Source organism: Papio anubis, chromosome X (assembly GCF_008728515.1).
Source record: "Papio anubis isolate 15944 chromosome X, Panubis1.0, whole genome shotgun sequence".
Taxonomy (NCBI): domain Eukaryota; kingdom Metazoa; phylum Chordata; class Mammalia; order Primates; family Cercopithecidae; genus Papio; species Papio anubis.
Genome location: NC_044996.1, coordinates 96,022,603 through 96,302,168, shown reverse-complemented (window position 1 = coordinate 96,302,168; position 279,566 = coordinate 96,022,603). Strand labels below are relative to the sequence as shown.

Below are 279,566 nucleotides of genomic sequence, written 5' to 3'. Positions count from 1 at the left end.
ATCTTGTAGGGAATACCTTCCCAACAAGAAGCAAAATACAGAAGATATAAACAAGAAGCCAGGTGTAGTGGCTCACACCTGTAATGCAAGTACTTTGGGACGCCGAGATGGGAGGATCCCTTGCACTCAGGAGTTTGAGACCCACCTAAGCAATATAGTAAGACCCTGTCTCTATAAAAAAACCTGGGAGGCAGAGGTTGCAGTGAGCTGAGATCGCGCCACTGGACTCCAGCCTGGGCAACAGAGCAAGACTCTGTCTCAAAAACAAACAAAAACCGAAACAAACAAAAAAACAAACTAGCTCTGGCCGGACGCAGTGACTCACACCTGTAATCCCAGCACTTTGGGAGGTGTGCGGATCACCTGAAGCCAGGAGTTCGAGACCAGCCTGACCAACATGGTGAAACCCCATCTCTACTAAAAATACAAAAAATTAGTCTGTCATAGTGGTGTGTGTGCCTGTGATACCAGCTACTGGGGAGGCTGAGGTGGGAGGATCACTTGTGCCTGGGAGGCAGAAGTTGCAGTGAGCCGAGATCGTGGCACTGCACTTCAATCTGGGTGACAGAGTGAGACCGCGTCTTATTAAAAAAAAAAATACAAATATTAGTTGGGTGTGGTGGCATGGGCCTGTAATCCCAGCTACTAGGGAGGCTGAGGTGAGAGAATTGCTTGAACCCAGGAGGTGGAGGCTGCAGTGAGCTGAGATCACGCCACTGCACTCCAACCTGGGCAACGGAACAAGATTCTGTCTCAAAACACAAAAACAAAAACAAAAAACAAAGGCCAGGCACAGTGGCTCACACCTGTAATTCCAGCACTTTGGGAGGCCCAGGCAGGTGGATTATTTGAGGTCAGGAGTTTGAGACCAGCCTGGCCAACATGGTGAAACCCTGTCTCTACTAAGAATACAAAAATTAGCTGGGCGTGATGGTCCATGCTTGTAATCTCAGCTACTCCAGAGGCTAAGGCACAAGAATCACTTCCCAGGAGGCAGAAGTTGCAGTGGGCCGAGATTGCACCACGGCACTCCAGCCTTGGCGACAGAGTGAGACTCTGTCTCTAAATAAATAAATACATACATACATACTAGCTCCAAATTACTGATGCCAATCAAGAGAGTAATAAAAATATGAATGATACAAAATGTGATATTAAAATGATTAGTAAATCAATCACTATAGTCCATAATGGGAAAACTCATTCCATTATGTACTAAAATAACAAAAATCAGGCCAACACTTTGGGAGGCTGACGTGGGCAGATACCTTGAGTTCAGAGGTTTGAGACCAGCCTGGGCAACATATCAAAATTTCATCTCTACAAGAAATATAAAAATTAGCCAGGCATGGTGGAACATGCCTGTGGTCCCAGCTACTCGGGAGGCTGAGGTGGGAGGAAGAGGATGGCTTGAGCCTGGGAGTCGGAGGCTGCAGTGAGCCGAGATCATGTCACTGCACTCCAGCCTGGGCAATAGAGCCAGACCTTGTTTTTTTTTTTCAAATCATTCTCATACTTTGATAAGGAAATATGCAACTTTTAAATGTTAATTTAGAAAATAACCAGCAAATGTAGCAAATGTTTAGTGTCCCCTAAATTAGTGTTCAAGGGGACAGATCTGGAGGCAGAGAAAGAAGTAGAAAAATGGAGAACAGGCTAGGCACAGTGGCTCACGCCTGTAATCCCAGGGCTTTGGGAGGTAGAGGGAGCAGGATTGCTTCAGCCCACGAGTTCAAGACCAGCCTGGGCAAGATGGCAAAGCCCAATCTCTATAGAAAATAAAAAATTTTAAAAATTAGCACATCATGGTGGCACTGGCCTGTAGTCCCAGCTACTCAAGAGGCTGAGGTGGGAGGATCCCTTGAGCCCAGGAACTGGAGGTGGCAGTGAGCCATGATTACGCCACTGTACTGCAACCTGAATGATGGTGAGACCCTATCTCTAAAAAGAAAAAGAATAATCTTGGCCCCCATGTGGCACCTGACAGCTTGGGAACAACAATTTCTTACATGTTTCCTCAGCTCCAACCACCACTCATAAGCTGTGTGGCCTCGAGCAAGGCACCCACGCTCCTCTGGACCTCAGCTTCCCTGTCAGTACAATGGGGATAACAATAGTGCTTACTTTGTGGGGTCATCTGTGAATGTGAAATGAGTTAATAAATGGAAGGCACTTAGAAAAACCTCTGGAACCACTGAATCAAACTGGATATCATTATTGATCCCTCATTCAATCCTTCGATACCCATTTAGTGTCGTCTGTCCAGATGCAGGAGATACACCTGGCACATAGTGACTGCTCAGCGAGCAGTGTCACAATGAACATGTGCAATGGCCTTGAAGGCCACATCGGGGCTTGCCCTGATCGGCAGGTTGGAGGTGCTCCAGGACCGACGCTTAGCTGTGAGTGGGGATACGGGAGGGAGGTTGGAACTGCCACTGCAGAAGGAGCTCTGAACCAGGTTCAGGAGAGAGGCTTTGAACCTGCACGTGTGGGGAGCCATGGAAGTTTCCAGGAAGGACTGCAGGTCCCACCTGGAGATGTGCCGTTCCTCCTTTAGGTATTTTGGGAATGTCAGTCACACCCCAGACCTGCTCAGCTCCCCCACACTGCTGTTCCTGTATCTGAGAGCTTCAGGTCCCCAAATGGCCTACCTAATACATGGGGAAACTGAGGCCTGGGGAGGCCCAGGGACTGAGCTAGCATCCACTTGTGGAAATAGTCTGGCATCACCTGAAGAAGTTAGAGACATGCAAACCCTACGCCCTCAGAGAGCCTGTGTGCCGATGTAGACTCCCGCACAGGAGATGTTGTGGGAGCAAACACTGCAGTGTTGCTCCCAACATCAATAACCAGAAACAGCCCAAAGGCCTGTTACAGGAGAATGTGGACACCCAGGCTGCACATGCACATCACTGAATGCTGTATGGCAGTGGAAATAAATGAACAGCTACCGCTACAGGCAAACAGGAATCACAGCAACAGCTGGGAGCGAAGGCATGAAGCAGAGGGACAAGAATGTGCACTCATGCCCAGTCTGCCTGGCTTACAATCCTGGCTCTCTGCTTGCCAGCTAGAACTATCGTGCAAATCATTTAACCACTTTGTGCCTCAGTTCCCTCATCTGTAAAATGGACATGGTAACAGTGTGTATCCTACAGGCCATTATGAGGATTTAAATGATTTAAAGGATTGTGGGCTGGGCACAGTGGCTCAGACCTGTAATCCCAGCACTTTGGGAGGCTGAGGTGGGTGGATCACCTGAGGTCAGGAGTTTGAGAACAGCCTGGCTAACATGGTGAAACCCCGTCTCTACTAAAAATACACACACACACACACACACACACACACACACACAAATTATTAGCCAGGTGTGGGGGCAGGGGCCTGTAATCCCAGCTACTTGGAAGGCTGAAGCAGGAGAATCACTTGAACCTGGGAGGCAGAGGTTGTAGTGAGCTGAGATTGTGCCACTGTACTCCAGCCTGGGCCACAGAGACTCCGTCTCAAAAATATAAATAAACAGGCTGGGCGCGGTGGCTCAAGCCTGTAATCCCAGCACTTTGGGAGGCCGAGACGGGCGGATCACGAGGTCAGGAGATCGAGATCATCCTGGCTAACCCGGTGAAACCCCGTCTCTACTAAAAAATACAAAAAACTAGCCAGGCAAGGTGGCGGGCGCCTGTAGTCCCAGCTACTCCGGAGGCTGAGGCAGGAGAATGGCGTAAACCTGGGAGGCGGAGCTTGCAGTGAGCTGAGATCCGGCCACTGCATTCCAGCCTGGGTGACAGAGCGAGACTCTGTCTCAAAAAAAAAAAAAAAAAAAAAAAAATATATATATATATATATATAAACAAACAAATATATAAAGGATTGTGAATGTAAAGGGGACAGAACAGTGCCTGACACACATATCAAGTGCTACATGAGTGTTAAGATAAAGCCGGCTGGGTATGGTGGCTCACAGCTGTAATCACAGCACTTTAGTAGACCTAGGTGGACGGATCACCTGAGGTCAAGAGTTTGAGACCAGCCTAGCCAACATGGAGAAACCCTGTCTCTACTAAAATTACAAAAATTACCCGGGCGTGGTGGCGGGCACCTGTAATCCCAGCTACTAGGGAGGCTGAGGCAGAAGAATCGCTTCAATCTGGGAGGTGGAGGTTGCAGTGAGCCAAGATTGCGCCACTGCACTCCAGCCTGGGTGACAGAGCGACACTGTCTCAAAACAAACAAACAAAAAACAAAAAGAAAACCAGAGGCCGGGTGCAGTGGCTCACACCTGTAATCCCAGCACTTTGAGGGGATAGGGCAGGAAGATCACTTGAGGCCAAGAGTTCAAGACCAGCATAGGCAACGTGGCGAGACTCTGCCTCTACTAAAAATTTAAAAATTAGCCAGGTGTGGTGGTATGCACCTGTAGTCCCAACTACTCAAGAGGCTGGGGGGCAAGGAATACTTGAGTTTGAGGCAGCAGTGACCTATGATTACAGCACTGCACTCCAGCCTGGGCAACAGAACAAGACCCTGTCTCAAAAAAAAAAAAAAAAAAAAAAGATAAATCTAGAATGTCCAGTGGGGAAAAAGTAAGTTTCCAAAGATTACATAGTGTTACGGTTTGATGACTCGTACCTCTCAAACCCAGCACTTTGGGAGGCCAAGGTGGGTGGATCCCCTGAGGTCAGGAGTTCGAGATCAGCCTGACCAACATGGTGAAACTCCATCTCTACTAAAAATACAAGAATTAGCCAGGCATGGTGGTGGGCGCCTGTAACCCCAGCTACTTAGGAGGCTGAGGCAAGAGAATCGCGTGCACCTGGGAGGTGGAGGTTGCAGTTAGCTGAGATCGTACCATTACATTCCAGCATGGGTGACAGAGCACTACTCTGTCTCAAAAAAAAAAAAAAGAAAAAAAAAAAGAAATGTAATTGCCATTGTAACAGTATTAAGAGGTGAGATCTTTAAGAAGTCATCGAGCAAGCGAGAGAGAGAGAGAGAGAGAGAGAGTCTTTTTCCACCGTGTGAGAACATAGTGAGGTCATCTGTAAGGCAGGAAAAGAGTCCTCATCAGAAATGACCCTGCCAGACCTTGTTCTGGGAATTCTAGCCTACAGAACTGTGAGAAAATAAATTTCTGTTGTTTAAGCCAAAAAAAAAAAAAAAAAAAAGTAATCAAGAGGCCTCATGAATGGATTACTGCTATTATTATGAGAGTGGGGAGTGGGTTTCTCATAATAAAATGGGTTCAGCCCCTTTTCTGGCCCTCTCTTACTCTTTCCCCCTCCACTATGGGATGACACAGCAAGAAGACCTTGGCCAGATACTGCACCTAGATCTTGGACTTCCCAGCCTCCAGAACTATAAGGAATAAATTTCTATTCTTTATACATTACCCAGTGTCATGTATTTTGGTACAGCAGCACAAAACAGACTAAGATGTATACTTTTTTTTTTTTTTTTGAGACGGAGTCTCGCTTTGTCACCCAGGCTGGAGTGCAGTGGCGTGATCTCAGCTCACTACAAGCTCCACCTCTGGGTTCACACCATTCTCATGCCTCAGCCTCCTGAGTAGCTGGGACTACAGGCGCCTGCCACCAAGCCTGGCTAATTTTTTGTATTTTTAGTGGAGATGGGGTTTCACGTGTTAGTCAGGATGGTCTCGATCTCCTGACCTCATGATCCGCCTGCCTTGGCCTCCCAAAGTGCTGGGATTACAGGTGCGAGCCACCGTGCCCGGCCTAAGATGTATACTTTTACACAGTTCAGAAACACCAAAGATGAAACAAGATGTTTAGGCTGCAGACTACTGACTTCTTGTATCCTCATATAGCTGAAAGAGGACGAGAGTCTCCGGGGTGCCTTTTAAGGCACTGATACCATCTATGAGGGCTCTGCCCTTGTGACCTAATTACCTCCCAAAGGCCCCACCCCTAATGACATCACATGGAGCAGTTATGATTTTTTTTTTCTTTTGAGATGGAGTCTCGCCCTATTGCCCAGGCTGGAGTGCAATGGCGCAATCTCAGCTCACTGCAACCTCTGCCTCCTCCTGGGTTCAAATGATTCTCCTGTTTCAGCCTCCCAAGTAACTGAGATTACAGGTGCACACCACCACGCCTGGCTAATTTTTGTATTTTTAGTAGAGACAGGGTTTCACCATGTTGGCCAGATTGGTCTTGAACTCCCAACCTCAGGTGATCCGCCCACCTCGGCCTCTCAAAGTGCTGGGATTATAGGTGTGAGCCAGTGCTCCTGGCCTCCACAAAAAATTCTTTAAAAATTAGCTGGGCATGGTGGCACACACCTGTAGTCCCAGCTACTCGGGAGGCAGGAAGATTGCTTGAGCCCAGGAGATCAAGGCTACCGTGAGCCATGATCGTGTCCCTGCACAATCAGCCTGGGAGACAGAGTGAGACCCTGTCTCAAAAAAAAAAAAAGGAAGCCTTACTGGACATCTAACGGGAAAATCTGTTCCCAAAAATGGAAATCAGCTAGATTGGCCAAAGCACTAGAGGAACAAATGTATTTAGTGTGGTTCTGTGTGCACACGGTGGGGGGTGTATGGCAAGCGGGAGTCGTCAACTGGCAGTCTTTTTTTTTTTTTTTGAGACGGAGTCTCGCTCTGTCCCCCAGGCTGGAGTGCAGTGGCGCGATCTCGGCTCACTGCAAGCTCCACCTCCCGGGCTCACGCCATTCTCCCGCCTCAGCCTCCGAGTAGCTGGGACTACAGGCGCCCGCCACCACGCCCGGCTAGTTTTTTTTTTTGTATTTTTAGTAGAGACGGGGTTTCACCATGTTAGCCAGGATGGTCTCGATCTCCTGACCTCGTGATCCACCCGCCTCGGCCTCCCAAAGTGCTGGGATTACAGGCTTGAGCCACCGCGCCCGGCCCAACTGGCAGTCTTTAGCAGTGGCTACATGGAGGCTTCTCATGATTTCTACTTTAGTCAGAACAAAAGCCACAGTAGTCCCAGTGGACTGACCTTACAGCACTACAGGATCTCCCTGACCTGATCTCCTACCACCTTCTCCCTCACTTACTCCCCTGCAGCCACACCAGCCTCCCGGCCGTTCCTCACACACACTAGCAACAGTGCTACCACAGGGCCTTTGCACTTCATTTCCCTTGCCTAGACTGCTTTCCCCAGATAGCTGCATGACTGTCCCTTACTTCCTTAATACCTTTGCTTAATGTCACCTTCTCCCTAAGGCTTTCCGTGGCCACCCTATTAATACTGCCCCTTTCCCCCATGGTTCTTAGCTTCTTGTAACATCCTCCATCACTTACTTCTGCTTATTGCTCACTGTCTCAGCATCAGTGGAATGTCAGCCCCACAAGGGCAAGGATCTTTGTTTTGTTTGTAGCTCCATACTCGGTACCCAGGATGCTGCCTGGCATATAGTAGGATCTTGATATTAAGTGATTTAGTCCATATGGTTCCCCAAGCATGCAGGATGGTATTTGGCATTCAGTAGGGGCTCGAGATGTTTGTTGAATGAATTGGGGTGATAGGGGACTTGGTGAGGACCCACCCCTACTTAGATAGCTTTAGAAGCTGTTGGATACTTCATCCCTCTGCATGGTGCTGCAGACATGGAGATGAAGAGGCGGCCTCAGTGTGGGAGTAGACGGGAGCATTCTCTTGACTGAGGAAGGAATGTTAGAAAAGAAAGCTGAGGCCGGGCGTGGTGGCTCAAGTCTGTAATCCCAGCTCTTTGGGAGGCCGAGGTGGGCGGATCACGAGGTCAGGAGGTTGAGATCAGCCTGACCAACATGGTGAAACCCCGTCTCTACTAAAAATACAAAAATTAGCCGGGCATGGTGGCATGTGCCTGTAGTCCCAGCTACTGAGGAGGCTGAGGCAGGAGAATAACTTGAACCTGGGAGGTGGAGGTTGCAGTGAGCCGAGATCACGCCACTGCATTCCAGCCTGGGCGATAGAGCAAGACTCTGTCTCAAAAAAAAAAAAAGAGCTGAGGGCGAGTGCGGTGGCTCATGCCTACAATCCTAGAACTTTGGAAGGCCAAGATGGGAAGATCACTTGAGTCCAGGAGTTCAAGACCAGCCTGAGCAATATAGTGAGATCTTGTCTCTATTATATTTAAAATAAAAAATTATTTTAAAAAATTAAAAAAAAAAAAAAAAAAAAGAGCTGACCTGTCCATATCTGCCACCAAACACAGCCCCGGCAGCAACCCCCATCACCTCAATAATTGACTTCTCTCCGAAAGGCAAAGAAACTGCTTCCTGAGTCTGCTGCTACAAATTCAAGGCTTGGTGTCTGGGCACTTTTTAACAGAAGCAACTCCCTGCTGTGGAAACTTCTGGAGGCTTGGCAGAACAGGCAGATGCCTTTTAATCTACATCTTGCTCAATCCCTGTGATGTGAAAAAAGCCAGTCTGGACAAATTGTACAGGTCACAGTCCCCAGCTTCTGAGGGGTCTGTAGAGAATTCTCGGGCTCACAGAAGCCGTTGCTGCAGTAACCACTGCTGCAAGAGCAACTTTGGCAGCAGGCAGGTGCCAGGCAGCAAGCTGAGAGAACACTGCACATATTCAAAGCGTCTTCAGATACAAGGCTTTGTTTGTGCACAGTGAACAAGGGGCAGATTAGGAAAGCCTCCTTATATTGTCCACATTTCCCTGAATGTAAGGAACCCTGTCCTCAAAATGGGGATCAGCAGGGCTCCTTTCAAGGCAAAGCAGAAAAAGCCCCAGTGGCTTGTCAGGGGAGACCAGGAGCTCTGGCTGGAGCTAGGTGTTCTGGACAAAGGGCCATATTCAAGAACTTTGGGCCCCATTTTCAAGCGTAGGCTTAGGAGAAAGATGAATTCCAGGAAATCTGAAGCTGATATCTACTTTAGCATTGTGGCACAGGGAGAAGATGGAAGGTGTCTGAAGTGGCTGGGTTATGTGGTGTTACAGGGCAGAGACAGAGCCCCAGTGCCATTCCCTGGGGAGCTTTAGCCCTTCTCAAAGGTGCTACCAAGTCTGGTTTATTATGATTGGAGAACGGAGGAGGCCTCCTTGACAGAGTGAAGTGCATAAAGCATAGGAAATGGACTACTGGACATGAGAAGTTGGGAACATCCTCCCTATGATTAAAAAAATACAAGCCAGAGACCAGGCGCAGTGGCTCAATCCAGTGCCTATAATCCCAGCACTTTGGGAGGCTGAGACGGGAAGATCGCTTGAGCCCAGGAGGTCAATGCTGCTGTGAGCTATGATTGCACCACTGCACTCCGGTCTGGGCAACAGAGGAACACCCCAGGCTCAGCATATTCTCTGGGGGTCCTGCTCTAAACTGAGAGTGAAAGCATACTCTGCTGCTAGTTGCTAGAGTTCTTGCTCAGGAAGTTGTTCAGAGATATAATATTTCAGATTCCACAGCAGCTAAAGATTTTTTTTTTAGACAGAGTCTAACTGTCCCCCGGGCTGGAGTGCAGTGGCGCAATCTGGGCTCACTGCAACCTTTGCCTCCTGGGTTCAAGCGATTCTCTTGCCTTAGCCTCCTGAGTAGCTAGGATTATAGGTGTGTACCATCACACCTTGATAATTTTTTGTATTTTTGTACTTTTAGTAGAGACAGTGTTTCGCCTTGTTGCCCAGTCTGGTCTTGAACTCCTGGGCTCAAGTGATCCAACCACCTCAGCCACCTAAAGTGTTAGGATTACAGGCATGCACCATTGTGCCGAAGCTCATAGTTTCTATATTCCAAGAGTGAGCTCACAATCAAATGAGTCCTTTAACTTGTCCTGTACCCTGAGCAGAAAAGTAAGGCTGAAAAATGAAATGGTTCCCACCTCAGTCAACTCAGTTCCCACCTTAACTCGCAGCTCATCATACCACTTATGATTTCATCTTTCTATTAAGTACTTGAAATGGTTTTTATTACACCGTAAATTTTGGTAAACTTTGGGTTTGTTTCTAGCTTCCCTACTGGTTCACCCATCCCTTTCCCTTGTCCTTGTCCCAGGACTGCACCAGAAGTAGAGGATGGAACAATGATCTTCCCACCTTCTTGAAGGCAACTTTCTCATATGGTACAGAACTGGTACCAGCCTGGGGGATGGGAGGAGTCCCATGGGTCAGTCATCATCTGTGTCACTAGGGCCCATGTACTGGCAGATGGCATCGTAGTGAAGCTCCACCACCTGATTTTCTCTTGGCAGTTGCACCAAAGCCCGGCTCCGTGCTCTGTCCCGGCTCAGCAAATGTCCCACCTGGAACAGAGGTGAAGTGGAATCAACGAGGCTAGCCTAGACCCTGGGACAGGCGCTGAACGACCCACAAACCTCTACTGCCAGGTCTGAGACTCACCCTTCCAGCCTGTGGGCCCAGCACGACCATCACACGGTCACCCTCTGTCTTGGGAACCAGGGTCTCCAGCATGTCTTCCCTCAGGCCTACAGATAAGGGAGAGGGGAGTGAGGCCCACAGCAAGGACCAGCCCAGCCAGCGTCCTGTCACAAGGGCCTTTCCTGGCCAGGCGTGGTGGCTCACACCTGTAGTCCCAGCACTTTGGGAGGCTGAGGTGGGAGGATCGTTTGAGTCCAGGAGTTGGAGACCAACCTGGGCAAGATGGTCAGACCTTGTCTCTAAAATTTTTCTTTTTTTTTTTTTGTTTTTTGAGACCGAGTTTGGCTCTTGTTGCCCAGGCTGGAGTGCAATGGTATGATCTCGGCTCACGGCAACCTCCACCTCCTGGGTTTAAACGATTCTCCTGCCTCAGCCTCCTGAGTAGCTGGGATTACAGGTGCCCACTACTGTGCTTGGCTAATTTTGTATTTTTAGTAGAGACGGGGTTTCGACATGTTGGTCAGGCTGGTCTCGAACTCCTGACCTCAGGTGATCCATCCTCCTCGGCCTCCCAAAGTGCTGGGATTACGGGCATGAGCCACTGCACCCAGACTACAAAAATTTTAAAATTAGCCAGGCGTGGTGGTGAGTGTCTGCAGTCCCAGCTACTTAGGAGGATGAGGTGAGAGGATGGCTTGAAACCAGGAATTTGAGGTGGCTGTGATCCATGATGGTGTCACAGCACTCCAGCTCATGCCTATAATCCCAGCACTTTGGGAGGCTGAGGCAGGGGGATCACAAGGTCAGGAGTTCGAGACCAGCCTGGTCAATATGGTGAAAACCTGTCTATTAAAAATACAAAAATTAGCTGGGTGTGGTGGTGGGCACCTGTAGTCCCAGCTACTCAGGAGGCTGAGGCAGAAGAATTGTTTGAACCCAGGAGGTGGAGGTTGCAGTGAGCCGAGATCACGCCACTGCACTCCAGCCTGGGTGACAGAGCAAAACTGTGTCTCAAAAAAAAAAAAAAAAAAAAAAGGAAGGGCCTTTCCTGTATTCCCTGGAGCCACTCTACACCTGTTGACAGATGGAGTCCCACCACATCCATTTCACAGACGAAGAAGCCTAAGGAGTAGTTTCCAAAAATCACTGTAATAAAAGGAGCATGTCTATATGGTGGTGGTGATAACAACAGGCACTTTTTATTGTGGGCATGTTTTAACCCCTGCCCTGCACTGAGAGCTCACTACACATCCCTTCACTAAGGCACCAATCACAAGAGGAAGAAATAGTAATTTCCATGCTAATTTGACAGACCGGAGGCTGGGTGCAGTGGCTCACGCTTGTAATCCCAGCACTTTGGGAGGCTGAGGCAGGAGGATTGCTTGAGGTCAGGAGTTCAAGACCAGCATGGCCAACATGGTGAAACTCCATCTCTACTAAAAACACAAAAATTGGCCAGGTGTGGTGACGCTTGCCTATAATCCCAGCTACTCAGGAGGCTGAGGCAGAAGAATTAATTGAACCGGGAGGTGGAGGTTGCAGTGAGCCGAGATCACGCCACTGAACTCCAGCCTTGGTGACAGAGCAAGACTTTGTCCCCCCCAAAAAAAAGAAAGAAAAAGAAAACCTGACAGACTGGGAGAGTGGAGTGAGGCTCAAGATAACCACCATCATGGAAGTGTCTAATGTTCTATAAGAGGATGCTAGGCCTTGCAAAATACCTGAACTCTGCCCAACCTCCCAGCTTTGCCTGGGCCACGCTCTGGGCCTAAGACACTCTTCTTGATCAACCTCCAGCTGCCATCACTCAAACTCACCTTCCAGGACTCGGCCTTCATCTGTCCGACATACACAGGTATCTGGGCTTAGGACATCTTCAATTATCATCTGGGGATACAGGTCAGGGGGATGTGAGATTTTAGAGAGGTAGGGGGGCCCAGTCCCTGGAGGAGGGGAAGGGGACTCAAGCTGCAGGGTTCCCACCTTGGTGTTGTAATATTGGCCTCCTTTGTACATCTTGTCCACAAACCGCACGCGCAGGTCCCTGTGCAACCAGTGCTGACTCCTGGGGGCTGCTTTCTCACTCTTGGCTGCAGGCCCATCCAGTCTGTGGAGAAGGTCCGAGCATCAGGCTTAGCTCTTCATCAGATGCACTTTACAGTTGCCCTCCCTTTGCCTATGCTATGAAACCCACCCACAATGCAGTTCCCAGTTCCTTCTATGAGCCTGCCTTGCCTTGGAAGCCTTCCCGGGCTGCTCGAGCCTACCCACAGCCCTGCCCTCTTGACCCCTCCCATATGCTCAGAGTCCCACCGGTCTGGAAGGTGTTTCCGCTTCCTCTCTGAGTTGTCCTGCTGGACGTGGAGTTCTTGATTCCGGAGGGTCTTCCGTGATGAGGCAGTTCCATTCTGTTGCCCTGGGGAAGGAAGTTTTGCTCACCTGGCCTGTTCAAGAGGTTACGAGAACCAGGACAGAGCCTCAGTGTCTCACTGCCCTTTCCTTCCAAGGCCATGTCTCAGCCTAGAGCCACCTCCCACCTGCCAAAGTACCCCTCTCACCCCTCATGCATTTGCTAGTAGAATGCCTCTCCCCGACCTCTCAACCATTTCAGCTTCCTTCAGGAACCCTCCCACAGCTGACCTAGCCCACACCAACAATGCTCACCTAGTGTCGACTAGAGATTCCCGGAAAGCTCTGTCTGTACCCATTTGCCAAACTGCCCCATCCTACTGAAATGCCTTCGCCTGTACTGTTCTGTCTGCCTAGAATTCCTTCCTTCTCGGTCACACCCTAATTCTAGCAGTTCTCACTCCCTAGTAAAAGAGAGGTTCATCACCCCAAATGGACAAAGATCTCGAGGGTAGGAACTGCCTTCTGCACCTGTTTCTTCCCACTCAGAGACAGGCTACAGACCCAGGGGTATGACATCGACCTTTCTCCAATCAAATGGAGTAAGTCACTTACGCCCATTCTCACCTCCTGACCTCTGATTGGAAGTCATACCTGCCAGGCACACTGCTGCCCCTCCCTGCTGCAGATCTAAAACCACTCCATGAGCCAGGCCCTGCCACCCCTAGGAATGCGTCGTCAACTCCCCTAGCTCTACAAGAGGCTCACTCACTGAGGTCCAAGGTGTTCTTGTTAAACTCCTGCTGGGAGACAGGCCGCAGGCAGTACTCACTAACAGTCACCACCCGGCTCCCCACAGCCAGACGAACCATGGCCCGAACATTGTCAGGATCGAGGCCTTCCACCTAAAGTGTTGAGGGGAAGAAGTCAGGTAGGGGTTGTGGACTCCACCCACATTCCTAGGACCAAGATGTCAATCCCTTACCTCTAAGAGGCCTGCTTCCTCTGTCTCCCCAACCAGACTCTGATCCCTAAGAAGTGGGACTAGGTCTGGTTCCTGTGTCTCCCTCAACTGACTGTGGGGCTTCCTTGGATCCTTTAAGCATTTAATCCTCAGGGACTTGTGGCATATGGCACTCTCTTCCTTTTAGCTGGGAACTGAGGCTCACAAAGGCCAGCAAGTGGTCCCGGGTTACTGAGTGAGGCAGTGGGCCAAGCAGACCTAAAAGACTAGGACTCCCAGCCTTTCTACCTCAAACCCAATTATTCCTCCATCTGACCCTCGGATCAACCTTCCCTACTGCCTGTTTTGGGATCCCGGGATATCTTGGTTCCTTACCTTCCCATAGAGGCCTCGGTGAGGGCCAGAAAGAACCACCACAGCTCCTCCTGGCACCAGCCCTTGAGGCTGATCTTCCTTATCCTTCTCTTGCTCCTCATCTGGCCTTGGCATGTGGGAGGGGCCGGTGGGGGTCAAGGCCTGGGCCTCAGTCAGGTTGGCACCCAGCCCTAACCCCTTGGGCCTCAGTGAGTTGACACGGGGCTTCACTACTCTGCAGGGAGAACATGGGTTTGTTGGAGAGGATGCAATAGTCTTCAACACCTTATTTACCTCCTCTCCCTGCCCAAACCCCCACCCCCACCATTGACATTTTCTTTTCTTTTTTTTTTGGAGACGGAGTTTTGCTCTTGCCATCCAGGGTGGAGTACAATGGCTCAATCTCGGCTCAATGCAACCTCCGCCTCCTGGGTTCAAGCGACTCTCCTGCCTCAGCCTCCCAAGTTGCTGGGGTTACAGGAGCATGCCACCATGCCTAATTTTGTATTTTTAGTAGAGACAGGGTTTCACCATGTTGGTCAGGCTGGTCTCGAACTCCTGACCTCAGCTGATCCGCCCTCTTTGGCCTCCCATAGTGCTAGGATTACAGGTGTGAGTCACCGTGTCTGGCCCCCATCGATATTTTCAAGGTTGCCCTTTCCGATCTCATATTAGGACTGTTTTTGACCTACAGAAACAGCAATTTCATTTGGTTCGACCTAATAACATGCTGCATATACCATCTATTACATAATATCTACAGTGAGATCAGAGGCAGATCACTGTAACCAAATATACTATTTCTACAGGGGAAATCATATGAATATTCACACCAAGCAGGAGAAATGGACTATAAAAACTCAACATGGTTGGGCACGGTGGCTCATGCCTGTAATCCCAGCACTTTGGGAGACTGAGGTTGGCAGATCACCTAAGGTCAGGAGTTCAAGACCAGCCTGGCCAACATGGGGGAACCTCATCTCTTCTAAACATACAAAAATTAACCAGGCGTGCTGGTGCATTCCTGTAATCTCAGCTACTCAGGAGGCTGAGGCAGGAGAATCACTTGAACTCAGGAGGTAGAGGTTGCAGCGAGCTGAGACTGCACCACTGCATCCCAGCCTGGGTGACAGACAGAGACTCCATCTCAAAAAAAAAAAAAAAAACAAAAAAAACTCAACGCCAATTCAGGTCATAGTTGGCTGCCAATGGGTTATGAAAAAAATGTTTGGTTTTCACAATTCTTGAGTTTGCAATTGCGAAGAAAGGGTTGTAAGTCTGCATGACAATAGCAAATGTTTAGTCTACGCTTTCTTGGGGTCAGGGCCTACTGTATGTGCTTTACGTATATAATTTCTTTATCTTTTTTTTTTTTTTTTTTTTGAGACGGAGTCTCGCTCTGTAGCCCAGGCTGGAGAGCAGTGGCCGGATCTCAGTTCACTGCAAGCTCCGCCTCCCGGGTTTAGGCCATTCTCCTGCCTCAGCCTCCGGAGTAGCTGGGACTACAGGCGCCCGCCACCTTGCCCGGCTAGTTTTTTGTATTTTTTAGTAGAGACGGGGTTTCACCCTGTTAGCCAGGATGGTCTCAATCTCCTGACCTCGTGATTCGCCCTTGTCGGCCTCCCAAAGTGCTGGGATTACAGGCTTGATCCACCGCGCCCGGCCTAATTTCTTTTCTTAAAATTAATTAATCTTTTGTAGAGATGGGGCCTCCCTATGTTGCCCAGGCCAGTCTCAAACTCCTGGGGTTAAGTGATCCTCCTGCCTCAGTCTCCCAAAATGCTGGGATTACAGGCATGAGCCACTACCTGGCCTATGTGTATAATTTCATTTAACTCTCACAACAGACCTGTGAAGTCAGTACTACTACCCCCATTTTTCAGATGAAGAAATTGATGTCCCTAGAGGCAGACTTTATATAAATGGGATTCTATTAGAGTTTCAAAGGGCAAATGGGAGTTTAAAACAGTAGTGGAAGGGGCTACTGAATTAGTTAGGGCGATAATGTATCCTCCCTCCCTGCCTGGTGTGGTTCTGGTTTGGCAGTGACCCTGGGGATCTTGATTGCAGCCTGATCTGTCTGTCCCCTCGCCCCTATCCCAGAACTCACTGATTGAAGGTGCGGCCGATGCCCTCGCCAGGTTTCCAGCCCATGCCCCGCAGCATGGCCAGCCCATAGGCCTCCACGGGGACCGCCTCATAATTAGCCTCCTCTGGCACCTACAGGTTCAGGTAGAGGAAGGAGGGTCAGGCTTTGCTTACACTGGGTCCTCTGTTTGAAGTGCACTTGCTGCCACCCACTGGGAGACCTGCTACGCATCTTTTCCAATCAGCTCAAGGGTGTTTTGATTTCCTCTTTCCATCCCTCACTGTACTCCTCCATGTTCAGTCCTTCAACAAATAGAAAGCACCTAGTCTATGGCAAGTACTGTTCTAGGTACTGGGGATGAAGCTGTGAACCAAACAGACAAAAACCCCTACCCTTGCAGAGCTTCTGATCTAGTTGTGGAGGCATACTATAAATAAAACCCAGAAAACATGATATGTCAGGTGGTGACGTAAAGAACAAGAAAGCAGGGTAAGAAGATGCAGAGGGATGGAGAGGGAGTGCCTCTGGGTTGACATTTAAGCAGAGATCAGGAAATGATAGCAGAGGGAGCCATGAGGATATGAGAAGAAAGTGTCCCGAGCTGAAAGCACAGTTACAGCAAAGGCCCTGAGGCTGGACAAGGCTTGGTATGTGTGAGGGGTAAAAGTCACCATGACTGAAATGGAGATAGTGAGAGTAGAGAGCAGAGAAGGGTGGGGAAGAGATCAAATCAGGAGAGCTGGGCAGGAGTCAGAGGACCCTGAGCCAGGTGGGAGCCATAAGAGGGACCAGTGAGGAAATTACTCTAATAGTCCAGATGAGAGATGCTGGTGGCGGTGAGAAGTGGTCAGTTCTGGGTGTCATTTTGAAAAAAGATGAAGGATTGTGCTGGCAGAGTGTATGGGGCATGAAATAAAGAGGGGAATTGAGGATGACTCCAAGGTTTTCTTTTTCTTTCTTTTTTTTTTTTTCTTGAGATGAAGTCTTGCTCTGTTGCCCAGGCTGGAGTGCAGTTGCACAATCTCAGCTCACTGCTACATCAGTCCCCTGGTTTCAAGCGATTCTCCTGCCTCAGCCTCCTGAGTAGCTGTGATTACAGACATGTTCCACCATGCCCGGCTAATTTTTGTATTTTTACTAGCAATGGGGTTTCGCCATGTTGCTCAGGCTGGTCTCGAACTCCTGATCTCAGGTGATCCGCCCACCTCAGCCTCCCAAAGTGTTGGGATTACAGGCTCGGCCGACTCCAAGGTTTTTATGCTGAGTGAGAGGAAGGATGGATGGAATTTTTGGTCACCTGATATGTATAAAGCTGCAGGAGGAGGTTTATAGAGGGAAAAATTAGAGGAATGAGGTTAAAGCTGGAACAGGATGAAAGGATGAAGAGGGAAGTGAGGATCTTTTTTTTCTTTAAAGATGAAGGAGCTGGGCACAGTGGATCATGCCTGTAATCCCAGCACTCTGGGAGGCCAAGGTGGGTAGATCACCTGAAGTCAGGAGTTCAAGACCAGCCTGACCAACGTGGCGAAACCTCGTTTCTACTAAAAATACAAAAACTAGCCAGGCGGTAGTGACACGTGTCTGTAATCCCAGCTACTTGGGAGGCTGAGGCAGGAGAATCGCTTGATCCCGGGAGCGGGAGGTTGCAGTGAGCCGAGATCATACCACTTCACTCTAGCCTGGGCCACAGGGCAAGACTCTGTCTCAAAAAACAAAAAACAAACAAACAAAAAAAAGTTGAAGGAAATCAGAGCACATCTGAAGGCTGAAGAGAACAGTTCAGTTGAAAGAGAGTGTTCTGGGGCTGTAGGAGAACTAGACTCCAAAGAAGCAATGCAAGAAATTTATGAAAGAAGAGGTGAAAAGTCAGGTCTGTGGGTATGAAAGACAGACTTGGTTACTCCTGTAGACACGCCTCTCACATCTCCTCTTGTCACCTTCCATCATCACTCCTTCCCATTCACTCCAGACACACCACATGTTGCCTCACTGATGGACACACACATCGATTTTCTGCCACTATGCCATTGCTTGGGCTGTTACTACCAACAGGAACACTCACTCTGTTCTTCCCTCTCACTAAACCCTACTTATCCTTCCAGACCACTCTGGTCTAAGTCCCCAGCATCTCTAGCCTGGACTACTCATCCCCTTGCTTCCACCTTCACTAATGAGTCTGTTCACAGCAGCCAGAGGGATGCTGTCAAATCATAAATCATATTTCATCTATGCTCAGGGCTTGCCCAGGCTCTCATCCCACTCAGAGTAAAAGCCAAAGTCCTCACAATGGCCTACAAGGCCCTGCCTTGTCTAGTACCCCCATCTCCTTTCTGACTTCGTCTACTATCCCTTCCCCTCACTCATTCCACTTCAGTCACACTGGTCTCCTTGGTGTTCCGCAAACACTCTAGGCAGTGTCTACCTTCAGGGCCTTTACATTTCCTGTTCCCTTTGCTGCACACCTCATTCAGATAATCCTAGGATTCAAGTACGTTTTTAGCATCCAGATATCCAGATTCATTTGGTAATGCTTCCAAAAAGGATGACAGGAGAAAGGACAGGTGGCGGGCCTCTAGCACACACAGACTTTCCCTGCTATGTGCAGGGACACAGCCTGGCAGACAGGGCAAAGACAGGCTGGGGCAGGAGGGGGACAAGGGGCCAGCTCACTGTCTCTGCCCGGGGTTCGCTGTCTGCCCCTTCCCCGCTGGGGGTGCATCCTTTCTGGATCATGGGGATAGCGAGCGTGGGGTCGACACCCGCATTCTCTCTCTCTTCCAGAGACTTCTTGGATTCTAAGGGAAGAATAGGAGGGAGCAATGAAGTCCCACTCTATCCTTCCACCTTCTTCATCTTCTTCCTTCACTGGGGAAGGGTAAAGGGGCATCACTCACCCTCAATGAGCTCCTTCACAGCCTGGGACAGCACCCCATCTGCCAAGGCCTCAGTATCTGTGGATGGCCCAGGGGGCCGGGCTGGTGACTGCCTGTGATGGCCATTCTGGATCAAAGGGATGACGAGTTCCTTGGGGGATTCCTGGGGCTTCACACTGATGTGGACACAGAGGGGTGGGGTTGGGAGAATGGCAGTGTCAGTGGGTCACACTCCTTTATTCAGAGAAAACACGAGAGCCAAACTCACCCCAGCCCCACAGACCATGCCTTCTCTACTCCATGTCTGGATCTCCTGTACCTCTCTGATCGTGCATTCTTTGGATTATCTCCCCCAGTGCCCCCAACTCGTAAATGTCAGTGCCTTCGAGAAATAAGTCCTGGACTCTCTGTTTAACTCAAGACCGGCTTCCACAATGGCCCACAAATCACTATCTTCAGCCTAGACCCTCCCTAGCTCCAGGTTCCCAAACAGCTTCCCAGATGCCTGATTCTCTTCTGGAAATCCCTCCCTCAGACTCTCCTCTCCCCATTAAGCTGATGGTGGCCTCCATCAACCTGAATCTGCCGCTCCATCCCGTTCCCCATATCAGAGAAGCCCCACCACTTCAGCTGAGACACTAGCAGGTCCTGTCATTTTCTCATTCTTTCCTTCTCCCAGAACGCACACACCTCAGTGTCCTCAAGTCCTAAAGACACTTCTTCTCAGTAATACATCCTCTCTTCGCAATTCCCACGGCTATCAGGCCCAATTTCCCCACCCCTCCTATAAACTCCAGCCTTCTGGCCTCCACGAATTTACTCAGGCTGTGCTTCAGGCTTAACAGGTCACTGTCACCAAGACAAACGACTGAGTGAGATTCCTCCCTCCCGCTTACGCCCACCGCAGCGATTTCCAAGGTGTGAAAGACCCGGCGCGTCACCTCTGCAGCTCCCTCCCTTCCACGGTTTTCAAGAAATCCTTCTCCTCCGGAGATGGCCTCGCGCCGTCTCCCGGGTCGGCCAGCCGCCTCCGTGCGGACGTGCGAGTGAAGCCGAATGAAATTGGGGCAGTGGAAGCAGCCGTCAGCGGCAAAACACCCTCTTCGGAGTCAGCCATCTTGCCCCTTTTCCCAGGCCCGCGCGCTGCTTGCTGGGAAATTTAGTTTGGGTTCAGATCGCTAGGGGCCGGCCAAAGTGCGTAAAAACTACCTTCCCATCAACCACTGTGGCACCGGCGGGAGGGGGCGGTAAGGGGCCGTGGGAAGTAATTGTCGCTCTTTCAAACGTCGTGGGAGTGCGTCGCGCCAAGTGCACAGGGAAATGTAGTTTTTTTTGTTTTGTTTTGTTTTTGTTTCTTTTTTTTTTAAAGATGGAGTCTTGCTGTGTTGCCCAGGCTGGAGTGCAGTGGCGTGATCTCGGCTCACTGCAACCTCTGCCTCCCGGGTTCAGGCGATTCTCCTGCTGCAGCCTCCCGAGTAGCTGAGGCTACAGGCATGCGCCACCACGCCCGGCTAATTTTTGTATTTTTAGTAGAGACGGGTTTCACCGTGTTAGCCAGGATAGTCTCCATCTCCTGACCTCGTGATCCGCCTGCCTCGGCCTCCCACAGTGCTGGGACTACAGGCATAAGCCACCACGCCCGGCCGGAAATGTAGTTTTTAGCGAGGTAGGCATGGTGGAAGGTGGATTCATTCTTGCCAGGCATTGATTCCTTCGTGTAGGCGTTTGACAAGTATTTATGGAGCGCCTACTGTGTGCCCTACTCATGTGGGAAGTGTTGATGAAGTAAATCATTTAGAAATAATCAGCCAGGTGTGGTGGCGTGCACCTGTAGTTTCATTTAGCCCGCAGGCTGAGGCAGGAGGATGGCCTGAGGCCGGGGAGTTCGAGGCTGCACTTAGCTCTTATCGCGCCACTGCATTCCAGCATGGGTGACAGAGCGAGACCCCGTCTCTAAAAAAGAAAAAGTCAGGGTCGGGGGTGGGGGAAGGAGTGTCAGTTGTCTACAATAGTAAATAATAGACATAAAGTGCCTACTGGCCGGGCGTGGTAGCTCATGCCTGTAATCCTAGCATTTTGGGAGGCCTAGGCTGGTGGATCACCTGAGGTCAGGACTTTGAGACCAGCCTGACTCATATGGTGAAACCCTGTCTCTACTAAAAATACAAAAATTAGCCGGGCTGGTGGTGGCACCTGTAGTCCCAGCTACTCAGGAGGCTGAGACAGGAGGATTGCTTGAACCCGGGAGGCAGAGTTTGCAGTAAGCCGAGATCCCGCCACTGCACTCCAACCTGGGTGACAGAGCAAGACTCTGTCTTAAAAAAGAAAAAAAAAGAAAGAAAGAAAGAAAGAAATAGTGCCTACTGACCAGGCTCATACCTGTAATCCCAGCACGTTTGGAGGCTGAGGTAGGCGGATCACTTGTGAGGTCAGTAGTCCGAGACCAGCCTGGCCAACATGGTGAAACCCTGTCTCTACTGAAAATACAAAAATTAGCAGGGCGTGGTGGCACATGCCTGTAATCCCAGTTACTCAGGAGGTTGAGGCAGGAGAATCACTTGAACCCGGGAGGCAGAGCTGAGATCTCAACACTCCAGCCTGGGTTACAGAGCGAGACTCAGTCTCAAAAAAAAAAAAAAAAAAAAGAAAGAAAAAGAAAAAAGAAAAAAATAAACTTGTAGTTTAGTAGGGAATATAGACATTTAAATACATATTTTAAAAATATAGCAACATGTGCCGAGCTTAGTGGCTTACGCCTGTAATCCCAGCACTTTGGGAGGCCTAGGTGGGAGGATTGTTTGAGCTCAGGACTTTGAGACCACCCTGGGCAACATAGTGACACCCTGACTCTACAAAAAAATGTAAAAATTAGCGGGGTGTGATGGCACGCATCTGTGGACCCAGCTACTTGGAGAGCTGAGTGGGAAGGATCGCTTGAGCCCAGGAGGTTGAGGATGCACTGAGTGGTTATCAGGCCACAGCACTAAAGCCTGGGCAACAGGGTGATACTTTATCTCGAAAGAAAGAAAGAAAGAGAGAGAGGAAGGAAGGAAGGAAGGAAGGGAGGGAGGGAGGGAGGGAGGGAAGGAAGGAAGATATACAAACACATACATATAGCAACATTAAGCATTAACAGCAAAATATATATATACACACATATACATATAGCAACATTAAACATATTGTGAGAACCAGGTCCTAAGGCTTCAAAGATTACTGATATGAAGGAAAAATGAAGCAGTCAGAAAATTAAAAAAAAAAAAAAAAAAAGATTATTGAGACAGATCTCTCTTGTGTAGGACCTCAAGAGTTCATACAGGCCGGGTACGGTGGTTCATGCCTGTAATCCCAGCACTTTGAGAAGCCAAGGCAGGTGGATCACTTGAGGCCAGGAGTTCAAGACCAACCTGGCAAGCATGGTGAAACTCTGTCTCTACTACGCATACAAAAATTAGCCGGGCATGGTGGCGGGCGCCTGTGGTTCCAGCAATTCAGGAGGCTGAGGCACGAGAATCGCTTGAACCCGGGAGGCGGAGGTTGCAGTGAGCCGAGATCATGCCATTGCACTCCAACTTGGGGGACAGAATGAAACTCTGCCTTAGAAAATGAAAACAAATTTTTTTTAATTAAAAAAGGAGTTTATACAGAGTGGCTTATACCGAGTTGCTGGGTGTGGTGACTCATGCCTGTATTTTCAGCACTATGGGAGACTGAGGCAGGAGGATTACTTGAGGCCAGGAGTTGGTGGTTGCAGTGAGCTATGATCGTGGCACTGCACTATAGCTTGTGTGACAGAGCAAGACCCTGTCTCTAAAAAAGTAAATAAATAAAATAATTTGTACAGTAGATGACAGATACTTAAACAGATATTCTTTTTTTTTTTTTTTTTTTGAGACGGAGTCTGGCTGTGTTGCCCAGGCTGGAGTGCAGTGGCCGGATCTCAGCTCACTGCAAGCCCCGCCTCCCGGGTTCATGCCATTCTCCTGCCTCAGCCTCCCGAGTAGCTGGGAGTACAGGCGCCCGCCACCTTGCCCGGCTAACTTTTTTTGTATTTTAGTAGAGACGGGGTTTCACCATGTTAGCCAGGATGGTCTCGATCTCCTGAACTCGTGATCCGCCCGTCTCGGCCTCCCAAAGTCCTGGGATTACAGGCTTGAGCCACCGCGCCCGGCCCAGATATTCTTAAGAAAGAGTTAATATAATTCTGTTACAAATCAGGCTCAAGGAAATCACTGAAGATGTGTAAAATAATTTTATGTGAGATTCATTATTGTATTATTGTGGCAAAAGCTTGAAGACCACTTAAATTATCAACAGAAGGGGATGCAGTAAATGAATTATAGCACACACCTTGGATGGAAGAAATATGCCTTTACATTGGAAGTTATAAATAAATAAATAAATATATTTTGAGACAGGGTCTCACTCTGTTGCCCAGGCTGGAGTATAGCGGCGTGATTTCAGCTCACTGCAACCTCCACCTCCTGGGTTCAAGCGATTCTCGTGCCTCAGCCTCCTGAGTAGCTGGGATTAGAGGTGCCTGACACAATGCTGGGCTAATTTTTCTATTTTCAGTAGAGGTGGGGTTTTGCCATGTTGGCCAGGCTAGTCTCAAACTCCTCACCTCAGGTGATCCACCTGCCTCAGCCTCCCAAAGTGCTGAGATTACAGGCCTGAGCCACTGCATGACCAGCCACTATAAATATAATTAAATGGACTGGGCACGGTGGCTCATGCCTATAATCCCAGCACTTTGGGAGGCCGAGGCAGGCAGATCCTCTGAGGTTGGGAGTTCGAGACCAACCTGGCAAACATGGTGAAACCCCATCTGTACTAAAAATAAAAAATTAGCCAGGCATGGTAGTGGTTACCTGTAATCCCAGTTACTTGGGAGGCTGAGGCAGGAGCATCACTTGAACCCAGGAGGCAGGGGTTGTGGTGAGCTGAGATCACGCCACTGCACTCCAGCCTGGGTGACAGAGCTAAACTCTCTATCAAAAAAAAAAATAAATAAATAAACAAACAAAATAAACAAAAAGAAAAGAAAAGAAAAATATATAAATTTTTTAAAATTATACTTTAAGTTCTAGGGTATGTGGATAGCGTGCAGGTTTGTTACATATGTATACCTGTGCCATGTTGGCGTGCTGCACCCATCAACTTCGTCAGCGCACCCATCAGCGTCATTTACATCGGGTATAACTCCCAGGCACAATCCCTCCCCCTCCCCCTCCCGTGATAGGCCCGGTGTGTGGGTGTTTCCCCTTCCTGAGTCCAAGTGATCTGTTTGTTCAGTTCCCACCTATGGTGAGAACATCGCGGTGTTTGGTTTTCTGTTCTTCGCGATGGTTTGCTGAGAATGATGGTTCCAGCTGCATCCATGTCCTACAAAAGGACACAAACTTATCCTTTTTATGGCTGCATAGTATTCCATAGAACATATAATGCCACATTTTCTTAATCCAGTCTGTACTGATGGACATTTGGGTTGATTCCAAGTCTTTGCTGGTGGAATAGTGCCACAATAAACATGCGTGTTATATTGTCTTTATAAGCAGCATGATTTATAATCCTTTGAACATATGCCAGTAACAGCATGGTCCCTGGTACCCAAAACAACATGGTATAATTTTAAAACAAGAATATGGACCAATGGAACAGAACAAGGTCATGCAGAAAATAATACCACACACATCTACAGCCATGATCTTTGACGACATAGGAAAAACAAGAAATGGGGAAAAGTTCCTATTTAATAAATGGTGCTGGGAAAATTGGCTAGCCATACGTAGAAAGCTGAAACTGGATCCTTTCCTTACTCCTTATCTGAAAATTAATTCAAGATGGATTACAGACTTAAATATTGGGCCTAATACCATAAAAACCTAGAAAGAAAACCTAGGTAATACCATTCAGGACATAGGCATGGGCAAAAGGACTTCATGTCTAAAACACCAAAAGCAAGCGACAACAAAAAGCCAAAATTGACAAATGGGATCTAAGGTAAACTAAAGAAACTTCTGCAGCAAAAGAAACTACCATCAAGAGTGAACAGGCAACCTACAGAATGGGGAGAAAATTTTGCTGCAATCTACTCATCGGCAAAGGCTAATATCAGAACCTGAGAACTCAAACAAATTTACAAGAAAAACAAACAACCCCATCGAAAAGTGGGCAAAGGATATGAACAGACAGTTCTCAAAGAAGACATTCTACAGCCAACAGACACACGAAAAAACGCTCATCACTGGCCATCAGAGAAATGCAAATCAAAACCACAATGAGGATACATACACCAGTTAGAATGGCAATCATAAAAAAAGTCAGGAAACAACAGATGCTGGAGAGGATGTGGAGAAATAGGAACGCACACACTGTTGGTGGGATTGTAAACTAGTTCAACCATTATGGAAAACAAGGCGATTCCTCAAGAGTCTAGAACTAGAAGTACCATATGACCCAACCATCCATTACTGGGTGAAATATATAAAATTAAATGGTAGGACATGTTTTGGAAGGTAGATTAGTATGGTTGTTTGGAGAATGGTCTTAGAAACAGGCAACCCATTATTCAATCTCACGGCCATGTTCCAGGCCTAGAAGCCCTGGGCATCCTGGGATGGGCCCTGGAATCTCAAGGGTAAAACCACTTTGCTTTCCAAGACACAACAAAATTCTTTAAAATATATTTAAAGGTTAGGCACGGTGGCTCATGCCTGTAATCCCAGCACTCCGGGAGGCCAAGGGAGGAGGATCGCTTGAGCCCAAGAGTTGGAGGCTGCAGTGAGCTATGATTGCACCACTGCACTCCAGTCTGGGCAACAAAGCCAGTGAGGCTCAGTTTCTTTAACTCTTTTTTTTTTTTTAAGAGACAAGGTCATGCCTGGCCAGCTCGTCCTCTTAAAAATAAAGACTTCGAGGAAGCTGAAACAGAAGAATTGCTTGAACCTGGGAGCTGGAGGCTGCAGTGAGCCGAAGACTGTGCCACTGCACTCCCACACCTGGGCAACCACAGTGAGACTCTGACTTAGAAACAAACAAAAAAGACTTCTGGCCGAGTGCGGTGGCTCACGCCTATAATCTCAGTATTTTGGGAGGCCAAGGTGGGGCATCACCTGAGGTCAGGAGTTTGAGATCCTTGGCCAACATGGTGAAACCCTGTCTCTACTAAAAATATAAAATAGTTAGCTGGGCGTGGTGTTGGGCACCTGTAATCCCAGCTACTCCGAGGCTGAGGCAGGAGAGCAGCAGACCGGGAGGCCCAGCAGGGGTTCGCGGTGAGCGGTGTCTGCTGTACTCCAGCCTGGGCAACAGGCAAAGCTTTTTTTTTTGAGGCGGAGTCTGTCTGTTGCCCAGGCTGGAATGCAGTGGCCAGATCTCAGCTCACTGCAAGCCCGCCTCCCGAGGTTCCACGCCGATCTCCCCTGCCTCAGCCTCTCCCGAGTAGCTGGGAGTACAGGCCCGCCACCTGCATACAGCTAATTTTTTTTGTATTTTAGTAGAGCGGGGTTTCACCGTGTTAGCCAGGATGGTCGATCTCCTGAACTCATGATCCACCCGTCTCGGCCTCCCGAGGCTGGGATTACAGGCTTGAGCCACCCAGCGCTTGACCCAGAGCAAGACTTAATGTCAAAAGACTTCAGACTTCTTCTTTTTTTTTTTTTTTTTGAGACGAGAGTCTCCCTCAGTCACTAGACTGAAGAGCAGTGGCATGACCTCGGCTCACTGCAACCTCCACTTCCCCCAGGTTCAAGCAATTCTCCTGCCTCAGCCCCCTGAGTACCTGGGACTACAGGTGCGTGCCGCCATGGCTGGCTAATTTTTTGTATATTTAGTAGAGACGGGGTTTCACCATGTTAGCCAGGGTGGTCTCGATCTCCTGACCTTCTGATGCACCTGCCTTGGCCTCCCAAAGTGCTGGGATTACAGGCGTGAGGCACTGCACCCAGCCTGGCTTTGTTTTTTTGTTTTTGTTTTTTGTTTTTGATTTTTGAAATGGAGTCTCGCTCTGTCAACCCAGGCTGGAGTGCAGTGGCAAGACCTTGGCTCACCGCAACTTCTGCCTCCTGAGTTCAAGAATTTCTCCTGCCTCAGCTTCCCGAGTAGCTGAGATTACAGGCGCCCGCAAACGCCTGGCTAATTTTTATATTTTTAGTAGAGGCAGGGTTTCACCATATTGGCCAGACTGGTCTCGAACTCCTGCCCTCGTGATCCACCCGCCTCGGCCTCCCCAAGTGCTGGGATTACAGGTGTGAGCCACCATGCCTGGCCCCTTATCTGTTTTTTTTTGTTTTTTTTTTTTGAGATGGAGCCTCATTCTGTGGCCCAGGCTGGAGTGCAGCAGTGCCATCATGGCTCACCACAACCTCTGCCTCCTGGGTTCAAGTGATTCTCCTGCTTCAGCCTCCCAAGTAGCTGGGTTTGCGGGTGTGTGCCATCACGCCCAGCTAATTTTTGTATTTTTAGTAGAGACAGGGTTTCACCACGTTGATCAGGCTGGTCTTGAACTCCTGACCTCAGGTAATTCACCCACCTTGGCCTCCCAAAGTGCTGGGATTACAGGCTGAGCCACCACGCCTGGCCCAGAAAATACTTCTGAAAAATATAGTTCAGTTATTTTCTGGACCACCCCTTAATATGGATTTGTCTTGTGATTTCTCATTATTAGACTGAGATTATGAGTTTTGGGCAAGAATGTCATGGAGATGATGTGCCCTTATAATCACATCATATCAGGGAGTTCATGATGTTGATAAGTCCTATTGTTAATTACATGAACATGAATCAGTTGGTTAAGGTGTTCTCTACCAGGCTTCTCCACTGGTTCCATTGCCTGCAATGCAAACTGTCTGTGGTGGAAGTGATACCCACTTCCTAAAGCAGCTGCCTGAGGCAATGTGCACAATGCAGCCTTATACACACTGGGACAAGAGGTCCCTGAAGGAGTTTTGCTTTTTGTTTTTAAGCAAGAGTTCCTAGGAAAACCTGAGCGTTTTACCTTTTCAGCTGGTTCACACTTTGTCTCTGACTTGTTCTTGATATGTATCATGGAGATTACCCCAGCTTAACCTGATCCTGATGCATTTTTTTTTGAGACAATTTTGCTCTGTCACCTAGGCTAGAGTGCAGTGGCGTGATCTTGGCTCACCGCAACCTCCATCTCCCGGGTTCAATCTATTCTGTCACAGACTCCCGAGTAGCTGAGACTACAGGCATGTGCCACCTCGTCCCACTAATTTTTGTATTTTTAGTAGAGATGGGGTTTCACCATGTTGGCCAGGCTGGTCTTGAACTCCTGAGCTCAAGTGATCCACCCGCCTTGGCCTCCCAAAGTGCTGGGATTATAGGTGTGAGCCACCGCAGTAGACCTTGATGCAAAATTTTTGGTGGTGAAAATATAATGGTGGTTCATACCTGTAGTCTCAGCTACCCTGGAGGCAAAGGTGGGAGTGTTGCTTGTACCCAGGAGTTTGAGACCAGACTGGGCAACATAGTGAGATCCTGTCTGTAAACAAAAGAATAAAAATGAAGGAGGAAGAAAAAATATATAATAAGAGAAAAGATCTTTGTTTCTGTCTTTACTTCATACTGAAAAACTCAGGAGTAACATTTAGAAAAGTATTTGCTTACCATATAATTAAGGAAGACCATGTCCAAGTTTTACAAAACCAGCCATTTATTCTTTTGTTCATTCAATAATCATTAGTTGAGTATCCACTCTGTTAACAGGTCCTGCCTCCAAGGAACTCATATGAGATGGGAAAATCAGGGATTACGAATGTGTCTAAGACCTCAGACACAGAGGGCTGTAGGGAAGGGTGGTCAAACAGACAAAATGGGGATTAATTGTGCCCAGCACTACTTCCAAAATGGACTGAAGACTGAAAAAGGATTGTGAAGGATGGCAGGAAGTGAAGTTGGAGTGATGTGCAGAGGCTAGGTCATGGATAGCAGGGAATCTTAGGACTTTGCTGGGGTAATGAGGAAGTCATGAGAAGGTTATGGGACATGACAAAAATTTGTATTTTATTAAAAAGTATTTAAAAAAAAAAGTAGAACAGCCTGGGCAACATGGCAAAACCCCATCTCTACAAAATATCAAAAATTGACCTGGCGCGGTGGCTCACACCTGTACCTGTAATCACAGCACTTTGGGAGGCCGACGCGGGTGGATCACGAGGTCAGGAGTTTAAGACCAGCCTGGCCAATATGGTGAAACCCTGTCTCTACTAAAAATTCAAAAATTAGCCAGGCATGGTGGCGCCCACCTGTAATCCCAGCTACTTGGAAAGCTGAGGCAGAAGAATCGCTTGAACCCGGGAGGTGGAGGTGGCAGTGAGCTGAGATCGCGCCACTGCACTCCAGCCTGGGTGACAGAGTGAGACTCTGTCTCAAAAATTAAATTAAATTAAATTAAATTAAATTAAATTAAATTAAATGTAAAAATAAAAAATTAGCAGGGTATGGTGGCAGGTGCCTGTAATCCCAGCTACTCGGGAGGCTGAGATGGGAGGATTGCTCGAGCCCAGGAGGTCAAGGCTGCAGTAAGTCAAGATCGTGCCACTGCGCCCCAGCCTAGGCGACAGAGCAAGACCCTGTCTCAAAAAATCCCCAAAAAGTAACATGCATAAAACATACAGGGTCAATATCCCCAAAATGCAAGGAGCTCCTCCAATTCAATAACTATAAACTGCAGGAAATCCCTGACTGAAAAATAAGCAATGGACATAATCAGATATTTCATAACATAAGGTATACAGGCCGGGAACGGTAGCTCATGCCTATAATCCCACCACTTTGGGAGGCCAAGGCGGGCAGATCACCTGAGGTCAGGAGTTCGAGACCAGCCTGGCCAAGATGGTGAAACCCCATCTCTATTTATTGTAAAAATACAAAAAAATTAGCTGGGCGTGGTGGAAGGCACCACCATGCAAGGCCTGTAATCCCAGCTACTCGGGAGGCTTAGGCAGGAGAATCGCTTGAACCCGAGAGGCAGAGGTTGCAGTGAGCTGAGAACACGCCATTGCACTCCAGCCTGGGCGACAAGAGTGAAACTCCATCGCATGCACGCACGCACGCACACACACACAGAAAAAGAAAAGAAAAAAAGAAAAGAAAAAAAGAAAGAAATACAAATCACAGCCGGGTGCAGAAGCAGGAGAATTGCTTGAACCTGTGAGGCAGAGGTTGCAGTGAGCCGAGATTATGCCACCGCACTCCAGCCTGGGGAACAACAGCAAAACTCCATTTCAAAAAAAAAAAAAAAAGAACTAGTACACTTTGGGAGACTGAGGCAGGACAATCACTTAAGGCTGGGAGTTCGAGACCAGCCTGGGCAACTTAGCAAGACCCCCCCCCCATCTCTCTAAAATTAAAAAATTAGCCTTGCATGGTGGTGCCTGCCTGTAGTCCAAGTTACTGGGGAGACTGAGATGGGAGGACTGCTTGAGCCCAGGAGTTGGAGGCTGCAGTGAGCTATGATGCCACTTACTTTCTCGATAAATAAGTGTCTTAGACTGTTTATGTTGCTATAAAGGAATAACTGAGGCTAAGTTATTTATTTATTTATTTATTTTTGAGACAGAGTCTAACTCTGTCACCCAGGCTGGAGTGCAATGGCACAATCTCAGCTCACTGCAACCTCTGCCTCCCGGGTTTAAGCGATTCTCATGCCTCAGCCTCCAAGTAGCTGGGACTGCAGGCATGTGCCACCATGCCTGGCTAATTTTTGTATTTTAAGTAGAGACGGAGGTTTCACCATGTTGGCCAGAATGGTCTCGATCTCTTGACTTCGTGATCCACCCACCTCGGCCTCCCAAAGTGCTGGGATTATAGGTGTGAGCCACCGCGCCTGGCCTTTGCCAGGCTCTTTTCAACAACCAGTTCTCCAGGGAACTAAGTGAGAACTCATTCACTCCCTCCCTGAGAGATCCACCCGCAAGATCCAAACACCTCTAATCAGGCCCCTTCTCCAACACTGGGGATCAAATGTTAACACGAGGGTTGGTGGAGCCAAACCATATCTAAACCATGGCAGTAAGCTTTTATGTGTTATTTGTGACAATTCATCAATCTATATGCTTATATATCAGTGTATGCGATACCGTGATTAAACAGGTTTAAAAATTCTTCTAGAGTGACAGGGAACAATAGCTAGAATACTTTGTTAAGTAGAAAAAGCAATTTCAGAAGTGTGCAGGCGACTTCTGGGGAATTGGTCACAGTCTCTTTTTTAACCTGGCAGGGGTTACACGTATATTAATTTTACAATTCATTAAACTGTTTATGTACATTGTATGCATGTTCTTCTCTATTAGTTATATATCACCATTTTAAAAGCTAGAGAGAGAAGGACTTCCAGAATGGTGGGACGAGGAGCTTGGTGGACCTTCTCCCCAACAAGGCAAGCATAACTGGTGGAAATTATTAAAAAATAAAACAACAACCCCCTGGGAATTGGCAAAGGTCATGTCGCAAATGGAGACACATTTATTCAAGAAAATAGGCTGGGTGCGGTGGCTCACGCCTGTAATCTCAGCACTTTGGGAGGCCGAGGTGGGTGGATCATCTGAGGTCAGGACTTTGAGAGCATCCTGGCCAACATGGTAAAACCTCGTCTCTACTAAAAATTTAAAAAAAAAAAAAATAGCTGGGTGTGGTGGCACATGCTTGTAATTCCAGCTACTGGGGAGGCAGAGGCAGGAGAATTGCTTGAACCCAGGAGGCAGAGGTTGCAGTGAGCAAAGCTCACGCCACTGCACTCCAGCATGGGCAACAAGAGTGAAACTCCGTCTCAAAAATAAAAATAAAAAATAAAAAAATAAATAAAATAGGCCGGGCGTGGTGGCTCACACCTGTAATTCTAGCACTTTGGGAGGCTGAGGCAGGTGAATCACCTGAGGTTGGGAGTTTGAGACCAGACTGGCCAACATGGTGAAACCCCATTTCTACTAAAAATACAAAAATTAGCAGGGAGTGGTGGTGCACGCCTATAATTCCAGCTACTCGGGAGGCTGAGGCAGGAGTATTGCTTGAATGTGGGAGGCAGAGGCTACAGTGAGCTGAGATGGTGCCACTACACTCCAGTCTGGGCAACAGAGCTAGACTCCGTCTCAACAAAACAAAACAAAAACCCAAAAAACAATAACAACAACAACAACAAAACCTTAAGGGAAGGGGAAGGTATGATGACACTATTTCATCAAATAGAGAAGATTAACAAAGGAGTAAAAATTACAAAAAACCCACAAATTGCCAGGCGCAGTGGCTCATGCCTGTAATCCCATCACTTTGGGAGGCTGATGCAGGCAGATCACGAGGTCAGGAGATCGAGATCATCCTGGCTAACGTGGTGAAACCCCGTCTCTAATAAAAATAGAAAAAAATTAGTCTGGCATGGTGGTGGGCACCTGTAGTCTCAGCTACTTGGGAGGCTGAGGCAGGAGAATGGTGTGAACCTGGGAGGCAGAGCTTGCAGTGAGCAGAGATTGCACCACCGCACTCCAGGCTGGGCGACAGAGTGAGACTCAGTCTCAAAACAAAACAAAACAAAACCCCACAAATCTTGAAGTTGAATAGTACTGTATAATAACCCAAATGAGAAGAGAGAAAAGAAAAAAAATTCACTAGAGGGGATAACAGTAAATTAGAGTTGGCAGGCGAAAGCACCAGTGAACTAGTAGAGAGAACAATATGGATTATGCAAACTGAAGACCAGACAGTAGAAAGAATCAAGAAAAATGAACACAGCATCAGAGAAATATCGGACACCATTAGGTGCACCAACACACAAGTAACATCAATACCACCAGAAGTGGAGACATGCAAGATGAAAGGGGAACATTAAACATACATACATACATATATGAAAGAAGTGGAGACAGGAAGTATCATGGCTGCGAGTAGCTGGAGCCTGTGTCACAAGCAGTAAAGGAACTTACCAAGACAGTCGTAGCTAAAAGCGGGTGGCTGGTAGCGGTGTGGCTCCGCGCCTGTAATCCCAGCACTTTGGGAGGCGAGGCGGGAAGCGGATCATGAGGTCAGGAGATTGAGACCATCCTGGCTAACCTGGGTGAAACCCATTTCTACTAAAAGCTACAAGAATTAGCCCGAGGCGTGGTGGTGGCGTCTGTAGTCCCAGCTTCACGGGAGAGCTGAGGCAGGGAATAGCGCACTGAGGCTTGGAAGGCAGAGCTTGCACAGTGAGCAAGATCAGCCACTGCACTCCCAGCCTAGGCTGACAAGAGCAAGGTGTCCCAGAAAAGCAAAACAAAACAAAACAAAACAAAACAAAAACCCCCAAAACAAGAAAAAACAGATTTAGGCCAGGCACCGTGGCTCACCTGTAATCCCAGCAGCACACTGGGAGGCTGAGGTGGTGGATCATTTGAGGTCAGGTTTGAGACCAGCCATTGTATGGTGAAACTCCATCTCTACTAAAAATACAAAAATTAGCCAGGCATGGTGGTGCATGCCTAAAATACCAACTACCTGGGAGGCTGAGACAGGAGAATGCTGAACTCAGGAGGCGAGGAGGTTGCAGTGAGCCAAGATTTGCTAATACTCAATATGGCAACAGAGGAGACTCATCCCAAAAAATAAAAATAAAAAGACCAGGTGCAGTGAAACCATGCCTGTAATACCAACTTTGGGAGGCTGAAATTTGGGAGGGATCATCTGAGGGTCAGGAGTTTGAGATCCAGCCCCTGACCAACATGGAGAAACCCTGTCTCTACTAAAAAGAAATACAAAATTAATTCCAGCTACTCAGGAGGCTGAGGCAGGAGAATTGCTTGAACCTGGGAGACGGAGGTTGCGGTGAGCCGACATCATGCCATTGCACTACAGCCTGGGCAACAACGGCTAAACTCCGTCTCAAAAAAAAAAAAAAAAAAAAAAGGAAAGAAAGAAAAAAGAAGAACTGGACTGTTAGAGAGAATATGGAAGATACATTGCAGGGTACAACAGGCAGCAGAGAAGGGGCTGTCTGCTAAGAGGTGTGGGCTGGAGGTTCAAGCTGGAGGGGCCTACCAGGTGGAATGAGGTCATTGTGCCAGCAGGTTGCTTGTGATTAGCCATCTCTCAGAACAACTGTTCATTGTTCTTCCCAGCCTGGGGCCCTTCCTGAACTAGGGCCCCTTCCTTGTTGCTTAGTTATCAGGACTCCACAGGAAGGAACAGAAAAAAATGTCCAAAGAAATAACAGCTAAAGACTTCCCACATTTGACAGAGAAACTTTTTTTTTTTTTTTTGAAATGGGGTCTCCTGTCACCAAGGCTGGGGTGCAGTGGCTCAACACAGTTCACTGCAGCCTCGACCTCCCAGACTCAAGCGATCCTCCTACCTCAGCATCCGAAGTAGATGAGACTACAGGCACACACCACCATGCCCAGGTTTTTTTTTTAAATTATTATTTGTAGAGATGAGGTCTTGTTATGTTGCCCAGGGTGGTCTCAAACTCCTGGGCTCAAGGGATCTTCCATCCAAGGCCTCTAAAACTGTTGGGATTACAGGCATGAGCCACCATGCCCAGCCTGATGGAGAAACTTGCTTTTTTTAAATTTTTTTTTTCAGATGGAGTCTCCCTCTGTCAACCAGACTGGAGTGCAGTGGCTCAATCTCAGCTCACTGCAACCTCCACTTCCCTGGTTCAAGCGATTCTCCTGCCTCAGCCTCCCAAGTAGCTGGGATTACAGGTGCCTGCAACCATGTTAGGCTAATTTTTGTCTTTTTCTTTCTTTCTTTTTTCTTTTTCTTTTTCTTTTTTTTTTTTTTTGAGACAAAGTCTCGCTCTGTTGCCCAGGCTGGAGTGCAGTGGCATGATCTGAGCTTACTGCAACCTTCACCTCCTGGGTTCAAGCAATTCTCTGCCTCAGCCTCCCGAGTAGCTGGGATTACAGGTGCCCACCACCACACCCAGCTAGTTTTTGTAGTTTTTAGTAGAGACAGGGTTTCACCATATTGGCCAGGCTGGTCTCAAACTCCTGGCCTCAGGTGATCTGCCCACCTCGGCCTCCCAAAATGTTGGGATTACAGGCATGAGCCACCGTGCCTGGCCTTTTTGCCTTTTTTTTTTTTTTATTTGAGACGGAGTTTCACTCTTGTTGCCCAGGCTGGAGTGCAATGGTGCAATCTTGGCTCACTGCAACCTCTGCCTCCCAGGTTCAAGTGATTGTCCTGCCTCAGCCTCCTGAGTAGCTGGGATTACAGGCATGCGCCACCATGCTCGGCTAATTTTGTATTTTTAGTAGAGACAGGGTTTCACCATGTTGGTCAGGCTGGTCTCGAACTCCTGACCTGAAGTGATCTGCCCATCTAAGCCTCCCAAAGTACTAGGACTATAGGCGTGAGCCACCACGTGGGTCCCTGATGGAGAAACTTTAATCTACACTTCCAAGAAGTTCAATGAACAAATAGGATAAATGCAAAGAGGTCCACACCCAGTGTAGGATCCCTGAGTTCCACCTCCTTTCTTTTTGTCTTCTGACCTAAAATCAGAGTGCTTTGGCCATTCTTCCACCCAGTGAGCTGTAGGTTTTTCTCAGCAGGCTTGAACCCAAACCAAGGCCTTGAACATTCCCAGGCATTGATAAAGGTATCTGGGTTATCGCCCAAACACTGAAAGAAACTGACCCTAGCCCTGAGCAAATTCCTTAAAGCCTCATTAGGAAGAACATCCCTTTTCTTTTGCTGTCCCTCATAAGGACAGAGTGTGGTCTCTGTCTCTGCAGCACTCTGCATGTAAATTCCCCCAATATGCATTTTGGGCTTATCACCCTGGCATTTAGTGCTTCTTTTTTTGGAATCCCAACTCATGCTATCTCTGGATGATTTTGTAGCAGGATGAGCCACAAGACAAAACCCCTCAGACACTGGGTTAAAGAAGGAAGAGGCTTTATTCGGCCGGGAGGATCAGCAAACTTGCATCTCAAGAACCAAGTCCCTGAAGAAAGAGTTCCTGGCCCTTTTAAGGGCTTACAACTCTAAGGGGTTTATGTGAAAGGGTCGTGATAGATTGAACAAGCATGGGGTACATGACTAGGTGGGGGTGGTGAGCAAGGCAAGTGTTTCTCCATACCATTGTCTGTGATCTATAGATAGCACAAGTGGTTAGGGTGTGGGTTAATCTTTAACCTACAGGCCTGGCCAGTGGTGCCGATCAGTCTGTTATTTTTTAGTTTTTACTTCCTCCTTTTCTTTGGAGACAGGGGACAGTAGGAGAAATGGCCTCGTTCCTCATTCCCCCCTTTGAGAACCTCACTTACTAGTGGGAGTTCTCATTCTCATCCTCACTATCTAGATCTTCCTGTGAGACAGATCAATAGTGATTCATGTAGTATACTTGTGCTGAGGTCTTTTGATGAACTAAGGTGATAACGATGCCTCTTAGTAACTGGAGAAATACAGGTAACATACAGGGGAGTAACATGCAGGTTCCTAACACTATTATTATTCCCATTGTAAGAGTTTTAACTCCTAGAGCTGGAAACCATTTTCCAAACAGGGATCCAGGATCAAACCTATGCCAAACCTGCATGGGTACATGTGCCAGCTTTGTCATGTCTCTAACTATAGTTTCGACATTGCAGACAGCAATTGGTCAAGTTGAATTTTTCACAGACTCCTCCTTCAGCTGCCAGCAAATAGTCTAAGGTCAATCTATTCTGATAGATGGCATTTCTCATGTGGGTTTCCTGCTGGGCTAAAAGAGTCAAAGCTCTGTCAGTTGCATTAGTGATTATTTCTAAGATGGCCTGTAACTGTATGATCCAGTTGAGCATGTAGACGATGTAGATGGGGGTACAGTATCCCCATGAGCCATCTTGTGCCCTTGTGGCAGGCCTATAGTACTATATGATCCTTTTGAGGCGCCACACATCATCTTTTCAATTTCCTATAGCCATGCTCCTCTTTTCTAGGGAGGCATTGACAGGGAAACCTAGGAGCTCACCTATTTTTACAGGCAGTAGGAAAAATGATGACTTAATGGTGCCAATGACACAACTACCTGCCCATTGATCAGGTAACTGAGTGTAGGCTCTGTGCCTACATATGCAGTATAGTCCAGCAGGAGCCGTCCAGTCTTGATGAGATTCTGGATGGGCCTAAGCAGTCTGTAATTTAGGAAATTTACTGAAGGGATTCTTTTCAGTATGGTTTAGACCCCACCAGGTGACTGTCCCTGTGTCCCTGTTGTGCTGTTATACAGCTTCTGTCCTAGACAATTCAGCCTTCCTACAGGGATGGTGAAGTCTTTTCCTTTTCTAGCTATGCAGAATTGTCCAATAATTGAGGTTTTCAAGACCCAGAAGTTGCTAGTTTGGGCCTTCTGGACTGGAATTATATCAGGAACTGGATCAGTAGGCACCAATTCTTGGGCTTCCCAAGGTTATCAGTCTCCCATAGCGGTTCCCCCACATACATAACAGGAAGTAACATTGAGGGAATGAGCTACATTTTCTGCTAACTGGAGAAACAAGTTCTTTGTCCTTTTTTGTGGAGGCTCTGGTGCTGGCAGATTCAGCTCATCATAAAAGGTCTGAAACACTGGTTTGGGAGATCACTTGTGGACTTCCCCTTGGACTAAAATATTTACTTGGGGATCCAGTCCAGTTCCATCAATTCCTAGAATTACATGCTCTCCTGTTTTCCAATGGGGATGAAGGAGATTGGTAATTAGTAGTTCTAATGGGTTACAGTGACCACTAGTGCAGGAAGAGTTACTCTTTCCTTTTTGAAGGCAGACAGGGTCCTTCTCATCTTTTTTTTCCAGGTGGCCTAAATGACACAGGACCAGTAACTACATTCATCACTACACAGTCCTAATTCATGACAAACATACTTATTTTCTACTATATAGCCCCGTTCCCAATGTAGAGAGCTACATCTTATTCTATTTCCATATGGGTCACTGTTGATTGTCACACAGGCATAAAATTTTAAGATAATTTGTTTAGGGACTCCTTTATTTTCTGTTCTAATTATTACTTTACTCGTATCAGCTTTTCCCCGGCTGCCAGTCCTCAATCTTATTTCAAAAACAGAAGTCATAGGGGGCTCAGATGGGTTATAGTACACATCAGGCTGGTCATTCCTGGGCAACATACCTTGTATATAGCCTTGTATATACATACCTGGGCTATATACCTTGTATAGCATTATACAAACAAGTTCCTTTTAGAGTCCCAGTACACTCATAATAACTATAAAATAATAGGACTGCAGCAACCTTTTGTCCTACCTTAGTGACTTGATTTTGTCCTACCTTAGTGACTGGGAATAGTCCTCAGTCTGAGGAAGGTCAGTTGAAGTCCTTACTGTACAAGTCCAAACTTTAAGGAAAATGAGTCCTATGATGAGTTTTCTCACGCTTCGGCCATACGTGGACCAGTCAGCTTATGGATGTGACTGGAGCAGAGCTTATCATCTTCTTCAGAGTCACTTTGCAGGGGTTGTCTAGGCTTGGTCTCACCTCCCAGGTCTCCTGTGCTGCAGGTTTTACCCGGCTGTGTTGGATCCAGGCTGGGATTCCCTCTACCTTTGTGGCTCTGGGAGTGATCAAGACGATGGTCTGGGGTCCTTTCCACCATGGCCACAAGGGGCCTACGTTCCAATCCTTGATCCATACCTGATCACCTGGGGAGAAAGGGTGAACTGGGGAGAATAAGCTGATGGGGCACCTTTCATTTACCCAGGCTGAAATTGTTGTGTAATTTTCCCTAAAGCCTGTAGCTGTCGCTGTAACTCAATTTCACCTAATTCTCGAGGAGTGCCTGGGAGTCCCCGTAGTATGGGAGGAGGCCTATGATATAATATTTCATAAGGGGAATATCCTGTTCTTCTAGAAGGGATACATCTAATCTTAAACAATACCATAAGGAGATCTTGTACCCACTTTAATCCTGTTTCTTGACACACTTTCCCTAAACTATTTTCGATAGTCCGATTCATCCGCTCCACCTTTCTGAAACTTTGTGGTCGGTAGGCGGTATGTAGTTTCCATGTGATCCCCAATACCTTTGCTGTCTTCTGTACCAAGTCAGCCACAAATGCTGGCCCGTTGTCTGAGCCGATTTGTAAGGGCAGTCCAAACCTAGGGATGAGATCTTGGAGAAGCACACGGGTTACTTCACGAGCTTTCTCGGTCCGTGTTGGATAGGCCTCCATCCACCCAGAGTATGTACACTCTAAAACTAGCAAATACTTGTTACCTCCACATTTGGGCATCTCGGTGAAGTCTACTTGGAGATCTTCAAAGGGTGCTGCTCCATAAGCTTGTATGCCAGGGGGGACAGTTGGACCTTGCCTAGCATTGTGCTGCCGGCAGGTGACACACTGCTGCGCCCCTGTTTTGGCAAGGACTGAAAGATGCAAGACGTAGAAGTACCGGCCTAACAACTTTTCAAGTGACTCTTGGCCTAGGTGGGTGGTCTCATGCACAGCCAATACGGCTGTGGGTCCTAGCAGTTGTGGCATGGTTATTCTTCTGTCCGATAACTGGATCCATCTGTCTTCTATCACCTGCCCTCCCTCTGCCTGGAGAAAGTCCTTCTCTTCTTTAGAATAAGTAGGTACAAGGTCAGGTGCCTGAGGGAGCAGGGGGGCTGTGACTGACGCCCGGTATGGGGTGGATGCTGCTTTTTGAACCTCTGAGTCAGCTCGAGAGTTCTCCAAGGCAATCGAGGTGGAAGCTCACTGGTGTCCTCTGCAGTGCATGACTGCCACCTTTTGGGGCTTCCACACTGCCTCTAATAATTGCAGGATCTCTTGCTGATACTTTATGTCTTTTCCCCCAGAGTTCAACAGGCCTTTTTCCTTGTATAATGCCCCATGCACTTGGAGAGTTAAAAACGCATACCGAGAGTCAGTGTAAATGTTTACAATCTTACCTTCACTTAGCTCTAAGGCCCGAATTAAAGCAATGAATTTGGCCTTCTGGGCTGAAGTACCCTGGGGCAACGATTTGGCTTTAATAACAGCATCCAGAGTTACCATATTCCGCACACCTCTCTTCTTGTGGGTTGACGAAGCTGCTCCTGACCATGCACAGCTCTCAGTCTACTGCTGTCCAAGGATGGTCTCGGAGATTGGGTCTGCTAGAATAAACTGACTCCAACACCTCTACACAGTTATGTTCAACTGGGCTCTCTGATACCAGGAGCAAGGTGGCGGGGTTCAGGGTGTTGCAAACTTCAATGGTTATGCGGAGATTCTCACAGAGCAAGCTTTGGTATCTAGTTAGTCTAGCATTTGTTAGCCAGTGATGTCCTTTGGTGTTCATTAGTGTTACCAAAGCATGGGGGGCCTTTATTTTTATTTTTAAGTTTTTTGAGATGGAGTCTCGCTCTGTTGCCCAGGCTGGAGTGCAGTGGCACGATCTCGGCTCACTGCAAGCTCTGCCTCCCGGGTTCATGCCATTCTCCTGCCTCAGCCTCCCGCAAGTAGCTGGGACTACAGGTGCTCGCCACTAGGCCTGGCTATTTTTTTGTATTTTTAGTACAGACGGGGTTTCACCGTGGTCTCGATCTCCTGACCTCATGATCCGCCCACCTTGGCCTCCCAAAGTGCTGGGGTTACAGGCGTGAGCCACTGCACTTTTTCTTCTTCTTCTGTGTTTTTTTTTTTTTTTTCTTGAGACGGAGTTTCACTCTTATTGTTCATGCTGGAGTGCAATGGAGAGATCTCTGTTCACTGCAACCTCTGCCTCCTGGGTTCAAGCAATTCTCCTGTCTCAGCCTCCCGAGTAGCTGAGATTACAGGTGTGTGCCACCATGCCCGGCTAATTTTCGTATTTTTAGTAGAGACAGGGTTTCACCATATTGGCCAAGCTGGTCTCAAACTCTTGACCTCAGGTGATCTGCCCGCCTACGTCTCCCAAAGTGCTGGGATTACAGGAGTGAGCCACTGTGCCTGGCCAGTACTTCCTCCATCTTCAAAGCCAGCACTGCATCATCTTCAGATCTTTCTCTATTACCCTTGCTTCACATTTCCTTTTCATCCTTTGTCATATTTTCTTCACTGATTCTCCTGTATCCTCTTTTATTTTTAAGAACTCCTTTGACTATATTGCCCCCTCAATAATCCAGGATAATCTCCCCATTTCAAGATCCTTAATCACATCTGCAATGTATTTTTGCCAGATAAGGTAACATATTCACAGGTTCTGGGGATTAGGAGATGAACATCTTTGAGAGCTTATTGTTCTCCCTATCAAAACGCATTTATCTAAAGCATATAAAAACATAATTATTTATTAGGAAAATGAAAATCAACCACAATGAGATGCAACCTCACATCCACTAGGATGTTATATTAAAAAATACAGACAAGGGGCTGGGCACGGTGGCTCACGATTATAATCCCAGCGCTTTGGGAGGCCGAGGCAGGTGGATCACGAAGTCAGGAGATCGAGACCACGGTGAAATCCCATCTCTACTAAAAATACAAAAAGTTAGCCAGGCGTGGTGGTGGGCACCTGTAGTCCCAACTACTCAGAGAGGCTGAGGCAGGAGAATGACATGAACCCGAGAGGCGGAGCTTGCAGTGAGCCGAGATTGCGCCACTGCACTCCAGCCTGGGTGACAGAGCGAGACTTCGTCTCAAAAAACAAAAACAAAAACAAAAACAAAAACAAAAAACAGACAAGGGGCCAGGCACAGTGGCTCACACCCGTAATCCCAGCACTTTGGGAGGCTGACGCGGGTGGATCACTTGAGGTCAGGAATTTGAGACTAGCCTGGCCAAAATGGTGAAACCACATCTTTACTAAAAATACAAAAATTAGCTGGGTGTGGTGGCATACACCTGTCGTCCCAGCTACTCGGGAGGCTGAAGTGGGAGAATTGCTTGGACCCAGGAGGCAGAGGTTGCACTGAGGTGAGATCGCACCACTGCACTCCAGCCTGGGCCGGAGCAAGACTCCGTGTCAAAAAAATAAATACAGATAAAGCAGAGAGTGGTGGCTTATGCCTGTAATTCCAGCACTTTGGGAGGCTAAGGTGGGTGGATCATTTGAGGCCAGGAGATCTAGACCAGCCTGGCCAACATGGCAAAACCCTGTCTCTACTAAAAATACAAAAAAAAAAAAAAAAAAAAAAAAAAAAAAGCCAGGTGTTGTGGTGCATACCTGTAATCCCAGCTACTGAGGAGGCTGAGGTGCAAGAATCACTTGAACCCAGGAGGTGGAGGTATTTTTTGCAGTGAGCTGAGATAGTGCCACTTCACTCCAGCCCGGGCAACAGATTGAGACTCTCTCTCAAAAAAATATATAGATAATAACAAATGTTAGAGATGACTTGGAGAAATTGGGAACCTCATACATTGCTGGTGGGATTGTAAAATTTTGCAGTGACTTTGGAATATAGTTTAATAGCTCCTCAGAATGTTAAACTTAGAGTTACCATATGACCCAACAATTCTACCCCTAGGTATATACTCAAGATAAATGAAAACATATGTCTGCTCAAAAATTCATACACAAATGTTCAGGGCAGCATTATTTAGAATAGCCAAAAAGTGGAAACAATCCAAATGTTCATTTACCAATCAATGTATAAATAAAATATGGCATATCCATATAAGACATATTAATTGGCAATATAAAGGAGTGAGGTACTGGCACAGGCTACAACATAGAACCTCAAAAACATAGTGCTTTGTGAAGGAAATCACAAAAGACCACATATTGTATGATTCAATTTTTAGGAAATGAGAATAAGCATATCCATAGAGATAGTGTGTTAATGGTTGCCAAGGGCTGGAGGAGTAGAGCTAAAGGTTGTGGGGCAGACTCTGTGACCATGCCTGCAGTCCCAACTATTCGGGAGTCTGAGGCAGGAGGCTCACTTGAGTCCAGAAGTTCTGGGCTGTGTGCTACGCTGATTGGGTGTTCACACTAACTTCACACTAACTTTGTGATCAATATGGTGACTTCTCAGGACCAGGGACCACCAGATTGCCTAATGAGGGGTGAATCTACCCATGCTGGAAACACAGCAGGTCAAAACTCCCGTGCTGATCAGTAGTGGGATCGCGACTATGAATAGCCACTGCACTCCAGCCTGGGCAACATAGCAAGATCCCATCTCTCTAAAAAAAAGGCTATAGGGTATAGGGTTAATTCATTCATTCGTTCATTCATTCATTCATTCATTCATCCATCCATCCATCCATTGAGACAGGGTCTTGCTGTGTCACCTAGCCTGGAGTTCAGTGGTGCAATCAGGACTCACTGTAACATCCACCTCTCCCACTCAAGTGATTCTTCTGCCTCAACCCCCGAAGTAGCTAGACTACAGGTGTTTGCCATCATGTCGGGCTACATTTTTATTTTTTATTTTTATTTATTTATTTTTTGAGATGGAGTCTCACTCTGTCACCAGGCTGGAGTGCAGTGGCGTGATCATGGCTCACTGCAACCTCTTGGGTTCAAGTGATTCTCATGGCTCAGCCTCCTGAGTAGCTGGGATTACAGGCATATGCCACCGCACCCAACTAATTTTTTTTTTTTTTTTTTTGAGATGGAGTCTCGCGCTGTTGCCCAGGCTGGAGTGCAGTGGCATGATCTCGGCTCACTGCAAGCTCCGCCTCCCTGGTTCACGCCATTCTCCTGCCTCAGCCTCCCAAGTAGCTGGGACTACAGGCGCCTGCCACCTCGCCCGGCAAGTTTTTTTTTTGTATTTTTTAGTAGAGACGGGGTTTCACCATGTTAGCCAGGATGGTCTCGATCTCCTGACCTCGTGATCCGCCCATCTCAGCCTCCCAAAGTGCTGGGATTACAGGCTTCAGCCACCGCGCCCGGCCAACTAATTTTTGTATTTTTAGTAGAGATGGGTTTTCACCATGTTGGCAGGATGGTCTTGATCTCCTGACCTTGTGATCTGCCCACCTCGGCCTCCCAAAGTGCTGGGATTAAAGGCGTCAGCCACAGTGCCCGACCTTTATTTTTTACTTTTAGGAGAGACAGGGTCTCACTATGTTGCCCAGGCAGGTCTGGAACTCCTGGGCTCAAGTGATCCTCCTGCTTCAGCCTCCCAAAGTGTTGGGATTACAGACATGAGCCACTGCGACTGGCATGGGGTTTCTTTTAGGGGGACAAAAATGTTCTAAATTTACAATGGGATGATGATTGCACAATCCTGTGAATATACTAAAACCAATTGTATACTTTAAATGGGTGAATTGTATGGTATGTAAATTATATATAATATCTCAATTTATCTGTTAAAAAGTTATTAAAAGGTTACAATAGATTATCTACCCATGACCTCATGTATTTCAAACAAAAAGTCTGAAAGTTGTTCCAGAAAAATACAGGTTACATGGTTTTGTTTTGTTGTTGTTGTTGTTCTGATTCTTAACATGAAAATATATATTTTGTTTACATTCGAGTAGCTAAGTTTTTCTTTCTTTCTCTTTTCTTTTGGTATTTTTAAAAATTTTTAGTTTCAGGGGTGGCCCAGCGCAGTGACTCATGCCTGTAATCCCAGCACTTTGGGAGGCCGAGGTGGGCAGATCACAAGGTCAGGAGATCGAGACCATCCTGGCCAACATGGTGAAACCCCATCTCCACTAAAAATACAAACACGAACTGGGTGTGATGGTGGGCGCCTGTAATCCCAGCTACTCAGGAGGCTGAGGCAGGAGGCAGAGGTTGCGATGAGCCGAGATGGCACCATTGCACTTCAGCCTGGGCGACAGTCTGAGACTCCATCTCAAAACAAGGAAAAAAAGTTCAGGGATACATGTGCAGGTTTGTTACATAGATAAACATGTGTGATGGGGATTTATTGTACAGATTATTTCATCCCCCAGGTATTAAGTCTGGTAACCATTAGTTATTTTTCCTGATCCTCTCCCTCCTCCCATCCTCCAATCTCCAATAGGCCCCAGTGTGTATTGTTCCCCTCTATGTGTTCATGTGCTCTCATCATTTAGCTCCCACTTATACTGAGGACATGCAGTACTTGGTTTCCTGTTCCTGCATTAGTTTGTAAAGGATAATGGTCTCCAAGTCCATCCATGTCCCTGCAAAGAACATGATCTCATTCTTTTGTATGGCTGCAGCTAAGCTTTTCACAAAGAGCTTAATAACATACTGAAGGTGAGGACGCTGGTAGTAGCAGTCAGACTTGAACCCAGGCTGCCTAGCACCAGAGTTTGGAGTCGTACCCAATTCTCCACATTGGCTCAGGGCTTGTGCTATGTTTTCAGCCTAGCTTTGTCCACTGCCCTTCTTCACCTTCCATCCTTCCCCATACCCTTGCAAGCCTCCTGCCCCCAAGGTTCATTAAGGCAGACTCCAGAGTCAGGTACTGTTCACAGTTCCCGAAAAGTACCCAAGGGTTTTCATGTCTGGCTGTATTTGCCATGATAGAACCTCTGCATGAAAGGTGAGGGGGTCTGTGGGGCAGGCGACTATCCATGACATTATTGTCCTTACAGCCCAGAACGATAAAGGCTAGGGGATTGAAGAGGCAGGCTAGGGGATTGAAGAGGCAGGCTAGGGGATTGAAGAGGCGGAGAAAGCGGCTGGGACTCTCCATAGAAATTATCTCAGTCCTGCCCTTTAAATTCACTTTCTAGCAGCAGCTCCTTGAATTTACATCCGAGCCACGTCTCCAATTAAATTGTCTCCGCACCCTCATCTCAAGTAATCCCCAGAGCTCCACCTCCTTAAATAATCTTGGGTCCTGCCATTTGAACACCTTACCTTCCTATCTCCCTCTAATAAAGCGCAGAAAACATTTCTCAAATAACACCTTTAGGATTATCTCCAAATATGGTCACACACACACGCAAACTCCATTCGGCCCACCCTGGAGAATGTTACTTCAAAATTTGGCTCTTGTGGGGAACATCACACACCAGGGCCTGTCGTGGGGTGGGGGGAAGGGGGAGGGATAGCATTAGGAGATATACCTAATGTAAATGATGAGTTAATGGGTGCAGCACAGTAACATGGCACATGTTGTGTGTAACAAACCTGCACGTTGTGCACACGTACCCTGAAACTTAAAGTATTAAAGAAAAAAAAAATTGGCTCCTGAACCTTCCAGAGCACACCCTTTAATTAGCCTCTAACCGTCATCCCATTCCTGACATCGCAAGCCCAGCCCCCATGGGCCCCTAGGCTCCATCCCCGTGACTCACATTTCAGGCCTGCCCCTTCGCCGCGTGCTCGCCCCAGCACTCTCCAGGCCTCGCCTCCTCGGAAAGAACCCTCGAAGCCCCGCCGGCCAGAAAGAGGATCCAGCTCCGCACTCTCAACTAGTCTGGCCCTCGCCTACTGCGATAACCCTCAAGGAATATTCTAGGATAACCCCAAGGCTCCTCCCCTTCGAAGCACCCTCCGATCTCCGCCCTCCCAAATCGCGCCCCTTGGCCCCACCCAAGGCAGGGCAGTAGCTGCTGACCCCCCAGGCCTGCTCCTCTCTGAACCCAGCTCCTCTCCGAACCTGCCCCCTTGGGAGGCCCAGTCCCAGTCACGCACCCTACTTGGGGCGCAGGCGCAATGGCCCGCCCTGTGCACCAGCGCCGCCACGTCGGTCGCAGCTTCCGCCGCCAGGAGGCGCGCGTCCAGCCGCGCCAAGCGCTGTCGGGCGCTGGGGCCTGCGGGCAGGAGGGGCCCAGGCCTGCGGGGGAGAGGGGACAGGTCAACGCCGACCCTCGGCCTCGGCCAACCCCCATGCTTCCGGACGCTTGAAGACTAGAAATGCCCCTCAGGATACCCGGCGACCCCTGGCCACTCCCTCGATAGTTTCGGAGGTCGCCGCTGTTCCTCCCCTCACGCTCCATGGCCAGTTGTCGGCCGGGTGGACGCAGGGCAGTCAGCGACGAGTTTTGTGCTCTGGGGCGCGCTCACCTGGTGATCCGCTCAGACCTTGGAAACAGGCTGGCGGGTCCCGTGCCTGGCTCCTGGATCTGCGGGGTGGCCTATCTGGCGGCCAGCAAGGAGGCCTAGCTCCGTTAGCTGAGGACGCTGGACTGGCTCCTTTTTCCACCCCAGGATGCTGTTATTCCAGCACAGGAAGGGCAAGTCGAAACCCAGAGAAATTAGGATACTGTCTGACCTCTGACAACTAAAAGCAGGGACGCAGAACTGGACCCTGAGTTTACTAGGGAATTCTGCAATCTCCACCAGAGCTTTGCACATAGTAGGCACTCAGTGTATTTGCAGGGGAGGTTTATCTCCCACTGTCCCTATTGGGAAACTGGAAATGTGTGGTGGGACTGAGTACTGTTTGAGCTTTTGGAGCCAAAGAATGGTTTGGTGCTCTGAGCATTATGAGGTTATGGGACTCAAAAATTGGAAAGGGCAGGCTGGGCACGGTGGCTCATGCCTGTAATCACACTTTGGGAGGCCAAGGCAGGCGGATCACTTGAGGCCAGGAGTTTGAGACCAGCCTGGCCAACATGGCAAAACCCCATCTCTACTAAGATTATAAAAATTAGCTGGGCATGGTAGTGGGTGCCTGTAATCCTAGCTACTCGGGAGGCTGAGGCAGGAGAATCGCTTGAACCTGGGAGGTGGAGGTTGCAGTGAACTGAGGTAGATCCACTGCACTCCAACTTGGGTGACAGAGCAAGACTCCCTCTCAAGAAAGGAAGGAAGGAAGGAAGGAAGGAAGGAAGGAAGGAAGGAAGGAAGGAAGAAAGAAAGAAAGATTGCAGAGAGCAGGTCCCTTGGAGAGTGAATGAGAGGTGGGACCCAAAATCAAGGAGGCTCTGAATGAATGCATTGGAGTTAGATAGGACACTAGCCGATGTCAGTGGAGGAACGAGGCCTCTTCTGTGTCTGGAAAGGGGAGTGTCTGGAGACATAAGCCCTAAACAGGGAGCATGCGGACACAGTGTGACTGTAGTGGAAGGAGGAATGGGATTGCAGTGAGAGAGGGCCTTTCACCACTACTTTGCCAAATAAGAAATGTAAGGTCTGAGAGGCTCAGGGACCTGCCCAGGTCCCTGCAGCAAGCCAACACCAGTTTCAGGCAGCTTACCTACAACACTCACTTGGTCAGTGACTATTTCACTATGGGCTGTGGATACACTGTGTCCTAATGTCCATTCTGGCTGGTTGTGCAGCCTCTCTGGTTCACCTTTCAGAGGCCCAGTATCCTCGTAGGTGAAAGGGGCTGAACAGTTACTGCTTTCATTCCACCTGCAGTCCCCTGCCTCTTTCACCTCTGACCTGACCTTTTCTAATGGGGGACACCCTGGACCTCCTTCACTACTCCTCCTAGTTCTTGTTGAGACTTCCACACCTGAATCTGGAGAGGGCAGCTTCCAATCTGGGGCTCCAGGTTTTAAGAACCTGTGGATGTGAGAGTGAGGTGCTTACACACTGTGAAGGAGAACTTGAGGCTCTGTAGCTCCATGAATGGGAGGGTCTTGCAGACTGGGGCATTGTCCAAGGGCTGAGGACAGATGGATGGTGAGGGGAGGCATCCAAGCACCAGGCAGAATCTACTAACATCGATCAGGGAGCTTGCCAACTGGATGGGAGACTCAAAGGTCTGGGGATGGGAAACTGCTTTCAGGCTTGGAGGTATTCAGGCTTGAGGAATCATGAAGGAATGAAGGGATCCAAGGATGTCCTCAGGGGACGTGAATTACAGGGGTGGGGGCTCAGGATGCTGGATAGGTGTTCACTGAGAGAGCTGACACCAGCAGGGCGGAAATTCCAGGGGCAGGGGCAAGGACTGGGGCGGAGAGAGTAGTGCATATGTCACCAAGGCTGCTGGCAGGGTTGGGGGTGTAGAGAGGATGCAGACATGAGGGAGGAACTCCAGCCCCACTGCATTGTCTGACACCTCAATGTACCCTTCTGGGAAGTGGGGGTGATGAGATACGCATGGTAAGATTGTCAAGAGAGTTCGGAACAAAGCTTCCAAATTGCTGGTGTTGTGCCTAGTCAAGCTATTTGGTAGCAGTGGAGGTGCTTATCTTTAATGTTGATTACAATCACACTATGGGAGAGCAAACTCTCACTTAGCCCTGCCCCACTGTGGATTCAAACCAATGCCCCTCTTAGCCTCGTCCATTTATGAATACAACCCAATTACCCAGCTGGGCGCAGTGGGTCACGCCTGTAATCCCAGCACCTTGGGAGGCGGAGGTGGACGGAGTTTGAGACCAGCCTGGCCAACATGATGAAAGCCTGTCTCTACCAAAACTACAGAAATTAGCCGGGCGTGGTGGTGGGTGCCTTTAGTCCCAGCTACTCGGGAGGCTGAAGCATGAGAATTGCTTGAACCCAGGAGATGGAGGTTGTAGTGAGCTGAGATCGCACTCCAGCCTGGGTGACAGAGCGAAACTCCACCTCAAAAATAATAATAATTATCAGCATCATTTTTTAAAAACCCAATTACCCCTTTTAGCCTCACGTCATTCAAGGATTAAGTTAATTTCTCTCACAGTCCCACCCAATTCATTAATTTAACAAAATATTGTATTTATTTATTTATTTATTTATTTATTAGAGACGAAGTCTTGCTACATTGGCTAGGCTGGTCTCAAAATTCTGGCCTTAGTGATCTTCTCACCTTGGCCTCCCAAAGTGCTGAAATTACAGGCGTGAGTCATCATGCCCAGCCTGTTTTCAGAATTTATATTTGATTTTTCAAAAGACAGGGTCTTGCTCTGTCACTGAGAGTCGAGTGCAGTGGCATGATCATAGCTCATTGTAATCTTGAAGTCTTGGGCTTAAGTGATCCTCCTGTCTCAGTCTCCCAAGTAGCTGGGACTACAGGTGCATGCCATGACACCCAGCTATTTTAAGTTTTAAGGGGTTGAGCTATAATTGACTTCAATTTTATAGGTTTTGAATATGTTTATATCAGTGAAACAATCACTACAGTGAAGATACTGAACAGGCTGGGTGTGGTGGCTCACCTCTGTAATCCCAGCACATTGGGAGACAGAGGTGGGAGGACTTTTTGAAGCCAGGAGTTTAAGACCAGCCTGGACAACATAGTGAGATCCCCCTGCCCCAGTCTCTACAAAAATGTAAAAAATTTGCCAGGCATTGTGGCACATACGTGTAGTCCTATCTGTTCAGGAGGATCCCTTGAGCCCAGGAGTTTGAAGTTACAATGAGCTATGATTTGCCTGCAATCCAGCCTGCATGTCAGAATGTGACCCTGTCACTTAAAAAAAAAAAAAGAGGCCGGGCGCGGTGGCTCAAGCCTGTAATCCCAGCACTTTGGGAGGCCGAGACGGGCGGATCACGAGGTCAGGAGATCGAGACCATCCTGGCTAACACGGTGAAACCCCGTCTCTACTAAAAAATACAAAAAAATAGCCGGGCGAGGTGGCGGACGCCTGTAGTCCCAACTACTCGGGAGGCTGAGGCAGGAGAATGGCGTGAACCCGGGAGGCGGAGCTTGCAGTGAGCTGAGATCCGGCCACTGCACTCCAGCCTGGGCGGCAGAGCGAGACTCCGTCTCAAAAAAAAAAAAAAAAAAAAAAGAAAGAAAGAAAGAAAAGAAATACTGAGTATAACTATCTCTGCCAAAAGTTTTCTCCTGCCCTTTGTATTTCCTCTTTCCTGCCCTTTTGGCCCCCTCCCTCCAGGCAACCACTAATCCACTTTCTGTCACTGTATATCAGTTTGCATTTTATTAGATTTTTATATAAATGAAATCATATAGCATGTGCTTTTTTGGAGGGTGGGTCTGGCTTCTTTTACCATAATTATTTTTGAGATCCATCCAAATCCTTCATTGTTTTTTATTGCTGAGTTGTATTCCCCTGTATGAGTATACCATAGTTTGTTAACTTATTCACCTACTTGTTTCATTGAAAATTGTTTTCTTTTTAAGAGATGGGGTCTCACTATGTTGCCCAGGCTGGTCTTGAACTCTTGGGCTGAAACAATCTCCTGCCTCCACCTCCAGCCTCCCAAAGTGCTGGGATTACAGGCATTAGCATTTTAAAAATAGAGACAATGTTTCTACGTTTTAAAAATAGAGACAATGGTTCACTATGTTGCCAAGGCTGGTCTCCAACTCCTGAGCTCAAGAGATCCTCCCACCTCAGCCTCCCAAAGTGCTGCAATTACTGGCCTCATTCAACTATTAATGGGCATTTGGGTTATTTCCAGTTTTTGGATATTAACAAATATTATGAACTGAATTGTGTCCACCCATAAATATGTATATATATTTTGTTGTTGTTTTGTTTTTTTGAGAGAAGTCTCACTCTTATCCCCCAGGTTTGAGTGCAATGGCTCGATCTTGGCTCACTGCAACCTCTGCCTCCCGGGTTCAAATGATTCTCCTGCCTCTGCCTCCCAAGTAGCTGGGATTAAGTCACCTGACACCATGCCCGGCTAATTTTTGTATATTTTAGTAGAGATGGGGTTTCACTATGTTGGCCAGGCTGGTCTTGAACTCCTGAACTCAGGTGATTCACCCGCCTCAGCCTCCCAAGGTGCTGGGATTACAGGCGTGAGCCACTGCGCCCAGCCATAAATATATATATGTTAAAGCCCTAACCTCCAATGTGACTGTATCTGAACATAGCTTCTTTAGGAGGCAATTAAGGTAAAATGAGGTCATTAAGGTGGAGCCCTAATCAGATAGGACTGTGGCCTTGTAAGAAACAGAAGAGAGAGATCTCTGCCTCTCTCTGTGTGTGTCTCTCTCATGCCTTTACTCTCCTTCACTCTCTTAATTCCATGTGAGGACACAGCAAGAAGGCAAGCATCTGCAAGCCAAAAGGAGAGACCTCAACAGGAAACAAATTAGCTACCACCTTGATCTTGGACTTTCCAGCTTCCAGAACTGTGAGAAACTTATGTCGTTTAAACCACCCAGTCTATGATATTTTGTTACAGTAGTTCTAAATGAATAAGACAAGATATAAAGGTGCTATGAATATTTGTAAGACAAGGCTATGTAAATGTATGCTTTCTTTTAGATAAATGCGCAGGAGTGGAATGGCTGGCTCATATGTGTATGCTTAATTTTTAAAGACACCACCAAACTGTTTTCTAAAGTTGCAGGCTGGGCGCAGTGGCTCATGCCTGTAATCCCAGCACTTTGGAAGGCCAAGGCGGGCCTTGCCTGTAATCCCAGCACTTTGGGGAGTTCGAGACGAGCCTGACCAACATGGAGAAAACCCCTCTGTACTAAAAATACAAAATTAGGGGGGCGTAGTGGTGCCTGCCTGTAATCCCGGTTACTCAGGAGGCTGAGGCAGGAGAATCACTTGAACCCTGGAGGCAGAGGTTGCAGTGAGCTGAGATCGCGCCATTGCACTCCAGCCTGGGCAACAAGAGCGAAACTCCGTCTCTAAATAAATAAATAAAGTTGCAATATCATTTTACATTTCCACCGGCGGTATAGGAGTTCCATTTCCTTCATATCTTCAGCAACAGTTGGTATAGTCAGGCTTTTAAATTCTAACTAGGACCTTCAGCTGACAGAGTGCGGTGCCTGCAGCAGAGTGAGGCCAAGCACTCCTGCTGGCTCCCACAGCCAGGCCTCCTTGCTGGCCGCCAGGTAGGTCATCGCACGGGTCCAGGAGCCAGGCACGGGACCTGCCAGCCTCAGCCTCCAGGGCCTGGGAGGGCCGCCAGGTGAGCGCGCCCCAGAGCTCAAAATTCATAGCTGGCTGCCCTGTGTCCACCCAGCGGACTACTGGCCATGGAGCCGCGCACAGGGGACGCCGCGGACCCTAGGGGCAGCAGAGGAGGTACAAGGATCAGAGGTGTTGGGGAAGGACAGGGCGAGTCGCCGCCACCTCTTCCCGCCTGTCTGCTCCACACCTTTTCCTTCTGACAGGTGGTAAACAGAGCGGCTCTGGCGCCTAAGTGGCGGTGGCAGGGGGAAGGGGCCCAGCGATGGAGGCTGGGCTCGAGGTCCCCCACCCACACGCACACCTGAGCGAAAGGGCCGCGCACCAGAGCAGGGGAGGGGAATCTCAGAAGTCTCCAGGGAGATGTGCAGATGTGCGGGGAGGGGTCTGCCCGTGGTCACTGGGGACACCTGGGCACTCAGGGTCTGTAGTGAACTGGGAGGAGGGGAACTGGGGTCCCCTGGGGACCTGTGGAGGGGACTCTGGAGGTACGTGGGCCATGGGGGAACAGGCCTTCTGAGGGAATTCATGGGGGTAGCAGGGGTTGCCTAGGATACTTAGAGGGAGAATTGGGGGTTCCGGGGCTACGGGGTCAGGCCGTGTTCTCCCAGGATATCTGGGGAAACGGGGTCCCCTGAGATATCGTGGGCGAGGAGTTGGGCATCCAGGGTGATTGGGGGCAGTCGAGGACCTCACATGGTGTTCGGAGGAGTCCAGGACTGTTGCAGTCAAACAGCGATCTCCAGGGACACCGTGGGAGCAGGCGGGGGTGCACCGGCTACCCGCGATGGTAGGGGATCGCGTGAGAAGGGAGGGACAGCAGTGACCTCCGGAACTAACGAGGGAGTGGTCAGGGGTCGCCAGATATCCTGAGGGCATTTCTAGGTCTTCGAGCGTCCGGAAGCGTGGGGGTTGGCCGAGGCCGAGGGTCGGCGTTGACCTGTCCCCTCTCCCGCGCAGGCCGCGGCCCCTCCCGGCTCGCCGGCCCCAGCGCCCGGCAGCTCCTGGCGCGGCTGGACGCGCGCCCCCTGGCGGCGCGAGCTGCGGTCGATGTGGCGGCGCTGGTACGCAGGGCGGGCGCCACATTGCGCCTGCGCCGGAAGGAGGGTGCGTGACGGGCGCTGAGCCTCCGCTGGGGGAGGGTTCGGAGAGGAGCTGGGTTCAGAGGGGCAGGCCTGGGCGGTCAGCAACTACTGCCTGCCTTGGGTGGGGCCAAGGGGCGCGATTTGGGGGGCGGGGATAGGAGGGTGCTTCGAGTGGGAGGAGCCTTGGGGTTATTCTAGAATATTCCTTGAGGGTTATCACAGTAGGCAAGGGCTGCATTAGTTGAGAGTGCGGAGGTGGATCCCCGTTCTGGCGGCGGGGCTTCGAGGGTCCTTTATGGGGAGGCGGGGCCTGGAGAGTGCTTGAGGGGTGGGGACGCAGCGAAGGGGCAGGCCTGAAATGTGAGTCACGGGGGTGGCGCCTATTGTGACATGAGGGCGGGGCTTGAGATGTCGGGAACGGGATGTGGGTTAGAGGCTAATTAGAGGGCTTGCTATGGAAGGTTCAGGAGCCGAATTTTGGAGTAGCATTCTCCAGGGTGGGCCGAATGGTGTTACTTGAGGGATGTGTTCTGCGTGTTGTTAGAGGGAGATAGGAAGGCCTGGAAGATTATTCACATGGCTGAGCCCAGGATTGTTTGTTAAGAAGGTGGGGTCAGAACAGTTATTTGTTTGGGCTGAGAGCCTTTAAGATTACTTGAGGGGATGGTGCGTAGTTAAATGGTGGGCCAGTTTGTATATGAGCTGCAGGGGCGAGGCAAGTAGATGGGGCTAGAATGTTAACTCAGGGAACAGGTCCTAGGTAGTTTCCATGGCATGTCCCCCGACAGCCCTCTCCACCGCTTTTATCCTCCAGTTGTTAGCGTGCTGGACTCTGCGGACATAGAGGTCACAGATAGTCGCCTGCCTCATGCCACTATTGTGGATCACCGGCCCCAGGTAACATCTTATCCTTCTATTGGAGGCAACCTGCCTCAGGGCAAACTGTGTACACCAGTGTCCTTTATTCCAGCACCGTTGGTTAGAGACACGTAATGCGCCTCCCCAAGTGATCCAGGGTAAGGCACGTAGTGCTCCGAAGCCATCCCAGGCCTCTGGTCATTTCTCTGTGGAGCTGGTCCGCGGTTACGCAGGCTTTGGCCTCACCTTAGGTGGGGGCCGGGATGTTTCTGGGGACACTCCACTGGCCGTGCGCGGGCTGCTAAAGGATGGTCCAGCACAGCGCTGTGGTCGTTTGGAGGTGAGCCCTGAAGACTCTTCCATTGGTTGGTGCTATCCCTGCCTTTGTTTGGGTGCTCTCCTTTTGCTTTTCCAACACGACTGCGTTGCACTCTTCCAGGTCGGGGACCTTGTGCTCCACATCAACGGAGAGTCAACGCAGGGCCTCACCCATGCCCAGGCCGTGGATCGGATCCGAGCTGGAGGCCCCCAGCTCCACCTGGTTCTTCGTCGGCCTCTGGAGACCCACCCTGGCAAGTCTCGAAGGGTGGGAGAGCCCCAAAAAGGAGTTGGTGGGTTTCCCAGGGGAGAGAAGTCAGAGATCAGTGAGGAGAAGAGAGAGGTTCACAGAGTGGAGAGGCTGAGATTCTGGGTGGGAAGGGTTTGGTGATCTCTTTGGGGAGGGTCTGCAGGAGGTCATGGTATTCTCACAAGTAGGGGCAGGGAGGGGCACAGGGTCCCAGGATAGGAATAAAGCAGGGGCAGGGAGGGGTGTCAGTCCCAAGGATAGGAATTTCAGAGGGTGGGCTTTCCAGGTACTGGGGAGAGAGAAGGGAAGGGGTCTAGGATAAAAGCAAGTGTTTGGAAGGAAGGGTCTTAGTTCTCAGAGGGGAAGGCAGAATGGATCTTAGCGTTCTGATCCACGGGGGGGGGGGGGGAACTGGATGGGGATCCAGAGGGTAGGGAGTCTAGTTCTGAAAAACAAAGGGTTGGTGGTTTGGGAGTCAACGGAGGTGGGATGAGAGAGGAGAGAGCAAGGGATCCTAGATGAGAGGCGTTTGATTTCCTTTGGAGATTGTGGGAAATGATTTCTGAGGGGCATGTTCTGGATCCAGGAGGGGAGGGGTCTCGGGAAAGGAGGTGTCGGCGTTGTGAGGGGTGGTGCCGATCCCAGAAGGCCTCGAGGGGAGATTTCTCTAAGGGCCAGGGTCTCATCTCCTGCAGCCTTTGGGTTCTCCTGTCTACCCTCCGCCAAAGGCCCGAATTTCCCTTCCCTACTTCACCACCCAGTCTAATCCGTAGTCCCGTCATGGCTAGATCGCAGCCCAGATCCTGGAGGGCCGGAGGTAACGGGGTGTCGCAGCAGCAGCAGCACTTCCCCAGTTCAGCACCCTCCATCCCGGACGACGCTCAAGAAGACCCGGGGCAGCCCAGAGCCTAGTCCAGAGGCGGTCGCCGATGGCCCCACGGTTTCTCCTCCTGAGCGCTGCACTGAGGATCCCAACGACCAGATCCCGGGTTCCCCGGGGCCCTGGCTAGTGCCCAGCGAGGAACGGCTCTCGCGGGCCCTAGGGGTCCGGGGGACAGCGCAGCTCGCTCAGGAGATGGCAGCCGGAAGGCGGAGGCACTGAGCCTACCTCTGACGGCGCGGGGCTCACTAGTTACCGCCCAACCTGGATCCGGCGCGTGTGGCCGCCGGGCACTTGGCACTTCCCCAAGAGCTTCCACTTGGTCTGGTCCCCCCTCCCGCTGCGCAGTGGCTCTGCCCGCACTCCCCTTGCAGCGTCAGTGGTACGACCCTTCCAGCCCGGCTAGCCTGCGCTTCTGGTTCTGGGAGGGAGAGGTAATAAAATGGTTCGATCTGGTCTTGACTTGCCAGGCGCTCGAGGCGGGGTGGGGCTGCCCAGGCCACTCTGTAAAGGAGCAGGTGGGTTGATCCTGCTTCGAGTAATCGCTAACTAGCTTCATGCTGCTGCTTTCCTGCTTGCACATGGATCTTTGCTTCCGCTGGTCCTCAGCCTGGCGTGGTTTGTTTTTCTCTTCCCCGTCTCCTGCTCCTCTCCTTATTCATCAATTTCACCTTTTTGGAGGTGTACAGGGTCTCACACATAAATTATTGTGCATGGCATGGAGAATGCAGAGGTGAGCCTGTCGTGGCGGGACTGCACCAGTGTATCCACAGTCCTGTCTCGGAATCATCCAGACCCTCAACTGACGTCGGGATAGCAAGGCTAGAAGCCTAGAAGCAGGGCGGCTTCCTTCGCCAGGGACCTCTGGTCTCCCATTTCCGGCCTAGTCTGCCAGCTTTTGCTGGCACGTAGGCTACCACTCTCCGGGCATCGGCTGGGGCCCTGGATCCCCCTTTGGGGCGGAGCGGGGAAGGTGTGAGTCAGCGCCACTGGGCGGGCCGGGCTAAAAAAGGTTGTTAGAACCTTTGGGCCGTGCCCCCATTTTCCGTACATGGTGAAGAACTGCAGCCGGGCTTGTGTGCACTCGCCACATACTGGGCGTTCCCCGCACGGGAGAGGCCCAGAGTTTCCTTCACCCTGCTAACAGAGCCCCGCAGCCAGGGCTTATATGGCCAGCGGGACTCCAACCGGGGTAGCCGCAAGGAAGGCACTGGCAGAGGACAGAAATGTCCAGTCACCTCCGCTGTCACCACATCCTGAGCACTCAGCCCCATCCCCCCCCCCCCAGGAGGGAAGCTGTGGTCTGACGGAATAGGCAACTTTCGCCCCTGTGGGGAGGGGACGGGGAAGGAAGAAATAATTTAAAGGATCCGAGTGCGAGAGTCCAGGTGGCCTTGGAGAGGAAAGAGGAACGGCGAAGACAAGCTGCGAGCTGGAGAGTGAAGAGGTGAACACTTGAGTGGTTAGAGCTGTAGATAGACATTGTGGGGAAGTGTGCCAGGGTGGCTTCCAGCTACCCCTGACTTAGAGCCTGGTGGAGATGTGGTTCTTCAGAAGTTAGCATAGGGCTCAAGAGCCCCAGTCCTATAAATACAGTCACACCCAAGAGACTAATAATAGTAACCCCGGCCACCATGTACTTAGTTTTATCCCTGCTACTGGCTCTATTGCAATATTTATTTTCATCTACAATAGTTGCACATCTACTCAACGATCCGAATATGTCCATTTCACAGAGGAGGAAAGTGAGGCCCAGGGAGTGCAGATAGCTTGAGAGAGGAGGATCAAAGCAAGATTTAATCAAGGCCTGATTCCCAAGTCTGTCCTCTTAATTTCACCTGCATTGAAACCCAACTGTATACATTGCGCTGTGCTAGGTACTGTGGAGATGCTGGAGGAACAAGACATACAATTTGTCTTTGTGTAGCTGATGTATGTAATGAGGGTAGACAGATGTCAGACAAAAAAGACAAGAAAATGAATAACTAAAAAACCAGGTCAGTCATGGTGGCTCACACCTGTAATCCCAGCACTTTGGGAGGCTAAGGCTGGTGGATCACAAGGTCAAGAGTTCAAGAGCAGCCTGGCCAAGATGGTGAAACACCATCTCTACTGAAAATACAAAAATTAGCCGGGTGTGGTGGCAGGTGCTTGTAATCCCAGCTACTCGGGAGGCTGAGGCAGAGAATTGCTTGAACCCAGGAGGTGGAGGGTTGCAGTGAGTCAAGATCACTTCACTGCACCCCCAGCCTGGGTGACAGAGCGCAGGAATCTGCCTCAAATACACACACACATAATAATAATAATAACTGTGACATGGTGGTTTGTGCCTGTAATCCCAGTACTTTGGGAGGCTGAGGCGAGTGGATTGTTTGAGCCTACGAGTTTGATACCAGCCTGGGCAACGTGAGAGACCTCGGTTCCCGCAAAAAGCTTAAAAATTATCTGGCCGGGCTGTGGCTCAAGCCTGTAATCCCAGCACTTTGGGAGTGCCAGGCGGTGGATCACGCAGGTCAGGAGATCGAGACCATCCTGGCTAACATGGTGAAACCCCGCCTCTACTAAAAATACAAAAAATAGCCGGCGAGGTGGTGGGCGCCTGTAGTCCCAGCTACCGGAGGTTGAGGCAGGAATGGCGGAACCCATATGGAGCTTGCAGTGAGCCGAGATCGCACCACTGCACTCCAGCCTGGCGACACAGCGCAGACTCGCCTCAAAAAAAAAAAAATTATCTGGGAGTGGTATGCCTGTAGTCCCAACTACTTGGGACTCTGAGGTGGGAAGATCACTTGAGCCCCGGAGGTCAAGGCTGCAGTGAGCCATGATTGCACCACTCCACTCTAGCTGGAATGGCAGTGAGACCTTATCTCAAAAAAAAAAAAAAAAAAAAAGGCCAGGCATGTGGCTCATGCCTGTAATCCCAACACTCCTTGGAGGCCGCCTGAGGCGGTGGTGGATCACCTGAGGCTGTGGGAGTTCAAGACTAGGCCTGACCAACATGGAGAAACCCCTGCCTCTACTAAAAATACAAAATTAGCTGGGTGTGGTGGCGCATGCCTGTAATCCCAGCTACTCGGGAGCCTGAGACAGGAGAATCGCTTGAACCCGGGAGATGGAGGTTGCAGTGAGCTGAGATCATGCCATTGCACTCCAGCCTGGGCAACAAGAGCGAAACTCCTTCTCAAAAAAAAAAAAAAAAAAAAAAAATAAATAATAAATAAATAAATTCAGAGAGAAGTGAGAGTCATGAAGCTATGAAGCTAGCAAAAGGAGGTTATATTGTGGGAGATGATGGTGGGCTTCTGGCCTCTGAAAACATAACTCTTGAGCTGGAACCTGAATGACTAGAAGCCAGGTATATGAAGCACTGAGCGAAGGGCATTGACAGCAGGGGGAATAGCAAGTGCAAAGGCGTTGAAGCGGAACCAGGTTTGTCTTGTTTCAGAAATTCAGACGTGTCCTCGCAGAGTTGGCAAGCACATATTTATCACTGGGAAAAGTATGTTTCATCCCTTCCACTATTCACTCACTCTTCAGGCAAGCGGGGCTGAAAGAGGGGAGCTCTTTCCTTAGTTTTGAGGGGCCTTGTGTTGGCAGAGAGAGCAGGCAGGCCCTTGGGTTGAATCCTCCTGGCCATCCAGTTATGATTCTCCCCCACATCAAATGAGATGAGAATAAAAACAACATCTAGTCTGGAGAGTGTGTCCCTCAGGGTAACTCTGGGATCCTGATTCCAGGAGACCAGATGCATGTCTTAAATGCAGAAATTAAGGCTGAGCTGGGGGAAATTACTTGCTCAAAATAACACACTTAGCCAGGTGCGGTGGTTCACACCTGTAATCTCAACACTTTGGGAGGCCAAGGCAGGAGGATTGCTTGAGATCAGGAGTTCAAGACCAGCCTGAGCAACATAGCGAGACCTTGTCTCTACTAAAAAATAAATACAAACAAAGTGTCTACAAATGTCACTCAGCCTTGCACCCCAGGAGCCATCCATTCATCTTGCCAGTCCCCCAGAAATAAACTTTCCTATTCCTCATGTACAATTGTGCTGACTGGCCCCTCTCTTCAGAACCAGGAAACTGAAGGCCAACATTTAGGGCTAGGACTTCCTTGGGATTGCAGAACACAGAATCAGACCTTGGGCTCTCTGGGCTCTAACACTATTACAAAAAATGTTTTTTTAAATAGAGACAAGCTCTCACTACGTTGCCCAGGCTGGTCTCAAACTCCTGAGCTGAAGTGATTCTCCCACCTCGGTCTCCCAAAGTGCTAGGATTACAGGCATGAGCCACTGCTTCCGGCCTCGGGCTCTAACACTAGAAACAATGCTTGCCCTATTTCTGAGCAACTCAGTGCTCACCAATCCCTGTTCTCACACAGCCTTTACACTGGCAGGGTCTTATCCTTATCACTGCTCAGAGGTTTATTCCACTGTCCGCAATCCATTATCCAAAACTCTGGAGAACAAAAAGCTCTGGAAACTGATGGTTTTCCCACAAGATAGACACTATTTGGTTGCAAAACCTGACCTGATCTAATGAGGAACAATTTTCTTTCTTCTTTCTGTTTTTCCTTTTTTGGAGACAGGGTCTTACTCTGTTGCCCAGGCAGGAGTGCAGTGGTCTGATCATGGTTCACTGCAGCCTTGAACTCCCGGGCTCAAGCAACCCTCCCACCTCAGCCTCCCGAGTAGTTGGGATTACAAGCACGCGCCACAATGCCTGGGCTATTTTTTTTTTCTTTTTTTCTTCCTTTTTTTTTTTTTTGAGATGGAGTCTTGCTCTGTCACCCAGGCTGGAGTGCAGTGGCACAATCTCTGCTCACTATAACCTCCACCTCCCGGGTTCAAGCAATTCTCCTGCCTCAGCCTCCTGACTAGCTGGGATTATAGGCGCGCACCACCACACCCGGCTCATTTTTTGTGTGTTTTTAGTAGAGACGGGGTTTCGCCATGTTGGTCAGGCTGGTCTCGAACTCCTGACCTCGTGATCTGCCTGCCTCGGCCTTCCAAAGTGCTGGGATTACAGGCGTGAGCCACCGTGCCCGGCTGCCTGGGCTAATTTTTAAAATTATTTGTAGAGACAGGGTCTCACTATGTTGCCAAGGTTGATCTCTAACTCCTGGGCTCAAGCGATCCTCCTGCCTGAGCCTCCCAGAGTGTTGGGATTACTGTCATGAGCCACTGTGCCCAGCGGAGGAACACTTTTCAATCCTTACCCAGTTATTGTGAACATTCATACCTTTTCTTGAAGACATACCATTTTGTTTCTTTGTTTGTTTTTGCTTTTTGTTTTTTTTTTTTTTTGAGACGGAGTTTCACTCTTGTTGCCCAGGCTGGAGTGCAATGGCGTGATCTTGGCTCACCGCAACCTCTGCCTCCCAGATTCAAGCGATTCTCCTGCCTCAGCCTTCCAAGTAGCTGGGATTACAAGCATGCATCACCATGTCCGGCTAATTTTTGTATTTTTAGTAGAAACGGGGTTTCTTCATGTTGGTCAGGCTGGTTTCGAACTCCCGACCTCAGGTGATCCACCCGCCTCAGCCTCCCAAAGTGTTGGGATTACAGGCGTGAGCCACGCGCCTGGCTTTTTTTTTTTTTTTTTTTAAACTAAACGCGACAGCTCCAAACCCCGCTGAGAGTATATGCACGGGAAAACTTTCTGAAATCAAAAATATTCTGAATTCTGGCAACACACTGGGCCACAGGTCTTTCGGATTTAACTCTGCCTAGGCCGTTTTATTCAGTTAAGGAAACTGAGTCACTCCCTCCCAAAGCCAGATTCCCGCGGTTCTAAGCTGAAGCTGTCTCGGGTGCATTTGCATTCCAAAAAGGCGAGGGGTCCCTCTATTACTACTCCTGGTACCTGGAGCTGCCAAGTACCCTGGCGACTGGGCGCCTCGGGGGCTGTGCGCCGGGCTGGGAGTATCCTTGGCGGGCGGGGCGAGGGGGCTTCCGGGGCGGCAGCCACCTGGCCCGGCTCCGGCCCCGCCCGCGTCATCTCTGCGCGGTGATTCACTCCCTCCTTCGCCCCGGGGCCCCCTTCCCGGCCAGACGGCGGGCAAGACAGCTGGGTGTGCAGCGTCCTCGAAACCACGAGCAAGCGAGCAGATCCTCCGAGGCACCACGGACTCCAGCCCATGCCATGGCGGATTCTGAGCGCCTCTCGGCCCCTGGCTGCTGGGCCGCCTGCACCAACTTCTCGCGCACCCGAAAGGGAATCCTCCTGTTTGCTGAGATTGTGAGCGACCTGGGGCAGGCGCGTGGGCAAAAGCGGGATGGGGTGGCTGGACCACGCGGAACTGGATGGTCCGGGTGAGGCAGGCACTTGGCCGGGGCGCTCGGCAGTGGGGTGCAGGTGGGTGGGTTCACGGTGAAGGCCCGAAACCCGGGGCGCAGGGCGAGTCGGTGGGGTTTGACGAAGGTTGTTGAGATCTGGTAGCCCCCGGGGTGAGGCAAGGAGCCTATAACGCATACGGAGGGCTACATGGGGGGAGCTGCGTTAACTCATCAGTGGACTCATCGAAGGGGTCCCAGGGTGCTGGGAAGTCGGGGCCTCCTGCGGCAGGGCGTGGCGCGGCCTGGACACAGGAGGGCGGGCTGGCAGCGCGCCCAGAGGCAGGGCCTGTTGGGGTGGGGCCCCCCCTCGCGCTAGTCCCGCGGTGTAGAGGGCCCCGCCCTTCGCCAATTCTTCCTTGCCCTTCTGAGGCCGGGCGGGATGTCCTTAGCTTTTCGGGGTTTCCACCCTTCTCAAAGTGGGCGCCGCCTTTGAGTCACTTGTAAAAGGGGTGCGGCGCCTTTAACGGAGTCCTGCCTCTCTGGTGTCATTCTCGCCGCTTCCCAAAGGGGTTGCTGGGGGAACCGCGTGTTCAGCCCGGGTCAAGGCCACAAAGCCGGCGTCAGTGGGGCTCACAAAACACCTGGCAGCGCCACTCCCCTCAGGCTGCCCATATCCTAGAAGGGAAAAGGGGAGGAAACTGAGGCACCCAACTCTACTTCTTACTTGCTGGGTGACCCTGGCCAAGCCATTAAACCTCTCTGCACCTCAGTTTTCTCATCTATAAATTAGAGAGAGTAATAATAGTACCCAGAACATTAGATTGTCGTGATGATTGAATTTGGAACACAGTGAGCACATAAAAAGTGTTTAGCTATTATTGCGTGTCATTTCCCCAGCGCTCATAGTCATTCGAGTACGGGACTCCTAATTTAAACCAATCTCCTCAGCCCTGGTTGCTGATTGAGGTCCCCTTTCCCATGTCACCCTTCCAGATATTATGCCTGGTGATCCTGATCTGCTTCAGTGCCTCCACACCAGGCTACTCCTCCTTGTCAGTGGTTGAGATGATCCTTGCTGCTATTTTCTTTGTTGTCTACATGTGTGACCTGCACACCAAGATACCATTCATCAACTGGCCTTGGAGTGTGAGAAGGGGTCCACAATGGCAAGGCCAGGGAGGGGTCTGGGCAGTTAGGATTGTCTGGGAACTGTGGATGCTGACTTCCCTCTTCTCCCTACACCTCACAGGATTTCTTCCGAACCCTCATAGCGGCAATCCTCTACCTGATCACCTCCATTGTTGTCCTTGTTGAGAGAGGAAACCACTCCAAAATCGTCGCAGGGGTAAAGGCCATGGGAGCAGCTCTGAAGCACAGAGGGAAGGGTTTGAGGAGCCAGGGGCCATTTCTGCCTTAGCTTCCAGCGGAAATCGTGTGGCCCACAGCAAGTCACACTTGTCCTCAGGGCATGGAGGGAAGTTTGGCACAGGACTTGCTTTTGCCTCCCAGGGTCTTCATTTGCTGTGAAGGGCAGTCCCTTGTCAGACACAAGGACCTTGGTGAGAAGTACAAACAGGTGGCCCCTTTGTCAACGCACTGGACTACCATCTGCAAGAACTTTGTCCCAAATGTAGTAAGAATTGGGGCTGGGCGCAGTGGCTCATGCCTGTATTCCCAGCACTTTGGGAGGCTGAGGCTGAGGCAGGCAGATCACTTGAGGTCAGGAGTTCAAGACCAGCCTGGCCAACATGTCGAAACCCCGTCTCTACTAAAAATACAAAAATTAGCTGGGTGTGGTGGCAGGTGCCTGTAGTCCCAGCTACTCAGGAGGCTGGGGCAGGAGAATCACTTGAACCCAGGAGACAAAGCTTGCAGCGAGTCAAGATCATGTCACTGCACTCCAGCCTGGGTGACAGATGGGTGACAGAGTGCGACTGTGTCTTAAAAAAAAAAAGTATGAATTGAATTGTGCCCCCTACGTGTAAGGCCACAGTGTGGCCTCCCTGTGTTAAGGGGTATAGGAGGAGGGAGAGTGGGGTAGGATGCATTCTCTTGGCCTTTCCCTGGGGTTCTTTGGCTTCCCAACCTGGGGCTTGAGTCCCGTCCTGTATGGGGCAGGTGCTGGAGGTGGTAAATGCAAGAAGATAAGAGACTGAGTAACCTGACTACCTAATCTAACCCTCCTCACTCCTATCCTGTCCCCCAGGTACTGGGCCTAATCGCTACGTGCCTCTTTGGCTATGATGCCTATGTCACCTTCCCCTTTCGGCAACCAAGACATACAGCAGCCCCCACTGGTAAGGGTGTGTGTGTGTTGGTTGGGGGTAAGGGGGTTGCTGAGAGGGCAGAGGAGAAAAAGAAAGGGATCTCTTAAAGGCATGAATGCCAACTCTGGTCCCGTATTGGTACTGATGGCTTTTGTACCAATAGGTACCATAAGCTTCAGTATTCTTGTGTGTAAAATGTTCATAGACTTTGGATCTTGTTTTTAAAAAATGGGCATATAGATTCAGCCAATGCTTTCTCTCTTTTCCTCACCTGCAGACCCCGCAGATGGCCCGGTGTAGGCGAGCTCCCTTCATTTCCCTCTGCAATCTGCAAATAACTCCTCCATTGAAATAACTCCTCCCCACCCCAACAACAATATTCCCAGCCAACCAACTCCCACCCCCTCATAGAGGTAAAAGTGCCTTAATTGGGAGACTTTTGTCTTCCAGCCTGCCAATCAACCCTCCTGGGTGTGGCCACCATACGCCTGTGCCTAGGTCCTCCTTCTGCAGGATCCAATAGGAGACATCAGTTCTGCCTGAACCATGCCCCTACCTAAGTCACAAAATGAGGGAAGGGGGGAGTTAGATTTCAGAGTCAAGTCCCCAGGTTGGGACCCACTCCAAATAATCTCCTCGGTGTGGGCGGTGGTTCTGTAGAGGGATAAATGAATAATAAACATTGTTAAAATATATGATAATGAAATGATAATGAATAAAGTAATCCTTTCATCAAATGTGGATAAATTTCAAGCATCAGGAGGGGGAAATGGGGTGGAAACAGCTGGGGCAAGGAGGCAAAGAAGCCAGGCCTGTTTTACAACAAATATTAAATTACTTCAATAATACAAATGAAAGTCCTGGTGCGGTGGCTCATGCCTGTAATCCCAGTCCTTTGGGAGGCAGCGGGAGGATTGCTTGAGCTCAGGAGTTCTAGACCAGCCTGGGCAGCATGGTGAAATCCCATCTCTACCAAAAAATTAAAAAATTAGCTGGCACGCTGACACGAGCCAGGAGTCCCAGCTACTTGGGAGGCTGAGGTGGGAGGATCACTTAAGCCCAAAACTTTTGAGGCTGCAGTGAGCCGTGATCATACCACTGCACTCCAGCCTGGGCAATAGAGCAGATCATGTCTCTAAAACAGAAACAAAAATAGAAACAGACAAAGGAGGGAGGAAGAGGATTTATGACTTGGGTTGTAGGGGCGGGGTGTGGGGGTGAGGGGCATGGGCCTCATCATCTACTCTGACTGGAGAATGGAGCCCCCTCCAGGAAGGCCTGCCTTCAAGCCACGATGCAGTTCTTGTCTCGGGTCTGTCGGGTCTGTCGAGGCATCCCTGGGCGAGAGTCCCTGGGGAGCGATAAAGATGGGGAGTTGAAGGTCTCCGTTGCATTGTCCTGAGCAGGCATGGGCCTGCACAAATGCGGGGGCAGAGGGATGCGCTCTCCTAGGAAGAAGCCATCATCCTCTGAGGATTCGGAACTGGAACTGGAGGGCGAGCTGGAGCAAGATCCCGAGTCTGACCCTGATCCCGCGTCACACTGATAGTGGCGACGTCTGCTTGGGTGGCGGTGGTGGTGGTGGTGATGGTGATGGTGATTATGACGGTGGCGGTGACGGCTGGGGGCCCTGGGTGGGGGACTGCGTGGCCTGCGGCGCTGGGCCGGGGGTGCACTCAGGGTCCGGCGCGGACCTCCTTCAGACACGAGAGGGTCGCGGAAGCTGACGCGTGGGGTGCTCTGGCGACCGAAGGCACTATCATCTGGGCGCAGGTTAGGCTGGCCGGGGGACTCTGGGGGCGGCTCGGGGGCACTGCGGAGCCCCAGCTCCGGCATGGAGTGGCGGTGGGGAGCCCCTCTCAGAAAGCGGGAAGGCTCCTCGGGGCCTATAGCTGTTAAAGGGGAGACAGAGCGACTCCTTGTATCTGCCCTCCCACTGGCCCCCTTCTGAGGGGAGGCCTGCGAAAGGGCCTTCTTTCCTCCACTAAGACTGGGAAAGTGGGGGCAGGGGTCGGAGAAGGGCAGGGAGGTGGGGAGTCTGGGAAGTGTGAGGCCTGGAGCAGGCTCTGGGTGGAGAGAGGGTTGGAAGGAAGAACACGGAGCAAGATGGGACTGGTGTGGGGGGCGTGGCCAGGGCACGGGGCGTGGCCAGGACACTGAGGGTGCCTTCGGATGGAAGCGGTGTGGCATAGTTTGGAGTAAATTTGGTTTGCGATAAATGGAGTGGGGCCTGACTGCAGAGGATGAAGAGTGACCAGCTGGAGAAGAGGAAGAGGAACTTGGGGTCAAGCAGAGACAAGTTGAGGTAGGGGACCGGCCCTGTATTGACAGGGTGGAACCAGGGTTCACGAGGCAGGTGTAGTTTGGGATGGAGACCAGGCCTGGAATGGTGTGGGGAAGGAGGATGAGCTGAGAAATGGGCGGGCCCAGGGATGCAGCAGGTGAAGGGTCTGGGACAGTCAAGGAGGAAGGGCCAGGGTTGAGGCAGGGGCAAGGAGGTAGGGTTGACTGGGCTGTGGCTGGGTGTGGCTGGAGGGTTAGCTCACCTGGCGCTGACTCCGTGCAGGTGCCTTTGGTGGTGGTCTCTGATGCCCCTTCTGCAGCAGAGAAAGAGGCTGTGGAGGCTGCAAGTGGGGCTGTAACAGTGCCGGCACTCCAGCTGCGGCGGCCCGGTCCTGGAGCCGTGGGCTCGGACCCAAGGCTGCAGGCTCGAGAGCAGAAGATTAGGCCTCGGCGTGGCAGGAATGGACGGCCCAGCAGGGCCCGCCCACAGCGACTACAGCAGAAGCAGCGGTCTGAGGCATGCCAGTGCTGGCCCTCGTAAGCCATCTGGCCTTGGTCCAGGCCTGTGGGGAACCACCAGGGAGAAAAACTGAGGCAGAACCCCCAGGCATACCCCCACCTCTCGTGAATGAGTCCCTTCTCAGGAAGAGGTGGAGAATCCCAGGCAGGGCACCCCTAGGTGCCTTCCTCCCTCCTCCAGAATGGGGCCCTTTTGGAGAAAGCAGGAAACAGGTTTTGGTTCTCTCCTGGAGACTGGCTGGTGAACCTCTCTCTCACTCCTCCCTTTCTTTCACAGGGTGCTCTCTCCCAGAGCCAGGTGGGCATTGGACTCTAAGATTCGGGCCAGGCTTAGACATTAAGGGGTGGCTCCAGGCGGAAGGAGAATGGAAGGCTTGGCCTGAACAGGAGGCTTGGCTGGTAGGGGCAGGGCTTAACAGGTGGGGAGTGGCCCTAGTGAGAAAGGAGTGGTTCTCAGAGGGTAGGGTGTAGCTGGAAGCTAGGTCTGACCTAGGCTGATACAGGAGAGTGGAGGAGAACCGGGCACAGCTTGGGGTGGTGGAGGCTAGGGGTAGGGGGAGCCCTGGGGCTGGAATTAGAGCACGAGCACCCTCTGGAGGTGGGTGTAGACATGTGGTGGTGGCCTAGCATTGTGTAGGTGGGGTTTAGAAAGCATGGCATAGTGGGGACATTGGGAGTGGGACTTGCAGCCAAGCATACAGGCCTATAGTGTTGGGGCTGGACAAAGTACAGGGCACAGTGGAGGATGGGGCCTGGAGGACAGGAGGAGTCCTGGTGGGGTAGGGCTGTGGCCCAGCTGTCCATCCATCCCTCTGTCCAGTCCCACCGCATTCACCCACCGATGTGCTCCCCACAGCCATCACAGTACTCCGCATGGCGGGCCTCGTAGCAGGTGCAGCAGTGGGGGCGGCTCTGACGCATGACGTAGCGCTGCCCTCCTAGGGAAGCTTCACACTCAAAGCAGCAGAAGTGATCCATGTGCCAGTGGCGGCCCTCAGCCTCCGTGCACTCAGGGGAGAAGATGATCTGCGGGACGCAGGCCATCTGTGGCTGTCAGATGAGCCTGCTCCTGGCCCTGCCCACCCACCCTCCACTCCCACCCCTGGGCAGGGAGGCCCAAACCTCGTCACAGGCTTGGCAGCGTGGACGCAGGCATTCGGCATGGTGACGCCCGCAGTAGACCTTGCCAGCATGGTAGAAGTAGATGAGGTCAACCAGCAGTTCCCGGCATGTGGTGCACACGAAGCACTGTGGGTGCCAGCAGGCACCCAGGCCTGCACGGCTGGCAAACACTGCAATATCTCCACCTCCAATCTGCTTCCCACACTGCCACGAGACAAGCACCAAGATGGTTACCATTACCGTCACCAAGATGGTCAGATGGATGGGGTCAGCCAAAGTATGTTACACTTGGGCCTTTCCCACGGTGAACCTTTGTGACCAGCCCCACCCACGGGGTAACTTTGACACAGGCCCTGCCTATACCAGGGATGGGGTTGGGTGGTACCTTAGAGACTGACCCTGCTCATGGGGGAAGCCATAGAGACAGGCCCTACCCATGGTGGGTGGCCTTACAGGCAAGCCTCCCTCATCAGGGGTGGGGAAGACAGACAGGCCAGGCCTAATGGGGGAAACCACAGAGACAGTCTCCACCCACCGGGACCTTAGCAATAGATCTCACCTAACAGTAGGATCTAAGGACAGGCCCTGCCCACCACTGGGCCCTGCAGACAGGCCCTGCCACTGTGGGTCAGCTCTTGAGGACAAGTTCTGACCACAGGAGGGCCAAAGAGACAGCCCATGCCCCATGTCCACTGCACAGAGGGGGAGAAAAACACACTAGGTCCTCCTTACAGATAAACCCTACACGACAGTGGGATCGATGAGACAGGTTCCTGTCTACCAGGGGTTGCCTTAGAGGCAGTCCCTGCCCAACAGTGAGATGTGAGGAACAGACCCCGCCCACAAGAGGGGACCCTAGAGACAGCTCACTGGGGCTTAAGGTGCAGGCCTCATCTTCCCAGTGCTTGGAAGATGTGTCCTGCTCCCCAGGGCTTGGACCAGAGGCACTGCTCACTCGCTGAGGCCCTCCACAGCTCACCTCCTCACAGATGGCCCCAGTGATGGTCACCGGGAAGATGCGCACGATGCCACGCCCCAGATTCTCCCGCTTCCGCTGCTGGCTAAAGGCTCGGAGCTCTTTCTTTTCCTCCTCTTCCAGTGCTGTGCAGTACTGTGCCTGGGAGGGGAAGGCATCTCCCAGGCTCCTCCCTTGATGCCTGTTCCTGCCTCTCTTCCAGACTTCATCCATGTCCCGAAAGTTTACTTCTAGGTCTTTCTATAGATGGTGCCTCCTGCCTGAAGTACCCACCTCTACCCAGCTGTGGTTTTGCCAAAGAATGTCCCCTGATGACCCCTGCCTGTCTGAACCACTCACCTCAGATCAGCTCACCCTTCCTCCTCTGACCCTGCCCTGCACTGGCCCAGGCTATGCCCTGTGCCTGGCATGCCCTTCCTGTCTTCTCTCTCCTCACCTCACTGTCGTGTGGGGGCAGCTGGTGCAGCAGCTGCTTGATCCTGTATTTCTCTCCAGGACTGTTGACGTAGGGGACCTTATCCTCTGGGAGGCAGCTGAAGAACTGATATACCTGGGAGGACACAGAAGTGGGAGAAAACAACTGAAATGAGAGGTGAGTTGGGATACAGTGAGATGGCGGGTCCCTATTTCTCTGAGAAAATGAAAGGCATCAGGAGAGACCTTCTGACTTCCCCATCTCTCCTTCCTAAATGCAGATCATTTCCCTCAGCTCCCAGCTCCCAAACACGCTGAGGGTTCCTGCATGTCTTGACCTCACTTCCTCCTCCAGCTGCTGATCCACTTTTTTTTTTTTTTTTTTTTTTTTTTTGAGACGGAGTCTCGCTCTTTGCCCAAGCTGGAGTGCAGTGGCGTGATCTAGGCTCACTGCAACCTCTGCCTCCTGGGTTCAAGCGATTCTCCTGCCTCAGCCTCCTGAATAGCTGGGATTACAGGCATGAGCCACTGCTCCTGGTCTACTGGTACACTTTTCTTTTTCCCTTTAGAGGAAAATTCCTCAAAAAGTTATGAGCACTTGTGTTCACTCCACTTCCTCTCCTTCCAATCTCTCTTGAGCCTACTCGAGGCAGGCTTCCGTTCCCATCCCTCTTCCAAAGCTGTCAAGGTCATCGATGACTTCCCCATTGTTAAAATAATAGTTCAGGTCTCAGTCGTCATCAGACTTGATGATGGCAGCACTGCACCAGGCTGACCACTCTCTCTTCCTGGAAACATTTTCTTCCCTTGGCTTCCAGGACACCACACAGTTCAGGTTTTTCTTCCACCTTATTGGCTGCTCCTTCTTTGCCCCTGTTTTGTCTTCTCCTCAACTAGCTGACCCCTAAATGCGGGAGGATCCTAGGACTCAGCTCTTGGTCCTCTTGCCTCTGTCTACATTCAGTTTCTTGGAAATTACACTCAACCTTATGGCTGTAAAAATCATTTACTTGGCTAATGTGTCACCTCCAGCCTGTGACACATAATGACAAACACATACGTCCAGCTCTGTAACTTATCCCTTGAGTTCCAGGCAATGTGGCTATTTAGAAGTCTAACAGGCATCTCAAACTCCAGATGACCAGAACTAAACTTATGCTCTTACCCCTTAAACTCACTCCTGTCTTGGCCTCCCCCACATCAGTTAATCTACCTATCCTCAGAGTCATCTTTCACTCCTCTTTCTCCCACCCCCACAAGCAAATCCTCTGAGCGCTACTTCCAAAATATAGGCTGAGCACCGTGGCTCACACCTGTAATCCCAGCACTTTAGGAGGCCCAGGGGGAAGATAGCTTGAGCCCAGGAGTCCAAGACCACCCTGGGCAACATGGCAAAACCCCATCTCTACAAAAAATACAAAAATCATCCAGGCGTGGTGATGCATGCCTGTAGTCCCAGCTACTTGGGAGAGAGTGAGACTCTCTCTCTCTCTCTTTATTGAAATGGAATTTCACTCTTGTTGCCCAGGCTGGAGTGCAATGGCATGATCTGGGCTCCATGCAACCTCTGCCTCCCGGGTTCAAGCAATTCTGCTTCAGCCTCCCGAGTAGCATGCGCCACCACGCCTGGCTAATTGTTTTGTATTTTTAGTAGAGACCAGGTTGTTTCTCCATGTTGGTCAGGCTGGGCTCAAACTCCCGACCTCAGGCGATCTGCCCGCCTCAGCCTCCCAAAGTGCGGGGGATTACAGGCGTGAGCTCACTGCAACCTCTGCCTCCTGGGTTCAAGGAATTCTTGTGGCTCAGCCTCCTGAGTAGCTGGGATTACAGGCTTCTGCCATCATGCCAGGCTAATTTTTGTATTTTTAGTAGAGATGGGTTTTCACTATGTTGGCCAGGCTGGTCTCAAACTCCTGACCTCAAGTGATCCACTCGCCTTGGCCTCCCAAAGTGCTGGGATTACAGGTGTGAGCCACCATGCTGGCCTCTTTCTCTGTCTGTCTGTCTCTCTCTCTCCATATATATATAACTCCTTTCACTGCCAGCGCCATCATCATCAGGTTCCTCACTGGTCTCCTGATTCCACCCTTATTCTTCCAGGCTGTCCTCTGCTCACAACCCTCTTGCGACTTAAAGTCCTCTCCATAGCCCCTGCCACATCTCTGACCTGATCTCCAGCTGGTCTCCCCCTTGCTCACTCTGCTTCAGCAGCACTGGCCTTGCCGTCCCTTACATATGCCAAGCACACTCCTGCCTCAGGACCTTGGCATTAGCTATGCCCTTTGCCTGCGTGAGTCACTGTAACCTTAGATATCTGCATGGCTCACTTCTCACCTCCTTTCAGGCGGCTCCACCATTACATTCTCACAGAGGCTTATTCTGGGCACCCTATTTACAATTCTAGTGTCTCTCTCCCTCCCTCCCTCCCTGTTCACCCCACATTCCTTGCTTTTTAATTCCATAGCCCTTATACCATTTGACATATATTTACAGGTTTGTTTATTGGGTGTTCCTCCTTTCCAGAATCTACCCTCCACCTGGGCAGTTTTTTTTTTTTTTTTTTTTTAAGGAGTATCACTCTGTTGCCCAGGCTGGAGTGCAGTGGGACGATCTCAGCTCACTGCAACCTCTGCTTCCTGGGTTCAAACAATTCTCCTGCCTCAGCCTCCTAAGTAGCTAGGATTACAGGTGTACACCACCACACCCAGCTAATTTTTGTACTTTTAGTAGAGACGGGGTTTTGCCATGTTGGCCAGGCTGGTCTCAAACTCCTGACCTCAAGTAATCCACCCGAATCAGCCTCCCAAAGTGCTGGGTTTACAGGCGTGAGCCACCACGCCTGTGGGCAGATATGTTATTTTGTGTTTTGCTCACTGCTGTGTCCTCAGTGCCTATAACAGTGTCTCACATGCAGTAAGTGCCCCATAACTGTGTGTTGAATGACTCAATCAACGAAGTCATGTGGTGAATGAAGTGCTGGGAGGGTAGAACAGGGAGTGGGACCAGGCATGGTGGCTTGCTCTTGTAATCTCAGCACTTTGGGAGGCCGAGGCAGGATCACTTGAGCCCAGGAGTTCAACACCAGCCTGGGCAACAAGGGAGACCCTGTCTCTGCAAAAAATTTTTAAAAATAGCCAGTCATGGTGGCATGCGCCTGCAGTCCCAGCTATAAGGGAGGCTGTGGTGGGCAACAGAGTGAGGCCCTGTCTCAAAAACAAACAATCAAAAACAATAGGATTGGGGTGAACAGGCCCTGAGCAACTGGTCCCTCAGTCACCCAAGGTATGGGGGGCTCATCACTCCTCGATCACAGACGGGCCAGAAGGACCCTCGGTCTGGCTGCACACTCTAGCATAGCCCCAGAAATAGGTTCCCACCTGAGTGTGTGTGTGTGTGTGTGTGTGTATGTGAGCATTAGTGTGCAACCACTGGACAGCAAGAGTGGAGGGCTGGCCTCTGGTCACCTGCTCCGGCTTAAGGCCTGGGGGCACCCAGGCATACTCCTCCGATGCACAGCCTGAGTCGTCGTCGGAGATGGAGTGGCGCTGGAAGTCCGAGATTAGCCGGCACATGATGCGTTCCAGGTCCACAGGCACCGCGTGCACTGCGTGCTCCTCCCGCGGGCATTTGCAATGCTGGCAGATCTTTCTGAGAGGGCCGGGATGGCGGTCAGTTACTAAGGGGTCGCCCACCTGAACCCCTCGGCAGCCCAGGTCCAACGGAGGAGCCGGGACATGCAGATTATCACCACCAAAGGGCTGTGAGCAGGGACGGGGATCTGGGCCTGGGGGCGGGGCTGCAGGAGGTGGGCCTGTAAGCCAGGGAGTGGCTGGGCTGTGAGCCAGAGGACAGGTCGTGGGGAGTGGGACGCTTTGTGGGGAAACTTTCACTAGACACAGGCATCTAACCTGTGGTGAGGCTCTGAACTTGTGGGCTCTGAGCCTGTGGGTAGGGCCTGAGTCTGGGGGCTGTAGGCGCTGTCTATTGGGTGCAGGGCTCCAGCAGGAGGATAGGACGCTGGGCCTGGGAGAGTAGGTCTGAGTCTAAGAGGGGTGCTGGAGGCCAATGGGCAGCGCTCAGCGCTAGGGACGAAGAATCTCCCTAGGGATGCGACTCAGCGGCTACAGTAGAACTCTTCTAGGGGCGGGGCTGCATGGTGGGTGGAGCCCTCCTGGGAACCGGACTTTTGGGAATGAGTTAGGGGGCGGGGCTCTGAATCTGAGCCTGAGGCTCTTTTCCCAACTGCGATCCCTCTGTAGGCGGAGCTCAAGCGTAGGGGCGTGGCCTAAGCCTCCTGGATTCCCCCCCGAAGGCGGAGCTCTGAAAAAGGCGAGGCCCTTTAGGGGAGCCACTTACCTCCAGCCGTGGAGCAGGAAGCCGGGGCACTGCTCCCTGCAGGAGTTGCAGGGCTGGCCCCGGTCTGGGTCCTCTGCCTCTGGAGGCTGCAGTGGGCGGGAGCAGATGCAGGGCCGGGTGAAGCGCGGAAGCAGGGAAGGAGAAGTCAACGCCCGCCCCTCCACTTCATTGCCCGCGACCGCACGCTGGGGCCTGTCTTACCTGGGCAGCGCTGGGCAGGCTGGGACAGCGCCCAGAGTGCGGGGGAGCGGGACACAACCGAGGCAGAGGCGGGGCAGTTGAAGCCACCTCCTTATATGTCCCCTTTTCAGGGAATTCCCCTCCCTAGGCTGGCCTCGAACCCCCCCTTCCCGTCCGCCCCTAGCCTCAGACACCTCCCACCAGCCTTAGATCCTTCCAGGGCTCAAGCATCTCCCCGAGAATTCAGAGTATTCTCCCCACTAGGGCACACAGCCCCTACTCTGGGCATCCTCTCCCAGGCTTCATCCTGGTTCCCTCTCCATCTACGCCGCCAGCAGCACTCCAGTTCCACAGGGTAGGAGATGAGACCCCATCCTTCCTTGAGATCCCCACGTGAACCCCTGCCCCTCTCTTCACAAGCTCAGGAGCTCCTCCCCCAAACCCTGGCCTCATGCCCTGATACCCAAGGAACTGGGGACCCTTCCCCAAGATCTCAGGAGGTGCCTGCTGAGAAACCCCCATCCCAATAAACCCCCATCCCAAGAAACGTTGGCCTTTACCCCGCCTATCCTAGGGCTATTTATTCCTTCTCTGGACCACCAAACCCAGACCCCACATTCCCAGGTCAGAGACCCACTCCAAAGGAAGTGAAAGACCGTCCTGTCTAAGAAGTCAAAAACTCCCTTGCTCAGGCGGAACCCTGGAAGCCTTGTTCCCCCAAATCCCAGTCTCTTGACCGTCAGCATTTCGGCATCCCAGGAGTGTAGGACTCCATCCGTCCGTCCACATTCCTCCAAGGTACTGTGTCCTTTAGAAACTGAGGAGGTCCGCCGGGCGCGGTGGCTCACGCCTATAATCCCGGCACTTTGGGAGGCCGAGGTGAGCGGATCACCTGAGGTCAGGAGTTTGAGACCAGCCTGACCAACATGGTGAAACCCTGTCTGTACTAAAAATACAAAAATTAGCCAGGCGTTGTGGTGGGCGCCTGTAATCCCAGGTACATGGGAGGCTGAAGCAGTAGAATCGCTTGAACCCAGGAGGCGGAGGTTGCAGTGAGCTGAGACAGCGCCACTGCACTCCAGCCTGGGTGACAGAGAAAGACTCCGTCAAAAAAAAAAAAAAAAAAAAAAAAAAAGAAGCTCAGGAGGTTCCTGCTCAACCTAAGTCCCCAGGACCCAGTCCTCTGGCCCTCAGGATTCCCTCCCACAGTTCACAAGAGAGGGGTCCCCACCAGCTCCCAGGAGTGCTGATGAAAGTGTGCGGAGAGGTGATTAGGGGGTTTGGGCCACCAGATCTACACCTTCCTCCATCCATTCGCCTCCAGCAGCCCCAGCCCCAGGTCTGGGAATGCAGGGGATGGGATTCCAAGACCCTCTGTGGGGCACCTATTCACTATGCCTATCAATTGCCCCCTCGCCCGGGCCTCAATTTACCCCCGACCCCCACCGCTGCCCTGACTCCCGCTCACCGCACGCCCGGAGCGGCGCCTCCGGGACCCACGCGCGAACATGGCGCGCCCGGGCAGGGTCAAGCCAGGCCGGGTCAAGCGAATGTAATCCTTGGGACCGTCAGGCCACCGCGCGTCCGGCCTGGGAGCTCGGTTCCGTAAACCTGACACCCTCGTGGGAGGAGCGCGCCCCGCAGGGCCCGCCCTTGGGCATGTGGTCTCTCCGCTGCCACGGCGCCCCCTGCCTAAAGGTGAGCTGCACGCAGCCCCGGGTGCCCCGCGGGAAAGGCCCCTGCCCTCCCGCTCTGGGCCAGTGCGGGGCGTCACAAGGCACGACCCCCAGAACCCCGGTGTGCCACGTAGCCTCTCACGGGACCTGGGGCTTGAGGGCTCTGTAGTGGAGGATGGGGAGACTCGGAGGTGGCCAACTGGACTGAGAGGGGTGGCGCGCTAGGGTGCTTGTGTTGACATTTTGTGTCGATTTATTTCGGATGCTTATTTGGGAGAGGGGTTAAAGACATCTCTTGGCTCCTCCCCACTGGTGAGGCTCCGAGGGTCTCCTCGATGAATGCTGTAACAATGGCCCCCAACCTCACCCGCGGCCCCAGCTGGTGCTCGCTGGGAACCTGGGAACCTGGCCCTAGCCACTAGAGAGCTAGATCTTATACGCACTCCTCCCTTCTCATTCCCCTCTCAGAGCCAGGCCAGGTTCCAAAGCCCTCCTCCCCTCTCTCCCCTCATCCTTATAAGCCTAGCTGTCCAGCCCCGCCCCCGCCCCCAAGTCCTGAGAAGTACCTCTTAAAGCCTTCCCTCCCTCACCTCCATTTTTCTCTCTCCAGTTATCCTCTTCCCCAGCTCAGTTCCAGGGCTGGGAGCCTCTCCTTCGCGCGCTCAGGCTTGGCTGTGCCTCAGGGCTGGGAGGAGGGAGTCCCATGGCCTCAGTCAGAACTCGGGCTCCTGGCCCGGGTCTCTAATTAGGCACGGAGGCTGCAGCGGCCAGGCCTTTCATCGCGGGCGCCAGGGACCTCTTCCCGCCCCCCATTACACATGTCCCTGTCACTTCCCGTGGAGTGGAGAGGTAAAAGAGAATAATGAACTAAGGAGTCACCTCGGCGCCCCACCTCCTGGCCTTGCCTAACCGGTCTCCCATTTCTCCAGCCTGGGCTGAGGCAGGGAAAGGAGAGACAGCAGGGTCTGAAGATTAGGGAGGGGGTCAGGCAATGTGAGATTTCCTTCTATTCGGATCCCTTGGGGATTTGAGGAGAGGGTTCCACGGGGGCTCGGAAGGGGCTTGACTAAGGGACCAGAATTAGAACCAAATCCTAGAAAGACCGGGCATTCGGTGGCTAGTATTGGGAGGGCGAGCAGGGCTATTCAGAGAGTGACAGAGTGATCCGCAGGAGAGGCTTTCTAGAGGATGCCGCTCTGCCTAACACTTTTGAAGGGGCCTGAAATGGTGCAGCAAGCTGAACTGCGGTCGGTAGGTCCGGGCGGAGCTTGCTCTCACAACCTCTCCCTCCTTTCTTCCCTGGCTGACCCCCTCCCCGGCACCCGAAAAAGACACACTGAGAAACCAGAGCCGGGTAGACTTGGTGGTTAAGGAGTTTATTTGGGAGAGGAGAATCATATTTGTTCTTCCTTGGGGAGGGGGGGGGTTCTTCAAACAATACCGAAGGGTTTGGGAAAGGGTAGGGGTCTGGAGGGGAGAAGGAGGGGCCACAGCCAGACAAAATGGCAACACACGATCACAGGCACTACTGACATCACAGACACAGCAGAGGGTGCAGGATAGGGGCTCCAGACCGGGCCTCCAACCACCCCAGGACGGGTGGAGGTGTGGAGGGAGGGAGGGGGCAGGGGAAGGGGGAAGAGGGGTGGGCCAGCCCCACAGACCCGTTGGTTCTGTCCTCTGATTAACCTAGCTGTTTCATCACAGGAGTGGGGAAGGGTGTGTGTGGTGGGGAGCTTCTCTCTGGATCCCACGCCTCACCCTACAAGCCATATCACTTGGCTCTTCTCAGGCCACTTCCGTCTCAAGCTGTAGCCAGAGCCATTCTCCTCCATCCCTAACAAAACCCATCTGGAAGCTCCTATCCAAGTCCCCTCTCCACTGCCCAAACCCAGCCACTGTAAAACATTTTCTTCACTGCACCATGGGGAGGGGCTGCCCTTTCTGAAACCACCATGGAAGCTCCATTCTAAGCCCCACCCTGTCTAGAACCCTGGTTTGGCCCATTCCTGAATCCCACTTCTTGCCTTGCTCAAGATCTGTCCCCTTTATAATCAAGCTCAGTCTCCCAAATGTTCCAAGCCACACCCTTTCCATAGGCTCTGGTCCCAGTCCAAGACCCACCTACTCTGGAGCCCACAATTCTGCCTCGCTCAAAGCCCCGCCCCTTCTAGAACCCTGCCCTCAGCGTCCTTCCAAGCCCCACCCCAGAATGCTCTAGCGCACTCCTCTCCTTCAGACTCCAGATCCACTCTGTCTGGAACCCAACCTCCCTGCCGACCCCTCCACTCCACAGCTCCTCTCCAAGACCACCTTGGGTCCAAAATGTTCTCTCTACCTGAAGCCCCCCCAATCTCTGTCCTTCTCTCACCCTGGAGTTGGATTTCCCTAATGGCCTTTGTTCAGGCAGGCATTGCTGGAGGAACCAAGGCCAGAGCTGGGAGGAGGGGAGGGGGAGAGAAGAGAGAGTCTGAAGCCACACCCACCCTCCCCACACAGCCGAGGTCTGTTCTCTCCCTGTCCTTTCAGATCCCCCTAACCTCACGGGACAGGGAGGGTAAACAGAGAGGGGCCAAGGGATGCAGGGAAAGGGACAGGGGTAAGAGAGGAGGCCCACTCAAGACTGGGCACCTAGTGCATGAGGGGAGTAGAGTGAGGGCAGGGCTCAGACAGATAAATAGATATTTATATATAATATATATATATATAAACAACAAAGACAGTTAGGGTCTCCTGGCTTGAGGGGTGGAGACCTAGGGTGTAAGGGTGGGAAGGGGGGCAGGCCTTCTCCTGAGCTCTTGCCCCCCCATGGGTCCTCCTGGGCTTCACTGACCTGTAGAGACAAAAGACACAGAAAGGAGAGGGGGTCCGACATGGGTGGCGCCCTCAGATAGGGGTTGGGCTGTTATGCCTTTTTCCTGGCTTTATGTCTTTTCTTCTTTCACTTACATTGCTGGAGACAACTTCATCCCAGCTGCCTCTACTGAGAAGATATACCTGACCTTGCCCCCACTGGGTTAGGTACCAAAGAGATTACAGTCTCCCTCCCCCAACCAAAAAAGTAGTCCCTTGACAGGTACTGTTCTAGCCATTTGTGCTAAACTATATTGAGCAAAACAAAGATCCCTGTCTTTGTGCAGCTTATATTGTAGCAGAGGGAGATAGACTTCGCACAGCGAACATGATGCATGAGTAGATTATATCATATAACACAGGGTGACAATAAGAAATGAAAAAAAAAAGTGAGGTGGGCATGGTCGCTCACACTTATAGTCTCAGCTACTTGGGAGGCTGAGGTGGGAGGATTGCCTGAGCCCAGGAGTTCAAGTCTAGCACTCCCAAAGTACTAGGATTACAGGCATGAGCTACCACGCCCAGCCTGCGACAGGGCAGAGTTCTGCACAGGAGGACTGTGGCCTAATTTAGGATTTAACAGAATCCCTCCAGATGCTATGAGTAGAACAGAATGGAAATGGAGACCTGAGAAGAGGTCCGGGAGAGATGACAGTGGAAGATGATGGATATATTTTTTGAAGGTAGGACCAACAGGATTTTTTGATGAATTAGATATGGGATGCCCTTTCCATCCTGGCTAACCCAGTGTCAGAGGCTACCTCCAAGTATTGCCACCTTCTGCCTCCCCCCACTTCACGCCACCCCCTAGCCTTTTCCTTCTGCCTTTCCTCCCCTACATCCTCCCTCCTATCTGAGGGAAATCTCACTTCTCTTTTTCTTTTTCTTTTTTTGAGACAGAGTCTCGCTCTGTCACCCAGGCTGGGTGCGTGGCAATCAAACTCACTGGAACCTCCACCTCCCAGGTTCAAGCTATTCTCCTACCTCAGCCTCCAGGGTAGCTGGAGACACAGGCGATGCATGCCTGCGTCTAAGAATTAAAATATTTTTAATATAAAGGTAAAATATTTTGCCACCTTTTAGGTTCACCATGTTGGCCAGGCTAGTCTTGAACACCTAACCTCAGGTGATCAGCCACCTTGGCCTCCCAAAGTGCTGGGATTACAGGCATGCGACCACCTCGCCTGGCCTCTCCTGCTTCTTCTTCTTTTCCTTCTTCTCTTTTTTTTTTTTTTTTTTTTTTTTTTTTGAGACAGAGTCTCGCTCTGTTGCCAGGCTGGAGTGCAGTGGCAGGATCATAGTTCACGGCAGCCTCAACTTCCTAGGCTCAAGTGATCCTCCCACTTCAGCCTCCCAAGTAGATGGGACAGATGCATGCCACCACGCCCAGCTAATTTTTGTATTTTTTGTAGAGGTGGGGTTTCATCATGTTGCCCAGGCTGGTCTCGAACTCCTGGACTCAAGCGATCCGCCCGCCTTGGTCTCCTAAAGTGCTGGGATTACAGGCGTGAGCCACCGAGCCTGACCCTCACTTCTCTTTTAAGGCCCAGCAAGAAGGCTGGCAAGCCTTTCCAGGACCCCACCCCGTCCCTCTTCCTCCTTTGAAGATCCACACTACTTCCCTCCCCTCGAGCGTTGGGGAGAGGCGGCAGATCTATCCCCTCCTCCCGGATTGGTGAGCTCGTCTGACCTTCAAGACCCACGCCCATTTACCCTCACCATCTATTGGCCTTATCACCTATTGGCTTATCAGTCACCTCTAAGACCCACCTCCTCGTCGCTTCTGTGACTCTTGCGCTCCGCTGACTTGCCATTGCGCAAGTCCCCCGATATTCCCTCCCTTTATTGGTTGCTCTGCTTCTCTCCCCCCGCCTTTCCCCGGAGTTGCACTTCTACCTCCCTCCTATTGGCTCTTCGTTCTGTCCATCTTGAAGCACCGTTCTTCTTTTCTCCATTCATTGGCTAGTTTTTCAGCTCTTAGCAGGTAGCTCTGCCTCTTGATTGCCTCCTTCAAACTTCAGTCCTTACTTGCCCCAGTAAATGCCTTACGTACTCTTTACCCCTGACTCTTATTGGTTCACTGACCCGCTCGTCTCCTTTCTTGTACCCTCCTTGGCTGCACCGCTCGCCGGTCACTCACCAGACTACATCTGATTGGAGAAGGAGGTGGGTGCACCCTGCGGGCCGTAGCCTTGCTGCCCATAGTCGCCCTGAGGCCCGTACCCACCGCCACCGCCGCCGGCTGGTTGACCGTAGTCAGGCTGGTAGCCGCCCTGAGGCCCGTAGGAATCCTGGGGCCCGTACCCGCCGGGGCCCTGCCCGTAGCCCGCATCTCCGTAGGCGTCCCCGGGTGCCGGTTGTTTCTCGGGGGCACCGGGAGGCGCGCGCAGGAACGGGGCGGCCCAGCCTGTCTCCTTAAACACGAACCACAGGTTGCCGACCCAGAGCACCAGGTTCAGGAAGCCGAACACCTGCAGGGAGACAAGGCTCGGCTGTGGTACCCCGCCCATTGCCTTGGCGGTCCTGCGTGCAGGAATGAGCATGCGGGGAATGAATCCATAGGCTCCGCAGGGTGGGGGGTTTCTGAAACCCAGACTCTCTGAGTCCCAGTGCGAGAACATCGATGTGCAGAAAAATCACCTCTGGCGGGGAGGGCGTGTTAGAAGAATTTGGAGTCCTGGGGATGCTGCGATCTGTCAGTATTACATATACAATTATTTACATATTTGCACATATGCACATTATATACACGTTTATGCATGTATAAAATGTAAATTTGTAATATATTCATAGTAAAATGTAAGGATACAAACTTATTAAATATAACTATACCACTAACATGCATCTAAATACATACATGTAGATATAAATATATGTATAAGTGTACATGTATAAAATATATGAAACTTGCATAATTTTTTTTTTTTTTGAGATGGAGTTTCGCTCTTGTTGCCCAGACTGGAGTGCAATGGCACGATCTCGGCTCACCGCAACCTTCGCCTCCTGGGTTCAAGCAATTCTCCTGCCTCAGCCTCCCGAGTAGCTGGGATTACAGGCATGCGCCACCACACTCGGCTAATTTTGTATTTTTAGTAGAGATGGGGTTTCCCCATTTTGGTCAGGCTGGTCTTGAACTCCCGACCTCAGGTGATCTGCCTGCCTTGGCCTCCCAAAGTGCTGGGATTACAGGCGTGAGCCACTGCGCCCGGCCACATAAAGTAATTTTAAGACATAAAACACTTCATGTATCTTTTCCTATATGCCATGCCCTCTTCTAAGAGCTTTACATGTTATAAGTTTACTTAAAATTCAGTTTTGGGCAGGAAATACTATCTCCATTTTATAGTTGAGGAAACTGAGGCCCTAGAGGCTAAGTTACCTGAAGTCTCACATCCAGCAAGTGACAGGAAAGAAAAGTTGTAATCTTAGCATCTGTAATCCTTGTATACGACTTACCTTGTGCTAGGCCCTTTTCTGAGCACTCCGTATTATTAGTTCACTAAATACTCAACTTTGGAGCAAGACCCATTATTAGTTTTCTATTATACATGCTCAACTGAACCCTGAGAGGCTGTGGCTAGTTTCAGGTCAGGGAGTTTGCAAGAGGTAGAGCTGGGATTTGAGCGCAGACAGTCTGACTCCAGCCAGCAGGGGGCATCCAAGTGGGGAAACATTTCAAGTTTTTCCTTCGTTTTGCACATGAGAAAACTGAGGTCCCGAGAGGGTGCTGAGTTGCCAGAAATTCTACATGTCTAGGCTGGGTCTGGGATCCAGGTCTCCCAAACCTAATCTGGACAGAAGCTGTCATGTTCCCCCTTTGGGGACAGTCTGTGGTGTCACAGTGGTTACAATTGCTAGCTCATCCTTCAATGTTGTTGTTGGCACGTGTTCTCCAGGGACACCCCTTGGATCTCCCCTGACTCTCCTCTTATTCTCCCACTCCACTACTCCCCATGCCGGATTGTACTGTTTTCCACTCTCCCTCCTCCAGCCAGCACTTAGGGCTTACCACCGAGGTGTTGAGTCCCGAGGTCACAGGGTCTCTCAGTTCCTTGCATGTGTTCCCTGTCTGGCGGCAGACGGGCATCTCCTTGATAATGTTCTCTGGGTCTGTGGCCATCTTCACATCTGACAGCCCCTTGGCCCATGCCGATGAGCTAACTAGCCACATGAAGGCAAACACAGCCGTGGCCAGAAAGTCCTAAGGCAGGCAGGGGTGAGGAAGACGGCACTGTGAGTGGACTGCTTCACACTAGGCCCTGGGGCCTCCTCGGATCACAGGCTTTCTTTGGGGAAGAGACCCCCAGAAGAGGCCTGTCTCTCCCCTGCCTTTTCAGCTTTCAAGCCCACAGCACTTTCACCTGAAGGTGGCCCTCCCAGCTTGAGCTTGTGTGTGTACATGACACAGAGGATGTGGGAGTGTGATTGTGATATGTGGCTGTGGGTGTTGGGGGGAGGGGAACTCTGTGGGATGATTTCCGAATCTGTGGAAAGTAATGTGTCTTTCCACTTTTGTCTGCATGTGGGAATTTTTGTCATTTTGTGTCTAGGCTGAGGGTGTGTGAGTACAGCAGTGTAGGAATCAGTGTGTCGGTGTGGCATGATGACAGGCATGACTGTCACAGTGAACCTCTGTGGGCCTCTTCCTTTGATCTAGGCTGTGTGGTTGTGTGAGAGCAGGAAGGTTCTCAGGTGTGGGCCTGTCTGGGATACTGCATGGGCTGTATGTCTCTGTGACTCTATGACTCTGTGTCCCTGATGCCTGGTGTGGATTAATAGCAGCGGCAGCTATATGTGTGGCTGTTATGGTGGCTGTGTGCCTATGGGCCTGTCTGGGATTTGGTGTGGTCTGTGAGCATGGCTGTGCCCCTGAGGTTCCGTGTCCCCATGGTCGCTACATGCAAGTGGTTGTGGGGACTCACCAGCATGGGCCCTTTGTTATTCTCTCGGTACTTGTTCTGCAGGAAGATGTAGGTGGCCAGAGCCCCCATGGAGTAGAGGAAGGCAAACACAGCCACGGTGACAAAGAATTCGGCTGACGAGGAGTAGTCCCCAACTAAGAAGACCTTGGTGGTGCCCCCTCGGCAGGTGGGTGCATCAAAGTACACTTGGTGCAGCCTGCAAACAGAGGTGGGCAGGTGTGGCCCAGCCCCTAAGAACCCCCTCAACCCTCCAGCCCAATCATGGGTCCCCCCGATTCTGACAAGGCCCCAGGAAGAGGAGGAAATAACCATTCATCGAGCACCTACTATGTACCAGTCACATTTCACTGATTGCTCAAAACATCCTGGTGAGATAGGTGTTATTCATCCTTCACTCCAACCCAAGCACTCTGGTCTCTCGATTATTTCTAGAACTTGCCAGGCATCCTCCCTCCCCAGGATCTTTGTTTGTACTGGCTGTTCCCTTTGCTGGGAATGCTTTCCCCCTAGATAGCTTCGGGTCTTACTCCCTCATCTCCTTGAAGCTTTGCTCAACTGTCACCTTCTCATTGAGACCTTCCCTGATCTCCCTACTTAAAATTGAATGGAAACATTCTCACAACCAGCACTCCTTAGCCTGGCTTCCTTGCTCCACTTTTCTCGATAGTAGTGGTACCCATCTGACATACCAGATATTTTATTTTTTTTAATCTTGTTTTTTGCTGTAACTACAAGAGGGTGGGGCTTTTTCCTCTGTTTTCACCACTGTCTCTCCAGGCCCTGGAACAGTGCTGGCACCTAGCAGGCACTCAAGAAATGTTTATCAAATGAAATGTACAGAGGCGGAAACGGAGGCTCGGGGAAGTGCATTAACTTGCCTAAAGTCACACAGCTGGCAAGGGAATGTCAGAGTTGGGATCTGAACCTTGTTTTCTCCCTTCCTCATGTTGACTTTCCTCTCCCACCCCAGTTCAGGTCCCCTAGAGAAAAAAATGTATGCATAGCAGAGGAGAGCCCAGCGACTACACAACAGGAAAAGACAGACAGAAAGAAAGGAGGGTAAAGGGATCCTGGAACAGGGTGTGTGTATGTGAGGGAAGAGGGGAGGTGTCCTGGGACTAAGGCCTTTCCTGTGGTGTGATGGAAGAAAAGTGGGGGTTGTAGAGAGAAAATGTCTGTGGGGAGAAGTACTGGAGCACGGTCTCAGATTGGAGGCCAGGATCCTGAGATTGAGCAAATGGTGCCAATGCCTTTGTGTAGCAAAGGCCCTGAGGGAAGAGGCTTGCACTTATTAATCACCTACTAAGCAGTTTACATAATTGTCTCATTTAATGACAGCCTCCAGCAATTCTCTAAAGCAGGCTTTATTATACCCTTTTTACAGATGAACAAACAGAGGCTTAGCAAGGTTGTTACTTGCCCAAAGTTGTACAGCTCGTAAGTGATGGAGCTAGGAGTTGCATCTGGGTTTGAGTTTCTGTTTCTAGTGGGCTGGGTCAGGAGAGGAGGTCCATAAGAGGGAATGACAGGTCCTTGGGTATTAGGACAGTTTGGGAGAGATTTGCTCAGGGGGACCCAGGGCCAAGACTCTTTTTCTGGGGGACTTGTGGGTTAAAGCCTTAGGACCCAAAGTTCTAGACATGGGAGGTGTAGGGAGGGGGCACAGGGGATGGTTGAGGTCTTGTGGATCCCCAAAGGGCCGGCTCTAAGCAGTGTCCCATGCTGCCAGCTCCCCCTCCTTCCCCAAACTCTTCTCTCCCTTGCCTCTGTGAACCCATGGATACCTGGCTGCCCCCTGCCTCTCAGGCCACACTTTCCCGGCACCTCCTCTCTTTTCCATCATTGCTCAGGGCCTGTGCTAGGTTTTCTTCTATTTTCACTCTTCCATCCCCCCACTGGGTGATCTCTTGAGCCTACATTTACCCTTAGTGCTCGAAGACCCCCAGTTTCCAACTCAATCCCTGTCCTCTTTCCTGAGTTCCTTAAATTTATTTTACTTATCGAACAAACACTGATGGAGCACTTATTGTGTGCCAGGCACTGTGCTAAGCACCTGATGAGTATTAACTCATTGAATGCTAACCACAACCCTGTGAGGTAAATATTATTAGTATTCCTTTTTACAGATAAGGAAATTGAGACCCAGAGTGGTTATATAATTTGGCCAAATAGTGGAGGAGTCTCAGAAACCTGTGCAGGGATTGCGTCTGTGGGTCTCGATTGTCCCACCCTGCAGGAGGTAGACATCGTTGTGAGGGTAGTGCCCATGCCAGCTGTGCTCATTCTTGTGCACCTAGCACCCAGTGTAGTGCCTGGCACACAGTGTGAGCTCAATAAATGTCAGAATTGTTTAACTGGGTTTAATTTTTCCCTATATCTAAGCAGTGCCCCTCATTATTCTCTACCATAAAACCCTACATGAGGATCCCCTCCTTGAGTTTCTCTCAGTCTGCTATTATCCTCTTTGTTAATTTATTTGTTATAATCTAGGCTCCATAAAGGTAGGGAGTTGGGTCTGTTTTTTTTTTTTTTTTTTGAGATGGAGTTTCACTCTTGTTGCCCAGGCTGGAGTGCAATGGCGCGATTTAGGCTCCCAGGTTCAAGTGATTCTCCTGCCTCAGCCTCCTGAGTAGCCGGGATTACAGACATGCACCATCATGCCTGGCTAATTTTGTATTTTTAGTAGAGATGGGGTTTCTCCATGTTGGTCAGGCTAGTCTCAAACTCCCGACCTCAGGTGATCCACCTGCCTCGGCCTCCCAAAGTGCTGGGATTACAGGCGTCAGCCACTGCGCCTGGCGGGAGTTGGGTCTGTTTTAGTTACTATCATGCTCCCAGCACTTTGAGTAGTACCAGATATACAATAAGTTCTCAAAAATGTGTATAGAATGAATGAATGGGGATTAAATAATAATATTGGCTAACATTAATTGAGTACCTACCGGGTTAAGGTATGTATATACACCTGTCTTTTATTTTTGTATCTTATTTATTGCCTGTCCTTTACCCCTTCGCTGGAACAGAGCCAGAGGGCCACAGCCTATGTCTGCCTTGCTCACCACATAGTCCTAGAGTCCAGAGCAGTGCCGGGTACAAGGCAGGTGCTCAGTGATCCCAGTGGATGTGGCCTCTTGAGGTGGGAGCTGGGCAAGAGCTACTTGGAGGGGAGGTATTGGCCGGTTCCACCCTGCCCCTTCCTCTCCCAGGTCTGTTGGGATCCCAGGGTGGGAGCACACCTGAAGGGGTACTCGAACTCGACCTCGATGCTGAGGTCACTCTCGGTCTTGTTGGCACAATCCACGCTCAGCTGGAGCTCCCCACTGTAGCTGCCGCATGTGGCAAAGGCGAAGATGGCGAAGACCTTGGGCAGCAGGGATGGGGATGGCCACAGTGAACCTGTGTGCATGTGGGAGGGAGGTGCCCTCCTCTGGACAGACTGGGGGCCCAGCACAGGCAGCAGCAGATGGAGCAGTCCCCACCCCCAACCCCTAATCAGGGCTCATCGGGACCAAGGACAAGCTGATTACAAGGGTATGGCTGTCTCTTCCTGTTTCTCTCTCTCTTTGTGTCTCTCTCTGTCTCTGCCTCTCCATGCTGACTTCCCTCTTCTCTGTTTGTCTCTGTTGTTCTCTGTGTATCTCACTGTGTCTCTGTTTCTCTCAGTATCTCTGTTTCTCTATGTGTCTTTGTCTTTCTCAGATGTCTCTTTGTCTCTCTGTGTCTCTGATCCTCTCTGCCTCTGCCTGTCTGATCTCTTGGTGTCTCTTTTTATCTCTTTTTTCTGTCTGTGTAAGTGTATGCCTGTATGTCTGTGTCTTTCTGTTTCTTGGTCTGTTTGTCTCTGTCTTTCTGTCCTGTCTCTCACTCGGTCTCTGGATGGCTCTCTCTCTGTCTCCCTCTTGCCTCTCTGTGTGTTGGTGTCTCTTTTTTCTGAGTGTCTCTTTCTCCCCCACCCTGTTTTCCTGCCTCTCTCCCTGCGTCTGTTTCTTTTTGCATCTGTTTTCTGTGTCTCCCTTTTCTTTGTTTCTGTTTGTCTCTTCTCGTTATCTCTGTATCTCTTCTCATCTCCATATTTCTTTATTTTCCTCAGTATTTCCATCTCTGTCTTTATCATTCCCTGTCCCTCATTCTCTCTGTCACCTTCACTGTCTCTGGGTTTCTCTGGCTTTGCATAGCTCACCCAGCATCTGCTACAGGCTCCACCTCCCCCACCCCTCCCTCACTTCAGGAGAGGAGGTAGGACGTCACAATCTCCCACTTCACAACGAGGGTACCCTCAACCCTATGTGACGTCACAGCTCATCTGTTTTCTGGCTTCAAACCCCTGAAACCTCAACCTGGAGCCTAATTCCCCCATCCCCTACAACCCCCACACTCATCTCTGGCTATCCATCCCTACTCCACCCCTGCTCTTCTGGACCCCATGACCTCCCTCTCTCCTTGTACTCTTCCCCCAACAGCCCAGACCACACTCACCCATTGCAGCACCTTCACAAAGCCGAGGGGCTCCTTGACCACCCGGAACTGACCCCCAGCCACCAGCTGAGGAGAGAAACAGTGGGGAAGGGGTGGGGTTGTTGGAGGTAGAGAGGGAGGTGAGTGGCAAGGCTGCCTATCAATGACCCCTGGGGATGGAGCATGTGACCTCAGGGAGGGGGTGAAAAGGAGAAAGTGACACCTTGGGGAAGGTGTGAGCCCCAGGGTCTCTGAGAAAAGACTCCCGGGGTCCAAGGACTGGTGGGAAGGTCTGAAGAGATGGTGAGTCAGATGGCAGAGGAGGTCGGGGGTGAGGGAGATGGGGATGAGGTCAGGACTAGTTAAGGAGGGGAAGCAGGTCTGAAACATAAAGGCGAGTCAGATAGGGAAGGGGTTCGGATGGAGAATGGGGATGGAGTGGGGTGCATTCTGGTGGGGGATTGTGATGGTGAAGGTGAGTCATAACAGGGCAGGAGTCGGTTTGGCTCAGGTGGGGGAAGGGTCTGCAGCGGTAAAGGTGTGTCAGATGGCAGTGATGGTGGAGGTCTGAGGTGATGGGGATGGGGAAGGGTTGGGACTGATTGGGGGTGAGTTTCTGAGGTGGCGAAGAGAGAGATGGCGGAGAGGGTCTGGACTGATTAAGGTGGGGGAGGGCTGGGACATGGCTTCAGTCGCTATGTGCTGGAGGTGAGGAGACTGGGGGTTTTGGAAGGAGTAAAACCAGATTGTCCCCTAGGTGTGCTTTAGGGGAAGGGGTGGTCGCCTATGGGGGTACAGTCTCTGTTTGGGAGGGGCGGGTGCCAGTCCTCTCCCCCACCCCCGCCCCCACACCTTCTGTCGCTCTATTTCCTAGCTTATCCGCAGCACCCCCCATCTTCCTTCCACTCTCCCCTCCCCTTGTCCCTTGCCCTCACTCCAGCCCCCGGGCCCCTGTTCCTCCCCTCGCGGTCGCCAGTAATGAACTGGACTCCGGGGCCCCTGCTGCGGCAGTGAGGACGGCCCTCGCTGCGGCAAAGAGCGCACTCCTTTCCTCCACCTCCCCTTTCCTCCCCTTCACCTGCCGCAGACCCCAGCCCCAGCGCCGGGGACCGGGTCTCCGCTGCCAGACCCTGGCCACCACCTCCCAGAGTCGGCGGGCCTGAGCGACCCGGCTCTGGCAGCCGGGCAGCGGCGGGCTCTGTCCACGGTGCTGGAGCGCGTACCTGATTCACCACGTCCATGTCTGCCAGCAGCAGCATCAGCAATGCAGGGGGCGGGAGGCGCCGGCTAGCAAGGGCGGCGCGGGGCGCGGCGGGGGCGGCGCGCGCTCGTTGGAACAGCCCAGGCGGCTGCAGCCCCGCCCCTCGCGCCCCCTCCTTGCCCGCAACGCGCCTGCGCACAGAGGGTTGTACCCCAGTCTCACCGGCAGCCATTCCGGCCGGGAGACTGGAGCAGCGAGAGCGTGCTGGAATATGTCTTGGGAAAACACAGCTCGAGGGCTCGGGAGAGGAGACCTCCCCGTTCGGTCCTACAGTGTGACAACTTTGCCAGGCCCTTTTCTGAGTTTGTTAAACGTGTTCACTCATTTAATGCTTACAAAAGTCCTATGTCGTAGGGACTATTCCGCCGTTTTTACAGATGAGGAAAATGATTCCCCAGAGAGCTTAAGTGACTCTCACAAGGTCAGCCAGCTACTAGCTGGCAGTGCCCAGAGTCCCTGCAGTTTAAACACGGTTCAAGGTCTTCCAGGTTCCTTTTTCGTAGTCTGCATTTTAAGCATACCCTGAAACTCTCCTTCCCCCAGCTAACCATCTCCCTTATTTCTCTCTTCCTCTTTGTCAAATTAATGCCTACTCTAACTCTACCACTTTACCTGCTATTTATTCCTTAGCTCTCTCTTAATTGGAATAACCCTCCTTCCTGCAACTAAAACTAGGCCCATCAAGGTCAACAGTGACGGCTATGATACAAAACCCAAAATACAGTTGGGGCTTAAGATGCTCAACTTCGGCCAGGTGCGGTGGCTCATGCCTGTAATCCCAGCACTTTGGGAGGCTGAGACAGGTGGATCACTTGAGCTCAGGAGTTTGAGACCAGCCTGGCCAACACGGTGAAACCCCATCTCTAGTAAAAATACAAAAATTAGCTGGCTGTGGTGGCAGGCGCCTGTAATCCCAGCTACTTGGGAGACTGAGGCGGGAGAATAGCTTGAACCCAGGAGGCAGAGGTTGCACTGAGGCGAGATCGCACCACTGCACTCCAGCCTGGGTAACAGAGCGAGACTCCATCTCAAAAACAAAACAAGCAAACAAACAAAAAAAACTACTGAGATACTGTTTTTCATCTTTCAGGGTGGTGAGTATCAAAAAGTTTGATAACGTTGCATATTGGTAAGTTGGCCAGAAACAAGCATTCTCATAAATCGCCTGTGGAAGTTTCATTGGTATAACATGTGTAGAAGGCAATTGGGCAAAATCTAAAAAAATAAATTCATTTACTGTTTGGTTCAGCTTCATACTTCTAGGAATTCATCTTACAGATAGACTCATAAATGTGCTAAAAGATATATGTATAAGATAATACACGACTGGCCTGTTTATTTTTTATTTTTTATTTTTTTGAGATGGAGTCTCGCTCTGTTGCCCAGGCTGGAGTGCAGTGGCACGATCTCCGCTCACTGCAACCTCCGCCTCCCGGGTTCAAGCAATTCTTCCTGCCTCAGCCTCCCACAAGTAGCTGGGGTTACAGGCACCCGCCACCATACCCATCTATTTTTTTTTTTTTTTTTTTTGTAGTTTTAGTAGAGACAGGGTTTACCATATTGGCTAGGCTGGTCATGAACTCCTGACCTCATGTGATCTGCCTGCCTTGGCCTCCCAAAGTGCTGGGATTACAGGTGTGAGCCACTGCCCCGGGCCAGGGCTGTTTATAATAGGATAAAGAATGGACACTCCCAAAGTACTCATTGCTGGTAGACTGTTTAAATAAACTCTTGATACTATGCCGCTGTCATTATAATAACATGGAACTATGGAATGATTGCCAAGATATTTAGTTAAGTAAAAAATGCAAGATGTCAAACTGTGTGGTAATTGTGTACAAAGAGAAGAGAAGGGTTATATCAGACAGAGAATAGCTAATATTTAAATTGTGGCTGTTTTCTGTCAAGTACTGTTTAGAGAACTTTGCCTGTATTACTCACTTAAATTCTCACTGTAACCCTATGGGACAGGTACGACAACTATCTTCATTTTACAGCTGAATAAACTACGAGGCAGAGAGGAATTTTCCTAAGTTCACACAGCTGGCAAATTGGTAGAACCAGGATATGAACTCAGGAAGTCTGGCTCCAGCACCTGTTACTCTTAGCCACTGTGCTAACTTATCAGTACACCATCTTTTTTTTTTCAGCACACCATCTTGTATGTCTATAAAAGATACCTGATAATACTATTTGCTTCCAGAGGGTAGGGAAACTTTTCACTTTATACCCCTTTGTACCTTTTGGGACTCCATCTCAAATAAAATAAAATAAAAAATAAACAGCCTGGTAGTGTATCATTTTGTACATACACTTTCTAGCACATGTACAAGTCTACCTGTAAGATAAATTCCTAGAAATATGAAGCTGAACAAAACAGTAAATGAATTTATTTTTCTAGATTTTGCCCAATTGCCTTCTACACAGGCAGACATGGTATAACATGTGTAGAAGGCGACTGGGCAAAATCTGAAAAAATAAATTCATTTACTGTTTGGTTCAGCTTCATACTTCTAGGAATTCATCTTACAGATAGACTCGCGCATGTGCTAAAAGATAAATGTATAAGATAATGAAACTTCCACAAGCGATTTATGAAAATGCTTGTTTCTGGCCAACCTGCCAATATGGAACATTATCAAACTTTGATACTCACCACCCTGAAAGATGAAAAACAGCATCTCAGTAGTTTTGTTTTGTTTTGTTTTGTTTTTGAGACAGAGTCTCGCTCTGTTGCCCAGGCTGGAGTGCAGTGGTGCAACCTCAGTTCACTGCAACCTCCGCCTCCTGGGTTCAAGCGATTCTTCTACTTCTGCCACCTGAGTAGCTGGGATTACAGGCACACACCACCACCTCTGGCTAATTTTTATTTTGTGTGTGTGTATTTTTAGTAGAGATGGGGTTTTGCCATGTTGGCCAGGCTGGTTGTGAACTCCTGACCTTAAGTGATCCACTGTTCACTTCAGCCTCCCAAAGTGCTGGGATTACAGGTGTGAACCACTGCATCTGGCCTACCTTTTGAATTTTGAACCATCTGAATGAATATCCTTTTTTTTTTCTTTTCTTTCTTTTTTTTTTTTGAGACAGGGTCTCCCTGTGTTGCCCAGGCTGCAGTCCAGTGGCATGAATATGGCTCACTGCAGCCTCAACCTCCTGGGCTCAAGTGATCCTCCTGCCTCAGCCTCCTGTGTAGCTGGGACCACAGGCATAAGACACCATGCCCAGCTAATTTTTAAAATTTTTTGTAGAGACGAGGTCTCACTTTGTTGCCCAGGCTGGTCTTGAACTCCTGGGCTCAAGTGATCCTCCCACCTCAGCCTCCCAAAGTGCTGAGATTACAGGCATGAGTCACCATGCCCAGCTCAATACCTGTTTTTTTAAACATGAACATTCACACAAATATGTAATGGATACTTCCCAGTTGTTGCCTTATTGGGGAAGCAGTACACAGGAAGGGTTAAAAGCATGGATCTTGGCATCAAACTGCTTGAATTTGGATCCCACCTCTGATAGTTCTTCTTGTTTGACCCTGGACAGGTAAAATGGTTTAAAATGATACCTATAGGGTTGTTGCACTGATTCAACGAGATAATCACTGTAATGCAGTTAGTACAGGGCCCAATAAATGGTTCATTTTACCTCCTACACATCTCTGGAATCCACTCACTTCTCACCATCTCCTCTGCCACCTCCCCTGGCTAAGGCGACCATCATTCCTGCCAATTTTAGCATCTCCAGTCTCTTCCCCCTCCCTTCTGTTTTCAGCACAGCCGTCAGAACATCTATTTAAAATGCAATGTTAACTATGTCACTACCCTACTCAAATCCCTTCCATGGCTCCCCACTGCTTATAGGAAAAATCCCAGAGTTTGGGGCCTGGCATTCAAGGCTCCGCCTGATCTGGCCTCAGTGGTTTCTCCCACCTCATCCCTCAACAGTCTCCCTTCACTCTCTATGACCTGCCCATGACTTGCTGTTGCCACCTAACTCCAGCCCATCCACTTTAAGCCTTTATTTCAAGGCCTAATGTAACTCAATCTTCTCAGTCCTAGTCTCCAATTCTGGCTTCCCTCAAATTTCAGTCCTGGCTTGATTGGCACAAATTATACAAATGAGAAACCCCTACTCTGAGAGCTGGGAGGAGCTCCTCCCTGCCTGGTGGTCTCATCCTGCACCACTGCCAATGCTACTTTCAATTCCTCTGGAGTGGGGCTGACTCCCACTTTGGATGAGACCTGTCCCGTGTTTCAGCCAGCTCAGTTTGTCCCGAGAGAATCCCAGAGCCGGTGCCTGGCACACAGTAAATGCCTGATAAGCCTTCACTGAGCGAATGTAACCCCAAAGGCTGGGTGAGGAGTAAAGCTGGGGCAAGAAGCAGAGAGGACCTCTGGGATCTGTGTGGGATAAAAGTAGGTTACTCTTAGGTGGTCTCAGGAAAGCCAGGTGGGCCCTGAGTGGGTTCCCTAGGGCTGGGAGCCCTGCCCTTTGCTGTCACCTATGTTGTCTACTGATGGAGGATTTAGGTTTTCTTTTCTTTCTCAGGCAGAAGGTGGGAGATGGGAGACAGAGCGATCTCAATTTAGCCGCCCTAAAATTCCTATTACTGTCAGAGGACCCCTCTGCCTAAGATGCATCACATACCAGGACGATTCCAACCTCTAGGACTCTTCCCTGGCAGGACTCTCCTCTGGGTTTCCTTCTCCTTTCCTTCTCATCCGTCTACCCTTCCTAGTTTGACCTGGCTGAGCCCTGGTGAAATCTCTGCCTTTCCTCCTCTCCGGGTCCAAGCACCTTTCACACCCTCTGTCTCCCCTTTCCTCCATCTCTGTCCAACGCCCTCCCCCTCCCCCTTCCCCCTCCTCCACTCTGCCTCTAGCTTTTTTTGGCTGCTGTCTCTTCTTCCTCCTCCTCCTCCTCCCTCCTTCCCTGACGCTGAATAATCAGGCCTGGCTGTCCTGGTTTCTGGAAATACCCGTGTGTGGGCAGTGGCTCAGGGTAGGAACAGGGGATGGATGGATGGGGGCCCCCAGGCAGCCCTGTCCCCCAGTGCAAAGACAACAAAATCCAGGGGTGTGGTCCATGCCTGTCTCCTGCTGGGGAGGGGAGGGCAGGAGGTTTATTGAGCAGTTGGGGAAGGGTGAGAATTCAGAGGGCATGGACGCAGGCCATCTCGTCTCCCAAGTCCTCCTCGTCGAAGCGGGAAAGGATGGACTCCTCGTCGCTATAGAGCGAGCTGGTTCCCTGTGCCAGCAGGTCACTGGCAGCACTGTCCATCTCATCCAGTGTCAGGCGACATGCATCTGCAATCTCCTGCTTGGCCAGGGCCACGAAACGTGGGTCTCGAGCAAAGAGGCCCAGACCCTCCGATATGAGCACCTGGGGGCACAGTGTGCACAGAAGGTTCAGTGTGGATAAATGACGTGCCCATGAGGGCATGTAGGGAAGTCAGTGGGGGACAGGGGTGAGGAGAGGTCGTAGGGCAAAGGGATATCTACATGCACAACGTAGGACCCGGGGACTCCTTTCCTTCCTTCTCCAGTACCCACCTCCTCCCCTTCTCCCCCAACCATCTTGTCTATATGCCGTCTGGACTCACAGCCTCCACCAAGCTGTCGGCACTGCCCCTCTTCCCATGGCTGGGGTCCGAGTGGGTTCCAGGCACGTGCAGACAGGTGAAGGTGCGCAGTGGGCCACTGGATCTGCCGAGGTACCCCTCCCCCGCTGCACCCTCTTCCACCAACAACAGCGGAGCATACAGGAGCCGACCCCGCTGAGGCGGTGTTGCCCAGGAACCCTGAGCCGGAAAAAACATCAGAGGGGCAGAGATGGATAAGTAGGGTATGAGGGTCTAGGACTCACTGCTGTGCCTACTCCTTTCCTTCAATATACAACTGGAGTGAAACTGAATGGGTATAAGTCAGGCTTGAGTTTATTTATGTAAGAGCGCAGAAGGTCTGGGTTTAAATGTCAGCTCTGCCACTTACTACCTGCATGATCTGGGGTAAACCTCTCTGGGCCTCAGTTTCCTCACAAGTACAGTGAGCATTGTGTGCATTCATTCATATGTGTCCTGTTCTTCAGAAGGCTCTGAGGCCAGGCACGGTGGCTTACGCCTGTAATCCCAGCACTTCGGGAGGCTGAGGTGGGTGGATCACCTGAGGTCAGGGGTTTGAGACCAGCCTGGCCAACATGATGAAACCCCATCTCTACTAAAAATACAAAAATTAGCCAGGCATAGTGGCGGGCACCTGTAATCGCAGCTACTTGGGAGGCTGAGGCAGGAGAACCGCTTGGACCCGAGAGGCAGAGGTTACAGTGAGCCAAGATCTCAACACTGCACTCCAGCCTGGGCAACAGAGCAAAACTCTGTCTCAAAAAAAAAAAAAAAAAAAAAAAAGGGCCTGATATGTGCTGTGTTTGAGAAATTCAGCCTAGGCTGCCCCCACCTCTCCAGACCCCAGACCCCAGCACCACCTCCACAGCCTCACCTGAGCCCTATTGGGCCCTGAATTTCGCCCACGATGATAGGTGCCTGGGATGGGTAAATCCTCACAACTGCCCTGGCGCTGCAGACACTGGATGGTGAAGGAGGGCTTCCGACCTGGGGGTGGGTGGGGCACCAGGGGCAAGTAGCAATGTCAGTGTTTCCCCAGATCTCTGTCCTGCATGCCCTTGGGGGCCCCTTGGATCCATCCCTGCTCTCACCTGCAGGTGTGGGGGGCAGCAGACGGCGGCGTGGTGCAAGGTGCCCATCCATGTATCTCTGAGCTCTGTGAGGTGGCAAAAGGACTGGGTACGGGGGAGTCCCTGCCTGCTCATCTAGGTAGGAGAGCCTGTGTGGGTGGGAGGGCCAGGGGTGAACTTGGGTCTGGGTCTGGGCCTGGGAGATGGGGCACCAACAGTCCTCCTCGACCCAGTTCCCACCCCTCCCCCACCCCAGCTCATGGATTCATCCCATGTGGTGTGGCCAGTGTACCGATCAGGGACTTCCTCATCCTCATCCTGCTTGTCTTGACCTCTGGTTCCCTTGGGCTGAGAATTTCCTTCTTCTGGGATGGTGAAAATGAGAGCCCCAGAGCCTCTCCTGGGGAAAGTGAGGCACGTTAGGCAGACCAGATCCCTCAATATGTGGCCCTGGGCCACTGGTTCCTCTCATACCATGCCCCAACCCTTACAGAAACACTGGGCTTTTGGATTTTGTTGTTGTTGTTGTTGAGGACAAGTCACATAAAATTAGCCATTAACCATTTTAAAGTGACCATGGGCTTTTGTTTAATAGATGTCCATCTCATCAGAAGGACCGAAAGTTTCAAAAAAAATCAAAGTTGACCTGTAGAGAGATGCCTTCAACACAAAACTGGCATGTATTAGGAGTGGAGGGAGCCTGTAAAAGCTAGGCCCTTTATTTTTTTATTTCTATTTTTTATTTTCTGAGACGAGGTCTTACTCTGTCACTCAGGCTGGAGTGCAGCGGCATGATCTTAGCTCACTGCAGCCTCAACCTCCCAGGCTCAATTTATCCTCCCACTTCAGCCTCCCAAGCAGCTGGGGCTACAGGCATGCACCACCATGCTCGGCTATTTTTTTATCTTTTGTATGGACGGGGTCTCATTATGTTGTGCAGGCTGGTCTTGTACTCCTGGGCTCAAGCGATCCTCCCACCTTGGCCTCCCAAAGTGCTGGGATTACGAGTGTGAGCCACCATGCCTGGGCAAGCTAGACACTCTAAAAAAGTTTTTAAAATTTTTTCTTTCAACTGCCTGTGTATTGTCTAAAAGCTAAGTGCTCAACATGCATTACCTCATTTCATCCTTTCTTTATCCCTGTGAAGTAAGTGCTTTATCATACCCCTCATACAGGTGAGGAGACTGAGGCTTATAGAAACGAAGTGACTAGGCCGGGGACGTGGCTCAAGCTAGTAATCCCAGCACTTTGGGAGGCTGAGGTGGGCAGATCACCTGAGGTCAGGAGTTCGAGACCAGCCTGGCCAACATGGCAAAACCTCGTCTCCACTAAAAATACAAAAAAAATTAGCCTGGCGTCATGGCGCACGCCTGTAATCCCAGGTACTCTAGAGCCTGAGGCAAGAGAATCACTTGAACCCGGGAGGCGGAGGTTGCAGTGAGCTGAAATCGTGCCACTGCACTCCAGCCTGGGCGACAGAGCGGGACTCTGTCAAAAAAAAAAAAAAAAAAAAAAAAAAAAAGTGATTAGCCCAAGGTCACTTAGCAAATGGCAGAGCCAGGATTTACACTGAAAATCTTGGTTTCAAATAATGTGCTTTTTGCATTAAACCTTTGTATTGCCTTTCTCGTATGAATCTCTTATCACCCTCTATTCTTACCTGAGCCCTTGAAACACTTCCATTCTTCCCAAATTTCTGCTTGAAGGCCTCTAGGCCCTCCCTCCCACCCTCCTCAACTTCATGCCTCCTGAATTGCCTCGGTCCAGTCTCTAGTCCTTGCCTTCCCTCACAATCTACCTCCAGACACTTGACAATACCTGTGGGTGTTGGATCCAGCCTGGGGCACACTGGGCTGACTGGAGGTGGGAGTCCCCCTATCATCATCACTGGGCCCAAGGGAGAGTGAATCTGGAAGTCTGTCCCCGACAGGCAGAGATACAGAAATCCTGGAGCCCCGGCGAGATGGGGGCTGGGAGACCATCGTGGCCTGTGGAGAGTCACAGGACTGAGTGTTGCATCCACTTTTTGGCTAAGTTATTTGGTCATATAGCGTGTCTCCCCCACAGGTCCATGAATGTGGGCCTTGCCCTCCAACAGCAGTGGTAAATATCAAATAAATAAACAAGTAAATAAATAGATAAATATTTGCGATAGGGTCTTGTTCTGTCACCAGGCGGGAGTGCAGTGGCACGATCACAGCTCACTGTGGCCTCAACCTCCCAGGTTCAAGCAATCCTCCCGCCTCAGCCTCCCAAATAGCTGGGACTACAGGCTTGCACCACCACTCCTAGCTAATTTTTAATTTTTTTGTAGAGAGGCGGTTTCATTATGTTGCCAGGGCTGGTCTTGAACCTTAGGGTTCAAGCAGTTCTCCCACCTTGGCCTCCCAAAGTGCTGGGATTATAGGCATGAGCCACCATTCCCAGCCTCAAATAAATATTTTTCTATTGCAGAGGGGGCTTCTCTGGGGTGGGGTGGCTTCTTCCCAGAAGCAGTGTCGAAATCACTCAGGGGATTGACGAAGTATTTTACAATCAAGTTCCTGGGAGAGTGAAAACTTGTCCTCACTTTGTTAGTTTCCAAGTCCTTCTCATCTTCCTCCTCCACTCTCTCCTGCCCCTCTTCTTCCTCCTCCTCACAGGTGAGGGCCTGCCGCATCTCAGGACCCAAGTCCTGCAGGCTCCGCAGACCAGCCTGTGGAGGTGGTGAAATAGGTAAGCAGGCAGCTCAGGGTCTGAACCTTCCCTCTCTGTTTCCCATGCAGGCGAGTAGGGTGGGGGAAGGAGTCCTTCAGCCACCCTGGCCCTCTGTGAGGCCTGGGGCCTCAGTTTCCTCATCTGTGGCATGGGTTTCACAAGATCAAAATGGGGGTCAGCGTCAGCCACAGCACTGTCACACATGCCCGTCCACACCAGGCCGTGTCCCGAAGACCTGAAGGGCGGAGGAGGTGCTAGGGGCGGCCTCGTTGCCTAGTAGCCCTTTTTCTTTCCTCCTCCTGAATTTGCGGAAATAGTCCTGGATCAGAAATGTGGCGTAGAATTTGCCCACGGTGACCTCCTCCTCTAGGGGCAAGGGAGAGAAGGCAAGATCACACGGGGGCCCTCTGACCCAGCCCGCCTCCCCGCTCTCTACCCACCAGCATGGACTTCCCCTTGCCCTCTGCCCAGCGCTGGTTTTGTGGTGGAGAGCGATCATCTGCCATTCAAGGACTGGCGCGGGGAACTGGGGCGGGGATAGCTCACCGTCTGGTGGGGGGATGACCTCATCTAGCAGCTTCTGCTTCATCCGCTTCCAGATCTTTTTGATGACAATCCGCAGCTCCTGGTTGGCTTGCTCCAGGTTCCCTGCGTTGGAGGAGGATGTGGGGCATGAGCCAATAGGAAGAACCTCCACAGCTGCCCCCTCACTGTTGGAGGGGTGACTTCACAAGCTGCTACCGCAGATGCACACCGCCCCCATTGGTCATGGAGGGTGGGGAAACAGGCCTGGAGAATCCGGTCACCCATTTTGAGGTTCAGAGCTAGGAGAGGGGCCCATGATTCAATGAATTTGCTCCTTGCACCCTCCCCAGGAACGATGCCACTCCTGCCCCTCCCCTACACCTTCTGTCTTGATCTTCAGGGATGTCCGGACCAGGGCAAAGAGTGTGGCGTTGAATGTCACCGTCCCATCTGAGTTGAGGGGCATGTTCATTGCCACAAGTCTCTGTGAACACCAGAGACATGAAACCCACTCTGGGAAAATGCTGGGTATGCAGGAATGAATGTCAAGGGGCAGAAACCTCTGAGGATGCGATCAAACACCCCTCCCCACCCAAGGCAGATCCCTTCCCACCCTTGCCATGTGATAGCTCTCTCAGGGGCCTGGGGGTGGGCAGGTGCACAGACCTTGCAGGCTACTCGGTGTGGGCACAGCTTCCCGAATCCCAGAGGGGGCTGGATACGTCTCAGCAGGGCAACCACATCCAAGTGTTTGATGTGGCCCCTGGAGGAGGTGGGGAGGTACCACTGGATTGGCGATACCCCCTCTAGCCCTTTCTCAAGGCCCCACCAGCTCATCACTACCTCCCCCCACCAGTACCCCAGAGCTTGCCAGGGAAGAACTGGAGGGCAGTCAGAGAGGGCAGAGGATGGGGCAGTGGAAACCTTGGGGCATCTATTGACTGGGTAATGGGATGCAGAGGTCGGAGGTTTTGGGGCTAGGGGACTGTGTAGGGCGGTGCATTGTCCTCTGGATTCTAGGTAAGGGGATAGAGGGCATACTTGGCCCCAGGGTCATATTCAGACCAGATCCTCTTGAATTCATCAAGGTGATGGGGGCCCAGGATGGACCAATCTCTGGTGAGATAATCAAAGTTGTCCATGATCACAGCCACAAAGAGATTTATGATCTGTGGGCCATTGAGCAGGGGAGCGGTTAGGTGAAGGGCAGAACAGTGTCATGGAGGGATGGTGGTAGGCTGGGGTGGGCTTATATGGTCATGAGTCTCTGGGTTGGTCTTGTCATCAGACCAGCCCTCTCACCCACTCTGAAGATCTGGGCTGCCCACGTCACATCCCTGAGCCCCTCAGGGCCAGCCCCCATGACAGTGGTGGTGGTTGTTAGGAAATGGTTCTCACCAGGAAGGCACAGAGCATGAAGAAGCTGATGAAATAGGCGATGGCAAAATTGCTACCACAGGTAAACTCTTCACCAGGGCCGAAGTCAGACTCAGGATCACACCGATTTCCGGGAAGGCTGGCAAGCATTATCTCCTGCCATGCCTCACCAGTGGCACACCTGGTGGGGGTCACACAGGGGTAGCATCCTGAAGGGAAGGCTATGAAGTCATGGCAAATGGAGTTGGGAGAGGACTGGGGAATGAGGAGATGACCTACTTCTCACTAGGGGCTACATCTGGCACAGATAACATTTCAATATTTTAACAGCCAGTGTGGCCATGTTGACGACAGTCGTGTTTGCATCTTACAGATGAGGCACTGAGACCTGAGAAGGGGACGTGTCTTACAGACAGAAAGAAAATGGCTGAGGCTAGAATACTCTAACAGACTCCTCACATCATAGCCAGGAAACATCTCGGGCTGTATGGAGCCCCATGCTGCCGTGTTATTCCCATAGCTCAAGCAGTCTGAGGCTCAGAGAGGGTGTGTGGGCACCCACGGGCATGAGGTGGCAGGGGAGTGAGTAGATGTCACCTGAACAGAAGCAGCACAGCCTGTGGAAAAGTCTGGAAGTTGTTGTTTCGGTTTATCTGTGTGCCATCCTGAAGAGCCACCTTGCCGAACATCTGTGGACACACCAAGGCTGTTTCAGTGGGGTGAACCCATGCCCCACCCATTTCACACCTCCTAATACCTAAAGGAGCCTCATAACCCTGACAAACAGGGCATCACTGCTGATCTCATTTCACAGATGTGTAGATTGACCCAAGGCTGTCCAGCTTGTCTGTCTACCCGCCACCCCTACTTTGGGGCTATTCCTACCCCATCCCCTGCCAGCAGAGGAGTGCCTAAGGGATGCTTCCTAGGGTCCCCACTTGCCTGCATGCCAATGACGGCATAGATGAAGAATATCATTGCGATGAGAAGAGCCACATAGGGCAAGGCCTATAGGGATGGGGGAGCGGGGCAGAGAATAGATGCACAGGCTCAGGCAGAGAACTATGAGCCCCAGAATGCACTGCTTTCCCTGGCCTGGGCCTACTGGGAGATACAGTCCATCTCCAAACTGCCCAGGACTGCGGTGTCTCTCAAATGTGAACATAGTGTTAAGTAGATAGAGTAAGGTCAGTGAGGCCAGAGGTGTGTTGGAAATTGAGAGCCCCGAAAAGAGAGAAAATTGGAATGATAATTTGGAAATGGGTATGGCATGCTGGGAGATGTAGTTCTGAGGGTTGTAAAGGGGCAGGCTGAGAAGTGTGAAATGGGGGAGAAGTATGGTCAAAGGGATGGGGTGGGGAATTACCTGGAAGGACTTGATGAATGTCCAGAGCAATGTGCGGATCCCTTCACCCTTACTGAGAAGCTTGACCAGCCGCATGACTCGGAAGAGGCGAAAGAAGGTGATGGAAATGCGGGAGCTGTCCTCAGAGCTCTGGGGTGAGGGGCGCAGTAGGGATGCTCAGTTTGCATTTACTCCAGCTATCTCCCTATCTCATTCTTTGGCCCTCCCAGTACCCAAATCACTCAGGCCCCAGGGTAATCCGGAGGGATGGAGGGACAGAGGGACATGGGAAAAGAAGCAGAGAGTCCTTGTTATGAGGGTGGGCTACCTCGCCAAGGTGGCCACCATTCTGGAGGGAGATATGACCAAGAAAAAGGTGATAGGGGAGATGATGACATCATAGGCCCAAATGAACAAGGCAAGAAATGATGGAGCAGATATAGGGGGTGATGGTGGGGTCATTATATAGGAGACAATGGGAAAGTTTATATGGTAGTGGATTAGGATGGTTGTGGAAAAAGTTGGTAATGGGAGTGGAAGGGAGAGGAGAGAGTAAAGGAGGTGATGGATCAGAGACATTGGAGCCAATAGAGGAAATGATGGATCCAGTGGTGTCATGGAGATGATGGAGATGAGAACCGATGGAGGAGCCAATGGAGAAGCCAGTGATGGAGATAGGGAACCAGCAGCATTGTCAGTTGAGGCGACAGAACCATGTAGTACCCAATGGAGGTGATGGAGCCAATGACATAGTCAGTGGTGATGACAGAGCCATGAAAGAGCCAGTGTCAGAGACGATGAAGTTGGTGGAGAAATGAAGCCAATGAAGTCATCAGAAAAGATGGAGCCAAAGCAGGAGTCAGTGGACATGACGGAGCCAATGGATGGGGAATGTAGAGGCAATGAAAGAGATAACAGAAATAACAGGAGAGGTGTTTTAGGAGATGGTGGAGCCAGTAGATAGGTTACAAAATGGAATGAGGAAGCCGGTAGAGGGGGGACTTTGGCTGAACCCAACAGGGACTCAGAAGAGATAGAGCTAGAATGAGAAGCACTGAGTCTCCAGGAGTAGGGAGGATATGCGTGGGAACCACCTACCCACATGAAAGGGAGCCCCAGGATAGAGGTGAGGGAAGGTGTGTAGGGTGAGAGTGGATTAGTGGAAAGGCCAGTTCTCACATTGACTTCAGTGACGGCAATATCTACTACGCTGCCCACCACGATAAGAGCATCAAACGTGTTCCAGGCGTCAGTAAAGTAATGCTGCAGGCAGGAGAAAAGTAGTGCCCTGTCTTCTCAAAGCTTGCAAGCCAGGGTAGGGGGCCAGTAGTAGTAGGGGGCACTGGAGGAGGGCAGGGCTTGGCTTGGATCACACGATGGGCCTGCACCTGAATCCTTCTCACTTCCTAGACTCACTCCCTGGTTGCTGCCCACATCCCCAACCCCAGAGCTCTGCAATACACTCCACTCCCAAGGAACTCATCCACTGGTGGGTGGGGCTAGAGCAGGGGGGCCACCTTGGGCTTGAAGGCGATGATTTTGAGCACCATCTCAATAGTGAAGAGACCAGTGAAGACCATGTTGAGGATGTCCATGGCGTAGTTGAAGGGAGCAGTCTGCTCATAGTGCTGCAGGAGAAAATCAGGTTGAGATGGAACCTGAGGCAGAGACCCCCCACACCCAACCAAATATTCCCTGGCCTGGGCTGAGGCGAGTCTGGGGACATGATTGCACTGTGGATTGGTCAAACCCCTTGCACTGTCTGCCTCCCATTGTGGATACTGGAAAGTTTAGTTCTTTGATTCCTAGCTTTTCTTGTAGCTAGGCAAGGCCAGGTTGACTAATGAGACATAAACATAAATCTGCTGTTGGTTAGCAGCTTCTGTAAACAATATTTTGCTTTCCAATGAAAGGATCAAATAAGGAGAGTCCCCAGGTACAACTCTCCCTGCCTTGAGTGTGGTTTTGATGCCTGGAGCTGTGACCATGAAACAACAATCATGAGAATGAATGCCAACTTGCTAAGAATGGTAAAGCAGAAAGATAGACAGAGCATGGGTCCCGGATGAACAATGAACAAACAGCCTACCTCTGCACTTCTCGATACCTGAGATAATTACCACAATTCATTGACTCCAGGATGCACATCTTTTTACATTTTAGAATATCTGAAATTGGGGTGCATTTTATAATAAATGGCAACTTGCAATGGCCACTGGCTACCTTTTTTTTCACATTCTTACATCTCTGAAATCAGGATGCAACTTACAAGTACTGGCCATGGACTTGAAGAAATATGGCAAATGTCTTTATAGCTTAAGTCACTGTTAGTTAGCAGGGGGTTTGTTACTTGCAGCCTTAAGTGTTCCTAATGGTTCCCAAGGGATTGTGTGGAGATAATAGGGTCAGGAGTCTGGCGGGGTTCAGGCAGGGATCTCAGACCTGCATGGCTAGGGCAACTGTGTTGAGCAGGATGAGCAGGAACATCAGGTACTCGAAGGCAGCAGAATTCACAGTGGCCCACACACGATACTGATGCGGGTTCTTGGGGATGTAACGACGGAGTGGCTGGGCCTTGAGGGCATATTCCACACACTGACGCTGCATACCAGGGCAGGGCATGAGTGAGCAGTGGGGTCCTGAGGCAAGGAGGGAAGGGTTGGTGACCATCCACAGGGGGTCAGGGGTCAGAGGTCACCTGGTTCTTGTCCAGCTCACAGTTTTGATACTCTTGCTCGCCCTGGGCACGGAAGGTGATGATGACGAAGCCCACGAAGATGTTCATCATGAAGAACGCAATGATGATGATGTAGACAATGAAGAACACTGAGATTTCTACACGGTAATTATAGATGGGGCCGTGGTCCTCTGCATAAGCATCAATGGCCTTGTATAGCAGTCTGTGGGAGCCAGAGGAGGGTAGAGGTAGGGGCAGGTGAGGGGATATCCCAGCCCCTTCAGACCTACCCCCAATCCACTTATCAGAGACACCCCAGAGTTTCCTGCCCGGCACCCCAAAGACCCCTAAATCTCCTGACCTAACCACCTGGGACCTCCATACATACTCTAAGAGACCCCTGCCAGACCCTCAAAGAGTCCAAATCCTCTGTCCCATGCCCTCAGAAACCCCCATACAGTCCTCCAGAGAATCTCCATTCAGACCCTCAAAGACCCAGAAATCCCCTAAGTTTCCACAGACCTTCAAATCCCCTTCTCCAACCACCTGGAGACCCCCATGCACCTCCCCAGAACTTCCACACAAGCCCCCAATGATCTGTAAATTTATCCCTGTCCATCAACTTGAATCCCCACTCCATCTTCCCACAGAGCCCCACAATGAGTATCCCAAAGACCTGCACAGCTTTCTAGAAATCCCTGAATCCCTGCTTCATCTCTTCAGAGACCAATCCCAGTCCCCTCAAACCTCCACTCTGTCCCCCCACACCATCTCCAATCCTTTCTAGGCTTCTATCTAGCTACCTAGTCCCTTAGAGACCCCTGTCTAATTCCTGGAGATCCCTCACTGAAGTCCCCAAAGAACTCCCACCCAGCTTCTGGGAACCCCACCTCTACAGTCCTCCGATACACTCACCACTCTTTAGAAAAACCCTATCCAGTCTCGAGAGACCTTCGTCACATCCCCAAGATACACTCCCACCCATTCCCAGGAGATCCCAACCCAATCCTGCAGAGACCCCTGCCCTATCCCCTGATAACCCCAGGGCCCTGTCCCTCACGCAGGCCAGCCTTCAAAGGTGGAGACAGTGAACAGGGCCATCATGGCTGAAAGGACATTGTCAAAGTTGAAATCACTGTTGACCCAGAGCCGCTCCCGGACCAGGGGCCGTGACACATCTCCATCTGGGTACACCAGGAAGGAGCCCCTATGGATGTTGCAAACAGGTTAGATGGGTGAGGAGGGGAGAGGAACTGGGGAAATGTTCTGGGGTCTCCAGCATGGAGGCAGCAGGACATAGTGGTGGAGCAATATGGTCTGGGTTCAAATCCTGTCCCTCCATGTCCTGGCTGGGTGATCTTGCACATTTACCCTTTCTGTGCTTCCATTTCCCCACTCTAAGAAATAAGGATAATAACAATTGATTTCCTGGCTTGTCACAAGGATTAAGAAATGTCACAAGTCAAGACATGAGACTAGTGTCTGGCACATAGTTGGCATCATTTCATCATCACCATTATTCTCTTTTTTTTTTTTTTTTGGGACGGAGTCTCGCTCTGTCGCCCAGGCTGGAGTGCAGTGGCCGGATCTCGGCTCACTGCAACCTCCGCCTCCCGGGTTCAAGCGATTCTCCCTCCTCATCTTCCCGAGTAGCTGGGATTACAGGCGCACAACATCAAGCCCAGCTAATTTTTGTATTTTTAGTAGAGATGGGGTTTCACCACATTGGCTAGGCTGGTGTCAAACTCCCAACCTCAGGTGATCTGCCTGCCTCAACTTCCCAAAGTGCTGGGATTACAGGCGTGAGCCACAGCGCCCAGCCCAAGCTAGGTTTTCTGTTTAGCAACTTTACATTGTACAAAGTACATTTTCCATGTAGTAGCTCATTTACTCTTCACAAGAGCCTTGTGAGATAGCCCTGTTTTTCAGTTGAGTGAAATGGAACTGAGTAAGTTTAAGAAATGTAACTAAGTCTCATGAAGTGGATTTGAACCAGTAATGTCTGACTTCACAGCCCAGGCTTTTAACTACCCTCTACAGGAGTCTCAAGATGGAAGCTGGGGGCTCAGGGTGGGGGTGGTGATTGCTAAGGGTCTGGAGTGGAATGTAGGTCACTTGGGGAATGTGGAGAGGGATTTGGGGGAGGTATCAGGGGGACCTCCGAAGACTTGGTGAGATCTGAGGGCCTCTGCAGTTCTTCGGACAATTCTGGGACTATATCTTTGGGCCTTGGTGAGATCTAGGGGCTGTATAGTCTTTGGGAGGGGTCTTGAGCTCCGTGGAGGGCAAGGCCTTGGGCACTCACTTGCATTCTTGAGGGGTGTGTTTGGCCTCGTCCGTGCAGGTGTAGAATTTCCCCTGTAGGGAGGATGTCTGTCATATAGGTTCACCCTTCATCACGCTCCCGCCCGGACCCCTGCCTGGCATTCCCTTCAGTGTTTGCCCCACCTTGAAGAGCTGCACCCCGATGCAGGCGAACATAAATTGCAGTAGTGTGGTGACAATCATGATGTTCCCGATGGTCCGGATGGCCACAAATACACACTGCACCACATGCTGCGGGCACCCAAGCATATGGCTACTGAACACTACAGGCCACAGTGGTCATGAGGCAGGGACTCTGGATGCAGCTCAGGGACTTGGGCTGGGGACATGTGGTGATGGGTCAGAGATGTATGGTTAGCAACATGTGTTCAAAAGGCAGTGTTAGCGGCTAGAGATGTGTGGGCACCCACCAGGAATAGGTGTTTGCCGGGTGGGGATCTGTGGCCACCTGTCAGGGAGCTGGGTCTGAGAAATGTGGCCACTGGTAGAAACATATGGTCACTTGGAAGGAACACGGGTCAGGCCACATGGCTAGTGGTCAGGGATGTGTATTTACGTGTCAGGTCCAGGCTGTATGGTCACGCATCAGGGGAAATGGTCAGTCTTATCAGTGATCCTGGCCCCAGGGGCAGGGCAGGGCCTGGGTCCTGTGGGTTTGGGTGCGGTGGGATTACCTTGAGTCCCTTGGCCCTGTTGATGGCTCGGAGGGGCCGCAGTACTCGAAGTACTCGCAGAATCTTCACCACTGAGATGGCACTGGAGCTGGGGAAGGGGCAATCCTCAGGCATTGGCCCTGGCTGGGCCCCGGCTGTGAGAGGAATAGGGTGGGCTGGGGAGCTGTCACTTACTGGATGCCAAAGGAGATGAGGGACACACTGACCACCAGCAGATCCAACATATTAAACCAGCTACGGCAGAAGGAGCCGCGGTGCAGGAAGGCCCCAAACACTGTCATCTGGGGACGGGACATGAGGCTAGACTCCAGACCTGGAGGTGGTGGGGGTGGGGGGGGGGGGGGATGGGGACAGGAGAGGTGGGCTGCAAGGACCGGTGGGGAGAGTGCTGGGGCAACTGAGGGTAGAACTGGAGTCCCATTAGTCACCTTTAGTAGAATCTCCACAGTGAAAATGGAGGTGAAGGCATAATCGAAGTAACCCAGAATCTGGGGTGTGAGAAAGAGCGGGGAGCCACTGAGTCACGACTGAGGGGGATCCTAGGTGACTTCTCAAAAGGCTTGGCCATCAGAAAGATTAGGGTTTAAATTTGGACTCTTCTGCCTCTACCCAGCTACATGGGCACCCTTGGCCTGCTTAACCTCTCTGAGCACAGCTTCCTCCTCAGTCAAATATTGATCTCGCCCCTGGTGCTTCCCCGTGTGTTGCACACACCGTAAAGGCTGGTACTGCATCAGCTGCCATTAACGAGCCTCTCTCTAGGCTCACCTAGGGCTCTTCTCCTTATCTCCACCCTGCCCCAGCTTGTGCCCACGAGGACACCCCTAGGAGTGTCCCCTCAGTTCCTATCTCCCAGCCAAAGGCTCACGTGGTTGCGGAAGGAGTGGGCTCGGATGGGGTCCTCAGCGGCCAGGGACACACTGCTGAGGATGATGAACACCAGGATAAGATTGGTGAAGACATGATGGTGGATGAGGGTGTGGCAGCCCTTCCTCAGCCTGTGGAGAGGGAGTGGGCCATGGTCAGAACTCAGGACCACAGAACTGATCAGGGATTCCAAGGGATACAGCTCTGGCCCTGATGCAACACCCATACCCCCACTCCCACCTTGGCTGCTCCATGGTCCTCCACCTGCCCTAGCCCCTCCTGCCTTACCCCCTGCCACTTCCAGCACTCACGGGTTGGTTTGGCTGAGGCAGAAGAAGGCGCTGCCCTCAGGGATGGGTACCACCTTCTCCTTGGGTACAACTTCCTGCAGGAGTTCCACACCGCCTGCACCTTCTTCCTCTTCTTCCTCTTCTTCTTCCTCCTCCTCCTCCATGTCTGGCACCAGAGAAAAGCAAAAAAGAAAATTAATTGAGCAAGTTGATGTAAAACACCCAGAAGAGTGTTTGCCACATGGCCAATTCTTCCCATTTCCCTGCTAGAATGTCAGCTCCTCCAGGAAGGTATTTTAGTCTGTTTTGTACGCTGCTATGTCCACAGCACTTAGAACAGTGCCTGGGACACAGTAGGAGCTCAGTAAATGTGTGTTGAATGAATGTTGTGTACACAGACTATTTTATAATAAAGGCTCTGAGAAGTTCAGCAGTAAACAAAACGTGTTTCTCTTCTTCTTACTTTTCTTTAGAGACAGGGTCTCACTCTGCTCCCCCAGGTTGGACTTCAGTGGTGCCATCATGGCTCACTGCAACCTTGAACTCCCGTGCTCAAGCAACCCTCCTACTTTAGCCTCCCGAGTAGCTGGGACTACAGGCTTGCATCATCATGCCTGGCTAATTATTATTATTATTTTTTAAGAGATGGGGTCTTGCTATGTTGCCTAAGCTGCATTTCTCTTCTTTAACCTCAATGTTCCCAAACGTTGCTGACCACATACCAAGTCTGTTATTTTCAGGATGATCTTGGAAAAGGCCGATCTCTGGAGAGAAGGGTTTCAGGGGTCAGGAGCTGTCTGCCTGAGCTCTGTCCCCAGGGTCCCACACCTGCTCCACCTGGCCCTGCCTACTTGCCTGCTCCTTCCCTCCTTGTACCCTCCTCTTCCTCTTTCTCCACACCAGGCACCTGAGGACAGGAAGACGGGGGTCATCAATGGTGAGGGAGACACAGGGAATGGACACAGGGGAAGCATGGAAGAAATGCAATAATAGGGGAATGAATAGGCAGAGGATGAAGGTTAAAGACATGCACATGGCTGGGCGCAGTGGCTCATGCCTGTAATCCCAGCACTTTGGGAGGCTGAGGCAGGTGGACCACTTGAGGTCAGTGAGTTCGAGACCAGCCTGGCCAACATGGTGAAACCCTGTCTCTTTCAAAAATAACAAAAATTAGCCGGGTGTGGTGGCGCTCGCCTGTAAATTCCAGCTACTCAGGAGGTTGAGGCAGGAGAATCTGTTGGACCCAGGAGGCAGAGGTTGCAGTGAACCGAGATGGTACCACTGCACTCTAGCCTGGGTGACAGAGTGAGACTCTGTCTCAAAATAAAACAACAGGCCGGGCGCGGTGGCTCAAGCCTGTAATCCCAGCACTTTGGGAGGCCGAGACGGGCGGATCACGAGGTCAGGAGATCGAGACCATCTTGGCTAACACAGTGAAACCCTGTCTCTACTAAAAAATACAAAAAACTAGCCGGGCGAGGTGGCGGGCGCCTGTAGTCCCAGCTACTCGGGAGGCTGAGGCAGGAGAATGGCGTAAACCCGGGAGGCGGAGCTTGCAGTGAGCTGAGATCCGGCCACTGCACTCCAGCCTGGGCGACACAGCGAGACTCCGTCTCCAAAAAAAAAAAAAAAAAATAAATAAAATAAAATAAAAAAATAAATAAAACAACAACAACAAAAAACCAGACATGCACACATAGACAGGTAGTGGTGGGAGTAGGAGGTGTAGACAGTGCCCAGGCATCTAACTCACCAGGCCTTCATTCTCCGGTGGGAGGTCTTTCTCACTGGTCTTCTCCCTGTGCGAGGAAATAGGGGTGATTGCTGCAGATGGGCAAAGGGGGATCGATACAGTTAGAACAGACCTTTCTTGAGTCCCATAGAACCTTCTTGCTTCGCTCTTCCCCATTGCCCGTCCCAACAGTCTGTTCTCAAAGCAGCCAGAGGGAGCCTGTTAAACCCTGTCTGGGACATCCCAACTCTGCCCACAACCCTCCCACGGCTCCTTAATTCAGGAAAAACTACAGTCCTCACCCTGGCCCAGAATGCCCTCAATCTGGCCCCCCATTTCCTCCACTGACCTTCACTCCATACCACGCTCCTCCTTCCTCACTCCATTCCAGCCTCACTGTTTTTATTTTTATTTTTTTGAGATGGAGTCTCACTCTATTGCTCAGGCTAGAGGGCAGTGGTGTGATATTGACTCACTGCAACCTCCACCTCCTGGGTTCAAGCGAGCTTGTCTAGCTAATTTTGTTTTGTATTTTTAGTAGAGACTGGGTTTCACCGTGTTGGCCAGGCTGGCCTCGAACTCCTAACCTTAGGTGATCCACCCTCCTCGGCCTCCCGAAATGCTGGGATTACAGGTGTGAGCCACTGCACCCGGGCATCGCTGGTATTTTTTTTGAAAGTGCTAAGAATGCGGCCAGCTGCGGTGGCTCATGCCTGTAATCTCAGCACTTTGGGAAGCTGAGGCGGGTGGATCACCTGAGGTTAGGAGTTCAAGACCAGCCTTGCCAACATGGTGAAACCCTGTCTCTACTAAAAATACAAAAAATAAAAAAAAATTAGCTGTGTGTGGTGGTGTACGTCTGTAATCCCAGCTACTCAGGAGGTCGAGGCAGGAGAATTGCTTGAACCTGGGAAGCGGAGGTTGCAGTGAGCTGAGATGGCACCACTGCACTCCAGCCTGGGTGACAAGAGCAAAACTCCATCTCAGAAAAAAAGAAAAAAAAAGTGCTAAGAACATTAGCACCCCAGGACCTTTGCACTTGCCACTCCCCTTTTGAATACTCTTCCCCCAGATATTTGCATGGCTCACTCCTGCACTTCATTCAAGTCTCTGGTGAAATGTCACTTCCTCATAGAGACCTTCCTTGCCAACCTTAACCCCAAAGAGCAATCTTCATTTCTTGCTGTCCTTTCATTCTGTTTTATTTCTCTTTATTACATATTATTAACATATATTATATATTCATTTGTTTATATTTTTCTTGCCTTCCTCAACTAGAATGTTAGTTCCATGAAGGTGAGGACTCTGTCTGCCTTGACCCCTGTTGTCTCCTTAGCATCTAGAACAGGACCTGGCACACAGTAGGCACTCAATAGATGCATGTTGAATGAATGAGGACTGGCAGATGGTATCTGGAGATGGGGATTACCAGGGTGTCTAGAGGCATCTCTGGTGGTGGGGGTGTCTGAGGGGTTCCCAGTTAGGGATTCCAGAGAGAGACTGTGTTAGGGGTGGAGCCAGATCTCACCCGCCCTTGTCCTTGGCAGTGCCTGCATCTCCACTGGCCAGGTTGTCCACAGCAATGGCAAGAAACACGTTCAACAGGATGTCTGGGATGAGCTTAGGCTGCAAAGGATGGAGAAGCACCCTGCCTGTAGACCACCCAGGTCCCCCTACCTACCCCCACTCCACCATCATCCAGCCCCACAAAGCTCCAAGGATACAGTTGCCACAGATGAAGAGAATGATGAAATAGATGCACACCAGCATTCCTGGGAAGAAGGGACCACCGTATGCCATGATACCATCATACATGACCACATTCCAGTCCTCACCTGTCAGGATCTGGGGGTGGAAAGTCACCATGGAGCTCTTGGACCCCCTCCAACTCCAGGGTCTCCCCGACCCACCCATCCCATGGTCTCCAGATCCCACCTGAAAGACAGTGAGGAGGGCCTGCGGGAACGTGTCAAAGGTGCTTCGCTTGGTGTGGGTCTGGTCAAAGTTGAACTTGCCCCCAAACAGCTGCATGCCAAGCAGGGAGAAGATAATGATGAAGAGGAAGAGAAGCAGCAGCAAGGATGCGATGGATTTCATTGAATTGAGCAGGGATGCCACCAGATTGCTCAGAGATGCCCAGTGTCTGCAACAGAAATGGGAGGCGGAAGGGTCGATGCCATGTCCACTGGATGTGGCTGGAGCATCAGGAGCCGGGGCAGGGCTCCAGCTTGGGATGCACCTGGGAAGGTTCGGCTCAAATAGCTTTGGTGTCAGGGTTAGAACTGATTTTGGAGTTGGGGTGAGATGAGAGTAAGAAGTGGGGGTGGCTGGGCACGGTGGCTCATGCCTGTAATCCCAGCATTTTGGGAAGCCGAGGCGGGCAGATCATGAGGTCAAGAGATCGATACCATCCTGGCTAACATGCTGAAACCCCATCTCTACTAAAAATACAAAAAAAAAAAAAAAAAAAAAAAAATTAGCCGGGTGTGGTGCTGGGCGCCTGTAGTCCCAGCTATTCGGGAGTCTGAGGCAGGAGAATGTCATGAACCCGGGAGGTGGAGCTTGCAGTGAGTCAAGATCACACCACTGCACTCCAGCCTGGGCGACAGAGCGAGACTCCGTCTAAAAAAAAAAAAAAAAAAAAAAAGTAAAGAAGTAGGGGAAAGTTGAGAGTTTGGTGTTAGAGTTGGTGTTGGGGTGTAATGGGAGATTGGGAGATAAGGTTACTATGGAGGGTTTTTTTCTCTTTTTCCTTTTTCTTTCTTTTTTTTTTTTTTGAGATGAAGTCTCACTCTGTTGCCCAAGCTGGAGTACAGTGGCACAATCTCAGCTCACTGCAACCTCTACCTTCTGAGTTCAAGCGATTCTCCTGCCTCAGCCTCCCAAGTACCTGGGACTATAGGCACGTGCCACCACGCCCGGCTAATTTTTTTGTATTTTTAGTAGAGATGGGGTTTCACTACTTTGGCCAGGCTGGTCTTGAACTCCTGACCTCGTGATCCACTCGCCTCAGCCTCCCAAAGTGCTGGGATTACAGGCGTGAGCCACCGCACCCAGCCTAGGATGGAGGTTTAATGGAAGTTGGTGAAGCTAGAATTGGGCTTCAGGTTGGGACTGGGCCTGGTGTTGGGGATGGGGTTGTGATGTATTTGGGGTTGGAGATGGAGTTAAGGACAAGTTGTGGTTGAGGGCTGGGATAGAGGAGGGGATGGGATGAGACTGGGGCTGAGAATGGAAATGGAGTTGCAGTTGAATATAGGGTGATAGGTAGGGGTTAGGGACATGGGGGTTCTGTTTGGGGAATGAGGATGGTATTATGGTTGGTGGTTAGTGACAGGGATGGGGCTGGGAGTTAGGGATGAGGTGGGAGATGGGGTTGGGCTTGGGAATGGGTGTTAGGGTTGTAAATGGGCTCATAGGCGACCTGTGGTTGGGGTTTGGGATCAGAGATGGTATTGTGGTTGGGGTTTGGGATGGGGTTTGGGTTGGGAATGAGTATGGCATTGAAATCGGAGATGGGGTTGGAGAAAAACGTTAGAGCAGGAGTTGAGGTTGAGGAAGGCGATGGAAATGGAGTAGACATTCTCCTCAGTGGATGAAGACAGGAACTTGTGTCTGCTTGATTCCTGGTGTTTCCCTAGGGCTTGGCAGGGTGCCTGGCACGCAGCAGGCACTCAATGGATGTCTGCTCAATGAATGGTGAAGCAGATGAAGTTATCATTGGAGCTTGGGTGGGGGCTGTTGGGGCTGTGTTTGGGGACCTAGTCTTCCCCCTCCCCTGATACACACCTGGTGACCTTAAAGATCCTGAGGAGGCGCACACATCGGAGCACTGAGATGCCCAAGGGCTGCATGGTGCCCACCTCCACCAAGGTGGTCTCCAGGATGCCCCCACAGACCACGAAGCAGTCAAAGCGGTTGAAGAAGGAAGAGACATAGGCAGAGGGGCCCAGACCATACAGCTTGAGAAGCATCTCCACCGTGAACAGACAGAGCAACACTTTGTTGGCGTACTCTGTGGGGAGATGGGCAGGGGTGATTGGGCTGGCCAGTTTCCATGGTGACATGTGGGGAGGTAACTAGGGACCATGGGGTGACCCAAGGTAGCTGGTATCAGGCCAGGTGCTGGCTGAGGGAAAACTTAGGGCTAGGGATTGGAGTGAGTTTGTAGGTCAGAGTAGGTGAAGTTTTGAGGGGCTTGGAGATGGGGATGTGGGGCAGAGTCGGGGTGGGGGCCAGACTATGAATCCAGAAGACCCAAATTCACAAGTAGAGTTAGAGTCTAGGGTTTCTTTGGGATTGGGGCTGGTTTGTGGGCTATGGATTAGAAATGTGCTCAGTATTCAGGCTGGGGCTGAGATGATAATGAATAATAGTAAGAGCTGACACTTATAAAGTGTTAGCTCTATGGTGGGCTATGTCCTAAGCACTTTTCACTTTACATCATTTACTCCTCTTCGCTGCCTCATGAAGTGGATACTATTATCTATCATCTCCATTTTGTAGATGTGGAGAACTTGTCCAGACAGTGTGATGATAAGAGCCTGGATTCCGGAGCCAGGCTGCCTGGGTTCTAATTCCGGCTCTGCCACTCACTAGCTGAGTCCCGAGATTAGTCGTTTAACCCCTCAGTGCCTTGGTGCTCAGTGTTCTGTGCCTTAGTATTTAACTCGCATAAGGTTGTGGTGAAGAAATTGTCAGTACACATAAAGAAAGGTGCTGAGAAAGGAGCTTGAGGCACACAGAAAGTTCTACCTGTGTAAGCTACAAGGTGGGATGGAATAGGCTAAGGGCTCTGGATTTATTTGGGGGGAAAGGCAGTGTCTTGGGGGCTGAGGCACCCTAGAGGTCCTGGATTTAAGCTTCTGGGGTAGAAGGAATAGGAGGCTGGGGGAGACGACTGGCAGGCTGGGGGTGTACCCTGGATCTGGGTGAGCCACACAGGCTGCCCGTGGTGCTCAGAGGCGATGGTCAGCGTGTTGAGGAAGACGAGCAACAGTACAGCCCAGTAGCAGGCATTGGACTTCACAGCCCGACGGCAGCGTGCCCGAAGGACCCGGTTGGCTCGGCGGAGGCGGCGGCTGGGGGAAGGGGAGCCCACAGGCTGAGATCACCTACCTAAGCCCGCCCTGGGGGGCTCAGGTGGGGGGTCTCAAAGGTGATGAGGGCTTGGAGGTGGGGGGTTTCAAAGTCATGGAGTCAAGGATTCACACAACGTTCCCAACTCACCAGACCCTGGTTTTCATGATCTTGTTTCTGAAAAAGAGGGGGAATGGGAGGTGGGTGTCATAAAGGGCAAAAGGGGAGTCAGTAACTGAGGCCAGAGGTCAAGGACTGAGGTTGAGGCTTGAGGCTAAAGAAAGGACTGGAGTCAGGGTTTGGACTGGTTTCTGGGCTGGGTCAGGGTCTGGGGGCCCTCACAGGCAGCGTGTACAGCTGGCCAGAGCCCCCTCCTCCTCATCCTCATCGCCTTGGGTCTCTGTCATTGAACCGGTGTCACTGGCTGGGAGGCTGGCTGTAGGCAAGGTGGGGATAGTTGTCAGGACCTGAAGACCCCAAGGTCCAACCTTTGGCTTTCACCTCTGCCTACCCACCCCCACCCTAGCCTGGCTGGACCCCCACCATGGCTGCTGGTGGAGTGTGTGGAGCGAGTGGAATGACTGAACCAGCGCAGACGTCCACGCCTCCTATTGGTCAGCTCGGTCAGCTGTGGCCCTGCAGGGAGAGAAAGGACAATTAGGGAGGACATACTAGGGGCAGGGTTAGGGCCATGTCTAGGGTAGGGGCGTCATTTGGAGTCTTTATAGCTGAGGTTGGTCTTGATTCTGCATTTTGAGCCATAATTTGGGAGGGGGGAGCTGGGGCTAGAGTTGTTGCAGATCAGGCCTAGGTGGGTCTCAGGATGGCAGACCACATCTAAGGCATGCAGGGAATGGACCAGATTGGAGTTGCCTACGATGGCCCGCCCGGCCCTCTTAAGCCATAGAACCAAGGTTGCCATCGGCGGAGGGGTCCTCCATGTCCAGCTCTTCGGCTTGAGTGATCCAGTCCAGGTAGCCCCGCAGGTCCTCCTCCATCTGCTGCTTCTCCCGCTGCTTCTGGAAGTCCCCACGAGCTTTTGCTTTCTCTCTCTCCTTGGAGAACTCCCTGAGGGAGGAGGATAGAGGGCTAGGGGGAGGAGCCAATCTGAACACCTTGCTTTCATCTCTCCAGCCACACTAGCCTCCTGGCTACTCTTTGAATATGCCAAGCACATTCTAGCCTCAGGGCCTTTGCACTGACCATTCTCTTTGCTTGGAATGCTTTTCCCTCAGATGGTGCACCTCATCTCTCTTTTTTTTTCCTTTTTCCCAGAGACAGGATCTCACTCTATCACTCAGGGTGGAGTGCAGTGGTGTGATCATAGCTCACCACAGCCTCAACCTCCTGGGCTCAAGCAATCCTCCCACCTCAGCTTCCTGAGTAGCAAGGACTACAGGCGTGCGCCACCATGCCCAGCTATTTTTGTTCATTTTTTGTAGAGATGAGGTCTCACTATGTTGCCCAGGCTGGTCTCGAACTCCTGACCTGGAGCCATCCTCCCACCTTGGCCTCCCATAGTGCTGGGATTACAGGCATGAGCCACTGCACCTGGCTTCTTTCACATTTTTACTCAAATAACACCTTGTCAAGACAGCCTTTCCTGACATCCCTATTTATAATCACAAGATCTCTCCATTCTTATCTTTTATCTTTCCTTTCTTTCCACAGTACACATTCCATATAAAACACTACATATATGTGCGTGCCAATATATAAATGCACACACTTATTTTATTGCATATGTTGCTACTTTCTGTCTCTCCCCATCAGAATGTAATACCAGGAAGGCAGAGATTTTCGTCTTTTGTTCCATTCCTAAAATGGTGCCTCACATACAATAGATGCTCATGATTGAATGAAGGAGTATTTCAGATCGGTTTTGAAGGATGCCTAGGAGTTTGCCAGGCACAAAGAAGCAGGCAGTGGCTGAGGGGTGGGAAGCAGGGAGTGTCTAGATCCCTCACCCACTCAGGACGCCAAGCACAAGGTTGAGGACGAAGAAGGACCCAAAGATGACAAGGCTCACAAAGTACACCCAGGGCAGTTCATACCCCATGGCATCTTGCATCTGGGGAGAGAAAAGGCATGCATCCCTCAGGGTAGGCAGACACTCCTGCGTGAGTGTCAGGGAGGAAAGGCAGGTGCAGTCTCCGAGCTCTGTGCCCACAGTCCACCTCACCCAGTAGAGCACATCGGTCCAGCCTTCCATGGTGACGCACTGGAAGACTGTCAGCATGGCGAAGAAGAAGTTGTCAAAGTTGGTGATGCCTCCATTGGGTCCTGGCCAGCGCCCGCGGCACTCAGTCTGGTTCAGCGTGCATGCACGCCCCGATCCCGAAGAGGCACAGGGCGATGGGTCCTCCTCCGCTTCCACATCTGCAGGAAGACTGGAGCTTGGGGCTTGGAAGCAGGCCCACTCTTAGTCGCTGCCACCCTGAAGCCCCGCCCACTTAGGAAGTTCGACTTGGGTACTAGATTTTTCTTTTTCTTTTTCTTTCTTTTTTCTTTTCTTTTCTTTTTTTTTTGAGACGAAGTCTCCCTCTGTCGCCCAGGCTGGAGTGCAGTGGCAGGATCTCGGCTCACCGCAACTTCCAGCTCCCGGGTTCAAGCAATTCTCCTGCCTCAGCCTCCTGAGTAGCTGGGATTACCCGCGTGTGCCACCACGCCCGGCTAATTTGTTTTGTATTTTTAGTAGAGACGGGGTTTCACCATATTGGTCAGGCTGGTCTCGAACTCCTGACCTTGTGATCTGCCCGCCTGGGCCTCCTAAAGTGCTGGGATTACAGGCGTGAGCCACCGTGCCCGGCCAGTCCTAATTTTTCTAAGGCAACACTTAGCTCCACTTCTAGGGCAGAACCCTGCGAGCTCCGTATTCTGAACCACTGGCAAGCTAGGGATCCCACCAACAGGGATTTAAATCCTGGCGTGGAGTCTTGTAAATAACAATGAGGCAAGAGCCTGGGGGCGGAGTCTTGTGACTTTGGACGGGTCTCTTGAAAAGAGGGGAGGGTCAAGGCATGGGCCAGGGGTTGGGTAAATGGTCTGAGTGTATGAGAACAGTCGTGGAGAATATAGTTTTTTTTTTTTTTTTTTTTGAGACCGAGTCTCACTCCTTCGCCCAGGCTGGAGTGCAGTGGTGCGATCCGATCTCAGTTTACTGCAACCTCCGCCTCCCAGGCTCAAGTGATTCTCATGCCTCAGCCTCCCGAGTAGCTGGGATTACAGACGTGCACCACCACGCCCGGCTCATTTTTTGTATTTTTAGTAGACATGGGGTTTCACTATGTTGGCCAGGCTGGTCTCGAACGCCTGACCTCAAGTGATCCATCTGCCTCAGCCTCCCAAAGTGCTGGGATTACAGGCGTGAGCCACGGCGCCCAGCTGAGGATAATTTTTTTTTTTTTTTTTTGAAACGGAGTCTCGCTCTGTCGCCCAGGCTGGAGCGCAGTGGTGCGATCTCCACTCACTGCAAGCTCTGCCTCCCGGGTTCACGCCATTCTCCTGACTCAGCCTCCCGAGTAGCTGGGACTACAGGCGCCCGCCACGGCGCCCGGCTAATTTTTGTATTTTTAGTAGAGACGGGGTTTCACCGTGTTAGCCAGGGTGATCTCGATCTCCTGACCTCGTGATCCGCCCGTCTCGGCCTCCCAAAGTGCTGGGATTACAGGCGTGAGCCACCGCTCCGGGCCGATAAAGTTTTTAAAAATTGTTTTTATTTTGTTATTATTATTATTATTATTTAGAAACTGGAGCTCACTATTTTGCACAGGCTGGTCGCGAACTCCTGGGCTCAAATGATCCTCCCGCCTCGGCCTCCCAAATGCCGGGAATACAGGCGCGAGCCAAGGCGCAGGGTCTTGTCTTAAGTGCGGGTCAGGACCTTAGCCTGTGGGTACAGTCTTGTGATGGGGCGGAGTTATAAGCGAGGTGGGGTTGTAGTCTGATTTAGGGCAGAGTCTTGAATATATGGGTGGGACTTGGTTATCTGGGGATGGAACCTGAGCCTAGGGGCGGAGTCTTGTGAATTTCAGCGGGTTTCCCTGAGTGCAGTATTGGATCTAGAAACCAGAGGAGGGGGCATGTTCTGCCTAGGAGGGGCGGGCCGACTAACCGGATCCCAGGAAGTAGCACGTCTTGTGCATTCGTCCAAGGAACAGCTCGAGCCCAATGATGGCATAAATGATGATGACGAAGAGCACGAGCAGTGCAATGTGCAGCAGCGGCACCAGAGCCTTCATGATGGAATTGAGCACTATGTGCAGGCCTGCGGGGAGGGAGGGGTAGGCAGAAATAAGGGCGGGGTCAGCTCAGCCCCAACCCCACCCTCCACCTCCGACCTCGGGGGATGTGCCACTCACTCGGGACCCCAGACACCAGTCTCAGTGGCCGCAGCACCCGAAACGCCCTCAATGCCTTCACATCGAAGCCTCCTGGCTTTCCCCCGGTGTGCGGGGCGTCGCCTGGCCGTCCGGGGCCCTGCTCCAGCAGCACGCTGAACAGCCTGATGGGGGAGCACCGAGCAGGGAGGCGGAGGTCAGGCCTTGGGATTCCCCCCTCCACCCTAACCTTCTCCGAAAAGCACAAGTCCCTGTAACTAGAAATAGAAATGGGTTTTAATAATATTCCTGATTCTGGCTGCCGAATGGGGGCGGTCTGAAAGAGTCGCTTTCCTGAGCCCAGAATTCAGCAGGCCTGAGGGTAGGAAGGCGACTAGGGTGGGGTGCCCCCCGCAGACGCGCACCCGACAACGACGATGATGAAGTCGAGTAGGTTCCAGCCATTGCGGATGTAGGCGCTGGGGTGGAGCACCAGCCCATAGGCCACGATCTTGAGCACCGTCTCCACAGTGAAAATCACCAGGAATACGTACTCCACCTGCTCCTGGGGGGTGGGACCGGGGGCGGGGCGGGAAGTCGGGGAGTTATTTGAAGGCGGGGTTTGACGGGGGCATGGGGAGCATAGTCAGGACCGAGGGTGGGGCTGGGCCAGGCAGGGTCATCCGGGTCAGAGAGGGGGCGGGGTCTGGCTGGAAGGAGTGAGCTCTACTAGGTCTCTAGCTGGCTGGGAACGGGCTGGGGCGGGGCGGGCCTTACCAGATTGTGGTTGGCAGTGTTGGAATCGTCCTCAGGGAAGGGGATGTAAACTCCCAGGGCCACGCAGTTGGCAAAGATGGTCAGCAGGATGAGGATGTCGAAGGGCCTCAGGTGGACACAGTCAAGGACCCTGGCAGAGTGGCACTGGAACCCCCACACTCCCTTGGGGACCTCCCACCCAGCACTGACCCTTGACTCCCAAGGTGACAGGTCCTGACATTCTCGACCCCTGCCCTGACAAGGCCTTGACTTTGTCCCTCCTGGAAATCTTAGCCATCCCCAACTCTTGCTGTGATTCAGTCCTTGACTCTTGAACCCCGGTGACCTTTGCCTTTCTGAACCGGCCCCCCAATCCAGTTCTTGACTCTTGACCCTGATGACCTCGGCCCTCCTCCATTCCAGCCCTGACCCAATTCTTGACTTCTGGTACCCTGATGACCCTTACCCCTGGGCCCCGCCACTGCCTTCCAGGATGCTTCCACTCCACGATGCTGATGCAGGACCGTCGCAGAGGATTGGCCAGGGTGAGGCAGAAGAGTGCCCGAGGTGACCGCTGGGCACTGGCCACTGCCACTGTCTTGTGCTTGCTGTGCTGGTTTCTTCGCTTAGGGGTCCCTAGGCCTGATGCCCCACTGCTTTCACCTTCCACAGCTGGGGGCCCGGGGCACAGCCCCCATTCGGGACCAGGGCCTGCCCCATTGGCTGGACTGGGCTCTGGGGTGGTGTCTATATGGAGAAACTGCGTCAGGGAGGGACAGGGTATTGGGGCAAGTGTGGCTGCTTCCTACCTGATCCTGTCCTTCTGTTTGAAGGAAGGAGAGAAGAGCATGGAAAATTAGGGAGAGCTGGGAGTAGCTGGGTTAAGGACTGGGAAGTAAGAGTGTTTGAATTAAGATTAAGGCTAGAGTGAGAATTTATAGGCGAGTGAAGGTGAGATTACATTTCCAAATGCAGTAGGGTTTGGTGTTTGAGTTGGGGGTAAAGTTTAAATTGCCATGCGGTGGGCAAATTTAAGGTTAAATTTGAGTAGTGGATTTTGGGTTAGGGTGGAGATGGGTTTAAATATAGGTAGGAGTGGAGCTTTGACTAAGGGTTAGTACTGGGTATTTGAATGAATTGGAATTAGAATTAGGATACAGGTTAGGGTCAAAGGTGAGTTTTGAGTGGGACTTGAAGTTTGCATTGGGGTTTTCAGCTAAGACCACTCCCAGTTCCCATGGTCTCATTTTCAGCCTCAGAGCGGCAGTAGATTGGCCTGGTTAAGATTCTCAGCTTTGGAGGAAACAGGCTGCCTGAGTTTAAATCCTGACTCTACCACTTGGTAGCTATGTGTTGCCTTGGGCAAATTATGTAATCTCTTTGAGCCTCAGTTTCCTTATCTGTATAAAAAGGATGATAATAAGACTACCTACAATATATCGGTGTTGTGAGGATTAAATGAGTTCAGAATCAAAAGAATGCCTGGCACAGAGTGTTATTCCCATTTTGCGGATGAGAAAATTGAGAAGAAAAGGTTAAGCGACTTGCTGAAGTGCCTGAATGGGGAGTCACACCCAGTCTAACTCTAGAGCCCTCATGGCTTACTACCACCATCAAGTATGTGTTCTCTCTCTTTTTTGTTTTTGTTTTTTTAAAAGGGTCTGTGTACTTTCTGGAAAGTCAGAGACTGCACTCACTAACAGTATTGACATCCCGGGGTTGAGGTTGAGGTTAGGTGACTTTAGGTCTGTATCTGGGGTGGGGTTTGGACTCTAACAGGGGTTTGCCTTCTGGTTGGTAGACTTTGTGTTAGGTTTCAGGTGGGCGTTCGGATAGGGGTCAGAGCCAGGATTGAGGGTGGGTTTCCTTTGGGAACTAAGGCTGTGGATGAGGCTGAGAGGCCATGGGGGGCAGTGTCTGGGTGAGGCTGAGCATTAGGGCTCTGGTGGCAGACAGGCTGTTTGGGGCTGACTGGGATGGGGAACAGGGTGATGTGGTTCTGGTCACCTAGAGGCTCTCTGGGGGTGAGGTCTGGGTGGGCAATGGGTGGGTCAGAGGGGCTGAGGGTGGAGCTCCACCTTGCTCCAAGGGTCTGCAGGGATGGAAGGATTCTCTCACCTTTCCTGCCTTCAGATTCCGACATCTTCCTTTCGAGATTGAAGGGCCATCTGCACACAACCCCCCTCTCTTCCCCCAGCTTTGGAGGGATTAAGGCCACAGGGCGGGGCGATAACAATGTCGTATGGGAGGGTGGCAGTGGGGGTGCAAATGGGACGTTTGTGGGCCAGAGCCTGGCAACAGATGAAATGTTTACCAAATATACACCTGCAGCAAACAGTCAAACTAAACTAAGAAAAGGATGTCATTTTCCAATAGTATATGGAATTCGAAGTATGTAGGAAAAACCTAATATATGTGCAATATCTCTATGGAAAAAAGATCAAATATTATCAATTATTATTATTATTTTTAGAGACAGGGTCTTGCTCTGTCACCCAGGCAGGAGTGCAGTGGCTTGATCATAGCTCACAGTAGCGCTGAATTCCTGGGCTCAAGTGATCCTCAGGCCTCAGCCAGTTGTGCCTCACCATGCCCAACTAATTTTTTTTTTTTTTAAATTTTGGGTTGCTTCAAACTTTATTTGAGAAAAACAGAAGATAAACGTATCAAAAGAACACACAGGTGGGTGCGGGGGCATGGCTAGTGGTGGCAGCCGGGGTGGGCATCCGGGCTAAGGCTTTTACTTGACTGCAGACTGGTCGGATTTCGCAGCTTCTAGGCCCCCAAGCTGGGACCGCGACTCTAAGGAGATCTAGTTGGACTACGTGGCTAGCTTGGGCATGGGGGCCTCCACGGTCAATGTGCCCTCAGGGGACAGGGAGGAGGAGACCTTGGTGGGGTCCACACCATGGGGCAGCGTGTATTTCCGGATGAAGCAGCGGGAGATGTAGCCATGCTTGTCCTGCCGCCCTTGTGCTTGCCGGTGATCTCCACCACGCCACCCTTGGTCTTGACTGTCAGCTTGTCAGGGGCGAAGTGGTTGACGTCCAGGGATACACGCCAGCGGTCCGCCGTGGGCCGGTTCTCCGAGACCCCGCTGCTGAGCTGCCGGCTGAGCGCGCGGCTGTAGGCGGGCGGTGGTGTGCAGGGGGCTCATGTAGCCTGGTCAGCTGCTGGTGCCAAACCACTGCGACCAGCCCGAAGGCCTGGTCGAAGAGGCGACTGTGCGGGTACCAGTTGCGGAAGGGGTCCCAGCTGGGGTCCGGTAGGAGCCACAAGAGGACGCGGCGCTCGGTCATGCTGCCAGGCTCTGCTTGGGACGTCTGCTTGGACAGGTGTCATTTTTTTTTTTTTTTTTTTTTAAAGAGACGGTGTCTTGCTGTATTGCCCATGCCAGTCTCAAACTCCTGGCCTCAAGCGATCCTCCAGCCTTGGCCTCCAAAACTGATGGGATTGTAGACGCGCCTCAGCTGTTCAAGAAATGGTTACATAGATTTCTTTTGCTTTATTTATTTATTTATTTATTTAGAGACAGAGTCTCGCTCTGTTACCCAGGCTGGAGTGTAATGGCACAATCTCAGCTCACTGCCACCTTTGCCTCCCCAGTTCAAGTGATTCTTCTGCCTCAGCCTGCGGAGTAGCTGGGACTACAGGCATGCGCCACCATGCCTGGCTAATTTTTCTCGTTTTAGTAGAGAGGGGGTTTCACCATGTTGGCCAGGCTGGTCTTGAACTCCTGACCTCAGGTGATCCACCCGACTCAGCCTCCCAAAGTGCTGGGATTACAGGCGTGAGCCACTGCACCTAGCTGGTTACATAGATATTTGCTGTGTAATTATTCTTTGGAGTGTACAAATGTGTATCATATTAAAGCATTTATTGAATGCATGAATACTAGTAACTATAACTTACATAGTGCTTTCTTATCTTATGTGTCAGGCACATAGTACAACATGCTTTATATAAATTAATTCTGTTTTAATCCTAAAAAGCAGGTACTGTCAATAGTCCCATTTTACAGATGAGGAGACTAAGACATAGGGAAGTAGTCGCTCTGTGTTAAAATTCTGCCCTTAATGTGTACACTTTCATAGCCTAGAAGCTAAATGCCGCCTTAAACGAATGAGTTAAGAAGCCCCTTTCTCCTGTAATCCCAGCACTTTGGGAGGCCGAGACGGGCGGATCACGAGGTCAGGAGATCGAGACCATCCTGGCTAACAAGGTGAAACCCCGTCTCTACTAAAAAATACAAAAAACTAGCCGGGCGAAGTGGCGGGCGCCTGTGGTCCCAGCTACTCGGGAGGCTGAGGCAGGAGAATGGCGTGAACCCGGGAGGCGGAGCTTGCAGTGAGCTGAGATCCGGCCACCGCACTCCAGCCTGGGCGACAGAGCCAGCCTCAGTCTAAAAAAAAAAAAAAAAAAGAAGCCCCTTTCTGTCCGGCCCCTCCACTCCCCACCACACGGGTTGTTCCTTTTTCCCTTGGAAGAGCCCACTGGACTGCAGGTGGAAGAACTACAACTCCCAGCAGCTATTGCAAGCTCAACCTCCGTGCACACTCACCCCAGGCCTCACATCCGGCATGCGCCGTGCTCGCTCTCAGAACTACACTTCCCAACTCTCCCCACACGGCCCGTGACACTCTGGACCGCGAGCACGGAGCAGGGTTTCTACAGCTGCTCCCCACTTTCTCGGACCCGGCCCTGGACCCAGCCCCCGACTCCAACACGGCTCCACCATGGAGGAGGCGGACCGAATCCTCATCCATTCCCTGCGCCAGGCCGGCACGTAAGGACAGCGCCCCCGCCCACCCGCGAAGCCCACATCCGGGACTCTAAAGCCCAGGACCCCGTTTCCCGGGAACCTTAAAACCCGGGACCCTGACATTCAGGGCTCCAACTCAAGGATCCTAAGACCCTTACCCCCTTAACACACACACACACACCCCGCCCTCCCTGACACCGACATCAGGGGCCTTCCAAATCCTTTGACCATGATATTTAGTACACCCAAAGTTCTGGGACCCAGACACCTTGAGACGTTACAACCTTGAAACCTCAAGACCCGGGACCCTGTAATCTGGGGATCTTAACATCAACATCCTGAGACCCTGTTATGTGGAGACCCTAAGACCCCTGTGCCCTAAGAACCAGGGAGCATAAAACCCCAGGACCCTGGCACTCGGGGACTCCAAAAAAATCCCTGGACCGGATACTTGGGATCCTTCAAACTCCAGTTCCCCAAACACCTGGGGCTTAAAAAACACCGAGGATTCTTTTTTTTTTTCTTTTCCGAGATGGAGTCTTGCTCTGTCTCCTAGGCTGGAGTGCAGTGGTGTGATCTCAGCTCACAGCAGCCTCCGCCTCCCGGGTTCAAGTGATTCTCCTGCCTCACCCTCCCAAGTAGCTGGTATTACAGGCGTGTGCCACCATACCCGGCTAATTTTTGTATTTTTAGCAGAGACAGGGTTTCACCATGTTGGTCAGGCTGGTCTCCAACTCCTGACCTCAAGTGATCTGCCTGCCTCCACCTCCCAAAATGCTGGGATTACAGGTGTGTGAGCCACTGCACCCAGCCAAAAAACCCCAGGATTCTAAAATCTGACATCAGCATTTGGTCACCCTGATGCACGAAGACTCCTCCGTTCAGGGACCCTAAAAACCCAGGATGCCAACATCTAGGGAGTATGATTTTTGTATTGCTTGAAACTAGGTGGTCTTGATATTCAGGGATCTTTATACCCAGGGATCCTGACATTTGGAACTTCTGAAAACAGCAGCCTCCTAAAATCTAGTCTTCTCAAAACTCTAGCAGCTCAATATGTATGCAAAGAACATACTATCTGGGAACCGAGAAACCCAGAGATTGTGCCACCTGGACCCTTTAACCTTTCCAGACCCCCAAATTTTGATATTTTTCTAAACTTAGTTCTCTTCTATCCACCGTTCTCCTACTCCAAGATCTTAGGACCTGAGGATTTCCCTAGTTCCTGGTTTTCCAAATGGAAGTCACAGTCACCAACATCCAGGATCTGTCTGAACTGTAGGCATCCTCCCTGCCTCTACCCTGGTACTAGTGTTTCCAAAAGGCTGCAGGGCTCAGCCTGATCCCTCTTGCCTAACTGTTCCCCTGATCAAGCCGGTCCCCTTCTTCTTCAGGGCAGTTCCTCCAGATGTGCAGACCTTGCGCGCCTTCACCACTGAGCTGGTTGTAGAGGCTGTGGTCCGCTGCCTGCGTGTGATCAACCCTGCTGTGGGCTCTGGCCTCAGCCCCCTGCTGCCTCTTGCCATGTCTGCCCGGTTCCGCCTGGCCATGAGCCTGGCTCAGGCCTGCATGGTGAGTGGCCCTCCTCCCAATGCACACATCCTCTTCCTTCCTCTTTTACAAAGTAACCAAGCTCCTCTGCAACACTTGCCTTTCCTCTGCAACACTTGCCTTTCCTCTGCAACACTTGCCTTTCCTCTGCAACACTTACCTTTCCTCTGCCACTTTTCCAGCGGCTTAGCTTTCATTAGTGGTTAAGGCTGCTGACTGTAGGGTCAAACTGCCTGAGTAGTTTAGATCCTAGTCCCACCACTCTGTAACTGTGTGACCCTAACCCTCTGGGCCCCAGTTTTCCTGTTTGTGAAATGGGGATGGTAAATGTAGGGCTGTTATGAGGAGCAAATGAGTTTATCCAGTTTGCACCTGGGCTGCTCCTGGCTTCTATGTTTTAAATTTAGCTGCAAAACACCACCCCCACCCCATAGTATTCATTTCCTAGTTCCAGAAAACACCCTGTCTGGGTCATATACTCCTAAACTAATCACTCTCTCCTCTGGCCCAGTCTGGATGACATGGTCATTCCTTTTTTTTTTTTTTTGAGATGGAGTCTCGCTTTGTCGCCCAAGCTGGAGTGCAGTGGTGTGATCTTGGCTCACTGCAACCTCCGCCTCCCGGGTTCAAGTGATTCTCCTGTCTCAGCCTCCTGAGTATCTGGGACTATAGGCATGTGCCACCACACCCAACTAATTTTTGTGTTCTTAGTAGAGACGGGGTTTCACCATGTTGGCCAGGATGGTTTTAATCTCTCGACCTCATGATCCACCCGCCTTGGCCTCCCAAAGTGCTGGGATTACAGGAGTGAGCCACTGTGCCCAGCCCTGTAGTTACTTCTTCTTGGTAGGCGATATGAGGTATCTCTCTGTCACCCAAGCTGGAGTGCAGTGACGTGATCTCCGCTCACTGCAACCTCCATCTCCTGGGTTCAAGCGATTCTCCTGCCTCAGCCTCCCGAGTAGCTGTGACTACAGGCATGCACCACCATGCCCGGCTAATTTTTGTATTTTTAGTAGAGACGGGGTTTCATTATGTTGGCTAGGCTGGTCTCGAACTCCTGACCTTGTGATCTGCCTGCCTTGGCCTCCCAAAGTGCTGGGATTACAGGTGTGAGCCACCGCGCCTGGCCGACACGGTCATTCCTATAGGACACTGTGATTAGCCGCTCCTTCAGGATCCCATGGAGTTGGGATAAGGATGATTACCCAAAGGAAGTCATGCTGGTTACCTAAAAGAGTGTCTCTGCTACCTTACCTCTGTGGGAACCACACATCCTGCCTCTGCTGACAGTAATTCCAAAAATGTCTCTGTGATATAATAAATAAAGTACTTTTCTTTTTAAAAATACTTTAATTTTTTTAGAGGTAAGGGTCTTGCTATATTGCCCAGGCTGGTCTTGAACTCCTGGCCTCAAGAGATTCTCGTGCCTCTGCCTCACGAGTAGATAGGACTATAGGCACATGTCACCCTGCCCGAGAATTTTTAAATTTTTCATAGAGATGGGGTCTTGCTTTTGCAGAGATGTTGCCCAGGCTGGTCTCAAGCTCCTGGCCTCAAGCAATCTTCCTGCCTTGGCCTCCTGAGTAGTTGGGACTACAGGCATGCACCACTGTGCCTGGTAAAGAGCCATTCTGATGAAGCACTCACGCATCCCCAGTATAGAGCTGAGTCCAGTGCCTGTATTCAAGAGCTCCAAGTAATGCTACCCTCCCGGCTTACTCACTCTGTGACTTTGGGCCAGTCTCAACTTTTTTTTTTTTTTTTTTGAGGCGGAATCTCGCACTGTTGCCCAGGCTGGAGTGCGTGGCGCGATCTCAGCTTGCTGCAACCTCCTCCGCCTCCCGGGTTCAAGCGATTCTCCTGCCTCAGCCTCCCGAGTGGCTGGGATTACAGGCGTCTGCCACCATGCCCGGCTAAGATTTTTGTATTTTTAGTAGAGATGGAGTTTCACCATCTTGGCCAGGCTGGTCTCGAACTCCTGACGTTGTGATCCACCCACCTCAGCCTCCCAAAGTGTTGGGATTACAGGTGTGAGCCACCGTGCCTGGCTCTCTTAACCTTTTTGAGGCTAGGTTTCTACATGTGTAAAATGGGTATAAGAATTGTAGCTACCGTATAGCGTTGCTGTGAGGATTAAACATGAGTTAATGTGTGAAAAGCTGGTTATAATAAGCTTTGCATAAATGGGATTACTATTATTGGACAGGTCTGATCTGGAACCTGTGGCTACATAGTGAATGGAAACACTTTGAACTGACCCGGGAAGTACATGGTGGTGGAGGGACGATAGAGTAACTACCGTGAAAACTTTCATTTAGATGTAGGGGACTGGGTGGCTAGAGCTGTTAAATTTGGGCCTTGCTTGTGCGGTCTCTGTCTCTTAGCAACAGGTCTCAGAGCTCCCTCCACCCCTTGGCTCTCAGGTTCACCCAGCTCTCAGGAGTTGTCACGTTCTTCTCTCTGGGGCTCTTGGTGGCCTTATGAGGCAGGCAGTCTGTCCCCTGGCCCAGGACTGTATGTATTCTTGAGGTTAGCACTTAATAGGGGGGAAGTTTTGTCTTCTGTTTGCAGAGGAGAGTACACAGGCTCAGGCTTCCCACAGTTCTCTGCTCTTCTCTCAGTGCTGTCTCTCTTGGATTTTGTTTACCTGCTTTTGCTTACACTGATGTTAGTGAGGGTTAGTAACTATGGCTTTTCCAGTGGCCAGGAAGTACATATGGGCTGGGCATGGTGGCTCTTGCATGTAATCCCAGAATTTTGGGAGTCCGAGGGGGGAGGATCAGTTGAGCCCAGGAGCTTGAGATCAGCCTGGGCAACATAGTGAGACCCCCATCTCTACAAAAAAAATAAAAACATAGCGGGGCATGGTGGCACACGCCTGTGGTCCCAGCTATGTGGGAGGCTGAGGTAGGAGGATTGCTTGAGGCTGGGAGGTCCAGGCTGCAGTGGGCTGTGATTGTGCCACTGCACTCTAGCCTGGGAGACAGAGTGAAACCCCATCTCCAAAAAAAAAAAAAAAAGACTGAGGACGGTGGCTCATGCCTGTAATTCCAGCACTTTGGGAGGTGGAGGCGGGCAGATCACCAGAGGTCAGGAGTTTGAGACCAGCCTGGCCAACATGGCGAAACCTCATCTCTACTAAAAATACAAAAATTAGCCAGGTGTGCTGGCACGTGCCTGTAATCCCAGCTACTCAGGAGGCTGAGGCAGGAGAATCACCTGAAGCCAGGAGGTGGAGTTTCCAGTGAGTCAAGATTGCACCACTGTACTCCAGCCTGGGCGACACAGCAAGACTCTTGTTTCCAAAAAAATAAAAAACAGGTATGTATGGTTGTCTGGCCCCCAGCAGCCTTGGTTTACCTGCAGCAGGCAAAAGGGGTTCTCTTAATCCAGCTGTGTGCTGTCCCTATAGCCCCCCTCTTCATCTCAGCACTGCCACGTTCTGGCATCTTCATTTTCATATGCCCTGCTCCTGGCAACAGTTTCTGCACCTTAGCCACGTCCATATTTTGGCACCTTTCCCACTCCTGGAATGAGTTTCTGTATCAGTCACAGCTCTTTGATTGCATATGTTAGAAAAAATCCAAAGTAAAATACCTTAAAAGCCAGTGGTTTTCATACTTATTTGACCTTGAGCCTCCAAAATAAATATATCTTGCATTGTGACCCACTATACTCCTAAGTATAGAATAATGATGGCTTCTAAGTGTACCCTGTGCCAGGCCCTGTGGTAAATAACATGGCGTTAACTCATTTAATTCTCAGGACAACCTTCTGCTGTATATACTGTTGGTATACCCTCTTTCAGATGAAGAAAGTGAAGCACAGAGGGGTTAAGTGATCTGCCTGAGGCCATATAGTTGGTAAGAGGCAAAGCTTGGGTTTGAATCCAGGAAGTCTGCTTTCAGAGGCTATGCAGTTCTAAAGCAGTGGCAACTCTGGAAGAAAAAGGCTTTCGTAGGCTGGGTGTGGTGATTCCTACCTGTAATCCCAGCACTGTGGGAGGCCAAGGTGGGCAGATTGCTTGAGCCCAGGAGTTTGAGACCAGCCTGGCCAATATGCAAAACCCTGTCTGTACTAAAAATACAAAAATTAGCCGGGTGTGGTAGTGTGCACCCGTAATTCCAGCTACTCGGGAGGCTGTATGGGAAGATCACTTGAGCCCAGGAGGCAGAGGTTCCAGTGAGCCAAGATCACGCTATTGCACTCCAGCCTGAGCAACAGAGCAAGACCCTGTCTCAAAAAAAAAAAAAAAAAAAGAAAAAAGAAAAAGGGAAAAGGCTTTCTTTCTCTCCTGGCCTGCTTCCTCCGTCCCCATCCAGAACCCTCATGAGTCCTTTTGCTCTGAGCTATTGTGCATCTGGTCTTTTTGGCCTGTTTATTTTTAGGCACTCTTTCTATAATAGGTAGATTTGCTCTTTACCTATGATATGGGCTCCAAATATTTTTTTTGACTTTGCTTATTATATTTTTCTTTAAATATTTTCTTTCTTTTCATGCATTCAAAAGTACCCATCTTTTCTTTTATGGCCTCTGGATTTTGAGTCATAGAAAGGCCAAAGCTTTAATCTTGTTTCTTGTTCTCTGTAGCGTTGACTGTCTTCACTCTTTGGCTCCCCACAGGGCCCAGAGGCCTTGGGGAGCCGGGGGAGATTGGGAGGGTGGTGGTTAGTGAGAGAGTGGGAGTGTTTTCAGCCTAGGCCCAAGTCTCCCAGGGCAGGAGGACCCTGCCTGCTTCCTGATGGCCCCCCACCAACCCTCAGGACCTGGGCTATCCCTTGGAGCTTGGCTATCAGAACTTCCTCTACCCCAGTGAACCTGACCTCCGAGACCTGCTTCTCTTCTTGGCTGAGCGTCTGCCCACCGATGCCTCTGAGGATGCAGACCAGCCTGCAGGTACTGGGTGTCTGGGGTGTGGGTTGGGGTGGTGAGGGGAGAGGAGGGCCTTCTGGGGGCTGTAGGGCTGAGAGAGGTAGAGGTAGTGAAAAGGTTGATGAGTAGGGATGGCGGTATGTGCCTTCAGGAGAGCTAGGCAGGAGGATTAGGCATCAGAGAGGGGCTACAGGGCAGGGGGCAGGGGGCTGAGGTTGAGCTGACGCCGGTGGTGCATTGGTGCTGGGAGGGGCCTCCCTGACTCAACCCCTGTGCCCTCCCTCTCTCTCACTCTGCTTTAACCACTTGGGCCTCCTGGGTCCTTCTCAAACACACCTCAGTACACTCCTGCCTCTGCACCTTTGTATCATGGGTTACCCTTCCCCTAGGTATCCTCATGGTTCACTCCCTTACCTCTTTGAGGTTAGCCTCCTCTCCAAAGCCCTCTCCTGATCCCCGCCTGGCTGCAGTCTGGATGGTACTCAGAATCCTATTCATGATCTCTTTCCTCTGCTAGCTTGCCGGCTCCCTGAAGGCAGGGACCTTTATCCAGTTTGTTCCACGAAGTAGCCCTAGTGTCTAGAACAGCGACCTGTACAGAGTAGGTGCTCAGTGTTTGTTGAATGACTGAACGTGAGAACGCAAGCTGGATAGATGTGTATCTCTGGATGGGGGTCAGGAGTGGAGGCTGGTCTCCTAGGGTATACCCTTTTGGATTTGCAGCATTGTCACCTGATTCACTTCCTTCCCATCCCCCATAGGTGACTCAGCTATTCTCCTCCGGGCCATCGGGAGCCAAATTCGGGACCAGCTGGCACTGCCTTGGGTCCCGCCCCTCCTTCGCACTCCCAAGCTGCAGCACCTCCAGGTGGGACCCCCGATTCCCGTGGATCTTCTCTTGTCCCTGTCCGGGTGCCCAGGGTTTTGGCCCCCTACCCCTGGCGACCCTCTTCCCGCTTCATCCTGGAGGTTCTGAGCCTGCTCTCCCACCAGGGCTCAGCCCTCCAGAAGCCTTTCCGTGCCAGCAGGCTGGTCGTGCCCGAATTGAGTTCCAGAGGCGGTGAGCATGAGGCTGTGGGGAGGGGTGAGGAGGAAGGTGGGGGGGACCCTCATAGCTTTGCCATGCGGCAGGGCCAGCTGACTCTGTTCCTGCCTCCAGAGCCACGGGAGTTCCAGGCGAGTCCCCTGCTGCTTCCAGTCCCTACTCAGGTGCCTCAGCCTGTTGGAAGGGTGGCCTCACTCCTCGAACACCATGCCCTGCAGCTCTGCCAGCAGACGGGCCGGGACCGGCCAGGGGATGAGGACTGGGTCCCCCGGACATCCCGCCTCCCACCCCAGGTACAGCCGGATGCCTGGCTCCCTGCTGTCCGGGCTGCTGCTCACTGATGCTCCCGCTGGTCCTGTGCTCCTCTCCTTCCCTACTTTGTCCCTCCCTTCCGTTGTTTCCCCTCTGTGTGCACTTACCCAGCTCCCCACCTGAAAGAACACTGGAGTCAGAAAAAAGGAGAACCTGGGACAAGTCAGTATCCCTCCTCAGAGCCTTGGTTTCCTGTGCTAAAAAATCGGATAGTAATAGTGCTCTCCTCTCAGGGTAGTAGTTAGACTGAATAATGTGCATGAGATTCCTGGCAACTGGAGCAATCCGGATACCTGCCTTCATTCATTCATTCATTCATTCATTCATTTATTTGGAGTCTTGCTCTGTCACCCAGGCTGGAGTGCAGTGGCATGATCTTGGCTCACTGCAACCTCCATCTCCCAGGTTCAAGTGATTCTCCTGCCTCAGCATCCCATGTAGCTGGGATTACAGGCTTGCACCACCACACCTGGCTAATTTTTATATTTTTGGTAGAGGCAGGGTTTTGCCATGTTGGCCAGGCTGGTCTCGAACTCCTGACCTCAGGTTATCTGCCCACCTTGGCCTCCCAAAATGTTGGGATTACAGGCATGAGCCACCGTGCCTGGCCCTACTCTTTCTCTGTTTCTGCACTTGTCACTGATGTTCATTTTTCCGGTTTCTAGGTTTTTGCACTATTTCTGCCTGTCCCCATTATTCTAGTTCTGTGTTTTTGCTGCTTCTCTTTCTTACCTGTCTCCTCATTTCTGTACTGAATTTCTCTCTCGCTCTCTTTACCTATCTGTTTTCCCTTCTCTGTCCACTTTATCTGTTCCCTCTTCTTCTCTGGGCACCTTTGTATCTGTGTCCCCTTCTGCTCTGTCCACCTCTGTATCTGTCCCCTTCCTTGCTGTCCACCTATATTTCTGTCACCCCTCTACCTCTGTTTACTTCTTCATCTCTCTCCTCTTCCTCTCTGTCCATCTCTGTATCTGTTGCCCATTCCCTCTGTCCACTTCTTTATCTGTCCCTTCTTCCTCTCTGTCCACCTCTGTATTTGTCCCTCCTTCCCTTCTGTCCATCTCTTTATCTGTCCCCTCTTCTTCTGTCTTTTTTTTTTGAGATGGGGTCTCGCTCTGTCACCCAGGCTGGACTATAGTGGCATGATCAGGGCTCAAGGCAGCCTCGAATTCCCAGGTTCAAGCAATCCTCCCACCTCAGGCATCTGAGTAGCTGGGACTACAGGTGCATGCGCTCAGCTAATTTTTGTATTTTTTTTAGAGACGGGGTTTTGCCATGTTGACCAGGCTGGTCTCAAACTCCTGACCTGAAGCGATCCGCCCACCTTGGCCTCCCAAAGTGCTGGGATTACAGGCATGAGCCACCGTGCCCGGCCGCCTCTTCTCTATCCACCTCTTTGTCCCCTCTTCTTCTCTATCCATCTCTGTATCTGTCCCCTCTTCCCCTCTGTCCACCTCTGCATTTGTCCCCTCCTTCTCTCTGTCCACCTCTCTGTCACCCCTCTCCCTCTGTCCATTTCTTTATCTGTCCCCTTTTCCTCCTGTCCACTTCTCTTTCTCCCTCCCCGCATTCTGCTGTATTTCTGTCCTCTCTTCCTCTTTGTACACCTGGGTATCAGTACCCCTCCCCTTCTGTCCACCTTTATATCTGTCCCCTCTTCCTCTCTGTCCACCTCTGTATTTGGCCCCCCTCTCCTTCTGTCTGCCTCTTTATCTGTCCCGTCTTCCTCTGTGTCCACATCTCTGTCTGTCCCTCTTTTTTTCCACCTCTGTGTCGGCACCCTCCTGGTCTGTCCACTTTCTTATTTGTCCTTTCTTTCTCTGTCTTCACCTCTGTGTCTTTTTTATTTATTTATTTATTTATTTATTTTTGAGATAGAGTCTCCCTCTGTTGCCCAGGCTGGAGTGCATTGGCACAATCTTGGCCCACTGCAACCTCTGCCTCCCAGGTTCAAGTGATTCTCCTGCCTCAGCCTCCCAAGTAGCTAGGACTACAGGTGTGCACCACCATGCCCAGCTAATTTTTGTATTTTTAGTAGAGACGGGGTTTCACCACGTTGGCCAGGATGGTTTCGATCTCTTGACCTCGTGATCCATCTGCCTCAGCCTCCCCAAGTGTTGTGGTTACAGGTGTGAGCCACCGCGCCCGGCCATCTGTCTCTGTTTTTATAATCTATAGTAATTTTCAAACATAAATGTGGAGAGAATATTCTAGTGAATCCTATGTGCCATTTTGCCAACTTTTCTTCATCTGTTCTCTCCCAAATTTTTCTTCATTGCTGTATTATTTTAAAGCTAATCCCAGACATCATGTCATTTCAACTCTAAATACTTAGGATTACATCTCTTAACTCATGAGGACATTCAGTTTTCAAGGTAACCACTGGACCATTTTCATGGCTAATGAAGTTAACAATGATATCTTGTGGTTTTTGTTCTTTTTTTTTTTTGAGACGGAGTCTTACTCTGTTGCCCAGGCTGGAGTGCAATGGTGAGATCTCACTTCAGTGCAACCTCCACCTCCTGGAGGTGGAGTGCACCAAGTTTTGTATTTTCAGTAGAGTTGGGGTTTCACCATGTTGGCCAGGCTGGTCTTGAACTCCTGACCTCAGGTGATCTGCCTACCTTGGCCTTTCAAAGGGCTAGGATTACAGGCATGAGCCACTGCACCCAGCCAACAATGATATCTTAATACCATCCAACACTGAGTTCATAATCAGATTTTCCTAGTTATCTTGAAACTCTCTGTTCTTTTCCCTCTCTTGCCTCTCTCTCTTTGCCTCCTTCTGTACCTGGTACCTTTGATTCCCTGTCTCTGCTTTGTCCCCTGATAACCTGTCTATGATTCTCTTGGATTTGGGGGCTCTAGGCTCACCCCGCTCTCTTCCCACATTCTTCTCCAGCATGGGGATTTAGTGGGTGGAGAGAAGTATGTCTGTGAGCAAGAGGAGACCCCTTTCCTCAAGGAGATCCCGGGCTGGTGGAGCAGTAGAGCAGAGCAGGGCCTGCCTTAGTGGGAAGGCTGGAGGGTGGGGATGACTTGTTTGTATACTCTTGTCAGGGGGTCCTTGGAGGAGGCAGGGCCTTGGGTGCTAGGTGGGCCCCTACATCCTTCTGCTTCCCCTGCCTTTTCTCCCAAGGAGGACACACGGGCTCAGCGGCAGCGGCTGCAGAAGCAACTGACTGAGCATCTGCGCCAAAGCTGGGGCCTGCTTGGGGCCCCCATACAAGCCCGAGACCTGGGAGAGCTGCTGCAGGCCTGGGGTGCTGGGGCCAAGACTGGTGCTCCTAAGGGCTCCCGCTTCACGCACTCAGAGAAGTTCACCTTCCATCTGGTGGGTGCACCTGAGGACATGGGATGTGTGGCTGGATGTGGCAGGCTTGGAGGGTGGCTTTTTGTGTCAGTGCCACACCTTTATCCACACACAGGTTCTTGTGTTCCCACTGGACAGGCCCTTGCCCACTGGGGGTGGGTACCCAGAGGTCCCCTAGCTTCTTAGGGACTTGACTGGAGAAAATGTGAATAGGTGGGAACCATGCAAGGGTGTGGGGGTGTTCTTGGGGCAACACCCCCTTTCCTCAGGCAGTTTCCTTTGAGCATATCTTCTGTCCTAAGATGTTCACTCTGAGGGCCCCCCCATCCTTCTCATGGGCATTTGAGGCTTGAGAGATGGGCAGGTGGGTAGGAGCTGTGTCAGGGTCAGGGAGCTTTCTCCATGAGCAAGCACTCTGGCCTGAGGTTGCAGATGGTGCCTTTACCCACATAGTCACAGTCTAGCCGCCATCAGTGCTTAAGTGGGCACGCATGCTGCACTGGGGGCAGTTCTCAGGGGAGGCTGAGGCTGGGCCACGTGAGGAAGGGCCTTCCCCGACAACCAGGATGCCCCCGTCACTCCCCTAGGAGCCCCAGACCCAGGCCACCCAGGTGTCAGATGTGCCGGCCACCTCCCGGCGGCCTGAACAGGTGAGCAGAGTGGGTTGGAGAGGGGGTGTCCCAGGCCCTTGCTTGTCTACTGGGCCTGACACCCCAACCCTGACTGGCCTGGGCCTCCCAGGACACATGGGCAGCTCAGGAACAGGAGCTCGAGTCCCTTCGGGAGCAGCTGGAAGGAGTGAACCGCAGCATTGAGGAGGTTGAGGCCGACATGAAAACCCTGGGCGTCAGCTTTGTGCAGGTGAGGGGAGGGGGAGGGGCTGCACGTTGGGCTAGGTCAGAAGGAGGGCCTCAGGGTGTGAGGGACTAGACGGGACAAGAGGTGCTCTGTAGAGGTCTGCACATGGCAGAAGGGTTCCTGAGAGCCGTTGGGGATCTGTGGGCATCTATGGGGCACTGTGGGTCTGCATGGGCAGGGGATTGAGGGGTCCTCAGAGGGTCTGTGGGCATCTGTGGGGCAACATGGGTCTGCATGGACAGGGGATTAGGGGGTCCTCGGGGTCCTTGGCACCAGCGTGGAGCTGTCAGAGAGGCCTGTGGGGGCCACGGGGGTGTACAGTCATCTGTGGAGCTCCATGGGGGCTGTGGCATGTGACTGGGTGTCCGCGGGCCAGGCAGAGTCTGAGTGCCGGCAGAGCGAGCTCAGCACAGCGGAGCGTGAGCAGGCCCTGCGCCTGAAGAGCCGCACGGTGGAGCTGCTGCCTGATGGGGCTGCCAACCTTGCCAAGCTGCAGGTGGGGTTGGGGATGTGGCTGGGGGGGGGGAGGCAGGGCGTGGCTGGGCGGGGTTGGAGGGCCCAGCCTGTGTGACACATACCCACCCCCCACCAGCTTGTGGTGGAGAATAGTGCCCAGCGGGTCATCCACTTGGCGGGTCAGTGGGAGAAGCACCGGGTCCCACTCCTGGCTGAGTACCGCCACCTCCGAAAGCTGCAGGATTGCAGAGAGGTAAGCAGTGGGGCACTGGGCTGTGGGCAGGCCAGGGAAGACTCGTTCCCTCTCTCGGGGGCCATCCCTGTGCTCTGCTCACTGTCTTCTGCCTGTGGGCTCCTGGCAGCTGGAATCTTCTCGACGGCTGGCAGAGATCCAAGAACTGCACCAGAGTGTCCGGGCAGCTGCTGAAGAGGCCCGCAGGAAGGAGGAGGTCTATAAACAGCTGGTAAGGCCTGTGTGAGGGACCTGGGTAGCTTAGGAGGGTGGGGGGCAGGTCCTGGGGCAGTGCCTGCTATGTCCCTGCCTAGGTGTCAGAGCTGGAGACTCTGCCCAGAGATGTGTCCCGGCTGGCCTACACCCAGCGCATCCTGGAGATCGTGGGCAACATCCGGAAGCAGAAGGAAGAGATCACCAAGGTACGCCGCCAGGGCCACGGAGGGTGGGTGATGTGGGCTGTCAGGCATAGTGTGGCTGCACACAGGGACCTCACACCCTCAGGCGGAGCTGTCCAGTCGCACTCTAACACAGAATAGTCACACACAATCCATCCCAGTCACCCCTGACACAGTGACACAGTCCCTGTCTGGTGCACATGAGGACCCTCCACTGCAGCCAGCCTGCCCCAGGCAGGGGCTCATGGCCACCATGGTGTCTGCCAGATCTTGTCTGACACGAAGGAGCTTCAGAAGGAAATCAACTCCCTATCTGGGAAGCTGGACCGGACGTTTGCGGTGACTGATGAGCTTGTGTTCAAGGTGTGGGGCAGGTTGGGCTGGGGTGAGTGGGGTGAGGCTGGGCTGCTGCCTTGTGCATCTGCTAACGGGCTGGCTGGGGTCCAGACCCAGGCCCTGTGCGAGGCTGGAGGTGCACTGATGCCCAGGGCTGGCTTTGTTTCATGGAGGATGAAGCTAGTGGGGTGGTGGGAGAGGGTGGCCTTCTTAGGGCATGGAGATGGTCAAGGGCAGCCCACTGATACCTTTGAGGTCCCTGTGTCTGGTCAGGATGCCAAGAAGGACGATGCTGTTCGGAAGGCCTATAAGTATCTAGCTGCCCTGCACGAGGTGAGGGGAGCCATGTGCCTGGGGTGGGGCTGCTGGGGGTGGGTGGGGCTGGGTGCAAGCCTTCTGCTCCTGTTGTCCCCAGAACTGCAGCCAGCTCATCCAGACCATTGAGGACACAGGCACCATCATGCGGGAGGTTCGAGACCTCGAGGAGCAGGTAAGGCCTGGGGGCAGGATGGGGAGCCAAGGCAGGCGGGGGGACAGTTGCTCAGGTTATGCTGAGAGAGGCCGTGGAGCCAGACACAGCCTATGGCTGGACACCCAGCCCTGCCCCTTAGTGCCTGTGCCTGTGACCTGGGACAGGCAAGTGGCCTACTGTGAGCCCCAGCTTCCACCCCAAGGGCCCTCCTTCCTGCTTCCCAGGGCCATGGGCAAAGGCTTCAGTTTAAAGATGTAGGGGGAATCCTGCCACATGGCAAAGGATGCTTTGGGTAGAGGGAACACCATGTGAGTCCTGGCCATGGGACAGAGCAGGCTGTTGTTGAAGGTGGTGGGAGGGGCCCAGAGTAGCTGTGATGGGGGCTGGCGAGCAGGAGCTGGGAAAGGGGCTGTGTGTGCGCTGAGGGGGCATGTGTTCACGTTGCCTCAGATCGAGACAGAGCTGGGCAAGAAGACCCTCAGCAACCTGGAGAAGATCCGGGAGGACTACCGAGCCCTCCGCCAGGAGAACGCTGGCCTCCTGGGCCGGGTCCGGGAGGCCTGAGGAGCTGCCGGCGGAGGTCTCTCCCCAGCCTCAGGCAGGGATTTGGGGTGCTAGAGGCAGTGGCCAAGCACATGCCCTAGCTACTTCCTCCACTGCCCAGTTCCTCCTGCTGCAGCCTTGGACCCAGACCCCTGCCCACTGACCGCAGCCCTTATATGGGGTGATAGTCCAGCATGTGGGGAGCTTGGCTGCAGTTTATTGGGGATGGTACTGTGGGTTGGGGGCCTTGAATCCCAAATAAATGAGTAGTTCCTCTGCAGTCTAAGCTGAGGCATGGATCAGGGCTCAGAGAATGGGAGTGAGGTGAGTGGCAGGGGAGACAACGGGATATTTTTGGCAAGTCAGTGTGTGTGGCTGTGTATGTCTGCATGGGACTCGAGACCCACTGTGGGGCTGTGCGTGTGCACATGCGTGAGGTAACGCAGGTGAATTCTAACAGGCCGTGTGTGTGAGTGAGCACGTGTTGGGACCTCAGATCCTGAGAGTACTGACGCTGCTTCTGTGTAGGCCTCTGGGCACACCCGTGTGACAGTGCCCCTATGGGTCCTGAGGCTGGCTGTGGGTGTGCGCCTTGGGGGATGTGGGTTGTCAGGGCTGTGCTTGTGTGTGATTGTGTGACGATGCAGCTTTGAGGTTGTTTGAGTGTACTGAGGCAGGCTCTCTGTGTTTTGGGGTTTATGTTGAGTGAGGGACAGGATTGTGACATTTTGTGTGTCTATGTGACTTTTCCAGCCCTGAAGTCATCTGTGCGAGCAGCTGAGGCAGGCTGTGTGTGGCTGGTTGTGAAGGCTCTTGTTTGGCTGCAGGGCTCGACTGGGGGGTGTGTCTGGGGCAGAGGTCGGGGCTGGGGCCAGGAATGAGGCCCCTCTGAGCAGCCTTGGGGCAAAGGATATGATGGGGGAGGGATGGCTGCCAATGGGGGAACAGGGGCCCTGGCAGGCAAGACAGTGGAAATCTCACTTCTTGTTCCCTGTGGGCACATCCAGGGCCTGTCATCTCTGACCCCACCACCTCTGCCTCCCACCAGTTTGGCCCCTGTTCGTCCGTCCTCCTTTCCTTGATCTTGAGGTCAGGGGCCAGGTGTAGGGTTGGAACACCTGCTTGGCCTCTGGCTCCGTTTCTTGCGGAACTCCAACTCATCCACGGTCCACACAGCCCCCTTCTCGCTCTCCACCCGCACAAAGCACTTGTGCAGGCTCAGGTTGTGGCGGATGGCATTCTGTGGAAGGCCGGGGACAGGGAGCAGGTGAGCGTCAACCTCTGAGGCCAGCAGCCACCACCAGCAACCCACATCCCATTCCTCCCCAATATGCCTATAAGCCCAGCCCCAGGCCTGCCCACTTCGAGCTGCGGTGGCACTTGAGGCCATCCCAGCCACCGCCACCTCAGAGGAGCTCACCTTCCAGGTGGCAGGATGGTTTCTGAAGAAGGCGAACATGCGTGTGAACCAGTGGTAGATCTCATTGAGTGTCCGCTGCTTCTCTGGAGCCTCCAGGATGGCCTGGAAGTTGGGGGGTGGGATAAGGGGCACGTTCCCCAAAGTTGGGGTTTAGAGGGGCTGTGACCTACCCTGAGCCATCTGACATGGGGGTGGAATTGTGGGGGCAGATAATCAGGGACAGGACTAGATGTGGGGTGAAGCATGGGGTCAAAGATGGAGTTAGAAAAGGGGTGAAGTGTCGGGTCGGGCAGGGTTAGATGTGGGGTATGGGTATGGTTGTTCTGGGATTAGGTAACGGATCAGGACTGAGGTTGGGAGTGGGGTCTTGTTCAGGGCTAGGGCTGAAGTGAGGTGAAAGGTCTGGGATGGAGTTGGAGTTGGGGTTCTCTGTGGAGGTGACATTTCAGGGTTGGGGAAGGTGAAGGGTCAGAAGTGGGGTCAAGGATTTGGAAGGGGTAAAGGGCGAGGCCAACTTAAGGGTCAGGGAAGGGGTGGGTTAAGAGTCAGGCTGGGGGTGAACTCAGGTGGGTCTAGGGGTGAGGGATGGGATGACGTGGCTTTAAGTCAGGAGCCAGAGATGGGTTGAATTATTGAGTATCTTACATGTCAGGGACGTGGTTAGGTGATTAGGCTCAGGGCAAGGATGAGGTTAGTTGTGGGGTTCGGTGTGGAGTGAGGCTGAGGGTCAGGGAATTTGATCAGTTTGAATTCAGGAATGGGATTACAGAGTCAGCGATGATGATTGCAGTGAGGTTATCAGTCAGGATGGGACTAGGTCAGGGCTTCAGTTCAGAGATAGTTGGGGAATGTCTGGTATCATGTAGGGGTGAGGTTCAGGTTTGGGGTTAGGTGTGGGGCTAGGATGAAGGTTCTGAGAAGGCATTGGGGACGCTGAGATGAAGGAGCTGGGATGGGGTGATGAAGTTAAGGGTCAGATGAGTGTTACAAGGAAAGGCTGGGAATGGTGCCCAGCTGGGGGTGTATTGACATACTGGAGTACGTTGGGGCCAGGGAAGGAGATGGGGTTGGGTTGGCATAAAGGCTGGGGAAGGAGTTAGAGTAAGAGCTGGGGTATGTTTAGGGCAAGGTGCAGAGACGGGGTTAGCTTTGGGCTATTTTATAGGTCCAGGAGAGGGTTAGGTATGGGGCTGAGGTGGACATCTGGAAGGGGATAGGTTTAGGGTCAGAATTTGGCATGCTCTGGCCTGGATAGTGGTTTAGGTTTGGATTTGTGGACAGGTTTGGGGTGAAGCTAGCATGAGGGGTCACATTTGAGGCGTCGCTTGGGGCTCCTTGGGGCTGGGGCTTGGCAATGGAGGAACCCACTCTGAGGGCGCTCAGAGGGAGACAGGAGTTTGGGAGGCAGGTCCCCCACCCCATCTTTGTCTTCCTCCTCCTTGGGGCCGAGCTGCCCTGCTTACCCAGCGGATGAGCGTGGCATAGGTGAAAGGGGGTCGCATATTGTGGAACTTGAAGTAGTCCATGTTGTGAAGGAACTCTGTCAGAGGGTGGGGATGAATCAAGCCCCATGCAGGACCTCCTAGCTAGCTCCCTGTCCCCTCTCCCTACAAGGTGAGTCTACAGGCCTGAGATCTCACCATCAACACCTGTGTCCACGGGCACAGGTACTGTTTGCTGAGCACCTGACATAAGTTGTATCATTTATTCTTTGCACCACTTCTGCCAAAATAGTTCTCCCCGAGGTTGCAAAGAAGCGGAGTAACTTGCATACCAAAGGATGCAAGAGGTTAAATGGCAGAGCCAGGATGACAGTCAAGGTCTCTGATCCCTGCTAAGCCTACAGGCCAGGCCTGGTGGATAGCAGTGGATAGGTGAGCTCGGGCGAATCCACCCCGATTTTCCTTGGTCAGGGGAGGAAAGGAGGTGCTCCTGGAATTACTTAGCAGGGTCCCTCCCTTCTGATGGCCGAATGTAGTAGCTGGAGTCCAGAGTGGGTGAGGCATGGCCCCAATCCCCAGGGGAGTCAGAGCTAGGGGCCAGACACTCGAGACCATATGGGGGACTTTCAGGCCACGAACATTCTGAAAGGAAGCTTTTGTGAGCGGATGCATTTTCCCAAAGGCTGAGTGGTGGCAGCTGCGGTGGTGGTGGTGGTGGGAAGGGGCAGCATGGAGCTCCTTTGCACCCTCCTCCCAGAGCCTGTCAGGATTAGGAGCTTGGGAGCACTGTGTAGTGCAAGGACCATTCTTACCTGGGAATGTGCTGTTTCCATGGCTACCCCACAGGTGCCTCCGCACAGCAAACAGGCTGTCAGGGGCCTCCCGGGGGCCAGACCAGGCTGGGACGGCACTGCCTTGGCTGCCAGCAGCTACAATGCAGCAGGAGCCCTTGTCAGATGATGCCTGGGGGAGGGGTAGAGGCTGGTGACCCAGAGGCTTAAACTTCCCACTTTTTACTTTTTATTTTTTTTGAGACTGAGTCTTGCTCTGTCGCCCAGGCTGGAGTGCAGTGGTGCGATCTCGGCTTACTGCTATCCCCCGACTTTCCGGGTTCAAGCAATTCTTCCTTTTTTTTTTTTTTTGAGTTGGAGTCTCACTCTGTCACCCAGGCTGGAGTGCAGTGGCGCGATCTCAGCTCACTGCAAGTTCCGCCTCCCGGGTTCATGACATTCTCCTGCCTCAGCCTCCCAGTAGCTGGGACTATAGGCATCCGCCACCACGCCCGGCTAATTTTTTAGGTTCAAGCAGCCTCAGCCTCCCGAATAGCTGGGACTACAGGTGCCCGCCACTATGCCCCGCTAATTTTTGTATTTTTGGTAGAGACGGGGTTTCACCATGTTGGCCAGGCTGGTCTCGAACTCCTGACCTCATGTGATCCACCTGCCTCAGCCTCCCAAAGTGCTAGGATTACAAGCGTGAGCCACACTGCACCCGGCCCCACTTTATTTTTAAATCAGTGTTTTCCAAAGCAAAGACGCCCTCTTCTAAATTCCAGTCTGAAGTGGAATCCCACAAAACAGCATGAGCCATATTTGTTACAGCGCAGGTGTGGATGTCGTATGTGGCCACTGATGCTGAGACCATGAGCTGGGGTTGAATAGGGCTCTTTACCACTCAATCGTGACCTTGGGAAAGTCACCTAAACCTCCCTGGCCTCAGTTTTCCTCATCTGTACATTGGCATCATGAGAAATAAACTACCACCAGCAAAGCACTCAAAAACAGTGCCTGGCCTCCAGGGCTGGGTTCATGGGTGTGTGACCTGTGTGGTTATGTGGCACCCTGTGCTTTGTTTAATGCTCTGTGGTCGCCATCTTGAAATCTGAACAAGGGGCCCTGCAGGTTACATAGCTGGTCCTGCTGGCGCACAGCCTGCGCCTGGAAAGTCTTTGGCTATTTGCATTTGCTTTGACAACTCAGGATCACAGTGTTTGGGGATCTTGGGGTCAGAGGGTTTGTAAGTGGAGGGGGACAGATTTCTAGGTCTGGGCATGTTTGGAGCTGGGGACAGGGGACCCTAGCTCTCAGGACCTGCATGTGAGGTTAGGTTCCCTGCACCCTGCAGACCTCCTCCCTGCCCCCCAGCGGTCTGAGTCTGCCACCACCAGTCCTGGGGTCGCTCACCACAGATGAAGCCTTGGTCAGTGCCATTTTCCCAGCCAGGTGGGCCTGCATAGCACTCAGCTTCTCCTTCTCCAGCACCAGCTGTGAAATGGCACAAACATGAGGCCTCAGCCTGGCCCTTCTCTGCCACATCTTTGCCCAGGCTACGGTATTCCCTGGGAGTGCCCACTCCTCTTCCTTCCTTTATATCAGCCCTCGTCCCAGGTGAACTTGGTTTCTGGCACATGGTGGACAGAAAGTTTTGTGTACTATCCCTGTCCCCTACCCCCCACTGCCCTGGCATTACCTGCTGCTCCAGAGACTGTACCATCTCTCTCTGGAGGAGACATTGTGCCCTGCCCTTCTCATCCAGAAGATGGTCTGCTTGGCAGTGCCTAAGTAGGGAGAAGATTCCATGCAGGTGACCATGACAGGCCTGGCCTGGCTCAGTGCTCTGAATGGGGAGGGCCCAGACCCTCTGGGAGGTCTCTCGTTTGAGCCCCAGCTCCTCTCCCCTCTCTATCTCAGTCTCTGTCTCATACTCCTCATTCCCTTAACACATGCCACTCAGCACCTACTGCATGTCAGGCCTGAGCTCACCACTTGAGCCTGGCCAGGGTGCTGGAGATAATATTGGAAGTGTGGTGAGCTGAGAATGGGCCAGGGAGGTGAGAGTGGGCAAGGCATTCCGGGTGGAGGGGACGGCCTGTGCAAAGGCCTGGCTGCAAGGAAGATAGGACATGCGGGGTTGCTGCTAAGGGTTGTGTGCAGTGTGTGTGTGAGAGAGAGAGAGAGAGAGAAGAGAGAGAGAGAGGCATGGGGGGACTGAGGGGAGGCAGCAGCAGCCATCTAGAGGAGCTAGAACTTTGGGGACAGTAGAATAAGGCTGGCATGTTGGCATGAGGAGTAGCAGGGCAAAGCAGTTAGGAGTGCAGAATCTGGAGCCTGGCTGCATGGGTTCAAATCCCAGATCTGTCACTCAGGAACTGGGAGATTTTGATCAAGGCACTTAACCTCTTTGACCTCAGTCTCCTTGTCTGTAAAATGGGGGTAAATAACAGAACAAATGTTTCTTATTATACATATGAGGAAACTGAGGTCCAGAGAAGCTAAGTAATTTGTCCAAGGTCACACAGCCAGTCAGGGATGGAGCTGGGATTTGAACCCACAGTCTCAGAGTTTAGCTCTTTCATCTTACTACCTATTGGGATTAAGCCTGGGCTGAGATCTGTACCCCAGACCTCTCCCCACAAGCCAGGGCCAGTGGACTGGCACAGGCCTGGGCCACTCACTTGAGGAAGTCCTCTGGCTCTTCGAAGACCTTCTCACATCCGGGCCACTTGCAGACACCATTTGCCAGCAGTGGGTAGGAGCTCTGGGGCATGGCCGAAAGGGTGCTGGGGGGATAGAGGGTGTCAGGGGAGGGGATAGGAGGGTGAGGATCCTTCCCAGCCCTGTCCACTGACCTGTCCTTCCTGGGTGCACCAGGATTTGGGAAGGTGCAGAGCAGTGCTGGTTCCCTGGACACCCATTCCAGGCTGGCCACGTTGATCCCTGTGGGTGGGGACAGGGCATCTCTGGAGGCTGTGGGCTGGGCTCTGGAGCTTGACCCACAAGGCCTCTCATTTTGAGCTTCCCACCCTCCTGAGCCTCAAAAACCCTGACTCCCAGGGGGCTCTGCTGTCCCCAAAGTCCCAGGCTTCTGGCAGAGAAGCTTAAAGACGGCCATTCGCAGGTGCTGACATTTTGACTAGCTTTGTAAAGCTCTGTGGTTTCGTGATTTTGACATTCTGCATCTTTAAGGTTCTGCACCTGACATTTTTTGGAGGTTGGAGTTTCCAAGCCTCTGAGACCTGACACCTTTGACCCTCAGAGGACTGCAATTCAGAATAGCCTACACTGCTCACGGCCAAGGATCTGGGGACCCAGGGGTTCTGTGAAGCCATGGGGTATGGGCTGAGGTGTTACCAGGTGGGAGGCCAGGCCGGGCCTTGAGGGAGAAGACCCCAGTGGCAGTGGTGGGTGGTGGGAGGCTGATCATGGCTGGGCTCTCCAGGGGGTGCACCTGCAGCACAGGGGTCCGGGCGTGGGCATCCACCGTTGAGAGCTGGGGGGCACATGTGGGCTGTGGTTCAGCCTGGCTTGGGGTCCTTCCCCACAGTTCTCCCACCTGCTCCCTCCTCCCTGCCCATTCACCGTCCATACCTGGTGCATGAAATGTGGCCTGTCCTGGAGGAGTGCCTGTAAGTGGGGCAAGGGGCCCAGCCGTGCCCCGGAGGGTGCCACCATGACTAGGGGCAGTGTGGGCAGCTGGGCAGAAAGGCAGGTGGGTGAGAGGCCATCCTGATCCTCAGTGTTCTGTGTCTAATTCATATACTCTGCACTGCAAGCCCACATGGTAGATGCTATGATCGTCCCCCTTTTATACGTGTGGAAACTGAGGCTTATGGAGATCGAGTAACTTTTTAAAGATCAAACAGCTAATAAGTCGCAGAGCTGGCCTCAACCCTATCACCTCACCTCCTTGGCCCCAGTCCTCTCCTCTTGTCACATGGGGATGGGGACACATAGCTATGCCTATGGGACTATAATATGGCCTCCTCTTCTCCTGAGACAGGGATTGGGAGGTTGGGGAGAGCCTCCAATCTCTGAGGCCTGGCAGGTGGGGACTTTCTTGGCCCTGCAACATCTGCATAAGTCACAGACTTGCCTGGGACCCAGAAACCACTTCCTGTGCCCCAGCCAGCCCCCCTCCCGCCCGGTGCCACAGTAAAGGTCGGCACCTGTAGGTCCAGGTACCCCACCCTGCCTGCCCCATCCTGGGCCCAGGGCCTCACCTGCAGCTGCGATGGTGGCATAGGGTTCAAGGAGGAAGAGGAGGCATGAGCCCCGCCTCGAAGATCTCGGCCCTGGAAGATTCCCCCAGGGCCCCGGGCCCCCAGCAGGTCTGAGGCTTTGGGCGCAGCCCTCCAGCTGGGTGAGGCTCCTGGGGATGGGCCAAGGGCCAAGGAAGGGGCCGAGGGCTTGCCTGGCCTGGGGTTGGGCATCGGGTCCTTGTCCAAGGGCAGGCTGTGTAAACAATAGGGGAAAGGAGTCACACATGTGCTAGGGCGGTATAAGATACTCAACCACCTGAACCACGTGGACACCCCTCTGGTCAGAGCAGGCATTGGCTGGGACATGTCCCGAGGGGTCCCACAGCTGCACCCCAGCTCTGGACACACACACACACACACACACCCAAGAACACAGGTACACATGCATACCCACACACGCCCCACGTGCAGAGGTCCAGCACCTGGCTTGCCTGCCCACGCTAGCACAGCCCTGGTGTAGATGTGTCCTCTATGAGGGCAATGGTTGTTTCTCCCTCCACTGGAGAGCTGTTTCAAGCCTCAGGCCTCCGGCCCTCCCGCACCCTGCACAAGCTGTGTTTGCTCATGTTGCCGGAGCTGGGCTTGGACTTTCTCCTGGGAGTCCTATTTTGCCCCAGTGACTAGGCACGGACTCAAAAGATTCATCTGGCTGCTGTGAGTGGAGCTAGTGAGAAGGCTATTGCAATAGTCCTGGCAAATGATGATGCTGGCACAGAATGGGCTGGTGGCAGTGGAGAAGGTGAGAAGTGGGTAGATTCTGAGACTTAATCTGCAGCTGGATCAGGAGCAGTGCTGGCAGCTTGGATGTAGTGGGTAAGAGGGAGGGTCAAAGTAACATGGGTTTTAGCTTGAGCAGCTGGAAGGACCGAGCTGACATTACCTGAGATGGGGGACATGGCGGGGAGTTGGATTGGGGGCAAAAGTGCAGGTGTGGATAGACATGAAGAGTCTGGCATTAGATGTGTGAGTGGAGGAGCTGAGGGGGCAGCTGAATACGGGGGTCTGGATCTCAGGGCAAGGAGGTGAGTCCAGGAGTGTGATCATGCATGGATCCAGCATGGCAAGTGACAGAGAGGAGGAGAGACAGGGTCTCTTGAGCTGGGGCCTGTAGAAGCTTCTCAACCCAATCCCCATCAGAGTTCACTCCAATTTCTGGCCCTCGAGCCTGGCTCATCCTACTCACCCTGCCTCAAATGCCCACTCCTCCTCTTCCCCTGTCCAAGCCACGCAAGGCCTGCTCTTCTATTGTCCTCACCTTGAAAGCCCTCCACAATGGCTCCAGGCCCCTCTATTGAGCCCCAGAATCTTCCACTCCCCGAGGGAAGCACTGGCTTTTCAGGATCCTGTAATCCTGGTCTGAGAGGAAGCAAGAGCTGGAAGGGACTGCCCAGCCAACCCCATTATTACAGAAGGGGATGCTCAGATGCCGAGTTCCATAGTCCCATAGTGACTTGAGAACTCCACTTCTTTCTTTAGGAAGTGTTTCTGTGTACACATTTTATAAACTCTCTGGTGTGTGTATGTGTGTGTCTGTGTGTCTGTGTGTCTCCGTCTCTCCGTTCCACCTCACAGCACTGAGTTGGGCACACAGCTGCTGAGAGCAGCCCGGGGGAGTATGGAAGGGTTCTGGGGGAGCAGTTGCTCCTTCCTTTCTTTGCTGTCACCTCCTGGGGGTTGACAGAGCTGTGGTGCTGAGGGAGATGAGTGTGAGAATCCAGGTATTAAGTTCTTAGTCTCCTGGGGGCTTAGAACATTACTTCGTGAGAAACAGAAGTGTAGGTCTGTGGAGGCTCCAAACAAGGGCCTGGGAGAGCACTGGTGAGATGAGAAGGTGAGTGAATGAATGAAGCCAGAGATGGGGTGATGTTCCTTCAAGCCGAGGAATAACAAAGATTGCCAGCAACCACCAGAAGCTGGGGGAGAGGCCTGGAACAGCTTCTCCCTCATGGCCCCCAGAAGAAACCAACCCTGGCAACACCTTGATCTTGGACTCTAGCCTCCAGAACTGTGAGATGATCAATTTCTGTTGCTGAAGCCACTCAGTTGTGGTACTTTGTTATAGCAGCCAGAACAAACTAATACCGATTTTGGTGCAAATGGATATTTTCCACCATTCTGGCCTGGCCCATGCGGCTGGCCTGCGGTCACTTCTGAAGCTGCCTGGACACTTGGCCAGAGCTAAGAATTCTCCCCAAACACATGTGGGATGGCCTGACTCAGTGAAGCATAGATACATTTTCAGACAGGGATGTGGAGATGATCTGTCTGGGGGTAGGGGACCTAGAGGGCCGGGCTGGGCAGCCGGCTTCCTGCACTGTCTGTTGGGACATCCCTTTCTGACTGGGTTTCTCAGAAGCTGCATGGGGGATGTTTCTGGGACGCAGATTATGTTTTCATATCGGGGTCTGCATCTGGGCCCTGTTGTCACAGCCCCCGACTTGCCCAGATTTTTCCGCCATTGACGTCATGGCGGCCGGATGCACCGGGCTTCATCAACACCACGGAGGAAGAGAAGAGGGCAGATACCCCACCCCACAGGTTTCGTTCCGAGAATTGGCTGCCCTGTCCTGCAGCAGGCTTGGCCCAGGTGGGGTGACGTGGGTGCTAGTGGATGTGGTGTCCATCTGGCCACCGTGACAAGCCTCTAGCTCTGTAGACCTGGCCCTTCTTGGGTTGTGGAGAGGACCCAGGTTTGAAGCTCTGAGAGTGCCAGGCAGGCTCCACAGATACTGGGACCCCTGGGGTCTTCAAATAGTATAACACCAGGACTTCAGAATTATAGAGCAGCATTTCTTAGATTTAAAGGATCCTAGAATCTCAAAACCACAGACTGTGGGGTCTATGGTCCCAATGTCTCAGTATGTGTAGGGCCAGTGTCCCTGGTATCCAAACTCCCTGGAACCACCTGAAAGTCAGGCAGCTTGCTGCTTTATAGGGCCTCTTGCCTACCAGACCTGGAACCACAGCTAGCCTCCCTAGGGCCTCAGTCTCCCTGTCCACTCTAGAACAACATTCCCAAATACATGGCCACTCCGCCAGAGATGGCAACGGGGAGGAGGTGGTTGAGGCTGGTGTGCCTTTGGCCTGGGCCTCATCGGGGGAGCTGGAAAAGTCTCGGCCTTCACCAATACAGAGCCCATCACCAGACTCTCTGGAGGGGCCCCACAACCAAGGTTTTCAGGGACCAGCACCAGCTCTGGGGACACACAGCCTGACTGACTGACATTCCTCCATCATCACCACGCTCTGGCCAACTAGGCCTCCTGACCCATGGAGCCCAGGGCCTCACCTAGCCCAGCTCTTGTGAGGCTGGGCCCCACAGTGTGATCGTGGATCGTCCAACCTGTGAGAAGCTGGGGTCCAATGTGTGAGAAGGCAGAAGGGGGAATGGTAGCCCAGGTCCCCCTTCCCCCTTCTGGGTGCTGAGGGATAAACTGAGGCCTGTAGTTGAGGAGAGAGCCAGAGCCAGGGTCCTACCTAGAGTCCTGAGATCTAGGCTTGGATTGCAACTCTGCCGCTGCATTTTGGCGAGACCCTGGGATCTCTGGTCCTCAATTTGCCCTTCTACACTGAGCAGGGAGAGGCGTGGAGTCGACGAGGGCCAGGGCCCTTCTACACTGTGTCTGGTTAAGTCATTAGGTGTCTGCAGGGCTTCAAGTTGACAAGTGCCCCTCTATCCAGGGGACTGGCTGAGAGATAGGGATACATAGAGACAAAGAGACACACACAAAGAGCGAGCAAGAGAGAACAAGAGATAGAGACACTGAGAGAAATGGAGACATACATGGAGAGCCAGAGTGCATATGCGCGAGAGGATTGCCTCAAATAAGAACGTTTGCTGGTCTCTGGCTGGTTCAACTGATGCTGCCTGAAATAATCAAGAATAAAGAAGGACAAGGTGCCAGGGACACCCGTGGCTGGGTATTGAATTGTATTGCAAAGCAACAATCAGCAAAACAATGTGGTCCTGGTATAAGAACAGATACTGGGGAAGAGAACAGAACAGAAAGCTTGGACATGGACCCACGTATGGAGAGAACTGAGTTTGTGATGAATGTGGCATTTCAAACTGGAGGACCATGGAGGATGGATTGTTTAACAAATGTGTCTGAGATAATTACAGAGAAGATAAAGTTATTGAATGAATAATCAGTCCATTATCCCAGCAACCCCTCCCTGCCCAGTTTGAAATGTCACCACCATCATATACCCTAAAATACCCAGATCCATTCAAGATATAAGCTTTAATACCTAATGCTGATCTTGGGTTTATTGTGTGTCAGGCCTTGTGCTAAGTATTTACTGTGGTTAAAAATTTTAATCTAAACAAAGACTCCTGAGGAAGGTACTATTATAATCATTGCAGTACATATGAGGAAATGGAGGTATGGAGAGGTTAAGTGCCTGGCTAAAAATCACACATATGGCTTGGGGTGACGCTGGGTTTGTCCCAGACAGTCTGGCTCCAGTACCCACACTCTTAACCTCTATAGTAAATGGAAAAAATGAAGCCATAAAAGAGACTAGAAGCCAACATAGGTGAACATTTATCTCATTTTCAAGTGGGAAAGGACTTTCTAAGCACAAAACCAGAGACAGAAGCCACAGAAAAAAAGACTAACCTATTTGACTATATAAAACCATCATAAGCATCACAAAAAAACACCATAAACAAATAGAAAAAAACAAATGATGAATTGGGGAAAATATTTGCTATATATGTATGGCTGATGAAAGGTTAATAACCATTCCAAATAAACAGCTGTGGCAAATCAATAAGAGAAAAATAAGATGAACACCCTATTAGGAGTAAGGACGTAAGGACGTGACCAGACAACCAAAAAAGAAAAAAAAAATAAGAAAAAAGCACAAATGGCCAACAAACAGTAAAAGTAATCAAAAGATGCAAATTTCAACAATGTGATAATGTGTTTTTCTTACCTGTAATGTTGGGAAATAATTAAAACATAGTAATACTCACCCAGGGTGAGGTTAAGTAGAGGGAGCATAAAATAGGACAATCTTTTGGAAGGAGAGTTTGCAGAGAGGGTCATAAACTTTAAAAATGCATGTTCCCTTTGCCCCAGCAACTCCCTTTTCAGGAATCCAAGGAAGCAGTCAGGGAAGTTTATAGAAAAAAACAAGAAACAACTGGAATGTCCAACAACTGGCACTTGGTCAAATCAATCAAAGTTCATGCTGATGTGAGGACAGTCTTATCCCTCAGGAAAGATCATGTATTCAAACAATTTTTAGTAAGCTTCAAAAACACTACTATTAATTGAATAAAGCAGGAACAAAACCAATATATAGCATGATTCTAATTTGGTTACAGAGATACTAATAGCTAACACTCCGTGAGCACTTATTGTGTGCCAAACGCTATGCTAAGCCTGCAGAATCGAGCTCATCCCAGCCCTGAACAACCTGCTCGCTTCCTGAACATGGACTCTGGTCACACACATGCAGTCCTGGGGTAGGTCCACACAGCTAAACCATGGTTGACAATGGCGTGAAGTGCTCCCTGCCCCCACCCCCACCCCAAGGGTCTCCTCTAAAGTGATACACGCAAAGTTCAGTTAAGTGCTCAGCTTGCCCAGGCACCTTGCAATCCTGCCACCAGGGTGAACAGAACTGATGCTCACTCTCATAAAATGTAAAGGTCCTCAGTGACATTACTATTATTAAGCGCCAGCTGTGTACAAAGCTCTAGGCTGGATGCTGGCTGGGATGGCGGGAGGGTGGGGGGAAGGCAAGAAAAGAGAGTGGGAGAGATGGAGGAAAGGAGATCGATGGAGTGTAGTCAAGATGGAGGAGACAGAGACAGGGGAGATGGTCAGAGGCCAGGAGAGATGCGGGGAAAGAGAGTCTGAGTGTAGCAACAGACAGATGGCGGGAGAAAGAGAGGCAGAGAAACACGTAAAAGAGCGAGACAGGGTGAGCAGAGAGACAGAGAAGGATGAGAGGCATCAAGAGCTAAGAGACAAAGAGATGAGAGAGATGCAGTTGAAATTTTCAGTTGCACCTGGACAGCATTTCAAGTTGTTCAAAGCTCTGAAATCCATAAAGACTGGCAGCTGACATATTTTTAAAATCCTATCCATCTACGTATCAATTGATGAATTCATTTATCTTTGCCCCTGCCCATGCATTAAGTACTTCACCTTTGTCTTCTGCCATTTATTCTATTATTATTTTTTTAAAGACCTTACCTGGCTGGAATCACGGTAGCTGGGCACATCCCAATGTACCAGAGGGCCCCTGACCCCCCGGTGCCTACCTCCCTGCCATCTCCTCCAATGCGGCCCACATCTGGTAGGGGAGAGCGGGGACACTCACCTTGGTGAAGTGGACTGACAGAAAAGGATCAGCCTGGCTTGTGGGAAACTGTCACGTATCAAAAACAACTTTGCTTTTATACCGAGAAGAAAAACCACGCTGTACGGTGTGGAAGCCGCAGACCTCTCTCTTCTAATAATCCAAATTTTTTTTCGATGAGTGTGTACGCTGATAATCACGGGGTGGGGGGGGGGTTCTCATAGTTTTTTCTCTCTCTCTCTCTGTGTTTCTCCTTTTCTTGATTATGAGACTTAAACGGAAATTTTGAAATTTTGGGTTTTTTTCTTTGCCCTTTACGAGTCATCTGAAAATATGATTTCTTCCCCTCACCACAGAGGTGAGAGGTATCAATGAGATAATAGGGCTCATGAGAAACCACAGTTTTTAAAACAAAAGTGTGTAAAGTGTGAAAAAAAAAAAAAAAAAAAAAAAAAAAACAAGGGAAAAGAACTAAAATAAATCACAGGGCCAACCCGAGGCAGGCAGAGACACCGTTCTGTGAGTGAGAAGATATTTGAGGGTCTCTGGGGGAAAGAAAGAGAGAATCTGAAGCTCTATGTGTGGATGGGAAATGCCAGTGAAAGAGACAGAATAGGGCTGGGTTCCCAGAGGCCTTGCCCTGCTCCAGGCCTCAGTTTCCCCATAGATGAAATTGATATGGTCCCCACTGCTCAAACTACCCAGCGAGGGGAGTTCTGGACCCCCTGCAACACCCCTCCCACAGAGGGTGAGGGGCATGTAAGTTACTTCATGGAGAAGAAAGTGGAGAGTCCACCGTCATCCCCTACAATTCATGGAATCGAAGAGTCGGAGAATCCCTGGCTCCCAGAATCTACTGATAGTTACTGAATGAGGAAAGAGAAAAGTCTTGCCTCATCACGTTTTAGGGCTTGAGTGCCCTGACCCAGCCACTGTCCCACTGGGAAGGTCCCTAGCAGGTCCCCAGTATTAATGCATCCATCCTCACGAAGAAGCCCAGAGGCCCACTGGGACCCTGACCCTCTTGTTTCAGGAACATCATGGCCTGATCCTTCTGAGGCCCTCAGCCTTTGGGATCTTTTGCTTTGAAAAGCCCCAGATTCCAAGGATTTAGGATTCCAAATATCCGCCATCATCTCAGTAGCTGATGTTTATCTTGAATTTTCCATGGGTCAGATACAGTGCTGAACATGTCTCACAAGTGATCATGTTCAAACCTCACCATGGCCCCTTGAGCTCCATCTCATTATTATTGTATTGCTGTTATACAGATGAGGAAAATGGAGGTGTAAGTAGTCAAGCAACTTGCCCAAGATCACAGAGCTGGCGAGTGTGGGTCCCGCTTTCTTTGGTGCTGGGCTTTGAAATCCCCAAGTTTTCCTGAACTTGATGGTCTCAGGTTTTAAATTCTAGGATGTGATGACAGGGAGATCCTGGGATTTGGAGAGTCCTTGGAGACTTGAAGCTTGTGAGGTTTTTAGGTTGTCCGGGAATTGGCAGCTGCATTTCTTGACCTCAGCAGGCACTCTATCCAACCACTGGTCAGCATGGTAGACCAGCCCCCAGGGGCTTCTCCTGACAGGCCATGGTGGAGACTTCCAGCTGCCAGCACCCTGCAAAGCCCAGGGTTCTAGTTGTCCAACGTCCACTCCAGCCCTCTACAAGACTGGCTTCAGACCTGGGGAAGAGAAATTGGAAAGGGCTTTTTATTTATATGGTACAAATCTGGTGGCCAAGATCCACCCCTTCACCCTTTTGCCCCCTTTCCTCCCCCAACCTTCTAAGCCCTCATAAAAAGGAGGGCCTCTTTCCTCAACTCAGACTCACCCTTCTGGAAAAGCCCAGAGTGGGCCTGATGGCCTGGCTTTGTGAAGACAACCAAAAAAAAAAAAAAAAAAAGAAAAAAAAAGAACTTAAAAAAATCCCGACCATTACAACAAAATAAAACTTTCACTGGTTGAGACTTCTGAGTTGGTGGGACACATCTGAGACCCAGAAATGGCTTGGGTGTGTTGGACAGCCAGGGGAGGCACCCACCAAGGTGGGATGAGGTCCCCTGCTTGGAGGCCTGCAGGGACCCCGTGTACAGCAGTTGTTTAACAGATGTCACAGCATGTGGGAGGGAGCAAGGGAGGAGGTGAGGAGCATGCATGTCAGGAAGAAGTCCTGGGGAGCTGATTCTAGTGATGGTCCCAAGGTTAATGACCCCTTGCAGTGATGGTCCCAAGGTTAATGATCCCTTGCAGTGATGTTCCCATGGTTAATGACCCCTTGCTCCCTGCAGACTTGGGTCGGAATGTTCCCTACACCTCCTGTGTAATTATAAACCAGGCCAGTTCTATCAGTGGAGGCCTTGTTCCCTGCCCCAGCACCTGTCCCCTCCTGGAAATGGGGGCTAGTTTTCTCTCTCAAGATCAGAGGTGTGGGCTGCATTCTCCTTACACCTTCTCCAGACCATCTGTCCCTTACTGTCACTCACTCCATGAAAGAGAGTGGCCAGAGAGATAGGAGGCAAACAGAGTGAAGGTGGTGGCCGGGAATGTCAGCTGGCCCCTTGGGCAGGGCCCAGGGTGTGAGAGGGAAATGCTACGGCTGCTGAAAGCCAAGATCCTTGCAGAATGGGGGCTGGGGTCAGAAGGGCAGAGAGGGGTAGAGGTCGCTACCTCCTCTCTATACTGGACTATATCCTCTCTCATGGAGGGCTTCTCGGGGAGACTGGGAGGGTTGGGAGTTGGGGGTGACTGGGCAAGATTAAACGGGTCAGGAAAAGTCCCCAGAGACAGGGGCCTCTGACAAAGACTTGAAGGAGATGAGGGAGGCAGCCAGCTAGATATCTGAGGAACTCCAAAGGAAACAGCCAGGGCAAAGGTCCTGAGGTGGGAGTATACCTGATTTGTTCAAGGTCTACAAAGAGGCTGGTGTGGTTAGTGTGGGGAGAGCAAGAAGAAGAGAAGTTGGAGGTGAGGTCAGAAAGGGGACTTGGAGGTTAGACCACACAGGACCTTGTAGGCCATGGTAAAGACTTTGGCTTCAACGCTGAGGGAGGACGAAGGCATGACAGGGTTGTGAGCAGAGGAGAAACATAAACTGTGTTTGGATTTAACAGGAAACCCCTGAATGCTGAGTGTACAATGGAGTCTAGGGACTGAATGTGAAAGCAGGGGACCAGCAAGGAGCTGGTTACTGCAGTAGTCTAGGTGACTGGTGATACTGCTGCTAGTGGAGGTGGTGAGAAGAGGGTGGATTTGGTAAATATTTTTAATAGACAGCCAAAAGGATTTGTTGAAGACTGAGGGTCTTGGAGCCAGATCAGGACAGGCAATGCCCAAACCAGGTGGGCGGGAAGGAGTCCCTGGACTATTTGCCAGCTTGAACTTTTAGGTGAGAAAAAAAATAAAGTTCTATCTTGCTTAAGCCCCCATTATTTTATGATTTTTCTGTTACTTGCAACTGAACATATTTCTTTCTAACTCATGGACATCCTGGACATGGAGACCTGGGGAGAGGGGCTGCTGGAAGGATCACCTCCCTCCTAGGATGCTGTGAGGTTCTAATGAGGTAACAGCATGCTCAGAACCTGGCACTCAGTAGGTGTTCAGTAAATCTTCCCAGGATGGAGAGGGAATGTATGAATGGATGTATTCAGCAGACAAAAGCTGCAGTTGAGTTCCCACAGAAGGTGAGACCGCAAAAGGAGAGTGAAAGGAGTTCACTAGATGGAAGCAGCAGAAGGAACAGCACTCTTGCGAGAGGGAACAGTAGCAGAAGAGATGGGCGGACAGAAAGAAGCGAGGTGAGGCCCCTGTGGGGTGTGGAGTATCAGGCTGGGCAAGAAGGACAGGGCTTTGATTGTGATTCCATTGGTCAGAAGCTACCCATATGCCCAATCGACTTCTGGTAGCAGACAGTCAGCCTCAGTGTTTGCTAAGCTGAAATTTTAAAAAGTGAATCCTTCAGAAAGTTAAATATCCTATTCGGCCATTCATTCAACAATACTACCAAGTCCTGGAGCGTGCTTGCGGTTGACAATCAGGGGCATTCTTGGCTTGTGGCACTGCTCAAGCAAAGGTTGGAGTTGGGCAGGGAGGACCCAGTAAGTAACGAACTGCAACAGGAGAGTCCTTTTCTCTTTCCTAGGTCATGCACCAGGGTGTGGTCTAGGCCTTCAGAGGCTCTGGGTATTCCTGGGACCATGGGGAGTCACGGAGGATTAGGGAGAGGGTAACTCCATCCCTGAGAGGCACATTTTTCCTAATGGCTGCCTGCGTTCTTTGGTCCTGCTGTCCGGCCACCCAATAGCTCAGACTATGCCTACACAGCGTCCTCCCCTCCGGCCTCCTCATTGGCTACTCATGCCTCCCTTCACACCACCTACACCGCCCCCGTCGGCTCTGCTGTTTTCGCGTCTTGCTTCCAAGCCCTCCCTCCGTCCCCGAGGCACTTTCTAGCCTCGGCATTGGTTCATCCCATACTGCTCTTTATGGTCTCACCGCCTTCACCCTGGCTCCCTCATTGGCTATCCGCCATCTCTCGTCCTCGCTCCCGCCTTCAGCCTCCACCTCCATTGGCTCGACCCCCTATGGTCCCACCTCCGTGGCCGCTGACACACCCGCCTCTTGGTCTCCTTTTAGCCTTCCTATTGGCTAGCTCCGCCTTGGCACCGCCCTCAAAGCCGTAGGCACGCTCACAAGCCTTCCCATTGGCTTGCTGCAGCTATAGCGTCACCCCGCGCGCGGCTCTCCATTGGCTGTTCTCTGTCTCTAGCTTCTGTTCCACCGCCTACGCAACCCGCGGGATCTCCCACTTTGTGGGCCTCTGCGTTCGTTCCCGGCTGCCCTCATCGCTTGTAGCCATTCCACTTTTCCCACCGCCCACATGTCGCTCTCGCTCAGACTTCCGCATTAGCTGTCTCCTTCTGCTTTCTTCATCCTGGATTCCGCACCACCCCCATTCCGGCCTCTCCATTGATTCCTCGATCATCCCGCCCCCCTACACCGCCCACTCCCGGGCATTCCCATTGGCTGTGTGCTTCTCCGGCCCTCAATTCGCTGCTACGTCATCCGCGTATGGCTCCCCATTGGCCCTCTGCTATACCTGTCTTCATCTCACCGCCTACGCCTCCGTGAGCCGTACCCCTCCGCGCTGGCCTTCCCATTGGCTGCCCGCCCCTTCAGGCCCTGCCCCCGCCGGTCCCGCCGCCGGTGCCGTCGGTGCCGCCGCCGCCGCCGATATGGCGCGTACGGCCCCTGTGGAGCCCCCGCTGCGGCATTCCGCGCCTCCCTCGCCGGCCGCGGGTGAGCCCCGCACCTCGGTCGAGGCGGCGGTGGCCCCGCGAAGGGTGCTGTTCGCCGACGAGGCCCTGGGGCTGCCGCTGGCGCAGCTGCGCCGCTACCGGCCGTGGGGCGGGCCCGGGGCGGGCAAGATGGCGGCGGCGGCCGGGCAAGATGGCGGCGGCGGCGGGGCCGACGAGGACGACGATGGCGAGGATGGGGATGAAGGGGAGGAGGAAGAGGAGGCTGGCCCTGAGCCCTCGCCGCTGTGCCCTGTCCCCGCTGACGGGGGGTTTTACCTGGTCCCCACATTTTCGCTGCCGCCCGCGCCGGGCCGTCTGGAGCGCTTGGGGCGCGTCATGGTGGAGCTGGAGGCGCTGCTGCCGCCTCCCGGAGCGGTTCCCGGGGGTGCCGGGGTGTGGGTGCCGGGGGGCCGCCCGCCGGTGCTGCGCGGGTTGGTACGCGTGCTGAACCGCTCCTTCGAGAAGGCGGTGCACGTGCGGGCCTCACACGACGGCTGGGCTTCCTTCTGCGACCACCCAGCGCGCTACGTCCCGCGCAGCCCGTCGTGGGCAGGAGCGGGAGGAACAGGAGCAGGAGATCCCATCCTGGATCCGGGGCTCGGCCTGGGCCCCGGCCAGGCGTCCGCCTCCTCGCCCGACGACGGCGGCCGCACTGACCGCTTTGCCTTCCAGCTGCCCTTTGCTGAGGGCGCGGGCGATGGGGCGCGCCTCGACTTCGTGGTGCGCTATGAGACCCCCGAGGGCACTTTCTGGGCCAACAACCACGGCCGCAACTACACAGTCCTGCTCCGGATCGCACCCGCTCCCTCACCCGCTGATGCGGAAGGGCTGCCCCAGCAGCAGCAGCTGCAGCAGCTGGAGCCACAGCCCGAGTGCCAGGGTCCCGTGGAGGCTGAGGCCAGGCAGCTGAAGAGCTGCATGAAGCCGGTGAGGCGCAGGTAATGTCAGCCAGCGCCACCTCCGCCAACGCAGGGCTGTGTCTGGGATGGAGGACAAACATTCCGGCCCAGGAACCCCTCAGGCCTGCTCTCCAGAACAGGGAGGAGGGCGCATTGAGTCAGTTAGTCCAAGAGTGATGGAGGTCAAACATGTGCTAGGCACTGTTTTAACTGGGGTTTTATTCATTCATTTATTGAGTTCCACTGTAAAGCCCTGAACAAGACAGACATCTACCCTGCCCTCAAGGATTCATACAGGCTCCTATGGGAGACAGTTTGAAAAAACAAGGGAGGAAGCAGATAGGATAAATAGGGACAAAGCTGCTGAAGGGAGTAAGGGGATAGATTGGGAGGGAATGACTGTATTAGACATGCTGTTAAAGGGAGGGCCTGTGAGGAGGTGAGTCCCGAATGATGATAAAGAAGAGTTATGCAGATACGGTGGGGAGGTAGGGTAGAGTTTGTAGAAGGAGGAACAGGGAGGATTTTTCTGAGGACGTTTCATTTAAACTATCATTTAAACTAAGTCCTGAATGATGAAGAACAGTTATGTGCATATATGGAACAAGGGTGTTTTAGGTAGAGGAAACAGCAAGTGCAAAGGTCCTGGGGTGGAAATGAGGTTGGTGTGAATGATCAGCAGTGTGCTGGGAGTGGAGAGAACTGCAGTGACATAGTAGTGTGGACTGAGGGCTTTGCCAGTGGGGGATAGAGCAGATTCTCTTTCTGACAGAGCAGGAAACCAGGATTCCAGAGGTGGAGAAACTGGTTGAGGCAGTGGTGTCAACCTGGCTCTTCCAGTTCACCCATGTCTGACCTTGAAGCCTGTGCACTCTACTCTTATGCTGTAATCTACTTTGAGTCCTCCTGTGGAGGCGAGGAGCTGAGCCCGTGCTCTCACAAGAAAGCAGTGGCTTTGGCAGAGAGAGAGAACCAGATGGGTACTGGACTTGAAGTTTTTGTCCCTTGTTTTTTTGCCACACTACCTGTGATCATTCAGGGACAGGGAGAAATAATCAGTTATACCCCCGGGGGCCCCGGTAGAAGATTTCCCTAGGTTTCTTCTATCAAGCTATGAGTTCTTTAAGGGCAGCAGCTGGGCCTGATTCTTTTTGCGGTCACCCTAAGTCTGGCCCAGGATCACTAGATTCTCCCTAAAATCCATACATTTCCCTGTTCCTGGGAGGACTGGAAATGGAAATGGGAAAATGCTTTTTAGACCTTGTATGTATATGCTCGGTCAGAAGCCCCTGGCTGCAGTGAGACATTTGTGGGTTCTGCTGGTTCTGGTAAGGCCTTAGGCTGTGAGTAGTTCAGAAAGGTCTAACTCCGGGCTGGTGGGCAGATGTTCCTGGGTAACTGAGCAGGCAGGCAAGCACCCACTCACCCACCTGTGAGCCCCACCATAATCTGAGACTTAAATTTAAAGGGGACAGGCAGCATGGTTTTTCTTACAGCATTAAGAGTGTGGATTCTGGCATAGATTTCCTGGGTTCAAATCCTGGCGCTGCCACTTACTGGCCTTGTGACCTTGGCCAACACATTTAACTACACCGTTCCTCAGGAACCTTATCTGTAAAGCAGAATTATAGCACCTACTTTACGGGATATGAGTAAAGATGCTCAGAACTGAGTCTGGCTTAAAGTAGTATCATACAGATGTTAGCTGGTGTCAGTATTTAGGGAGCCACACCTACAGTTTCCTGGATTCCTCTCCTAAATTCGACTCCGTCCATCAGCTGTGTGGCCTTGCCTCAGTTTCCTCCTCTGCTAAGGGGAATGACAGTCACTTTGCATGGTTGGATTGGATGCAGCAAACATAGGCAAGGTAACTGAAGCATGGTGGTAGCTGCAAAAGATAACTGGCCAGCATTTACGGATTTCTGTGCTATGAACATCAGATCCATTCTCTCCATGAGGCCTGCTGTGCATGCTGTGTTGTGTAGGTGCTATGATTATCCCCATTTAGTAGAGGGGAGACAGGTAGCTCAGAGAGGTGAGCCAGCTTGCTCAAAGCCTCTCATTTAGTGAGTGACAGGGCCAGGGAAGAAATGCTAGGGATGTATATTTACTTTTTTCTATCTTTTTTTTTTTTTTTTTTTTTTTTTTAAACTGATCCTCTAGAAAGCCTGGCATGATTCAGGGCAAATTCTGGATTTCACTCTTGGTGTTCCCAGCATGTCATGTTTTCCTTTTACCTTTTTTTGCTTTATTGAGGTATACCTACGTAAAGTATACTGATATTCCGTGTATAGCCCAGCGGATTTGTACATATGTATGCACTTGTGTAACCACCACCCGGATGAAGATACTGAGCAGGTCCAGTGCCCCAGAGCCACCTTCATTTCTATCACTTTCCCAAGCTGTCATCCCCGCCGGCTGTCATGGGAACCCTGTCTGTAAGATGCGACAGTTTGGGTAAAGGAGTTTGGTCATTTTAAAGAGTGTGAAAGACAGAGAACAGAGAAATCAAAACCTTGCAGGGCCAAGGTGGGTGGAGAGGGTGTTTTTCTTTTAACATACATGGGTGGTTTTAAGGAGAAATTGAAGCAGCCTGTTCAGACAATTGTTTTGGTATCTGGCCCCAGGTCTGTGGTTCCTAACATGACTTGTGATATTATTTTAAGTGGGCAGATGGCTTTTTGATAGCTTCTTTATCTTTCGATCTCAGCTCTTGCAAAGGGGAGGTTGGTGCTCATTGCAAGATCAGCGATAAGGGTTTTTTTGTAGGTCGGTGGCTTTCTTGGCGAGTACATTTCAACATATTATTGTTTTAGAACCTGTGTGCTGCCAGTGACTTGCAGCGCTGCTGAAGACTAGCCACCCTTTGCGACCTACCCCTCTTGGGAAATGGTGGAGGATCTCAGGGTATATCCCTTACCTGTGGGAGCCCTATCATAGAGGGCTTCCTGTTTAGGAAATGTTGGCTGCAGGCCCACTGTGCACTGAGCACAGCCACATCAGGTGAGGGCATGGGAGAAGTCCGTGGTAGCCATCAGGATATAGTTCAGAAACCCAAATGGCTGCTTTCTGTTTTCCCTGGGTTGCTGGACCAGGCATTTGATAACTCTAAAGCTTAGAGATGATTAATCAAGCATTTATTGAGGGCCTACTGTGTGCTGGGCACAGTGCTAGGTTCCAGCAGGGAAAGAGATACAGAGTGGTCCTAAGATGTCACAGGGCTTGTGGGATGCGGTACAGAGGATTTGTTGTATGAGACCTGGCTGAGCCCCTGCTCTTGGCCAGGCACTTCACTGAGTACTGTATTTTCATGCAAGGTCTGGTTTAATTCCGACAACATTCCCTGTGAAGTAGAGGTTTTAAATTTCTCTTTCCTGGATGAGCAAACTGAGTCTCCCAAAGTCCAAAGTCCTAGGGCCGGTGTGGGGAAAAGCCCTCCTGATCTTCCTTGGCACTTGACGCTACCCTTCGGAAGTGTCCTATTCCTCTTAAAAGTAAAGAGCAAGAAAGTCTCACCATGGTCTTCAAGCACCCTCCCGTCCCATTCCCCAATCTGGCCTCCACTGGCTTCTAGTCTTACACCAGTGCTCTTTCTGAGCTCCTGTCACCGTGGTCTTTCTGTTACTCCAAAGGGCCTCGCTCCTTTCTGCTGCAGGGCCTTTGCCCCTGCTGTTTCCTTCACCAGGAACTTTTATTCCGTACCCCTTGCATTCTCCTCCAGTGTTGATCCCTCAGTTCTAAGAGGACTTCCCCAGGGGAGCTGTCTACCCCAGCATCCTTAGGCCCCCAGCTTTTTCGTAGCACTCATCAGCCCAGCAGGTGCTAAGCTTGGTTAGAGAATGTCCCGTGGCAGAGCAGATGACCATCGCCACCAATAGAGGGTCATCGGCCACCCTGCCTAGCAGTTCTATATTTTTCTGATCCACTCTTGTTTCTCCTCTCAAGTGACTCTTTCAAATGTTCTTTATTTTCAGACTTTCTCTCCTGCTTCAAAAAACAAAGCAGAAGCCATAAGAATGGAACTCCCTATAACTTGCGGCCCCCAAGTCTGCACGCTGATTTCGCTCCCCTGTGTTACAGATGAGGAGGAGTCCCTTCTTGCTCAGGCCACTTCTCCCTCCTGTGCTCTGGGTCCCAGTTTCTGCCACTTGCTCTAGAATCTGACATCATCAGTCACCTTTTCTCTCCTGGCAGGTTTTCTGCTGCCCTCGCTTGATCCTCTATTGACTTTTACCGGTGCCAGCATCCCTTGTGTCTCCGCTGACCCCTCCTTCTCCTCCTCCTGCTTCTGGCCAACACCTCATCACCCTCCCCTTCACTGCCGACCCCTGCAAAGAGTTGCCTGTACTTGCCTTCTGCACTTGCTCACCCCATGTAAGGGTTAGCCCCCAGCATCTGCCAGATTCTGCAGGTGGTTTTTTGGTTTTCCTCTTGAAGTGGTTGACCACTCCTACTTGAAACACTTTGTCTTCCCTTGCCTTGAGACCACACTCTGCTGGTTTTCCTCTTAACTCTCAGGCCCTTCTCTTTCTCCTGGCTTTTCCCTTAGCTTCATGTATCCAAACTTGGCGTCTCCACTTGACTGATGGCCCAAATAATTCCTCAAACTCACCTTGTCGGGGACTGCATTCATCACCTCTCCCACAGGGTTCCCAAGCAGTCTCTCACTCCCCTACCTCCCCACTTGCTCGTTTTGCTTTTCAGCATCCTTAAGCCCTGCCTGACCCTGCAGTTTGGGCCAGGGACCCTTATTCTAGGGCATTCTTTCCTTTTCTAAAGGCACTGACCGCAGTTTGTAGTTAGACCTTTATTAGGGGGTTACTGGATGACTCTCTCTGCCCTGCTAGACTGTAAGCTCCGTGAGGGGTAGGGACATGGTCTGCTTTCATTCAACACTGTATTCCTGCAGGCCTGCCACAGTGCCTGGCACTTAGCAGGTGCTCAATAAATATTTGTTGAAAGAATGAGTTTGAGTATTTTTTTTAATGCCTTCCTCCATACTGAATTGTAAGCTTCCTAGTTGGGTTTGCTCACCATGGTGTCTCCAGGGTCCGTCACCAGGGCTGATGCACAGGAAGGCCCACTGTCTTTCAGTGCACCTATAACTGAAGGGATGGGGATCCAACCTGGTATCCAATTTGGCAGCCTCAGGGAAACCAGAATAACCGGAGTTGAACGGGACAAGTCAGGGGGCATCTTAGTTGTCTGTAGAGTGAGGAATTAATGTGAACGTGATCCTCTTTTATGCTACAGAAAACTTGGTAGGGCATTATGGTTAAGGACATAGGCCTGAGGCCACGTGCTAAGAAAGTGGCAGAGCTGTGATCCAAGCCTGTGTGGTCCTGCTCTAGTGCGCCAGCTCTTAGCTACTGTACCAGGTTGGGCGATGCATTTTACCAGCAGGGCAACACTGGGCGAGTTGCTTTCCTTTCAGAGCTTCAGTTTCCCTCAATGGAAATTTGGAGGGGGTTACTGTTAAGCGCTTTATAGGTACTTTTCAAATATTTCTTTGATCTGCTGAACAACTTACTGATGTAGGTATTATCCCCTCCTTAGAGATGAGGTAACTGAGGCACAGGTTAAGTATCTTGCCCCGGGTCACACAACTGATAGGTGGCAGAGCTGGGATTGTTCAAAATTGCAGATCCTAACCCTTAGAGTTGTGAAGTCAATTTACTGGGTTTCAACAAGCATTAAAAAGAAGGAAATAGCATAAGAAATGCCAGTGTTTCATCACATGCAGTAAAGGTAAGTATTGTTTCACTCAAAGAACAACTGTTTTTCAGTTATTTATATGTCTCTTTACACATGTGTGGATGTGCTGGGTTATGATGTAGAATGGATTTCTTACTATGGGTCATGGCCGAAGTCATGGCTGTTGAAGAAGCTCATGGCACAAGAAACTGCTCTCCTCCCTCTACCCCACTGGATCGCCTGCAAGTCCCAGAGTTGAGGCTGACACACTTGTTGGGGAAGGCAAAGCAGTGCCCCACATAACTTGGTGGCTTTCACAGCCACCTTCAAGCCCTGTTCTTTTCAGAAAGCAGATGGCTCAGGGTAACTGCAATTCTGAGTATCGTGCGGCAGGTTTCTGAAGCCACTCGTCCCCCCGGAAAGTCAGCGTTATCTTCAGGTTGACTACATGGGAGCCGGGGTCTGCTGACTTTCCCTTTGGGTTTCAGCACCTGACCCACTTTGGGCTGGCAAAATTCTTTGAAAACATGAATGCTGGGGTTGCTCCAGAGGACTTGGGTGGTGGTGGCAATGGCAGTCTGTGACTGCTCTGAAAGTCTGCTTTGCTTTTCTCCACAGGGCTTGTCAGCCCTCACCTGCTTGCTCACTCTGTGACTGGCGATTCACCTTTCTGTTCTTTCTCGGCTGGCCTAGGCTGGGGCCAACACCATCTCTTTCCAAATCCTCACCCTCTGGTCTCCTCGGGGACTATCAGCTTGGCAGCCATTGTGTTTCCTGATGGCTGGAGGAATTCGTACGCCCAGGAGACTGGTGTGCAGGCCTGAAATGGCCCCTTTTAGGCGACACCAGCTTGACTAGTGCTCACTAGCACCCAAATGATGCATGTCCAGGATTTCCCAGATCTGTGTGCCCTGGCCCTTATGGCTCACTGCCCTTGAGGGGATGCCACGTGGTACTTGTGGGGCTGGTGCCAAAAGAACAGGTTTCCTTCTTGAAAACGAGCAGGCATACTGCAGGTACAGTTTTGTTCTTAATCTTCTCCCTCCCCATTTTTCTAAGAACCCCTCTTCTCTGTTACCAATCAGTGAGTCAGTATACATTTGTACTTGATTTCTCTTACTATCCTCATGTTGATTGAAGTCATAGCTGCCCTTGAGTTTTTACTGTGAAAGACGGTTCAAAGATACTTGTTTCTTTTTAAGCCCACAATATCAAACTCTCTTCAAAGTGGAACCCTCCTGGGATGTTTGTTACCAGCGTGGTTATGTAGTCAGTGAGTGTAGAGGTGCAGTTCCTTGAGTTTTAGTTTTTGCATTTGTAAAAAGGAAGGGTGTTGTTTTGAAGGATGGATGTGAAGGTTTTCAAATGCCTTGGTATGTCAATGAGAGGGGCCCATGGTGGAGGAGGTGAACAATGCATGCTTGTGCTTTCTGCTTTCATATCTGACTTTGGAGAATGACTTGTTTGCTTCTGCCGATGTTGTGGATCTTGGGATTGGCTCAGTGGCGTGACCTGCTTTTTGGATGTTCTCGCCCTCCTCAGCCATGGAATGGGTGCTCTGGGGGCTGAGGGATTGATTGTGTATTTGTTTTTCTTTCTCTTCTCCTTCCTCCAACTGAATTGTGGAGTCCTTTTCCTGCTGGCTGGCTGCTTCCTGAGTGTTCTCCTTTTTCTCTCTCACATCTATGACTCTGTAGTGGCTTTTAGAAGCCTGTTTGTAATATATGTCCAGACTAGGCCAGATGGAGGAGAAGGCTTGCTTGCTACTGCGCACAGGTGGGAGGGCTGGCTTTCTGTCTGTCTGTGGGCCTTCTTGAAGAGGCTTAGTTTAGAAGATCCTAAGGGGAGGATGTTTTCTGTCGTGAGGGACTATGGCAGCAAAAAGAAGTAAGTCAGTGCAGCCTGGCAGAAATCATGTTGAGACATAAGTCCAAAGACTTGGATTTTAGGACCACGGAGGGGATTGGTGTGGGACCAAGCTGGTTTGCTCTGAATCTCTCTTTCTCATCTGTGATGTGTGGGGGGTGGCACCTGGGCTCCCAGAGTCACCCACCCTAGACCCTGTAGTATTCTGATTCAAGTACCTCTGGTGGGATTTGTGAGTTCTAGACTCTAGATCCATATATATGGTTAAAGCATCCTCCCTGAGGGTATTTATAGAAAGCAGTTCTTGCAGCCACTCTGTGTCTAGTGGCCTCCTAGCCACACACGTCCCAGGCCCATGGAGGTAGGGAAACGGGGAATGTGGGCAAAGGCAGGTCTGAAGAAAAGCCTGCATGAAGGAGGAGGGAGGGATCTTGTCTGGTATTGATGCCTCCCTCTGTCTACTTCTAGAAAGGATGGAGATGGGTTGGGTAAGACCCTCTCCCTCATCCAAGAAGCAGCAGCTGACTGGGTAAGAGCCAGAAGGCTTGGGTTGTGATGTGAAGTGTATGACCTTGAGCCATTTACTCAGCCTCTGTTTTATCCTCTGTAAAATGGAGACAATAGTGCTGCCTGCTTCAGAGGATTACAAGTACCTGTCTCATAGGGTGGTTGTGAGGATTGAATTAACACATGTTGCCCAGGCGCCGTGGCTCATGCCTGTAGTCCTAGGACTTTGGGAGGCTGAGATGGGGGGATCGCTTGAGTTCAGGAGTTCAGGACCAGCCTGGTCAACATAGCAAGACCCCATCTCTAAGAAAAAACAAAAAAACAAAAACCAAAACCAAGAAACCCCAAAAACTTATTTAAAAAAATGTGAAACACTTAAAACAGTGTGTAATGCCATAGTAGGTACTATGTAGGGGTCAGATGGTGATACTCTGTTTCTGTGAAGGTAATTGGTTATGGGTTTTCAAAAAGTTTCAACCAGGCCAGGCAGGGTGGCTCATGCCTGTAATCCCAGCACATTGGGAGGCCGAGGAGGGTGGATCACCTGAGGTCAGGAGTTTAAGACCAGCCTGGCCAACATGGTGAAACCCCGTCTCTATTAAAAATATAAAAATTAGCTGGCTGTGATGGTGGGTACCTGTAATCCCAGCTACTTGAGAGGCTGAGGTAGGAGAATCACTTGAACCTGGGAGGCGGAGGTTGCAGTGAGGTGAGATCACGCCATTGCACTCCAGCCTGGTGACAGAACGAGACTCCATCTCAAAAAAAAAAAAAAAAAAGTTTCATCCATTGCCAGAAGTATCAAGAACGTCACATTGCCTCTTAGGAAGAAAAAGGTGTAGGCAGTCGCCCCAGCTCCTCTCAGGTCTCTGAACATGTTTTAGTCAATGCTTCCCTCATTTGCCTTAATCTGTAGACACTTGATACTCATTTTCAGAATAAGAACAGTGACTTCTCCATGATGAGATCCCACCCCTGGGAGGACCCACCTGAAATTTACTTGGCTTATGCCACTCAGGGATCTGACTGGCCTGGCGAAGGAGGAAGAAGACCCATAAATATCTACAGTTGATTCAATCCCTGCTGTGTGTCAGGCCCTGATTTCTACCTGTCCGTCCTCATTCCTCTTGACTGCCTTGTGCTTAGTGCACATCCTGACTCCCCGCGGCTCTGTTTTATGTTTTATGAGTGAGGAGGTGAAATGACCTGCCAGGCTGATACGGGGATGGGAGGGCTAGCATAGGGACCCAGGCCTCTGTGACCTCCCTCCCAGTCTCCATTTGCATTCCTCTGCCTCACAATCTTGTCCGCCTGCCCTTAGAAAAGGTTTTTATTTATTTTTTTTTTATTTATTTATTTTTGTGAGATGATCTCTCACTCTGTTGTCCAGGCTGGAGTGCAGTGGTGCGATCTCAGTTCACTGCACTCTCCACCTCTCAGGTTCAAGCGATTCTCCTGCCTCAGCCTCCCAAGTAGTTGGAATTACAGGTGCCCACCACCACGCCCAGCTAATTTTTATATTTTTAGTAGAGAACGGAGTTTCACCATGTTGGGCAGGCTGGTCTTGAACTCCTGACCTCAGGTGGTCCACCTGCCTCGGCCTCTCAAAGTGCTGGGATTACAGATGTGAGCCACTGCGCCTGGCCTTTTTTGTTTGTTTGATTTTTGAGACTGAGTTTCACTCTTGTCCCCCAGGCTGGAGTGCAATGGCGCGATCTTGGCTCGCTGAAACCTCCGCCTCCCAGGTTCAAACGATTCTCCTGCCTTGGCCTCCCAAGTAGTTGGGACTATGGGTGTGCACCGCCATGCGTGGCTAATTTTTTGTAGTTTTGGTAGAGACAGGGTTTCATCATGTTGGCCAGGCTGGTCTTGAACTCCTTGAACTCCTAACCTCAAGTGATCTGCCTGCCTTGGCCTCCCAAAGTGCTGGAATTACAGGTGTAAGCCACCACGCCCAGCCAAAAAGATGGGTTCTTCTATCTTTTCTTTTTCCACAGCCAGGAATATATCCTAAAGAAATGATACAAGTGTCGATAAAACTATGCCCAATGCTGTTTGCTGGTTTGCTTTGCGACCTCTAAATGAAAGAACCTAGCTGCTCAGTAGGAAGGGGATGGTATGATATGAGTATTAAGCAGCCATTTGAAATGTTTGCAAAAGTATATAATGATGTTTCTTACTGTTAAATGGACAAAGCTAGCTGTGAAATTATATCTGTAGAATCTAAATGATTTCATAGAATATCTGGAAGGAAATTTTCCAGAATGGTAACAGTAGTTGTCTCTGGCTGATGTGTGATTGTTTTTCTTGCTTCTTTAGACTTTTCTGTATTTTGTGAATTTTCTATAAGGAGGCTGTAGGACTTTTAGGATGAGGGGATGACCAAAGGCAGCAGAAGAGAAAACAGCAGCTGTCAGGTGAAGGTGGGCTAGCACAGAGGCTCAGAAGGTGCCAGTGGGTGGCAGAAGTGACCTCTCAGGATATTAGATCCATGTACTCTCTTCTGCCCCGCAGGCCTGCTGAGGAGGAACTGAAGACGAAGAACATGGATGATAACACCCCTGCCGTGGGTAAGCAATTGGCCAGCTTCGGAAGTTTTAGCTTGTATTTACCATGTCTTTCTTCCTACTGTTTTTCTTTCTATAAAAATGAAAAAGGCTGGGCTCAGTGGCTCATGCCTGTAATCGCAGCACTTTGGGAGGCTGAGGCAGGAGGATTGCTTGAGGCCAGGAGTTCAAGAGGAGCCTGGGCAACATAGTGAGACCTCATCTCTTAAAAAAAAAGAAAAAACAAGACGGGCATGCTGGAATGCACCCGTAGTCCCTGCTACTGGGGAGGCTGAGGTGGGAGGATCATTTGAGCCCAGGAGGTTGACGCTGCAGTGAGTCATGATTGTGCCACTGCACCCCAGCCTTGGTGACACAGCGAGACCCTATCTCAAAAAAAAAAAATGAAGGGGCACCCTCTGCTTTAGATTGTCACAGAAAGCTTCAGAGGCAAAACTGCCAGTTGGCTAGGATGGCAGATTTTCTTAACAAAACCATACCTACTTATATGCCTGTCTTGCCCAATGCTGCCTTTCTCTTCCCTCTAGCAGAACATCCTGATGTCCAGGAGTCAGTGGGTCCACTGGTGGCCCCCACCCCTCTCCGTCCGTGGCCCCAGATGACACTTCAGGTAAGTGGGTCCTTGCAGCCTTGGAGTGGACAGCCCAATAGGAGGCTCACAGTGTAACTATTGCTGGGCTGGGTGGTGGGGCCTACTAGTTCTGGGTCCTCTCTGGGTTAGAGGGAGGGCACAAAACTCAGAACCCGATGGGGGAGGGGGAGAATGCAGTTACTCACCTGGGCTTATAGAAATGTCATTTGTTAATTTAGCAAAAATTTATGGAGTGCTTGCTCTGTGCCAAGCACTGTTACAGAAGTGAAAAATGCTCTTCGAGGGGGCTGATGTGTTAGTAGGGTGAGACATGATAAAATAATAGAATGTATGGTACTTTAGGTGATGATGAGTGATAAGGAAAAATATAAAGGAATAGGGAGTGGGTGAGAGACTGTGTGTGTGTGTTGTTGGGTCAGGGGGTTGCAACTTTAGATTGGGTGGCCTGGGAAGGCTTTAGTGATTAGTGAGATCTGAGCGAAGATCTGAGGAAGGTGAGAGAGTGAGCCACGTGGATAACTAAGGGAAGAACATCCCAGGTGAGTGTGAAGTTCCTGAGGTGAGGCCATGACTAACGTGTGTGAGGGACAGTGTAGAAGCCAGTGCAGTGGGGGCAGAATGAGGGAGGGGGAGAGTGGTGCGGGGTGAGGGCAGAGAGGTGGCTGAGGACAGATTGGGTGGCACCTCACAGGCCATGGTGAGGACTTTGGCTTTTACTCTGAGTGAGGGGGAGCTGCAAGAGCATTGTGGACGGAGGAGGGACGTGATCTGATTTAGGATTTAACAGCCTCCCTCTGGCTGCTGCTTGGAAAATAGACTGTCAGAGCGAGGGTGGAAACTGGCGACCTGTGAAGGGGAGGCCACTGCAGTGGTCCAGGCGAGTATGATGGTAGGTAGGGGAGGTAGAGACATTTTGGAGGGGTGTGTGTGTGTGTGTGTGTGTGTGTGTGTGTGTGTGTGTGTGTGAACTTTTTAATTACAAAAAGTTTCAAACATATATAAAAGTAAAATAGTATAACGAACCTACATATACCATCCCTCAGCTTCAGTAAATATCAACACATGTCCATTCTTATTTTATCTATACCCCGTCTCCTCCCTCCCATTCCCTCTGGAATTATTTTGGAAAACATCCAGACATCATCCCATCCATAAATACTTCTTTTTGTATCTCAGAAAATTAAGAACTCTTTTTCTTTCTTTCTTTCTTTTTTTTTTTTTTTTTTTGAGACAGAGTCTCACTCTGTCACCTAGGCTGGAGTGCAGTGGCGTGATCTCGGCTTACTGCAACCTCTGCCTTCTGGGTTCAAGCGAGCACATCCGGCTACTTTTTGTATTTTTAGTAGAGACAGGATCCATTGCCTTGACCTCCCAAAGTGCTGGGATTACAGGTGTGAGCCATCACGCCTGGCCAGAAAATTAAGAATTCTTAACCCCATAATACTATCATCACACCTCAGAAAATAGACGGTAATTCCTTAGTATCATCAAGTATTTGGTCAGTGTTCAAATTTCCTTCTCTCATAAGTGTTTTAGGATCCAAACAAGGTTGACATGTTGCACTTGATTGATGTGTCTCTTTAGATTTTAAAAATCTCCCCCACTTTGTTTCTTTGCAATTTGTTGGTTGAAGAAACTTTGCTTGTCCTGTAGAATTTTCCAGTCTGGGTCTGGCTGATTACATCCAGGTGGAAATACGTTTCTTACTCCATTTTTATTAATTTATTAATTCTATTAATGTAATCTTATTAAATTTAATTTATCAAATTAATTGTATTAAATGAATGTATTTAATCTTTTATTATTAAATTAACTAGAATTAACTCTATTTAATTCTACTATTCCCACTTCCTTTATTAGCTAGAATTCTTCTTTAAAGAAAAACTGTCCCACACCAGCTATTTGGCTACTTTGAGATATAGTTTGTGCAGAAAAAGCAGTGTAAATATTTAATTTTTTCCATTTTATTTACCAGTTTTCAGAGAAGTACTACTCCAAAGGTGACCAATAAAAGGATTTTTGGTTTTGTGTCATTATGAACTCATGAATTCTAAACATATTTGATGAGTTTTAATCCATTGCACTTATTTGTGTGTTTTTTTGATGCTTAAAATGAACTACCCCTGGCTAGTAGGAGCTTATTGAGATGGGCTCCTCTGTCCTTTTGACACGTCCTCATCATTCTGTGAGCCTTTCTCACATCTTCCATGACAATATGTGCTAGGCTCATCCTGTACTCTCCCTGCCCCAAGCCTGGAAACAGCCATTTATTTCTTGCTTTTCTTTTCTTTCTTTTCTTTTTCTTTATTTTCTTGCCTTTCTTTCCTTTCCTTTCTCTCTCTCTCTCTTTCTTTTATTTTCTTTTTTCTTTTCTTTCTCTTTCTTTCTTTTTCTTTCTTTCTTTCTTCTTTTTTTTTTGAGTCAGAGTTTTTCTCTGTTTCCCAGGCTGGAGTACAGTGGCACAATCTCAGCTCACTGCAACCTCTGCCTTCTGGGTTCAAGTGATTCTCCTGTCTCAGCCTCTTGAGTAGCTGGGATTACAGGCACATCCCACCACACCCGGCTGAATTTTGTATTTTTAGTAGAGACAGGGTTTCACCATGTTGGTCAGGCTGGTCTCGAACTCCTTACCTTCCTGGTGATCCACCCGCCTTGGCCTCCCAAAGTGCTAGGATTACAGGCGTGAGCTACCGCACCTGGCCAGAAGCAGCTATTTCTTTAAGGAGCACTGGTTCCTTTCAGTGGAGAGTGGCATTCAAAGGCCAAGATTTGGGGGCTCAGCATTCTTGCTGCTACTAGATTGGTCATTGTTTCTAGGCCTTTTCAAAAGATGGAGCTAGGAAATAATTTTTTTTAAAAGAGAAGATGATACATCATGGGTTCATATGGACATCCCGACTGTGTTTTGGGAATTTTTTTTGCATTTTAATTTTTAAAAATGTATAAATTTTTAATTTTTGAGGGGACATAGTGTATATGTTTATGGAGGTGTTTGGATACAGGTATGCAATGCGTAATAATCACGTCATGGAGAAGGAGGTATGCATCTCCTCAAGCATTTATCCTTTGTGTTACAAACAATCCACTTACACTCTTTTTTTTTTTTTTTGAGACAGAGTCTCTCTCTGTTGCCCGGGCTGGAGTGCAGTGGCACAGTCTTGGCTCACTGCAACCTCTGCCTTCTGGGTTCAAGTGATTCTCCTGCCTCAGCCTCTTGAGTAGCTGGGATTACAGGTGCGCAACACCATGCCCAGCTAAATTTTTATATTTTTGGTAGAGAGGGGGTTTCACCATATTGGCCAGGCTGGTCTCGAACTCCTAGCTTCATGTGATCTGCCCCCCCTTGGCTTCCTAAAGTGCTTGGATTACAGATGAGAGCCACTGTGCCTGGCTACTTATACTTTAGTTATTTTAACTGGCTCTGTTTTGAAGGTAAGCCAGCAGTGTTTAGTGATTATCATTCACCAAATAGTCACACCCACCAAATTCCTCAGCTTTATAATCTGCAAGAAGCCCCGTTTTACTGCATCTAATTGTGTTATTTTACCATAGATGACAGTCTTTGGAGTCTAGACAGTGACAGAGGGTGCTTTAAGGTGTTTTTATATAGAAACCCCTGTGGGGCTGGCTGTGGGCTGTCACACTTCTTACTGTCTCTGCTTGTTCCATCCCCTCCTCTGCTTCATTCCCTTGCTTTTTCTCTGCCCCCTCGCCCCGGCCATGGCTCCAGGTTTCTGATGTTCCGCTGACTGGCAACCCCGCAGAAGAAGGTGACGTCCCCAGAAGCAGTCCTCCTGTGGCTTTTACGGAAGTCCTCCAGGCACCGGCCATCAGGATTCCCCCCTCCTCCCCTCTCTGTGGCCTGGGTGGCTCCCCCAGAGACCAGGCCTCAGGGCCCGATGCGAGCGAGGGGGCCACCGGGCCTTTCCTGGAGCCCAGCCAGCAGCAGGCAGAGGCCACATGGGGAGTATCGAGTGAGAATGGAGGGGGGCTGGAGGCCATGAGTGGGTCAGAGGAGCTGCTCGGTGAGGACACCATTGACCAGGAGCTGGAGCAGCTCTACCTGTCTCATCTGAGCCGCCTACGGGCTGCTGTGGCTGCGGGTGGGGCAGGGGGTGGTGGGGAGGGTTCCACAGATGGAGGGATATCCCCCAGCCATCCCCTGGGCATACTGACGGACCGCGACCTGATCTTGAAGTGGCCTGGCCCTGAGCGGGCCCTAAACAGCGCCCTGGCTGAGGAGATCACACTGCACTATGCCCGGCTGGGGCGTGGCGTGGAGCTCATCAAGGACACCGAAGACCCTGATGATGAGGGGGAGGGTGAAGAGGGGCTCTCTGTCATACCCTCCAGCCCAGAAGGGGACAGCCCCAAGGAATCGCCTCCGGAAATCCTCTCCGGGGCCCGTTCTGTGGTAGCCACTATGGGAGATGTGTGGCTTCCATGGGCAGAGGGCTCAGGATGTGACGGCCCTGTGGTTCTGGGTACAGAGGGTCAGTTCACTGGGGATCCTGAGAAAGGGATGGGCAAGGACACTAGCTCTTTGCACATGAATAGGGTGATAGCTGGGGTGACCGAGTACCTGGGAGAGGCCGGGACAGAAGCCCAGATAGAGGTCACCAGTGAGTGGGCAGGCAGCTTTGATCCCATATCTGGCAAGGAGCCAGCCTCTCCTGTCCTTCTGCAGGGGCAAAATCCCACCCTCCTCAGTCCTTTGGGGGCCGAAGTCTGTCTCTCTAGCATAGCCAGGCCTCATGTGAGCTCCCAGGATGAAAAGGATGCAGGCCCAAGCCTTGAACCCCCAAAGAGGTCTCCCAACCTAGCAGCCCCTGCAGAATGTGTGTGTGCACTGCCTCCTCAGCTCCGGGGGCCCTTGACCCAGACTCTGGGGGTCCTGGCTGGGCTAGTGGTGGTCCCTGTGGCTCTGAACAGTGGTGTGTCCCTCCTGGTGCTTGCGCTGTGCCTCTCTCTGGCTTGGTTCTCGTAGGCTCTGCTTGTGGGATCAGCAGAGGCTTGAGATGGGATACATGGCCTGTGCAGTGAGGGGACCTGGGTCCTTTGCTTCTGAGAATGCTCTACTGAAAGAGAGGCCTTCCCATCCCCAAGCTCTCCAGTTAACACAGGGCTCCCTGTGGTGACCCCAGTGGAGACGAGGGGATGGGTAGATGGTGTGAGTGAGGGGAACTTTTAGAGTGGAACTGGGCATGTCCTCCCCCTACCCCCTGAGCCTGTATTTATTTTTGTATAATTCTCTGGACGAGGGAGAGTGGTCGTGAGCTGGTCTTGGGGCACAATTACCCAGAGATATATTTATTAACAGCCAACCTGTGCAACATGCTGGAGCTTTATTTTTAATTTAATTTATATAGAGTACCTATTATTATATGCCACAATAGAGCTCTATGAGAAACAGTGTCTTGCGGTGTAGTGTTCTCCTGTTTGGGCATGAGTGTGCAGGGTGGTCACTTTCTGTGGGAGGATCACAGTGGGGAGTTGGGGGTGGGACGTGGTCGCCTGCTGCTGCTTCAACATGTCTGTCCTTGAAGATCTGTGTCTCCTCACCTCGTGGTCCTAATCCATATAGTTCTTTGTCTTTTCCACATTCTGCCTGTGGGACCCTACAGGTGTGTATTTGGATGGTGGTGGTGGGAGCCAGGGAGGAAGAGTGGCGGCCACATGAGGGTTTGGTGTCAGTCACATGGTTGCAGTGGTACCTGTGGTCTCCTGTGGATGTGGGAACATCAGTTGTGAATCAGCCACAAGGTTTTGAGGTTACTGAAAAAACAGCCTTCGACACCAGCAGGGAGACCCCTTAGCCCCTGAGATAAGGAAGGCCTCAGAAACGAAAGAGGAGTTAACGTACTGTAGTACTTTGTAGCACAGTTGTTGTCCACAGACATCACATTTCTGCTAAAAACAGGAAGCCCAGAAGGTTTGAAAGAAAGATATATATTTATTGCATGCAAATAAAAAACTGCTCAACAAAATAAAACACCACATATTTATTTACTTCCCTTTACAGCAAAACTTATTGAAAGAAATATTTATACAAGCTTTCTTCAGTTCTTCTATGATGCCTTTCTGAAATAGCCCCAGTCAGATCTTTTTTGCCCAACCATTTCGGCAAAACTGCTGAAGATACATTGTTATAGACACGGTTAAGTCTCAGACGTCATCTTATTTGGGATATTGGTAGCATTTGACATAGTTGATCATCTCTACCTTGCAACCCTTTCTTCACTTGGTTTCCCAAGACACCACACTCTCCTCATTTCCCTTCTTCATTGGCCACTGTGCAAAGCTGTCAGTTCTCTTGAAACTGCTTTGTGGGTTCAATGCAAATCCAACCACAATTCCAATAGAATTTTGCCTGTGTGCAGATCATGACACATTAATTCTTAAATTTATGTAGAAGTGCCAAGACTAGCCAGGACACATACTTATTGTGGTGATATATTCAGATGGCACGATATTTTTTACAAGAGTAGACAAGTAGACCAATAAAAGACTATTGATCTCAGAAACAGTGGAGACACACTCATGTGTAGACACAGAACTGGTGACCAAGCAGGTGTCTTAGATCAGTGGGGGAATGATTGGATTTTGAATAAATACAACAATTGGTTACCTGCATTGAAAAATATGAACTTGGATCCCTACTTTACAACACAAATAAAAATAATTCTAGGTGGGCTTAAAGCCTAAATGTGAAGGGCAAAACCAAAGTGCTTTAAGAATACAATAAGGCAGGGCGAGGCCCCGTGGCTCACTCTTGTAATCCCAGCACTTTGGGAGGTCGAGGTGGGCGGATCAGGAGTTTGAGACCAGCCTGGCCAACATGGTGAAACCCCGTCTCTATTAAAAATACAAAAATTAGCTGGGCATCCACCTGTAGTTCCAGCTGCTTGGGAGGCTGAGATGAGACAATCGCTTGAACTCAGGAGGCAGAGGTTGCAGTGAGCCGAGATGGCACCACTGCACTGCAGCCTGGGCAACAGATCGAGACTCCATCTCAAAAAAAAAAAAAAAAATACAATAAGGCAAAATACCTTCGTATACTCATGGTAGCAAAATTTTCCATCATGACACAGAAACATTAACCATAAATGAAAATTATGAAACATTCAGTGACTTTAAAATTAGGAATGTCCTTTGACCAAAAGACACCACAAAGAGAGTGAAAACATTATGTAGTAGGTTGCTATGAATAAAAGCAAAACAAAACAAAAAAAGTGAAAACACAAGTGACAAATTGGGAGGAGATAATGGAATCATATATAACTGATGAAGGGCTCAAACCTGGAATACATTAAGAAAAACTAGGTGTGCCAATAAGCATCTAAATAAATTGTGGTATATTCACAGAATGGAATATTGTATAATGAGAATAGAAGATCCATAACTGCACAAAAGCATACAGATGAATCACAAAAAGCCAAACAAAAGCTTCCACACTGATCCATTTATGCGAAGTTCTCAAGCAGGCAGAACTCATGAATTACCACCTAAGTGGTGACATTGTAAAGAAAAGCGAGGGGCTGATTACCAGAGTCAGGATAGCGTTCACCTCTGGCAGAGGGAGGGATGTGGCTGAGAAGGGGCCCGGAGGATTTCTGGGATGTCAATAATGGTTCACTGCTTGACCTGGGAGACTGTTCATGGATGTGCAATTTATTCATCGTCATTAAAACAGATTTATGGACCGGGTGTGGTGGCTCACACCTGTCATCCCAGCACATTGGGAGGCCGAGGCAGGCAGATCACTTGAGGTCAGGAGTTCAAGACTAGCCTGGCCAACGTGGGGAAACCCTGTCTCTACTAAAAATATAAAAATTAGCCGGGCGTGGTGGTGGGCGCCTATAATCCCAGCTACTTGGGAGGCTGAGGCAGGAGAATCACTTGAACCCAGGAGGTGAAGGTTGCAGTGGGCCGAGATCACACCACTGCACTCCAGTCTGGGCAACAGAGCAAGACTCTTGTCTCAAAAAAAACAAGAACCCCCTCGCCCCATACATTTAGGTTTTATACACTTACGCACAGACCTCAAAAGTGAAGCAGAGTGCAGTGGGAAGTGGGAGTAGCGTGAGTGTCTGAGAGTCCTGCGCACAGGCTTGCAGAGACTTCAGCCTCCTGGTGTGAACCACACAGTGTAGGCAGCCTCCTTCCTGCAGAACCATCTCTGGGCTCCGGGTCTTGACTTCTGTTTGTGGAGATCGCCTGGTGGGGAATCCTCTATCGTGTGCCCCTGACACCAGCCATAGAGCGGGGCCTCTCGGGATGGATAGGACCTGCCCATTTTGTCCTCAGATGTTGGGGTCCATCTCCCCTCAGGCCTCATTCACACCCACAATAGCCCAGGACATATGGACTTTGGGGCCTGGTGGGCCTCATAAAGGCCTGGAACCCCAAGCCCTGGTGGTGTGACCTTGGGCAAGTCACCTGCCCTCCACCAGCCTTGGTTCCCCATTCATAAAGGGAGCTGATGCCTGCCAAGCAGGGTAGGTGCAGGCTTTGGGGAAAACGTGTGTACTGCCCTCCTCCTGAGCCCACGTTAGACAGGTCTTGTAGTCAAGGCAGGGTAGGAGGGTGGACAGGAGCAGGGGCTGGAGCGACACAGGTTGGGACTAAATTGCCCTGGGTCACACGGTGGGCAAGTGACTTCAGCCCTCTGTGCCTCCCTTTGCTCATCTGTCATCAGGGTAATAACTTTCCCTCCTCACAGGGTTAAATGAGGGAGAGGTGAGATGAGTCTTCAGTCACCGGGCAGCGCCAGGCACAGGGCAAGACTGAGTACACGCCCATTGTCATCCCCGCTGGCTGGAGCTCTTGCAATCACTGTCATGCCCCCACCCTGCCCTCTCCCATTAATCTGTTAATGTGGTAAATTACATTGATAAGTTTGTACATCTGTCTTTTAAAATTGAGATGCAGTCTCGTTCTGTCACCCAGGCTGGAGTGCAGTGGCACAATCACGGCTCACTGCAGCCTCAACCTCTGGGTTCAAGTGATCCTCTGACCTCAGCCTCCCGAGTAGCTGGGACTACAGGCACATGCCACCATGCCCAGCTACTTTTTGTATTTTTAGTAGAGACAGGGTTTTGCCATGTTGCCCAGGCTGGTCTTGAACTCCTGAGCTCAAGCCATCCACCTGCCTCAGCCTCCCAAAGTTTTGGGATTACAGGCATGAGCCACTGCGTCTAGCCTACTTTTCTTTCTCTCCCTCTGTCTTTCTTTCCCTTTCTCTCTCTCTCTTTCTTTCTTTCTTTCTTTCTTTCTTTCTTTCTTTCTTTCTTTCTTTCTTTCTTTCTTTCTTTCTTTTCTTTCTTTTCTTTCTTTTCTTTCTTTTCTCTCTTTCTCTCTTTCTCTCTTTCTCTCTTCTTTTCCTTTTCCTTTTCTTTCCTTGTCTCTTTTCTCTTTTCTTTCTTTTGTTTTGTTTTGTTTCCTTTTCTTTTCTTTTCTTAACGGAGTCTCGCTCTTTCTCCCAGGCTGGAGTGAAGTGGCGCATTCTCAGCTCACTGTACCCTCGGCCCCCTGGGTTCAAGAGATTCTCCTGCCTCAGCCTTCCGAGTAGCTGGGATTACAGGCATGCGCCACCATGCTCTGCTAATTTTTGTGTTTTTAGTAGAGACGGGGTTTCGCCATGTTGGCCAGGCTAGTCTCGAACTCCTGACCTCAGGTGATCCATCTGCTTCAGCCTCCCAAAGTGCTAGGATTACAAGCATGAGCCACTGCGCCTGGCCCTACTTTTCTTTCTAAAAATTTTAGTGGCCAGTCACTAGATAAACTCTACTTCTATCACCCATTTACAGGTGAGGGCCTTCCATGTTCTTATCGGCCCTGAGCTCAGCCCTTTGCCGAGGACTTCTTGGTCTGCCTCTCCCTCCTCCTTGTGAATAGGGCCAGCATCTTAGTTTCACAGTGGCCCCATCTCTCTGTCCTCAGCCCTCAGTCCTGCTGTCACCCACCTGCATCCTACAACCCCTCTGCTTCCCCTCCTCAGTGTTTTTTGTCCAGGGTGAGACCAAGTCCAAACCTGAGCTTCCTGCTAAGTCAAAGTGACTTTTTCCTTTCAGTCAGGGAAGCCTGACTGAAGCCTCTGGTCCCACAGTGAGGTCTTGGTGTCTCCAGGAACAGCGCAGCCATGGACGGCCACCCTACAGCGATACCTGCCTTTGTCAGCAGGGGGCATCTTATCTCCAAGATAGGGAAAGCCTCAGAGAAGACAGTCTTAAACATTCACTGCTTTGACAAACCTGACAAAAGCAAGAAATGGGGAAAGGATTCCCTATTTAATAAATGGTGCTGGGAAAATTGGCTAGCCATAAGTAGAAAGCTGAAACTGGATCCTTTCCTTACTCCTTATACGAAAATTAATTCAAGATGGATTAGAGACTTAAATGTTAGACCTAAAACCATAAAAACCCTAGAAGAAAACCTAGGTAATACCATTCAGGACATAGGTATGGGCAAGGACTTCATGTCTAAAACACCAAAAGCAACGACAACAAAAGCCAAAATTGACAAATGGGATCTAATTAAACTAAAGAGCTTCTGCACAGCAAAAGAAACTACCATCAGAGTGAACAGGCAACCTACAGAATGGGAGAAAATTTTTGCAATCTACTCATCTGACAAAGGGCTAATATCCAGAACCTATAAAGAACTCAATCAAATTTACAAGAAAAAAACAACCCCATCAAAAAGTGGGCAAAGGACATGAACAGGCACTTCTCAAAAGAAGACATTCATACAGCCAACAGGCACATGAAAAAATGCTCATCATCACTGGCCATCAAAGAAATGCAAATCAAAACCACAATGAGATACCATCTCACGCCAGTTAGAATGGCAATCATTAAAAAATTCAGGAAACAACAGGTGCTGGAGAGGATGTGGAGAAATAGGAACACTTTTACACTGTTGGTGGGACTGTAAACTAGTTCAACCATTGTGGAAAACAGTGTGGCGATTCCTCAAGGATCTAGAACTAGAAATGCCATTTGACCCAGCCATCCCATTACTGGGGATATACCCAAAGGATTGTAAGTCATGCTGCTATAAAGACACATGCACACGTATGCTTATTGTGGCACTATTCACAATAGCAAAGACTTGGATCAACCCAAATGTCCATCAGTGACAGACTGGATTAAGAAAATGTGGTACATATACACCTTGGAATACTATGCAACCATAAAAAAGGATGGGTTCGTGTCCTTTGTAGGGACATGGATGCAGCTGGAAACCATCATTCTCAGCAAACTATCGCAAGAACAGAAAACCAAATACCGCATGTTCTCACTCATAGGTGGGAATTGAACAATGAAATCACTTGGACACAGGAAGGGGATCATCACACACCGGGTCCTATTGTGGGGAGGGAGTGGGGGAGGGATAGCATTAGGAGATATACCTAATGTAAATGAAGAGTTAATGGGTGCAGCACACCAACATGGCACATGTATACATATGTAACAAACCTGCACGTTGTGCACATGTACCCTAGAACTTAAAGTATAATAATCAAAACAAAACAAAACAAAACAAACAAACAAAAAAAACCATTCACGGCTTGTAGGGTCACAGGCCTCAGGGTACCTGAGCTGCATGCTGGGTGTCCCTCGGAGCCTCCCTCTATGCATGTGGACAAGTGGGGGCAGCCGAGGGCCTGGCTTTTACTGTTGTTCAGGGTCTTCTACAGATGGCTCTCCTCCTCCTCTTCCTCTTTCCTTCTATCAGGAACTCATTTCCATCACTAAAGAGAGGTTCTCATATTTTTAATCCTCTTTATCTCACTTAAAGGGTCCATTATAGGATTTTTCCACAAGATGCACTGGCTCTGAGGCCTGTGCCCGGGGCAGGTCAGGCTATATAGGTTGGCCAGGTTGGCCAGGTTTGCTGAGGGTACCAGCCTGGATCCTGAAGACACTGGAGACAGCCCCGACAGAGCCTGGGGCTCAGGAAAAGGCCACCAACCCGCCAGCCCGATCCTCAGCTCCACCTCCACCCAGTCCTCTCCCAGGGCCTGAATGCCGGGTCTAGAAGCTCCAGGCCTGGTGGTCTGGGGGAGACACGGGCCAGGAGGATCCCTTGAAAGAGGAGGCAGGAGACAATCTCTGTACGGCTTGAGGGGGTGCACAGCTGTGGGGTGAGGCACAGCCCACCCAGCACAGGCTTACTGACCTGCTGTGCAGCTGCAGGCCCAGCTGCTGCCCTCAGTCACCTCATCTGTGCAATGGGCATCATTACACCCCCGACATGCAGGAGATGCTCGTGAATGGAGGGGAGCTGAGGCACTGAGAAAGCAGATTTGGCCCAAAAGGAGGAGGAGCAGGTCAGGGTTGGTGGGAAAGGACGGATGCGGCCACCTTAGGCATGGCCAGGGGCTGCCTTCCTCAAAGTGCTCAGGACAGTCAGGCGGGGGAAGTTCTGAGTCTATGAGCAGAACCGTGGGCTGGGGACCAGGCGAGGTTGTCTCTGTAGTGTTCTGGGGTGGCCAGCCACTGTGCCACTGTTCCTTCCTGTTTGTCCTCATCTCTGCCCATGGGGAGCCCAAAGATGCTCCAAGAGCTCACAGTGAGCTCACTGCGACCCACATGCAGTCATTAGAGCCGTGCATCATCATCACAACAGCCACCAGGTTAGCACTTGGGTAATTTATCCAAATAATGAGTCACCTGTTCTGACGTGATTTGCACGATATGCCCTCATTTATTATTATCCTCCTATTGGATGTTTAGTTAGTGTTCGATTTACTTTTTTACCACTATAAACTATCTGTGGTGAGCATTTTTCCCATACACGTAAACTTGGGAGAGACACAGGAAAGTTTATATAGTAAAACTATTTGTAATAGCAAAATACTGGGAAAAAACCAATTATACATCATCAGGAACCGCGTAAGTAAATTGTGCTATATTGACATCATGGAATACTACACAGCTATGAGATGGAGTGAACTGAGGTACACAAAGACAAATGTTAAGTGAAAGAAGCCAGATACAAAAGAGGAGATGATATATGCTTTTCATATATGGCTTAAAACCAAACAAAACTAGTATTTAGGCATACATACACCTGTGTTAAAACAGTTTTACAGAAAACAAGGATTCTGGCCAGGCACGGTGACTCATGTCTGAAATCCCAGCACTTTGGGATGTCGAGGTGGGAGGATCACTTGAGTCCAGGAGTTTGAGACCAACCTGAGCAACATGGCGAACCCCATCTCTACAAAAAATACAAAAATTAGCTGGGCATGGTGGCATGTGCCCATAGTCCCAGCTACTCGGAGGCGGAGGAGGGAGGATTGCTTGAGCCTGGGAGGCAGAGGTTGCAGTGAGCCAAGATCAGGCTACTGCACTCCAGCCTGGGTTAAAGTATGAGACCTTGTCTCAAAACAACAACAACAACAACAATAACGACAACAACAATAAGCAACCAAACAAGCAAAACCCCACACAAGGATTTTCAACTGCTTGATTGATACAATTTAAAAAATTTAGGCCAGGCGTGGTGGCTCACGCCTGTAATCCCAGCACTTTGGGAGGCCGAGGCGGGCAGATCACGAGGTCAGGAGATTGAGACCATCCTGGCTAATACGGTGAAACCCCGTCTCTACTAAAAATACAAAAAATCAGCCGGGCGTGGTGGCGGGCGCCTGTAGTCCCAGCTACTCGGGAGGCTGAGGCAGGAGAATGGTGTGAACCCGGGAGGCAGAGCTTGCAGTGAGCCAAGACTGTGCCACTGCACTCCAGCCTGGGCGACAGAACGAGACTCTGTCTCAAAAAAAAAAGAAAAAAAAAAAAAGGAAAAATTAGTTTAAAAAATTTTCACAGTAGAATTGACTTTGGGGGAGTTTCTATGAATTTTAATAAGTGTAGATTCATGTAACCACCCCTGTAATCAGTATTCAGAACAGCTCCATCACCCTAAAGAACTCCATTGTGCCTCCCCTTATAGTCACTCCCTCCCCTCATCCCCTCACCCACGCAACACTCTATCACTACATTTTTTTTTTTTTTTTGAGACAGGGTCTCACTCTGTCGCCCAGGCTGGAGTGCAGTAGAGCGATCAACAGCTCACTGCAGCCTTGACCTCCTGGGCTCAAGTGATTCTCCCACCTCAGCCTCCCAAGTAGATGGGACTACAGACACATGTGCCACCACACCCAGCTAAATTTTGTATTTTTTGTAGAGATGGGGTTTCACCATGTTGCCCAGGGGTCTCGAACTCCTGAGCTCAAGTGATCCGCCAACCTCTGCCTGTCAAAGTGCTGGGAGTACAGGCGTGAGCCACTGCAGCTGGTCAGGCCTTTCAATTATAATGTTGAATAGCAGGAGTGAGAGTGGATATTCTTGCCTCATTTCTGATCTTAGGGAGAAAGCATTTAGTTTTTCTCTATCAAATATGATCTAAGCCGGGCACGGTGGCTCATGCCTGTAATCCCAACACTTTGGGAGGCTGAGGGGGGTGGATCACGAGGTCAGGAGATCGAGACCATCCTGGCTAACACGGTGAAACCCCGTCTCTACTAAAAATACAAAAAATTTAGTCAGGCGTGGTGGCGGGTGCCTGTAGTCCCAGCTACTTGGGAGGCTGAGGCAGGAGAATGTCATGAACCCTGGAGGTGGAGCTTGCAGTGAGCTGAGATCGCACCAGTGCACTCCAGCCTGGGCAACAGAGCGAGAATACGTCTCAAAAAAAAAAAAAAAAAAAAGAAGGTATGATCTAAGTTGTAGTTTTTTTTTTTGGTGCATGCTTTATATCAGGTTAAGAAAGTTATCTTTTTGTTTGCTAAGAGTTTTTTTTAAGATCATGAATCAATGTTGAATTTTGTCAGAAGCTTTTTCTGCATGACTTGATATGGTTATGTGGTTCAATTACTTTCAAATGTCAATATGGTAGATTGCGTTTATTGATTTTTGTTTTATTTTTTATTTTATTTTATTTTAATTTGTTTTATTTTTTTGAGACAGAGTCTCTCTGTCACCCAGGCTGGAGTGTAGTCATGCTATATCAGCTCACTGCAACCGCCTCCCGGGTTCAAGCAATTCTCATGTCTCAGCCTCCCAAGTAGCTGGGACTACAGGTGTGTGTTACCATGCTTAACTAATTTTTGTATTTTTAGTAGAGATGGGGTTTCCCCATGTTGGCCAGGCTCATCTCGAACTCCTGGACTCAAGCGATCCGCCCACCTCGGCCTCCCAAAGTGCTGGGATTACAGGCATGAGCCACTGCACCCGGCCACATTGATTTTTGAATATTGCGTCAGTTTTGCATCCCCAGGATAAGCCTCACTTGGTCATGGTGTCTTATTTTTGTACATTGGATTTGAATTGGTAATATTATGTTGAGGGTTTTCTTATGTTTTGCATCTATGTTCATGAAGGAAGTTGGACTGTACTTTTCCCATACTTTCTTTTTTCTGGTTTTGGTATCAGGGTAATGCTATTTGAGAAGTGTTTCTGTCTTTTATTTTTTGAAGAGATTTTGTAGAATTGGTATTATTTCTTCTTAGATGTTTGACACAATTTGCCAGTGAAACCATCTGGACCTGGCAACTTTATCATCTTCTTCTTTTTAAAAAAGGCTTAAAAAAATTTTTTTTTAAAGAGCAGTTTTAGGTTTACAGTAAACCTGAGAGGAAGGTACAGAGATATCCCATATACCCTTCACCCCCACACATGCACAGCCTCCCCATTATCAGCAACCCTCATCAGCATGGAGCATTTGTTACAATTGATCATTATCACCCCAAGTCCACGGTTTACATGAGGGTTCACTCTTAGTGTTGTACATTTTATGGGTTGGCTTAACTGTATAATGACATGTTTTCACCTTTATAGTATAATACAGAGTAATTTCACGGCCCTGAAATCCTCTGTGTTCTGCCTATTCATCCCTCCCTCCCCTCTAACTCCCAGTGACCACTGATCTTTTGACTGTCTCCATAGTCTTGCCTTTTCCAGAATGTCCTATATAGTTGGAATCATATAGTGTGTATCTTTCACTTAGTAACATGCGTTTAAGTTTCCTCTATGTCTTTTCATGGCTTGATAGCTCATTTTTACTTAGTGCTGAATAATATTCCATTCTCTGTATATACCATATCTTACTTATCCATTCCCCTACTGAAGGTCATCTTGTTCGCTTTCCAGTTTTGGCAATTATGAATAAAGCTACTTCAAACATCTGTGTGTTTGCAAAGGTATAGACTAGAAGATGAAACATAAATAAACAAACATGCATGTGCAGGCTTTTGTGTGGATGTACGTTTTCAGCTCCTTTCAGTAGATACCAAGGAGCATGATTCCTATATGGTATGGTAAGACTATGTTTAGTTTTTAAAGAAACCACCAAATTGTCTTCCAAAGTGACTGTACTATTTTGCATTTTGCCGGCAATGAATGAGAGTTCCTGTTGCTCCACATTCTCACCAGCATTTGGTGTTGTCAGTGTTCTGGATTTTGGCCATTCTACTAGGGGTACAGTGGTATCTCATTGTTGCAAATTCTTTTTTTTTCTTTTTCTGTTTAAATTTTTCTTTCTGGGGCCAGCAACATTCAGTAACTTCTCTCTTTTTTAAAAAAGGTTTTCAAGTATGAATTCAGTTTTTACTAGATACAAATCTATTCAGACTATCTGTTTCTTTCTGCTTTCTTGCTTTCCTTTGGGTTATTTGAACATTTTTTTCTTTTCTTTTTAAAAATTTTAATAAAAATATCTACAATTGTGAACTCTTTTTTTTTTTTTTTTTTTTGAGAGAAGGTCTTGCCCTGTTGCCCAGGTTGGAGTGCGGTGGCATGATCAGGGCTCACTGCAACCTAAGAACTTCCCGGGCTCAAGCAGTCCTCTGCCTCAGCCTCCCAAAGTGCTGGGATTAGAGGTGTGAGCCACCACACCCGGCCTGAACATTTTGAAGTATTTCTTTTTATTTTATCTATTGTGTTTTGACTCTATCTTTTTGTATACTTTTTAATGTGATTCATTATCTAGGAATTAAAATATACAAACTTAACTCTTCATTGACTACTTAGAATAAATCTTTTACTATTTCACATGGAAGGTAGAAACCTTACCATCATAGAGGTCTCTTTAGTCTTCCTGCCTTTATATTTATATAATTATATTATAATTATCTTATACATTATATCCACATACCTTGAAATCCCATCACACAATGCTTTAATGAATGAATGAATATCTATATCTATATCTATCTATCTCTCTCTCTATATACATATCCTGACCTCAGGTAATCCACTCACCTCGTCCTCCCAAAGTGTTGGGTTTACAGGCGTGAGCCACTGTGCCCGGCCAATTTTTTCTTTTATAGAAGTGAGATCTCATTTTGTTGTCAAGTCTGGTCTTGAACTCCTGGGCTGAAGTAATCATCCTGTCTCAGCCTCCCCACGTGCTTGGATTAAAGGTGTGAGCCACATGCCTGGTCAAATATATGTAAGTTTAATCAAATACTTGTGTTACCAGAAAAAGGGGTCCCGATCACAGGTGTGAGCCACCACGCCTGTAATCCCAGCACTTTGGGAGCACGAGGTGAGTGGATCACCTGAGGTCAGGAGTTCGAGACAAGCCTGGCCAATGTGGTGAAATTCCGTCTCTACAAAAAATATAAAAACATTAGCTGGGCGTGGTGGCAGGTGCCTGTAATCCCAGCTACTTGGGAGGCTGAGGCAGGAGAATTGCTTGAACCTGGGAGGCAGAGGTTGCAGTGAGCTGAGATCGTGCCATTGTGCTCCAGCCTGGGCAACAAAAGCCAAACTCCTTAAAAAAAAAAAAAAAAAAGAGATAACTTATTGAAAACTAGTCCATTACAGAGAAGGGTGTCCCCAGAAAGGAAGCAGAGGAATGCACTATCTTTGTTTTAAGTTTTTCTTTTCTTTTTGAGACAGGGTCTCGCTTTGTCCCCCAGGCTGGAGTTCAGTAGTGCGATCTTGGCTCACTGCAGCCTTGACCTCCTGGGCTCAAGTGATCCTCCCACCTCAGCCTCCTGAGTAGCTGGGACTATAGGTGCATGCCACCATGCCCAGCTAATTTTTCTATTTTTTTTTTTTTTTTTTTTTGTAGAGATGAGATTTTGTCATGTTGCCCAGGCTGGTCTTGAACTCCTGAGCTCAGGTGATCTGCCCACCTCAGCCTCCCAAAGTGCTGGGATTACAGGCATGAGCCTTGGCCTAGTGTGTTTCTTATATAGGGGTCTTGTCTATGTAAAGACTAAAGTTATCTGTACCTCTGTGTGGTGGGCTAACAGCATGATGAAGTTTATCATTCTATTGATTTAAAGAAAACTATCCTTGACTTTCCAGCGTGTAAGTACATCAAAGCATAACTATAATTATTTTGAAAGCGTATATTGTTATGGATGTTGGGAACCCTGGACTTTCCACTGCTGTGGGAGTATGTCTTTGTAGGTATCTTTAGTCTGTTTTCTCAACTACAAACATCTTAGGACCATGTGTTGTGACTGGCCAGGAATGTGCCTTGCTAGTTTCATGATGGAGTTGATTTTAAAATGGTGTCACTCTGGCTGTCCTAGGCTCCTGGTTACATAACACTTTCACTTCTCCTGCGATTCTGATGCTACAAATGATAGATGTTTTAGCATTTTCTTACAGGTCCTTGAGGTTGTATTCATTTTTCTGTCAGTCTCTTTCTCTGACTTGTTCATATTGAACAATTTCTTTTTGTTTTAGAGACTGAGTTTCACTCTGTTGCCCACGTTGGAGTGTAGTGGTGAGATCATAGCTCACTGCAGCCTTGAATTCCTGGGCTCAAGGGATCCTCCCTTCTTGGTGTTCACAGTAGCTAGGACTACAGGCATGTATCATCACACTCAGCTATTTTTAAAGGTTTTTTTTTTTTTTTTTTTTTTTTTGACAGAGTCTTGCTCCTTTCACCCAGGCTGGAGTGTAGCAGCATGATCTCAGCTCACTGCAACCTCTGCCTCCCAGGTTCAAGCAATTCTCCTGCCTCATTCACTTAGTAGCTGGGATTACAGGTGCCTACCACCATGCCTGGCTAAATTTTTGTAATTTTTGTTGAGACAGGGTTTCACCATGTTGGCCAGGCTGGTCTTGATCTCCTCACCTCAGGTGATATATCCTCCTTGGCCTCCCAAAGTGCTGGGATTACAGCCGTGAGCCACTGGGCCTGGGCTGTTGTTATTTATTTATTTTTTTTGTAGAGATGAGTCTCACTATGTTGCCCAGGCTGGTCTCAAACGCCTAACCTCAAGCCATCTATCTTCTTACTTCAGCCTGCAAAAATACTAGTACTACTGGTAAAAGTCACTGCTCTTGGCCAGATAGAACGATTTCTATTTATCTCTTTGAGTTCACAAACTCTTTTCTTGCCTCCATTCTGCTACTGAATCCATTCAGTGAGAATTTATTTCCATGGTTATTATATTTTCCACTTCTAAAATTTCCATTTGTTTCTTCTTTAAATATTCTTTTTTTGTGCCAGGGCTTTCTGTTTTTACTTGTTTCAAAAGTGTTCATGATTGCTTGTTTAAGCATTTTAAAAATAGCATCTTTAAAGGCTTTGCCAGATAATCCTAACATGTCTATTTAGCATTGGTGTTGGTACATTGTCTTTCCCCATTTGAGTTCCCCTATTTTCCTGGTTTTTCATATTCTGAGTAATTTCAATTTACATGCTGGACATTTTGCATATCAGGTTATGAGACTCTTGATCTTGTGTAAATGTTATGGGGTAAGTTGGTATTTCTGTTTTAACAGGTGGTTTACCTCTCTTCACAGGCAGCCAGCATGGTCCTTGTCACCATGGTGGGGCCAGGGCAAGAGAGAGCCCTGGAGGGGAAGGGGGTTCAGTTGAAGATGGAGTGAGTTTTGAGGGGAGCACTGTCTGAGGTATTTGAGTCCCAGAGGCATAGGAAACAGTAGAGGGAGGTCGGATTCCATTATCCTCAATGGGGATGGGAATCGGGGGTTTCGGGTGTGGGACTGGGAACTGCTGCCCTCTCCTGCCCCGTAGCCACGCATGCTCCTTGGGCACCTGTCTCAGTGCGCATGTTCACTGGGCGTCTTCCCGTCTGCCCCTTAGCCCACGTGGAGAACGCCAGGGAGCTGTGAGGGTGTGCAGTAGCGTTCCTGCCATCTGGACACTTTTTCCTCTACTGAGATTCATCTGGTAGGTCCACAGGCCAGTCCTCCTGGAAGTTGAAGTGTGAGTGAGGGAGAGGAGGAGCCAGTGGGCTTCAGGCGAGTCCGGTGGGTCCCGTGGTGTGATGGTCTGTGGCCTTTGAGGGAGAAGGGCCTCGTGGCCTCTGAGGGAGAAGGGCCTCAAGGTCATCCTCCTCCTCCTTCTCACAGTCTGCGACCGGACCATCAGCTTTGTGGTTGTGAAGGGGCCAGGACAGGGAGTAAGGTAGGCTGTGGAGGGAAGGCGGTCAGGGGCTCAGGTGAAGATGGGTGAGTACTGGGGGTGCTGTTGGAGGGATAGAAGTCCCGAGGTGCCGGGAACCCCCGACACAGGGCACATTCCTGAGTCCTGAATGGGGCCCCTGGCAGAGGTGAGGTGGGCCGCAAAGAAGAGGCCTGCAACCTGGGAATGCTGCAGGCTGGTGAGCACCCCTTAGTGGTGTGGAGTGAGTAGCGCCTGAGTGAGAAGCATTGCAAGGTCTCACCTCCGCCATGGATGGTCCAGAAACAATGGGAAGGACTGGGTGAGGCTGTGTGGTTCAACCAAACTTGATTTAAGGGGGTGAATGGCCCTAGTAAGTGGGAGTGTGCCAAAAGCAGCAGTCACGGGAATTGTGATTCACTAGTGTTTTCATGTGGAGTCCACTTGTGAAACTAAACCTTATCAGAAATGTCCTCTGTCAGTGGGGTGTAGTGGTGCGTGCCTGTAGTTCCAACTAGTCGGGACGCTGAGACGGGAGGATCGCTTGAGCGGGAGGTCAAGGCTGCAGTGAGCTGTGATCACGGCGCTGCACTGCAGCCCAAGCAACAGAGCGAGATCCCCCATCCAAAATAAATTTTAAAATAATGTCCTCTGCCTTTTGTCACACGCCTTAAGATGATTGCTCTGCCAGCTTGACCACCGTAAGTGGCTTTGCAAGCACTCAGGAAACGTACACTCATATGCTTAACTCTGGGACTTATTTTGAACGTATTTTCAAAATCAAAATGACAAGTTAACATTTAGCCATGGAAGTGATCGAATACAGCTATCCTCTCAGGTGCATGTTCGCAATCACAGTTTTCTTTTTGCAGTGTGAAATGTGAGTTGGTGAGGAAGATCAACCTACCGGCCTAGACCAAGACTCAATGTAGAACCTCCTGAGGTTATTGGGCGTATGTTGGTGAGTGCTTTAACATTCGATGTTTTCTATTAGCAGAAATTAATCTTTTTGATAGTGTTGTTGCATTACTATACATACACTGATAAAAGTCTTTCATGCTGATAAAAAATGAATATGGTGTCTCACGAAGGAAACATTGATTCAGAATGATTTTTTTTTCTCTTGTGTTCTCCAGCTTTTGCCCATGACTCCCTTCTCATGCTTGTTAATGGCAAATTGTACACATCTATTCCAACACAGAGTATAATCACTTCCAAAGTCCTTGTGGATAACTTTTCTCAGAGTAACCTTTCTATGGGTAGGATAACCTTATTGAGCATAGAGAATAGAATAGGAGAAATGTCTTTAGGCATTTTGTCAGAAACATCTATGTATTCTGTGTACATATAATTGACATTTATGAACAAAACTTTTTAAAAAAAATTTGTACATACATACATATTCCCTAGTCCGAGCAGTTCAGTGATGAAGAAGGGGAACCACCAAAACCTGAAGAAGGAGAACCAGCAAATCAAAGTCAGGATCCTGCACCTGCTCAGGAGGGAGAGGACAAGGGAGCATCTGCAGCTCAAGGTGAAGGAAAAGGGAAGAAGAATGTCTGTTGGTGTGTGTGTGTGTGTGTGTGTGTGTGTGTGTGTGTGATGCATTGTCATATACCAGGAACAGGAGGAAAGAAAACAATGGAAAGAATGCCTGAAAATTGACTGGAAAAGTGAAGAGGGTATAGTTTGCAGCTTACCTTAGGGAAATCCTTCACTATGATAAAATTTCTCCACTTTATGAATGAGAGAATGGAGGCTCGGGGATTGTGTTTTATCCAAGAACACTTGACTGGTGAATACAAAATTTATATTTTGTTCCAAAGTTTGTGACTTACTACCGTATGTGTTCCTGTAAAAAAAAGTAACTGATTTTGCTGAAAATGCTTAAAACTCAAATGCTTTACTGTAAGGTACCTTAGTAGTGGCCCAAGAATAGACCCATTACAGAGGGGTAGGAGCAATTCCAAAAGCCGAGTCACTGAATGTGGCCACCGTTTCCTTTGATTGATATTTTTATATGGTAAGTTTGATACAAGCCGGATAAATCAGGATACTGCCATACAGGTAACTGGTTTAGTATGATTTTTTTAAGTGACTTTTAAGAGGTGATTAAATCTTTTTATGGTTAGAAAAACCAGAAAAGAGGCCGGCTGTGGTGGTCATGCCTGTAATCCCAGCACTTTGGGAGGCCAAGGTGGGTGGATCACGAGGTCAGGAGATTGAGACCTTCCTGGCTAACACAGTGAAACCCCGTCTGTACTAAAAATACAAAAAATTAGCTGGGCGTGGTGGGATGCACCTGTATTCTAAGCTACTCAGGCGGCTGAGGCAGGAGAATCACTTGAACTCGGGAGGCAGAGGTTGCCGTGAGCTGAGATCACGCCATTGCACACTCTGGCCTGGGCAACAAAAGTAGAACTCCGTCTTAAAAAAAAAAAAGTGAGTTTAAGTCAGATTTTAAAAATCGTTTTCCATTCTGTTTTTTTCCATACTCTGATCCTGTTGGATAGAATGCATAGGATTCTGCTTTGCATGGTTTGTTTATCGTAAATCATTAAACTCTGGCCTGAGTCATCTTAAAACATCTGAATTGAGCTTTCTTTTTTTTTTTTTTTTTTTTTTTTTTTGAGACGGAGTCTCGCTCTGTCGCCCAGCCTGGAGTGCAGTGGCCGGATCTCGGCTCACTGCAAGCTCCGCCTCCTGGGTTTACGCCATTCTCCTGCCTCAGCCTCCCGAGTAGCTGGGACTACAGACGCTCGCCACCTCACCCGGCTATTTTTTTGTATTTTTGTACTAGAAACGGGGTTTCACCGGGTTAGCCAGGGTGGTCTCGATCTCCTGACCTCGTGATCCGCCCGTCTCGGCCTCCCAAAGTGCTGGGATTACAGGCTTGAGCCACCGCGCCCGGCCGAGCTTTCTTTCCTATTAAGAAAGTGAGTGGGCACCCTGTTTCATGTTTGTTTTTCTACGTGGAGACCTGAATATCTATTCTTAGATTCTATCAAATTCTGAATTCTCTTGCTTTTTTTAAAAAAATTATGTTTTAAGTTCTGGGATACATGCGCAGAACATGCAGGTTTGTTACATAGGTATACACGTGTCATGGTGGTTTGCTGTACCCATCAACTCGTCATCTACATTAGATATTTCTCCTAATGCTATCCCTTCCCTAGCCCCCTACCCCCCGATGGGCCCCAGTGTGTGATGTTCCCCTTCCTGTGTCCATGTGTTCTCATTGTTCAACTCCCAGTTATGAGTGAGAACATGTGATGTTTGATTTTTTGTTCCTCTGTTAGTTGAGGTTTCCAGCTGAGAATGATGGTTTCCAGCTTCATCCATGTCCCTGCAAAGGACATGAACTCATCCTTTTTATGGCTGCATAGTATTCCATGGTATATATGTGCCACATTTTCTTTATCCAGTTTATCATTGATGGGCATTTGGGTTGGTTCCAAGTCTTTGCTATTGTGAGCAGTGTTGCATTAAACATACATGTGCATATGTCTTTATGGTAGAATGATTTATAATCCTTTGGGTATATACCCAGTAATGGGATTGCTGGGTCAAATGGTGTTTCTAGTTCTAGATCCTTGAGGAATTGCTACACTCTCTTCCACAATGGTTGAACTAATTTATACTCCCACCAACAGTGTAAAAATGTTCCTATTTCTCCACATCCTCTCCAGCATCTGTTGTTTCCTGACTTTTTAATGATTACCATTCTAACTGACCTGAGATGGTATCTCATTATGGTTTTGACTTGCATTTCTCTAATGATCAGTGATAATGAGCTTTTTTTCATGTTGACTGCATAAATGTCTTCTTTTGAGAAGTGTCTGTTCATATTCTTCACCTGCTTTTTCATGGGGTTGTTTTTTTCTTGTAAATTTGTTTAAGTTCCTTGTAGTTTCTAGATATTAGCCCTTTGTCAATGGATAGATTGCAAAAAATTTCTCCCATTCTGGAGGTTGCCTGTTTACTCTGATGATAGTTTCTTTTGCTGTGCAGAAGCTCTTTAGTTTAATTAGATCTCATTTGTCGATTTTGGCTTTTGTTGACATTGCTTTTGATGTTTTAGTCATGAAGTCTTTGCCCATGCCTATGTCCTGAATGGTATTGCCTAGGTTTTCTTCTAGGGTTTTTATGGTTTTAGGTCTTACGTTTGAGTCTTTAATCCGTCTTGAGTTAATTTTTGTATAAGGTGTAATGAAGGGGTCCAGTTTCAGTTTTCTGCATATGGCTGGCCAGTTTTCCCAACACCATTTATTAAAGAGGGAATCTTCCCCCTTGCTTGTTTTTGTCAGGTTTGTCAAAGATCAGATGGTTTTAGATGCATGGTGTTATTTCTGAGGCCTCCGTTCTATTCCATTGGTCTATATATCTGTTTTGGTACCAGTGCCATGCCGTTTTGGTTACTGTAGCCTTGTATTATAGTCTGAAGTCAGGTAGCATGATGCCTCCAGCTTTGTTCTTTTTGCTTAGGATTGTCTTGGCTATACGGGCTCTTTTTTGGTTCCATATGAAATTTAAAGTAGTTTTGTCTAATTCTGTGAAGAAACTCAATGGTAGCTTGATGGGGATAGCATTGCATCTATAAATTACTTTGGGCAGTATCATTTTCATGATACTGATTCTTTCTATGCATGAGCATTGAATGTTTTTCCATTTGTGTCCTCTCTTATTTCCTTGAGCCACTGCTCAAGGAAAGATTTGTAGTTCTTCTTGAAGAGGTCCTTCACGTCCTTTGTAAGTTGTATTCCTAGGGATTTTATTCTCTTTATAGCAATTGTGAATGGAGTTCACTCATGACTTGGCTCTCTGTTTGTCTATTATTGGTGTATGGGAATGCTGGTGATTTTTGCACATTGATTTTGTATCCTGAGACTGCTGAAGTTGCTTATCAACTTAAGGAGATTTTGGGTTGAGATGATGGGGTTTTCTAAATATACTGTCATGTCATGTGCAAACAGAGACAGTTTGACTTCTTCTCTTCCTATTTGAATGCCCTTTCTTTCTTTTTCTTGCCTGATTGCCTTGGCCAGAACTTCCAATATTATGTTGAATAGGAGTTAGAGAAGGCATCTTTGTCTTGTGCCAGTTTTCAAAGAGAATGCTTCCAGCTTTTGCCCATTCAGTATGATATTGGCTATGGGTTTGTCATAAATAGCTCTTTTTATTTTGAGATAAGTTCCATCAATACCTAGTTTATTGAGAGTTCTTTGCATGAAGGAGTGTTGAATTTTATCAAAGGCCTTTTCTGCATCTATTGAGATAATCATGTAGTTTTTGTCATTGGTTCTGTTTATGTGATGGATAACATTTATTGATTTGTGTATGTTGAACCATCCTTGCATCCCAGGGATGAAGCTGACTTGATTGTAGTGGATAAGCTTTTTGATGTGCTGCTGGATTCGGTTTGCCAGTATTTTATTGAGGATTGTTGCATCAATGTTCATCAGGGATATTGGCCTGAAATTTTATTTTTTTGTTGTGTCTCTGCCAGGTTTTGGTATCAGGATGATGCTGGCCTCATAAAATGAGTTAGGGAGGAGTCCCTCTTTTTCTATTGTTTGGAATAGTTTCAGAAGGAATGGTACTAGCTTCTCGTTGTACCTCTGGTAGAATTTGACTGCGAATCCGTCTGGTCCTGGGCTTCTTTTGGTTGGTAGGTTATTAATTACTGCCTCAATTTTAGAACTTGTTATTGGTTTATTCAGAGATTTGAATTCTTCCTGATTTAGTCTTGGGAGGGTGTCTATCTCCAGGAATTTATCAATTTCTTCTAGATTTTCTAGTTTATTTGTGTAGAGATGTGTATAGTATTCTCTGATGGTAGTTTGTATTTCTGTGGGATCAGTGCTGATATCCCTTTTTATCATTTTTTATTGTGTCTATTTGATTATTCTCTCTTTTCTTCTTTATTAGTCTGGCTAGTGGTCTATCTATTTTGTTAATGTTTTCAGAAAACCAGCTGCTGGATTCATTGATTTTTTGAAGGGTTTTTCGTGTCTCTATCTCCTTCAGTTCTGCTCTGATCTTAGTTATTTCTTGTCTTCTGCTAGCTTTTGAATTTGTTTGCTCTTGCTTCCCTAGTTCTTTTAATTGTGATATTAGGGTGTCGATTTTAGATCTTTCCTGCTTTCTCCTGTGGGCATTTAGTGCTATAAATTTCCTTCTAAACACTATTTAGCTATGTTCCAGAGATTCTGGTACATTGTGTCTTTGTTCTCATTGGTTTCAAAGAACTTTATTTCTGCCTTAATTTCATTATTTACCCAGTAGCCATTCAGGAGTAGGTTGTTCAGTTTCCATATAGTTGTGTGGTTTTGAGTGAGTTTCTTAATTCTGAGTTCTAATTTGATTGCACTGTTGTCTGAGAGACTGTTTGTTATGATTTCTGTTCTTTTGCATTTGCTGAGGAGTGTTTTACTTCAAATTATGTGGTCAATTTTAGAATAAGTGCAATGTGGTGCTGAGAAGAATGTATATTCTGTTGATGTTGGGTGGAGAGTTCTGTAGATGTCTATTAGGCCTACTTGGTCCAGAGCTGAGTTCAAGTCCTGGATATCCTTGTAATTTTCTGTCTCATTGATCTGTCTAATATTGACAGTGGGGTGTTAGAGTCTCCCACTATTATTGTGTGGAAGTCCAAGTCTCTTTGTAGGTCTCTAAGAACTTGCTTTATGAATCTAGGTGCTCCTGTATTGGGTGCATATATATTTAGGATAGTTAGCTCTTCTTGTTGCACTGATCCCTTTACTATTATGTAATGCCCTTCTTTGTCTCTTTTGATCTATGTTGGTTTAAAGTCTCTTTTATCAGAGACTAGAATTGCAACCCCTGCTTTTTTTTTTTTCTTTCCATTTGCTTGGTAAATATTCCTCCATCCCTTTATTTTGAGCCTATGTGTCTATTTGCACATGAGATGGGTCTCCTGAATATAGCACACTGATGGGTCTTGACTCTATCCGATTTGCCAGTCTGTGTCTTTTAATTGGGGCATTTAGCCCATTTACATTTAAGGTTAATATTGTTATGTGTGAATTTGATCCTGTCATTATGATGCTAGCTGGTTATTTTGCCCATTCGTTCATGCAGTTTCTTCATAGTGTCAATGGTCTTTACAATTTGGTATTTGCAGTGGCTGGTACTGGTTTTTCCTTTCCATATTTACTGCTTCCTTCAGGAGCTCTTGTAAGGCAGGCCTGGTGGTGACAAAATCTCTCAGCATTTGCTTGTCTGTAAAGGATTTTATTTCTCCTTTGCTTATGAAGCTTAGTTTGGCTGGATATGAAATTCTGGGTTGAAAATTCTTTTCTTTAAGAATGTTGAATATTGGCCCCCACTCTCTTCTGGCTTGTAGGGTTTCTGCAGAGAGATCCACTGTTAGTCTGACAGGCTTCCCTTTGTGGGACTTTTCTCTCTGGCTGCCCTTAACATTTTTTCTTTCATTTCAACCTTGGTGAATCAACGATTATGTGTCTTGGGGTTGCTCTTCTCGAGAAGCATCTTTGTGGTGTTCTCTGTGTTTCCTGAATTTGAATCTTGGCCTGTCTCGCTAGGTTGGGGAGCTTCTCCTGGATAATATCCTGAAGGGTGTTATCCAACTTGGTTCCATTCTCCCCGTCACTTTCAGGTACACCAGTCAAATGTAGGTTTGGTCTATTCACATAGTCCTATATTTCTTGGAGGCTTTGTTCGTTCCTTTTTTTTCTTTTTTTTTCTAATCTTGTTTTCATGCTTTATTTCATTAAGTTGATCTTCAGTCTCTGATATCCTTTCTTCCTCGTGATCGATATGGCTATTGATACTTGTGTATACTTCACGACGTTCTCGTGCTGTGTTTTTCAGCTCCATCAGGTCATTTATGTTCTTCTCTAAATTGGTTATTCTAGTTAGCAATTTCTCTAACCTTTTTTCAAGGCTCTCAGTTTCCTTGCATTGGGTAAGAACATGCTCCTTTAGCTCGGAGGAGTTTGTTATTACCCACCTTCTGAAGCCTACTTCTGACAATTCGTCAAACTCATTCTCGGTCTAGTTTTATTTCCTTGCTGGCAAGGTGTTGCGATCCTTTGGAGGAGAAGAGGCGTTCTGGTTTTTGGAATTTTCAGCCTTTTTGTGCTTGGTTTTCCTCATCTTTGTGGATTTATCTACCTTTGGTCTTTGATGTTGGTGACCTTCAGATGGGGATTTTGTGTAGACGTCCTTTTTGTTGATGTTGATACTATTCCTTTCTGTTTGTTAGTTTTCCTTCTAACAGTCAGGCCCCTCTGCTGCAGGTCTGCTGGAGTTTGTTGGAGGTCCACTCCAGATCCTGTTTGCCTGGGTATCACCAGCAGAGGCTGCAGAACAGCAAATATTGCTGCCTGTTCCTTCCTCTGGGAAGCTTTGTCCCAGAGGGGCACCTGCCAGATGTCAGCCGGAGCTCTCCTACATGAGGTATCTGTCGACCCCTGCTTGGAGGTATCTCCCAGTCAGGAGTCACGGGGGTCAGGAACCCACTTGAGGAGGCAGTCTGTCCCTTAGGAGAGCTTGAGTGCTGTGCTGGGAGATCTGTTGCTCTCTTGAGAGCCAGCAGGCAGGAACATTAAATCTGCTGAAGCTGTGCCTGCAGCTGCCCCTTCCCCCAGGTGCTTTGTCCCAGGGAGGTGGGAGTTTTATCTATAAGCCTCTGACTGGGGCTGCTGCCTTTCTTTCAGAGATGCCCTACCCAGAGAGGAGGAATCTGGAGAGGCAGTCTGGCTATAGTGGGTTTGCCAAACGGTGGTGGGCTCTGCCCAGTTTGAACTTCCTGGAGGTTTTGTTTATACTGTGAGGGGAAAGCTGCCTACTCAAGCCTCAGTAATGGCAGATGTCCCTCCCCCGACCAAGCTTGACAGTCCCAGGTCAACTTCAGACTGCTGTGCTGGCAGTGAGAATTTCAAGCCAGTAGATTTTAGTTTGCTGGACTCCATGGGGGTGGGACCTGCTCAGCTAGACCACATGGCTCCCTAGCTTCAGCCCCCTTTCCAGGGGAGTGAACGGTTCTGTCTTCCTGGCATTCCAGGCACCACTGGGGTATGAAAAACAACTCCTGCAGCAAGCTCCATATCTGCCCAAACGGTCACCCAGTTCTGTGCTTGAAACCCAGGGCCCTGGTGGCGTAGGCACAGGAGGGAACCTCCTGGTCTGCAGGTTGAGAAGGCCATGGGAAAAGCATAGTATCTAGGCCTGGATGCACCGTTCCTCACAACACAGTTCCTCATGACTTTCCTTGGCTAGGGGAGGGAGTTCCCCGACCCCTAGTGCTTCCCCAGTAAGGCAATGCCCCACCCTGCTTCTGATCACCTTCCACAGGCTGCACCCACTGTCTAATGAGTCCCAGTGAGATGAGCCGGGTACCTCAGCTGGAAATGCAGAAATCACCCAGCTTCTGCCTTGATCTCACTGGGAGCTGCAGACCAGAGGTATTACTATTTGGCTATCTTGCTATTGCTGCCTTTTTTTTTTTTTTTTTTTTTTTAAGACAGAGTCTCACTCTGTTGCCCAGGCGGGAGTGCAGTGGTGCAGCTTCAGCTCACTGCAACCTCTGACTCCCAGGCTCAAGTGATCGTCCTACCTCAGCCTCTTGAGTAGCTGGAACTACAGGCACAAGCCACCGTGCCTGATTTATTTTGTTTTTTAAATAAAAGTTTTGTAGTGATGGGGTCTCACTATGTTGCCCAGGCTGGGATTCTCTGGCTCTTAATAAATAATTGCTTTTTAAATCTTTCACGAAGGAAACCTTGAGTGGGTAAATGATCAAAAGGTGATAGATTGTTTAGTTCCTATCATCTGTGGCATGAAGGTCAGCGATGCTCAGGATGGGTGTGAGTAAGATGCCTGTGCTAAGCACACTCTCTGCCCCCACAGTCAGTCTGCATGAGCCACTATTTCTAATAAGACAGTGGATAGAGTGATATAATCACCTCTAACCATATCAAATGTTACATGTAAGTTTCAGATTTTGAGACATGAGTTGATAAGATTTGAAGTCCAAAGACCATGACCTTAGTACTTCCTGAGTAATCAACTGAAATATGTTTTACATATGTGTTTTCCAAATTGCTGACCATTCATTATAAGTGCTTCTGAATTTAAAGGAGGTACTTGATATATAGGGAAGAAATTACCTTTAAATTCTGGAGGTCTGTCCTCAAAGTATATATAGAGGTTTAATTGGATGTAAGACACAGGATCACCCTTACGGTTCTGTTTTTAGTCTATTTAATAAAACCCAAACTGTAGCAGGCTTTACATGCCTTTAGAATCATATAGATAAACTGCTGTTAAGTCATGTTTCCAACTGTTATGTTTCTGTTACAGGTGAAAAGCAATCACAGAGTTAAAAGAAGACACGCTGAAATGATGCAGGCTGCTCCTGTGTTGGAAATTTGTTCATTAAAGTTCTCCCAATAAAGCTTTACAGCCTTCTGCAAAGTAGTCTTGCACATCTTTTGTGAATTTTATTTCTAGCTTTTTGATGCTGTGAGATACGTATCATTCTTTGAAATTTTACATTCTAACTGAGTTTGTATGTACAGACATCATTCTTTTTTTTTTTCTTTCTTTCTTTTTTTCTCTTTTGAGACGGAGTCTCACTCTGTTGTTTGAGCTGGAGTGCAGTGGCATGATCTCTGCTCACTGCAACCCCCCCTCCTGGATGCAAGCAATTTCTGCCTCAGCCTCCCGAGTAGCTGGGAGTACAGGAGCCCACCACTACACCCGGCTAAGTTTTGTATTTTTAGTAAAGATGGAGTTTCACCATCTTGGCCAGGCTGCTCTTGAACTCCTGACCTCGTGATCCACCCACCTCGGCCTCCCAAAGTGTTGGGATTACAGGCGTGAGCCACCACGCCCGGGCGAGACATAATTCTTATATATTGATTTTCTATCCAGCAGCCTTGTGAAATATGCTTATGCATTCTAAAAGTTTACTTCTAGATCATTTTCAATCTTCAACATACAGAATCATATCATCCTTCAATAAGAGCAATTTTGTTTCTGCCATTTTTCTTTGTTTTTCCTTTTGTATTTTTTGTAGAGACAGGGTTTTGCCATGTTTCCCGTGCTGTTCTTGGACTCCTGAGTGCAAGTGATGCACCCGCCTCACCTCCCACAGTGCTGGGATTACAGGCCCTCACTGCGCTGGGCCGGTGCTATCATTTTAAAGAGTTTTATTTCCTTTTCTGATTTTATGGCATTGCGCAGACCCACCTGTTACCATGGTGATAGTGGACATCCATTGTCTTATCCCTGATGAGAAACGGAAACATTTCACCATTTCACCATCATATTTACTGTCCTTTTTTTTTTGTAGACGGGCTTTATCAGAGTAAGTCATTCCATTCTGTTGTAAATTTGCTGACAGTATTTGTTTGAATATATGTTGAGTTTCATCAGTGCATCTATTTTGTTTACCACAGTATTTTTTTTCCCATTCATCTGTTAATGTAGTTAATTAGATAGATAACTTTGTACATTTTTATTTTCTATTTTTAAAAATTGAGACAGGGTCTCATTCTGTCACCCAGGCTGGAGTGCAGTAGTGTCATCAGAGCTCACTGCATCCTTGACCTTCTTGGCTCAAGCAATCCTCCCACCTCAGCCTCCTAAGTAGCTGTGACTATAGGTACATGTAACCATGCCCAGCTAATTTTTCTTTCTTCTTCTTCTTTTTTTTTTTTTTGTAGTGATGAGATTTTCTCATGTTGCTTAGGCTGATCTCGGACACCTGAGCTCAGGTGATCTGCCCAGCTCAGCCTCCAAAAATACTAGTACTACAGGCGTGAGCCATGGCCTGGCCGGTTTTTCTTATATAGGGGTCATATCTATGTAAAGACTAAACTTACCTGTACCTTTGTGTGGGTGGGCTAAGAGCATGATGAAATTTATCATTCTATTGATTTAAAGACAACTATCCTTGACTTTCCAGTGTGTAAGTCCATGAAAGCATAATTATGTTGAAAGCATATACTGTTATGGGTGTTGGGAACCCTGCAGTTTCGGCTGCTGTGGGAGCATGTCCTTGGAGGTACCTTTTGTCTGTTTTCTCAACTCCAAACATCTTAGGACCCTGGGTTGTGACTGGTAAGGAATGTGTCTTGCTAGTTTCAAGATGGAGTTGACTTTCACATGGTGTCACTCTGTCTGTCCTGTTTCTCTAATACTGTCACTTCTCTTTCTGTGATTCTGATGCTGCAAATGATACCATTTTAGTATTTTCTTACAGGTCCTAGAGGTTGTATTCATTTTTCTTTCAGTCTGTTTCTCTGACTTGTTCACATATTAAACAATTTCTTTTTGGAGTAGGTTGCTATTTCTGTTTTCGCAGGTGGTCTACCTGTCTTCCCAGGCAGTCACCGTGGTTCTTGTCCTCATGGTGGGGCCAGGGCAAAAGAGGGCCCTGGAGGGGAGAGGGGTTTAGTTGAAGATGGAATGAGTTTTGAGGGGAGCACTACTTGAGGTATTTGAGTCCCAGAGGCATAGGAAACAGCAGAGGGAGGTCGGATTCCATTATCCTCAGTGGGGATGGGAATCCGGGGTTTGGGTTGCGGGGCTGGGAACTGCAGTCCTCCCCGGCCCACAGCCGCGCATGCTCCTTGGCTCCCGTCTCAGTGCGCATGTTCACTGGGCGTCTTCCGCTCTGCTGCTTTGCCCAGGTGGAGAACGCTAGGGAGTTGTGAGGGTGTGTGGTCTCGTTCCTGCTGTCCGGAGTCTTTTTCCTCTACTGAGATTCATCTGGTAGGTCTGCAGGCCAGTCATCCTGGAGGCTGAAGTGTGAGTGAGGTTGAAGAGCTGGCAGCTGGCAGTGTGCTTCGGGTGGGTCTGTCGGGTCCTGCTCATGGTCTGTGGCCTCTGAGGGAGAAGGGCCTTGTAGCTCCTGAGGGAGAAGGGCCTTGAGTCTTCTGAAAGGGAGGGAGTTCCTCACCTCTGAAAGAGAAGGGCCTCGAGGTCGTCCTCCTTCTCTCAAAGGCTGCGAGGCCACCATCAGCTTTGTGGTTGTGAAGGGGCCAGGACAGAGAGGAAGGTGGGCCATGAAGGGGAGGAGGTCAAGGGCTCAGGAGTAGAAGGGGCGATTGCTGGTTGTGTTGTCAGAGGGCTGGAAGTCAGGAGGTGCCAGGAACCCCAGACACAGGGCAGATCCCTGAACGAGGCCCCAGGCGGGTGCGAGGAGGGCAGTAAAGAAGGGAGCTGGCACCTGGGAAGGCTGCGGGCTGGTGAGTGCCCCCAAGCTTTGTGGAGTGCGGAGCCTCCGAGTGAGAAGCGTCGCAAGGTCTCACCTCTGCCATGGAAGGTCCGGAAACAGTGGGAAGGACTGGGCGAGGCTGTGTGGTCCAACCAAACTTGATTTGAGAGGGGTGAATGGCTCTAGTAAGTGGGAGTGTTCCAAAAGTAGCAATCACGAGAATTATGATTCACTAGTGTTTTCATGTGGAGTCCACTTGTGAAACTAAACCTCATCAGAAATGCCCTCTGTCAGTGGGGCGCTGTGGCCTGCGCCTGTAGTCCCAGTTACACGGGACGCTGAGGTGGGAGGATCCCTTGAGTGGGAAGTCGAGGCTGCAGTGAGCTGTGATCGCGCCACTGCACTGTGCCAGAGCAACACAGGGAGACCGCGGGACCAAAAGAAATTTAGAAAAAATGCCCTCTGCCTTTTGTCACACTTCTTAAGATGATTGCTCTGCCAGCTTGCCCAGCATAAGTGGCTTTGTAGACACTCAGAAAACGTACACAGGTATGCTTCACTCTGGGACTTATTTTGAGAGTATTTTCAAAATTAAAACGACAAGTTAACGTTGATCCATGGAAGTGATCGAATATAGCAGCCCTCTGGAGCGCATGTTCCCAATCACGGTTGTCTGTTTTCAGTGTGAAATATGAGTTGGCGAGGAAGATCGACCTATCGGCGTAGGCCAAGACGCTATGTAGAGCCTCCTGAAATGATTGGGCCTATGTTGGTGAGCCCTTAAACGTTAATTCGATGTTTTCTATTAGCAGAAATTAATTTTTGCGATAGTGTTGTTGCATTAGTATGGAAATGCTGAGAAACGTCTTTCCTGCTGATAAAACATGATTATGGCGTCTCATGAAGGAAACGTTGATTCTGGAGGATTTTTTGTTTTTCCTCTCGTGTTCTTCAGCTTTTGCCCATGACTTCTTTCTCATGCTTTGTTTGTTAATGACGGATCGTACACATGTATTCTAATACAGAGTATAATAGCTTCCAAAGTCCTTGTGCATCACTTTTCTCACAGTAACCTCCCTGTGGGTAGAGTAACCAGTGAAAGTGGTTCACTGGTGGAGAAAATGGGCTGATAGAGCGGCAAGTGCAGCAAGGAAGAGCTTGCTGGCAGGGTAGCAAGAGTGGCTTGCCACCCCAATTGGGAGTGTGTGGGTGTGTGTGGTCCTACCCAGGACATGAGGGAGGCTCGTTTCGTCCGATGAGGAGTCCTGGGGTAGGAGTGGTGTGTATGTGTGTGAATGTGGGAGCCTAACTAGGCTCACCTGGGACACGGGAGAGGCCCGTTTCATCCGATGAGGAGTCCTGGGGCAGAGGACATGTGTGAAAGTGTGTGAAAGAGATGGTCTCGGGAGAGCCCAATGCGGGGAGTGACGTGGGGAAGCACAGATCCCTTAGCGTGGGCTGTGTGCTCCAAGGCAAGTGCGGGGAAATCAGACCTAGGAGGTTGTGCACAGCTGATAGGACCAACTCCACAGCCACAGCAGGCTGTGAAAGGGGAAGGCACGTTCCTGGCTAAGCAGCCTCTGAAACTCTCGTAATAGGACCCAGTCTGGTGGACCCAAGAGTGAAAGTGTGCTACAAGGGAGGAAATGGGAGGAAAAGCATTGAAACCAACTCCTTTGGAGTGCATGATAAAAAAATTTTAAAAAGGATTTAGAGGTGATTATGGGATGAAACTGGATGCTCAAAAGTTAAGGACATACCGTGAATTAGAATAGCCCTCTTTTAGTGTTGGATGGCTGGCCAAAGGCACTACAGAGAAATTGGCCATGTGTTTTAAGGTGGTGACTGGGGTCAGAGGACAGCCAGGGCATTCAGACCTAGTCTTTATATTGATTGATGACTAAATGCCTAGCAGTTTATTGTAGAATGCTCGCAGCTCACGCCGGGAGAAACCAGCTGCTCTGGCGGCTACAGAGTTACAGGGAAAGTCACAGAGGCTTGTAACTCCAAAAGTAAAAAGTGAAAAGTAAAAGCCAAAAGTGAAAGTAAAAATCAGCTGCCCGGGCAGCTATGGAAACAAAAGAAAAGTCTGAGGAAAGAGAAAACGGTTTTGCAAGAACCACAGGAGGTAATAGAGACCCCTCCTCCCTACATTCCAATGTACCCCCTTTACCAAGGCTAACTGCCCCTAAGGAGTTAAGTTCAAAGAGATACAGGCGGCCGGGCGCGGTGGCTCAAGCCTGTAATCCCAGCACTTTGGGAGGCCGAGACGGGCGGATCACAAGGTCAGGAGATCGAGACCATCCTGGCTAACACGGTGAAACCCCGTCTCTACTAAAAATACAAAAAACTAGCCGGGCGAGGTGGCGGGCGCCTGTAGTCCCAGCTACTCGGGAGGCTGAGGCAGGAGAATGGCGTAAACCCGGGAGGCGGAGCTTGCAGTGAGCTGAGATCTGGCCACTGCACTCCAGCCTGGGCGACAGAGCGAGACTCCATCTCAAAAAAAAAAAAAAAAGAGATACAGTCTCCCAGTCTCACAGAAATCAGAGCTCTGGGAAGTTAAAGTGAAAGGCTAGAAAAGTCAGGCAGGCCATCTCAGGTCTGGCCATGCCCAAGTTATGCTTACGCCTCTTACGAGGACAAAAGGACACCTACTAGGACCCAGATGAGGCAGTCTGGCTTCAACACCTACAAAGGCACCAAGAAACACTTCTGCAAAGACTAAAGGATGGTAAAAGAAAAATGCAACCAATATAAAAAATCTTAGAGGTGCTCCAGGGTGCAGATAAAAGCACTAGCCAGTTTTTAAAAAATTAATTAATTAATTAATTAATTATTATTATTATACTTTAAGTTCTAGGGTACATGTGCATAACGTGCAGGTTTGTTACATATGTATACTTGTGCCATGTTGGTGTGCTGCACCCATCAACTCGTCAGCACCCCGCAACTCGTCATTTACATCAGGTATAACTCCCAATGCAATCCCTCCCCCCTCCCCATGATAGGCCCCGGGTGTGTGATGTTCCCCTTCCCTTAAGAAAGACTTTGGGAGGCATTTTGGTTGTACACTCCATTTAACCCTAATGCTGCTGAAAATCAGCGCATGGTGAATACAGCATTTGTAAGGCAGGGCCAAGGAGATATTAGGCATAAATTGCAGAAGTTAGAAGCTTCATCGGCGTGAATGCTACTCAGTTTATTAAAGTGGCTACCAAGGTGTACATTAACTGAGATCAGGAGGCAAAGAAGAAAGCTGATCGGAGGCTTAAGAAAGGTTAATTTACTAGCAGCAGCCCTTACAGGAGGAGAAGCTGGCTTTGCAAGGAGGCATGGACATGGGCATGAACGCGGTCATGGAAAAGGCTAGTCTGGATAGGAGTTTGAAAGCCAGCCGAGGCTGGAGAGAGATTAATGTGCATGGTGCAAAAGGAAAGGACACTAGAAGGATAAATGTCAAAAGAATAAGGAGAATGTTCAATGGTCTAACACCCAAGAGCGGCGTTTGGTTGCTAGTTGTGGTGCTTCCAAGGCAGATCCTGATCCGATCAGCTTAGTGGGGGCCAAGAATTTAGAGGAATGAGACAGACTAGACTCCATCCTTTCAGGCCCCGGGGAGCCTATGGTCTCTATGGAAGTAGGGGGCCGATTAATGGATTTTTTGGTCGATATTGGTGCTAATTTCTCTGCGGTACCTCACCCAATTAGCTCCCCCACAAAGAACTGTGCTACTATCGTAGGGGCTATAGGGGCCAAAGAGAAGAGACTTTTCTGCAAATCCAGGAGATGTGTTATTAGGGGACAAGAAGTGCAGCATAAGTTTCTATATATGCCAAATTGTCGAGTGCCCTTGTTAGGAAGAGACTTGCTCCAGAAACTGCAGGCACAAATTTCCTTTACATTTAAAGGGAATATGACACTGGAGTTTGGAAAGTCTAAGGCAATAGTATTGACTCTAACTGTCACAAAGGCTGAGGAATGGTGGCTCTATGAACGCCAGAAAGCTACCGGAGCCAGACCTACACAATATGTGGGGAATGCTTTTCAAGGTACCAGGTGTATAGGCTAAGGACAACCCCCCTGGACTTGCTGCAAATAGACCCCCGGTGGTAGTAGAGCTTAACCCTCATGCTGCCCTGGTACGAGTCTGTCAGTACTCCTACCCAGAGAGGCAATTGATGGCATAACAAAACATTTAAATCAGCTCTATGAACATAGGATTATAGTGAAATGCAAGTCCTCCTGGAATACTCCTCTGCTTCCTGTGCGCAAGCCAAATGGTGAATACAGGCCAGTTTACAAAATGTCCAAGGACAAGGCAAAAGTCTGTTTTCGGGAGGTTGGATATCTAGGATTCATGGCATCCCAAGGCCAGCGCAGGCTTGGAAGTGCATGCAAGGAGGCTGTATGTGCATTGCCCACCCCAGTTTCAAGGTAGCAGGTCAAGAAATTTCTGGGTGCAGCGGGATTCTGCCGAATCTGGATTGCAAACTTCTCCCTTATAGGAAGGCCCTTATATGAGGCTGCCAAAGGAAAAGAAAGAGAGCCCCTCGAATAGGAAAAGGAACAGGAAAAGGCCTTCAAAGATATAAAGGAAGCTCTTATTCAAGCCCCAGCGCTAGGGTTGCCAGATGTAAAAAAAAAAAACCCTTCTTTCTGTATGTGGATGAATGGAAGGGAGTGACAGTCAGAGTCTTAACTCAGTTGTTGGGCTCTTGGCATCGGCCAGTAGCATACTTATCCAAGAGACTGGACTTGGTGGCCTTAGGTTGGCCCCACTGCCTCAGGGTGCTGGCAGCTACTGCAATCCTTATAGAAGATGCCAACAAGCTAGTCCTAGGTCAGAAGATAATAGTCCGGGTGCCACACGCTGTATTCACCTTAATGGAGCAAAGAGGACATCGTTGGCTGTCCAGCTCTAGAATGCTAAAGTATCAAGGGCTTCTGTGTGAAAATCCCCAGATAACACTGGAGTCTGTGAATACCTTGAACCCAGCTACCCTACTACCTGTGGAGGAGCCCAGTTGGAAGGATGGTGGGTTGCCTTACTGCTGGCAGGACCTTCCCCATTGTTGCATAAATACGGTGAATGAAGTGTTCTCCAGCCGGGAAGATCTCAGAGATACCCCCTTGGAGAGCCCAGATGTTGACTACTTCACTGATGGTATCAGTTTCATAACAGATGAGGTGCAATATGCAGGGTATGCAGTAGTGACCCAGTACTCAGTGGTCGAGGCTCAAGCCTTACCTTCTGGGACTTCTGCTCAGAAGGCTGAATTAATAGCATTAACCAGAGCACTGTTATTGGCCAAGGGGAAGAAAGTAAACATATATACTGATTCAAGATATGCTTTTGCAACCCTGCGTGCCCATGGGGCAATGTACAAAGAGAGAGGACTATTGACTACTGAAGGAAAAGAAATGCAAAATAAAGAGGAAATTTTACAATTATTAGAAGCCATATGGGCTCCAGAGAAGGTGGCTGTCATTCATTGCAAAGGACACCAAATCGGGAAAAGCTATGAGGCACAGGGCAACAGAAAGGCAGACCGAGAGGCTAGGCAGGCAGCAATGAGCAAGGCTTTACCTGAAGAAAGAACTCTAGCAATGCCTCTCCTTATAGAGCCCCCTTTATTGGAGGTAACCAGTTACTCTTGAAGTGAAAAAACTTGATTTGGTCAGGAAACAGGAAAATATATTAAAAATGGATGGTGGCTGTTCTCTGATGGGAGGCTAGCCATCCCAGAAACAAAAGCCCCAAGGTTTGTGAAGCAGATCCATAAAAGAACACACATTGGAAGGACGACTAGAGACTTTGATAGGTTGGCATTTCTATGTGTTACAGCTCTCTGCCATCACCCGTGCTGTTTGTGAACAATGTCTATCCTGTGCCCGGAATAATCCAAAACAAGGACCAACTCGACCCCCCGGAATTCAAGAAGCAGGAGCTGTGCCTTTTGAGAACCTGCTTGTAGACTTTACCGAGTTACCTTGAGCAGGAGATTACCGGTATATGCTAGTGTTTGTTTGCACCTTCTCAGGGTAGGTTGAGGCCTTCCCCACCAGAACTGAAAAGGCACGAGAGGTAACAAAGGTGCTACTAAAAGACATCATGCCAAGATTTGGGTTGCCTTTAACCCTAGGATCAGACAATGATCCTGCATTTGTGGCAGAAGTAGTACAACAGCTGACTCAACTTTTAAAGATCACATGGAAACTGCATACAGCCTACTGACCACAGAGTTCAGGGAAGGTGGAATGGATGAAGCGGGCACTCAAACAGCTACTAAAAAAGTTTTGCCAGGAAACTCACTTATGATGGGATCAGGTCTTGCCCATGGTCCTCCTCCAGGTCAGGTGTACACCTACAAAACAAACAGGGTGTTCGCCCTATGAAATATTGTTCAGAAGGCCACCCCCAATCATTAATCAAATTAGAGGGAACTTAAAGGAGTTAGGAGAGTTAACCCTTAGGAGACAGATGCAGGCTTTAGGAGTGGCAATGCAGGAGGTGCAAAGCTGGGTAAGGGAAAGGATACCTATAAGTCTAACAGACCCAGTGCATCCACATAAGCCAGTGGACTCTGTCTGGGTTAAAAGGTGGAATCTAACAACCTTGGGGCCCTGATGGGACGGGTCCCATATTGTAATCATGTCTACTCCCACTGCTGTTAAAGTTGCAGGTGTCACACCTTGGATTCACAATAGCCGGCTGAAACCAGTGGCAACCATGACTCCTGACGATGACCAGTGGATTAGCTAACAAGACCCAGATTGCCCCACCCAAATGGTCCTACGGCGAAACCCAACCACCGGTAAGAAGGACGACTGCCCTGCTCTGACCGCACCAGAGGCTGGTCAGTCGACACACGGCTGAAGCTTGAGGATCCTACAAGCTCTGCTCTAGTCACATCCTGGAAGCTGACTAGTCTACGCACAGCCGAAGCTAAGAGGGCCATCTCTGGATAAGTAAATGTAAATACAATTTATAAGCCTAGTTATAATTCTGTCAATACTGATTGTTCTGTTGTTATTACTGCAAATGCTGCAAATGTCTATGCTCAGAGGAAGGTTTGCCATGCCCATGTGTAGTGTAAGCATGTTTCTATTACATACACTGATGTTGTTACCATTTCTGCCTATACTAAAAGGGGAGAAATCTTTAGAAGGATACCCACATTGTGTACACACTACCTGGGTAAAAAAATACCATAGTTAAAATTCTACTGTACCGTACCTACTATAAATGTACAGGAACCAAGTTAAGAACCTACACATACAACCAGAAACAGTCTGCAATGGTTTAACACAAGAGAGGCTTAGCAGGAGCAGCCCTAAACATCTGTACAGAGAACCACAAATCAGATGCCTAGACTGTAACATTCAGTGGTCTATGCTAACAGAGCTCCAACACTTACATTCAGGAAGGACTGCTCTGCTAAGGAGTATGTAAACCAAACCAAACTGTAAGACAAGGGCATGCAATCCTTTAAATTTTGCTATCTTAAAGCCAGAGCTACCTTTCTGGTCTACAGGACAGACAGCACTATTACAGGTAAATAGACAAGGAGCAGGCCTTGGAGTCCACTACTAATTGTCAAAAAGACTAGAAGGACTCAAATGATGTAATGCATGTCTTAATTGAATAACTGTCTTTGTTTCTCACTTCTGTAATACACTTCCCCCTGCACAGATCTCCCCCCGCCCCACGAAATGCTTAAAAGGTAGCTTGACTGTTTGTTCGGGCTCAGTCCTTTGGATGTTAATCAGAATGGGTCGGTGCACCGAAATAATTAAATAATTCCTCCTCAACCCCTCGGTCTCTCTGATTCCTTAATTATCCCACAGCAATGAGACCCCACGCCTGGCCCAGATAATTTTATTGATAGGATTTCTTTTTCTGATCCAGAGTCTGGTTCAGGATCACGTCTTACATGTGCTTTTCAGGTGTTTTTAATTTGCTTTAATCTGGAGTGTTTCCTTAATTTTTCTTTGTCATTCATAATATAGACATTTTTGAAGAGGATAGACCAGTTGGTTTGCAGAATGTTCTGCAGTTTGGGCTTTTTCATGTATTTTATAAAGACCTTTTTTCAACTCACCATTTATTGGTGGCTACTCATGCCATATAAGAGTCTAAGTGCTAGGAGTGTAAGTGCTATGAGAAACAGGATTTCAGCCTTGAGTCATTTAATAAGATAAGGACAATCAGAAGTAGAATAACAGAGAAGTGCAAAGGAGGCAACAAAGGTGTCTGATGGCAGTCTTCAGAAAGGAAGAGGGTAATATTTGGAAAACCCTGTTTTCCTGTTTTTCTCCTAACAGACTCCTGAAATAATGTTCCTGGGATTCTTATCAACACATTTATTATAAGACTAGCTAAAGCTTTTATATAATAACACTGAGAGCATGAATATTATTTTCTTACTTATATTTTATGTTTTACTGCTTAAATTGATATGTACTTTTTATTTTTAAGGGCCAGAGCCTGAAGCTGATAGCCAGGAACAGGTTCACCCGAAGACTGGGTGTGAGCGTGGAGATGGTCCTGATGTCCAGGAGATGGGCCTGTCAAATCCAGAGGAGGTGAAAATGACTGAAGAACGTAGGCAATCCATTAGGCATAAAAACTGTAAGGTGTCTGTTTCCACAGTATCGTATTATAATTATTATTATATTTTCTAGATGTAGTCTCACTCTGCTGACCAGGCTGGAGTGCAGTGGTGCCATCTCGGCTCACTGGAAATTCCGTCTCCAGGGTTCAAGTGATTCTCCTGCCTGAGACTCTCGCAGAGCAAGGCTTACAGACATACTCCACCACGCCCAGCTAATTTTTGTAGTTTTAGTAGAGACGGGGTTTCATTATGTTGCACAGGTAGTTCCTGAACTCTCGACCTCAGGTGATCCACCTGCCTTGAACTTTGAAATTGCCAGGATTACAGGGGAGAGCCATCGTGCCCAACCCAGCATTATATTTTTATTTTTATTTTCTAAATTTTTATTTATTTATTTTTTTAAGACAGAGTCTCACTCTGTCGCTCAGGCTGGAGTGCAGTGGCCAGATCTCAGCTCACTGCAAGCTCCGACTCCCGGGTTTACGCCATTCTCCTGCCTCAGCCTTCCGAGTAGCAGCTGGGACTACAGGCGCCCGCCACCTCGCCCGGCTAGTTTTTTGTATTTTTTAGTAGAGACGGGGTTTCACCGTGTCAGCCAGGATGGTCTCGATCTCCTGACCTCATGATCCGCCCGTCTCGGCCTCCCAAAGTGCTGGGATTACAGGTTTGAGCCACCGTGGCGGCCACATTATATTTTTAATAAGAGAGAGGTAACAATACTGCCTCTTTAGTAATAAAGCTCTTATATAAAGGTTATTTGAAACATAGTTCAGGCCTCAGCACCCGACTGATAGACTGTCAGATATAGAAACAAGCTGAATCAGAGCCATGTTGAGTGAAGATTTGAGTCTCAATCCTTGAACCAATAGCTCATAATTTTCAGATGCTTTTGTAAAGGTCTACTTTTAACAAATACATAACACATTTGTAACACCCATCACTTGGTGTGAAAAATGCCGAAGCACTGATGCGGGTTCTAATACCAGCTCTTACAGCCTTGGCGAGATTCTGAGTGAGTCCTTTCACTTCTAAACCTGTCTTTGGTTCTTATGAAAATAGTGAGTTGAAGTCAGAGATTTTAAAACCATTTTCCCTTCTGGTTCTTTCATACTCTGATCCTGTTGCATCGAATGCATGGGATACAGAGATCATCTGCTTCACATGATGTGTTGATCCCAAATCATGAAACTCTGGCCTGAGTCATCTGAAAATCTCTAAATTGAGATTTCACTGCTACTAAGAAAGTGAGCGGGCGGTCACTCTGCTTCATCCTAGTTTTTCCGTGTGGAGAGCTGAATACCTATCGTAGTATCTTGTCAAATTGTGAATTCTCCCTCCTCTTTGTTTGTTTGTTTGTTTGTTTGAGACAGAGTCTCAGTCTGTCACCCAGGCTGGAGTACAGTGGTGTGATTTCAGCTCACTGCAACCTCTGGCTCCCTGGCTAAAGCAGTCCTCCCACCTCAGCCTCCTGAGTGGCTGAAAGTACATGCAGAAGCCCACAAGCCACCGTGCCTAAGTTGTGTTTTTTTAAAATTTTTTTTAAACTTTTTTTTTTTTTGTCGAGATGAGGTCTCACTATGCTGCACAAGCTGGGATTCTCTGGCTTTTAATGAACAATTCCTTTTAAATCTTTCCTCACAAAAACCTTGAGTGACGGAATTATCAACTGGCGAGAGACCGGTTAGTTCCTATCATCTGTGGCATGTAGGTCAGTGATGCTCAGCATGGGTGTGAGTAAGATGCCTGTGCTATGCACGCTGCCTGCCGCACTGTCAGTCTTCATGAGCCAGCATTTCTAATAAGACTGTCGACACATATATGATATAATCATCTCTCGCTATATCAAATGTTACATGTAAGTTTCAGCTTTAGAGACATGGATTGATCAGATTTAAAGTTGAAGAACACTGACTTTAGTACTTCCTGACTAATCAAGCTGAAGTATGTTTTACACATGTGTTTCCAAATTGCTGACTGTGAATTGTAAGTGCTTCTGAATTGAAAGGAAGCACTGGATGTTTAGGGAAGACATTACCTTTAAATTGTGCAGGTCTGTCCTCAAAGTGCATAGAGAGGTTTAATTGGATGTAAGAACTGGGATCACCCATAGGGTTTTGTTCTAGTCCATTTAATAAGAGCCAAACTGTGAGTGTTTTGGCATGCCTTTTAGGGTCATTTAAATAATTTAACTAGTCATGTTCCCAATTGTTATGTTTCTGTTACAGGTGAAAAGCAATGACAGTGTTAAAAGAAGACACACTGGAAATGGTGAACATACTATGTTGAGGAAATTTGTTCATTACAATTCTCCCAGCAAGCTTTACAGCCCTCTGCAAAGAAGTCTTGCATCTTTGAACTTTATTTCTAGCTTTTTGATGCTGTGAGACATATCATTCTTTTGAAATGTTATATTCTAACTGTTTGAGCTGGTATGTATAGACACATCATTCTTTCTTTCTTTCGTTTTCTCTTTGGCGACAGAGTCACAAGCTGTGTCACCCAGGCTGGAGTGCAGTGGCCCAGCGATCTCTGCTCACTACAACCCCATACTCCCAGTTCAAGCATTCACCTCAGCCTCCGAGTAGCTGGGATTACAGGCTCCCCACCATGCAGCCAGCTAAAGTTTTTGTATTTTAGTAGAGATAGGGTTTCACCATCTTGGCCCAGAGTGCTCTTGAATTCCTGACCTGGTGATTCCACCCTCGACCTCCCAAAGTGCTGGGATTGCGAAGTGCATTGAGCCACCGGCGCCTAGTGGAACATATAATTCTTATATGTGGTTTCTATCCAGCCTTGTGAAATAATGTATGAATTCTAAAAGTTGTTCTAGATCATTTTAAGTCATTAACATACAAGAAACATATCCATCCTTCAATAAGAACAATTTTGAACCTGCCATTTATTTTCTTTGTCCTTTTGTATTGTTTGTAGAGAGGCGGGGTTTGCCATTTCCGATGCTGTTCTTGGACTCCACAGAGTGCAAGTGATGCACCGCCTTGCCTCCCACAGTGCACTGGGATTACAGGCGTGGGCCTCAGCCAGTCTAATTTAACTCCCATTGTAAAGAGTTTATTTCCTTTTCTGATTATGTGGCATTGCGCAGACTCACCACCTATTACCATGGCGTGGTAGACATCCTTGTCCTTATCCCTGATGAAACTGAAAACTTTCAACATTTCACCATCATGTTACTGTCCTTTTGTAGATGGACTTCTTCACAGTAGTCATTCATTCTGATTTCTAAATATGCTGGTATTCATTTGGATCTATGTTGAGGTTTTCATCAAACAGTGCATCTATTTAGTGACCACAAGCATTTTCCCATTCATCTGTTAATATAGTGAATTGATTGATAAAATTGTAGGTTTTAGTTCAATTTTTTAAAACTTGAGACGAGGTCACTCTGTTGTCATCCAGGCTGGGTCACAGTGGTGTTATCCAGAGCTCACTGCAGCCTTGACCTCCTGGGCTCAAGCAATCTTCCCACCTCAGCCTCCTGAGTAGCTGTGAGTCTAGGTACATGCCACCATGCCCAGGTAATTTTTTGACGGCTTTTTCTTTGTTTTTTGTAGTGATGACATTTTCTGATGTTGCTCAGGCTGGTCTCGATGGAAGTCCTGAGCTCAGGTGCTCTGGCCAGCACAGCCTCCCAAAATACTAGGATTACAGGCGTGAGACTTGGCCTGATCAGGTTTTTCGCATATAGGGGTCTTATCTATACAAAGACTAAACTTATCTGTACCTTTGTGTAGGTGGACAAAGACTTGCATGATGAAATTTATCATTCTGTTGATTTAAAGACAACTATCCTTGACTTACCAGTGTGTAAGTCCATGAAAGCATAATTATGTTGAAAGCATATATTGCTATGGGTGTTGGGAACCCTGCAGTTTCTGCTGCTGTGGGAGCATGTCCTTGGAGGTACCTTTCATCTGTTTTCTCAACTCCAAACATCTTAGGACCATGGGTTGTGACTGGTAGGACTATGTATCTTGCTAGTTTCAAGACGGAGTTGATTTTCACATGGTGCCACTCTGGCTGTCCCGTTTCCCTAATACTGTCATTTCTTCTGTGATTCTGATGCTACAAATGATAGCTATCGTTATAGTATTTATTTACAGGTCCTAGAGATTGTATTCATTTTTCCTTCAGTCTCTTTCTGTGAATTGTTCACATTGAACAATTTCTTTTTGGTGTAGACTGCTATTGCTGTTTTTGCAGGTGGTCTACCTGTCTTCCCAGGCAGTCACCGTGGCTCTTGTCCCCATGGTGGGGCCAGGGCAAGACAGGACCCTGGGTGTGTGTGTGTGTGTGTGTGTATGTGTGTATGTGTGTGTGTCGGGGGTCAGTTCAGTTGAAAATTGAGTGAGTTTTGAGGGGAGCACTACTTGAGGTATTTGAGTCCCAGAAACAAAGGAAACAGCAAAGGGAAGTTGGATTCCATTATGCTCAGTGGATGGGAATCCGGGGTTTGGGGCATTGGGTTGGGAACTGCAGCCCGCCCAGGCCCACAGCCGCGCATGCTCCCTGGGCCCCCGTCTCAGTGCGCATGTTCACTGGGCGTCTTCCGCCCAGCCCGTTAGCCCACGTGAAGAACGCCAGGGAGCTGTGAGGCTGTGCGGTCTCGTTCCTGCCGTCCGGACTCTTTTTCCCCTACTGAGATTCGTCTGGTAGGTCTGCAGGCCAGTCATCCCGGGGGCTGAAGTGTGAGTGAGGGTGAAGAGGGCCTCGGGTGGGTCCGGTGGATCCCACTTCCTGGTCTGTGGCCTCTGAGGGAGAAGGACGTCGAGGTCGTCCTCCTTCTCTTCTCAGGCTGCCAGGCCACCATCGACTTTGTGGTCGTGAGGGGGCCTGGACAGGGAGGAAGGTGGGCCACAGAGGGAAGGCGGTCAGGGGCTCAGGTGAAGATGGGATGAGTGCTGTTTGGGGGATGGAAGTCCCGAGGTGCCCAGAACCCCCGACGACACAGGGCAGATGCCTGAATGGGGTGCCCACTTTGGTGAGGCAGAAGGCAGAGAAGCCTGATAAGAAGGAACCTGGCACCTGGGAAGGTCTGACCTGGTGGCTTTAAGCGGGTGTGAGTGTGGGCAGCCTGAGTGAGAAGCACTGGAGTCTCAAATAGCGGAGGACATCCGGGAAAAGTGGGAAGGAGTGGGCGAGGCAGTGCGGTGCAACCAAACTTGATGTGAGAGGGGGTGAATGAAGCTGAATGAGTGTGTGCTAAAGCAGCCATCCGGGAGTGTGATTCACTAGTGTTTTCGTGGGGAGTCCGCTTGTGAAACTAAACCTCATCAGAAATGACCTCTATCTGCGGGGCACAGTGGTGCTCGCCTATAGTCCGAGTTACTCGGGACACAGAGGCGGGAGGATCCCTTGAGCAGGAGGTGGAGGCTGCAGTGAGCCGTGATCGCGCTGCACGCCAGCCCTGAGCAACACCTGGCCGAGAGCCACCGTCAAAAATTTAGAAAAAAAAGTCCTCTGCCTCTTGCCACAAGCCTTAAGATGACTGCTCTACCAGCTTAGCCAGCATAAATGGCTTTGTAGGCACTTAGAAGCGATACACCGTATGGCTAACTCTGGGACTTATTTTGAGTATTTTCCAAAATTAAAGCGACAAGTTAACATTGATCCATGGAAGTGATCGAGATATAGCAGCCCACTCTGGAAGCATGTTTAATCCACGGTTGTCTGTTTCAGTGTGAAATATGAGTTGGCGAGGAAAGATCGACCTATCGGCCTAGACCAAGGCAGCTATGTAGAGCCTCCTGGAAATGGTGGGCCTATGCTGTTGTGATTAAGCATTAATTGATGTTTTCTATTAGCAGAAGTAATTTTTGCGATGGTGTTGTTACGTGGTAATATAAATGCTGAAAGCGTCTTTCCTGCTGATAAAACATGATTATGGCGTCTCATGAAGGAAACATTGATTCTGGAGGATTTTTTTGTTTTTCCTCTCGTGTTCTTCAGCTTTTGCCCATGACTTCTTTCTCATGCTTTGTTTGTTAATGACGGATCGTACACATGTATTCCAACACAGAGTATAATAGCTTCCAAAGTCGTTGTGCGTCACTTTTCTCACAGTAACCTCCCTGTGGGTAGAGTAATCTTACTGGCCATAGAGAATAGAGTTGGAAAAATGTCTTTAGGCTTAGTTATGATCAGAAACAGCTGTGTATTTTGTGTATATATGTAAAATTTTGTATGAATAGCAAAACTTGTTTTTTTTTTCTTTATTTTCACACCCACACATATTCCCCAGCCCGAGCAGTTCAGTGATGAACAAGTGGAACCACCAAAACCTGAAGAAGGGGAACCAGCAACTCAAAGTCAGGATCCTGCACCTGCTCAGGAGGGAGAGGATGAGGGAGCATCTGCAGGTCAAGGTGATGGAAAGGGAAGAAGAATGCCCGCTGGTGTGTGTGTGTCTGTGTGTGTGCGTGTGCGTGTGTGCATGTGTGTGTGTGGTATGCATTGTCACATAGCAGGAACAGGAGGAAAGAAATCAATGGAAAGAATGCCTGAAATTGACTGGAAAAGCCAGGAGGCTATGTAGTTTGCAGCTTAGCTTAGGTAAATCCCTCACTATGATAAAATTTCTCGACTTTATGAATGAGAGAATAGAGGTGCCGGGATTGTGTTTTATCCGAGAACCCTTGACTGGTGAATACACAATTTATACTTTTTTCCAAGGTTTGTGTCTTCCTATCATCTGTGTTGCTATACAGAAGGAAATGATTTTGCTGAAAATGCTTAAAACTCAAATGCTTTCCTGTAAGGTAGCTTAGTACTGGCCCAAGAAGAGACCCAGCTCAGAGGAGCAGGAGCAGCTCCAAAAACCGAGTCACTGAATGTGGGCCACCGTTGCCTTCGATTGATATTTTTATATGGTACGTTCGATAAAAGCTGGGTACACAAGGGTACTGCCATACAGGTAGCTGGTTTAATGATTTTCTAAGTGGCTTTTAGGAGGTGATTAAATCCTTTTATGGTTAGAAAAGCAAAAAAGGAATTATCCTGAGATTAACATGAGATGGAAATAATTTCTCCGAGATAAAATGTTTTGAAAGGAAACATTTATGTAACTGAGGTCATGGATTATTCCAGGGATTCACTGTTAAAAGTTTCTACAATATGACTGACAACAATGCCCATTAATTGCTGTCCACCCACTCCCTTATTCTCAGTGCGGGACAGTATATTTTGTGTGATTCACAAACAGTGTTATATGTGGTGCTTTGTTCTTCATGGGGTTCATGTATGGATTATAACATTTAAGACCTTCGGACCTAAATATAACTTTGTTTGAACAAAGTTAAGTTTCTCTGTACCCCAGTAGGTAATGGGTGTCATGACTGTAATTTTCCATAGTCCTCAAATCCATTCAGCTAATCAATCCTTCAGAAATTGACATTGTAATTGTAACTGAAATCCTGTCCATGTTGTAGACTTCAGATTTCTTAGGTGATGCACACTGCTCTTGGTACTCTACGGCTGAATATAAGCATTATGCATGTCTTGTGGTTTATCCTCAGATTGTCATTTAGGAGAAAGGTCTCAAGCTGGGCTGAATGCCGTACACTCATAGTCACAGCTACTTGGGAGGTTGAGGTGAGAGGATCGCTTGAGCCCTGGCGTTCAAGCCCAGCCTGGGAACACGGGAAGACTTCATTCCTAATAAACAAACAAACAAGTAAATAAAGATTTCATGGTATAGGAAAACACAGATTCAAAGTTTGTGCCTAGTGGCTGGTAATGTTGCAGACATAACTCCTTAGTGAACCGTACCACTTAAAAATAGTTAAGACGGCCAATTTGATGATATGTGTGTTTTTTACCACAATTTAAAGAAAACCTCCTGTCTTTCTAAGGTTCAGTGTAGTTGTCATGTATTCTTTAAAATTTTTACTGTGTCTATATTCAAGACATAACATTTATAGAAAATTTGCAAGAATAGTACAACGAATTCATATACTTTTCACCTAGATTCACCAATTGTCAATAGCTTTCGCTCCGTAGGTTTCATATCTCTTCCCTCCCTCTCTTACCCGGCTGCCCACACACTCACAACCACATGCAGATATATGTTGACTGTTATTAATGCTGACTTGTTTAGGTAAAGTTTCAGGTATCATGGTCCTTTCCCCTATGTACTTGAGGGTGTGTATATCGTCAGCACAAAGAGAAAGTCATTTCTTGGATCATCACTGCAGAAAGATCAAAATCAGGAAATTTAACAATGAGAAAATGCAGTCATTTAATACACAGTGCATACTCAAATTTTGCCAGCTCCCCAGACAACTTCTTTCTTCCTTTCGTTATTCTTTGTTGAGACAGAGTCTCCCTGTGTTGCCCAGGTTGGAGTGCAGTAGTGCGATCTTGGCTCACTGCAACCTACACCTCCCAGGTTCTAGGGATTCTCACGCCTCAGCCTGCCGTGTAGCTGGGCCTACGGGCGCCGGCCACTGCGGTCTTGAACTTCTGACCTCACCTGATCTGCCCACCTTGGCATCCCAAAGTGTTTGGATTGCAGGCGTGAGACCCCACGCCCGGCCCAGATAATGTTATTGATAGGATTTCTTTTTCTGATCCAGAGTCCGGTTCAGGATCACGTCTTGCATGTGCTTTTCAGGTGTTTTTAGTTTCCTTTAATCTGGAATGTTTCCTTAATTTTTCTTTGTCATTCATGATACAGACATTTTTGAAGAGGATAGACCAGTTGGTTTGCAGAACGTTCTGCAGTTTGGGCTTTTTCGTGTATTTTTTAAAGACCTTTTTTCAACTCAGTGTTGATTGGTGGCTACTCAGGCCGTAGGAGAGTCTAAGTGCTAGGAGTGTAAGTGCTGTGAGAGACAGGATTTCAGCCTTGAGTCATTTGATGAGGTAAGGACAATCAGAAGTAGAATAACAGAGAAGAGCAGAGGAGGCCACAAAGTTGTCTGAGGGCAGTCTTCGGAAAGGAAGAGGGTAATATTTGGAACACCTTGTTTTCCTGTTTTCTGCTAACAGACTCCTGAAATAATGTTCGTGGGATTCTTATCAGCACATCTATTATTACAGTAGCTAAAGCTTTGATACAATAACACACAGAGCATGAGTATTATTTTCTTATTGATATTTTATGTTTTACTGCTTAAATCGATATGTATTTTTTATTTTTAAGGGCCGGAGCCTGAAGCTGAGAGCCAGGAAGAGGTTCGCCCGACGACTGATTATGAGGGTCCTGACGTCCAGGAGATGAGCCTGCCAAATCCCGAGGAAGTGAAAACGCCTGAAGAAGGTAGACAGTCCATTTGGCATGCAGATTGTAGGGTGTCTGTTTCCACAGTATCACATAATAATAATAATAATACTAATTTTTTTGAGATAAGAGTCTCGCTCTGTTGACCAAGCTGGAGTGCTTCAGCCTCCCGGGTTCAAGTCATTCTCCTGCGTGTGCCTCCCGAGTAGCCCGGCTTACAGATGTGCTCCACCGTTCCCAGCTAATTTTTACATTTTTAGTAGAGATGGGGTTTCGTTACATTGCACAGGTTGGTCCCGAACTCCTGGCCTAAGGTTATCCACATGCCTCGCCCTTTGAAATTTCCAGGATCACAGACGAGAGCCACGTAGCCCGAACCCAGCATTATATTTTTAATAACAGAGAGGTAACAGTACTGCCTCTTTAATACTCGAGTTCTTATATAGAAAGGTTATTTGAAACGTTGTTCATTCCCCAGCACCCGACTGTTAGGCTGTCAAATATGGAAACAAACTGAGTCAAAGCCATGTTGAATTAAAAGTTTTCAGTATAAATCCTTGAACCAATAGCTCATAATTTTCAGATGCTTTTGTAAAGGTCTACTTTTAACAAATATATAACACATTTGTAACACCCATCACTTGGTGTGAAAAATGCCGAAGCACTGATGCAGGTTCTAATACCAGCTATTACAGCCTTGGTGAGATTCTGAGTGAGTCCTTTCACTTCTAAACCTGTCTTTGGTTCTTAAGAAAATAGTGAGTTGAAGTCAGAGATTTTAAAACCATTTTCCCTTCTGGTTCTTTCATACTCTGATCCTGTTGCATCGAATGCATGGGATACAGAGATCATCTGCTTTGCATGATGTGTTGATCCCAAATCATGAAACCCTGGCCTGAGTCATCTGAAAATCTCTAAATTGAGATTTCATTGCTACTAAGAAAGTGAGCCTGCACTCTGCTTCATCTTAGTTTTTCCATGTGGAGAGCTGAATACCTATCGTAGCATCCTGTCAAATAGTGAATTCTCCCGCTTCTTTGTTTGTTTGAGACAGTCTCAGTCTGTCACCCAGGCTGGAGTACGGTGGTGTGGTTTCAGCTCACTGCCACCTCCGGCTCCCTGGCTAAAGCCATCCTCCCACCTCAGCCTCCTGAGTGGCTAAAAGTACATGCACAAGCCACCGTGCCTATGTTTTTTTTGTTTCTTTTTTGTTTTTTTTTACTTTTTCTTAAACTTTTTGTTTTGTCGAGATGAGGTCTCACTGTGTTGCCCAGGCTGGGATTCTCTGGCTTTTAATGAACAATTGCTTTTTAAATCTTTCCTCACGGAAACCTTGAGTGACAGAATTATCAACTGGCGAGAGACTGGTTAGTTCCTATCATCTGTGGCATGTAGGTCAGTGATGCTCAGCATGGGTGTAGGTAAGATGCCTATGCTATGCACGCTGCTGCCACTGTCCAGTCTTCATGAGCCAGTATTTCTAATAAGACTGTTGCGACACATATGTGATATAATCATCTCACCATATCAAATGTTACATGTAAGTTTCAGCTTTAGAGACATGGATTGATCAGATTTAAGTTGAAAGACCATGACTTTAGTACTTCCTGACTAATCCTTTGAAGTATGTTTTACATGTGTTTCCAAATTGCTGACTGTATTGAATTGTAAGTGCTTCTGAATTGAAAGGAAGCACTGGATGTTTAGGAAGAAATTACCTTTAAATTCTGCAGGTCTGTCCTCAAAGTGTATAGAGAGGTTTAATTGGATGTAAGACACAAGATCACCCTTATTGTTCTGTTTCTAGTCCGTTTTAATAAAACCCAAACTGTAATTATTGTTTTGTATGCCTTTAGGGTCATTTAAATGCATTTTATTTGCTCGATGTGTTCCCAATTGTTGCGTTTCTGTTACAGGTGAAAAGCGTAGCCAGTGTTAAAAGACCGCTGAAATGATGCAGGCTTCTCCTATATTGGAAATTTGTTCATTACCTAGATTCTCCCAATAAAGCTTTACAGCCCTCTGCGAGAAGTCTTCTTTGTGAACTTTATTTCTGGTTTTGATGCTGTGAGACATATCATTCTTTGAAATGTTATATTCTAACTGTTTGACTGGTATGTAGACACATCATTCTTTTTTCTTTCTTTCATTTTTCTCTTTGGCGACAGAGTCTCGCTGTGTCACCCAGGCTGGAGTGCAGTGGCGCGATCTCTGCTCACTGCCACCCGCCTCCAGTTCAAACGTTCTGCCTTAGCCTCAGGTAGCTGGGATTGAAACCCTGGCTTTCCGGCTAAAGTTTTGTATTTTTAATGGGGTAGGTTTCATCTTGGCCAAAGTGCTCTTGAATTCTGACCCATTGATTCACCCGCCTGACCTCCGAGAGTGTTGGGGATACAGTAGAGCCACCGCCAGTGGAACACCGAATTCTTACCTCAATGCGGTTTTTCCTCCGGCGGCCTTTGTTACAGAAATATGCTTGCGAGATTCTAAAAAGAGTTTTGTTTCCCAGATCATTTTCAGTCTTCAACGCACGAAACATATCATGCTAATAGAGCAATTTTCGTTTTCTGCCATTTGTTTTTCTTCATCCTTTGTATTGTTTGTAGAGGCGGGGTTTGCCCGCATGTTTTCCCGTTGCTGTTCTTGGACTCCGATTACCGAGTGATGCACCAGCGCCTCCCCTGTGCTGGGATTACAGGTGTGAGCCTCCGGCGCCGAGCCTCAGGCGCTGCCGTGGTAAAGAGTTTTAATTTTCGCGCACTGATTTATGGCATTCGCGGAGACTCACCTGTTACCATGGTGATAGTGGACATCCTTGTCTTATCCTGATGAAAGCGGACTTTCAACATTTCACGATCCTTGACCCGCTGTCCTTTATTTTGTAGACGGACTTCTTCAGAGTAAGTCATTCCATTCTGTTCTAAATATGCTGAGCGTATTCATTTGAATCTATGTTGAGTTTCATCAAACAGTGCATCTATTTCGATGACCACAGCATTTTTTCCCATTCATCTGTTAATATAGGGAATTCGATTGATAAAATTGGACGTTTTTAAGTTCAATTTTTAAAACTTGAGACAGAGTCTCGCTGTGTCATCCAGGCTGGGGTGCAGTGGTGTTATCAGAGCTTACTGCAGCCTTGACTTCCTGGGCTCAAGCGATCCTCCCACCTCAGCCTCCCGAGTAGCTGTGAGTCTAGGTACATGCCACCATGCTTAGGTAATTTTTTGATGGTTTTTTCTTTGTTTTTTGTAGTGATGAGATTTTCTGATGTTTCTTAGCCTGGTCTTAGTCGAAGTCCGGAGCTCAGGATCTGGGCAGCGCAGCCTCCCAGGATACTAGGATTGCAGGCGTGAGACTTGGCCTGATCAGGTGACAGAGTGAGACTCCGTCTGTCTAGTTAAAAAAAAAAAAGTGTTTGGAGAATCAGACATACCATTAGTAAGGATTCACAAAGGGCTGTTCTATGGGCATCACTACAGATATGACTTTTAGAGGATAAAGGACGATAAAGGAGCTATACAAGAAATTTCTTCAGATTTCCAAAAGGATTACTTTCTGACTAAGGAGAAGTAGGGGTCCATCTGAGGGTCTACCTTAGCCACCATTTTTGCCTTGGAAAATAGAAGTTTTCTGATAAAATTAGTAAGTTGCAATCACTAGAAAGGAGGCTTAACTTCAATGTGATTGCTAAATTTTAAGAAAAGGAGACAAGGAAACCATGGGCAGCAGTTGTATTCAACTCTTTAAAGCTCCTGGAAGGCAGTAAGGAGTTCCTGACAAAACAAAGATCCAATTCCAAGGACAAGTGTAAAGGGTGAGGGGGAAGAGGCTGGTTGTTCAGCACTAGAGGAGGGATGCTCTGCCTTAGAGATGATAAGAATATTTATCCAAAAACTTGGAAATAGAGCAAGTGGAGATCAGTGTGCCTTGTGTGTGTGTGTGTATGTATGTATGTATGTATGTATGTATGTATGTATGTATGTAGAGATAGTTTCTCGCAGTTGCCCAGGCTGGAGGGCAATTGTATGATCAAGCTCACTATAACCTCAAACTCCTGGGCGCAAGCAATAGCATGTCTTTTTAATGTCATATTGGAGCACTGTTTAACAGGCTCGCCCAGGAAATACTGAATTCTGTAGGTAGAATGTGCCTTTCTTTGATACACTGTCTACTATTGATCAAAAGCCTAGACTCTGTGAAGTTTTCTATTAACTTGCAGATGTTTGTCCAGTAGAGAAACAAATGATTTTTGTTCTGTCAAAAAGATAACTCCAAAGGATATGGTTTTATTGCCCTGTGACACATTAATCAGTTTTGTACCTAACAGTATTAATCGAATATTCTTTTTTATAAAGGATTATATAAATCCAGTTCCTCAGATGCTCTTGGAACCAGCATTACCATACTGCTGGTTCCTCAGTGATAAGTTGAATGAAATATTTGATACTTTGAGGTAAACATAGAGATGCACTACCCAGACCACCTTTCAAGGAAAGACTCCCTGTGCAGCTGCACGGAGTGCGGTGGGCAGGCAGCCTCCAGTTGTCAGCTCCATCAGGGTTTGCTCCAGCTGCAAAGAGCTACCTCTTGAAGATCATGCCCTTTCCCCAAAACAGGGGACACTCTGCTGCGCTGTCCCTGCTCCAGAGCTCCCCGCTGGGTTGGCCAAGGCTTTGTGTGGCCTGCATCCCATTCAGCTCTCCCTCTGCCTGATCCTGTTTATTCAGCCGTTCCTTTCATATCAGTTGATCCCCAATAAATCGCTTGTACCCAAAACTTCATCTTAGCAACTGCTTCAGGAAAACCCGCCCTGTGATAGATAATACTGGGAAGGGTCTAAGAAAGTAAGAGACGGACGGGCCCAGTGGCTCACACCTGTAATCCCAGCACTTTGAGAGGCCAAGATGGGCAGATCACGAGGTCAGGAGATCGAGACCATCCTGGCTAACATGGTGAAACCCCGTTCTACTAAAAATACAAAATATTAGCCAGGTGTGGTGGCACGTGCCTGTAGTCCCAGCTACTCGGGAGGCTGAGGCAGGAGAATCACTTGAACCTGGGAGGCAAAGGTAGCAGTGAGCCGAGATCGCACCACTGCACTACAGCCTGGGTGACAGAGCAAGACTCCAAACGAGAGAGAAAGAGAGAGAGAGAGAGAGAGGGGAGGGAGGGAAAGAGAAAGAAAAAGAGAAAGAGAAGGGAGGGAGGAAGGAAGGAGGGAGGGAGGGAAGGAAGGAAGGAAGGGAGGGAGGGAGGGAGAGAGGGAAGGAGGGAGGGAGGAAGGGTAAGAGATAAGATGGGGATTTGGAGCTGGATCATTCACCATCAGCTGGCAATGAGGACCCCGTCCTTGGCGGCAGGTGGAGCACAGACAGCCCCTGGTACAAAATAGGGGTTTGGCTGTTAAAGCTTTCACTGCTTGTGAATTGGGAGGCTATACAGGTGGGAAGGAATGCATGACTGGATAAGATGTATCAGGCGTTAGAGACATATGAGGGAAACAGTAGATGAAAGGATCTAAGGGTAAAAGCATTGGATGGCTATTGCAAGTACCACTGATGCTCTACAAAAAGATAATGCTATTCAGACAACTGGACTGTGACAAATGACTGAAAGCCAGATGTGAACACCAGAAGGCCTCCTTATTTGCATTCAGAATCCCAGCTTATGACAGGCAGCTCCAGATGCATGATGTCTAAATGCTCCATGGCCAAGCATTCCATGTCTACCACAGCCTAGCAACACATCAGGACCTTTTTTTTTTTTTTTTTTAAGAGGAAACAGTGCTCACCGTTTTTATTTTTAAGATTCTGAAATCTCTTCTTTGTTACCCACTTAACCATTTCCAAGTATATGGTCCAGTGGTGTTAACTCAATTCACATTGTTGTGAAACAGATTTCTAGAACCTTTTCATCTTGCATAACTGAAATTCTTTTCTTTTCTTTTCTTTTCTTTTTTTTTTTTTTTTTTTTTAAGATGGGGTCTCGCCCAAGCTGGAGAGCAGTGGTGCAATCTTGGCTCTCTGCAACCTCTGCTTGCCTCCCAGACTTAAGTGATCCTTCTACCTCAGCCTCCCAAGTAGCTGGGACCACAGGACTGCGCCACTACACCCAGCTAATTTTTTGTATTTTTGATAGAGACAGGGTTTCGACATGTTGCCCAGATTGGTCTTGAACTCTTAGGCTCAAGCAATCTACCTGCTTCGGCCTCCCAAAGTATTGGGATTACAGGCGTGAGCCACTGCACCCAGCTGCATAACTGAAATTCTATACCCATTAAACAACTCCCCATTCTCCCACTCCCCTCAGCCCCTGGCATCCCCCATTCTGCTTTGTCTCTATGATTTTGACTTCTCTAGGTACCTCATAATATGTGGAATTATATAGTATCTGTTCTTTTGTAACTAGCTTATTTCACTTAACATAATGTCCTCCACGTTCATCCATCTTGTAGCCTGTATCAGGATTTGCCTGGGCCTTTTTTAAAAAAAAACAATTCACACATTGTCTCGCTACGTCACCCAGGCTAAAGTGCGGTGGAGTGATCATGGCTCACTGCAACCTCGGCCTCCCAAAGTACTGGTATTACAGGCATGAGCCACCAGGCCCTGCCCAGGGTGTATTTTTAAGAAATGTATAATTCTCCACTGTACATGTCATGGGCCTGCTCCAGAACCTCAGGAGTCTGAGCTTGGATATGCTCACTGGGGCTTACTACGAATTCTATACCATATTTTCCCACCACTGATACTTCCAACACTCTAGTGGCTGCCAGGTCACATGGCCCAAGCAGTAGAGCTGTTTGAACTGCATCCTGAACCTGCTATGAGGCGCTTTCCTGCTCTGGGTTTCATTCAAAGCTGGTAGCCTTCTGTATCATGTGGTATATGGGCCAAAGCAACATTCCCAGGTGTCAAATATGCTGCCTGCAGAATCTGATGAAGCCCACCAGGCATTGTCCCTCTTTCATGGTGGGAGATGCAAGATGCAATCATCTCTCCCTTACTTTGTGGATTTTTTTGTTTTTTTTTGTTTTTGTTTTGAGGCAAAGTCTCACTCTGTCGCCCAGGCTGGAGTGCAATGGCTCAATCTCAGCTCACTGCAACCTCCGCCTCCTGAGTTCAAGCGATTCTCCTGCCTCAGCCTCCCGAGTAGCTGGGATTACAGGCACATGCCACCATGTCCAGCTAATTTTTGTATTTTTTGTAGAGATGGGGTTTCACCATGTTGGCCAGGCTGGTCTTGAACTCCTGACCTCAGGTGTTCTACCCACCTCGGCCTCCGGAAATGTTGGGATTACTGGCGTGAGCCACGGCGCCTGGCCTGAACACCTTTTGTATTTGTCATCATCTAAGTTTTTTATGTTTCTTCCTGTCGATATCTTCTTACCACTTTATCCCCTACACCAATTTTCCGTATCCGTGCAAATGCTCCTCATCCATCAAGTTTCAGTCTCATCTCCTCCATGAGTAACATTTCCCCAAGGACATCGTGTGCTCTTTGAGGGTAGTAATTGTGTCCTTTACAATTTTTTTACAACTTTATTGAGGTACATTTATTGACATACAATACATGGCACACATTTAAATTGTACAATTTAGTGAGTTTTGACATATGTTTATACTATGAAACCATCACCACAATCAATAGAGTGAACATATTCATCAACCCTGAAAGTGTCGTCATGCCCTTTTGTCATCCCTCCTTCTGGGCCCTCCCTGCCACCACCTCCTCAGAAAATCGAAGATCTGCTATCTGTCAGTAAAGGTATTTTTCATTTTCTATAATTTATATAAATGGAATCATACAGTATGCGTTCTTTTTTGTCTTCTTTTACTCATATTACTGTAAGATTCATCCAAATTGTTGCACGTATCAATAGGTCATTTATTTTCATTACTGAGTAGGATTTTATTGTGTGAATATAACACAATTTATCTATTCACCTATTGATGAACATTTGGGTTGTTTCCAGCTGTGGGCTATTACAAATAAAGCTGCTCTGAACATTTGTGTACAAGTCTTTCTTGGACTTATACTATCATTTCTTTGGGGTAAATACCTAGGAGTGGAATGGCTGGATTATATGTATATGTTTAACTTTTTAAGAAGCTGCCAAATAATTTTCCAAAGTGGTTGTATCTTACATTCTTACCAGTGGTGTATAAGGGTTCCAGTTTCTTCACATTCTCATCAGCACATAGTATGGTCAGCTTTTAAAAAGTTTTTAGCCATTCTAATAAGTGTGTACCTGCAGAATGGTATCTCATTGTGGTTTTATTTTGCATTTCCCTGATGACTAATAACGTTGAGCATCTTTTTATGTGCTTCTTTGCCAATTGAGTGTCTCCTTTGGTGAAGTGTCTGTTCAAATTCTTTGCCTATTTTTTTTTGGTTGCTTGTTTTCTCATTTTTCAGTTTTAAGAGTTCTTTATAAATTCTGGATAAAAGTCCCTTATCAGATATATGCTTTGCAAATATTTTTTCCTTGTCTGTGGCTCATCAGTTTATTCTCCTGCATCTTTTGAAAAGCAGAAATGTTTTAGTTTTGATAAAGTCAAATTTATTAATTTGTTCTTTTTGACTTGTTCTTTTGCTGTCATATCTAAGAAAACTTTGCCTAATCCAACATCACAAAGATTTTGTCCTACAGGTTTTATAGTTTGAGGTTTTATGTTTAGGTTTATGATCCATTTGAAGTAATTTTGCACATGGTAGGAAGCATGGCTTGAGGTTCTTTGTTCTTTTTTCCGCATATGGATATCCAATTGTTCTATTGGCATTTATTTGTTGAGATTATCCTTTCTCTACTGCGTTTCCTTTGTACCTTTGTAAAATATCAGTGATCTGTATCTTTGTAGATTTATTTCTTGAATGTTTTCTGTTTCATTGGTCTATTTGTCTACCTTGATGCCAAAACTACACTCTTTTAATTACTATAACTTTATGTTATAGTGGAATGGCTCCCCAAAGATATCCATGCTGTAATCTCTGAAACCTGTGAATTTGTTATGTAACATTGGCGAAAATGACTTTTTAAAAAAATTATTTATTTTATTTATTTAGTTTTTGAGACAGAGTCTCATTATGTTGCCCAGGCTGGAGGGCAGTGGCGCAGTCTCGGCTCACTGCAGGCTCGACCTCCTAGGCTCAAGTGATCCTCCCATCTCAGCCTCCTGAGTAGCTGGAACTACAGGCATGTGCCACCATACCTGGCTACTTTTTTAATTTTTTTTTGTACAGATGGAGTCTTGCTCTGTTTCCCAGGTTGGTCTCAAACTCCTGGTCTCAGGCGATCCTCCCACTTTGGCTTTCTAAAGTGCTGGGATTACAGGCCTGAGTCACTGCACCTTGCTGGCAAGGACTTTGCAGATGTAAATAAAGTTATGGACTTTAAAATAGGGAAATTATCTTGGATTATTTGGGTGTGCCCAATCTAATCACATGAACCCTTAAAGCAGATAGCTTTCTGCAGCTGAAGTCAGAGAGATAAGGCGATAGAGTCAGGTAGGAGAGATGCAGCAGAGAGATGCGAGAAATCAGAGAGATCCCAAGAGTAAGAAGGATTCCACACACTGTTGCTGTCTCTGCGATGGAGGAGTCCACAGAAAGGACCAAAGAGGACTCTAGGAGCAAAGAGTGGCTTCCAGCTGACAGCCAGCAAGACAACAAGAACCCCATTTCTGTAACTGCAAGGAACTAAATTCCGTCAACAGCCTGAATAACCCTGGAAGTGGATTCATAGCCCAACTGAACTACTGACTTACAGGAACTGTGACTTAATAAATTTGTATTGTTTTAAAGGTCTGTGATAATTGTTATGGCAGCAATAAAAATTAATATGCTTTATGATGTCTTGAAATCAGGTAGTGTTAGTCCACCTTTTTCCTTTTTCAAAGCTGTGTTGACTGTTTTCAAATTTATTGGTGTAAAGTTTATAATATTCCCTTAAATCACCTTTAATATCATTTAAATATCATAATATACCCCTAGTTATCCTTTTAATAGAATCAGTAGTGATGTTACCTCTCTCATTCCTAATATTGACCATTTACGCTGTTCCATCTGGTAATTCTTTGTCAACTCTGTAAACCAAAACTAAAATTCTAAGCCCCTCACTCATCTGAATGGACCCCTTCTCTCAGCCAAGAGTATTCCAAAGTTAACCTGAAAAACTAGTTTAGGTCATGATGGGAAGGAGGAGTAGGACATGCCCCATTATGCCCTCCTCCCTTTTAGAATTCTGGCACAGCTGACCAGTATTAACATTGAAACAGACCTTAAGGCTGACAAAGCAGACTCTTTGTAATAAGAACATATCAAATTCCAGCCTGACTCTAGTATAGCATCACATGACAGAGAGCATGCCCTGAAATAAATCAAAGTATTTTACCCCAAATTATGTTTCTTTGCCATATCTTGAAATAGTCCTGCAAAGCTGTCTCTTATGGGGAAAATCTACACTCTGAAGAGAATCCCCTTCCTTTTCCAGGCCTTTTCCCTGATCCAGGAGAGAATCAACTCTGGTAAGAAACATTTACAATCTATTCTCTCTGAAGCCTGCTACCCGGAGGCTTCATTGGCATAATGGGAACCTTGGTCTCCACAACTCCTCCTTTACCCAGACATTCCTTTCTGTTGATTCTGTCTGCATAATGGAAACCCCGGTGTCCACAACCCCTTATCTTAACCTAGACATTCCCTTCTATTGATTCTAGGTCTTTAAACAATAACTTAACTCTTTCAACCAATTGCCAATCAGAAAATCTTGAATCTACCTGTAACATGGAAGGACCCTCCCACTTGGAGTTGTCCTGTCTCTCCTGACCGAACCAATGTACATCTTACATGTGCTAATTGATGTCTTATGTCTCCCTAAAATGTATATAACCAAACTGTACCCCAACCACCATGGGCACATGTTCTCAGGATCTCCTGAGGGCTGTGTCACAGGCAATTGGTCACTCATATTTGGCTCTGAATACATCTTTTCAAATACTTTACAGAGTTTGACTCTTTTCATCAACAACACCCATCTCATCTCTGAATCACTCCAAAGAAGGGGCTCCACAACCACTTCTGTTAACTTGTCAGTGGATTAGTTCTGTAGTTGTCACAGGATTCCCGGGGTGTTGCTTTTCTGGCTGGAAACCTCTGTGACCAGTAGCACCTTTGCCCAAGTTTTGCTCAGGCCCGTTGAGCTGGTTTCACCCACTTAGCCTGTCAGGCTGTGCTTGGCTCATGCTATTGCCCTGGACCCCACACCTGCCAAGGGCAAACCAGGCATGGAACAGAGAAGGGTGTGTGAGCAAGTGAGCATGGGGTCCAGCCACTGCACATAGTCAAGCATGTTGGCTGCTGCAGCGGGACAGGCAACTCCAGGTGCACCATGGATGCTGGCTCACTGCAAGGCTGCAGCTGGACCAGGCACACCACAAGCAGCTTCCATGGCTGTCACTGGGGAACGGTGGTGCCTGGAAGCTTGGAGACTCCAGGAACCACAGGATCCCAAAGAGGAAGTCACAGTCCTGGCTCAGGGAGCACCCATGTCTGGGATCCCTGAAAGGCTGCAGCTCTTCTTTCCTTCTCCACCTGCAACGTGGCGAGCAAGTGGTGTGTTTCAGCCCTGTTTGTGTTACAGCTCTTTCAACTCTGCCATTCGGCAGCTCCCGAGTTCTTGTCTTGTGTCCAGGAAGAATGAGGTACATGGACAAGTGGAGGGTGAGCAAGGTGAAGAAGAGCTTTATTGAGTGACCGAATAGCTCAGAGGAAACACTGGAGTGGGTAGCTCCTCTCTGAAGGCAGGTCATCCTGTTGAGTGTTCAGCTCTCAGCAGAGAGGAGGCCCTGAAGTGGGTAGCTCTTCTCCAAGCAGGTTATGGTGATGTCTCCCAGAGTCTGGCTGAGTCCAGGGTTCTCATGGGCCTCAGAGGGGAGGAAGTGTGTGCTGACTGGTCTATGGGCAGCCATGGGTGGGCCCAGGAAAAACATCACCAGTTCCCCCTCTGGTCAGCATGACTGGAGGCCTTGCTTCCAGGCTTCAGGCCTTTCCCAGCCTGAGGGTAGGGCTTCACCAGAGACCCACTGCTTTCTACCCTAGAGCCTGTCTCTTATGGCTTTCTATGGTGCCCAAGTTGTTCATGCCAAGGAGTGCCTGCAGGCCAGTGTGGAGCTGCCCTTAGCACCCCCTCGGCCTCCCTCCTGTGCTGGTCAGTGCCCAAAGTCTGGAGGGGTCTGAGGGGGCAGGGGGCTGGCATGTCAGCACTGTCTAGGCTGTGATAGCACCTGGCCTTGGCCCCAACCTTGCCCTGAGATTGGAGCGGGCGCTGGGAGTGTGGAGAAGCCAGGCAGAAGGAGCAGACCCCTCTGAGCCTGTGGGGGGACAGGGGTCTTCCTAGGATGCTGAGAGTGCAGAGATGCCCAGGTCTGCAGCTGTGACTTGGGTGGTTGCAGCTATGTCCAGGAGGGTGGGGCTCCTACCTGCTCCCAGCCCCCAAGAACACAGGGAGGCCTGGGTCTGGAGCCATGGCAGGGCAGCTGCAGCAGCTCCCTCCCCACCAACTTGGAAGGGACAGGGCTCCTGCTCGTCCCTGGCTCCCACCAGCTCCCTGTAGCTTGCAGCCCCGGCCGTACTGCTCCACTGTAGCCAGCATCTTGGCAGTAGCTGCTCCAGATGAGTTGCTGCTGCCATCATAGTCGCTCTGGTTCATCTGGCTCTCTCTGATAGTCTTAGCACCTGGAGTGTAAATAGGGCAACCTCGTCCTGCTTATGCTTCCTAAAATCCTAGGCTCCTTCATCTTCTTATGCCAGCTGGAGTATGGGCTCCCTTAAAGCAGGAAATAGTGCTGAGGTTCCTTCTTTTTCTTACATCCCTCTTGGTGCAGTGTACTACCGACCTGGGGACACGATAGGTATATGATGTATAAGTGAGGACTGGTTCTTTCCTCCTATAGTAAATATTTATGTTTTTGACCTGATTCCATTAATGTCCAAGTTGAGCTTTCTGTTTCAGAGCACATCCAATTATTCATGAATATTTATAGACATTACCTTTAATCACATGAGAGTATCCATTAGGGCAAGTTGCCCTCAGAGAAAATTACAGGGGCATGTGGGTTCTCTTCCCTATGGTGGTGGGTAGTGGAGCCACACCCAGGATTCCTTCTCTTCCTCCTGCCCATCAGCCCAAGACACTTAATATCACTCGTGTCCATGTGAAGAGACCACCAAATAGGCTTTGTGGGAGCAACAAGGCTGTTTATTTCACCTGGGTGCAGGCGGGCTGAGTCTGAAAAGAGAGTCAGCGAAGGGAGATAGGGATGGGGCTGTTTTATAGGATTTGGGTAGGTAAAGGAAAATTACAGTCAAAGAGGGGTTGTTCTCTGGCAGGCAGGAGTGGGGGTCACAAGGTGCTCAGTGGGGGAGGTTTTTGAGCCAGGATGAGCCAGGAAAAGGAATTTCACAAGGTAATGTCATCACTTAAGGCAAGGACCGGCCATTTTCACTTCTTTGTAGTGGAATGTCATCAGTTAAGGCAGGGGCAGGGCATTTTCACTTCTTCTGTGATTCTTCCATTACTTCAGGCCATCTGGGCATATATACGTGCAAGTCACAGGGGATGCGACCGCTTGGCTTGGGCTCAGATGCCTGACACTTCATATGAGGCTGCATGATCGCTTCTTTGTGTTTGAAGATGTCAAATTTCTTTCAGGCACTCACCTGCATCTTCTTTGGGGACATGGGCTGTAAGAGCACAGGATTTGAAGAATCCTTAAAGTTGTTTGAAAATAGTTATTGGGGGCCGGGCGCGGTGGCTCAAGCCTGTAATCCCAGCACTTTGGGAGGCTGAGACGGGCGGATCACGAGGTCAGGAGATCGAGACCATCCTGGCTAACACGGTGAAACCCCGTCTCTACTAAAAAATACAAAAAAATAGCCGGGCGCGGTGGCGGGCGCCTGTAGTCCCAACTACTCGGGAGGCTGAGGCAGGAGAATGGCGTGAACCCGGGAGGCGGAGCTTGCAGTGAGCTGAGATCCGGCCACTGCACTTCAGCCTGGGCGGCAGAGCGAGACTCCGTCTCAAAAAAAAAAAAAAAAAAAAAGTTATTGGGGCTAGGCATGGTGGCTCATGCCTGTAATCCCAGCACTTTGGGAGGCCAAGGTGGGTGGATCACCTGAGGCTAGGAGTTCGAGACCAGCCTGGGCAACATGGAGAAACCCCATCTCTACTAAAAATACAAAAATTAACTGGCACACAGGCATATGCCTGTAATCCCAGCTACTTGGAAGGTTGAGGGATGAGAATTGCTTGAGTCTGGGAGAAGGAGGTTGCAGTGAGCTGATATTGCACCACAGCACTCCGGCCTGGGTGACATTGTGAGACTCTGTTTCAAAAAAAGAAAAAAGAAAAGAAGAAAGAAAGAAGGAAGGAAGGAAGGAAGGAAAGAAAGAAAGAAAATCTGTCTGGAGCCTCAGTTTGGCCACAGAACTGGTTATGTGACATTGAGCAAGTTTTATACATCATATGTGCCTCAGTTTCCTCATTTGCTGACTGAGATATCTAGCCTAGGGCAATCTTAAAGCTAACAGCCTTCAGTTCCCGTGTTTTATCTTCCAACATCAGCAACAAAAGCAGGAAGCCTCAGCACCCTGATATTTGCAGGAGTTTCTGGCCTGAGCCCCCATGATTTCTGGCTAAGCCATCCGAGGATTCTGCTTCTTTTTCAAACAGCTTCCTTCATCTTCCACTAGATTTTAATCTGAATGCCCAATAAAGTCAAATAGAGTTGGCCTCTGAAATGAAAATACTGTTACAAGTGGGAGAGAAACTGGAGGGTGAGTACTGCTAGAACATGAGAAATCTCTCTTGTGGGATTTCCCCCTGCACAGTTATTAAAGTTTTGAAGGGTACCAGAATATGCCACTCCAAAATATGCCTCTTTGGCATATACATTATTTTGTGCTAAAGACCATTGATAACCAGCAGATGCAGGAAAAGCTCTTTACGTCCCCCTAACTGCCTAAAAATAGGCATTTATGAAGTGTCATGTTTATGGAAACAAACAAACAAAAAAATACAAAGGTTGATGGTTAGAAAAACTTTACACCCAGATTTTTAGTCCAGAGGGCAGTCATTCAAGGCTTTTAGGTGTTGGGCCGGAAGCATCTTTAGATGAAAGAGTGGGAATAGGCAGTGGCAATCCACTGATTTTTCTGATTTGCAGTGTCACAGTCATGGTTTTTTCTCAGAGCAGAGCATGAACGGATCCAGCTTCAGCTTGCAGGGCTTTTTAGATAGTCCCAATAAGGACCTGGGCAGTCAGGTCTTAGTTTTCAGTGGCATCAAGTCAGAGGGGTGAGAGAATAATTAGAAATGCTATTTACTGACAAAAAGCACAGAACAGCAGGATCCAGTTTACAAAGAGGTAAAAAGACAAAACAAAACAAAATGTTCAAAGATAGTGAACATGGCTAGAATTTGACAACCCACAAGGGTGTGCTATAGTTTCTCACAGAAACAGAATTTTTCTCTTTATAATCACTCTCATTTCTATCAAAGATCATCAAAGGAAGACTAATTTGCTTACAAAGTAAGTCTTGTCTCATTAAACTTGGCCTGATAAGTGCATAAGTGCAGCAAGAATAGTGACTGACCATATAGGCTCCTTTAAGTCTGCTTTGCTGGATCTTTTTAAAGGAATCTCAAAGTAGTCTTTCATTGATTGGTTGATTGATTGAGGTAATCACCCAGGCTGGAGGGCAGTGGTGCAGTCTTGGCTTACTGCAACCTCTGCCTCCTGGGCTCAAGTGATTCTCTCACCTCAGCCTCCAAAGTAGCTGGGACCACAGGCACGTGCCACCATGCCCAGCTTATTTTTGTATTTTTGGTAGAGACGGGTTTTGCCATGTTGCCCAGGCTGGTCTTGAATTCCTGAGCTCAAACGATCTGCCCGACTTGGCTTCCCAAAGTGCTGGGATTACAGGTGTGAGGCACTATATATATATATATGTTTGGAGACATAGTTTCACTCTTGTTGCCTAGGCTGGAGTGCAATGGCGCGATCTTACCTCACTGCAACCTCTGCCTCCTGGGTTCAAGCAATCCTCCTGCCTCAGCCTCCTGAGTAGCTGGGATTACAAGCATGTGCCACCACGCCCAGTTAATTTTGTATTTTCAGTAGAGATGGGGTTTCACCATGTTGGCCAGGCTGGTCTCAAACTCCTGACCTCAGGTGATCCACCTGCCTCAGCCTCCCAAAGTGCTGGGATTACACACATGAGCCACCAATATACTTGCCAATATATTGGCAAGTTTTCCAATATATTTTAAGATTCTTGGACCTGTCAGTAAGTGGCCTTCCTTATTCATCTGTAAGAAGAGGGATCCTGTAAGTCAGGTACCAAGCCGGTGTTCCAAGAGGGCTTTGTAAACATTGGCTCCATAAAGTCAACCTTAGTTCCTTATATCTGTCTGGTCTTATCTGATTCTATGTTCCTTATTCTTAAATATGACATTCCATTCAAATCCTTGGTAATATAACCAGTGTTTCTAATTCTGTCCTGTTTTAAGAACAGATTCTTATTGAACTTACGCAAATAACTATATTATTATGTATCCGATTACAGAACAGATCCTTATTGAACATATGCAAATATATTACCATGAAAATAATATTTAATAAGAGTTTCTGAATTCTGGAAGGATGAGACAGGGAGAAAAATAAATTTTTTCTTTTCACTTACAAAGATATAATCTATCAAATTGTTGTAAGTTATAAATAGTTTAAGAGAAAAGAGAAAAAGGGTTTTCTTAAATTTGGAAAATAAAACACTAAAGAACCTACAATGTTTCAAAAAGAAAGTCATAAAAATTATAATCATCTTCATCAGTTTATTCAGGGCCATGTAATTAATTTTTGTTCCACTTGATCTTGGGTTAGCAGCTTTATAAAGTCACAAGAATTTTTTTTTTTTTTAAACCGGAGTTCTGGGAATTTTTACTCAGATCTTTTTTTTTTTTTTTTTTTTTTTTTTTTTTTATGGAGTCTTGCTCTGTCACTCATGCTAGAGTGGAGTGGTGCATTCTCTGCTCACTGCAACCTCCACCTCCTGGGTTCAAGTGATTCTCTTACCTTAGCCTCCATAGCAACTGGGATTACAGGCGCCTGCCACCATGCCCGGATAGTTTTTAGTTTTAGTAGAAACAGGGTTTCACCATGCGGCCAGGCTGGTCTCGAACTCGTGGTCTCAAGTGATCTGCCCTCTTCGGCCTTCCAAAGTGCTGGGATAACAGGTGTGAGCTGTAGTGCCTGGCTAAGTTCAGTGGAATGATCTTAAAGTTATCAGAAACCCATACTTTGGAATACTTGTCATAGTCTTTTGTTTGAATCCTTTTGAAGATGGAGCACTTTTGTTTTTTGCTTACAGGTAATTGTAAAATCTATCAGAGAAAAACCAAAATAATAATTGTCTGTGAATGACAAAATACTTAAAATAGCCATGGTTAAAGATCTAACTCATTATAATGCAATTGATGATGAAATTTGGTTATTTCTGTGACATAGGATATTTTAACATAATATCCGGAATTATGACTAATATCATACTGAAACATATAGATGGTAAAGACACTGACAAATTTTTAGGAATATTATACAATTTCTGAAACACTTCTACATGTGTATGTTTTGATTTTTCATAGAGGCATAGGTCTTACTGTGTTGCCCAGGCTGGTCAAACTCCTGGCCTCAAGTGATCCTCTTGTCTGGGCCTCCCAAAGTGTTGGAATTACAGGCCACCATGCCCCGCCTGAAACACTTGTATTAATAACATAGATATTTACAAATATAACCTAAAGAAGGTTAAGCATCAGTTCATATTTCACAATGATTCCCATATAATTTAACATATCAAATAAATCTAATTAGTTTAACATCTCTCTTTTACAAGGTGATAGAGAGAACAAGTCCTTTGAGATTTTACAGGGGCCCTCTGGGAAATCTCAGTCAGTTTGAGGCAAAAAAGGATTTCATTTAGAATTTGATTTGGGGAAGTTTGTAAAAAAATGTCAAAAGGTTTGAACACCTGATTATATGAGATCATACGAGATCAAAAATCCTGATTATATGCAGTAATAATCAGTTATATATTTAAACCAAAATGACAATAAAAGATTTCAAAGGCAAGTATAGAAAGTAACGTATGTATAAAAAATTGCTTAGCCCTTTCAATACTGAGAAAATTCCATTTCATTAAGTAATCAAAGGCTTGATAAAGACAATATGAAGCACAGAAAATGACTTTTTAAAACTTTTATTGATACATAATAACTGCACATATTTGTGGGGTACAGGTGATATTTTGATACATGCGTACTTAGTTCAAGTCAGGGTACTTAGGACTTCTATCATGTCAAACATTTATCATTTCTTTGTGTTAGGAATATTTCAAATCTTCTCTTCTAGCCTTTTTTTTTTTTTCTTAACACAGGGTCTTGATCTGTTGCCCAGTCTAGAGTGCAATGGTGCCATCATGGCTCACTGCAGCTTCAACTGCCCAGGCTCAAGTGATCCTCCCACCTCAGCCTCCTGAGTAGCTGGGACCACAGGCATATGCCACCATGCCTAGCTAACTTTTTAAATTATTTGTAGAGATGAGGTCTCATTATATTGCCCAGGCTGGTTTTGAACTCCTGGGCTCAAGCGATCCTCCCGTGTCAGCCTTCTAAAGTGCTGGAATTATAAGCATGAGCCACCATGCCTGGCCACTTCTAGCTGTTTTTGAAATATACAATAAATTGTTAACTATAGTCACCCTACTGTGTTTTCAAACACTAAAACTTGTTCCTTTTATCTAATTGTATGTTTGAAATTATTTGAAAAGACACAGAATCTTTATTTTCTATTACTTACTCAATAGGTAAAGAAAACCTCCTTACAATAATCCAATTTTTTCATTTTAATAGAGAAAGAAATTCACATTATAGTTTTGTATAGTACATTATTGATATTAAATCTAATTTTAAAAACTCTTATAATAAACTCATTCAATTAAAATAGACGACAATTTAATTGTCATTAAAATGACAAGCTAAAATGACAGGCTAAGGCTTGTTCGACCACAGGAGATAAGATTCCCTCTCTCTGTGTCTCTCTGTCTCTTTCTTTACATTTTATATCCATTTCAGTTTTTGTCCTTTATTTTCGCCTTTCAAAACAAAATTTAAGTAACCCCTAAACTAGAACAAAATTTCTCTCCTTTTCCCTTAACAAAAATGCACCCTTCATACCTCATACCTTTCCTTACCGAAGCACATCTTATTTTCCTTGCACACTTTGCATATAGAAATTTTTTCTTTATCCTTATTATTCCTGGTAGTTAAATATATTGATTAGAATTCTTAACGCTTAGTAATCTTCATTCTCAGTTAAAATTAGAAAGCAAGGAAGTGTAAACTGTCATATACCAACATTTTGTAGTGGATTAGCAAATTTATGGATATACCCTTTCATAATTCCTAGAGATATATGCTTCCTTGTAGTATAATTTTTTGATGTGGCACAGGATATTTTTAGCAACAGGTTCCAATATCTTTAGTAGCTCTGTAAAAATTAAGAAGCCAAAAGTAGATGAATTTAAACTTATGTTTAGCAATTGATGTTGCAGTGTTTTATATTATTTGTTAATGATCTAGATATTCAATGATTATCTATCATTTAATGTAACTTAGTATACTTTTAGGATTTCAAGTAACCAAAAAGATTTTGGAACCATTTTCAAGCAAACATATTATAAAACATGTAATAGGCTGGGCACGATGGTTCACGCCTGTAATCCCAACACTTTGGGAGGCTGGGGCGGGCAGATGATCTGAGGTCAGGAGTTCAAGACCAGCCTGGCCAACATGATGAAACCCCATCTCTACTAAAAATACAAAAAAAAAAAAAAAATAGCTGGGCGTGGTGGTGGGCGCCTTAGTCCCAGCTACTCGGGAGACTGAGGCAGGAGAATTGCTTGAACCCAGGAGGTGCAGGTTGCAGTGATGTGAGATCATACCACTGCATGCCAGCCTAGGTGACAGAGTGAGACTCTGTCTCAAAATAAATAAATCAATCAGAAAACATACAATAGTTATTGTTGGAAGGTTTATTTATAAACTTTTATCCCACTTACACTCATTTAATTCACTTGTTATTAACAACTGTGCATGAATTGTTCATGAAAATTTCACAAGACATTAAACAAAGCTAGCCATCATCTTAAGTTCTTTTTCTTGCTGACCAATTTTATAACACATGTATATTAGGCAAGTATCAAACATTACAGAACAAAGCACCCAAAAAATTAAACACATGGCTCCCCAGATTTGTTTTTACTGGTGTGCTTGATAAACACAAGCAATTTATTTATTTATTTATTTATTTATTTAGAGACAGGGTCTCACTCTGTTGCCCAGGCTGGAGTGCAGTGGCGCCATCATGGCTCACTGCAACGTCCACCTCCTGGGCTCGAGTGATCCTTCCCCCTCAGGCTCCCTAGTAGCTAGGACTACGGGTGCATGCCACCATACCTGGCTAATTTTTGTATTTTTTGTAGAGAGGGGGTTTCACCTTGTTGCCTAGGCTGGCCTTGAACTTCTAGCCTCAAGTGATCCTCCTGCCCCACCCACCAGCAATTTGTTTTTATTGTACATTTGGTTTTTAGCTCAAATTTATAATTTTTAAATCTTAAATACCTAGTAGAGATAATATAACATTATTTAACCTGTAAACCCAAGAGAATAAAATTGCGTGTCTGTATAATATCTAATGCCATCAACCCTGAAGACATGCTGTTTTTATTTAACCAACAATCTTTTTTTTTTTTTTTTTTTTTTTTTTTTTTTTTTTTTTTGAGGCAGTGTCTCATTTTGTCGCTCAGGCTGGAGTACAGTGGAACAATTATGGCTCACTGCAGCCTCGGCCTTCCCGGGCTCAGGTGATCCTTTCACCTTAGCCTCCCACCACCACGCCTGGCTAATTTTTGTATCTTTTGTAGTGATGGGGTTTCACTAGGTTGCCCAGGCTGGTCTCAAACTCCTGGGCTCAAGCAATCCTCCCTTCTCAGTCTCCCAAAGTGCTGAGATTACAGGTGCGAGCCACTGCACCTGACCTAACCAAAAATCTTAACTCAGCAATCTTAACCTAACTTTATTTACCAAAGATTATCCCAGATTATGTGAATTAAAAATAAAATGGATTGGATTCTAGTTTTCTAAGAGTTCTAGGAATGCTTAATTTACATAAGTGCTTAATTTATTTTAGGCCAATTAAAGCAGAGCTCTTTTACAGGATTTTATGAGTTAATTTTGACAGTACTATTGCAAGGTAGAAAATACCACATGTACATAGCATATATACATACATACATAGACAAATGTACAGGCAAATGCAAATAGAGATCTTATAGCTTTCATTTAAAATTTTTAGCTATGAATCAGGCAAAAGTAGTAATAAAAAGCTCACTAGTTTATATACAATAGTCAAATCCAAATTGTGTTTTTGGCAGATGGACAAATTAAGGTTACCTGTTTAATAAGGGTATAAATAATACCTCATTAAACCTCATTAGCTGGGACCACAGGTGCACCCCACCATGCCCGGCTAATTTTGCATTTTTTTTTGTAGAGATGGGCTTTTCGCTACGTTGCCCAGGCTGGTCTCGGACTCCTGGGCTCAAGGGATCAATCTGCCCTGGCCTCTCAAAGTGCTGGGATTTCAGATGTGAGACTCCGCACCAGGCCTGGATGTTTACATTTTTAAAATATGGTAAGATTTACAACTCCAAGAGACAGAGAAAAGTTGTAAGTTTTCTCTGAGAAGGGATTTAGGGGCACATTTGCTTACCGTTGGAAACCCAGGGCAATTGTTACTTACAGTTTTTTAGAAAGTGCAGATTTCTTTGTGGTGGGGGTCCAAAATGCATCCACAAAGGGAATTGCGTGGGAATGCCTGGAGCTGGTGGGGACTGGTTATAGAGTAAGGGGCAGTAAAACAACCTTGCTGTGTATTCTTGGGGGGTCAGAGGTTGGGGGGCTTTGTTAGCTAGTTGCTGGCTATCAGTGTTTGTATAAGTCCCACACCTTCCTGAGTGTCTTTTGTAATTCGTAACTTTTATTCTAAGTCTGATTTCTGCTTCCTAATCTAGTTAAGGGGGTTTTTGCTCTCAGAAGTGCACTCTCCCATTTCTTTTTTTCTTCTTTGCATCTGATCTTTCCATAGGTACCAAGAGGATATTTGTTTCGGATGAGAGCTCTCTAAAGATTATTTTAGATGTCAAACCAAAGGATCTGTGTCTGGCCATCAGTGGATAGGACCTCTGAATGATACATCTACTCCCAGAAACCGTAAAGCCTTTTGATGGAAAGACCCAGAGGCAAATTTCCAGGCTGAGAATAAGTTTTTATCATGGACAAAAGAGACATCCCTGAAATGGGTGCAGATGATGTTGCCCCTGTGATTCCGAATAGGTCACTCCCAAAGATAGACATGGAATATGAAGACATTCGTTGTCACAGGTGGTAAGGAAACTCCAGTCTTCCACAAAAGTGAGACAGCTTCAATCACAGACCCACTAATCTGTGACACCAGGTAGGCAATACTGGGATAGGACTTTCCCTAGCACAAATAGGCGGCAAAGAAAAGACGCAGACTCAGCTCTGAAAATTGGCACAGTTGCTAGGCAAAGTATCTCGGGTCCTCATCCTGATAGCTCACCACCTACAGATGCAAGCCCAACAACCTGCAACTCCAGCAGAAAAACCAGGGAGAACGCGCTCTCACTGGATCCAAGCCAAGCTCTCAAGACACAAGATAAGATGGAAGAAAAATCTCATCTTTTTAAAACATTGGTGACCCACAGCAAAGTTGGTTCAAATGGAAACTGGTCCGGTGAGAACTGTAAACTCACCAATCTGTGAGACTGACTCAAACAACAGGGTTATAGGATATATGCCTGCATTTTACCCTATGATTCTTCCTCTTATGGCAAGTGACACAAAAGACAGAGACAAAAGAATATTGTGGCTACCCTTTGAGAGAGAGATGGATCAATAAGAAATGATCAAAGTCACACAAACCCAGAGAACTAACTTCATACAAACGTTTTCTCCTGTTAATCTAAACTTGGAAAGGAGACATTTTTACCACCTGGTCTTGACCATAGCCTGGAAATCTGGGATGCTGAGTTCAGGAAGAATTCTTAACTTTCTGCCAGTTTGGTCTGGGCTCCAGAGTTTTACTGTAGCCTCTGGGGTGAGTCAGGGACTTTGTTGGTTTTGTTCTCTGTTGTATCCCTAGCACCTAGAACAGCACTCAGACACATAGCAGATTCTCAGAAAACTCTTGTTGAAGAATGGCTGGGAGCCAGGCACATCGCAAACATCACTAAGATGCACAGATGTCCTCCAAGGTGGGCATTTGAATGAGACTCAGAGAGGACAGGTCACTGCTATGGTTTGAGTATTTGTCCTCTCCAAAATTTATGTTGAAGTTTAATTCCCAATTTGGTAATGTGGAGAGGTGAGACCTTTGAGAGGTGATTGGGCCATGAAGGCTCTGCTGTCGTGAATGGATTAAACGGTTAATGAATTAACGAGTTACCATGGGAGTGGGACTGGTGGCCCTATAAGAAGAGGAAAAGAGACCTTAATTAGCACACTCAGCCCCCTTGCCATGTGATACCATACCTATCTGCACCGCCTGAGGACTCTCGGAGAGTCCCCACCAGCAAGACCATCCTACCTAGATGTGCCCCCTCAACCTTGAACTTAGCCTCCAGAACCGTAAGAAATAAATTCCTTTTCTTTATAAATTACCCAGTCTCAAGTATTCTGTAATAGCAACACAAAACCACTAAGACACCAGGCAAGTGGAACAGCATTGACTTACCCAAGAAGAGACACTGGGCTCGCCAGGTAGCATCAGTTTAGCTAATTAATTATGAACACTCTTGCTGTTGTTCAGGTATTTAGTGCTGGGGATGTGCTAACTGCTTTTCGGAAATTTTCTAACTTCATTCTCACAATATCTTTTGAGGAGGTGCTGGCCCCATTATGACCTCTGTGTTACAGATAAAGCAACTGGGGCACAGAGATGATATGTGATCTTGCTTCCAGGTCACTCAACTAGTGGATAATGAATTCAAGGTTCAAACCCTGTCTATCTGTGGTGGAAGCCATTGTCCCGAGGGCCTCGGTTAATAGTAAGAGCTAACTCTCAATGGGCAGCTGGGCTCTGTTACAGACACTTTACCTGTGCTAAATCATTTCATCTCCACAGCAACACTGTCAGGAAGGTGCCTTTATTTCCCCATTTTACAGAGAGTGAAACTGAAGCACAGAGAGTTTAGGCAACTTGCCCAAAATTAAATAGTTGGGAAATGGATTAAAACCCTGGAAGTCTTTCGGTGCTTTATGGGTTCTTATGGAGGCTTCGTTATGATTAAACCATTGACCATTGGTGATCGACTCAATCTCTAGCCCCTCTCTCCTCCTTAGAGGTTGCAGGTGGGGAGGAAAGTCCTAATCCTCTAATCCTGCCATAGTTTTCCGGTGACCAGCCCATCCTGAAGCTACCTAGCACTCTCAGCCACCAGTCATATTATTAGCGTACAGAAGACACTCATCACTCCAGAGATTCCAAGAGCCTTGTGTTAGGAACCGGGGACTAAGGCCAAATATTATAACAAAAGATGCTTCTACCATCCCTGTCACTCAGGAAATTACAAGGGTTTTAGAATCTCGGTGCCAGGAACAGGAGATGAAGTCTAAATGTGCATTTCTTATTATATCAGAATATCATGGTTGGTTTTCAGCTGGTACAGAGGGTACAAAAGGTGCAGCAGGTACAGACTCTCATGAGTATCTCAGAGGAGTGGCTGGATCTCTCTGCTACCCCCCTGTCCCCACCCCCCCTCACAAATTTAACCCTTGATTTTGATTTTGGTGACAAAGTGGAGTCTTCTTTTTGTTTGACAGTTTAATAATCATTGTGTTGACCAAAATTAAGGCTGTTGAGGCAGAAATAATTTCATAAAGGTTTATTGGAAGTCAAATGTGAGGATTGACCTGGGAAGACACACCAACAAAAAGTTGGTGTTAAGAGTCTGTTACAAGTTGGAAGGCTTTGATAAGAAAGTTTAGGGGAAAGGAGGGGGATTTCTCAGTTGGAGTTGTCCTTTTTCATTGGAGGTTACAGTACAGCGGTTACAATCATTGGCTAGAGATGACAACAAACCAGCTAAAAAATTTTATTTTATTTTTTGAGACAGAGTCCCGCTCTGTCACCCAGGCTGGAGTACAGTGGCGCGATTTCGGCTCACTGCAACCTCCGCCTTCAGGGTTCCAGCGACTCTCCTGCCTCAGCCCCCAGAGTAGCTGGGATTACAGGCGCCGGCCAGCACACCCTGCTAATGTTTTGTATTTTTTGTAGAGACGGGGTTTCGCCATGTTGGCCAGGCTGGTTTTGACCTCAAGTGATCCACCCGCCTCAGTCTCCCAAAGTGCTAGGATTACAGGTATGAGCCACCGCAACTGGCCGCTAAAATGTTTTATGCACAAGACAATCCATAAAACTTTATGATTTAGAAACAAATCAGTGTCCTTTTCAATGTCAGTTATTGCACTCTTCCAATAATGTTATCTCAAAATTTAAACATCATTCTGACACACACACCCCCCCCTTTTTTTTTTTTTTTTTTTGAGACAGGGTCTGGCTCTGCTGTCCAGGCTGGAGTGCAGTGGCGTGATCTTGGCTCACTGCAACTTCTACCTCCTGGGTTGAAGCAACTCTTGGGCCTCAGCCTCCTGAATAGCTGGGATTACAGGCATGTGCCATCACTCCTATGGCTAAAATTTTTGTATTTTTAGTAGAGACGGGGTTTTACCATGTTGTCCAGGCTGGTCTCGAAATCCTGACCTCAAGTGATCCACCTGCCTCAGCTTCCCAAAGTGTTGGGATTACAGACCTAAGCCACTGTCTCTGGCCCACTTGTTTATATGTATGTGTATATATATGTGTGTTAGAGACAAGGTCTTGCTCTGTTGTCCAGGCTGGAGTGCAGTGGTGAGATTATAGCTCAATGTAACCTCCAACTCCTAGGCTCAAGCAGTCCTCCCACCTTGGCCCAGAGTGCTGCAACTGTAGCACCTCGGCCGTTGTTAGATATTATCAATCCTAATAAGATTGAAGTATTTATTCTAAACAGCACTCACTTTAATCTGGGTCTAGTATAGCCAGTTTAGAGGTTAAGACTCTATTTTTAAAACTGGAGTACATAGGGCACAGTGCATGAGTGTTTGGAACTATTGAGACTGTGACTCCAAGGGCCTGTGGGTATTTTCTGCAGGGCCCAGTGCTGTTTGTGTGATCTCACACCAGAAGGCAAAGTTACACTCTGAACTGCCCAGCGTCAGACATCTTGGTGCCAGCAGGACAGGGGTCAGCTTCTGTATATCCTTGTGGAATGAATGGCATGGAGGTCCCTGTGGAAGTTTCTCTCTCTCTCTCTCTCTCTCTTTCTTTCTCTCTCTCTCTCGCTCTCTCTAACACACACACACCACACACACACACACACGCATGCACACACACACATGCATGCACACACACTGCACACACACACGTGCACACACACACATGCACACACACACACGTGCACACACACACACACTGCACGCACAACCAGGGATCAGGGGCTTCTGGCAAGCCCCTGTCATTCAACTATTTCTATGTGTGTTTGTAGAGCATCTGAAACTTTTCTTTCTTTTTGTTTTTTGTTTTGTTTTGTTTTTTGTTTTGTTTTTTGAGACAGAGTCTTGCTCTTGTTGCCCAGGTTGGAGTGCAATGGTGCCATCTCAGCTCACTGCAACCTCTGCCTCCTGGGTTCAAGCGATTCTCCTGCCTCAGCCTCTTGAGTAGCTGGGATTACAGGCGCTCGGCACCACGCCCAGCTAATGCTTGTATTTTTAGTAGAGATGGGCTTTTACCATGTTGGTCAGGCTGGTCTCAAACTCCTGACCTCAGGTGATCTGCCCACCTCCGCCTCCCAAAGTGTTGGGATTACAGGTGTGAGCTACTGTGCCCAGCCCATCTGACAATTTTCAAATGACTTCCACACATAGCATCTTATTTCACCCATACCACAACCCTCATACGTATCTGACTATCCTCATTTTAGCCTTATGGAAACAGATGTGGAAAGGGAGGACTGTGTCATAGGCAGAAGTGACTGAGCCTCAGCCTGAATTCAGGGTAATCTGTTGTGGGCTCTGTTCTCTACGACACTTGGCCTGTGGCCCCCACACAGGCCTGTCTTCCTGTATCCCTCCTCTGTCTCTCCTTTCTGAGCCTCCCTGCCTCCCAGTATCCAATGACCTCCTGCCACCGCTGTGGTTCTGCCTGGTCTCCTGGGGCTGGGATTCAAGGTCTAGAACTTTCCTTTCCTCCCAGCAGCTATAGCCTTCTCTCGTGGCCTTCCAGTTCTCTCTGCAACAAACTTTCAGGGCTGACAAACAAATAAGCCCTTTCATGTCTTTGTGGGATTGATAATATCTGAAAACATATGGCTTTTAAGACCAATTTTTGAATCTGGAGATAATGTTATTGGGCCAGTGTAAAATTCTTATCCCATGATCTTAATTTCCGATGGTGGAACTCAGGCATTGTGGTTATAGACATGAAGCTGTATGATTGTGTGCATACCAAACCTTTTCCCTACTCAACAAACCTTTTCTTCAGATCTGCTTTGCATTTAAGAACACTTCATAGCACTATTGGTTGCCTGCACTTTGGGGCAGGAAACAATTGTGCTATGTAGTTCAGTGGGAAGTAAAGGAGGGAGGGGCAAAGAGAGAAAGAGAGAAAGAAAGAGAGATTTAGAAAGGCAACTTTCCCCCCAAAGCTTCTCTTCATTGTCTGTAATAGTGCAATTATAAATGCAAACATTATTTAATTAACTCGCAAATGGGAACCAAATGTAGCACCAGCCTATCGGCCAGTGAGAAGGTAGAGGTATTTTTGTGACTTCTCTCCATCAGGCTGTGTGATAGGGACAAGCCATTGGACTTCTCTAAGCTTATTTCCTCATTTGAAAAATCAGAGCAATGATTCTAACTTCACTAGTGTTTGTGAAGATGAAGCGATATATGAAATGGCATGCTTCACAACCTGTAAATTACTCTGGTAATATAGGGTATGCATCATATACATCAATAAATGAATGTGTCTTCTGTGGGCCCAGCTGGGGTATACCCAAATGCACCATGAAGCCAGCTGCCCCAGCCAATCTCCTCAGCAGTGGGCTGAGAGACCTCCCTCTGTTCTTCCCTCCCTTCAGGGATTAGCCTGACACTCACAGAGCTCCTGTAAGCCCCAAGGCTGTGCTTGCAGGCCTGCGGGCTGCAGTAGACTCTGTTCTGGGCCACTGCCCTGCGGAGGCCACGCTCATTGTTGGGAAGGCCAGGAGCGTCCCAGTTCTTGGGAAAAAAAATGTTAGAAATGTCTCTAGGAGCCTGTATGATGAACTGGTACAGCCCCCCTGGTGCTTTTCAGACATTGAAGGTCCTGTTTCACTTAATGGGAAGTTTGTGTGGGGGGAATTCTGTCCCCAGACTGAGGGACCCCACACCAACATGCAATTTACAGGGGTACATGTCCAGATGCCAAGGGAAAGCAGCCGTCCCTTCTGATCCCATGTTAGTGGGGTGCGTGAGAGACCCTGTGCCTGAGGCCCCAGTACTCCCATCCTGAGCCCTGGGTAAGCACCACACAAATATACAGGGTACAAATGAGAATAGACCCCCAAACTCCCTACTTTCATTTGAAACTCTTTGTAGCAGAGCTGAAAACTGTATATTGACCAGAACATCAGTGGCCTCAAGACTGTCACCATCTGAAGCCAGCATTCTGTTCCTGCTGTTTCCCACCCTCCTGAATGAAATCTACAGGATACCCATGAAGGTAGATTTTAAGACACCAGGGCTCTCATCTAGGTGGCATAAGTGACAGATGGCCTTCCAGGCGTGTTGTGGACACTGCAGTTGCTCAATGTCCTGTACAGCTCCCCATGTTCATCCAGTTCATCATGACCCACTGGTAAGCCCTTGCTTACAAGATATCTGAGAACAGGGGACAGAGTAGACTGGATTGCGCAGAACTTGGGAACTGCGGAAGTTTGCAGAAGAAACTGAATTGGGGACATATTGCATTTAATGTGATTTCAGGACATCTGAATGGGAACATCCAGGTAGCGATATAGGATGGGAGCTTGGGAGAGAAACATAGTCCTGTCCTTGGGCTAATCATAGCCTGAGCATAAAGAATCTTGGAGAGAGCAGAGAATGAATGAAGAGACTTAAGGAACGCACTGATTTCAGGTTCAGAAGAGACTAATGTTAGCCCAGTGAACCAGCAAAGGAGGGAATAGGCTCAAGCCTCCACCCAAGGTTTACTTCAGTCTTATTGAACCAGTGCCTACTAGATGTGGAACTGCATTTCATTCTTGCCATGTAAATACCGATTACATTTTTTTCCAGTTATGATGAAGTTTAGAACAGTGTATTTTTAGAGTGTAATTTTGCTTTGACATCCCTATTTTTTATCTTTATTTTTATTTATTTATTTTGAGATAGAGTCTCACTCTGTCACCAGGCTGGAGTGCAGTGGCACAATCTTGGCTCACTGCAACCTCCGCCTCCCAGGTTCAAGCGATTCTCCTGCCTCAGCCTCCTGAGTAGCTGGGATTACAGGCTCGCGCCACTATAATCAGCTAATTTTTGTTTTTTAATAGAGATGGGGTTTCACCATGTTGCCAGGCTGGTCTCGAACTCCTGACCTTAGGCGATCCACCTCCTCAGCCTCCCAAAGTGCTGGGATTACAGGCGTGAGCCACAGTGCCCGGCCTATTTTTATTTTATTTTATTATTTTTGTAGTTTGCTTTGACATCTCTATAACCTGCAAGTTTAACTTCCCTTTGGAAACTGCACAGGGCTTTTTTGTCTGTTGCAAAAAAATGTATTTGACTGCTTGAGTAAAATTACAGTTTATCTGTTGTTAATAAGTATTAAATGAAACTGAACTCCTCCCCTTTCCTTTCAACTTTCCAAGAAAGCGCATATAACAGTCCATTTTTTTCTTCCATACCTAATGCAAAATAAACACTATTCCTGCATTCTTGATCAAGAAGAAGAGATCAAATCTCTCAATACAAGAGATCTAATTGTAAGATCTCTTGTAAGGAACATATGTACATTTGAATGAAAGTGACTTTTCTTATTGTATATACAAGAGCATTTACATTTTCTCTACTGAATGTTGTTCAGGATGCTATGCTTAGCAGCCTTGTGAAATTCTAGCACAAATTTTCTATCGTGAATATACCTATACGGCAAAATGTTACGTCTCAGTTTAACTACCAAAACAACACTTGTTTCTCTAAAGAATTCTGCGTGCTTATCACTGTGCAGAAATGTATCAATATTGAAGATGATGCATGTAAAAAGCACAATACAAATAGCAATTCAAAATGGAAATGGTTAAATCTACAAAACAAAAAAAGGTTGAATTTCTGAATAAAAATAAAAAAACAAACCTGTCAACCACACTGTTCAGTCTGTACTTTCAGTCCTTTCCTTAAATCTGTTTTGAAAGATTAGACAATGTGTTTGCTGATAAAAATTTCCAGCGGGATCAAAGTGTACATTTATATACAGACTTTATTAGAGATCTAATGCATCACCGAGGCATTGCGTCAACACCAGATTCATATTAAACTGGATATAAAAAATAAGGTAATGCCAGATTACAACTGCCTAGCAGGGCAACTTGCAATTGCCATAAATATCACAGCAAGTTTACAGCACTCTAGTTAATTAGTATTTAGTCCACAATACAGAAGACCAAAGTTAATACTTTCATTCTGTTTGCAAAGCAAGGTTATATCGCTAATAAATAAGCTTTCTTAGAACTCCAAAGTTGAACAAGGTACAAAAGAATGTCTTCATAATGTTGTAATTCATAGATCTGGGGAACCAGAAGGAAGGGGTATGGGGGCAAGGAGTAGGAGGCCACCATAGGTTGTATTCTGAACAAGAATGAATGCTATGTTTCCAGTCAGAGCTGCTTTAACTTGTCCTCCATGAAGCAGGTGAAGCGCAAGTTGGTTCTCTTCTGATTGCTTGCAATTTTCTCCAGTCTGGCCAGAGAAGCAGTGGGCTCTGACTTCTGGAGCTTCTCCAGATTTCCTGTCAGCCCACTAACAGGTGAGCTGTTTCCAATGTCAAGGCTTCCAGGAATTGGAGGATGCCACCATTCTGAATGACGGAGATTCTGTTGACCTTCATCATCAACCCGTTGGAATGCGGTGCTGCATTCTGAAGCTGGAAGGATCCGCACTTCCTGATCTTACCACCAAATCCTTACGGAGCATTTCTGGGAACTTTATGGGATTGCCTCCTAGAAATGTCATGGGCCCATCCCCAGAGAGCTGCCTACCCTGTCACACAGGGGTGTTATTCCACATGTGAGTGCCCATGTGTACCTTTTGTACCTTTTGTCGTGAAAGCTCTTCCACAAATAGTGCAAGCAAAGGGTTTCTCTCCAGTGTGAGTTCTGCAGGGCACTCAACGCGGAGGAGATTTTGCCACATGTGTTGCAGTAGTGCTACTTGGGAGTTCTCCCGGGCAGAGCCAAGAGCAGAACTGGGGATGTGGCAGAGAAAGACAGAGGCCCAGAAGGGATTGACTGGTGGGGGTGTCCTTACTGTCCTGAGGAGAAATATGCACAAAGCCATTGATCTCCGTTTTGCTGAGAGATGACAACGAGTTGGCGGGAATCACCACAGAGTTCTGATTGGGGCCAAGGTTGGAACTGGGCTCAAAGAGCTGTGATGGTACATCTTGCATCTGACGTGTCAACACATGCTGCTTCAAATGACCCTTTGTGGAAAAGCCACAATTGCAAACTGCAAATAAAAGGTCTCTCTTTTGTATGATTTCTATACTGAATGTCCAAGGCACTCTGTCAAGCAAATATTTTGCCACAAATGCTGCAAGTAGTGTTTCTAAATTTACCCTGGTCTCCGAAAGGGAAGAGGGTCCCCAAAGAATCTTCCTTGATGATTTTCTGTATGTGACTAGATGTCAGATCCAAAGCCCCGTCATTCACTGGAATGAAAGACAAACCATTGGCAAACTCGCCTGGGACCACTCTCTGTGGTTTCTCCTCTTCGCTGGGTGACTTATGGAACTCCTGGGTGCTGTTGGATGGGAACAGAGCCTGCATGGAAGACGTAGACTCTGAGATGGCTGGGCTGCCAGCACTTTGGCTCTCCATGTCATCACCCACTGAGGCTGAATCATTGATCAGGACATCATCCTGGATGGACCCATTCTCCACTGACTTCAGGCTGGTCCACAGCTGCTCCACTAGGCCAGCATTCATCATCTTCATCTGATTTTCCAAAGAAGTGATGCTCAACATTTCTAGGGGCAAAGGTGAAGAAGATAAGCTGTCTTGGAAGTTTTCTGCAGACATGGGCATATCAGGGAAGCTGCCCTCAGGACAGTCTTCCATTTTTTCACTGGAGAGTTTGTCTAGGTCATCAACATTTTTCTCATTGAAGGAGCCTGTGTCAGACTCCGTGGACTCGGAGTAACTGTTGGGGACTGGGGTGTTGGAGACCTGGCCTCCCATATGCATTCGAGTGTGCTGCTGCAGGATGACAGTGTTCGTCTGTCAACTTCTGGTAGATGGGGCAGGAATGCTGGGCTCTGAGCAGGGGCACAGTACGATGGACCCTGTAGTGGGTTTTAAGATTCCTTTTTGTGATGAAAACCTGGCCACAGATCTTACACTTAAAAGGCCCCTCCCTAATGTGTGTCCGATAGTGCATTTACAAGGCACTCTGAACGCTGAGAACTGGGTGGCAGATGATGCACTCCCTGGGGTCAGTGGCCTTTTGTCAATGTTTTCTACCAGTTGCTGAAGCTTGGATGTCTCTGATGCCTAGGCTGAGTCCAAGAGTCCCCCAAAAGGAAACTTGGCCTTGAACTGCTTGTACATGAGTGGCAACAAAGGGTTGGTGAAGGTGGTGGTGCTTCCCCAGGGGGCCCCAGTCTGCTGCTGGGGAGCTTAGGGCACTACTGCTCACTGTCAGGACTGAGTTGGTGACCACATCGCTCTCTTTGCTTTTGCTACTGGAGGATGGCAGAGTGGACCCTTCAGCTTCCTCCGGGAGCCCACCTAGGTTTCTTGTGGCCTGCTCGGCGACCCTGGAGTCACTTTTGACTAAACCTGTGGGACTGGTGGCAGAATGACTAATGGGGATGGGGGCTGGCTCTTCTGTCTTGATGAAGAGTATGAGGCTTGGGAGGGTTGGGGGCAATGGAAGGCCGACTGAAGTGGTCAGAGTAGCCAGGACTGGTTTGGTGTCTAACCGGCTGGTGACTGGCTTCTCTGGAGGGATGGACATGCCATATGGGATGCGGGTACTCATGGGGATATTGTCCAAATGCTCAGACACAGGATAAGGGTTCATCTGGATATGAGTGTATTTCTCTTTGTGGCACTGAAAGTGGACTTTCAGATTCTTCTTGGTGGAGAACCCATTCCCACAGATGTTGTACTTGAATGGCCTCTTTCCAGTATGGGAATGCAAGTGGATCTGTAAGACACTGTCACTCTCAAAGACCTTTGTGCAGAATCTGCACTTGTGTTTGAAGAATGCTTCATTAGAAGTACTTTTCACTTCAAAGGCAGTGACATTTGGTGGCTTGCTTTTTCTTTGCTGGGCCAAGGCAGACAAGGAGTCTAAATCCTCTGTAGTTGTTCTGATGTCAGGCAAAGGGCTGGGGAAAACCGAGTTAGCGGGGACCAACTGATGTACAAGTGGATTAGATGCAGGACTTAATAAACTGCTTATTGCAAAAGCTGGTGAGGATGATGATGAGACTGCTGGGTTGCTGACATGGGAGACCGCAGCACTTGAATCCACTTTTTCCGAGGACAGGGTGGTAACTGACACCACCAATATGTTCATATTGGGAGAAAAGCCACTGTTGGATGGAATGATGGTGTTGCCAGAACTACTCTGAAGTAGCTGGATTGGGGTAACTGTTTCACACCATTAATGCTGGCAGATTGGCTGGTGAGGCTCTGTGCCATTCCAGCTGCTGCTGCCAGCTGCTGAGATAAATGGGAATTTAGCATGGACAAGGGGTTGGCAGATGTTTGTAAAGTACCTTGAGAAGGACGAGAAGATGTTGGCAAGTCTGCATTCTGAGAAGCCAACGGTAATATTTGGTGACAAATCTATTCGATCAGTTGCAACTAGTGGACCTGCTGCTGCTGCAGACCTAGGAGCTGTTCCATGAGGGCTGGGACTGCCAGCTTGCCCCCAGAAGCCCCGCTGCACCTCGCTTTCTGGGAGAACTGGGACACCACCACCTTGGTGCTCTGGAGGTTCTACATGATGACGTTGCTGTTGATCATGGAGAAGTTGCCCAGTGTTGTCAGGTCCCCGAGTTGAGGCAGAGAGGTTGTGATCGCTGAGGTACCTGTGCGGGGAGCTGCTGCTGCTGCCACTTGGGGCAATACTGCTGTGGCTGCGGCTGGAAGTGCTGCTGCCACTTTTGTTAGCTAGCGGGGCCTCCACCTCCATGGACTCTTCCCTGTTGAGTCTGTTGTGTTCTTAAAGGTCACTGCAGTCCACTTGATCTGTTTTGTTAACTGTTTCATTCATTTGTTCATCAGGATTATTGGGAGGGACTCTGGGGGAGAAGGTTTCGGGTGGGGAGGCTGGATTTTCATTTACAAATAAAACTAATTGAATAGTACAGTTCTTCTTGTGGAGCAGAAGATGTGATAATTCAAAGAACTTGGCACAGCACCAGTCACAGACGTGGGTGTCCTTGCTCTTAGTGGGGAGACTCGATTGACCCTTTTCCGTGTCTCCACAGGTTCAAGTGAATCTCATGCCTTGGCCTCCCCAGTAGTTGGGACCACAGGCGCCTACCACCACGCCCTGCTAATTTTTGTATTTTTAGTAGAGAGGAGGCTGGCCAGGCTGGTCTTGAACTCCTGACCTCAAGTGATCCACCCGCCTTGGCCTCCCAAAGTTCTGGGATTATAGGCGTGAGCCACTGTGCCTGGCCTGCATAGTACTTTTTATTTAATCTTGTCAGCCTAATTTTTTTCTACGACTTTATTGAGTTATAATTGTTATTCAGTAGACTACACATATTTAAAGTGTAGATAATATGATGATATTTGGCATATGCATGCACCCATGAAACCATCACAAGAATCAAGAGAGTGAACATACGCATCACCTCCAAAAGTCTCCTCATGTCCCTTTGTCATCCCTCTATCCCATCCCTTCCTCCTACCTTCCTATCCCTGTGCAACCACTGACTGCTTTCTGTTTGTATGGCCTAGAATTTTATAAAAATGGAACCATACAGTATATACTCTTTTTCATCTGGCTTCATTCATGCAGTGTAATTATTTTGAGATTCATTCATGATGTTGTTGCCAAACACTAAAGGTTTGGCCTAGGTCCAGTTGCTCATCACACAGAAAGCCAATCACTGAGACAAGTGTTGCCCAGGAAAAAAGGCTTTATTGCAGGTGATGTCAACAAAGAGATGAGAGACAGGTCGGAAATCTGTGCCTTCAACTGACTAAAGTTATGGGTTTATATAGCGGGAAAGGAAAACAGGAATCAGAGAGGGTTAAGGAAGAGGAGTTGGTCAATAGGCAGCAGGATGTGTTGATCCCAAAAGCCCCAGCCCCACTGACACCATCTAGGGGCCTATTGGTCGGTCTCCTGAGAAAGGAACTCAGACAAGACAAATGTAAGTTTCTAAAGCTTCAGTTTTACGGGAAACTTGGGCTGGTTTCAAGGTTTCTTTAATGTGGTAACTTTATAGCCCCATCTAGTAAGTCTGAAATTTCCAATTTTATACTCTCATTCTTTTGGCTAAAGTCTCTGATAGCTTTTATAATACATGCCCTCTCGAGAAAGGTAAAATGTAGACATGATCAGACATGTACACTTTCAGGTGAAGATCTTGTCAGAATTGTTTTTCTGAGAATAGGTTTTGAAGTCTGGTAGGACTAAGTTAGAAAGAATAATGCTTCTAGCATCTGACAGGTGTCCTTGACAGAAACCAATAAAGCAGCCAAAGGAGGGTCTAACTCCTGAAAACAAATGTTTCAGAACTCCCAATGTTGTAGAGAGCTGGCCCTCTACAGGGCTTTTCTCCATGAACTTCAACTTCCCTGTCACAAAAATCTCTCCATAAACACTCAGCTTCCTTTGGATCTGGGCTGTAAATACTTGCCTGGATTCAAGGATCCCCTAACTTTATAATGTACCTTTTATGTAAATATATGTTGACTTGCTGGTTTGTGTATGCATTGCATGTAAGTTCTCTTTTTAAAGCATATTAAATCTTATAGAATATAAAATATAAATGTTTCTCTACTTTCTAAAATAAGACACTCTATTTAGAATGTTAAGATAGCCCCTGCCTGTTATGTAGAACCGTAAGTATCTTGAAAAATTAATTGTTTGTCACATATTTTTAAGAGCTCTGACTGTAATCCTGAAGTGGTTTCTAATGACTGCGAGAGAGGAGGAGCTGATTGCTGCTACAATCACATGGACACCAGGATTCACACATCCTAGTGGCCACTTTAGCCTTGAGAAGTCAATTATGAAAGATGTGAAACAACTCCAGAGTTCTACAGGTGTATAGGGGATGAGGGTAGGTAGCAAATGCCATAAAAGAGCAACAACAACCCTGATAAAAATAATAGGAACAGGCTGGGTGCGGTGGCTCACGCCTATAATCCCAGCACTTTGGGAGGTCAAGACAGAAGCATCACTTGAGCCCAGGAGTTTGAGACCAGCCTGGGTAAAGCGAGACTCTTTCTGTACAAAAAATAGAAAAAATGTGTAAGGCATGGCGGCGTGTGCCTGTGGTCCCAGCTACTTGGGAGGTTAAGGTGGAAGGATTGATTGAACCTGGGTGGTCGAGTATGCAGCAAACTGTGATCATGCCACTGAACTGCAGCCTGGATGACAGAGAGACCCTGTCTTAAAAATGAATAAATAAAGTAAAAAGAAAAAATTGGGAACAATCTTTATTTTAAAGCATTATACCCTGGAACAGGGTTTCTCAACCTCAACTCTATTGACATTTGGGTCAGATGATCCTTTGTTGTGGGGGCTGCCTGTGTATTGTAGGATGTTTCAGCAGCATCCCTGACCTCTACCTACCATAGGCCAGTAATCCTTTCCCCAGTTGTGACAATCAAAAATGTCTCTAGGCTGGGCGTGGTGGCTCACACCTGCAATCCCAGCACTTTGGGAGGCTGAAGTGGGTGGATCACTTGAGGTCAAGGGATTCGAGACCAGCCTGACCAACCTGGTGAAACCCTGTCTCTAGTAAAAATACAAAAATTAACCAGGTGTGGTGGCATACTCCTGTAATCCCAGCTGCTTGGGAGGCTGAGGCAGGAGAATCGCTTGAACCTGGGAGGTGGAGGTTACAGTGAGCTGAGATCGTGCCATTGCACTCCAGCCTGGGCAACGAGAGCAAAACTCCACCTCAAAAAAAAAAAAAAGTCTCTAGATGGCCGGGTGCAGTGGCTCACACCTGTAAACCTAGCACTTTGGATTGCTAGAGCCCAGGGAGGATTGCCTGAGCCCAGGATTTCGAGGCCACCCTGGGCAACATAGTGAGACTTCGTCTCTATTAAAAAAAAAAAAAAAAAAGTCTCTAAACGTTGCTGAATTCCCCTGGGGGACAAAATTTCCATTGCCCTCGAGTAAGATATTCTAATATACATTTATTAAAAAAAAATCTCAGTTTTCTTGAGATATAATTTACATGCCATACAATTCCCCCTTTTAAAGTATGCAATTCAGTGGTTTCTAATGTATTTACAGGGTTGGGCAACCATTGCCACAGTCTAATTTTAGGACATTTTTGCCCTCCCTAAAACAAACCCTGTGCCCATTAGCAGTCCCTCCCCATCCCCCCCAACCCCTGCAACCACTAATTTATTTTCTATCTCTATGGATTTGTCTACTGTGGCTATTTCATATAAATGAAATAATACAATATGTTGTCTTTTGCAACTGGCTTCACTCACATAGCATAATGCTTTCAAGGTTCACTCACTTTTAGCATGTACGAGTATTTTATTCCTTTTTATAACTGAATAATATTCCACTGCATGGATAAACCACGTTTTGTCTATCCAGTCATCAGTTGGCGAACACATGGGTTGTATCCATCTTTTGGCTATTACGAGTAATGCTACTATGAACATTCAAATACAAGTTTTTGTGCAGACATATTTTCATTTCTCTTGAATGAAAGAAATAGCGTTTCTGGGGCATATAAAACACTTTTTAAACAGCAAGTTCTTCTTTTCCAGATACATCTTATGGCAAACCCCCAAATACAAGATACATCACAGTGGAGTGTTTGAAGAGAGGTTAGCTGGAGCTCCAGAGCCCTGCCTGGGCTGCCATTTGACAGCCCTGGTGGCCTTGAGATGTCTCCACAAAACACCTTCCAACAAAAAAAATTTTTTTTGAGACAGGATCTGGTTCTGTCACCCAGGCTGGAGTGCGGAGGCATGATCTCGGATCACTGTAACCTCCGCCTCCCAGGTTCAAGCGATCCTCCCACCTCAGCCTCCCGAGTAGCAGGGACTACACGTGCATGCCACCATTCTCAGCTAATTTTTGTATTTTTTTGTAGAGACGGTTTTCCCACAGTGTCCAGGCTGGTCTCAAACTCCTGGGCTGGAGTACTCGGTCTGCCTCAGCCTCCCAAAGTGCTGGGATTACAGGTGTGAGCCACTGTGCCTGGCCGGTTCTTCCTTTTTTTTTGAGACCAAGTTTCACTCTTGTTTCCCAGGCTGGAGTGCAATGGTGCACTCTCAGTTCACTACAACCTCCGCCTCCCGGGTTCAAGCGATTCTCCTGCCTCAACCTCCCAAGTAGCTGGGATTACAGGAATGCGCCACCACGACCGGCTAATTTTGTATTTTTAGTAGAGATGGGGTTTCTCCATGTTGGTCAGGCTGGTCTCGAACTCCCAACCTCAGGTGATCCACCCGCCTCGGCCTCCCGAAGTGCTGGGATTATAGACGTGAGCCACCATGCCTGGTGCGGATCTTACTTTTATCTCCTCACTCCATGATAACTGTGCAGTTTATCATGGGTTCCCCTGCAGTCTCCTTCTTATCTCTTTTTCTCTGGCCTATGCAGCCTGCCCCAGTCAAGCTAAACTGCATTGCTATGATTTGTTCTCTTCCTTTCTGTCAACATAAATTCAGATTCACTTAGTTTCTTCGTTTATTCATCAGACATTTACTATAACCAGGATTTACTATGCTGGGAGCTGCAGGAGTTCCAGATATACAGGGAGAAGTTCCTGTCTTTCATTTAGACATAAGACAGTTACAGAATGCCCATCTTAGAAGATGGTATGTGCTAACAGCCGTTTGAACGGTACAAGCACAAAAATAGCTAGAGACGTCTTCATGTGAGATTGGGGATGACTTTGTAAATGGGACAGCACTGAAGAACTGGCAGGAATTCTTTATATAGAGGTGGTATTAGGGCATCTGGTGGAGAGGGTGGCATAAGCAAGGTCACGGAAATAGGAAAACACAGATGATATTCTGGCAATTATGAGTCAAATAATTAAAGCAGGTGAGTAATGAGACAAAGTAGTATAGTTACATAGACCAATGAGAATGGAAGGATTTGAAAGCCTGCCCAAGGGGTTCAAACAAGTGAAGTGTTTGAAGGAATGACTGATGCAATCCAACCTAGAGTTTCTCTGATATTGTCGTTCCGCACTCTGGCCCGCTGTTAGGAGATGCTATGATTCGGTAAAAAGGTTTTAACCAGAGGGAACTCCCTTCATGATTTCTTCTGGTTACTTTACCTCTCAGGGCCTGATTTTCCGTGACAATAAATCAAAGCAGACTGGACAAAATGATCTTTCCGGCATCTCTATTCCTGAATGAAGCATGGACCAGGAAGCCCTGCTGCTTTTTGAAGAGTTGGGGATGAGTTGGGCTAAGGGCTGTGGGAAGATGACAAGGATCATTTGTGAGATTTCCATGGAGAAATGAGTCATATTTGGAAACATCGGAAAACAAGAAAATCTTTGTCTATAATCTATCCAGCTTCCTTCTTCCGTATCTCTTTCCCTTTAGTGGCTTCCTCTCCACCTTAAATCTAGAAGGTTGTAAAATGGTTTGGGGATGAAGCACAGATGCTTTGCCTTATGTTTCTATCGCTAGTACATAGCACAGTGCCTGATTCATGGACTGTCAGTAAGACTCTGCTAAATAAATAATTTCTTCCAAACCCCGTCAAAACCTACTCTCAGGGAGAAAATATGTAAGCAAATTCATACTAAGGTATAAATGGCTGATAACCATTTAAATTGTGATCCATATACTAAGAGGAATTTTTCTTATAAGGCACGGAATAGCCCTTTGTTAAAATCAAAACCCATTTCTAATAGTGGCATACATAGAACTAGGGGAGGCTTCAGGATGGCAGCAGTGATATTTCCAGCTAGGATCTCAGCCACTATTAGTCCCTCTTATCCTAAACGGGCTTCTCAATTCCCACCTAGAGGCTAAACCTTGCCTCATTCTCTGCAATAGATGCTGTCTGTTCTCAGCAGAAATTTCTGAAGCCCTGTTTTAACATTCTGAAGCTCAATGTTGGGCTCTGCTTGCTTCAAAATTGGTTCTGGGCATTATTTATAGCTCATTTCACAGAACTGGGCTTCTGTTTGGTTTCTCCAGCCTGGGTATATGTCATGACAACAGGTCCACTCCGCTGGACACTCTCAGATAAGAGTTCTGTGCTTATCTCTTTCTAGTATATCTTAACACCTTTCTCCCATCTGACTGTGCATGGAGTCAACTTTTACCTTTGATATCTAGCCCAGTACCCATCACTTTTCTCCCTGTTGTAAGATGACCCTGCTGCTGACTCCCAACCTGCTTAGACTTCCAAGAATCAGCAGCCAATGTGTAGCCTGCCACTGATACCCTGTCTCCCTACCCTGAGAACCAGCCAGAATTCCTGGCACTTCAAATTGGAACTTCCCTTGCCCCCTCAGCCAAATTACATAACTACTGACCTAGACTGCCCTCTGCTATTTGCTTCCAGAGCCCCCGGGCATTACATTTGTCCTCTCGAAAGGGAATGCCTCTGCATTTGAAGTTGAGTCAGCTCTCCTGTGATAAGGGCTTAGTGGGTCTACTTCTAAGCCCTGGCTTTTTCTTAATTGAACTGACCTTGCCATGGCCTGGAAGACAGCAAGCAAGCATTTATCTGGAGCACCTGATATCAGACCCTGGAGCTAATTATCTATCCTGCTAGGTTATAAGGAAAGCTTCATGGCTAACATCTTCTTGTGGGAGTCACCCAGGCAACTGAGGCTGCCTTGTTGCCACAAGATAACCTTCCATATAGATATTTTTCTCCAGTTAGACATCCTTTATTCAGCTTGGGGGTTGCATTTGTCTAAAATTTTCTTCCTTGGCATATCGGATAGTTGACCTAACTACCTACCATGGTCTTCCACCTGCCTTCTTGTATTAAATGCCTGTTGCATTTGCCCTAGGCAGAAATGAATTTCATTGATAGAGGGACCATATATCTGCACTGGGTGGATAGATTCCTTTATGGTGTAATTCCAGGGATTCACAGAAAGTGTCTACTCCCAAATATGTCTCCCACATGATGATGTGTGTCATCATTATTTCCATCCAATCTCTCCAATGGGTGGGCCTCAATTTCTACCTGTTTTCAAAGACTCAGAGTGACTTGGAGAGAAGGACACAGCAATGAGGAAGAAAATATAGTTAGTAATTATGATTACTTCTTTTGGATCCTTCCTATTATACACCAAGGTATATAATATGAATTTAAACGAATTTATTGGCTTACACAAATGGGAAGTGCAGGGTTCTATGCATTGGGGGCACAGCTGGATCCAGGGGCTCAAACAGCTTCATCAGTGCTCCCCCATGATGTCTTCCCTGGTATGCAAAAAAGGTCCCAGGGAGGACTCTGATTGGTTGATTTGTGTAATGTGCCCTCCTTTCATCCAAACACTCTGCTTAAGAGGATGATCGATGCTGATTGGCTAGCCTAAACCACAGGAGGCCCAGCCCAGTGGTCAGGAGGGGCAAATAGTTTCACTCCAAACAAACTACAAGGATATTGGGTTTTCTGCAGGATAAAGGGGTTCTTTTACCAGAGAAGGGCAAATAGACGCTGAGATGGAAACAATCAGATATCTATTTTAAGGGTCAGGGGGATAAAGGGGCTGTACTGCATATTTGCCTAGACCTCACTTTGGGTTATCCATTGCTCACTTCAGCATCCCTTTTTAAAATATATAGGTGGGAGTGGGGCTAAGGAATCATGCTGAGTCTTAACTCAGCGTGAAAGGGTTTGTTCAAAATGTTCTTCTATTCCCACTGACCCAGGCCATAGAACACTTTGGAAAACAAGTCTGGAAGCCTAAAATGGGAGGGTCCTATAAAAAAGTACAAAGAAGGGCACAAAGAGGGGTACCAAGAACAGGGGAGATATCCCTGGTCTATCCTATAGCATGGTCCTGGGCCAAGAGTCAGCCTGAGGATTTGCACATCAGCACATAAATGGACCCTAGGTTCTGGCATTCATCTTGAGCAGCTTGGAGTTCAAGATGAGGCTCCTTTCCCACCCCTCCCCTCCCCTCCTCTCCTCTCCCTTCCCCTCCCCTTCCCTTCCTTTCCCCTGAGCACCTTTTCACCCCAGGAACTGTTCACAGCTCCTTCCTCAGAAGTCTTCTCTCTCATCAGATAAGATGGCTTTGTCTTCTTCGCCTTACAGACAGACTCCAAGGCCAGTGACACATACACATTCAGACAGAATTCATGATCACATTTTGACGAGAGATGCCATTTTATCTAAAAGCACAGTCCATGTGCCAATCTAAGGGCAGAAATTAAACCCTAAAACAACACAAACACATTACAAGTCAATAGTATCATTAGAAAGGACTATCATTAAAATGTATGTGTATTGTGGCTTAAATTCAATCATGGTAGGAAATTTGAGCTGTTTCTGAGAGATAAGTCTTGCATAACCAGAAACTGAATGCTCTCTTCTTTTCCCACCAGCAGCCTCATCACCACTAGTTTCTAAGAGCCAGCATGTCCTTAGCTCCACTGAACTATGGCTATGATTACTTCAGGTTTTTACACTGATGGTATCCTTTCTGCTCCCTGAAAATTATGTTTGCCATAATTACCTCTCTTGCGTCTTTTTCTTAAGACCAACGACTTTGCTATTAGTGTTGAAGGAAGGGGCCAGCACTCCTAAGCATCCATCCACTTGTAAGCAAGTATGTCCATCCAGGCTATCGTTAATAGCTTTTGTTTCAGAGCTTTTTGCTTTATTTCACAAGCACGCTTGTCTTGTTTCCTGCATAGGATCTCCTCATGACCAGGCTCTATAAAACTCAAGAGCAACTTGAGTGTAAGAAACGTTGCTCACCAGAACATCCTTCCTACTCAAGATGATGCTCCTGTTTCCCTTTCATCAGCCCCTCATTGTTGATCTTCATAGACAAACTCTTGTCCCCTCCCCAAATTCTGTGTGGCTTGGTGTTTGACCCCAGTAGATGAGGTAACTGAGTGTGTCAGCAATTAGACTGACATCCCTGACTCCTGGCATTCAGTTGTAACAGTAGTCTCTGTCTCCAAATGGGGTTTCTCCTGCCTTGATGTTGGGCATTTCAGATGTACCCCCCAAGAAAAATGGGGTGATGTTTGCTGTGTGCTTCTGTCTGTTTGGCACAGGCCCTGTTTCTCGGTGACTCCCAAAGCTTTGTGTCTTTGGAGCAAAAGTCCAGACTGGCAGAAGGAGCCTGTTGAGTGCTGAAGAATTTAGAGACATCCATCTCCAGTTCAGTTGCTTTTCTGTCAAAATCTCAGTCCCTAAATCTCTCAGAAATCCCAAACTGCTCCAATCATCCAAGCTTGCAATTTGCATACTTTTTAATGCTATGCTTTTTACGCTATGAAAACCAAGTGTGTCAGAATGTGTCGTTTTTTTGTGGGCTCACCGAATGCTTTTGCACTACATCATTTATTGTCATGCATCTGTAGGCTTATAGTCTACTTAAAACATTTTTATTTTACAATAATTTGTATTCATTTGCTTTCCAACCCGCTTATTCCAGTTCAGGGTGGTAGGTGGCCAGAGTCTATCCTGGCAGCTCAAGGGGCAAGGTAGGAACCCACCCTGGCCAAGATGCCATTCCATTGCAGGGCGCACTTACACAGACACTCACACTCACTTAGACCGGTACCATGTAGACACACCCATTCACCTAATGTGCACAGCTTTGGGATATGGGAGAAAACTGGAGTAACTGGAAAAAACCCATACAGACATGGGTAGAACCTGCAAACTCCACACAGACAATAGACCTGCTGGGAATTGATTTTTTCCCTGATCAAGGTAATAATAAAATAATGTTGAAACACATGACATTTTTCGAGCACTTCTGCAATGCTAACTGAAAAATAGTTGAACTCAACTTTATAAATATTGACTATAGGTTTGTTATTGTTGTTTTTAAAAGAAGCCCAAGCAACAGTAAAGCTAAGGAGAGATTATTCAGTTTTGTTACATGGGAGGGAGAGAAGTTAATTTCTGTTGCTTTGGTGTTTTGTATTTATCTCTCATTACAAAATTGGATAAAAACACAATTTTAAAGGCTGCACTATATATTGTCATTTATCAAGGACAGGAAAAAGTTAAACCCATACATCTCCATTATGTGTTTCTGAAAGCTGTGCAAATCTTGAACACAAGCTGGAACATCACAGAAACCATATCTCAGAGCTGTACAAATTTCCTGCTGATTATACAGAGAAAGAGCATGTGATTACCAAGAGCCTTGAGTAGATGTAGGAGAAAATAATGTTGGGTTAGCTATCTGGTTGGTTTATCTGATGCCAGAACTTTATCTATTTGAGTCTGATGTTTTGACTGTTTGGGTTTGGTTGGTTTTTTTTTTGGAAGGGAGAGAGGCCAGTATGGTATAGAGGAAGGAGGCAATGTGTTGGTGGATTTCCCACATTAATCAAGCCAATGCCACATTTCAACATCATAAGCTTCCTTTTTCTTATGGTCTGATCCTTCTTGCCCCATAAGCTTGGCATCCTCTAATGGTTATTTTTACTATGTTATCCATCTCTAATAGCAAAAATAATCTAAATAAAATATAGCCTCAAATGTGAGGCTAGATGCTCTTAAGGGTTATAGACACAGACTTTATTTCATTTAATAGCAGTGATTTTTCTTTTCATCCTTGTGCCTGTACTAAGTGTTGCAGGACAGGGAAGCTCCCTGCCAAAATTGGGGCTTAGCCCCTGAGGGCTCTTGGCTTTGCCCAGGAAGGAATTCAAGGGCCAAGTGGTGGTGTTAGATGGCAATCTTCTATTGAATGGTACTGCTCCTTGCCTAGCAGGGCTAACTCACAGGCAGTGTGGTCCAGAGTCAGCAACTAAGGGGCTCTTGGCAACTGCATTAATACTCATGTAAATCCACTTTCAATCACATGCAAATTAAGGGGTCAGTCAATGCAAATTGAGGGGCAGGTTATTTAGACCTTTCTAAGAAAAGGGTGGTAACTTCCAAGCCATTGTTATGGAAAGAGGTGGTGACTTCTGGGTCATTGCTGTGGCATTTGTAAACTGTCATGGTGCTAGTGGGAGTGTCTTATGCCACTGAGCAATAAGAGCAACTAAAGATCACTTTTGCCTTCTGCTGGTTCCTGCTCGTTTCTTCACTTTATCCCATCTGGACCAGATCCTGTTTTGGTCAGCAGGGTTTTGACCAGAAAACAAGTCCTGCTGGTTGGCTACCTCATAAGCAGGGCGCAAAATCTAGTGAGTCCCACCATGATTTGCCTCTTTGCAGCAGCTGAGATACCTGAGTCTCTGTACTTTGACATCAGATTCCGCTTACATAGGGCAGCTCTGAAAAGTCAGAGGGTAGTGGGCCTGGGTCAACACTATCTGCTTTTATCAGTCACATGCCTGAGACCCAGAGTGGGGCGATTCACATTGCCATCATTCAGGCATGTACAGAAGGCTTCATTAGCATGTGCTCCTTGAGTACAGGAAAGAATGGGGCAGGGACACTCATGAGTCTTTAAAACATTCTTTTTTTCTAATTTTTCATTTTTATGCACACATAATAGGTGTATATACTTATGGGGTACATGTGATGTTTTGATAAAGGCATACTATGTATAATAATCACATCAAGGTGATTGGGGTATCCATCACTTCAAGCATTTATCATATCTTTGTGTTAAGAACATTCTAATCAAACTCTTTTAGCTATTTTAAAATATAAAAGAAATTATTGTTGACTATAGTCACCCTGTTGTGCTATTAAATGCTAGATCTTTTTCATTCTAACCATACTCTTATACCCTCATCCCCACATTATCCCCCCGCCCACTTTCTCCCCTATCCCTGCTACCCTTCCCAGCCTCTGGCAACAATCAATTCTACTATCTCCTTGAGTTCAATTGTTTTAGCTTTTAGCTCCCATGTATGAGTGAGAACATGTGACATTTGTCTTTCAGTGCCTGGCTTATGGTGCTTAACATAATGGCCTCCAGTTCTATCCATGTTATTGCAAATGACAAGATTTCATTCTTTTTTATGATTGAATAATATTCCATTACGTATATTTACCACATTTTCTTTATCCCTTCATCTGTTGATGGACACTTAGGTTGATTTCAGATCCTGGCTATTGTGAATAGTGCTGCAATAAACATGAGAATGCAGATATCTCTTTGATATACTGATTTTCTTTCTTTTGGGAATATATCTAGCAGTGGGATTGCTGGATCATATGGTAGCTCTATGTTAATTTTTGAGGAACTCCCAAGCCTTTCTCCATAGTGATTGTACTAATTCATATTGCCACCAACAGTGTACGAGGGTTGCCTTTTCTGTACATCCCCGCCAGCATTCATTATTGCCTGTCTTTTGGATAAAAGCCATTTTAACTGGGGAGAGATGATATCTCATTTTAGTTTTGATTTGCATTTCTCTGATGATCAATGATGTTGAGTATCTTTTCATATATCTGTTTGTCATTTGTAGGTCTTCTTTTCAGAAATGTCTATTGAGATCTTTTGCCCATTTTAAGGTCAGATTATTAGATTTTTTCCTGTTGAGTTGTTTGAGCTACTTATATATTCTGGTTATTAACAACTTGTCAGATGGGTAGTTTGCAAATGTTTTCTCCCATTCTGTGGGTTGTTTCTTCACTTTGTTGATGGTTTCCTTTGCTGTGCAGAAGCTTTTGAACTTGTTTTGATCCCATTTATCCATTTTTTGATTGAGATGCTTGTGCATTTGAAGTATTACTTAAGCAATCTTTGTCCACACCAATGCTCTGGAGCGTTTTCCCAATGTTTTCTAGTAGTAGTTTCATAGTTTGAGGTCTTAGATTTAAGTTTTTAATACATCTTGAGTTGATTTTTGTAATGGCAAGAGATAGGGGCCTAGTTTCATTCTTTGTATATGGATACCCAGTTTTCCCAGAACCATTTGTTAAAGAGACTGTCTCTTCCTCAATGTATGTTCTTGCTACCTTTGTTGAAAATGAGTTCACTGAAGATGTGTGGATTTATTTCTGGGTTCTCTATTCTGTTCTATTTCTACCATTTTAAGAAAACTGCATTTTTGTGTGTGTGTGTGTGTGTGTGTGTGTGTGTGTGTGTGTAGTTCTGTGCCACTATCACAATCAAGATATAGAACTGGCTCATCACTACACAAGAATCCCTTCATGTTATCTCTTTTAATTCATTCCCCCACTCTTTTCTAGAGTCGCCACACTATTTTTCATTCCTATCAGCAATGCATCCTTCTGTGCATCCTCACCAACATTTGGTATTATCACTTTTTAACTGTTCTAATAGGTGCATAATGATAGCTCCTCGTGCTCTTATTTTACATTTCTCTAATGGCTACTGATGTTGAACATCCTTTCATGTGCTCATTTGCCATTCACATCTTCTCTTTGGTGAAATATATGTTCATGTCTTTTGCCCAGTTTCCAGTTGGATTGTTTGCTTTTTTTATTGTTGAGTTCTGAGAGTTCTTTATGTATTTTAGCTATAGGGCCCTTGTCAGATATGTGGTTGGCAATTATTTTATCCCAGTTTGTGATATGGCTTGCCTTTTCATCTTCTTAACAGGGGTCTTTCACAGAACAAATGTCTTTGATTCTGATAAAGTCCAATTCGTCAATTTTTCCTTTTAAGGATTGGGCTTTTGGTGTCAAATCTAAGAACTCTTTACCTAGTCCTAGGACCCAAAGATTTTTCTCTTATGATTTGTTTCTAAAGGTCTTAGAGTTTTACATTTTGCATTAAGTCCATGATTCATTTTGCACTAATTTTTGTATAAGGTGTGAAGTTTAGGTCAAGGTTTAATTTTTTTTGCTTATGGATGTCCAATTGTTCTAGCACAATTTGTTGAAAAGGCTCTCCTTTTTTAATTGGATTCCTTTTGCATCTTTGTCAATAATCAGTTGAAAAGCTAGGTGTGGTGATGCGTGCCAGTAATCCTAGTTACCTGGAAAGCTAAGGTGGATCACTTGAGCCAAGGAGTTCAAGTCCAGTGTGGGCAACATAGCAAGACCCCACCAAAAAAAAGAATCAGTTGTGTGGGTCTATTTATGGGTTTTCAATTCTGTTCCATTGATGTATGTCTATCTCTTGGACAATGTAATAATTTCTTTGGTTACTATAGCTAGATGGCAAGTCATCAGTTAGAGCAATTCCTCCCCATATATTCTTTTCAAAATTGTTTTAGCTATTCTAGGGCTTGTGCCTTTCCATATGAATTTTAGAATAAGCTTGTCTATGTCTACAAAAAACTTGATAGGAATTGCATTAAACTTAAAGATCTATTTGGGGAGATTTGACATCTCCACTATTTTGAGTCTTCCAATCCACAGACACGGTATGTCACTCCATTTACTTAGGTCTTTGATTTATCAGTCTCTTGCAAATTTCAGCATACACATCTTGTACATGCTTTTAGATTTATACCTAAGTATTTCATTTTCTTTAACACAATTGTAAATGGTATTATGTTTTTAATTTCCAGTTTCCACAAGTTTGTTGTTAATATATAGAAGTGCAATTGATTTTTGTGTATTTATCGTCTTGTATCCTGCATCCTTGCTGAACTCACATGTTAGTTATAGAGGGGATTTTTTGGTATATTCTTTGAGATTTTCTGTATAGCCATCTGCAAACAGGGATAGTTTAATTTCTTCCATTTCCATCTGTATTTCTTATTTTCTTTCTTTCTTTCTTTCTTTTTTTTTTTTGTCTTATTCCACCGCTAGAACTTCCAGTAGTATGTTGAATAACAGTGGTGAGATACATACATCCTTGGGTTTTTCCTGGCCTTGGGGGAAAACATTCAGTCTTTCACAATTAAGTATGATTTTTAGATTTTTGTAGTGTTATGCCCAGACTGTTTGTTCCCCAAAGAAGACTACCAGAGTCCAGAGTCAAAGCCAAGCGGCAAGGATCTTTACTACACGTTCGAACCTGGTCCCTCCTTTACACAGTATACAGGAGGGCCCCGAACAATGCGAGCGTTTGCTTTTTATAGCCCGAAAGTTGCAGGGGAACAAAGAAATTCTTTTGGCTCCTGCGCTTTCAGTAACCTTGAACGGCTGTCTCCTTATCGGAGACTTTCCAGGTGGTGTTTGTACTGGGCTCAGGGAGTTTTGAACCCGGGGCTGAGGAATGTGCCCACCTCCTTTCATTCCCCCCTTCTTTTTAGGTATCTTTAGAGCCAATCTTGGGTCTTATAAGTCTGATTCTGTTTCAGCGTTTACAGGTTGGTATTGGGCTCTGAGGACCATGAGTTGTACGGTGTCAAATCTCTCCCTAACAAATTGTAAAATTCTGTTAACAACACAAGGTCCTACGGTAAGCAGAAATAGTAGACTTAGCAGGGGTCCAAGGAAGGGGGCTAACAGAGAAAACATAGAGGAATTCCACCATTGGTCTGCAGCTGAAGCAAACTGCCGTGTTTTTACTTCAGTGCTTAACTTGCGTAACTGTTGGACCCGGTCCTCTACAAGTCCTGATTCATTTATGTAGAAACAACAGTCTTCTTTTAGAAATATACATGTACCACCTTTTTCTGCAGTGAGTAGGTCTAGGGCCCTCCGGTTCTGCAAGGTTACCTGAGCTAGGGACGTGAGCTGTCGCTGAAGGGAGGCAAGGGACTCAGCCGACTCCTCCATAGCAACGGCAAATTGTTGGTACAACTTGTTGCTTTCTATGAGGGTGTGACCTAAGGTTCCCCCCACCAGTCCGGCTGCCATGAAGGATGCGGTGAGGGAGATTCCTGCAATGAGGGGGAGAAATATGGCTCGTGCAGGTCTCGGTCTAGGGTCTGGGTGAATAACAGCACTAGTCCAGTTACCGGTGTACCCTAGGAACTCTCCAGCAGTTAGTAGAGTCAACCGGGGAACTAATGTGACAGGGAGACACAGTAGGTTGTTAACAGAGGGACTAGGTAGGTTCTTAGATAAGGTTCCATTACACCAGAAGAATATGCCTGATGGAGCCCTTAAGGTGATATTAGTGGGCGTTGCAGTGATGCTGCAGAGGCTGGAATTGGTTCCTGAGAAACAGTAGGGAAACTTCTCTTGACTGGGGTTTAGGTATAGGGGCACGTTCAGGATAGGAGCATATGAGAGGTTTCGGAGGTTGTTAGCTTGGGCAAAGGTAGAGGATCCCCATGGCAGAGGGACAGCGGTTAGCGGTGGACGCCCTAGAGTGGCACACAGAAAGCAGCCAGACAGGCTATGAAGTCCTGTAAGGTTAGCAAGTTCTAGTCCTTCTTGTAATAACTTTAACCAGGAGAAAGGACGTAAGTCTTGTGTTAGTCTGTTTTCCTGTCGTTGGATATTCCCGTGGGCCAGGGGCAGTACTTGCACTAGGCCTCGCCACAGATAGAGGTGACTGCTAGGCCATGTGGAGGAGGGGGAGTAGTATACAGCCCCATGTTGAGGCGTGGTCCAGCGGGAGTTCCAGGGGTCTCTAACTATCCATGTATATGAAAAGTCTCTATCCCGTCTACGATGGAAGGGCCACTTAGGGTCTAACTGTTTTCTCTCTCCCCAATAACGGGGTCTATGGATGTTACAATAGTTATAAGGACAGCCGGCATTTTGGTGCCACCAATAGTGTTTACAATTGTATTTAGTCTGATCAAACTCAAAGCATATTATTGGTGTCATAGGTTTGGCTATTTGAAAACCAGTAAAATTTAGTAGAATTGGACTGTTGCACCCTGAGGAAGGGCAATCAGCACTGGCCAATAATTTTCCGGGCTTATGAGGTTGTCCAGGGTGGGTTCGGTTTTCATAAAGCCAGAACCTCCAGACAAAGGGATTATGAGCTGGTTTTGTGATTTCTCCAGCGGCCACTAGGGTGACTAACGTTAGGGTTAGACCACCTAACTGCATGTTTGCAGTGAGCTATGCTGCCGGCGCAGGGTGAGTTTTAAGGGGTTGTTCCTAGCTCTGTCCACAGTCCACGTGTCCGGTGCTTCAGCCGCCGCCGTGATTGGTCCCAGAAGATCGGAGGTTGGGTCCACTGGCTTGACGTGGGTGTAGTGGATCCACGACGCGATGCCTTCTACCTTCAGGGCGGTGGGTGTGGTTAGGAGTACCTGGAGTGGTCCCTTCTGCCTGGGTTCTAGGGTCTCTTGTTGGTGTCGCTTGACTAGGACCCAGTCTCCCGGCTGGTACAGATGGGGTGTCGGTGGGGGACCGATCTCATATAGTTCCTTCAGCTTGGGCCAGATTTCTTGATGAATTTTCTGCAAGGCTTGTAGGGAAAATAAGAGTTCAGAGACATTTTCTGTTTCAGACTTGAGCAGATCATCTTTTAGGCTGGGAACTAAGGGTGGGGGTCTGCCATACATAATTTCATAAGGAGTAAGGCCCAGTCTGTAAGGGGTATTACGGGCCCGGAACAGAGCGTAGGGGAGAAGGACCACCCAATTAGCGCCAGTCTCCATAGTTAATTTAGTTAAGGTCTCCTTTAAGGTCCGATTCATTCTCTCTACCTGTCCTGAACTCTGGGGCCTGTAAGCGCAATGTAGTTTCCAATTTGCCGCAAGGATGGAAGCCAAATCCTGACTTACCTTAGCGACGAAGGCTGGCCCATTATCTGACCCTATCTGGACGGGGAAGCCATACCTGGGGAGGATATCTTCCAGGATTTTCTTTGCTACAACCTGAGCAGTTTCCTTCTTGGTGGGGAATGCCTCAGTCCACCCTGAAAAAGTATCTACAAAGACAAGTAAGTACCGATACCCGTATTTTCCTGGCTTTATCTCAGTAAAATCTACTTCCCAGTAGATACCGGGCCTGGTTCCTCTGAGCCTTGTTCCCGTTGCAGCCTGGGAATGGGGGTAGGCGTTGTTAAGCTGGCAGGCTTTGCAACTTGTCACGATGTTGCTGGCCATCTCGGCTGTATGTCTGAATTTGAGCTTAGAGCGTCTGATCAGGTCTATCATCCGCCGAACACCCAGGTGGGTGGTTCAGTGGATGTGTTCTAACACTTGTTGTCCTAATTTTTTTGGTAGGATGGTTTGGTCATTAGTATCAGTCCACCACCCATTCTGGATCTGTTTCAGGGGAAGCTTGTCAATCCACTGGAGATCTTGTTCTGAATAATCAGGGAAATATGGCAAGTCCCGGGGGCCCGGGTCAGGGAGCTGGAGTGCAAGGAGTTGGCTGGGAGCCTTCGCCACCTTTCTTGCAGTTTGGTCCGCCAGAAAGTTGCCTTGAGCAGTTGGAGTAGTTAGTTTCTGATGCCCTGGGCAATGCACAATGGCTAACTTTTCTGGCCTCCATAGGGCTGTTAGCAGGGCTAGGATTTCTTGCTTGTTTTTTATCTCTTTTCCTTCAGCCGTCAGTAACCCCCGCTCCCTGTAAATGGCCCCATGTATATGCGCCATTGCAAAAGCATATCGGCTGTCTGTATATACCGTCAGCTTTTTCCCCGCCCCTAAGGTAAGAGCTTGGGTGAGCGCTATCAGTTCGGCCTTCTGGGCCGATGTCCCCGGGGGCAGGGGTTCCACCCAGATTACCTCAGTCTCTGAAGTCACTGCCGCTCCAGCGTACCTCTGGCCCTGATGCATGAAGCTGCTCCCATCAGTGAACCAGACAAGGTCGGCGTCAGGAAGTGGGCGGTCCTGCAGGTCTTCTCGAACTCCGTGCACCTGAGCTAGTATCTCGGTGCAGTCGTGGAGTGGGGCGTCCAGGTCCGGGTTGGGCAGCAGCGAGGCAGGGTTTAAGGTCGTTGGGGGCAGGAAAGTTATCCTGAGAGGATTTAGTAGTAGTCCTTGGTAGTGGGTGAGCCAGGCGTTACTCATCCATCGATTAGGTGGCTGTTTGAGTACACCTTCGATGGCATGTGGAGTAACGACCCGCAATTCTTGCCCCATGACAAGTTTATCAGCATCCTGCACCATCAGAGCCGTGGCTGCAATCATTCGGAGACAAAGGGGCCACCCAGCAGCCACTGGGTCTAACTTCTTTGACAGGTAGGCAACTGGCCTCCGCCAGGGGCCTAAGTTCTGAGTTATTACCGCCTTGGCGATACCTTTATTTTCATCTACATATAAGTGGAAGGGCTTGGTAACATCAGGTAGTCCTAGTGCAGGTGCGGAGAGTAGGGCGGTTTTAATCTGTTGGAAAGCCGACTCGGCTTTGTCTGTCCACTTAAATGGCTGCTGCCCCCGTGTTGCCTGATATAAGGGTTTAGCCAGTTCTGCGAACCCAAGTATCCATAGTCTGCAAAACCCCGCCGACCCCAGGAATTCCCTCACTTGTCGGGTGGATTGTGGCCTGGGGATCTGCAGAACAGTCTGTTTTCGGGCGTCTGTTAACCAGCGCTGCCCTTCTTTAAGCAGGTACCCTAGGTATGTTACCTCTGGCTTACAGATTTGAGCTTTCTTTGCTGAGGCTCGGTAGCCTAGATTTCCCAGAGCTTGCAAGAGACCCTTGATCCCTTGGATGCAAGCTTCTTGGGTCTCAGCAGCAATCAGGAGGTCATCAACATACTGTAGTAAGGTTATTTTAGGGTGTTTGCATCGGTACTCACCCAGGTCTTCATGGAGGGCCTCATCGAACAGGGTAGGAGAGTTTTTGAATCCTTGCAGCAGTCTGGTCCATGTCAGTTGGCCACTTATGCCTCTATCAGGGTCATTCCACTTGAAGGCAAAGAGCTTTTGGCTCTGAGGGGCTAAAGGCAAAGGGAAGAAAGCATCTTTTAAATCTAAAACAGTGTACCATTGATGTTTAGGGTTTAGGGTACTCAGGAGGGTATATGGGTTAGGCACAGTTGGATGTATGTCCACAACCCTCTTATTGATTTATCTTAAGTCTTGTACAGGTCTGTATTCTCCACTATTAGGTTTTCGTACTGGCAACAATGGAGTATTCCAGGGTGAGTGGCAAGAGCGAAGGACCCCTTGGTTAAGGAGCCACGGATATGTGGGGCAATGCCTTTCTTGGCCTCTAGGGACATCGGGTATTGGCGTACCCGCACGGGGTCTGCCCCAGGTTTAAGTTCAACAAATAAAGCAGGACGGTGTTTTGCTAGTCCTAAGCCCCCCCGTTTCCACCCAACCTTCTGGATATTGCTGGAGCCAGGTTGCTATGTCCTGGTCAGGGGCCGTTTGCTCCTGGTGGAGCCAGTACTCATCTTCTAGGGTTATAGTCAGGACGGACATGGGTTGATTGTGGGAGTTTGTCACGACGGGCCCCTCAGGGAGGAAATGGATCTGTGCTCCCATTTTAGTTAGCAGGTCTCTCCCTAATAGGGGACAGGGGCTCTCAGGGATGACCAGGAAAGAATGGGTTACATTCTTGGCTCCGAGGTTTACTGTTCTTTGTGTTGTCCATGGGTATTTCTTAACTCCTGTGGCCCCTTGTACCCACGAGGACTTGGAGGATAATTTTCCATTAGTTTTAACTAAGACTGAGTGCTGTGCTCCCGTATCGACCAAGAACTGGACCGGGGACCCCTCCACTTGCAAAGTTACCCTAGGTTCGGGGAGGGGATCCGAACCCCGTCTTCCCTAGTCTTCATCTTGAGTGACTAGTATGGGTGTAGACCTAGGGGGTCCCTGTCCTCGTTGTTTCTTTTTGGGGCAGTCTCTTACCCAGTGGCCAGCCTCCTTGCAGTAGGCACATTGGTCTTTTCTCAGATTATCATGCCTGGGGGGCCGCCTGGGTTGGGTGTACTCTGGCTGTAGATGCTCTTTCTGTACCACTGCTGCCAGGACCTTGGTCATTTTTTCAGTGGCCTTAAATTGCCTTTCCTCTGGAGTATCTCTGTTATTGTAAACCCGCTGGGCTATCTGAAGAAGGTCTTGAATCCGCTTTCCTTCTAAGTCTTCTAATTTTTGGAGTTTTCTTTTAATATCTGGGGCTGCCTGATTTACGAAAGACATTACAACAGCTGCCTGACTTCCTGGAGCCTCTGGATCTATGGGGGTGTACTGTCTAAAAGCTTCCATTAATCTTTCTAAGTAGGTGGCTGGGCTCTCTGTCTTTTCTTGCAGAATAGAATATACTTTAGCCAAATTAGTGGGCTTGCGAGCAGCTGCCCGGAGACCTGCCATTCGAGTCTGGCGATAAAGGCGTAGCTGTCCCCTACCTTCTGCCGTGTTGTAGTCCCACGCCGGCCTGGTCAGAGGAAAGGTCGTGTTTATGAGGTCGGAGTTGGCAGTCGGTTGACCGTCGTCCCCCGGGACCAGCTTTCTAGCTTCTACCTGTATTCTCTCTCGCTCTTCCGTGGTAAACAAGATTCGGAGGAGCTGCTGACAATCGTCCCAAGTGGGCTGGTGGGTGAACATGACACTATCCAGTAAAGCCAGTAAATCTTTGGGGTTGTCTGAAAACCGAGCACTCTGAGTCTTCCAGTTATACAGATCACTGGTGGAGAATGGCCAGTACTGGAGCCTGGGGATTCCCGTGTCATCTGGGGGTCCTATTTCCCGAAGGGGTAAAGCCACCGTGGAGTCAGGCGGCTGGAGGGGGCTAGTCCGTGAAGTGTGCCCTCGCGTCCGCCCCGCCGGCCCTTCAAAGTTACTTTCCCTTTCAGCAGGCCTGTGAGTGCCGGCCGCCTCCCCTCCACCTGTTCTCTCCAGCGACTCAGCCTGAGGGGCCGGGGCCTGGGGCCCGGGGGGATACGGAGGGGGTTCTGTGAACAGTGGGTCCCCACTATCAGGTAGAACAGGATGGGGGGGGCAGTTGGTTGCTTGGTTTTTAGTGGTCGAGC

General features: G+C 48.6%; 10 protein-coding genes and 2 pseudogenes across 24 annotated transcripts; 5 read left to right on the top strand and 7 right to left on the bottom strand.

Annotated features, from left to right (window-relative positions):
- Positions 1 to 9,853: 9,853 nt before the first annotated feature.
- Positions 9,854 to 20,120, bottom strand: GPKOW (G-patch domain and KOW motifs). Its single transcript, XM_003917696.4, has 11 exons — positions 19,871 to 20,120; positions 18,951 to 19,105; positions 18,727 to 18,851; positions 16,078 to 16,187; positions 13,989 to 14,202; positions 13,422 to 13,554; positions 12,614 to 12,716; positions 12,284 to 12,407; positions 12,118 to 12,187; positions 10,322 to 10,407; positions 9,854 to 10,224 (listed from the first exon to the last, which is right to left on the bottom strand). The coding sequence occupies exons 1-11, from the start codon at positions 20,044 to 20,046 to the stop codon at positions 10,090 to 10,092; spliced, it is 1,431 nt and encodes a 476-aa protein (XP_003917745.2). The 5' UTR covers positions 20,047 to 20,120; the 3' UTR covers positions 9,854 to 10,089.
- Positions 20,121 to 52,576: 32,456 nt separating this feature from the next.
- On the top strand, positions 52,577 to 56,532 carry MAGIX (MAGI family member, X-linked). The gene is made up of 6 exons (XM_021932624.2): positions 52,577 to 52,625; positions 53,352 to 53,615; positions 54,408 to 54,490; positions 54,564 to 54,791; positions 54,891 to 55,023; positions 55,808 to 56,532. The coding sequence occupies exons 1-6, from the start codon at positions 52,577 to 52,579 to the stop codon at positions 56,119 to 56,121; spliced, it is 1,071 nt and encodes a 356-aa protein (XP_021788316.2). The 3' UTR covers positions 56,122 to 56,532.
- Positions 56,533 to 61,424: 4,892 nt separating this feature from the next.
- On the top strand, positions 61,425 to 65,183 carry PLP2 (proteolipid protein 2). Its single transcript, XM_021932741.2, has 5 exons — positions 61,425 to 62,141; positions 63,173 to 63,325; positions 63,429 to 63,524; positions 64,386 to 64,476; positions 64,724 to 65,183. Exons 1-5 carry the CDS (start codon positions 62,046 to 62,048, stop codon positions 64,744 to 64,746), a joined length of 459 nt encoding a protein of 152 aa, XP_021788433.1. The 5' UTR covers positions 61,425 to 62,045; the 3' UTR covers positions 64,747 to 65,183.
- PRICKLE3 (prickle planar cell polarity protein 3) lies at positions 65,171 to 76,050 on the bottom strand. 2 transcript variants are annotated; one of them, XM_003917698.5, is made up of 9 exons: positions 75,765 to 76,039; positions 74,117 to 74,202; positions 73,225 to 73,408; positions 69,783 to 69,896; positions 69,350 to 69,487; positions 68,371 to 68,574; positions 68,088 to 68,274; positions 66,993 to 67,292; positions 65,171 to 66,338 (listed from the first exon to the last, which is right to left on the bottom strand). In XM_003917698.5, the coding sequence occupies exons 1-9, from the start codon at positions 75,804 to 75,806 to the stop codon at positions 65,731 to 65,733; spliced, it is 1,863 nt and encodes a 620-aa protein (XP_003917747.1). In that variant the 5' UTR covers positions 75,807 to 76,039; the 3' UTR covers positions 65,171 to 65,730. The 2 variants fall into 2 exon arrangements, with proteins under 2 accessions (XP_003917747.1, XP_031516746.1); XM_031660886.1 differs by lacking the exon at positions 69,350 to 69,487 and having other exon boundaries at positions 75,765 to 76,050.
- A 1,277-nt stretch (positions 76,051 to 77,327) lies between these two features.
- On the bottom strand, positions 77,328 to 89,530 carry SYP (synaptophysin). The gene is made up of 7 exons (XM_003917700.4): positions 89,426 to 89,530; positions 88,224 to 88,289; positions 86,984 to 87,108; positions 83,748 to 83,943; positions 82,835 to 83,026; positions 80,966 to 81,296; positions 77,328 to 78,805 (listed from the first exon to the last, which is right to left on the bottom strand). Exons 1-6 carry the CDS (start codon positions 89,459 to 89,461, stop codon positions 80,970 to 80,972), a joined length of 942 nt encoding a protein of 313 aa, XP_003917749.1. The 5' UTR covers positions 89,462 to 89,530; the 3' UTR covers positions 77,328 to 78,805; positions 80,966 to 80,969.
- A 5,004-nt stretch (positions 89,531 to 94,534) lies between these two features.
- On the bottom strand, positions 94,535 to 120,619 carry CACNA1F (calcium voltage-gated channel subunit alpha1 F). The gene is made up of 45 exons (XM_031660885.1): positions 120,480 to 120,619; positions 120,097 to 120,239; positions 119,850 to 120,002; positions 117,918 to 118,114; positions 117,703 to 117,806; positions 116,646 to 116,803; positions 116,279 to 116,371; positions 116,078 to 116,171; positions 115,886 to 115,912; positions 115,577 to 115,737; positions 114,446 to 114,671; positions 112,592 to 112,799; positions 112,381 to 112,501; positions 112,185 to 112,266; positions 110,678 to 110,723; positions 109,780 to 109,831; positions 108,946 to 109,090; positions 108,636 to 108,765; positions 108,196 to 108,255; positions 107,942 to 108,048; positions 107,768 to 107,855; positions 107,217 to 107,324; positions 107,074 to 107,126; positions 105,829 to 105,975; positions 104,790 to 104,991; positions 104,534 to 104,692; positions 103,609 to 103,719; positions 103,271 to 103,354; positions 102,420 to 102,440; positions 102,113 to 102,241; positions 101,689 to 101,754; positions 101,344 to 101,435; positions 100,768 to 100,927; positions 100,411 to 100,538; positions 100,036 to 100,132; positions 99,751 to 99,853; positions 99,391 to 99,492; positions 99,080 to 99,210; positions 98,717 to 98,842; positions 97,966 to 98,135; positions 96,440 to 96,547; positions 96,169 to 96,296; positions 95,952 to 96,064; positions 95,060 to 95,257; positions 94,535 to 94,839 (listed from the first exon to the last, which is right to left on the bottom strand). The coding sequence occupies exons 3-45, from the start codon at positions 119,974 to 119,976 to the stop codon at positions 94,609 to 94,611; spliced, it is 5,193 nt and encodes a 1,730-aa protein (XP_031516745.1). The 5' UTR covers positions 119,977 to 120,002; positions 120,097 to 120,239; positions 120,480 to 120,619; the 3' UTR covers positions 94,535 to 94,608.
- A 2,792-nt stretch (positions 120,620 to 123,411) lies between these two features.
- On the bottom strand, positions 123,412 to 124,381 carry LOC101020218 (annotated as a pseudogene).
- A 991-nt stretch (positions 124,382 to 125,372) lies between these two features.
- CCDC22 (coiled-coil domain containing 22) lies at positions 125,373 to 140,249 on the top strand. Its single transcript, XM_003917702.5, has 17 exons — positions 125,373 to 125,596; positions 126,967 to 127,144; positions 131,890 to 132,022; positions 132,760 to 132,866; positions 132,992 to 133,058; positions 133,158 to 133,336; positions 136,495 to 136,689; positions 137,256 to 137,318; positions 137,410 to 137,529; positions 137,903 to 138,022; positions 138,119 to 138,235; positions 138,345 to 138,446; positions 138,529 to 138,636; positions 138,880 to 138,975; positions 139,222 to 139,281; positions 139,364 to 139,438; positions 139,871 to 140,249. The coding sequence occupies exons 1-17, from the start codon at positions 125,547 to 125,549 to the stop codon at positions 139,982 to 139,984; spliced, it is 1,884 nt and encodes a 627-aa protein (XP_003917751.1). The 5' UTR covers positions 125,373 to 125,546; the 3' UTR covers positions 139,985 to 140,249.
- On the bottom strand, positions 140,161 to 156,035 carry FOXP3 (forkhead box P3). 10 transcript variants are annotated; one of them, XM_031660882.1, is made up of 12 exons: positions 154,076 to 156,019; positions 147,825 to 148,056; positions 147,193 to 147,297; positions 146,956 to 147,094; positions 146,454 to 146,541; positions 146,280 to 146,384; positions 145,295 to 145,382; positions 145,009 to 145,089; positions 143,638 to 143,788; positions 142,847 to 142,923; positions 141,384 to 141,485; positions 140,161 to 141,203 (listed from the first exon to the last, which is right to left on the bottom strand). In XM_031660882.1, the coding sequence occupies exons 1-12, from the start codon at positions 154,102 to 154,104 to the stop codon at positions 141,054 to 141,056; spliced, it is 1,347 nt and encodes a 448-aa protein (XP_031516742.1). In that variant the 5' UTR covers positions 154,105 to 156,019; the 3' UTR covers positions 140,161 to 141,053. The 10 variants fall into 10 exon arrangements, 9 of the variants coding, with proteins under 9 accessions (XP_031516742.1, XP_031516741.1, XP_009195848.2 ...); XM_031660881.1 differs by having other exon boundaries at positions 146,280 to 146,541; positions 154,076 to 156,023; XM_009197584.4 differs by having other exon boundaries at positions 146,280 to 146,541; positions 154,203 to 156,023.
- Positions 156,036 to 159,339: 3,304 nt separating this feature from the next.
- Positions 159,340 to 177,014, top strand: PPP1R3F (protein phosphatase 1 regulatory subunit 3F). Of its 2 annotated transcripts, none has more exons than XM_003917704.5 (4): positions 159,340 to 160,412; positions 170,955 to 171,010; positions 171,535 to 171,617; positions 175,330 to 177,014. In XM_003917704.5, the coding sequence occupies exons 1-4, from the start codon at positions 159,412 to 159,414 to the stop codon at positions 176,584 to 176,586; spliced, it is 2,397 nt and encodes a 798-aa protein (XP_003917753.3). In that variant the 5' UTR covers positions 159,340 to 159,411; the 3' UTR covers positions 176,587 to 177,014. The 2 variants fall into 2 exon arrangements, with proteins under 2 accessions (XP_003917753.3, XP_021788238.2); XM_021932546.2 differs by having other exon boundaries at positions 159,362 to 160,412; positions 171,538 to 171,617.
- Positions 177,015 to 204,800: 27,786 nt separating this feature from the next.
- On the top strand, positions 204,801 to 224,432 carry LOC101019521 (G antigen 10-like). Of its 4 annotated transcripts, XM_031660877.1 has the most exons (5): positions 204,829 to 205,963; positions 220,066 to 220,189; positions 222,967 to 223,083; positions 223,449 to 223,450; positions 224,295 to 224,432. In XM_031660877.1, the coding sequence occupies exons 1-5, from the start codon at positions 205,883 to 205,885 to the stop codon at positions 224,379 to 224,381; spliced, it is 411 nt and encodes a 136-aa protein (XP_031516737.1). In that variant the 5' UTR covers positions 204,829 to 205,882; the 3' UTR covers positions 224,382 to 224,432. The 4 variants fall into 4 exon arrangements, with proteins under 4 accessions (XP_031516734.1, XP_031516736.1, XP_031516735.1 ...); XM_031660874.1 differs by lacking the exon at positions 224,295 to 224,432 and adding an exon at positions 220,583 to 220,693 and having other exon boundaries at positions 204,801 to 205,963; positions 222,967 to 224,130; XM_031660876.1 differs by lacking the exon at positions 224,295 to 224,432 and having other exon boundaries at positions 204,817 to 205,963; positions 222,973 to 224,128.
- A 28,527-nt stretch (positions 224,433 to 252,959) lies between these two features.
- On the bottom strand, positions 252,960 to 257,836 carry LOC101023628 (annotated as a pseudogene).
- Between the last annotated feature and the right edge of the window lie 21,730 nt (positions 257,837 to 279,566).

What these genes read in the sequence shown, in the direction of transcription:
- FOXP3 (XM_031660879.1), bottom strand. Translation starts at nt 148,089, where the DNA reads ATGTGTGACTCCTTTCCCCTATTGTTTACACAGCCTGCCCTTGGACAA. An exon ending in TGACCAAGGCTTCATCTGTG is followed by an intron (nt 143,789 to 145,008) that starts GTGAGCGACCCC and finishes CCCCTCCCCCAG; the next exon opens with GCATCATCTGACAAGGGCTC. An exon ending in ATGCCACGCTCATCCGCTGG is followed by an intron (nt 141,486 to 142,846) that starts GTAAGCAGGGCA and finishes CCCAACTTCCAG; the next exon opens with GCCATCCTGGAGGCTCCAGA.
- PRICKLE3 (XM_003917698.5), bottom strand. Translation starts at nt 75,806, where the DNA reads ATGTTCGCGCGTGGGTCCCGGAGGCGCCGCTCCGGGCGTGCG. An exon ending in GGCGCCGCTCCGGGCGTGCG is followed by an intron (nt 74,203 to 75,764) that starts GTGAGCGGGAGT and finishes CGCCCACTGCAG; the next exon opens with CCTCCAGAGGCAGAGGACCC. An exon ending in TGGCTGTGGGGAGCACATCG is followed by an intron (nt 67,293 to 68,087) that starts GTGGGTGAATGC and finishes GGTTCCCCACAG; the next exon opens with GCCTGGACCAAGGCCAGATG.
- GPKOW (XM_003917696.4), bottom strand. Translation starts at nt 20,046, where the DNA reads ATGGCTGACTCCGAAGAGGGTGTTTTGCCGCTGACGGCTGCTTCCACT. An exon ending in TGAAGGCCGAGTCCTGGAAG is followed by an intron (nt 10,408 to 12,117) that starts GTGAGTTTGAGT and finishes CCTTATCTGTAG; the next exon opens with GCCTGAGGGAAGACATGCTG. An exon ending in TGGGCCCACAGGCTGGAAGG is followed by an intron (nt 10,225 to 10,321) that starts GTGAGTCTCAGA and finishes CCTCTGTTCCAG; the next exon opens with GTGGGACATTTGCTGAGCCG.
- CACNA1F (XM_031660885.1), bottom strand. Translation starts at nt 119,976, where the DNA reads ATGAAGGCTCTGGTGCCGCTGCTGCACATTGCACTGCTCGTGCTCTTC. An exon ending in GCTGTGCTGCTTCTGTTCAG is followed by an intron (nt 100,928 to 101,343) that starts GTGACATCTACT and finishes GACCCCCACCAG; the next exon opens with GTGTGCCACTGGTGAGGCAT. An exon ending in GCTGGATCCAACACCCACAG is followed by an intron (nt 96,548 to 97,965) that starts GTATTGTCAAGT and finishes CACTTTCCCCAG; the next exon opens with GAGAGGCTCTGGGGCTCTCA.
- CCDC22 (XM_003917702.5), top strand. Translation starts at nt 125,547, where the DNA reads ATGGAGGAGGCGGACCGAATCCTCATCCATTCCCTGCGCCAGGCCGGC. An exon ending in GGATGCAGACCAGCCTGCAG is followed by an intron (nt 132,023 to 132,759) that starts GTACTGGGTGTC and finishes CATCCCCCATAG; the next exon opens with GTGACTCAGCTATTCTCCTC. An exon ending in AGCTGCAGGATTGCAGAGAG is followed by an intron (nt 138,236 to 138,344) that starts GTAAGCAGTGGG and finishes GGCTCCTGGCAG; the next exon opens with CTGGAATCTTCTCGACGGCT.
- SYP (XM_003917700.4), bottom strand. Translation starts at nt 89,461, where the DNA reads ATGCTGCTGCTGGCAGACATGGACGTGGTGAATCAG. An exon ending in ACATGGACGTGGTGAATCAG is followed by an intron (nt 88,290 to 89,425) that starts GTACGCGCTCCA and finishes TTCTCTCCTCAG; the next exon opens with CTGGTGGCTGGGGGTCAGTT. An exon ending in GAGTTCGAGTACCCCTTCAG is followed by an intron (nt 83,944 to 86,983) that starts GTGTGCTCCCAC and finishes CTCTGTTTGCAG; the next exon opens with GCTGCACCAAGTGTACTTTG.
- LOC101019521 (XM_031660874.1), top strand. Translation starts at nt 205,883, where the DNA reads ATGAGTTGGCGAGGAAGATCGACCTATCGGCGTAGGCCAAGACGCTAT. An exon ending in AAATGATTGGGCCTATGTTG is followed by an intron (nt 205,964 to 220,065) that starts GTGAGCCCTTAA and finishes CATATTCCCCAG; the next exon opens with CCCGAGCAGTTCAGTGATGA. An exon ending in GGGAGCATCTGCAGGTCAAG is followed by an intron (nt 220,190 to 220,582) that starts GTGATGGAAAGG and finishes CTTTCCTGTAAG; the next exon opens with GTAGCTTAGTACTGGCCCAA.
- PLP2 (XM_021932741.2), top strand. Translation starts at nt 62,046, where the DNA reads ATGGCGGATTCTGAGCGCCTCTCGGCCCCTGGCTGCTGGGCCGCCTGC. An exon ending in TCATCAACTGGCCTTGGAGT is followed by an intron (nt 63,326 to 63,428) that starts GTGAGAAGGGGT and finishes TACACCTCACAG; the next exon opens with GATTTCTTCCGAACCCTCAT. An exon ending in ACTCCAAAATCGTCGCAGGG is followed by an intron (nt 63,525 to 64,385) that starts GTAAAGGCCATG and finishes CCTGTCCCCCAG; the next exon opens with GTACTGGGCCTAATCGCTAC.
- PPP1R3F (XM_003917704.5), top strand. Translation starts at nt 159,412, where the DNA reads ATGGCGCGTACGGCCCCTGTGGAGCCCCCGCTGCGGCATTCCGCGCCT. An exon ending in ATGAAGCCGGTGAGGCGCAG is followed by an intron (nt 160,413 to 170,954) that starts GTAATGTCAGCC and finishes TCTGCCCCGCAG; the next exon opens with GCCTGCTGAGGAGGAACTGA. An exon ending in TGATAACACCCCTGCCGTGG is followed by an intron (nt 171,011 to 171,534) that starts GTAAGCAATTGG and finishes TCTTCCCTCTAG; the next exon opens with CAGAACATCCTGATGTCCAG.
- MAGIX (XM_021932624.2), top strand. Translation starts at nt 52,577, where the DNA reads ATGGAGCCGCGCACAGGGGACGCCGCGGACCCTAGGGGCAGCAGAGGA. An exon ending in GCGCCTGCGCCGGAAGGAGG is followed by an intron (nt 53,616 to 54,407) that starts GTGCGTGACGGG and finishes TTTATCCTCCAG; the next exon opens with TTGTTAGCGTGCTGGACTCT. An exon ending in GCCTCTGGAGACCCACCCTG is followed by an intron (nt 55,024 to 55,807) that starts GCAAGTCTCGAA and finishes CGTCATGGCTAG; the next exon opens with ATCGCAGCCCAGATCCTGGA.